At 34.7% G+C, this 205,745-nt stretch overlaps 1 protein-coding gene across 2 annotated transcripts; it reads right to left on the minus strand.

Moving 5' to 3' along the window:
- Positions 1 to 25,471: 25,471 nt before the first annotated feature.
- On the minus strand, positions 25,472 to 161,809 carry LOC120778660 (glutamate receptor 1-like). 2 transcript variants are annotated; one of them, XM_040110585.1, is made up of 16 exons: positions 161,626 to 161,809; positions 146,117 to 147,144; positions 129,582 to 129,734; positions 128,969 to 129,096; positions 124,823 to 124,952; positions 81,419 to 81,672; positions 80,575 to 80,739; positions 76,013 to 76,381; positions 71,139 to 71,481; positions 68,118 to 68,212; positions 67,595 to 67,762; positions 54,473 to 54,569; positions 50,823 to 51,283; positions 41,931 to 42,175; positions 35,460 to 35,835; positions 25,472 to 26,145 (listed from the first exon to the last, which is right to left on the minus strand). In XM_040110585.1, the coding sequence occupies exons 2-16, from the start codon at positions 146,232 to 146,234 to the stop codon at positions 26,071 to 26,073; spliced, it is 3,177 nt and encodes a 1,058-aa protein (XP_039966519.1). In that variant the 5' UTR covers positions 146,235 to 147,144; positions 161,626 to 161,809; the 3' UTR covers positions 25,472 to 26,070. The 2 variants fall into 2 exon arrangements, with proteins under 2 accessions (XP_039966519.1, XP_039966517.1); XM_040110583.1 differs by having other exon boundaries at positions 25,472 to 26,169.
- Between the last annotated feature and the right edge of the window lie 43,936 nt (positions 161,810 to 205,745).

The following is a 205,745-nucleotide window of genomic DNA, read 5'->3' on the forward strand; positions in this document are numbered from 1 at the left end:
GAATTAATGAAAATTAAAAATACGAAAAGTTCAAAATCGGCAAAATTATGAAGCGTGCAACCGTTAGAAATAAATGAGCGCTGTTAAATAATAATTGTATTTTAGTAAATTGCAACGTAATAAACAGCACCACTGTTAGATTAGTTAAAATGAAACTTGACATAACCCCTCCCCCAACCTATATATGTATGTATTTGTATGTATACCCCAACGCAAATGAACAATACCCCAATATACTCGTAATATTTACGTGTTGAACAATTAGAAAAAATAAAATAAAACATTATATAAATATATATATACATAAATTTGCAAACATTGCAAGTGACAGTACTAAACCAATTACTTTAAAAAAACCAACTGACAATGAGTATGTATAGGTTTTTGTGTAAACACCATATATCTACTAACTAGATATGCCAGTATGTATATATATGAACCAAACAATACTAGAATTAAATATAAAACTCGCTAACTAAAACTTTTATTTTTTCAACACTTTTACATGTAAACACCGAAGCGATTGCAGTACGTAAAAATATTGGCGGTTTTTTGCTGTAATTGCGCATGGTTTTATGTGAAACAATATCTCTGCACACACATTAGTTATACATATGTATAGTATAAATGAATAATTTCACTCACTTTTATAGCACCAAACACGGCTTGAATGTATGTACATATACTATTTTATATAAAGAAAAAACAAAAAATTATAAAAGTACACACAAAAACAAAACCGAAATTGCTGTTAGCAACATGAAGTAGTGAACTGTTAAACAAACTACTAATTTGTAATGTAGTAAACAGCAAAATAGCAGAAAAAAGTTTAAAATTTAGCAACCAAATGCACGCGGCATTTGCGAGGTGCATGAAGAAAGTTGCGTAATATGAACAAAATGGTCCGCTAAACAGACATACTGGACTAAATAAAACTGCCTACATATATATTTACCAAAAAAAGCAAATAAAATAAAATAAGAAAACAAAATAGAAACATATATGTATATAAAATGAAATAAAAAACTGCAAGTAAACTTAAAAAAACACTTTAAAAAATTTAAACGAAAAGCAAAATATACTCAAAACCAATTATATTTAATTATAATCAATTAAAAAAGAAAAATAATAGTGTGTGTATGTACAAATAACCGAACTGGTAAGAGAAAAAACAAAATAAAAACTTACAGCTACACACACAAATAATGTAATAACTATCAACAATAGCAACAATAAGTACTAGAGCGGCTTTGGGTGCAATAAATCTGGCTTTAAAAATCTCCAAAACTGCAAACAGAAAAACACAGCACTAAGCACAGCGCATGTATTGCATTACAAATCAATGCCGGCGCTTTCACAACTAGTTCCAGCAATACCATTAATGATTATTGCAATTACAGCGCATCATACTTAGAGCGGACACCAACTGGCACAACTCGAACTTGAACCAATTAAACATAAAGACAAAGTAATAAATATAAATACAGACAAAACTTGAGTAGGAGCAAAACTTCGCAACTAAATACTACATGTGTAATTTAAAGTAAAACTATAAGTTTTACTTTAAAATAGTTATAGTGCATATAATTACTGATTAACAGCAAATAGTTGCTTTTGTAATTTATTATAGAGATTTTGGTTTTATTAGCAGCAATTTAGGCTATTTTGTTTGATTTAAAATATGCATCTTTTAAATAACGGAGGTTAGGGACTAACCCTGTATTGGAAAATCATGACCCTAACCGATGGCGAACTTATACAAATCAGTAAGCAATTATTATTACGCCCTTCTACTATTTCGTAACAGATTTTAATAGCTTTTCTAGGTGTGGCAAATCATTCTTACTGATTTCTGAATATAAATTTCTTGGGAAAAGTCAATACTACAATAATAATTGTTTTTTTTTTAAGAAAGAAAATTCAAAAATTTTCGAATCTGCTAAAAAGCATATAGTAGTTGAGAATAAAAACAAAGCTTTAGTTTTTCCAAATAATTATTCCGAAAATGTTCCAAATTGCTAATAATAATATAAGCTTAAAATATATATTCTATTGACAAGAAACCACACAGTTTCCAACTTCTCATAATTTCGTTGCCAATCGTTCACATTTGATGTAAGTATTTTCTTACTTTCATAGTAAAAACTTCGCTAGAAAATCTTTTTCCCAAACATTTTAAACTTTTTAACACATAACATTATATTTGCCATCGGCATAGGTTTCAATTCGAGCATTCCATAAACTAGCACGAAATTTCATATAAAATTTTTTTAACGGTCGCAATAGATTCATGGACTTTTCCTCGTAGCTGAAGCTTCCGATTTAGAAACTGCCAAAAAATATGAAGTGAAATTCTTTATCCTTTGAAAGTACATTCGATGCCATTATATATGAAACCCAATTTTAATTTCTTTTGCAAGGCTACCTCGAGCACACTTGCAGAAGTCCAGACGCCATTTCGTGAGATAATATGTTTACCAAACCTGGTTTTCGGCTTCAGTTCTTGCGTCAATTTGATCTCGTTTGCTGTCCCTAACGGTCTATTTTTTAACTTTTTAGCGTCCCCATTGAAAAATCCTATATTTACTGAAACTGTGCTTAATAAATGTTTCTACGGATATAGGACATTTGCATTCTACAAAAGACTTTTCCAATATTTTCGAACGAATTTCAACCGCTTATTGGAAAAGTGCCACTTTTGTAACAACTTTTCATCGCATACACTCTAGGATGCTTACCATATGTTGAGGTCAAATTTTTGTCTACTGTTAAAAGTTCATACTCTCAGCAGGTACTAGGTAAAATTTTCGAATGAATAATGCTTATATGATGTTCTAGCACCCTAAATATTGCGAACTAATGTGCAGTGAAATTTATTTTCAACAGTGAATTTGAAAGTAGCTGTTAATGTATTCCCTTGGTGTTTTCAACCCTGTTTTTGATTTTCATAATTCGTGAAAGTTGGAGTATATATACACAAATGACGTCGGTTGTTCAGATTTTAGCTTTATACCATGTACGTTATATACCCGAAAATCAGTTTTCGCTTGTGGCCTATAAAAAAAGAAAGTTTATTGCCTGTTCAAAGTAGCTCTTGTTGCAAAAACTATATTCTCTAACAACTTAATTTTGCATTCATGTTTCACAATTCTCTCATTTTATATTCTCTTATGTTATTTTCTTTCTTCTGTAAGTACATAACCAAAAATTGTTGTTCGTGCATATTACAGATAGTATGTAGTCATAAGTAAGTTGTAAATAAACTGTTTTTATATATGCTTAGTCAGAAGTAGTGTTAACGCCCACAAAAGCATTAAACGCGAAGCAGAAATTATGTAAAAAATAAAAAAATTATGAATAAGTGCATACAATAGAAATAATATGTTTTAAAGTAGTAGTTAATTAACTAACTATTTTTTGTTTGTAAATATAATATATACATATATATATGCGTACACTTTTAAGGTAGTTGTATAATAATTTCAGAAGGTTTACTAATTTGATATTTATAGCGGTCGGTTTGCACAAATACATATGGTTACATATAATAATTTATGCATTATATGCAACGATGATATTATATAAGCACAAGACATTGAATAAAAACCAGTATCGGTGTATATAGATTTATTTTTTGAAAGACATTTAAATTTTTAAAATATTTGGGTAATTTTTTTTTAAAGACTGTACTTTTTGTTTTATAACCACATTTTGTTTTGATTTATCGAAATTTCTTATATTGCATTTTGCAATTTATTTTATATGCTGAAATTCTAAAATACTTATAAATACATTTTAGTTGTATTGTAATTCTAATTTTATATCTGTAAGATATTTTATCAAAGTGGAGAATAGAAAGCAATATTTTTATTTATATTAAGTAACGATAGACTTGACTATATTTTATGAGGAAAATATTTGATTTATATTTTTGCATTTTAATAAACGCCTTCGATTCGCCCAACGTCGGAGTGTGGAAAATGGAACAATATATAAAGGGTGATTCACAGAAAGTCCAAATTTAATGAATAACGTTTATTACCATTCGAAAGGGCATTCTTCAACATTTATTATCTGAAGATTATCTCTTTCAAATGTTGGTAGGGGTTACGTCTCAGATGGTCCATCTGAAGAAATGGCGAATCGAAGACACGTATTATAAATCTGAGCATGCGAAGATGAGAATGATTTCAATATTTGCTTTGCCAAAATTTAATAAGTTATAAGCACCTGTTACTAGATTCTAAATGGAAGAGCAAATAAAATTATTTTCACATTATTATTATGCAAATGAAAATAACATATTCCTTAAGTTAGCAATGATCATAACTGTACAACGGAAATAAACATTCTTAAGTATTTTAATTACGCGAAGATAAAATTGTATAACCACCATTGGCTATAAACCTAACAACGCAAAGAACCGAGCGAAAACGTTAAATAAATTTATACTGCAGAAAAGCTCTTGCAATCGGAACCTCATAAGAAAATGTCGAAAAAATTCCATTTTACCACACCGTAAAGAACAAACCAAAATGCGGAGTTGAAAACACTTTAGCTACCAGTAATTGAATGGCTGGTGCGTTACTAAACACACACACACACACACCTGCAACCCTAGCACATACGTACCCATGTAATTAAAGCCACTAAATAAAACAAAGCAAAATATAAGGTACACCATAGCACGCGTGATGTTTCACAATGTAACCAATATTATTGAAAAGGGAATACAGTTGTTAAAACAAAAACAAAAAACTTACATATAAATAATAACAAAACAAATAAAAAGTCATTACTAAAATAAATTATTATGAAAATGAAAAAAATGGTGATAAAAATTGTTTATAAAATAGTAGTTAAGTCTAAGTTAATATAGCAAACGGTAATTAAAACTCAATTAAATAAATATAAAAATAAATATTTTTAGTTGCAGTAAAGTTGAAAAAATATGAAACAATTAAGCGCTTAGAAATTTTGACCAAAAACAAAATTGTGGGTAAAATTTTTAGTAAACAAAAAAATGTGAAAAATTTACAAAAAAAATTGATACATGAACAAAATAAGCAGCTCATCGGTTTCGGAGCCCTGTTTCTAAAGCATTTTTCATATTTTTTAGACGCACTTTTTTTAGGGAAATAAAATTAATTTCGTTAAACGTTATAAAAATAAAACAGAAACTTTTTTAATTAGTCTTATTCGAGTACTTTATTAAGAACAGTCATTTTTTAAATTTATTATCTATTATATTTTTCTACATTAATACAAGTATGTGCCGTTCTTTTGAAGCATTTTTTTTCCTCAAAACAAACCAGTATTCTACATTCAAAAAGTTAGGTAAAAATATTTTGATTTTCTTGACGACCATGTCGAAGCTGTTTGGGAGACATTTATGCCACGTTTGCAAAAAATCCGTTTTCTGTTCCAGAGAAAACGAGATAAAGTGAAAAGTAATTTCATTAAATGGAATTTTTAGTTACATAAAAATGAGACTCTAATCGATTAAATATAGACCATAGAACTTTAAACAAAGAAATAAAATGAGGTTTACTCTGTCTTCTAACATTTTTTCCGAACACTTCCCTGTAGTTGAGCCCTTTAATATACATATCTAAACTAAGTATGACATTATTTTATTTATTTCGTGGAATAAAGTAATTTATCGCTCTGCATAATGAATTTAAAAAGCTAAAATCTTAAATAAGTAACGGGTTTACCAATAAGAGTGATATAGTTTCTTTACAAAAAACAAACAAAAAAACAATAATTGTTGACGAAATTCAAATCGATACAATTAAGCTCTGAATATAACATCATTCAAATGGCTTCCACGAATTTTTTTGCAGGAAAGAGTTCAATGAAACCAATTTTAAAGTACTTATTCCACCAAATCCAGTCGTATTTCATCAATAGCACGTTCATTTCGTTGATGCCATTCATATATCAATTTCTTGAAATAATTTAATCTCCAAATTTTGTTGTTGCATGTGGTGTGTGGCACGTAGCCCCGTCTTGTTGGAACCATATGTTGTCAAGATCAACTTCTTCCAATTGCGTCCTTACTATATTAGATCTATACTAATCTCCAGTGATAGCAACGGCGTCACCAGCTTCATTTCGAAAGAGGTACAGACCGATGATTCCACCAGACCAAAAATTACAACAAACTGTCCATTGAGGTGAGTGTAATTGTTATTCACGAATAATTTGTGGATGTTGTTCTTCGCACCAGAATTGACAGTTTTGTTTATTTACCACACCACTAAGATGAAACTGAGCTTCATCAGAGAAGATGATTTTTTTAAATTGTTATCGTTTTCAAGTGTTCCAAGGCGAAATCAGCAAATTTATGATGTTTGGCTTCAGTTCTTGAGTGAGAATAAATTTATACGGATATAAGTAAAAATCCTTTCTTAAAATCCGTGAAGTTGTGGTTTGAAACAGTCCCAAAATGAAATCGGCAAGCTCCGGTCTTCAGCAACACTTGCCTGAACGGCAGCAATATTATACGTCGAGCGGTTTTTTGCCTTATTGGTACTTGAACATTATGTAAAGAAAACATAGGTACGTCCGAAATTTTCAATAATTCGACGAATATTGAGCACAGATGGACGATTATTATGACCATAAAATGACAAATGCACACGAAAAGTTGTAATTGGATAATAGTTGTCTTGATAATAAAACAAAAATTTGTAATCGGCTGTCCTTGCGCATGTGCTTCCACGATCAAATTTTAAATGTTATTGAATAGAATGAAATATAATATGAAAAGTGGCCGAAACGATACTTACAAATCATATTGTCCCTATTGGAAAACCCGGTACTTCACTTAAAGCTCATGAGCATCTGTAAGGCTTGAGTGCAACGTATTTTCAACATTTTTGAAAATGTGATAAAAACTGAGGGAATGAATGTTTCTTGCCTAGTTTTTGCAGTACCGGTTCGAGTTTCAACGTCTGGATTCAAGCGAGTAGATTACTCTGATATGACTGTTGGGTTATTTCACTAAAGAAATAACTATTTCAAATTCAATATTTAAATGCATGGTTCTCGGCTTTTGAGTTTAGCTTATGACGGGTTGACTTGTGTTATAAATACTATTAATTAAAATTTTATTAATTTTTAATACTTTGTATTTGAAATTTCAAGTTTTGTTTGATTGTAGGTAAAATTAAAATACTTGTTTAGAAAAATAGCTGTGGTTTTTATAAGTTTTTTGAATGTCAATAATACTAGTTAAAATATATTGACTTATTTACTAGCTTTTGTTTAGTTGTATAAGAATTTTATTAAGTTTGTGTTTCAGTTTATTTAATTTACTATTATTTAATTTTATATTACTTAAATAAAAAAATAAGGAAATTACTTTAACAAACTTACATTAGTTTTAAATTAAAATACTGTAATAATTTTCATGGCTCATTTTCTAATATAGTTTTTTCTTCCACAAGTTTACAAAAAATTAATGTAAAGAAAAAAAGGATATTAAAGCATTTCTGGAGACTTGTTTTAGACAAAAGCTCCAACGGTTTTACAAACAAATCTATATATACATACATATATATAAATAAGTTATAAATAATTATGCTAGTATATCGTCAAGTATATAAGAGACACACACATCTATACGTGCATATGTACATATATATGTATATTGTGTGCGTTTACAAAAAAAAGAAATAAATACTAAAACCACATAATTAGTTATATGTTATATTAGAATTAATGATTATTATTAATATTATTACAGACACAATGAAATTCTAAAGAACCTAGAGGTTTAAGTTAGCTGCTAAGTAAAACCTATGTGAGAGTAAAACTAAGCATTAACCAAAATGGCAAACAAAAATATGAATAAATATAATTAATGTTAAATGTTTTAAAATGCACGAATGTTTTAATAAAACTACAAAAAAAAAAAACAAAAAACACGAAAAGAAAATCAAATTAAATGCAATTACATAATTAGATGAGAAAACACGTTAACTCAGCATGAAATAGCTGCAATTTATACTTGCAGCTGCTATGTGGAGTGAAAGCTGAGTTTGGGCACAGTGTGTAGGTACATTTGTTAAAGTTGAGTAAGTGAGAATAGTAGTTGAGGTGATGATATGAGCGGCATAGCAAAATAACGAATTAAAAAAAATATGCAAAAGAATTAAGAAAAGCAAAATACACTTTCAAATGAATTTAATAAATGCAGAAAATAGTAAACAGTAAGTGAACATGATCTAATTGCTTAACTAATACAACTAAACATACACACATACAAATAGGCAAGTTTAGGTCAGCAAACAAATAAACATTATGGTTGTACGTTATTTACATGTAATTTATTTCTTTTTATATGCATATTACAACAAAGAAAGTAAATAAGAATACATAACGCCCACACACTAAAGTCAGCTTGTACGAATATTCATTTAATTGAGTAAAAATTAAGCAAATAACTGAGTTTCAACCAAAACTAAATAAAAAATATTTGAATTGATTAGCATTAAACAATAGACTATGGTTAATATAATTAAAACATAACAAGCGTGTGTGTAAATATTAAACAAAAAGGCAATACAACTACACAAAAGCAAGCCAGGTGAATAAATTAAGTTAATTTGCAGCATTTGCTTTAAACTGATTATAAATTAATTGTAAAATATCAGTTTTTAAGAAATTATATTCCAAGCACTTTATTGCAAATTCAAATCTTTAAAATAATGAGCTCCTTTACCTATATCAAAATTATTTATTCTAACAAGTGTGCTCAAACAAGGACATGTCGGGCAATATACACATTTATATATCACTTCATTTCTTCTAAGTCTTCATAAAATTTCATTTTTTGCCTTAACGACGCTAATTTCTATGGCAACTTAATGAAAAACAGCCAAAAGTTAGTTGACCTTTGCAGAACAGTATTACTTTTCATAGCAATATCGCTACATTTCAAACCTGTAGTTGCTTTGCTTGTAAAAAAAGATACGTTGCACGATAGGCTTATCTCAAATTGGTTGCCATTTCAGAACTGTGTCATTTCAGTCCAATATGAATCAAGGCATCGGTTTGATGTTTCCAAGTTGTAGTGTCGAAATATTTCCTATTTTTCTGTTAAACTAGAAATGCACCGCGACCTTAGGTCTATTGTGCCCTCTCCTAACTCACAAAGACTCTCCTAGCCCTAGCATATTGATAAAGTCTAATATACTGCTGGGTGATAGCGAGGCGATGTGATCCTTATTTGGAAACATGGATCCAAGGGCAAGCCGTTCTCTACACTCCTGCACCAGGAGAGTTTGGTCAGTGGTCCTGCGACTCATTGAAATCATTCCATTCAGCTTTGCTGCTAAGGGTAACCTTCAACTTCCTGTAATAGATATTTTATATGGGAGATTAAAAGAAAGACAGCGATGATATTCTAGATGGAGCACCATACTCCAAAATCGAACTTTTGAATTTGCTGATCAATATAATAGGTTAGCTTTTCTTACTGCAGTTAAGAAAACAGTGTCTAGAACTGGCTAACTAGTATATTGCATTATACTTATAATTAATTTTACTTAAGACTTTCACTTACGAAATCGGTCGTTACAATGCAGTTCATATTGCTGACAAGATTCCGCCGCCTTAAAGTCCAAAAAATCGCTTGTGATTCAACTACAAAAAGAATACGATTAGCAAGGCATATATATGTATCCTTAAAACATCGTTCTGCCTCAGAACTTACATTATCGACACGACGAGTTCTCAATTAACCGATAGTACTCAACTTGACCCACTTTCTGTTCAGATTTTGCATTAGATTGGATTTTTTGAATAATAATCTTATTATTTTTTCTTTAAAAACAAAAAGACATATAAAAGGCATATATACATACATATGTAAAAGTACATTAGCTACATGTGCTTGTTAGCAAATATTTGATCATGGATCACAATTTTCGACTGTGTTAATTTCGTAACAAATTTAAAACAAATTAGCAAAATGTTTAAGAAAATTACTCTAAAAGAATGCACCAAATACTTTAGTGCATGCAATTACTTTGGCAAATGCATATATATACATATACTCGTGCATATATAATACATAGTTATATATGTATGTTAACAAAAAATATTGCAAAGTTTGCCAGGCATTGAGAATATACTTAATACAATTGAATTGAGTAAATAACAAATTACTGCAAAATTAATATAACTGTTCATTTGTCGATTGTGCATTAATGAATGCAGTTAACTAACAACATACATATTATATACATACATACAATATAAGTTGATAACGGGAAATATATAATTTATGCAAAATTGTGAGATATGAATTAATAAGACAAATGCATAAAATAAGAATTAAAAGCAGAAAATTAATTAAATTAACGTAAATGAGTCACACAAAAGCTCACATACACTGCAAAAAAATAATGGAACAAAAATAAACCGTAATATTCGTATTTCTAATGAGAACAGCAGAAAACTTTATGTCAAAACGAAAATAAAAGAAAACGTAAATTATTTCGTAAGTCAAGTGACATGAGTATGAAATGAAATAAAACTTATGTAAAAATTCAAAAGCTCTTGATGTTTTAATCCCAGAAGAAAAGTGCTTACTCTAAGCTGATGGATCGTAAGTATACAGTGATTTTCAATGACGAAATTTTTCGGAGTTGGTTTTATACAGTTGTTACTTAATCTCTACTCAGTTTGCAAATTTCGTAAATTTATTGCTAAAATAATGACATAATATCCAAGCAGAATACGCAATTTGAGTAACCATGAATCGGTTTCGCATCAGTTTACTACAGAATATAAGGCTCTTCCTCAGGGTAGCCATCCTCTAAGCACTGAAAAGCCGAACATTTTGTTGTTCAGGAGCAGAGTATCGAAGAAGACCCGAATGAGCCCATCTGCCATCGTGTATGGAACTATATGACTCACTGTTCACTGTATGGAACATCCTGGTTTGATGTGTTTTAAAATTTATCTCGTGCAAAAATTAAAGCCGGTTTGGTTTGCTCTATATGAAGAGGGAATCAATGGTCCACATTTCTTTAGAAATTAACCCAGCCAGGCATTGGGGAACGCTATAGAGCCATGATTAAAGGCTTTTTCGTGCCAGAATTTGAGGGTGTTGACGTGGACGATTCCGTAAGGTCAACAAAATAAACAATTTATTGAAGAAAACTTTCGATGAGCGGATTATTACTCCAAGGTCGTGCGATTTAACAGGCTGTGCTATTTATTGTGTGAAAGCGCTTGACGCATTGGAAGAGAATATTCGGCACGTTATTGCTGATAACGGGTTTCCCAATGGGGATGATATAATTTGTAAGTGTCGTTTCGGCCATTTTTAATATGTCAAATCCTGTAATTTTTATACTCTTGCAACCAGTTTTTACAAAGTATAATAGTTTTGTTCACCTAACGGTTGTACGCATCACCTATAAATAATCGAGATAAACATTTATATGCGGTCCAAAGTCACCCGTAAGTTCGATTATCTTTATATTAGGTATATGGGGGCTAAAGGTAGTATTTATTCGATTCAACCCATTTTTGACGTACAGACAAAACATTGTCAGAGAAGTACTATCTTTGAATTTCAATTATTTATATCAGAAATTGACCGACATTTTCGAACAAAAACATATTATAGGTACTGGGGTTCAAACATTCGATACCTAGAGGCTTGAACAGTTTTAGTTGGATTGGAACAGATATACTAAAGGAATGATTCGTGCAAAGTTTAATCCCGCTATATTAATTTCTTCTTGATTTGTGTACTGGAAAGTAAAATAATCAAGTTGATCGTTATTGTCTGATTTCTCTCATTTTTACAACGTTATATCTGAATATGAAAATAGTTCCGCCCACCAAATTTAGTCGAAATCGGTCAGTCGAGTCCGATATATAGGATGTCAGCAAAAAGTGGGCGGTCCCACGCCCATCGTCGAACTTTTACACCTATAAAGCCTTGCCGTACCATCCCAGTGGCAAATTTTTACGTTTCTGATGCATTTAGTTATTGATTTATCGCTTTTAATAGTTTTTAACAATACAATTATATGGTGAGTGGACGGGGTTTTCATCCGATTTCATTTATTTTCTGTCGGTAGGATATAATATATCTTATAATATTCATGCTAGCTGAATTTGATTGTTGTAGCTTAAGTGGTTTAGGAGATATATACATTAAAGTTATTAAAAAAAATGTTTGTCCACAACTGTCTTTTGCTTTGCAATCCCCTGTGCCAAATTACAGTTTTATATCTTAATTCAGTGTTTAGTTATGGCACTTTATAAGTTTTCGGTTAATGGCGATTTGTGGGCGTGGCAGTAGTCCGATTAGGCCCATCTACGAGTTCGAAATTTTTTTGTACTAAGGAACCCAGATTCTAAGTTTCATCAAGATATCTCAATTTTTCCTCAATTTACAGCTTTCACGAGCGGACGGACAGACAGATGGACAAACGGATTTCAACTTTTCTCGCCACCCTGACCATTTATATATATACAATCCTATATCTATCTCAATTAGATTTAGGTGATACGTACAACCGTTTGGTGAACAAAACTATCTATAATACTCAGTAGCAACTGGTTGCAAAGTATAAATACGGGTCTATACGACCGATTCATCATCATGAACAAGTATCTAAAAGATTTAATGCGAAGCCTGTCTTTTTTATATTAATGCTGCGAATTATAAATATGATGTACCTATTTACGAAAAATCGTGAAAAAAATGTAAATCTGTGTTATTACTCAAAAGCGAAGAAATAAGGGCTGTGTGCTGATGAAGTTTTTATGGCCTTATTTAATCTCTATCACGTAGGTCAGTACAACTAGAAATTTGTTTAAAGGTCCAGCAAACGGTTTTGTCTAACGAAATAATTATCGATGTTCCGTTGGAAGAAATAAAATGTTCTGATAGGAACATTCATAGATAACTAATCGATTTGGAGAATTTATTCTGAGTGTCTGTTAGAATAAGCAATAACTTGAGTAAAACCCGAAATATTTTAAGAAACCTGTGAACATTATTTCTCAGCACTCTTACGGGGTACTGATTACACGGGACAACAGCTAATCTGGGGGGTGATGGTACTAGGGAAGTATAGTAAAACCCTCAAAGGGTTTGGCGTTCGTATGTGTCAGTTTTTTTTATGAAAAAAAAACTACGTTTTTGCCAAAATGTTACAACTAAGCGAAAAAACATCAAGATAAGGAAAAAATTCAAAAGGTCATAAAAACAAATGACACATACGAACGCCAAACCCTTTGAGGGTTTTACTATACTGACCTAGTACCATCACGCTGACTTGGAATTTCTCACCCCCAGACAATAATCCCAAAAATGTTCCACAGTGTTATCGATATGCCATATTGTATCGCTTGCAAGCGAATTTTATGTGATAAGCCCTAATGTGCTACAAATCAAGCACAAGTAAGCTTCAATTAAACTAAACAATATTATCGAAACCGCTATACTAAATATTTTTGCGTTCTTTTTTATTCAAGAAAATTCACTTCTACGTATTTTATAAATATATTATATATTATATATTAATATTTATGGTATATGTAGTACATTTATACCTATTGTTAATGGGAGCCAGTGTGAAAATTGGATGATGGACGGCACCGTCCACTTTTTTGTGAAATCCCATATCTCAGGACCCAATACTCCGAATTTGGTATGTGGCACTTTTGTCATCTTCCTATGTCATAGCGAACGGACGAAATTAGGCAATAACTACGCTTACTGTTCATATATGTATGTAGCACAATTTTAAATTCCACTTGAATTTTCAATTTCCAATATACAAATCAAAAAGCAATTAGTATAACGAGATATAACTTGGCGCGAAGAATGCCTTTAGTGTATGACCGAAAATTGTTCAAATCCAACTAAAGATGTTCAAGCCCCTTGATACCGAAAATTTGGAACCCAGTACCTATATTTGACTCTTGATCGGAAATATTGGTCAATGTATAATATGGTAAATATCTGAATATGTGAGTTATCTCAATGGAAATGAGAGAGCGTGTTTTACTCACAACAGAGTAACTTTGCGTCTAAAATAGATAATTTTGAGCGAAAACTTGACCTAGGGTTTTCGAACATCGAGCTGACTTTGCCCCATATGATTGGTGATTAAATGTGAGGCAACTTAATGAAATTCAGGGAACATTTTTTTAGTATGTGGCATGGTAACAGCCCAAAATGATCAGTGTGATAAGCAGAGTCGATGTAGCCATGTCTGACTGCATGTCTGTATATGGGCGAAGATATCGATCTGACGTTCGGAATAAAGTGTTTGTTTGGAATACATTTTCATTTGACGAGATATCTTCATACAATTTGACTAGGGTTATTGCCTGAGGAGATAATATAAACTCCAAAAAAAAATTTCATATCGGATCACTATAGCAAACAGCTGCAATAAAAACTTTACGATAGGAATAAATTTCTTGTAAAGAAACTTTTTTTTTTTTGAAATTTCTTATAGTTTCGGTGCAACCGAAGTTAACGATTTTCTTGTTTCAACTAATTATGCTCGATAATTTCAGCATTAAGAAACACTTTCCTGACATGAACCCTATTTTATTAAATGAAAGATGATTTTTTTCCAAATAAAAATTCTTTTGTGCTTTACTGCAACCACAACTTAACACAAACTTGCAATATTTTTACCCACTCTGGTCTTCATTTCCTTCTTTAAGTTTAATGAGCTTTCTAATAACTAATGAATTGAAATAAATTATGTACAAGTGCAAGCTTCTGTAATTTGTTGTTAAAACTTAGCATAACTGTTTTCTGTCCATGCCACTGAGCTTTTATGTAACTGTGTGCTTTTAAAGTGACGAGTAAAGTTCACCTTGGTCAACGTATATAACAATCGTTAAGTGTACAAAGCTTTATAACTCATGAACGTAGCGTAAATAACAAGCAAGAAGAAGCAGATTATTGTATATACCACAAAGCTTAATAGCGAGCTTTAAATTAGTATAACAGTTTCTTTGCAAAATGCATGAACTTTTCTTGTTATTTATTTTATTTGGTGAAGGATGTTTTTAATGTTGCAAATAAAGCTTTTGGTATATATGACGTGAATATTTCTTTTTATGAATGCCTTGCTAGGCTTCATGTTACTATACTTTTCTCGATGTAATCAGAATATATTCGGAAAAATTATCTGTTGTACAAAGTTGCCGTTCCTTTGTTCGTCTGGTAGGGGCTGCCATGCGCTTTTGACCAAAATTCGTTATCATACCCTGAACAGGGTATATTAAGCTACCACAAAGTTTGTAACACCTAAAAGAAAATGTCGAAGACCCTTTAAAATATATATATAAATGATCAGTCTTACAACCTTAATCAATTTAGCCATGTCCTTCTATCCCTCTGTATATACCCGAACTATTCTATACCGATATATTCTATTCTTTCGATCTACCGGCCTGAAATTTTGCACACGTTCCTTAAGATGCTGCTTTGTCGAAACTGGCGATCTCGGATCTCTATAGCTTATAGCTTCCACATCAATATCCGAAAAAATTGTTTTGATCGGACCACTATAGCTTATAGTTTCCTTACAAACTGACCGATCAAAGATAAGTGAATATCTCTCTGTACCCTTTATGCCCTTTTATGCTATAAAAAAGCACCTGTGAATATTATTAGAGCTACAGTGAAGCCGTTAAGTTTCTTCTTGTTATTATTCGCATATAAAAGAACGTTAATAATACTAGTTAGGCATAAGCAAGATCCCATATTATAATTTTTTTTTTGGCGAAGATTATCGTAATTAACTAGAATACGAATGTGGTTTACAATTGAGTAACAACTGCTCGAGGGCTATAAATAAATAATCTAGATCAATGAATATGTTAGGTAGATAGAAATTAATTGAGGGTTTGTACTGCGACCTATGGTCTATTGTACCCTCTCCTATATCACATATGATAACAAAGGTCCAGCACTCTGCACAATTCCAGTAGCTTGCTGAGCGGAGGTGATGTGATTGCTATCCACGTAAATTTATAACAACAAATGTATCAACAAATTGCTGGGCTATTGATAATCAAGTCTTCTAGTTTCCGGTTCAAAGTCACAAAACCAACAGTTTGCACAAGAGGCCATCCCCATGTTGAACAAGTATTTCTTGAGCCTGCAGCACACAGTATAGAACGCGACAAGAAGGCGCAATTTGTCTCGGTGGAAGTGGATCATACCTCTAAACCTTATTAGGTTGTAACCTCCCAGTAGTAGCATGGCATGGCGCATTCGCTGGTTGCGACAGTTGCATTGGAGATTGAGTTCTGCTTGAAAGATGCTCGGAAAACCTCCTATCGGTATGGATAGCTTGGTGTGCGGTCCGGCAATGCCGGCTCCAATTCCTTCTGGTGTTTTCGAACTGTCAGTGTACCTTTGGATAGTGCTGTCTTAGTAGTAAAATCAATTTATTTTATTCAAAATAGTCTCTAATTTCAATACAGCTTTTTGCACGGTCCAAAAGCATGTCGAACGAGTGGTTTAGCTCGTTGGCCGGTGTGGACGCCAGTATGCCGGTGCAAGCCTTTTGAATGGCCTCTACGCATAACGCTTTCCTTTCCTGAGCAAATGCATTTTTCCGAAAAGGAAGAAGTCGCACGGTGCCATAGCAGGTGAATACGGGGAAAGGTTAATGGTTAAACGTGATTTTTGGTCAAATAATCTGTCACAAGCGTCGATTCAAATGTTGGATTCTGAACTATTTTTGATCGTCAGTCAACTTGTGCGGATCAAACCGTGCACACACCTTACGTAAGCCCAAATGTTTGGTCAAAATCTGATAAATCGATGTTTTGGATATGTTCAATTCCATTTTCATGAATTTCAATTATGGTTTCGGCTGATTTTTGATGAATTCACACACAGTTTTGATGGAATTTCCGGTGATCACGGATTTCGATTGGCCCACATGTTGATCGCCATTTATGTCCTCACGACCACGTTGGAAACGTTGGAACCACTCGTGCTCACTGCTACGGGATAGGCAATCATCGCCATAAACTTGTGTCATTAATTGACATATTTCGGAAGAAGTTTTACCAATTTTAAAACAAAATTAATTTTAGCTCTTTGTTCGAAGCTCATTTTCGCACCAATAACACAAATCTACTGACACATAAAGCGCAATAACTTCACTTCCAATATATGAAATGTCAGGAAATTCTCACTGGACAATCAATAAAGATAGCAGATTCTAACGCATCAGTCGACATTTAGATGGCGTCACCAGGGGGCGCTAGATTCAAAAAGTTCCTGTTTACTTTGGAACTCACTTTGTAGTACGAGGTACAGCCTCTATCCGCATACTGGAGCCGCCGCATTCCTTTTCTCCAGTGCCTTGATGTCAAGAAAGGCGCATATCTTAACCTCGACATTTCCTACCGAATTTTTAAGTTCAGACCTAAGTTGGTAAATAGCAGTGTTAGTGGATCAGTCTGCTCTATTCGCGTACTGACTGGCGAGTAGGGGTGCAATTTTCATTACCTTTTAGCATGAAGGAGGTAAGATTATTAGTCCTGAATAATTTGTCCAGAGTGTAGAAGTCCTTCCTTTCTATCTTCCTCCACTGTTTTGGGATGTACGTCATCACAAGGCTATCTCTCATCAGCTCAACAAGACATGGCAAGAGATCTTGCACACCTTGTTGCAAAACTTATAGTTCGAGAAGGAGGCTAGTACCCACTTGATTGTTACTGCGAAAATAGAAAGAATGTGAGACAACATTAAAGGTATATACAATAGGTTGTCCAATGTCGAAAATTCGATTCCCCGATACGAATCTACAGTCTATCTCGCATTGATTAATTTAGTATATGCTTTGAAATTTAGCTGAACTCGTAACATCGCAAATCAGTTAAATTATCCTTGACTACATTAACATTCTCAATTAAAATATTTATTGCGTACTGTACTATTGAAATGAACATCAACCTTTTCAAGAAATAAATCCATACTTCTAAATGTGACCGACCAAGGAAATAGAAGATCTAAGTATTAATGAAACTTCTATATGTAAGAAGAATTCTTCATAGTTCTAGATACTGCATTACATTACTACAACAAGTAGTACATATGTCGCAGAAAACTGTGAGATCCAAACTGCTAGCATTAAATAAAAAATAATTCATTATTATTTTATAAATTTAGTATTTCTGTATGTTCTTTATTCTTTATTAATTTCTCAGTTTTATAATTTTCTCTGTTGTTTATAATTATTAGCATTAGTATTGACTATTATTATATGCTTTTTTTATTATATTTAATTTAAAATTAATATATTTAAAGTTTACGATAACAATCTGCACCGACTTATCTTTATATTTGTTTTCGAAAAACTCCTTAGTATATAGTATAATTAAATCTAAATACAATATATCAAGTTTAAACTAGGTGGCAACTAAACGTTTTGTATAAATTTTAACTACTCACATATCGTAATCAAATATTTGTTTTACATTAATTTATTTATTTTATATATAAGTATTTACTATTTATAATAATTTGGTATAAAAAATAAGAACACACATTTTTACACATATATATTTATGCATAGAAGCAGACATTATGTTTGTATGTGGTAAATGCAAATATGCTTTTGTAGATATTTCAATTATTTTGACGTTTAGTGGTTGATTTTGATTATTGTTGAATTAATTTCGCTTTTGATTTGTAGGTTTTTAAACTTTTTCTTTTTTATTAGTTATTTTGAATCGAAGTCTTCATTTTGACATGTTTAACGCTGTTGTTTCGTGCATATGGTTTTTGTATTATCCGCAGTTTTGATTTACGCCATTTTTATATAAACAGAACGAATTTGCTTAGTTTTGGAGAATAAAAAGCAAAGTTTTTTTGACCACTTTTGCCAATGTTTTAGTTTACATAGTGCACATTTGAAAATTGAAGTTGTGTTAAATATTCAAAACAAATAAATTGAAAGTATAAAAATTTGATTACCCTTTATTTACTGTATATATTTATATACCTTTTTTAATCTGTAAATTTTGATATGACTTAAGCACTTTAACTATGTGAATAGTACCATATTATTATCTAATTAATATATACTTTTTAATTCAGTTATTATATGTGTTTTTGTTTAGTCTGCAATTTTAATACTTCTTTATTTAGATTCTTTTTTATTTATACTAGGGTACAAGGAAATATTTTTACAGCACTGTTACTCTTAAGTGTCTAGTAATATGTGTGTAATTATGTACTAATTATTCATAAATCTATAACTATAAATGCATGTTACTCATATACAACATTTATATTCTTTAACTTTCAGTTTTCTTTTTTAATTTTATTGCATTACATTTTTCACGTGGAAGATGATGGCGTAGTAGTTAATGAGTATCGTTTCCCAAAAATACTTGTTGCGAACTCATGAATTGGTAGTATGCAAAAAGAATTATTAATAATAATAGAAAATATATAAAAGAAACAATTAAATAAGTTTGCTAAGTGGCTATTTTCAGACCTTTAGTTCGACGTAGATTAGAGAGAGAGAAAGCCCGCCATCTTTAATATAAAATAATATCTCATAAAACAATTTTTTAAGTCGTATAAGAGCGTGTTGAATAGTCCGACCACATATAAAAATCTCTCTCATTGTCACAGTGTAATAACGTTAACCAGAATACTCTCAAAAATTCGTGATATTTTATTAACTTGAGAACAGTTACCGATCTGAATGCGATACTTTATAAACAAAAAATGTGTAGTTTTACGTTAATTTCGTGCTTTGGTAGACCTCGTTTTGTTAATAATGACGCCTAATGTGCGGAATATTATTCCATAAAGAAGTACGGATTTGCAGACTTTAAGTTCAGGCCTTGTGACATCAAACGTTAAGGAACAACAACATGTTATAAACACTTCACTCAAATGACGAGAACTAGAGATTTCCATCTTGCCGTTTTAAAGGCTTGGAAGCTTCTCACTAACAAAATGGTATCGAAATACTGAAGGACTGTTACACGTGTTCTTTTTAACGAAAATAAAAATAAAACAGAGTATTCATCACCATAATAGGCTCAAAAATTATATCTCTCACTTGATCACTATGAAACATGATAAAAATTAGTTAAAGGAGTTCAGCACTGCTACATTTCTATTATTTCATAGTTAGTAAATAGTGGAACTGTAGATAGTGGTCCATATTTTAGTTATTAAAAATTTCATGTAATTTACTAAATTTTATTTGCAATGAATAATATGATTAAATAATCAAATTTAATTTACTCATATTACTATGTCATTTTGCTTTGAAGATAGAGTTAGAATAAGCATATGACAACTTATCGTAAACTGTCGTTGCTGAGTGCAGCACTTTAGACACTCTCAATTAAATTTTGAATAGTAAATTTCAATTTCCACGTTTCAATTCCTAAGTTCTAGTTTAATTCAGTAGGTTTTTGAATGTTGTTTTGACACTTTTAATCCAATCTGCTCTCAGAATTTTCTCTCTTTTAAAAACTCCTCAAAAATTTCCTTAAAAATCTCCTCAATGATTCTTGAAAAAAGCCTTTGAAGTCATGAAAATTTCGCTTAATATGTTGCTAAAATGACCTACTTGTATGTCTATAGTTATATGATTTGGAAAGCAGTGAATGATTAACCATAACCTGCTCCATGGTATTCTATCGGGTAATCCAAGTAGAGGTACTTTTCTCATTAGCTTTTTTTTCACAGATCACACGAAAGTCGGTTGGTATTTCATCGTGGAAAGACTTACGCCTGAACAACGTTTAAAAATCAATGAACTTTATTACGAAAACGTAGGTTTTATAAAAAAGTGTTTAGCGCACTTCGCTCAACTTATTGTCAACATAATCGGCCTACTGAGCATTTTATTCGCAACACTATCTTGAGACCCAGCAATCTTTATTGGATGATATTCGACCGAATAGACTGCGTTTAGCAATCAGTGAAGAAAATATAGCAGGCGTAGGTGAGAGTGTACACAGCAGCAGTTCGGACTGACGTATGGAACGACTTGACGCATTTTACGTCGAGATGTTAGATTGAAAGGGTACAAAATACAACTTGCACAAAAATTGCAACCACTCGAGCCAACCAAGCGACTTCTCTTCGCCCCATGGGCTTTTGAAAAGTTCCCAGGAGATCCAACGTGAGGCTCATTTCTGGCTCAATGGGTATGTAAACAACCAAAATTTCTGCATTTAGTAAGAGCAATTGGAAAAGATTTAAAGGCTACCATTTTATTCAGAAAAGATAACGGTTTGGTGTGATTTGTGAGCCCTTGGAATCATCGATCTATGTAAATTTCTTCAGAAATGATGCCGATGAGATCGTAACCGTAAATGGCTACCGTTTTCACACCATGATGACCGACTATTTGATGCCGGAAGTTGAAGCTGAGACGTAGCCGCGGCCACAAAAAATAAATATCAAGAAATGTTCTTTCGAATGATAATAAATATTCCCCATTAAATTTGAAGTTCTCCGGACGAGTTGGATCACACATTATATGCGCCAGTTATTACTCACTTTCATATAATCCGATAGCTATCATACGTTCTCAATAAAGTTCTTCATAAATTGTCCTACCAGTGTTTAGACCTGAACAAGCAGACCAAACGTGACTAATTTTCGGTTAAATTATAATTGTTTTTGTCAGTTTTTTTCCACTGGTGTTCATATTATAGTCAATATCCTTTTGTAATTTTTTTTTTTAGATCTCATACCTGCCGAAGGCTAGAATTACTGTAGAATATTTAATTGCATATTTCTATTTCTCTTAAATTTTTTTTCGTGTATCTTTTCTCGCAATTAACAGTTATTGAAACAGTAGCGTTTTTTTCATTCCCAATCATAGCGATTTTAAGCCTTTCACTATTGGTGTGCCTCCTAAAAGTTTAAAAAAAGGATTAACATTTTTAAAGTAAAATCCTACATAAATATTCCTATAAGCTGTCATTATCAAATGCCATCAGACCACATTATATCAGGAATATTATTCAGAATGAAACAACTAATTGCGGACGTTATTTGCCGTTTTCACAGGCATTGCAAATAAATCAGTTAAATCGATCAATGAGCTTTTAAAAGCATCATATACGCTCTCAAATGGAATAAATTATTTATGCTAATTGCATAAATCAAGGTAAATTACTTGCAAAAAGTGCGTATAAAATCATTAAAATCAAATAATATGCTATACACATATATATATGAATTCACAAAAAACTATAACCTGGAATGTGTGTTATTGCATAATAAAGGGTGTACAGCTGTCAATAAAAATTATGGTGGGGCCAACAAGTATAGGAAATGCATTTGTATTTTAATATTTATTTTTGTGTACTTATGTAGCTATGTGTATGTATCTATGTAAGTATGCAAATATTGCATTTGCATTTGTTTAAGTTTCACTTTATCATTGCTTTAGCAAGGATTTCGCATTTACATACATATCTATTTATTAATACTTATACTACGAATTTTTTGTATTAATTTATTTGCTTATTTCGGTTTTAATATAATAATTAGAAATGTTTAGTGATCAGTCATTTCAATGCAATTAATTGCAGTTTTCATTTAACCTAAATTTATGCGTATGCACGTAAATATGTATGCCTACATATTCGTATTGTTCATGAGTAGTTTATGTATTTCACTTTTGTTGAGTTAACTTATTTATTTATGAACATGCTCATGCTCATATATATTGTTGTTGTTACTGTTTATATACGGTATACATGTGCGTTTGCTTGCGCGTGTGTGTTTTTGGCAGCAGTTTATAAGTTTTTAATTATTTTGGTCAAGAATTCGCAATGAATTGCTTACGCGACACACACACTTACACATGCCAGCACTTTAACGCTCACGCACATCATTTCAACTATGCCAATACGAGTATGTATGTATGTATTTGTTTGAGTTTCTACATAAATGCAGCTGTGTTACTAGTTAAAATGTTGCCACTTACGGCGTACAATTAGTTAATACATTCAGGTTTCTTTACAGCTATGTTGCTCTCCGTTTGTGTTACACACATACAACACACACATTTATATCTTTATCCTATATGAATGCTTGCGTTTAGCATTTAATTTATTGTTGTCGTAGTTGCCTTTAGCTTCCTTTACAGCGTTTTTGTTGCATTTGTTGTCTTTCCGTAACTTATGAGCGTATGCTCTGCTTAAATTTAAGTTATTCTACAAGATTTAATTATACCGTTATTTGACTTTTTGTTGCCGTTTGCGTGGTATGTGTGTCTGTCTTTTACTTTAGTAATTTACCTCTCTGTTTGCTTTGTTTATCAATGTTTAATTTTACTTTCACATTTGATTTAATAGATTATATCTACTAATACTAGCAAGCTTAAGACAATTTATTTCTAAATTACTGCAAGTGTACGTACTTATGTACGCTTGTATGTACATGAAATATGTTATTGAGTTTACTTAGTTCGATTAAGCTGTGTAGTAGTTGTATGTGTTTGTGTTAGTGAAACAATTTGCATATACACAGGAAGCGTGCTTTTGTAGTCACTGCTATTTGCAGAGGCTTTAGGCTGCAATGACTTGCTAACTTTACATTTGTTTACAAATTATTATAATTGGTGAAAATGTAACTCATACATATATTATCAATTTAAATTAAATTGTTTTTCCCATTGCCAAGAGCAAGAGAAAGTTGATTGTGATAACAATTGCACTGTGAACTAAGTCTAGGTGTAGAATTAAAAATAATAATTACTAATAAAAAAATTAAATAAAATAAAATAAAGTAAAACATATTTTTCTAAGAACCTATTCTAATTTCTCTTGGGTTTTCTAGTTCAGGCATAATAACTTTTATTGTTGCACAAACACAAAGTTCTCTATACAAGCTTTTGATACCGATGACGTGAGTAGAATTTAAGATCGATATCTCAAAACCTGAGCGACTAGTTTGAATATACACAGATCGACGGATACAGCCTGGGTATGAAGAAGAATACCATTAACTCAGCAAAGTGGGCAAACATAATCAGGGCTCTGTATGGCAAAGCCAAACTTCAAGCGTGTTTTTTTCAAAATGGTTTTCAAAGTCGGTGACCAACATCACTCAAAAACTAATCGAACAATTTTTTCTCACCGAAAAAATTTGGTCTATAAACAACTTCAGACCGAAATTTTGGTCAAAAATCCTTTTTTTTTTGTTGAGATACTGCCATTTTGTCAAACAGTTTTTTTTTTGCTTATTCCTTCCATTTGATTTACTAGATTTTCCATTACTTTAACTAAATCTGTTTGGTTTTTTAATTTCGTAGGATCCAGTTCAGAGATATAGCGGTCAAAGTAAAACGTTTTTATCAGAGGAGGTCTCGGAGATCAGAGGTGGTTCCTTTCCAAATAAATATTTCTACTAAAACTAAGATTTAACATACAGTTTAAAAAATGCCATAATATGTGTGAAAATTTTTGGATCAATAAATTTAAAGTTGTCTCAGAAAAAATTCTGGAAAATTAGCTTTTTTCGGCTTTCTAACTGTATTTAACCCCTTAATTTCGACTGGTCTTTTACGTATGCAAACATTTTATTTGAAGTCTTAAGATCTTAAAACCACTAAATAAAATCTTTATATTTTTAGCTTTAACCATAATTCTGCACAGTGATACAACTGGTATAAAATCTGAGTAGCAAAACATGAAAGCATTGAAGAAAGCGGACTCTTGATGATGTGTCCACTTTGGGTCAAATCACGTCAAGTGGTCCCCGAAAATTTGGAAAAATCACCGATTTTGAATATTAACAGTTCATTAGGAAGGGGACGAGATGCATACCAACCGATATAAATACTTCGTCAAAATACTTTTTTTTTGTTAAAGTCATTGAAGGTTGAAATTTAGAGCATGAAAAAATTGTGAAATTTTTTCTCATAAACTACTGGAGATAAATCGATGAAATTGTGTGAAGTCAAAGAAAACTGGTCGTGCTATATTATAGATATCAGGGACCACTTGACGTGGTTTCACCCCTTTTATAATGACCTCAGCTCGCTAATTTGCTGTTTGTAAATAGAAAATGGATACTTTAAGCGAAATAGTATCCAATAGTTAAGTAATCGCCGGCGGAAAGTATCGGGTGGCGCAAAAGTAATTCTCCTATCAAAGTCACTGTATGGTGTGCTGTTTTTGCTGGAGGAGTCATCGGATCTTTTTTCTTCGAAGACGTCGCGGGCCAAACGGTTACTGTCAGTGGTGAGCGCTACAGAGCAATGGTCAACGAGTTCTTCTTGTAGCAACTTGATGAATTGGGATTGGAAAACATTTAAAAGACCAAATAAAAATAATTCACAAGCAGAATCAAAGTTTTTCATTTTTTAAAAAAATTACAGCCAAAATACATCGGAAGGTTATTTTTGCGTATGTGTATATATATGATAAAAAATTAGCGAAAAATAATATATTAATTAAAGAGTTCTTTGCTAAAATGTATAATATACATACTTAAAAAATTTTATATTTGTTTCACTTGTGTTTTGCAGTGTTCTGTATGTGACTGTATGTCTGCAATGAGTTTTTATCACATGACAAACACCAAACAAAAAATGTGTTTTATGTATGATTTCATCTGTGTTTTTACTTATATAATAACACATTTATTTTTATTTTCACTCTTAGTAATATCTATATATACGCTCCTAGTTTATTTTATTAAGTTATTATTTTTGATACTTTCACACGCTTAATTCCACTTTTTTGAATGTTGTTTCAGTATATGTTTTTTGTAAGTTTAGCTTTTTCACATTGTTATGTGTTTTTGAGTTAGTATATATGCATTTATGTATATGTATATATATATATATATATTTATTTGGCGTAGGGATGATTTACATCGGGATTTCGCATGAGCGTACTATTCTGGCTGCCCGGCATTGTTGTTGTGTTTTGATCATGATTGCTCAGTATCTTCTCTGTTTCCTGCCGGCTGTTGGCCATTATGCGGCGTATTGTTGGTGCGCAGGGTGTACGTCAAAGGCGCGATTCCTGCGCATGTTCATGTCAAACCTGACTGTGCGCATTCATGTGCATTGTTTCGGCCTCAGATGCGGCACTTAATTGTCCGGCTGGATAATACTGCAAAGAGGCACAATTGAGGTACTGTTTGAACGTTAATAATAGTTGTGACCACAATGTTATCAAAATTCAATACAAGTGTGTGAAATAATGTAAATGCAAGTGTGTGTGTTAGTGTGTAGTATGATATACACTGCAGGATTATATACTTTATTCAACTCTTGAATATATATTGCATTCTTGACTGCATTAGTTCAATGCCTAAATATAAAAGGATATATATATGATCTTAAGTCAACGCAATGTAGAGGAAGAAGGAGCTAAAGCCTTCATTGACATACATATATAATATATTTATAACGTAAAGCAAACTGAACCACTATCGCAGAGCCATGCTTTCACCAATCGAGAGTTTTTAATAAAGCACTTATGCTCGGGGCTGGTCAAATACTTGGCAGGCCCTAAAATGGTGTAAGTAATCAACATGTAACGGCTGATCCAAATATAGGTACCTTTCTCAATAGTATTTTTTGACAGATCACGCGTGAGTCGTGTCAGACTGTCAAGTTGTTTTGGTTTGTATTATTTAGCATTTCATCCTGGAAAGACTTACGCCTAAACAACGTTTACAAATTGTTCATTCTGTAAAGAATGTGTTTCGTACTTCCCTCAACTTATGGTCATCATAATCGGCCTACTGAGCGTACTATTCGCAACACAACCACCCATCATGAGACCCAGCATTTATTATTGGATAATATTAGACTGAATAAACCACATTCAGCACGCAGGGAAGAAAATATAGCAGCCGTAGCTGAGAGTGTATTCGAAGGCCGTGGAGAAACGAATCGGCGCCGTTCACAGCAGTTTACGTCGAGATTTTAAATTGAGACCGTACGAATAGCATCTTGTACAAGAACTGAAGCCGCTCGACTTTCTAAGGTGTCATCATGTCGCTCTATAGAATCTTAACAAGTTCGAAGAAGTTCCGACGTTTTCGAGCCAAACTGTGTTCATCGATGTGTCATATTTCCAGCTCAATGAGTATGTAAACAAGCAAATTGCCGCTTTGGTCCATATTTCTTAAAAAATGATGCTAGTGAGAAGGTAACCGTCAATGGCAACTGTTATCGCGCCATGATAACCGATTATTTGATATGCCGGAAATTAACACTTGTAGTCTCGGCGACGTTCGGCTTCAACAAGTCGTCACCGCTTCCCACATACCGCATCAATCAATGGAGTTTTTGCGAGAACACTTCTATAAGCAGATAATTTCACGGTTTGGGCCGGCCGATTGGTCACCAAAATCGTGTGTATCACACCGTTAAACTTTTTCCTGTAGAGCTATATAAAGTCTAAAGTCTACCGCTTCGATTCGGACATTGGAGCAACACATCACGCATGACATTCGCCATTAACCAGTTGAAATGCTCAAACGAATTATCGAAAATTGGACTCAATGAATGGACCATCTGAGACATAGCCGCGGCGAACATTTGAAAGAGAAAATCTTCAAAACATGAAAATGAAGAAATGTTCTTTTGAATTATAAAAAACATTCCCCATTAAATTTGAGATTTCTGTGTTTTTTTCTTTAAAAAGTAAGGAACTTCGAAATGGACCACCCGTATAGGCAAGGATTTCGAATGCTAAACGAACAAGTTTATAACACACCAAGTAGTATATGGTATGTTGATTCTATATATACCACACCATAACTATGAATATGAAAAATGTAGAATATTTCACTGGGAACTATAATAGTTTCAGATGGATAATTCTTGGAACAGGTAATTTTTGAAAATTGGTTTAAATTTTTTTCAAGTTAATTTTAATAAAGTGTACTATAAATACGCAGAAATTGGATTTGATAGGTTAAGAATTTTTTTTCGTAGACAGTTTCATATTAGCCGTCTTCGGTTCGCCAAGCGTTAGAGAGCAGCGATTTGAACAAATTATAACAGATGTATAAAAAAAACTGGCAGCACTTGCAATACATCCGTAGGCTGTCTTCTGACACATGAGCATGTGTATTGTACTATCTCGCTAATGAAGAAGAGAGCAGCATACTACTTTTGGTGACTCCGCCACAGAAAAACAACTACCCACTGTTATTTGATCATTTACGTTTTGTGAGTTAACTAATATCAACAGTATGGCGACTAGCGTCAATATAGTAGTTGTTAGGTATCCAAGTACCAACATTTGCATTACACAAGACAACTAACTACTGAAATTGGCAACGGATTAACTCGCTGCTGGTTTTGGTGCTTTATTATGTCCTGTTTTCGTAAAATGAAATGTCATAGTCAGGCGGCAGTATTGCGAGTATTGATGTATGCAGACCTTGAATATCTTTTGGGAATATATGTACAATTTACTTTTGATTTATTTACGAACGTTTCCAATTTACTAATTTTTCAGAAATCAACTCCCAAAAATCGTTGTTCCTTAAATATTTTGAGAATACGTATTTTTCAAAAAATGTTTACTTCATTTAAGTTTTTTGTGCTATGAAATATTTTTTAACAACATATTGATGCATTGTATGTATCTAAACTCACATTATTTTAAGGTGATTGTTTGTAAATTGTTATTCAGGTTATTTGAAAATTTTACCAATAAAACTAGTTAACAGTCACCTTACGATCTTGTGGTTAGATGATGTTTATAACTAATTATGGGTTATTAAAACTGATGATAGCAAAAATTTTCAAAAACTCAGGTGTTTTGGTGTTGTAGTCAAGGGGTGTAGGAAAAAAAACGAGATGAAAATTTTCAACTCAAATTCGTAATGAAAATACCCCACAGACCTCTTAGCAAGTCAGTCGCAAAATTCTCCTTCAGATATGTTGGGTAGTGAGAATCTGGCAATTTTACGATGAAAGTGAGTATCGATTCAAATTCCATAAGTACGTATATCGATTTATAATTTCACTAGACATCCTATTTTTTTATTCCTCTCAGTTTCAATTTACAAATTCATCCTAAAGATTGAGCAAAGCTGTCCAATACTTTAGATAGTGGTGTTCTAAATGTTAATTAAATGATTTGCGTTTTCAATATAATGACGTGAGTAGCTATACTCAATACCTTCTTTTGTAGCCAATTCTTGCAGACCTGTAACTATACAGTCGCCTTATGTAATTAGAGTGAACTTTCATTCGATTTGCTTTTAATTCCTCTAAGTTTCTTGAGACCACTAACTACATTCGAAGGCATAGACTTATTCATAGCATGAACAGGGTACACTAAGTTTGCCACGAATTTTGTAATATACAAGTATGTACATATATATATATAAGTGGAAGCAAGTAAAGCTGATGTATTATGCTTGGCGTCTAATAGCAGAAGAGATTTATTTCTTATTCTTTACAACTTAAGAGTTAGTGAGAATATAATAACAAAAGGAATGAAGGATTTTTTAACCCACTTTGCTAGTGCTGCCTTTAGGAGTTAGGAAGAGTTATATTTAAGGGTGCGCCGAAGATTAAATTAACGCCGTAATGATCCTTCGTGGTTGCCACATACATACATATATAGTATAATCGTTGTGACTAGTCACTCAGTTTTTGGGATTGGGTTTTTTTGTTTCTCCAAAAAGGTGCCAGTTTATCGAAATTGTCGATATCGGACCACTAGGATATACCCGTCATACAAACTGATCGATGGTTATAAAGTACTTATATGGAAAACCTTTCATTAGACAAGATATCTTCAATTAAGTCAATGATGCAATTTCCAAATAATTGCTCAGATCGAGTCACAGCATACTATAATTAACTGACTGATCATATTTGTAAAGGGCGTTATAGCTTCTTGTTTTATTTATGTATGCTTTGATCTCCACAAAAATAAATGTATTAGATTTCTACTCTAAAACGAATTCTTGACTCCAACAAGTGCATGTATCACGTGCCGCTCAGAGCCGTTTGACGTTAACTAATTCCTTCTAATGGTTAACTTAAACAAGAATTTCCAAATTAATAAAATTGAGCACTAACAAATGCGTACAAATGCTTACATATAACAGGCAGACACTGCTAATTCTACTAAGTAAAGCATTTTGCCGGCGTCCTAGATTTTGCATGAGCAATCAGGAAGCAATCAACACCAACCCAGCTACCAAAAGCTGTTACTTGCATCAAACATATTATGACAAGCCACTAAATACATACATCATTACAAAATACCTGCTGCTCTAACATGTAATTAGAACTCAAACATGCACCGAAAATTGCCAGCTAGCTGTTGTTGTAAACGAAAGTTGTATGCATAGTGCTGCATTACCACTACAAGCCCAATACATACACAGATTCATGTTTAGAAAATGAGGCTGACTTGGTATGGTGTAGACGTCACTGGCGTGCAGTTAACATAAGAGAAACTGATACATCAGACCAAACAAATATGTAAGTGGAGGCATATGAGGGCACACACTAACACATATGCTAAATGTATACAGTGCGCGCTGACTGTCAGTCAACTAAGTAGTAGCTATGTTATCTAACCTCCTCGCCTTACTAAGGCGCACACTACTTGCTGTTGCTGTTGCATTGGTGTAAATTCATATTAATTTCAGTAACATAAAACAGTTTGCTTTATAAGGAGGGACCTTGCTCAACACACCCGCTCAGCAGGGAATATGAGCAGAATTTTAAGTCAAACTGTAGCGCAGTGGCAACTGCTGAACGGCGTTGCGGTTGCCAACACACATATGTGGGCACGTGTGCATTGTTGTAGACCGTGTGGTCACCCGGCGACAGATATGCCCGTGTCAGTCATTAGTTGAATGTTTCGTCCGACACAGCTGACGACTAGGTCGACGACGACGACGATCTGATCGCTGTTACGCGCCTGCAAGGCTCGTATTAATGAACGCGATGATTATTCAGCCATGCGGAGTACGAAGGCAAACAAGTGCACGGGTTACAAGTGCAAACACATATACACAGCGCGCACAGGCATGCAACGAGTTGACTACGTTGCACCGGTGCCTGCGAGCCAACTTTTGCTGCAGGCTGGCAAATAGGTGTACATACACACACATACACAGAGAACCATTATAGATAGTAATATGTGCGCGTTGTGTATGGCTTAGGCTTAACTCATTCTTGCAGAGCATTCACCGCACCGTCAAAGACGTATTGCATCAGTATATGTGCTCATACACACACACTTATGTATACATGCATGTGGGCCTAAATAGCTGGTCCACGGCTGTTGGTTGCTGATTTGTTTCTATTTGTCTGTTGGTTGCTCAGCTGCCTGTCAGCCGTTTCGTATGGGCGTGCGGATGTACGGCGATAGACGGTCAGGCACCCAAGCAGCAGCAGGCAAGCGAGCAGTCGAGCAAATTTTGCCAACAGGCAAATGAACGTTCAGTGCATTCCGTGCTCGTATCTCCCTTATGCCGACTGATTAAATGCCCACTGCTTTGTTCGTCCCTGTGTGGCTGTATGCATGTGTGTGTGCTATGCTTTTGTATATTTATGCATATTAAGCTCAGCAGTTGCGTTTAGCTGAACGCACAAATAACGTTAACGCGTCCGCCAGTGGAAAATGTGCTTTGAATAGTACGCAGTTGCGTGTGTGTACTATATGTGTGTGCATATACTTTGTTAGCTCTCTGGTTATTATAGTCATGGTGCAGGGAAAGCCTGAAATGTTGCATAGTTCCACTGGTTTTATCTGTCCATATTCGATTGCTGCTATAGCAATTGTAACGGGCCGGATGCATTATTTGGATTGCTTTATATCCGCCTTAACGGTGGTTCCTATGGGTTTACGTTGAGCAATGATATGTGGGCACATAACGGTTTGATGCAAATGTGTACACGCCCACTAATGTTGGGATATCAAAGCATCTACATTCTACATACGTTCTAATAGCGAGCCAGCCTATGTTCTTGATTAGGTGGGCTTGAAAATGTTTTTTTCGCTAGTAATGTTTCTTGTAAAATTACTATCTTCTGATAACCGAAGTAAGCATTCATGAATTGATCTATTACATACAACGCTGTATGTGCCCGAAGGTTGGACACTAAGCTACAAACTTATTATTCAAAACTTTATTTTGGCGTATAGAAAGCAAAATGACCAATCTCATTTACACATTACTTTCAGAACATGAGTCTATAAGCGAAAGTGAGAGTGCACTTCCCTAGATTCACCACCTTTTACAATAAAAGAACAGCAGCAAGCCGCGCACACACTGGAGAGCAATAAAGCACCGGGACCAGATAGAGCTCCCACAGAAATTTAGAAAATAATTTCTGTTGAACGATTCCATGTACTACTCGACATGAACGTTACAATACTTGCTTGAAGGCAGTGTCGCTTCCAAAGATATGGTAAAGACAGGAGCATGCCCTAATCAGCGAAGTAAAGTGTAGCCTTCGTTCGCATATCAGTCACTCTGCTTGATCTGCATAGCTAAGAAGATGTTTGAGAAGTTAATTAGGCTGAGGCTAGAGACATAGCTAACTCCATAAAAAGCCCATGTTGGGTGTCGTCCCTTTAAAGGTACAGGGTTTGTCCGGAAAGTAATAGGTGTAATTTTCTTCCGCCGCGACTGTACTTCGGAGCGTGCGCGTACCAACTGGATTCGGTAGAGGGCGTTCCTAGCTAACGAACGAGCGGCTGGTCATTGTCTCCGAGCACCTGAAGAGTCAGCATAAACATTTTCGTGCGACGTGTTTCTGTGAGTGGTGCAAGCCGAAAATGCAGCGTTCGTTAGAGCAGACGTACGCGATTAAACTCTGTGTGAAACTTAAATCTGCATCAGAGGCGTTTAATATGATCAAGCAGGCTTACCCAGATGTTGCTTAAGCAAGAATTGGTGTGTTTCGGTGGCACTAGAGGTCGCTGATGAAGACCGTGCTAGGAGACCTGTGACTTCTACAAACACCGACAATATCACTCGTGTGCGCAAAAGTTTGAATTCATACCGTCGACTAAGTATTCGTTTAAGGGAGAGCCTGCTTTTGAAGCTTCAAATAATCGATTTTTTTTTTATCTAAGAATATGTCCCCAAAGTTATAGATGGGAATTCGAAATGTTGTCGAAACTAGAAGTGAAAAAGTGACCGAGCGTCTTGCAGATATGATGAGCGCTTGGGCAAAAATCAAAAATTTTGACGCGCTATTTCTCAGTTTTTCATTTTTACGATTTTTCTTAATTGGCTGTCAGGATAGAAAAAAAACTGAACGTCATATAGAAGTTTGTTTTCAGTGGTTCATGACATTGTGATGGAGCACTTGAACATGCGCGAAGTGTGCGTGAAGATGGTCTCAAAAGTACTTACTGACGACCAGAAATTCCGGCGAGTGGAAGTGTGCCAAGGTGAGCATGTGTGAAAGTGACCCCCAATTTTTGAATAACGTAATTACAGGTGACGAGTCATGGATCTTTCAGTATGATCCCGAGACAAGGAGGCAATCTTCCGAGTGGAACACACCGGCAGAAGGGAAAATCCCTTGGCAGCGCTGCATCGACGCAGAAGGAGAATATTTTGATGTTTTTAAAAAATTGTAAATTGTAAATAAATTTTTTAAATCGACTACGTTCTCATACTTTCTGGACAAACGCTGTAGAGTACTTCTGATCATGCTGTACATTCGTGATGCATTCAACAGTGTAAAATGGAGCGAAGATGGTTTTCAAAATACCTTCGCTGTCTTATAAAAATAGAGCACAAAGTTGCGGTGCATTCCTCATTCATTAATCTTATGAAAATGGTAAGAAGTTATCAGAAAGGCCGTATGCTGGTGTATTAATGCACCGACATCTGTCCTAGGTCCAGTCGTCTGGAAATTAAGTTACAACTCCAAATACTTGATGAGAGTTAACCATCTATATACAAGGTATACTAAAAAACTATAGATACAAGGTATAACAATATAACTCTCGGCAGCCCTGAGTGTGTGCTCAGCTTAACGAACTGTGTCAAGTTCTAGTAATACAAGTATATCTACCTTTTGGTTACTGAGCGCCGAAAGATCAGGGAACCGTAAATCCATTGACAACATAGAAGTAATCCGAATTTATTTATGGCAGGAGGTTAGAGTAGAACTCTAACATAATGGCGAAATTGATGGATCAAAGGATATAGAGGGATATAAACCCAGAAATTAATGGAAAACCTACACAAATGAATCAAAAGAGACTTAGACAACCCGAAGTGTTCTTACCACTGGATGACGATGCTGATAACACATTTTTTAAGTGTGTACCGTGGCAATAACAGCGTATCATATTAGCAGAAGTGACTGGAACGGTTACAGCAAAAAATGTCATTAAAATTATTATAAATAGGGAACTAGGCATGGATGCAGGTGCATAGACGTAAATCTTTGAATGAGAAAATTGGAATATTGTTCACAAACATTTTTGTCAGCTCTGAAGAATTAATTCCATGCGAGTTCATATTCGACCGATTTTCAATGGAACAAGTAATTAAAAATGATTGTAAACTTTCTTGAATTGCGATTCGAATTGCTTGTGTCTCTGTTCTGACCCTCAGGCATCAGGCTTTTGTTCTCATACCGCAAATAAATACGCAAGCGCCAAGACTGAGATATATTTTAAAGCAGTTGTACCAAAAGTTATTTCTAAAAGTTTTATTTGCCCAAAATATTCTTTGGTTTTTATAATATGAGCTTTCTGAATAACCAATGTTAAGAATATAAAATCCCCTATTATGAATGACAACTGAAAAGAAGAAAATCGTACACCAAGATTAGTGTTACACATAACTAAACATGAAAATCTGTTATTTGTCATTGGCACTTGAGCAGCCAGTCGATTTATTTGATATACTTGTATTAGGTATTTCTACAATAATTTTTGTGGTATAAGAACTATCGAATTCGGCAAACAACTAAAGTTCAGAGCCACTTACAGTAGGTTGACAGCTATTGGGTTATAAATTCATGGAACATTTATACAGAAACTATGTGTATAAGTATATAAACACTTCTGATAGAATCTTTTCTAAGATTAGTCTCCAAAAAATTATCGTTTGTTAATTGCGTTATCAAAAGGAATTCGCCATATAATATTTATTTCATTTCAACCTTTTGTATGTTATTTGTTGTGAAATATTTTTTAAAGAACTCACAATATTTACTGATGCGAACGCTGTGCTTTCAATTTCTTTCGGTTTTTTTTATTCTATCGCAAATTAAACACCAAAAAATGATTCTGCACCGATTACTATTCGGTTAAAATCTCACTCTTATATCGAACAATACTTAATCCCTTTTAAATTTTAAATTCATACATTCACATAATATAGTAATATATTTGTATGTAATGTGCATGTGTGTGTAAACGTTAATGGCGACCAATACAATACATTTTCAACTTACCCCAACACGACCATTATCATATTCTCTGCTCGCTTGAATAGTCAATTTCGCTTTAGAATGCATGGCATCTGTTAGAGAATTCCTTTGATGTGAACCACCGCCGGACGCTGAACTCAGCATGGAGCCGTTCGCCTTTTGTGCGGACGCTTTACTGCGAAAGCAAAACTCAATGATAGCCACAAAGACAGCCACCAAGAGGCCACCAATCAATATATAAAATATACCAGCCACATTACTCAATGACAATTCACTGCGTGATGTGTCCTGATTGTCCTTGTTGAGGTTGCATTCAGTTTTGTCATACCACCATTTGTTGCGCAATTTGATCAATTCACCATTCTCCTTCAGCGATAGCACAGCCAAATTAATCGGATCTCTGTGTGGCGTCGGCCAAATTAGTGCATATGCGTGTATGTGTTTGTGTTTGTGCATGAGAAGTATTGGAGCAAATAAATTGGTGTGGAATCCATTTGTATGCCGAAAGTTGACCAATAGATATTTAAATAGTTCGGTTTGGTTTCGGATTTATGAGGTTAGTGGGTCGTGTGGTTTGCAAAAGTTTGTCGTTGCATGAGGTTAGCGGGATGAAAATTGTTGGAGGATTAGTAGTTTAGTTGGTTGTTTTTATGTGTGTGTGTATGTTTAGTTATTTTTAATGAATGCCCGTTAAGTTGGTGATTTTTTTGTTGTGCCAAACAGTGTGTGGTATTTTAATGTTGTTGTTGATGGTTGCATATCCATTTGGTAGCATGAAAAGAACAAAGAAGAAAATAGCATAATGAATAACTAGAATAATCGAGCAGACAACAATTAATAAGTGAATAAGTGATTTCATTGAAAGTGCGGAAGGATAACAGTAGGCCTTAGTATATAAGGTGTATGGGGCACATATGTATATGCAGAAGTTATTTGCATTATGTAGTTTCAATCAAGCATAACCTATATAACATACATTTATGTACATACATATATTTATGCGCACATATACCAAATTATGAAATATATATATTCATACATACATATATGCATACACACATATGTTAAAAGCGAAATTTTTAATAAAGAAATTCCACTGGCATACATTATACAACATTTTGCTTGCCTGCACAGCTGACTGCTTTGGTTCCTGTTGCTGTTGGCAGCAGTCAGCCTTTGAAGTTGCCACCAGCCATCTAGCGAGGCGTGCATTGGGCTGTGGCAAGACAAGACGCGCTCGTTAGCTGTGCACTGGCGTGAGTATGTCGGTATAATTTCGTACACGTAGTAGGCATACGAGTACATATAAGTTGTATGAGAAATGATGTAAAGTTATTTCGCAAAATTTCGGAAGTAAGGCAAAAAATTAATCTCACTTTTGCCCAAAAAAGAGCTTGTTTCAGTAGTTTTCAGATCTGAGTGGAATTTAAGTACATATGTATATGCATTTAAAAATTTCATGAAAGTCCTTAAACTTACCATTTACTAAAAGGCTTTGTTGGGTGATTCAATAAAGGGACTTAAATTGCTGACAACCCAGATAGAAGAACGCAAATTTTTGGTAGCATAGAATTCTCCATGATATGATAAGCCTAGGTTCAAATTTCATCAATATCGCACATAGTTCGAAAAATTAAAGTTGCAAAGTTAGTTTTGGTTTCATTTTCATGACAAATGTAGCAGATTTTTTATAAAGAGTTTGAAGTAATTTGAATTTGATTTGTAATTGCCTTGTATTTTTAACAAATTTCAGTTATTTACTTGTTATGTTAAATTTTCAAGTTTAATCTATATATATAAAAGAAAGTGACGTTAGTTGCTACGCTTATAACTGGAGAACGCCTGGACCGATTTCGGTGATTACCACCAATTCGGACAGGTCTCCGCCCAAACAAGGAGAATACTTAAGAAAATTCTGGAAAATTTTCCAAGAAAAAAATTATGAAGAAAATAAATTTTCAAATACGATTTTAAACATGAAATAAAAACGAACATGGTTATAAATGCAGGCGCATAACTCAAAAACGCCTGGACCAATTTTGCAAATTCTTTCGAAAAATTCGAATAATTGCCGGAAAACCCCTAAAAAGAGCCCTTTTCTTTTTCCCATACAAAGGAATGAATGCTGTTAGTAACGCTAATGCTCGAGAACAGCTGACCCAAGTTTAGAAATAAAAAAAACCGTATGCTTTTCGTGAGGAGAAGTCGGAGAGTTGGACAATTCCAAAAAAATAACTTTTTTTCATACAAACATTTTTTTTCAACTTTTTTCCTTTTGTTTTTCAATTGTCAAATTTGTCGTTTGCTTTCTTTATTCCGGTTATTCAAAAAAATTTATTCCGTGAAAACGTTATGTGTGTTTCACACAAAGTGCTCAACTACAGATTGAAATTTGTTACGATGCCACGAAGAGGTCGCGTTCGTTTTGGCATCAACATATGGCACATGACCGAGAATTCCCAGGATGCGATGACATACGAATGAAATTATGGATCGCGGGCAATCAGCAAGCGATCGTCACGATGTCAGAGGACAACTTTTCAAACAACAGTTGCGATGTTTTGTAAACTTTACCTTAAAGCAACGTATATGTGGTGCTATTAGATGCTGGATGTACTTTGTTGAGTGGCAAAAGAGAGATTTGTCGCTCGCACATATTCTTCTTTGGATGGTGGATGGTGGTTACACCAAATCAATTTGATGAAATCATTTCCGGCGGAAATTCCTGATCCAGAGATAGAAGCAGAATTATGCGAAACCAATATGGTTCATGTACTTTACGGACATCACAATACCACTTCGGTTTGTATGTCTGACAATAAATGTACTAAACACTATCCAGGCGCTTTTCTTTCTGAAACACAAACTAGAAATGATGGATATCCAATGTATCAGCGTCGCTCACCAGATGACAATGGCAGAACATTTAGCATTCAATTTAGAGGCATGAATATCGAAGTTCACAACACATCGAAGTCGACAACATATGGATCGTACCATACTCGCCACTTTTGTCTAATTCACATTCAAAAGTCATATCAATGTTGCATATTGCAGTTTGGTGTAATCGATAAAATACGCGTGTAAATACGTCACCAAAGGAAGCAACATGGCGGTTACTGATCTTGAACGATACGATCGATACGTGAACTGCAATAAAGCGCTTTGTATGATATTTACTTTTGCGATTCATGAACGTTTTCCGACTGTTGTGCGTCTCGCAGTTAATTTGGAGAATGACCAAATAGTCTATTTCAACACAGAGAATACAGTACGGACAGAGAAAACACCCCCAGCAACAAAATTAACATTTACGAGTTTTTTCTCAACTTTCGTCAGTTAACCGTTTGCGAGAACTTGCTCTTTTCGGAAATATCTTGATATTATACATACAATTACAATTACAATTACAATTGCTGGAACATGATAATCACTGGAATGAAGTTCGCACACTTTTCGCGATGATCAGCCATCAAATTAGCGTCAATTGTGGAATACGAACAAAATTGACATTGCCGAAGACATTTTACATCATCGTATTCGCTAAGAATTGAAATGGGTAAATTCCGGTTGATACTTCCGGTGGTTTGATATCAATTCCATCTTCCCCTTTACCAATTCACCAAAGATGAACTCATCACGAATATTCGGACATTGGACAAATTATCGTAACTACATTTCCTCTAAGTGCACGCGCACATGTGTAGCTGCCAAAATGCTCTTCCGATGTTGTTGACTTAAACTGGAAGATTCAAAGTCAAATTCCGGGAGACTTGCGCTCATACAAATTGATCGGATTGGTATGCCACCGCATCATTTGCGTCTCAAAGTTGGATCTGTCGTTATTATGTTATACAATCTTCAGGCGCCGAAACTGTGTAATGGAACCTGACTGATTGTAACGCAGCTATCGAATACAAAGGGGCAGAATGCTTGATTCTGTAAGGCAAAGGGGCAGAATGCTTGATTCTACGAATTCCTCTGAGTTCTAACGATTTGCCATTGCCATTTGGTATACATTTGGTAATGCTATGTTTTTCACTCGGCCAGATATACGTGGCCTGCTCACGACTTGGAAAACCATCTTTTCTATACACCGGAACAGAAACCAAAAAATGTTGTTTATCAAGCTGCGATACATTGAAAAAAAGTGAAATGATAAATTCAACTTTTTCATTTTTAAACACATAATTTCACGCAGGACAACGACTGCGGGGTCAGCCGTGTTTTATAAAATAAAGTTCATAACTGTCGGGAAGGAAGTATTTGCTAGCGTAAAAATTTTCAACGGTTCCAGTAGATAAACATGTAGGATTCACAGCATCTTGTAGAAGTTTTGATTCAAGAGACCACCGTCTGCTTAATGTGTATTACTTTTAAAATAAAAAGTACATCTTCAATATTATACTTCAAACCAATGTGATTTAGAGTATCTACTTTTTATTAAGAGTTGTAATGATTGATGTTTTTGAAGAGATTATTGCAGACATACGGTCCCAATTGCTGCAAAAGTCGGTACAAGTGGTTGAAAATGGGCCGTATCGGAAGAAATTTATTCGAAGGTCGACAACTTGTGCGGAAGCATTTATAAAACATAATGGAAATCCTTGTCGTTAGGCTAGATTCTATGCCATACTATTAATTTAGTCATCTTATTAGTTTATTACATATTAAGTTTTTTTTTTAAACTATATTTCCAAAACAAAAAAACAAAAAACTATTGACGCACTAAAAGAAGTTTTGATACTGCAAAATGTGCAGAATGCGTTTGACTCCGCAAAGTGGGCAAATATAACCAAAGCTTTATACGAAAAATGGGCTTCGCAGTAACTCTTAAATATTATAATGAGCTTTTTTAAAAATAGAAAATTGATGGTCGACAGGGACGTGGGCACTCAGAGCTACACTATCTCGAGTGAAGTACCCCAAAACTCGGTCTTAGGCCCTCTACTATGGAACTTGGTGAACGAAGGGGTGTTAAAAATATATCAACCAACCTACGGTTCAAATGAGTTGGCTGAGCAGAAAACGAAAGTATTGTTCATAAGCACAACGAAGGTCCAAAGAAAGGGTATAACTCACCAACTGAAGTATCTGTAGAAGTAGTAATATTGGACTCCAAATTTAAATTTAAGGAACAACTGGCGTATACTTTGGACAAAGCAAAAAACATACAGTTATAATGCTCTATCAATAATGATGCCAATAAAGGTTATGTGCGTTCCAGCTGGCGAGTTTTAATAGCAAAAGTAATGAGTTCCGTAGTATTGTAAGTAGCGCCAATATGGATACAGGCACTAGGTATAAAAGCATATGTTAAATAAATAAGCGCTGCTCATAGGCTCACTGCTACATGAATATCAAGTGCTTTCCAAATGATATCAAGTGACGCTGTTGAAGTTCTAGCTAGTATGCCGCCCATTGACATCGAGGGTTACGAATTCGAACCAGTTATCGGAGCTCTCTGTAGGCGTGAAACAAGGGGAGAGAACCAAAATAATCACATTGTGTCAGCAACGGTAGCAGACTTTTACCAAAGGACGATGGATCCACAGCCTAATCTCGGACGGATCATTTCTTGGATAGATTGGCAACATGGGGACCTAGACTTGCACCTAATCCAAATACTGAGTGAACTTGAATAATTTAGAAGCTATCTGTTACGATTCCATCACGACCTTAGACTGTACTGTCCGATATGCACAGAGTGCATACAAAGAAGCCTTTGAACACATATTTTTTCAATACCCTCGTTTTTCAAATATAACGCAAAAGTTAAAAACTTCACTTTGCGTAACTTTTCGGTGGAAAATCTGATAACACTTATCTATCAGTCTTCTGTTAAATGGAAAGCTATCAGCGAAGCGTCAGCTCTAATTATGACAAAACTAAGTCATATACAGTATATTAGGTATCAGACAGACCATATGATAGATGAGACTTAAAGTCTCTCTCTCTTCATGAAGTAATACTTACTGGTTCCGTGTGAGGGATATCAGTTGGGAGTAGGTTAGGTTTAGCGGATTAAAGTTCCGCACTCCGCTTTTCGAGGCTTCCTTAAACTATAAAAAAATAAACTTTTTACCCAAGTCATTTCAATTCCGCAAATGACTAGCAGATTTGAGTATAAGTGCGAACTGAGAACTTCAGAGGCTTGGTAGCATAGAATTTCTGAGAAGTCATCGTTGATCTAAATAGTCAAAACGTTTAGATAAATTCGCAGAAAGTATTTCCTCCAAGTACCTACTTGTTAAATAATGTATCTTCTGAAAAACGAGACACTCTCGAAATAAAAAACCATCTCTATTAAACTTTAAGCCCAGCCCACGTGCCTTACACGCTAAGTTCAGATTAAAAGCTCTATCTACAAATATTGAAATGTGCTCGGGTTGCTCGCTGGTATGCGCATTTCGCCAATGCTTTCTCAACTTACCCATTAGTTATATAACCGAAATTTACGTACTCTTACATAAATATGCAATCTCGCATACTCACCTCAAAGGCGATCCAATCGGTGTTGCTATGCCAAATCCTTTCGTATCCAGATTACGTCCGACTTTCATCGTATCGCAGGGTTCTCTGGCATTCACATACTCATTCTTTGGCGATTCCATCAGCAGGGCATATTTGCCTTTTGATGTGCGCACTCGACGTATGCCTTCATCGTATGTGCTCACAAAGACATGCTTTTTCGAATTCATATACTCCCACATCTTGTTATGTAAGCCGATTTGGGAACGCTGAAATACAGAAACAAAACGGCACAACAAATGATTTACATACATAATAAATTTGTATGCACATATGTATATCTATAGTAATTCATTATAAATACATTATTTGCAAGAACATCCTTGAGTATGTGTGCACACCAATTTAAATATTTAAAGAAGCACAAACACCGCCACATGTGCGAATGCGCTCCTATTAATCTTACACAACGAAGTGCCCGCACACCCACGCCGTGAATATGTACGGGTGTGTGTGTGCTCCATCCACATACAATGCATTACAGGTATGCCTGCACATACATACATAGTTGAGCATATGTTTACACGTAGCAGCGGGTTGCTGAAAATTGCTTTCGCGACGCCATTGCTTTTGCCAGAAAGAGCTGCCGGGATAAAGAATTTCAGAGTGAATCTTAAAAACTTCCGGTTGGCCAAATAGCGCGCACCGTTGGGAGGTTGCAAATATTAATAAAAAGCTAAAAGAATTTGTAGAATTTTATTAAATCGCACAATAATTGTGTGCGTCAGCCGGTGAAATTTCCCGTTACCTTTATGGGTACCTACCCACGTGCATACATTAGTGGTGATATTCGAGTGGGGCAGCAAATTCAATTAAATTAATAAATTTCTCCCTGCCATGAAATATACGAAATCTTTCCAAATAGTTTCCATTGCCTAGGTCCAAAGTCATTTGTGTCTTTGTATTTGGTTTTACTAAAGGTGAGTGTCCAAAGAGAGCATTAGTAGGGAATTTAAAGCTCAATATGTAATATAAATTGAAAAGTTTTGAATACTGGATAATTTTTCCTTACGTAGCCATTTTAATTAAATTTAGTGTCAATATTTCATCTGCTTAATTATTTATAAACTTTTGTTTTTTTAAATTGCAGTAATGAAATGCCGTAGAATAGTCACGACCATCCTACACATAATGGTCATTATAAAACTATTAAAAGTGCAATAACTGTTTAACGAAAAAGTCATAATCATGAGACTTAGGCATTGATATATAATAGTACTTGTATAACAGTCGTTGCATTTTACGTGAGTATCTGTCGTTCACGGCCCAACCTTACGGTGCTTAAAAGCACATAGATCAAACAATGCGTTGATCAGTGCCCCAAGTAATACATTATTTGGTTCCCTTTTCATCTCGGTCAAGTTCGAGGCCGATCTAAAACTCTGTCGTACTATCGGTCCGGCACCCGGCCGCAGTGCGACTCCACACTGACTTGAATTTTCAATTCTACCTGCCTTTAGGTTTAAACCGCAGCCTCCAGGAATCTCCCTAATGGATCAAGCCAATGAGCATATTGGAGCAAACACCAAGAGCTAATTGCTCCCGTGCTACCAGATTTAAGTCTCCGGTCAGACCTTGTAGCTTTTGCAACTACCAGTAGAGCACCCATCAAACTCAATGACTGGTTGTGTCGCTTGAACTTCAATTGACTTTTCAGTGAAGGAATCTCATTCAAAGTCTATAATATCAGTTCAAGTTGAGTATTATAACACTGTTTCTGACAAGACTATGCTGAAACTTCGAGTCAAGTTCAAAAACAGACATAGTGCATATTGGGTTTTAGTCGTTTCTTACGACAACGACACCTTACCATTTGCAAATTCGGCTCCTTGCCCGCTGGAGGAATACAATAATACAGTAAAATAGAAAGTAAACCGGTATAAAAATTGGGCAACGGTAACGCCAATATTGAGGCCAATAATATGTAGAAAGAAAGAATGGGATTGTAAAGGTATGTGACATCAGTTGTCTGAGAACAAACGTTCAGCGCGTTACTTGCGCAATAGCGCAATAAAGAGTACTACTGTAAAGAAGTGAAATGAACTTCTTGGCGTAGACACTGCTTACACGATTATAGCCGAGTTTACAACAGCGCACGTGTCGTTCTTCCTATTCGTTGTTTGGCTCCAATTGGAGATTCCAAGTGTAGCCAAGTCCTTCTCCACCTAATCTCTCCAACGGAACGAATGCCTCGGCCGATATGACCCAGCCAGCACAGCCTCCGCCTCTTGATTCGCTGAACTATGTCAGTATCGCCGTACATCTCGTACAGCGCATCGTTCCATCGACTGCCGTATTCGCCGTTGGCTATGCGCAAAGAACCATAAATCTTTCGCAGATACTTTCTCTCAAAAATTCGAATCATAAGATGTTGTCATCGTCCATGCCTCTGCACTATATAACAGGACGTGGATGATGAGTGACTTGTAGAGTTTGGTCCTTGTTCGTCGAGAGAGGACTTTACTTCTCAATTGCTTACTCCGTCTCTCTATTCTGCGTTGGACTTCGAGGCAGACGTTATTGTTGGTGTTAATGCCGGTTCCAAAATAAGCGAAATTATTTACGACTCCGAAGATATGACTGCCAACAGTGACGTGGAACCCAAGTCACGACTGTTTGTTCAATGAAAAGAGATATTCTGTCTTGCCATCGTGCTTTATCAGACCTATTTGCTTCGCTTCTTTGTCCAACCTGGAGAAAACAGAACTGACGCGGTTGTTATGGCTTTGATATCGTTGTCATGAATGTGGACTAGAAATGAAATCGCTAAAAGCTTTTAAGTAAGCATTAACTTAAACAATAGTTTATACCATATACGATGATGCAATGTGCTCTGATATTTTCTGAAAGATGAAATTCGATATTTTAATCTGATATATAAATTTGACACCTTGCAGGGTTAAGGCGCTTAAAGCAAATAAATTTATACTTAACGACTTATTTCAATTGCACTTCGGCAACTCCGAGGCGCTTTCTTCACACATTACTACCAGCGTGTGTTGCGAATGAAATGGTGAATTGAATTTGACATTTTCGCTGGAGAGATTTAGTCAGCATGGTGTCCATACTACGTGTATATGTATGTATATGTCATATACGAATGCACATTGTATTGATGATTTTGCGCTCGCTTATTGCCAAGGAAAAAATATAATTCTGTGTAACGTCATTGCGCTGACGAGTTGCAGCAAAAAGTTGTTGACTACTGAATGACGTTCTGTGCAATTATTTTTGACAGTCTACTGCTGCAACAGTAACCAAGAGCATCACTGCGATTGCACCAATTTTTTATCTTCGTTGACAACCACGTGCACGGCCATTGCCATAATAGTAGTTTTGTATTGGTTCGTATAAGGTATGTCTGCTTAAAGCTTAGTTCTGGCGAAATATTTAAGAGGATAATCAAAAAGAGTGTTCCAGCTCAAAAAGTTTGATTTTTTGCATGGTAATAAAAATATATTGCACTTCTCTACTCTGAACAAGTTATGTATATACATTAAGTTTGCCAGAAAGTTTTTAACACACAGAATGAAACAGCTTAAGCCCTTTAGATACTATATATACATACATATATATGTATGTATTGTATATATAATCGATCACGGAAACGAGCTGAGACGAGTTTTTGAAATATCGATCTGAAATTTTGTCCACGTTCTTTGCTTCCCAAGAAACCGCTTACAAAAACGCCGATATCGAACCACTATAAGATATGGTTATCTTCACGAAATTTGACATACATAGTTTATTCTCAAAGTCAGTCCTATATTCTCCGAACAAATTTTTCACATCGGTCCACTATGGTATATAGCCGCCAAACAAACTGACTAGTCATCACAAAAATCACGTTATTGTATGAAACTTTTTTTATTTGGCAAATATCTACACGAAATGTGGAATAGATTGTTAAAACTTCAGTTCGACAAAGGCTAGCATGAGACTTTCATATTAATACATTGTTAGGACCATAGTGCTTTTAAGAAGGATTCATGGAAAAAAGTTTCGCTTCTCATAAAGAGTTTTAGCAGCTCTGCATGCATACATACATATATGTATACAAGAAAAATGGAACGAGATTGCCCTCATATGATCCGAAGATTCCAAGAATTTCAATATAACCTCACTTTGATGATTTCGTTCTAATATGGCACACTCGAATCTATCATGGAAAGTACCTCCCATCATTCATTCATTTGTACATACATCTCTACACTTTGATGCCCTCAACATCTGTAACTAAACTTGCACATCATGTGTGTGTGCTTCACATTCAAATATGACCGACATGGGTACACTTCACCAATGCACTGATCCTACTCGCACGGTCCTTTCGAATTCACTCACCACTGCTTGTCTGTCTCTTGGAGCTTGTCTGGCATTGTCATTTGTACTGACAGCGTGGCCCAGCTCACTTTCGGCGAGTTTTATTTTCCATATTTTTTCCTTGGACCGATATTGATTTCAGGCAATTACACCCCATGACAGCGTAAATCAATCAAAGAAAAATTTTATTACAGAAATTTCCAAAGTGAATTTGAGTGCAAGATTGACTGGGCTGAAAATGTTTGACAACTTGAGCAGATATTTGAATTTTTATTCATTAAAAACGCAGTTACCATGAAAATACAAGCCACCCCCCTCCCGTGTATAGGGCGTAATGTTGTCATGTGCAAGCAGATTCGAGTGAAAAACATGACCCATGAGGGGAAATCACATCACAAATTGCTCAAATATGTCGAAATATCAAAGCGAAGTGTAGCAAAAACCGGCCGGATGTGCACACATATCGATCAAATTAAATTTTACAAGCTCTGCATGCGTACATATGTATATATATTTGCGAACAAACTTTTATGCATATACTATATTTCGTATATCGGAAAATGTCCGTTAGTGGTCATGTGAGTTTGTATTCAGGGCATCCATAAGCCTTAATACATTCCAATCCGCAATGCTTGGAAAATCATGAGATATACATATGTACATATATAATATTTATTTATGTACGTAGTTACAGTTTTAAAAGTGTAAATTTCGGAGAATTATTGAGTGAATTTAAAAGTTACTCGAGTTTTCCTCGTCTTCAATCAACAAGCAATTACATTAAACATTGAAAGTTTAATTTGCAATAATAAATGTGTAAATACATGCAACTGCTTGGTTGTCAGGCTGAGGACTCTTTATTTGCACTGAATTTATCTTACTTAATAGGTGGCAGCTCTTTGAACATTAAAACGACAACAACGATAGCTTAATAGAAAGATATTTCATTACATGATATAATTCGAAATATTTTAACCTATGACATTACTATATTTATAAAAAGCTAGACTCTCCAGTAATTTTTGATTAAATAAAAACAATATACAGCGTCTACCGATAGGTATGACGTGATTTTGACAGCTGACGACCATGTTTGTTTACGAATATATATACATATGTCAAATTTTGTCAGTGTGTTCAGTAAGGCTTGTCATTTCATCGTATCACATTTCAGTTTGGTACAATGAAATCCGAATCCAATAATATTACGCTACCTCACATCCTCTAAATTATTCAAAAATTCACATTTATCGAAAAATCATCTCCTCAGATGGGGCCCATTTATGGTTCCGAAAGCGCAATGGCATCTCCAAAAATTTAAATTTACTGTTTCCTGTGAATTGTGGCATGGCCGCATCAGCGAACCTTATTTCTTTTGAAATGAGGATGGAAATCTCGTGCAAAGTTTGGTTTGATGAAATCATAAATGGCATAACATTACTTGCAGAACCCATTTCGACCAAATTTGAGTGTTTTATGTCACTTTGTCATAACGCAGTTCTTGTTTGTTGACCCTGTAGTTATTATAAACCGTTAAAGGTTTTTTGACTGTTATCAGCGAAAAGTTTTGTCTCATTAAATTTTTAAAATAAAAAAATAAAATATTTATATGCTACTTACAAGTTGTTATGAAAACAAGTAAAGAAGAGCTAGGTTCGTGTTTAACCGAACATTTCATACTCTTGCAACTTACAAGACCTAAAGCCAGCGAATTACTTCCAAGTACATAAAGCCCCCATTAAAATTATATGGGCTAGACAGCGAGTTTTCACCCGATTTTATTGATTCTAAGCACAAATACGCACCGTTATAAAAAATACCCATTCTCAATTTTATTAAAAAAACTCACATATTGGCTGATATATCGAAATATGTCATTTCACCTGAAAGTGGGCCGTGCCTCACCCATCATCCAATTTTCACACCGGCTCCCATGAAGCTCTCTGATACTATCTCGGATAAAGTTTAATGTCTCTGGCGCATGTTTTTATTGATTTATCGCGCTTTCAGTAGTTTTCAACGGTAACGTTGTACATGGGTGTTATCATGCGATTTCATTCGTTTTCACACTGTCGGTAGATTTTTTTAAATATTTGCGTTAGGTAGAGTTGGATACTGCAGCTTTAGTGATTTAGGAGAGTATGTTAAACATATTAGAGGGCAGGAAATCGCCAATTTTTTTAATTTTTGTTCACAGTTTTACTATATATCTTAATTTAGTGCTTATTTATGACACTTTATACGTTTTCGGTTATGGCGTTTTGTGGGTGTGGCAGTGTCTGAGTACGCCTATCTACGATCTCATAATTTTTTTTTATCCAAAAACGCGCATACCAAGTTTCATTAAGATATCTCAATCTTTACTCAAGTTACATCTTGCACGGACAGACAGACAGTCAACTGGATTTCAACTTTTCACCTCATCCTGATGATTTATTAGGTTGTCAAAAAAGTCTTACGGTATTTTCGCTAGTTGGCGCTGAAAGCGCGTAGTTCGAATAAAACACGTCGCATCGGGTCATGCTTTACCTTTTTGGAAAGCTCATTTCACGCGCTAACACGTGTTTGATTGATTGTCGTTTCTTTATTTCTTTTAAGTCCTTCGTGAGTTATAGCGTCGCAAACATGGAGCAAAATAAAGAGAAAATTCGGCTTATTTTACAGTACAACTACGATAAAGGCAAAAATGCATCTCAAGCCGCCAATAAAATTTGTGCAGTTTATGGACCCGATACAGTTTCCATTTCCACCGCACAACGATGGTTGCAACGTTTTCGTTCTGGTGTAGAGGTGGTCGAAGATGCGCCACGCTCCGGAAGGCCTGACGTCGAAAATTGCGATAAAATCGCTGAATTGGTCGAAAGAGACCGGCATAGTAACAGCCGTAGCATCGGTCAAGAGCTGGGCATGAGTCATCAAAAATTCATTTCAATTTCAATAAAAAAAAATTCTATAAAAATACCGCAAGACTTTTTTGACAACTCATTACATATACTGTATATATAACTCTATATCTATCTCGATTAGTTTTAGGTGAACAAAACTATTTTACTCTTCAAACTCTTCAGTGTTACAAAAGTAAAAATATTTGTGATTTATTTTAAAAAATTAATGCTCCTTGTTTTTAAAAAAATGCTTTCTGTAGCTTTTGAAATTAAGTAGTTGGCAACTGTGGTTATGGAGAGTACTTAAAAGGATTAATATTCTGTATTTTGATAAATGAAATTGAGTGCTGCAAGGAAAATTTGTAGTGGCTATTCAGAAAATCCGCTAAACGCTTATGGATCACATTTTCGTATTAAAAATAGTTATATTCTATATAAGCAAATAAAATCACTTTCGATACCAAATAGTTAATATTTAATTTCGTTCTGCATGCTCCAATAGTCAGGCATACATACATACATATGTCTAAAAATACAAAGACTGATGTTAAAGATACCAATAGATAATAGGAAAGGTAAGCTGTGGAGATATAATTCTATAGTCAAAAGTACTGGAAGAAACCTACCATGGTTTTTATGGTGAGTAAACGTTTAGCAAGTGAACCCTGGATCTATGAAAAAAATAATTTCTATATATGTACGCTATAGCCTGACACAGACAGCAGGAAAATTATTATTAAATTATTTTTTATTGGAGCCTAAGCCGCTTAAGTTGAAAAATCTACGTCACAATCTTCTCTCAATTAATTTTCTCTGGAGTTTAATAAATATTTTTTTAAACAGATCTGATATTTATTTTTTGTAAATCTACTAAATATATTCAATAATTCTATTGATCACTTATTTATTTCAATTTAATACAATTAGTGGAGCATATCAGAAAATTAAACTTTGATAATAATAAAATGTTGATCAGTAAAACCGGTAAAATAATTAGCAGATTTATATCGATTTATAGGAATAGCTCCATTTGCGAAACAGATAATACATATATCCGTACACAGAGTCAGAGGAAAATAATATTAATAAAAATTCCAGAAAGAAATTCTCTATCCGCCGATGAATATAAAAACACTACTGGATAAATGAGCATCCTCCCCCGACCTCAACACACACACATTAGCACACCACATCAACTCAAACTCACACCACTGACACGCAACCTTCACCACACTCACCACATTACGCTTACAACCCACATTCTACACTACTCATGAGAGCACCACATATCGACACCTACACACATGTACACCAACCACAATCACACCATCCGATTCAGCACCAACGGGAACAAAGAAGGACCGATGAACAGATCCAGTTTTTTAGTTCGTTTGCAACATTATCAGCGATCGCTAATACGTTTTCATACCGCCGTCATCTTTTGCAAAACTGACCGAGTTATTAAATTACTTTATTTACTTTAACTTAAAATCCGTGTATTATATTCTCAATTGGTTAAATAAAACCTCTATTTGGTACAACTATTCACAAGGAGAGATGTCCCTGGTACAGCTAAACCTTCAGGTTAAATATCTGCCCACACAACATAAGTACATATTTTATATGACATGCATTGGATTGTACTTACCCGAAAAAAGTCCCAGGTGGAGCCATGTAAGAGCGTACCATACTGCACTTCCGTCTGCATAGCTAAGTCTTCGGGTGAATTGATTGGTGTCACCATCCGCTCGACAGTGAGAAACGCTGCCAAATTGGCTGTATACGATGAAATTAGAATGAGCGTGAAAAACCACCAAGCGGCGCCAACTATGCGACCGGAGATGGAACGCGGTGATATGTCGCAGCCCTGTTGCATGAAAGCGGCCAAGGCAAACCAAAATGAATTCAAAATGCTAAACTCGTTGACCGCTACATTGCCGGATGAGCCGAGGCCAACGCTTCCGGCCACACCACCAGCACCGACTACGCCAATATTTGCCGGGCTAGCCGTGGCACTAGTCGCACCGGTCATTGGACCGGGCACAGGTACACCGCCGATGATGCCAGGTGGCTGTTGATTAGCCATTTGATCGTGATGTGCATGCGAATCTGCCGGAAAAGAGAAAACCTGAAGTATGACAAGATGTGGGCAAGTAATAATAGAGAATGATGGAATGATAAAGCAAGCGTGTATGTAGCTGGCCACCATACATATACCATATATCAAAAGAGTCTGTGTTTGTATGTGTATTTGTGTCTGTCTGAGCATTTGTGTGCATGCCGGCATTATCAGTTGATTGTAGGTATTTGCATACAACTTGAAAATGACAAGCGTTCATTCACATTGTTTCTTCCCCTACGTGTATGTATGTGTGTACGTTGGTCATTGTGTCTGCTTCATTGATTATACTCGTGTATGTCTGTATATATGTATGCCAAAGTTGTGCAAGTGCTAACGAAAAGGCCGTCTGCAACTATTAAATTGGACGCCTGTGAATGCCGCATATCGCACTTTGAATGCCGCATAAAGTCAGGCGCTGCCAGGCACATGCCACATGCTCAGCCTACTCGGAGGCCTACGTGCGCTGAATGCCACATGTGCCAAGGAATGTTTGGCCGTCACACATTCACTTCGTTCTTATATCTGCTGGAATTTTCACCATTTATTTCGTATCATCATTCTTTATCTGCTATTCTTTTTTGGGTGCTTTCACATGATATTTTCTTCTTTTTTGGCTGCTATGCCGCTCTGGGGCATGCTGGTATTCCGCTTTTAGTTTTTATCTACTAAGCCCCAAACACATAACAAATATTTACATGCCTCCGTTTCACAAGGCTCACAGGCCTGCTGGGAATATTTTGGCTTGAAAGTTTGTTTACTGTTGACCTTCGTGTGTGAATTTCTGCGTCAAACTTTTAAAGCTTGCGCTACTTTGATCGTATGAAACAACATTTTTGTCTTAGGCTTATCTGTTTCAAGGGGATAATAGATTTTAAGTAAAATATCCTCAGCAGCTGGAGCGGTTTTGTTTTGTAAGTAACAGCCATTTGATTTTAGGCTAATCTGTATTGGAAGGACTAAGACATTTTAGGCTAAAATATTTTACAGCAAAAATGTACAGGGACAAACAAAAAACGATCTTCAAAGCAGACACTCTTTGGATTGCGTGTACGAGACATGTATTTAGTACTCGTCTCGTAAGTAGTCGTCTAAATTAGTTCCGTGTGCCACTCCTATCAACCAATGAAAGCTGCAACGGTGCAAAATTAATTAAGAAAGAAAACCGCATACTAATTCTATTCCACATTAAATAAAATAATTTTAAGCGAGTTTAAAAGAAAAACCCGCCTTCTTCATGAAACCTGTAACACTAAGTAGTAATGTGGCAGTTTTATCCGAAATTAAATTCTCTTCAAGACTGTAATGTGTTCCAAGACGTGGTAGAAAATATTTGTGGGGATACAAATATCAGATTTTATGGTTAAAGTCCATGGGCCAACCTATTATAACTTATAAATATAAAATTTGTTAGGAATGGGTTGCATAGGAATTGAATAAAGAATTAAATCGGCATCTGTTCGGTTTTGTAAGGTTATATTTGTTGTCTTCTATTCGCTTCTCTTTCTTAAAAAAATTTACATGTATAACAAAAACATAGTTTATATGATACAGGAATGTATGTTGATACTTCAACAAATTCAATAAAGAGGTATGGTATGATCGCTGTATTCAAAGCTTCCAAGTTTTGTACTAGGTTTAGATCGGTTGTACCATTGCGTATAGCTCAATGATAAATTATTATCAAAAATTAAGATAAAACATTTTTCAATTTTACAATAATTGCTTATAAGAAATTACTAAAAACTACTAAGAAAGACTACTCTACAACGAATCCAGCGAATTAAAGGCAACTTTATACGATCCGGTCCACAGCGGAGCACTTAACTAAGCTGAGTAATAATATTGAAGGTTTCTTTCCATTTCTAATTAACCCTTAACGCTTTTGTCCGAATTTCGTTTACCAGCGAAAGATCGAAAGAAATTTACTTTAGAACGAATTGTAACTTCTAAGAAGTGATGTAACATTGATATATATATTTATAAAAACGCTGAACTTATGGTAAGCCGTGTACTTTCCTAGTGGTCCTGACAGAATATTTGTAAGTATTATCTGTGACGGATGCGGCTGTTGGGTGAATGCAGAGGCTGTCCCCTTGCAGCTACACCAAATCACACATATGAGTGTGCACAGCTCTGTGTCGAATGCCGTTATTCCGAAATTCCGTTGGAAGCTTAGTTATTTTGGTTGGGTATTTTTATATGTTTGACGAAAATTCGTCTCTATACATGTCAGCCCACACATACGCACATGAATATGCACAAGCTTTTAGCAATTAAATTAAGGCGCAGCCGTCGTCTAATAGATGTGTAGCTGTAGCTTTCGGCCCCACAGCCACATGGAACTATTATGGAAGTTAGGCAACTCGTTGGCATTTGCATGACGAGAGGCTTGCATACATATAAACATACACACACACTTATATATGTTAGACATGTATATGTAATGCTACAATACCAATGACTCCTTGACTGTCCGCCACCCAACGTGGCATGTCACTGTAATTTGTGACTTTGATGTGGAGCAAGATTAGAACGAGTGAATTAAATGAACGCATCCTAATTGAAAGGATTTGTGATTTGTGGCCAGGATTGCTGCTAAATTGCCAATCGAATTGGCAGCACATCTATAATGCATGTATGTGTGTGAACATGCCGCTAGGAGCACTTTGAGTGCTCTGGTGCGGTAAAATCAAAGGATAGCTTGGAAGAGGAATTGATTGGTAAACGGTGAAAGTGGGTATATTAAATTAGCTTTGGCAAATTTAAGTAAAGTTTTAAGCTTATTTAAGGAAAATATTTAAGTTGTAGGTATTAATTTGATTTGGTTTTAGGTATAAGGGAATTGAAATTATTTTTTCGACGATTTAATCTTTGATATAAATTAGTACCTCACAAGGAAATGCTTAATTAACTTCTTTGAACCGTAAGCTGGGATTGTCTTAATCTATGTATGTAGTATTTCAAGTTACAAAAAATTTCAGTGAAGCTTGGAAAATTTCCCAAAAAAGACAAATCAGAGAATTTCTTTAGAAATTGCTTTTAATTTTCTTCCTGCTTTTGTACACGGTTTATTATATATATTTTTTTTTGTGTGTCCAAATTGTACTTTTGTGGGGTCTTCTGTACACTTTTTAAATATTTGACAAATCCGTTTACGAATATTATGCAGCACTTACCTGTCTGATACTGCACAATGCGCCACTCATACGGCGAGAAGCGGGAAACAAAGAACAGCACGATGCTTACTCCAATGTAGCTGAAGATGACACTCATCTGTTGAAACACATGGTCGAAAAGAGACAGGATGCAGCGACAAGAAAACAGGTAATGGCATGAAAAGAGAAAAATGCAGTTTTCGTTGCTAGAGTCTTTTATTTTATGCAAATAATATTTAAGAAAGAGGCTTTCAAGAACATAAGTGTACAAGTAAAAAAAGATCTAGCACTCAAAAATAGTTGTCTACTCCTTATAGTCGTGCTTGAGTGCTAAGAGGATGTATAAATAGTGGCAAACGAAAAACTCAAACTCTTCCAAACAAACAAAAAGTATAATACTTAAAAAATATATATGATTTTTTAAAGATTTGCAGCATTTGATTTATTAAAAATTTCAGATACGTATGCAATTAAGTTTTTATGTTAAATTTCTTAAAAACTAAAATGCTTGGACAGTATGTTTTATGGAATTTCAAACTATAATGTTTCCCCATTTGAAAAAAAATATTTTTTTAGATCTGATATTTGATATCATCATTATCATCAGCTACACAATCCGATTCTGCAATTTAATTATGCTGATAGAGGGTGTTCTCAAAAGGACGCTACAAAAATAGACCAAAAGGTAAAGCAAACGGCATATTTTTTTCAGCTCTTTTGACATTTCTCTTCAGTAAGGTTTGCCATTTTATCATGATCCAAGAACGAAATTATTTAAATATAATACCGAATTTTAAGGTAAATGACCTCAACTTTAATAGCGCTATGTCCAATTTATGGTTGTCATAATCGTCCTGTCAGATCAACAATTGGACTTCTAGAGGAAAAAGCTGAGTACAAAATGTTCCCGTGCAAGTCATATGAAGAAGTGCCCGTGGGTCGAGAATATTGCTGAGACTAGAGCATCAATTGAGGAAGACCCAAAACAGTCTATCACACATTGTTCTGGAACATTGGGTGGTGAATTTTGTGAAAATAAATTGGCACACATCGATGAGGCTCGTTTCTGGCTAAATGGCAACGTCAATAAGCAATATATGCGTCATTGAATATGAGCAACCACTGCATCCCGCAAAAATTAAGGCTTGGTGAGGTTTATTGGCCGTCGGCGTCATTGGGCCGTACTTCTTCCATGATGATCAAGACTGGCACGTTACTGTGATTGGAAATCGCTACCGCTCAATGATAACCAAATATTTTTGTACGGAATTGGATTATATGGACTTGGACAACATTCGGTTCAAACATAACGGCGCCACAAGCCTCACAGCGAATTTCACATTAAATTTATTGACAACCATGTAATGGCATCAATTGTATTTTCACAGGTATAAAGAATTGCATTGATATTCCGTGCGGTTTTTAGGTCTCTCATTCAAAAATCAGTTATTTTTATTTCTTGCTTGAGTTCGCCAACATCGTGGTTCCAGCGCTTCAGGGTACTGGTGTAGACCATCCATTAATTTCAGTTTCGGTCTGCCTCTGCAATCTTGGTGCTTATGCAAAGTGTGTAGCTCATGGTGGTACTGCTTGCTCCAGAAGTCCATAGATGGAGTAACGATATCTGTATTGTTATATGTATTTGGTGCTTACTCCAGAGTCTATTTTCAGCTTTTCAAGCCCAAGATTGAATAGTAGTCATGAAAGCCCATCCCCTTGTCGTATGCCGTTTTTCGAAATATATTCACTTGACTTAGAATTTCAGATTCGTACCGCATTTATTACATTCGCCATTGTGGCTTTAATGAGATATATTAAATTATTTGGTATACAAAAATTATGTAAGCTATTTCTACTATCGTATGCTGCCTTGAAACCTATGAAAATTTTAAATGTCATGATATTATTTTCCTCCGTCTTTTGCAAGATTTTGTCTTACTACAAATATCTAACCAGTGGTGCCTCACTCAGTAAATCTTGCTTGGTGGGTCTTCATAAGTTGGGCGTTATCGTCGTTGCAGATTATTGGAAAATATTTTAAATGTTGTATTTAATAGTGTGATTGGTCTAAATTTCTGCATTGAAATTTGTCTCTTTTCTTGAACATTGGGCATATTATTCCGATTTCTTATCTTGGGGCATATAATTTCGATTTCCCATTGTTTTTCCATGCTTTCTAGTTGCGACTCCTGTTAAATCACTTTAAATATATGTCAGTGAGAAACATGGTCCAAGTGCTTATATAGCATGCGGTTCTTCTCTGAACTCCAGTGCTTCTTGTGGCGGTTCACATACTACCTCCCTTCATAGAATACCATTGCAATTTCCTCCATAAGCAAGTAGGGGTTAATTCCGTTTCAGTTAGCAGGATACCCTGTGTATCTTTGCAGCATATTGTTTTGGGGTTAAAGTCCACTGGATTGTTATTTATCATTTTATAAGATTGACAAGAGTTTTCTGAAATGTAATTTGCTTTTAGAGTTTTGAAAAAGTTTTTGGTGCTTTCGCTCTTTTATGTCTGTGAATGCGTTTCTCTAGCCTTCTGAGTTCTCCGTATGGTTCGGTAGATGCTTTTGTTATTCGATAGGATACCTTGAGTGCATCACTCCTTTTCAAATTTGTTTATGGAACCATGTTTTTATTTCTTCCGCTGCATCTTGCTTACTATCTACATATCTTTTCCGAAAAATCTCCATTTGTCATGGATATGACGTCTTTATTGTAAATATAAATCAATTGATGCAACCAATATAGATTTGTTTCAGAGTATGAAAGAGTTCTAATAATATATAACATGAAAAACGTTAACTTAAGCTGCATTGAAGTTATAATACCTTTCATAGGTGGATTTTTTATAACATAAAAGGGTATGAAATCACTGTCAAATTTCCGGAAGGTATCTTGTAAAAAGTTGTAAATTTTCCAAGATTTTTGCCGAAACTAACACTCAAGCTCACAATTGGCCAAAAGAGCAATGAAATTATGATACTTAGCAGTTGCCCGACTGCTCACATGCAACAAACGTACATTTTACTTTGTTATTTGTTCATAAATTATGAAGATTACTATTATAGGGTTTCAAACCATTTCTTAATACTTCGTATTTTTTGGATGTGACTTTTAGCGAATTTTCTCTAACAAAGCGTCTAATGTCCGTTCAAAACTAAAATATAACGAAGAGGTTTTAAAGCGAGAAATAAATCGTAGAATAAATCTCTTCAGCCACTATACTGTTCTCGATGGCAATGTTAAATAATAAAATTAATATTTCGGAATTTTTTTTTCTCAAAGACGGGACGAACTGCCTGACATTTGGAATGCAAACCACCAGCCTGCAAGCAAATATTCCCACTTTATTACTGTGTAAACAACTCCACTGACAATTCGTTACAGAATAAAATATTTAATTCTGTTTTTTGTATAATTCTCTTTCACTGCGCTTGCTTCCTTTGCCCGAGGCTGCGGCCTAATTTGATTTGTGACGAACAACCTAAATTTCTTTTCTTAACTGATTACGTATTTCACTTTCACTTTCTCTTAGCTTGTTAGCTTTGCTGTCATTTGATTTTCGTTATTATTAAAGCGACACGCTTTTTATTAGCTTCACAACTTTTGGCATTTGCGAAACTTTGTAAATGAGCAGAGCCACATGCAGGCATGTGTGTGCAAGCCTGCCTGCCTGCCTGAAAGTAGGCAAACAAACACGCGTGTGTACACAAGTATACTGTATACCTATGTATATCTGCACTTGCATGCTTCTGTATGGGCGAGCTGTTTGTGCAAGGATTTTAATTTAATGCAAAGCTTTTCACACATACACACATAGGCAGAATGTGTACGCATGAGTTAGTTCTTGTTTAAACAAACGTGGAAGTTTAAGAGGGTTGGACTTTGATTTGAAAATTAGACAAAAAAAAACACAATTTTGGAGGACGCAAAAAATTTAAGCTGAATGTTGTTATGAAGCGATTACCTAAGACTAAAAACCATAATATATTCATATTTTCTAAATCTATTTTTGTGTGTTTTCATAGAGTAATTAACCTTGTTCAGTTTTAAGAATATTTAACTATATCAAATCTAATGATAAAGTGACATTTATTTATATACAGGTATGTTTATACGATTGCTTACGAAACAAAATTTATAAGAAAAATAATAATAATAATATACTGTTTTTAATACAAAATTTTTAAAGAGTGGAATCTCACTCCTCCTCCTAACCATTAATGCCAAGGGTCCAGAGCCATCAGTTCCGTTTGCAGTTTCCTGAAGGCAGTAGTAGAATTACTAATTGACGCAGGCAGTTCAGTGTCATCCGACACATATAATGGATAAAAATAAATAAAAAATAACAATAAAGACGAAAATCATGAAAAATAACTAAAATTATGAGGCACTGGTCTTTCATTTTATATTAACTATAAAGGCATACTACATATATAATTAAAATAAAAAATAATAATTAGAACTGTTTAATATACTTATATATTTCTACTATTATTTAATTTTTTATTTTATAATATTAAAATATTCATAAATTTTGAATAAATTCAAAATATTTCAACACATTTTTAATTTTTATTTTAACACTCATGGTCACACCCGTAATTTGCACAGTATAAGCACCATATACATATACGTACTCAAGCATGTGAGAGCGCAGTTGGGATATTTACATTGCTGCAGTAATGTGCGTGTAATCTGCCAACAGTATTTTGGCGGCTTTTAATTTTGCCTAGTCTGACAGGCAAACTTTTCACCTTTCACGAGGTCACGAATGAACAACAAACACACTTTAACATTTGTACAAGCAATAATATAAAATACGTGAAATAAAAACAACAAAGTAGCAACAATTCGCTGTAATCTGAGTTTGGCAACTGCGATTAGCGTGAAAGCGTGTAATCTGTCGTTGCGCATTTTTAGGCGTTGAGCCTGTGATCTTTGCGCGCAAAATCCCATGAGTTGTGATTGCGACTTATAAAATGCTGCTCAGCGTGAAAAAACACATCTTATATTTAAGTAAATATATATACATACATATATGTTTATATTTTTGTATGTGTGTTAGTGTGACAATACTTTGCTGCTTACAATTATCAACGAAGTATATGTACATTTTCCCTTTTAGTCATACTTAGCTACTTTAAACATTTAAATTTGCGCTTGAAATGGAATTTAATTTGCGTTATTGCGCTAAACCGTTCTAGTTTGCTGCACACACATACACATACACCTATTTACGTAATCAAATTATTCTATTTTGTTTTACTTTTTCAGTTGCATATCAAATGTGCTCGAGTGTGAGTATGCGAGTTCACTATGCACACATATGAAAGCCGCGAGTGGGTTCCTAATTCGCCTGCTATCAAGCTAACAATTTCATTTTACTAATGCAATTCGAAATACTTTGGCCTCATTTTTTAACGTATGCACACACTTAAGCCAACACTCACATACCGCCACGTGCAATGGCATACATATGAGTCAAATTATAAAGTAGAGTTAGCGAAAAATGGCAAAATTTTATATGCTTGCATATACCTACAAACTTTTAAACACACACAGCATATATACCATTTATATACATCTGCATACATACACATGTGAATATACTGCTATATTGGCGCGACGTGCGAATTGCTCGTACCTAGTATGAAAAAGTTTGCTATACTTCTAAAAGCATCCAACGAGCGTAATCGTATATGCACATACTTACATATATGTGGAAATGTGTATGTGTGTTCATTCGTTTTTGGTTATGGCTATCTGGATTACTACTTCTCATATGAGTAATTTGGTGTGTATGCAATTGTAATGAAAATTTATGGCAACAAGTTCTTTATGCCACACATTTCAAACGGCACTTAAAATTTTAATACCTTCATGTGTTCGTACATAGAGTTTATTATGGTTTTAATACTCACATTTCATATTGTTTTCCTTTTTTTTACTATTTCTGCCAATTTCATTTCTTTATTTATTCAATTTAATTGGTACTATGCAGAAACGAATTTGTTCTACTTTAGTTTTCAATTTCTTCTATTAATAAAGTGCTTTCACTTGAGAATTGTAGAAATTGTAATTTTTGTATGAAAAAAGACTGTTGTTAGCTAAAACTAAAGTTAGGGGCTCAGTTATATAAAAATGTGTTGATTTTCATCTAAATTAATGGTTATGCGTTAGACTCATTGGTTTCATATATTTCAATACACTCTACATACGTAAGCTTCGAGCAATTTAATTAAAGTATCCAATCGTATAGTATTTTATTTAATAGTTAGTAAGTTCAACTTCGAATAAAAAATCACACAATGGGGCAGAATAATATCCGGCAGCTTTACCAAAGTTGCTATAAAAGTAAAATTAGCTCTTAAAAGTTGAATAAAAGAAGGATGTTCATTCAATAAGATCAGGTTACGAAAATAACGCAAACTACATATATGTACGATATACTATATATGTATGTATACAACCAATAAATATATTGGAAAGTATCTTAAAAGTAGAAAAGAAAATTAGTCTAATGTGAAAGTAACTGTTTCACATTGTGAAGACTACAGAACACAAACAGAAAAGATAAATCTTATTCTAATCAACTGGGTAACATGGTTGTAGCAACTTATACATATGTAAGTATGTAGTATATCCAAGATTTCAGATTGAAATATTCAGCGAAAATTAAAATATTAAAGTAAATTTTGCTTATTAAATTCTCTAAAGAATTTGGCAAAGCCCATCAATACACATTAACAAAGTGGATTTATGTGGTTTTGAAACTTCTCTTCTACTGTTAATTTCTATGATTTCTTGGTCTTTTTATAGAAAAACAAGAAAACAACAATGATATTTTATTTCTAAATTGTCTGATGCTCTTCACTTTTCAGATATATAATAATAAAAGTTCACAAATCAAGCGCGTTATGTTGGTAAATATCTCTAAAAAGTGAAAGACATGCTGCTGGTCGAGAGAGCTCGACATCTCTTGCCTTTCCATTCGAATGATTATGGTGAATAATTTGGGTATGAAAGCTCGACTCGTCCCTATAAAGCTGAATTTTTTAGCTTGATAGTGCGAATTCGGATCCCACATTCATGGAGAGCGTTTTAACTGTCGATGAGACATGAGTTTATGAGTTTGAAATGCAAACAAGTCAACAATCATCGGAATGGAGTGAAAGAACGAGTCGAAACCACACACAACACGCAAAAGTCGCTAAAAAATCAAGGTGATGCTCATTACTTTTCTGATATTCGTGGTTTGGTGCATCAAGAATTAGTTCCGGAGGAACAAATGGTCAATAAGAAGTTCTATTTGATACACACTGATATTGCACCATCGCTTCGAACCATGATTGTGACCGAATTTAAAGCCAAAAAGCAGTGATCAGTGTCATCCATCAACCATCGTATTCCTCAGACTCGCTCGGTGTCATTTGTTTTTGTTCCTCGAATTGAAATTGTGACTCCGTGGAACCCGTTTTCAGTGCCATTCCAAAAAGTGCTTATGTAAAGTGTTTCGAGGAATATCGTTGGTGGGGATTACTTTGAAGGCGACAAAATAAATATTGATGAATAAATAAATATTTTGCGTTTTATTTCCAATTTCAGGATACAACGCTTATGTTGTTTTTTAATATTCAAAAATTTAAAGGAATTACATTCATTTTCTCTGTAACATTAGAAAATATTAATTCAGCCTTGTCATTCAATAGGCAGTAAGGCCAAATTATAAGCGTCATTAAATGTTATTATTAAATTCTAGTTACCATATTAGTAGGAGTGTTTCTTGAACATGGTGCAAGAAATTGGAATCTAAAAACTTCATATTTCCCTTAAATGTTTCGTATCATAATTACGAGAGATTTGTGGGTGGGCTGGAACCGTTGGAGAATAGGTGCGCTAAGCTTTTCAAGGGTGGATGGAAGTTAAGAGGGAGTGTAGAAGACATAGTCTTCTGTCAGGGGCTTTCCATTAACTCTGGTTTCAGGCTACCAGACTACTGTAACGTCTTTTATGCGGAGGTAGAAGTGACTCTTCCCTCAATTGTATGTGTTCGAGCTAAACACTGTCCAATAGGTACATACACGGTACGACTAAATATTTTTCCGGACGATCTTTTCTGTATGAAGGAAGTCCAGGGGGAGTTATTTTCACATTTTCTCCTCCACCTGATATTAAAATATCCTGGTAGACATACCTACGAAGAATCAATTAAGTGGCTGGGATTGATATTAACCGTCTAATAAATTTGTGGTGAGCCCAAAATACTTCGTCGTTGTATGATGTGATGCAGTTTAAGGAAGGTTTGGATAACGCAAAGGACAAATATCTGTCCAAGAAGATTCATAGATTTTGGATCAACCCTATGATCTATCCTAACCTAACCTACCCTATATCTCATGCTCGAATCTCATCTTATTTTAGCTTTTCTTACATTATTTTATTTTAACCTCATTTTATCCAAAATATGGACTGAAGTTACCAAGAAAAGTCTTATCGACTTTAACAAATTTAAGCGAATTCGATGGAGTGTAATTCGAAGTCTTTCCTTTTTCCTGGGAGTTAAGTTTCAGCTTTGGCTTGTTCTTTGTTAAATAATGTAAATGAGAAGCCCAGCATTTTTGGGCCAAATGTCTGCTGTTTACTTAAGTCTAATGGAATTTGTTCTTAAAATATTAATATTCGTGTTTCATGCCTTTTTTGCTCTCGAACATTGTGCAGCTTTGCTGCTGCTAAACTCCTCGTCTATGCAAAGCTGCAGCTCATTAGTATGCAGGAAAGGCCATGCAGCAGCGCAATGCCGAAGTCGACGACAGGCTGCTGCTGGGACATTTTAATTTCGCACAAAATTACTTAGCACACTTACTAAGAAATGCAAGAAATGCAATAAAAAATCTACGAACACTATTTGAGTTTGCAGACAGATTTGGCAAATCTTTACAGCAATTTGCCCACTCACTGGAGTGCGAACGCAGTTTTTGCGCTCAACAAAGAAATCCTTGCTCACTGCTGCAATGCAAAGCTGAAGCTTTTCAAACAGTTTTCTTCGAGCGTATTTGCTTAGTCTAATGTCACTATTTTGAGGGGTTCAAAAAAGTTTGATGAACTCAGTTGGAAGCAACAAAAAAAACCCCAAAAAAAAAAACGAAACTACTAGAATGCATAAGTAGCAAAGGAAATAAACTGTGACGCAGTTGGCGTTCAAGTCAAGAGTACAAATACGGGCACGCCATTGAATAGAAGTCGGACAAGAAGAGTGTGGGCGCAGTCAAATTGCAAGAGTTTCAATGCCTCCTTGTAGTTTATGACAGTTAATGGCTTACGGGTGGGGCTGGCTGGTTGAACGAACGCTTTGCCATAGTTAGCGTATAACTTCAATTTTCTAACAACAAAACTTTTCGCGTTGCTTTACTGCATTAAACTTTATAAGCTTTCTACATTTTGGCCAAATAGAAAACTTGCCAAATAACCAAAATGAGGGAACGAACAAACCATAAGCATCGATGCCGTGGTTATTTTCCGTCCTGCTTTTGTTGTTGTTATTTCAGCTGCGATTGCTACTGTTTCTATGCGCTTTTGCCGTTGTTTAATGTTGATGGGGTGGAAAAGTTTAAATTTCACAAAATGCAAGGTTTAACCAAACCAGTGTATGCATACACATATATACATACACGACAATACACAAGCCACATACAGGAGGATGCCAACGACAAGGGCCAAAATACCGAAAAAGGAAATCAAATCATGTAGAAGTAAGTTTTTTCAAAGTTTTCTCATTTACATGCAGCGCAATTTATGGTACATTAATTTTTTACAAAAATGTTGGAGAAATTTTGCACAAAACTTGTTTGTGATTTGGGCCAGAGGAAATTGAAACAATAACAACAAGTTCATGCATGTGCATGCAAAGGTCCCGCAGCAAACAATTGGCTTCGGCGGGTGTTACCACTGTGGCTGACTACAGACGATGGCTGCTGTAAAGAAGAGTCATTCCTTGCAGCGACAAAATGAATTGCGCGAGTAAGCGTTTATTGCGAGCGAAAAAATGCACAGCGTGATTTAAAAAGCTTGGCACATTGTTCTTGCTTAAATATGAAAAATGCAAATCTTTTAAATATCAAAGATTTATTTATGGATTTACGCTTTTCTTAATATATGTGTGGAAAAATAAAGGAAGATTTTCATTTCATTTACATTGACTCCCTAAAATATTTTGCACAATTGTGATTATTAAATTTATTAAATCCGCGTCTTAACACTTCGAAGCTTTCAATGGTTTTTATAACTCTGCTAGAGTTATTCTATTACCAAACACTAAGTGGGATAGATATAGGGTTAAATTTATAAATACCACGACCACAAAACGCCATTAAACGAAAACTTAAAATATTTGACAAAATTGGCGTGGTTCAGCCCTCTAAAAGACTTAATATATATGTATATAACACAATTTTATGGTAAATTACACTTGATTCTTTCGTTTTCCAGAATACATATTATGAAGCAATTAACAAAACGAGATAAAAGTTGTCCAAATCGAACTGAAATTAGATATCGAATCAGTAGACCCCAGTGCCTATAGTTGACCTTTTACCGAAAAGATCGGTTAATGTGTGAGATAAATAAAACAAATCGGAGAAAATTCTTCCTTGATAATATCATGTATGAATGTCAATATTGGGTTGGATCGGATCAATAGTTCTCAGCCCCCATATATAGAGTTTTTTAATAAGGGCACCAAAAAAGGTTTATTAAATAAAATAAAAGCTGTTTGGGATATCAATGAAATTCTTCGTTCCTGTGAAAGAACATTCAATGTCATCATGTATGAAGCTCGATTTCTTTTGCATGGTCACTACGAGCACACTTGCAGAAGTCCAGACGTTGAACTCTATTTTCATAGCCAAATATTGCCCAAGTCCATACATTTAATTCGGGCCAAAAATACTCGGTTATCATTGAGCGGTAGCGATTCCTATTCATAGTAACATGCCGGTCTTCAACATCACGGAAAAAGTACGGGCCAATGACGCCGCTGGCCCATAAACCGTAATTTTTTCGGTATGCAATGGTGACTCATGGAGTACGTGTTGATTGCTGCCTGACCAATAATTCATGTTTTTCTTATTGAAGAAGCTCTTTAGGCAGAAATGAGCCTGTACGCTGCAGTTGATTTTTCGATGAAAAACGACGTGTAAGAGACTGATATGGGTCTTTCTCAAATGACGGAATAAATTATTTCCACTAGACGCTCAATAGTTAATCTGTTAGGACGATTATAACGACCATCAATTGAATGTAGCGCTCTAAAAGTTGAGGTCACTGACTTCGAATTTCGTTAATAAATTTTAGTAATTTCAACTCTATGTCGGACTGCATATCTTTCCAGGATAAAATGGCAAACCATACCGAAGAGTAATGTCGAAGGAGCGGGGAAATATGGCGTCATTAACTGTTCCTATCGATCTGTTTTCGTAGTGGAAAATCTGTTACTTAGTATAAAGATTTTCTAACTCTCCGGGGACTTTATACCGCATATATCGGCCAAAATGTACCTTAATAAAATTGAAAAAAGTTGCTTTTTTAATAATGTTGCTCAGAATGAATGAAATCTGGTGAGGACTTGTCCTAGAAAACTAACTTACAAACTATTTTGTACCTGAAGGTAATACATTTTGTCAATAAAGTATCGGGAATTTATAAATAAAACGAAAATTTTCCAATCATCATTCAAATTTTTTTTATCGCCTTCCAAGTAACATCAATTTGAAGCAATGCACATGTGCCAACGCAAATACGTTAAAAAATTTTGTAAAATTCGACAAACACTACTGAGGTCGACTGACATAATTAGCTGCTGTAAACACACTGGTTGACAGATCGCGCTAATTTTTGGGATCATAATTAAGGACAGTTATACCAACCCAGAAAAAAAATTTACCTGTTTTCCATATAATAATAATAAAATGAAGAATTGCCCACACTTTCTTGACAGAATGTACCTTCGTTTAAACCCTTGTAAGGTGCGAGAGTATGTCGAAATTTGTGCCCAAAAGAGTGTTTTTGCGGGAAGACCTTTATTCTTAATATGAACGAAACGTCAGTTGAAAGTCATGGTTTATTGAATATTTATGGTGATTTTGAAAAAAATGTGCTGGCATTACCCGACGAGGACTATTTTCAAGCCTTAGAAGGACTCGCAGAATTTTTGGCAGTCACTCTTTACGCTTTAATTGAAATGAAGAAGATTAAAGACGATTTGTATGTAAAAAATGCTGCTTTATCGTTATAGAAAGGAGTCGATTTTGCATCGGATTGTTAGTTATGATGAAAAACTAATACTTTACTTCAACCCTAAACAGAAAAATTTAAATGTGAAACCTGTCCAACCAGTAAAATTAACGGTAGAGCCAAATATCCACGGCGTCAAGGTAATGCTCTGTATTTGGGCGTATTGTATTATGAGCATCTTAAATGAGGTGAAACCATTGATATGGAACGATACCGACAACAGCTCACTAAACTGGAGCGAGCGATTGCTGGAAAATATGCGGAATTTGCGACTAAATACAAGGTAATAATTTTACATCATGGCAACGCACGGCCTCATGCCACAAGACAGGTAACAAAATATTTTTGTAAACAGGGCTGAAAAGTTTGACTTCATTCACTTATAGCCTAGACTTTGTTTCTTTTCACTAACATTTCTTCTGGCCGATGTAGAACGCCCTTACTGGAATACGTTTTGCGTCAATTGACTAAATAGAAAGGTGGGTGCCTACTTATTGATATATAGACCTGAGTCAATATATATTTGACTAGTTTACTTTTCTACAACTAAACTATAATTTCGGGTTCTCCTCATTGTAATATTATGAACCAACTACGATATGAATCAAAACATTTTTTATAAAAGTTTGTCTCATATTGATTTCAGATTTTAAAAGCTTTTATTTTTAAAACAAATTATTTCTAATGAATAAAAGAGATATGAGCTTATTTAACAAAAAAGAAATTTATAATTTGGTGTAAAAATAAAACAGCTAGTTTTACAACAACAACCATTCTACTTTTTCGGCAATAATGCGGCCCAGCCAGATATGGGTACAAAATTAAGACCAACACCCGCTTACTCACCCAAATTTCCTGGGATAATGGATCCATGAAACTGAATACACCAGGCGTTTGCTTCACCGGTTTCTTAATCATTATTGAAATGCCCAGTGACATGAATGGCTTGCTGAAATCGATGACACGCTCCCGTTCGGCGGTAATGGTCATGGCAGCGATTGCAATATCCGCTTCCTGTGTGGCCAAATATACGCAATAAAATGCCACGTCAGTGGTAGGCACATAAATGGAGGCGTGTTATTTCGTTTGGATGTTTTTGTTTGGGGTCATAGGCGCGTCGCGAAATTCGGTATGCAATAAAATCGTCCAACGATGGCAAAAGATAATCGTTACCGAGAGATAAAGGCGCCAGTCGACGTATAAAATGCGTTGTACGTTGGACGGTGGCAGTATACGTGGACGGAGATTGGAGAGAGAAATAAAGAAAATATTTTGAACGCGTTGTGGAACAAGAGTGTTCATGCAATTGGAATAAATTCGTGTGCAATCAATATGACAGTGAGCACGAGCGCACACGCTTGATACTTACCCGCCGTACCAGTTCACCGACCATGCCATCCCAGCCGCCGCGCACTGTGGGATTCTCTGAACCGTATGTGCCATCCTTGACCAGTCGTAATTCATCTGCATAGCGATGGTAAAGAAAGAGCGGCGGTGGTAAGCAATAGGAGAGAAAGAAACACAAGGCAGAAATATGAAAATTTACCTTAAATCTCGAATAGTTAAAGCACATATAGGAAATATTTCTTTCAATATATTCATATAAATATATAAATACTTATAATAATAAAGCGAGATGTAGATGTAGTTGATATTGAATCTACTATAAGAACTATTAACTTAACTGTCTAGCAAATAATTGTAATGAAAATATGTATTATAATTTTTGGGAGGTTACGGAGAAGAGCAAATATTTTGATAAAAAATTTCAAATATCTGCAATGATGATATGTAAAGACAACAGGAGCTACACGTTTTCTGTGATAAGAGTGAAGGATGTTTTGAAATTGGGAAAGATTATTTCATTCCAAAAATTATTTCAACTTTAAGCATATTTTGTCGAGTTTACTAGTATCCCGTTTTTCACAGAACTTTTTCTCACCTTTCGCAATTTTTTTTTACTTTTGTATAATATATTCGTTCAGGAACGACGTAAAGAATATTAAAATATACGTTGATAACTAAGCGGAAATTAAAACAACAATCTTTTCAATAATATTTTTCGATCGCAAGAGCGTTCTGAGAAACGTAAAAGCTGATAAAATCTGGATCAGTTCAGGATATACGCAAGTCTCTAATAGCGATAAAAATGAAACGGAACAGGATCAGATGAAATGGCTTAGGGGCGTGTTAAATCGCAAAGATCATGAGCGCAAAGAAAGTCACAAGTCACACTTTACGAATATCAGATGTAAGCCATATGTGCGTTATTAACGTTGTAAACTTGTGGAAAGTGCAGGGAAGTAGGCATGGAAGAGACGTTGAAATACCTCTTTTACTTATGTCTGGCCTTATCTAGAAATTGGTTTAGATATCTAGGAGCTCCGCAGTTCAAACAACTAGATGAAGTACCAGAATTATATATCAATCAGGAGGAGCATGGGTATCCTCGGGTAAAATAACTAGCCCCTTTTAAAAAATTTTTTCTCATATAAAAAATGAAATATGTTATTAGAATTTCTTATTGTTACAAAAAGACACCAGTGGCGAATTTAGAGGGGGGAAATGAGGGAAATTAGAACATTTATTCTATTCCTTTACGCGAAAAAATGTGGGCGGAGCTGAAAAAAAAGAATCTGTAGCCGGCAAGCAAAACAGACTACTTGCGAAGAATACTATAGGGTCTCTCTGTACATTCCTTTGTGGGATACAATCGGCGAAGTTTTGAGGACGCGCTTTTCTGGAGAAGTATTGGAAGAATTTCAACTGAGTTTGCTGCTTCCAAAAATGTGTGTGCTTTGAAAACCAAAGAAATGAAAAATCTTATTGACTTATCAAGCAGGTTCAAAAGCCTTTTGGATAATGACAACATCGTATGACGTTTGAAGCTCAGAGGTGAAGTTTATTACTTCTTCGGCAGAAACAAAACTACTGCTTTGGAAACGTTGAAGAACTGCGATGTGCATATTCCGCCCACTTCCAGTGACGAACGCGAGCTCTCAAAACGTGGCTAACGACAAACATGGAAACATGAGTACGCTTCAAGATAGAGAACATTGAAGGCACTACAGAAGAAGTTCTCGAAAGATTATCAAAACTTGGCCCACATCGTTTTATTTTTTGAAATTTTTCTATTCAATAGACGAGCTGCCTATAGTATTATTTATACATTGTCATGAAGTAGGTCACACGCACGTATACGATTTATAATGTTTTTTTCAATTTATGATAATAGAAGTTCGCTATGAAAGTTTTCCACCATGATACTAAACTGTATAAAGACGACTTTATTCATACATTTAGAGAAAAACATGTTTAAAGACGACGCACTTAGCCAAGCTAGCCTCGAGCGTACAAGTTCTCAGGGCTGTATCTCCGAAAAAATTACTCAAATAAACTTGAAAATTTAGGACTATACTTATATTAGAAGAATGTATAACTAAATAAGATAATAAAAAATTCGATTTTTTGAAACCCGTAAACCTATGTAACCCCTTAAACTTCGCAAAAAGCGTTAACGTTCTGCACGACATAAAGGTCAGCTCACATTAACAATGAACCTCGATTGCAAAGGACATGCAAGTCCTTCCCACAACCGTCGGGTCTACGTAGCCGGAACGGATCCGGATATTTATCCGGCCAAAGACTGTCAACTCAGCAGATTTCTGCCGCTACAACAACTTCAATGAGAGGTCAATGGATGTGCTGACAGCCCGCCCGTGTAACCATACGTCACCTATAATACCATTCCATAGCTAATAATGAACGAGAGATAATTGTGACTCTCCCGGTAAGTTTTCACAAACATTTCATAGGGTGGACTAAAATATGGAGGTTATTGCTTATCACAATTTACTACTTACAAGCGTAATCTCCTTTTTTATCAGAAAAGATTTCTTGAGTTATTGTATTGTATATATATGCTTTATATATATCTGAATCAATCGAAGCTAGAAGCAGGGGCTATGCAAAAAGAATTCATATAGGTGTCTGAGTTATACATAAAATCCTGTCTCCACTGAAAACAATTGTATTAGAAAACTTTACTTATTAAAATCTTCAACTACCAACCAATTCAGAGCTCAATTTCCTCCTGAATAGCCCTAATTTTTTTCCGACAATTAAATTTTCCTAAAGCACCGTCTTTCGAATGTCATAAAAGGAATGTAGTTAAGCTTTTATGGAATAAAATGAACATGGAACTTATCGTCAGCACAATGGAAATATTTATGTTCCTTAACTTAAACGCAATACTCCTGGTAAGTGAGTCAATAAAATTTTGATTGCAAACCTACTACAACACACACATAATCACGTATGGATGTGTACACATAAATCTCTGCAAACGTATGCACTTTTCATGCATCGCCAAATACACTTGAATACTCACAATTGATGCCCAACTTCTTGGCCAATAAATCGGCTAAGTCCTTGCAGTAACCCTCAAAGCGGTCATTGCCATCCAATTGCTCACCAATGCCGGGGCGTTTCGACATCATGTACGGCTCCTCGAGCAATGTGGTAACGATGTATGTGCGATTCTTTTCGATTTCCGCATGCGGCCGTAGACGCACGTACTTGGCGGAGAGCGGTTGAAGGCCAGCATCATCACTCCATTCAGCCACTTTCACCATGGCGCTGTTGACAGTCATTTCGACAACGTGCAGTGTGTAGTTCACCCTCCGACCGTCGTCGTTAAATTTAATGTCGCCTGTGAGACCTTCGATTTCCACCTGTCCGGAGCGTGAGTGTGTGGTAACGTAGCACATAAAACAGAGAAGAAGAAAAAGAGATGAGGAAAGGCAAATAATGAGTTTTCAACTAGAACAAAGTGAGAATAGCTATGGCTGGTTGTGTGACCTACGTGCTCGTCGATGGGTGTGTGTGTGGGTGGCAGGTGAGTGCTGCTCACATTGACTCATGTACATACTTATGTATAAAGTTTGTATGAGCGTGTGTACATGCCACAGCAGCACGATATGCCAGCGTCTTTGTTGATAACGGTTTAATGATGCGGAGTGTAATGGTTGATTTAAATTGCGCAGCTGTAGAAAATTTAATTGCATCGACGACGTGACGTATATGTAATATTTGTATGTGAAAGTTTCGTGTTGTAAGCGCTTGTTATGTAATACATGACGACGTGTGCCCACGAAAATGTGATATCCAATTAAATGTTGCTTTTGTTGCCAATTACTCGCAGCTTATTCATTACACCATGACTTGACGGTGAGCTTCCTTCAACAAGTGCGACCGTTGCGCACATATGTACGTGCTTACTTGCCACATGCCGCACCTGTATGTAAGTATGGCAGTATTTTATTGGTTTTATACGGTGTTTTTGCTGAACGCGAATGAATGCATGAATGTGCGTTGAACGAACGATTTTCCACTGACGTGCTACTAATTTTGGCTCATTATTCAGGCACACATCAGCGCAGTAATAAACAATTGCGATAAGTAATGAAGTTTTTACCAAACAGGTAGGCAATTTTTGAGAGACAATAATAATGAATTAAACGAAGCGAAGATTTTTATCTTACAAACTGAAACTCAAGGAATACGTGCTTCGCTGTTAATGACTTAATCAATGAAATTTTTTGCCATCGACGCAATTATCATTTTTAACACTGAGTTCACATTTTATACATACAGCTGTTGACAACTAATAAGAAACGCTACATAGTTTGAAGTAAATTACGTCATTTTCCAGTAAACTTACTTTTACTGGTTTTTCACTCATTTTATTGAAACTTACGTTAAACTAAGTTAAACTAATAGTGGTAAAAATTGTAATTAATTTTTTTTCTTTTTTGTGAAAATTTTAACAAAAATGTGTAGAATCAACGATTTGAGTGTAACAGCTAATAAGAAACGAAAATATTTTATAAGCAAAAAAGGCTGTTATTAAAAAAAAATTGCTTACTTTCAGGTAGTATTTTGTTAATTAACCTTTTACTTTAATACTGCTTCACATCGATTGCGAATTAACGTTATAAGACACTGACAGCGCACCACTAGCGTTGCTTGCCACGCCGTCCTAATTTTATCAAAGAGGACATCCATATTTGTGATATTTTTGGTACCTACAGCTTTTTAGACATCAACCCAGATGTGTTCTCTTTAGGGCATTCTAAAACATTCATGAAATTTTCAACAAAAAACTTTTATGTCAACTTTCCCTTATGCTTTGGATTGTTATTTTGTTGGAATTTCCATATAACAGGCTAATTCCTCCTTAGTCCATTGCAGAATGACATTTCTTAGAATGTCGACATATTTCTCCTATTTTAAAATTATACCAATCGTATGGAGCGGACCTACACCATTCTATGAAAAAAATTCCCACACCATGATTTATCCTCCACCATACCCAACTACGCGTGAAACATAGCGAGGATCAAATTCTTGATAGATTGGTCGGCGAACATACCTTCGACCACCAGGATCTATGTGATTAACTTTGGTTATATCGCTCTAAACAACATATTGCCATTGAATTGTTATCCAAGATCAATAATAGTTGGCAAAGTCTACGCGTCATTTCATCGAATTTTAGTCAGAAGTGGGTTCCGACGAAGTGGCGAGCTGCCTTGCCGTGAAGTCCAAATTCGACCACGCCGGGAAATTATTTTCTTGGATATTTGGATTTATATTCGTCTTGACTTTTATGCATAATGTTGGTGGAACTCTTTTATGGGCCTCTTCGCGAGATAGTATTACTTCTGCGGTATATTTCTGTTGAAGTTTTTCGGGGTTTTTCTTTGCGTGCAATACTGAAAATAGTTTCAAAATTCTGTATATGCTTAAGGACATTCAAAACAATTTTTTTTGGAGCACTTGACCTTATTCGATATTTTTTTGCACATCTTTCTAGATCAACGAATCTCAGAAATGTAGCTGCGAACGGTAAGTGTATAGCTGCAGCTTTTCTTCATTAAAAAACGTGAATAATATATTTTAAACCACGACTTTGAAAGACACGCTTACTACAAATCAATAATATTATTAATAAAACTTAACACCCTGAGGAATTTTAATTCTTTAAACAACTGATTCGTGAATTTCGTAGTAAATAGAGTAACATGAATAATGCAAAACTTCTAGGAAAATAAATAACGGTATATCAAAAATTTTTATCGTTATACTCATCAGTCACCTACAATAAATGGAGCATTTCTAATTAACTATCAACAGCTGTATGTCATCATCCAAAAGACTAAATGACACTGAAGCACTGAAATAAGTAAAGTATTTCTCATTGTGATGAAGGACTACAACATATATTTATACCCTGAACAGAGTATTTTAAGTTTGTCACGAAGTTTGTAACACCCAGAAGGAAGCGTCGGAGACCCTATAAAGTATATATAAGTATAAATAATCAGTATCTTGTGCTGAGTCTGTCCGTCTGTCTATCTGTATGTATACGAACTGGTTCCTCATTTTTAAGATATCCTTTTTGAAATTTTGTAAACGTCATTTTCCCTTCAAGAAGAACACTATATATTGGTAAAGTATAGCATATAGCTGCCATACAAACCGAACGATCGGAATCAATGGCTTGTATAAAAAACTTCCTCATTTAACGATATACCTTCACGAAATTTGGTATGAGTTATTGTTCATAGAAATAATGTAATATCGAAAAAAAATTTTTCAGATCGGCTCACTATAGCATATATGTGCAATACAAACCGAACAATCGGAATCAAGAGCTTGTAAGGAAATTTTCGCATTTTACGTGGTATTTTCACAAAATTTTACATGGATTACTGCTTAAGGTAATAACATAATCTCCGCAAAAATTGCTAAGATCAGATTACTATAGCATATAGCTTCCATACAAACTGAACACCTAGTTACTAAAAGAAATACACCTGTAAAGAGTATATTAGGTTCGGTGCAGCCGAAGTTAACGTTTGTTCTTGTTTTATAAAAACTTTGGTACATTGTTGTGTGCAAAAACTGAAACGGGTACATGTGGAAAGGCGGACAATGGTTACATATTGGTCATATCTTAGAGCGGAAGCTGAATATTTTATGCTACAAATATGTAATAAGATGTAGTGGATCGTAAGCAATAAAAAGCTCAATGTACAATTTTTTTGATGATACGAAGTTTTTCATTTTATGTGACGATATGGTTTCTGACTTTTAATTCTGGGTGCTCTAAACTTCATGGCAATGTCAATATACTCTATTCAGCGTATAAAAATTATCACAAAAGGCACAAAACCGACTCCTTATTAAATGGCTTAGACAATGAACTTGACAGCACTTACTTTTACGTGAAATATCATATCGCACAAACTGTTTTTCAATTTGATTAGCATATCGTTCATAACATTTTGATGATGTCCCCTTCAAAAACAATAATATTCGGAAGCAATCAAGCATCAATCAAGATCTCTCAATAAACTTTCATACGAATATTTGCTGAGTAATATAATGAAATGAAGTTATGCTCTAATAGTGCAAGAAGTTTTCAAAATATTTGCATTATCTCAATAAATATAGCAAAAAGGTTCAACGTTCTTTAATAAATTCAAATAAATATAATAATTATTTCAAATGTTTGATCATTATTAGTATACAATTTTAAAATTGTTATATTTTCGATGCTTTTAATTTCAGAAATTGGTGTTATTTAGTGCAAATGACACTGAACAAATTCTTCTTCGTTCTCCTAGAAATCTTAAGTATGCTTCAAGAGCCACTTACACTAGTAAAATAAAGATAGTAATGTGTCTGAACTCTATATTTCCTCAAGAGGATATATTCATCCGCACAATAATTAAATATCAGATAGGCATTTCAGCAGTATGCTTCTTATTTCATCAATTAAATCCTCAGCATTTCATCACCTATGAACCATTCTTCATTATTTTCCAATGTGACCCTTCTCACTGTTTGTGTATGCCTCCATAATTCCGCTTTCAGTGAAAGTCCCACGTCGCCATTATTTTCAATTCACTAAGTTCGCACACATTTGTACTCAGCACTCATCCACTCAACCAGTGACTGAATTAGATTTCCAACCACGAATACATCGAAGCCCACAAGGGTCTTACAGTTTTTAAACTGTTAGGTGACCCTTTGCCACCGTTGCTCTAAATAAGTATTAACTGACTTCACTTGTACCTTAGTTTGTTGCGCATCGTTGTCGGCTTCTGGTAAGTACACATATCCGCCAACACCTTGCCTCCCCACACATGGTGCCACAGCAACGCCATAACATGGGTTGCTTTTCCACTCGCTTACCTTTCTCAAATAGCGCGAAATTTTATCACCATGTTCCCATGGGTTCACCCAACCTTTCGATGTGTTGCAGTCGAGCGCTCGAGGCATTGTCCCGCCGCCACCACCATTGCCACCACCGTTACCAATGCCAATGCCACCGCCTCCACCTCCGCTACCGCCGCTGCCACCGATTCCATTGCCAATGCCGCCAACGCTGCCGCCAGCTGCCATGCCCAGTGTACCGTTAATGGATGTGGAGGCCGCTGCCATTAGTGTTTGTTGACCCCGCCGCTGGATGTTGTTGCGGAATTGGTCGGGTTTCTTGCGCAGTATTTTGTTGAAGGCTTCGACCAGCACGAAAACGGCATCGTACATGAGGGCTGCCTGTGCCTGTGGGAAATGGAAGAATGATTGGGTAAATAAAGTTAAGTACACAGACTTAGTGTTGGTTTTGTATTTAGTGGTTTTATTGTTGTTGTTGTTATAGCTATTCGTTGATGTACCGGAAACGAAAGGATTTGTTAACTTATAATGAGCACATTACTTAACGCTTTTGTTTTGTCGGACAACAAGCGTGTAAATACCTAAGTATGCCGAAGAGCTAGTAAGTGGGTACTTAGGTGTATGTACTTGTAAATGAAAGAGTATGTGATTTATTTGCCGCTCATGGTCAGCTCAATTGCTTTGCTTCATTTCTAGTGTGCATCAAGGCTATACATATGTATTGCATATATCACGAGAGCGAACTATTTGTGTTTATAGAAGTAAAGTAAATGTTTATTTCAGTATTTAGTTGTTCATCGTAGTACTGATTGTATTCTAGTTAGTATGTTTGTCTTGAGTTAAAACCCCTATGACGTATCTACAATTGGGTTTGAGAGAATGAACCAAAAATGTACATTACGAGTGGAGACGGATCTTAAGTAGTTGCTCACACGGTTTTTAGAGTTTTGGAGTTGGGTACAATTTCTGGAAATAATAATGATTGACATAGGTCATAGAATATATTGCTATGCAACGTCTTGTTTAAAGTATAATATTGTGTCCATAATAATAGTTTTATAACGGGTGAACCAAATAGATGTACTTTCCCAAGCGACATCGCTTCGTTCTATGGGCTCTCTAAAAGTTCCAAGAATATCCAACGTTTTCAAGACCAATGGGTAAGTTCAAGAGCTGTCATTTCATCCAGAAAAAACTGCTTGGTATGGTGACATTGAAACTCATGATCTAGGCTTTCGACAAGACGGCGCCATTTCTCACAAATCGCATAAATCAATTTACTGAGAGACCACTCCTGTGAGCATGTTTTCATGTTTTGAGCCGGTCGATTGGCCACCAAGATCGTGTGAAATCACACCGGTAAACTGCGTTCTATGAGGATATGTAAAGATGCAGACAATCCCGCTTTAACATAGGCTTCGGCAAAAAACATCACGGGTGTCATTCGCCAGTCGACAGTCGAAATATTCGAACGAGCTATCGATCAATCACATCGCTAGTTCAGTGAATGAGCGCAAAACGAATTGGTCACCGATCCCGATTTGTTCATCAATGGGGCTAACTTTTGTTTGCAAAAGTATGACAATACACAAAATTGTGCAATTGAAACGGAGTTGATATTCCACAAGCCTTTATGGTGACGTTGTTGGTTGTGTTTATTGCTACTTCTTCGAAAAGTCACTGTTTGGTGTCTTCTAAGGGCAAACGGAATCATTGGTTAATATTTCTTCAAAAATGAAGCCGTTCATAATTTTACAGACAATAATATTATAGAACAATGATTAATGACTGTTTTTATATCTGAAGAAGGATGTTGATGTATTATCGAGGTGTGTTGCACTCAAAACTTTTTCCGACCGGGCAAACTGTCAACAAGGAATACTATTTGAGAGTCATGCGTCCATTGCGCGAAACTATTCGTACAAAGAGGCCGGAATTATGGGCCGTATTCACCTGATTTAGCTCCGTATCAATTGTAGACATGAATCGTTACACGCATTGAATGCTTTTCCAGGAAATTGATTTTTTTAGCAGTTTCGACGATTGGAAAAAACGTTAGTATAAAGGCATTGGAGGCAAGGGGAATTACTTTGAGGGGCCATATGGATTTTTAAGAATAAATTAAGAAGTTTAAAATTATGAACAAAGTCTTATAATTTTTTGCTTTTAACAGTACAGTCAACGAAATAGTCAGTTTACTGAAGCAAACTATTGGTGGGCCAGCGGTCTCCAAGGTCGAGCGATTTAACACGGCTGGAATATTGTTTCCGAAGTTGTGTGAAGTCTGTTGTCTAAACAGATAAGTCCGAGACGTTCAATTTAATTGGGCCTTTCACCTTGAATTTATTCGATCCTGCCGCGGCGGTCGCTTGCCAAAATCTTAATGCATAATAGCAAAACAAAAAGCAGAATTCTTGGCCATTATATTAAATTATATGCATCTTATTTCTTATTAAGACGTATAAGAAAACAATCTTTGTTATATCAATTACATATAAAAAGTTATTTTAAACTGTAACGGAAAATGAATATAAGGTAATAAGTTGATCAAACTTGGAGAGTTGAGTTTCAGAGAAAGTGGTTTTCGTAAGATGATGTACTTGTATGTCACTGGCAGAAAGGATACTTTTTACATTACAGAAAATTCGACTGTAAATGCAGAGGGAAAATCGCTAAAATTGTTTTTTTAGTAAATTTCAAAACTTTTTTTCCATTCTTTCCAGCGAACCTTGAAATCTCATCAAAGCAGCTTGATTGGAATTCAAGATGTTTTTCTAAAACATTTCTGGTTTGCTCGGTTCACAAGTAATTTTAATAATAATTTAAGTTAATAATCAGTCAATAGTTTAAAAGTACAAACCATATCACCGCACATTGCCACATAATCTCAAAAAATGGTTTCCACGAAATTTTGCACCATACAATTTAATTTGAATTAAATTTTATAGAGTTATATATATATGCATGTACATAGAACAAAGCGTGCTCACACAGTTTTACTGCAAAAAGGAAAGCCCCGATTTATTTTAAAAATCCCCATTTCATTGAATTGCTTTCCGCACACGCTTTTATTATTATTATGATTTGTGGAGTGAGAATAATATGCGGATCAAATGCGATTTAAATATCGTTAGGTATGTTACCAAAATATCCTCTTATCCTGCGAAGCGAAATAAAAGTGAAGATGGCAGACGAAACACGTACGAAAACTTTGACACTTCTCATATTTTTATGTTGTTGTAATTTTTGTTGTGCTTTTTGTCTACAACTTATACCCTTTTTCACATTTTGACGTTAAGAGCACATGCACAATTCGTTTCGTGTCTGAGTGGGTGTAGGCCTTGCTATCACTGTGTCATATCGACATTATCGCCACATTTACCCTGCCAAAAGCGAACAAATAACAAAATAATAATAAGAGTACAACGATGACAGAAATAAACAAAGCGCACAAAAAATGTTAAGAGCAAATACAAACAAGGAAAGTGCAAGTTACACACACGTATACACACTTATTGTTTTCTTCCGTATATATGTATGCCCAAAAAATCATAGCGAACCGTAAAAGTGAATGGGTTGGTTGGCTAAGCTGACTGTGTCATGTGATATGCGTTATGAATACTATAAGTGATGTTGTCAAGAAGTTGTGTATTTATGGTTGCTTCACATTTATATATAAGTACATATGTAAATATATGTATATGGTTGAAGCGTTTCCCTACAGTGGCGAAATCAATGTAGTGAGAAGAGGATTTGATTTGGGAAAGTTGGTTGGGTAAAAGGGCATGGTAACTTCCGAAAATCTGTATCTGTATCGATATTTTTTTATTTTTTTAAGAATATTATTGTCTGACGTGGAAGAACTAGTATACTTTTGATCAACAATTTATAACTGGTTAGGTCAATTTAGGATTTAAAAATTCGATTACTTTTTACATAAAATATGTTTTTGGTTAATAAAACTAGAGTTTTCTTAACAAGTCCATAATTTTTAGCAAAGTTGCTGTAAATTTAAAAATGTATGAACTTTATTGGCATTTTTGATATAGATTCAGGTCCTATTTGCAATTTTGTTTCACATAGCATAATCTAGAGCAACCGTCGCCTCTAAAGGCACTCTTGATAAAGGTGATTGGCCCGGTAGCCATTAAAATATCAATAGTATAAAGTTGTACAAGGCTGAAATTAAGAAACTCAATTAATTTTTTCTTACTCCTCAAAAAAATTATCCAATTGGCCGACTAGTTAGAAAAGAGTCTATAATTAATTGCTTTCACTGCTGGGTTGTTATAGTCATATTTACGTAAAGTATGCATGAAGGACTCAAAGCTTTAGTGCAGACTTATAAATATATATAAACATGTACGTGTGAGTGTATGTTTTTGTGTACATAAGTTAACAAACAACTACTACATGAAACGCCTGTGGTTAAACAAGTCAATAGTATTGTTTTGCATGTTTCTACACTTGTCAGCATATGAAGGCATATACAAGGATGCCTTAATGTCATATTCCTATACAAATTTTGATATAGCAATAAATGTGTGTATGTGATAAACATTTTTGTATTGCTTACGTACCGAAATTGATTCCCTGCCGGCGCCAATCGATGTTGCCGGATCCAAGCGCTTCCAACTGTCAAAGAAATCACGTACGAACCGACGATTAGTGTCAACAATACGAAATCCGGTTATATTGATGGCACCAAATTCGATGATTTCACTCTCCCAACGATCGTCCATTACCTGAAACGGATCAAATCAATGCCGGCATATGAATGGACAATGCAAAACGCTCTGAAACAAAAACGTTAAAAAAACCGTAACGAAAAACAAACAAAAAGCGTTCTGACATACGTCTGAGTCAACAAATCGGATAAATGTTCGCCACAAGTATTTCCCGAATCAGCATGACTTTTGGCATTGCACTAAGTGAAAATTGGCACGTAGCGCCAGATTCAATGGCAACACGTACAACATGGATAATTGGTTATTAATGTGGTTTCAAACATTGAAACCGCCGAACAAACCGAAAAAGCCACATAAATCGCTTTGCGGGTGCCCGCACAAATAAAACTCTGCCATAAAAACAGACAAAACTACATACTATGTGTATAGTATGTAAGCCGTGTATAGCACCGATATATGAGCAAAAGCCAAGTTGTGCTTACGCTGTGTGCATTTTGTGTTAGTCAGCATATTTGTTTACATTCACCTTTGCTCATTTGTGGCTTGGCAGTCATGCAAAACGATTTATTTACTTGGCTTTTATGCAGGAGCGTGCCACCCGCAGCTATACACGTATTTGTGGGAGTGTGTGCGCACAAAGATATTAGTACACAAATGAACACACAAAACAAAAATATAGTTTTTTATTGTATGAAATGTATGTAGGTAGGCATGTGTACGTAAAAGTTGCTCTTACCAAACCGCTTAGCAAATAGTGATATGTCCTTCTTCCGAGCGATATATCGCGCACATGTTGAATGAGTATCTGTTTGGCCATTTCCGTTGGGCAATCCAGCACAATGTATTTGTTGGTGAAGCGTCCCAAATCCTCGAGCGTATGCAGGAAGTCGATGGCCATTGTTACATTCGCAATACGCTTTACCATTTCCACTTGAAATGACTCGTTGCCGGGTTTAAGCCCTTGGTAAATCTGTTGCAATCGCAGGAGTCCTGCAAGAGAAGAGATGATAGATAAGGTAAAATTGTATGCATGTATGCATGTATATTTGTATATAGCCTTAATGATACTTTTTCACGGTTGAACATATGTATATAGTAAATGAAGACTAGTTTACTATATTTCAAATACATAGTCAGACATGTAGTTCAAGGTTAATGAACAACAAGTAGAGCATACAGCACCTGAGATTAAAATTTGTTGAAACTTGTAAGTACTTTGTATGAAGTTAGACGTAATTGTTAGTTTTTTGGCATAAAAGAAAACCAGTTCAGAAGAAGATAAGAAAAATCTTAACTTCGGTTTAACCGAAGCTATAATAGCTTTCAAAAGTAAGAAATAAGTTTCCGAAGCTATAATAACTTTCAAAAGTAAGAAATAAGTTTCCATACAAAAACTTGATTTTTATCGGTCAGTTTGTATGATCGCTGTATGCTAAAGTAGTCCGATCTGAAAAATATAATCGGATATCATCGCACTACCAAAATCCGAAATATTCCTATACATAATATAAATCTGCGAAAAAGGACTGAATTTTTGCAGTGGTCTGATAAGGTTCAGACTTACGAGCATCATTTTGAGCAGAAAACAATGTGTGAAACATTTTAAGATGAACATTTCATTAACTTAAAGACTAGTTTTCGTAAATATTAACAAACAGGATGAATCGTCCCGCTGATCGTATGTATATGTATTTAATGCGGTCTCCTTGCTTGATCGTACGAATTCCCACATTCATAAAGAGAATTATTACTATTGATGCAAACAAGTCAATAATCATCGGAATGAAGGGAAAAAACCAGCCGAAGTAAAAAAAAACCACTCCAAAGCCGCTCAAAATCAAGGTAATGCTCTTTTTTTTATATTCGTGGTTTGGTGTATCACGAATTTGTTCCGGAGAAAGAGACGGTCAATATTGAGTTCTATTTGGTAGTATTTAGGCATTTGCGTGAAAATATCCGTCCAAAACGGTAGGAATTGTGAAAAAACAATTCATGGATTTTACACGATGATAATTTACCATCGCAGCGACTGACGATTTTGACCGAATTTAAGGCCAAATCTTGATGAATACCATCGATCAACCACCGTATTCATCAAATTTCAATCTGTATGATTTTTTCTTGTTAACCAAACTGCAATTGACGGTCTGTGGAACTCGTTTTCAGTTGATCGAAGAGATTAAAAAAAATCGCTGAATGAGCTGAAGGCCATCTGAAAAAGTGCTTATGAAAAGTGTTTTGGTTTTTGTCATAATGTAGACTGTATACGCTCAGAGGGCGTTTAGTGAGCATTGGGCTTCCGATCCCGCATTGATACAAACAGTTATATGACATCAGAACTTAACTGTTTTATTTGAAAACACTTTTTCGTCTGATGCTTGATTATTGGTAGGATAATATTTTAAGTACAGCTTTACTTAATGACCTACATATAATATTTCTGGTTACCCTTGTTACAATACATAAGGATAGCAGAACCTAAATTTATTCCTTCTTTTAGAGGAGTTTCAAATATATGAAATAATGAAATGGAAAATCTTCTATCCAATTACCAACAGTTATAAGTATTTAATATTTATATTTATGACTATAAAATTTCATCTGAAAAACATTTACAACCGTTTATGTGTAAATATATAAATACCGAATAATGACGAAAGCGCTTTATGTAATTTTAAGTATTATCCTCTCGTCATTAAACCTGCTCTTCACTGCTATAAATATATATTTCATCGATTCTCTTGAAGTTTTTTGCAAACGCAATGTAGCCACGGCAAGAGCGAACAAATAAATAAATAAAATAAAAGCAATAGCAATATAAATTCAAAGCCAAAAATCAGACTATCAATCGCATATTTATCACAAATCCCGCCCTTGCACATCATATTCTGTCGAATCATCTTTTCGGTGTGCTCACATCTTCTAACGTCATTAAATTTGACGCACACAAATGTCAATAACACGATAGAAAATAGAAAATGTGATACATACTTAGTGTACGAGTATACAGCACAATCATAGATGAAACCACACACATACTTATGTATGAGCACAAGCAGCGTATTCATCAGTGATAGAGTATGAAAAGATTTCATAAAATGGGATTTGCGAAATAAGAAATAATAACATAAAATATAAAATAAAATAAAATGAGCATACGTGTTTATAGGAATGTGTTCCGCACGCTCTTGCGTATACGTAACCAACTGAAGCTGATGGGGACACCCTTGCGTATGCGTAACAAACTGAAGCAGATGAGGAAATTAATAACACGCTTTTATGTGCTTTCCATACACTCACATCCATCGATATGCTGAGCATAAAAATTACAATTTTACTTGCGTGTTGTGGTGATACAGGTAGTGAGGCCAGATTTTCCATTAAATTCCATTTGATTCCAAGGCAAGTGCTCGTTGACGCGTATGCTGAAGCATACACATGCATACATATTTGTACAATTATCGCGAATCAGTTCAAAGTCAAGCGTCAAGGCAAAGCATATGAGCAGATAGAGAGCAGAAAAATTTGTTTAGAGGATTGTAACAAGCACGTGTCTGGCCTCCAGCTGTTTGAAAATTGTTGCATGTAAATCTGATGGCTTAATCGGTAAGAGTTTACCCGCAGTAAACCAGGAGAGAGAGAGAGAGAGTGAGGGCGAATAAAACTTAAAGACCCATAAGACTTTCGTGTATGCTTTAGTAATCATCTATCCATCCTAAGAAAAAGTTTTTTTGGAAATTTAGGCAAATGTGTTAAAAAATGTTGCTCCTTTTACTCAATTTATCATGCATTTTATATGTACTTAAATAAATCTGTATATTGCTGAAATATAGTATATGTAAATTAAATTTAAAAAGTTAGAAAATAATATCTAACATTTCTTGATAAATATTTCTCACCATACCGAAAGCGATAAAACTGTACATGAAAGAAAAGCATAAAATCCCTCCGAAACGGCACAATCACCGATTTGTATCGATTAGTTAAGAGCGGTAGTCATGGGTGCACTTGTTTGACTCCGATTTGTTAGTTTGCTTCTGATCGTGTGACGCTTGAATTGCTTCGAATTCGAATGCGAAATGTCATACGCACACAACTGCATACAATTGTAAGTCTGCATGAGTGTTTTTGTTTGTATTTGTCAATGCGTATAAATACGAAAAGCCGTTTGGGACTTAACCATAAATTGTGGCTTAGATTGAATTGGAAATTGGAGCAAAAATAACAAAAAAATGTGTCATCAAAAAACCGGAGGCAATATAACGCTAACATATATGGTTGTTGTAACAGTGACACAAAATACATTCACGCTTTCGTATATTTAAGGTTTGCTAGCATATCTAGTATACACATGCATACACTTTGTCGTAGTATAAAAATGGCATAGATCTTTGAAGCACTCGACGTCACAATCATGGCCAAATAGTAAGCCGACACATGTACAATTCAACTAATACATATTTGGAATTCAACTTATGTATGTATGTTATATGCCTATGGAAATGTATTTCTATTATGTTTGTAGTTGAGTAAAGCTGTGCAATCGATTGCTAATACGCAACGTTATTGGATTGGTACCACAAGATATTCGATGATGAATTTGCATTTTGTAAGAATTCAACTGTCACTCAATTTGGCTCTCGGGCATGAAATGGAAAAGACATGTATAATCAATCGTTGAAGTGTACATTGCCAATTCCAGTATGTACAAGTATTAAAAGTTGTTAGTTACCTATAAAAGATGAGTTTATTAATAGTTCTTTTCAACTGCACTATTTTTTTATCTAGAAGGTTAACGACATGCTGTTGGCTGCCGAATAAACCTTGAACTTAGCTACGACTTAAGCCAGATACTAGATTCTTGACCGAAATTGAGAAAGTTATATGATATAGCGGTATAATATTAGTTAAAAAGTTTAGTATGAGATAGTGATAGAAAGTTGCTACATTATATAAACTAAACTTAAATTAAATTTTAAATTAAAGAAATTGGACAAAATATTTGCCTATTCAGAGCTAAGTCAACTTTTTTAATATTAGTCAAAAAGTTGGAATAAATTTAATTGATTGGGTTGGGGAATCGTGCAGCCGCTCCAAATTTTAAGTTAATACTTAAATAACCAATATGCAAAAAATTTCAGTTTATGCAACCTAATTTGTAAATTGAAGCATAGAATAAGAAACATTATTTAATTTATTTCTTGGACTTTCTTAAACCAGCATAAGAAAACAGATCTACACCATAATTAAGCCTCCTTCATGCATACGTACGAATGCTAAGACTCCAATTAGATTCAGTTTGCTTTCTAAGACCTTCATTTTGGCGCAATCTCATTTTTAATACTTTTTTGTTAAATATAATTTCATTTCGGAATAACACGTTTCTTTGAAGCATTCCAATCGAAGTGGATTTTTACAAACAGTCATCTGCCTCCTCCAATACTTTATCGAATTTAGATGATTCAAAGGTTCCTGAGCATGTAATCCTACATTTGCAGGACATGCACGAGGTGGGCGATTTACGAGTATATCAAATGATAACCCTATCATTAATTATTATTATATTTATTTTTATTTTCATAATTTTTTTTTTTGATTATTTGAATATTTTTGGTATTGTGACTCGATAAGTTTTTATCACCACTATACACAATTAACTCTCACATAACTAAAACATAGTAAAACTAAATTACAGAATATTAAAATTTTGGGGCTTAATTTTCAATTTGTATACTCTTGAAATAGGTTGCTACAGGCTATAAAACTTTTGTTCACCTCATTATTGTTTGTATCAACTCAAAATAATTAAGCTAGATATCGGGTTAATATATATAAATTAGTTGACGAGTTGAAATCGGAGTTACTGTCTCTCCATACGTCTGTCCGTCTGTGAGAGCGATAACTTTTTTTCGTAGGCACATCTCTTCTTTTAAGTCGTGTTTGATCGCATAAATGTACTAAAGCATTAACATATGGGTTTGGGTGATCTCGGAGTTTAGATATATATTTAATTCTAATGTCCTCTACTTTTTCTTTACCATGGAAATACCAAGACCTTTATGGATATTTTCATTACGCATGTACCATGGTGAACACGTGATTGTTCTAAGTAATTTTGATTGAAACCTTTTATTATATCTATATATGTATATTAGTTGCACAGGTTGTACCCCACAGTTCAATGCCATACGACCAAATCGGCTTTATGACCGCATTACATAAAAGTACTTTGTGATCTAGGCTAAGTTTAGAGTTTCTATTTAAAAGCCAATTTAAATTTGTAGCTCTTATCTTCAAGCAAGTTATTTTACTAGATATATGTCTTCTCCACGTAAGTCTTCTATCTAGGTGAATTCCAAAATACCTATGAGCTACTTCGTTCTCTTGGGGTACTAAAATATTGTTTACTTTTACTACTGCGACCAGTTTCGGTCTTATCGAAAATGTAACATGCTTACACTTCTGTCCATTTACATTTATATGCCAGTTCGCTAGCCATTCTTCGATAGAACTTAAATGATCCGCTAATATTCTTGATGCTAAAATGTGGCAATTGTTACGACTATTTAAAAGTTTGTCATCCGCAAAAGTTGAAGTTAATACATTGTTAGCTGTTGGAAGATCTGCTGTATACATGTATGATGTATAGAGTTGGGCCTAAAACACTGCACTGTGGTACACCAGCTATTATCTGTCTATCATCAGACATGAATCTCCTACTTTTACCATAAATTGTCTATTATTTAAGTAAGACTCTAAAGGTAGAATTTTTTATTAAACGTCTAAACTACATCTAGAAATATTGCTGAACAGTACTCCCTGTACTCAAATGCTTGACGATATAGCGATAACTTGAGTAAAACTTAAGATTTCTTTATGAAACTTAGCAAAAGAATTTAGTGCAAAAAAGTGCGAAGAGTTCGTCTCCTAAACCGCTTAAGATAAAACAACTAAATTCGCCTAGCGCTAATACTACCGCCACTACCGTCAGTGTGAAAATGAATGAAATTGGATGAGCCCCCACTCCCCATATAACGCTTTTAGTATTCTTAAAAACTACTAAAAGCGAGATAAAGAAATAACTAAGTACGTCAGAGGCTTTAATTTTTACACCTAATAATTGGACGAAGGAGCTAGTACTGCTAACATTTCGGAGAAAACATAACCCTCAGACTGACTGATTTCGACCCAAATATGTTGCAGTGTGGAAACGGGTGGAATCGGGCTATAATCATTCTAAAATAACGCATTTTTAAATTTCATTTGATTCTTTTACTTTCTAGAATACATTAGAAAGTAATTAATATAACGAGATAAAACTCTGCACAAAAAGTGCCTTTGAAGAGTGTTACCTTATAAGTAAAAATTCTCGAAATCAAACAAAAACTGTTCAAGCTCCTGGGTGCCAATATGTGGACCGCATTGCCTATAGTTGACTGTTTACAGACTAGTATTCTAATATGTCTGAGTTTTCAAATGGGTTAAATCGGGTCAATACTTCACTTAGTCATTACATAATATCTAACATAAAGATTATCGAACTTCTGGGTGATTTTATACCGACATATATATCGGATAATTTTTGAGTTATCTTTTTAGACCCCATATAACTAACTAATAACCTACTGTACCTGATGGTTTAATTTAATCCCTCCAGGTTGCAAGAGTATGATATGAAGCGAACTTAGCCCTTCCTCACTTGGGCCTGATAAAATTACAACTGAATTCATTGCCATATGATAGCAGCCGCTCAGGTTTTATTTTTCATTATGAGCTTGGCGAATTTTGTTCGTGTGACTTTTTGCAATTTTCAAATATAAACGACCGTCATTTACAAGATAAATGAAAATCGCTGTAAGGGTAAAGGAAATCGTAAAAATTGTGTTTGGGAAGTGCTTTGACGATTGGATGGAGCACTGGCATAGGTAATGATATGATTATTCAGCAATGGTGTTATTTAAGCCATGTTTTTACCTTGTTAAACACAGCTGTATGAGTACTCTACACATCTTATTAATTTTTTAGCCTCATTCTCTTCTCATGATATGCGCAGTTAAATTTCGATTTACGCCAATTCGACCATTTTCTTTTGTCACTATGTTAGGTGTGGACCGTTGTCTGCAAGATATACAGCAGAACAAGTTTCGAGCAGAATTTTGGCGAAAAGGCAAGTAACATTGAGCTTTACGGCTGATCTCACTTTCGCCCTTTTTATAAGTGTACCGGGAATACGTGACTACAAAAAATCACTTCTGCTCATTAATTTGTAGTTTTATTCGTTAAAAATGAAATAAAAATACCAAAAAATATTAAAAAGGTCTGCTATGTAAACTTACTTACAAACTTTCCCTTAAATACCGCGAAATATTCTTCCAAATTTTCTTGAATTCATAAAAGTCGAAAACGCCGCATGCGAGGAATACTTTTCATTGTATTGGGCTTCAAGGAAACTTTTTCCAATTAACTCCCTTCTTTTCTTATAAATTCTTATGTAATATTCACAAACATCAAAAGTTTTCCGTTCACCAAATCAAAAATCAGTCTGTATCAGCCATAAAAAACTAATTAACTTTTTAATACGTTCACTGTAATTCACGTAATTCGTAAGCACGAAAAATATAAGCGCGTAGTTAAGGCGCTGTCTGGCATATTGTCCTTGTGCACAACATTTTAAAGATTTTTAATGTCAAGATGTGATGCTGTGTGTATGCTTTCGATAGTTCCATTGTAATTGACTTCTGTAAGCAGTCGTTGTTTCGCTTGTTTGTTTGCATCTTTTTTGTCTTCATAAAAGCATTGCTTTTATTTTCTTTTTGTTCGATTTTTATTTTAATCTTTCCTTCCTCGGTCGCTGGTAAATTGTAAATGGAAAATTTTTGCTGCCCGACCAATTCGTTTTCATTCTGCTCTTTTTTTGCTCCTGTCTTTTCGATCAACCAAAGCAGCGATTTATTCGATTTATTCAATGTAGCTCCGATTATGTGGTTGCGGGATCCCCAGCAGCCGCTCTAGCATTCATTTCAAACCCATTTTGCGAATTGTGCTTCAGCGGCTGCAGTAACAATAACAATAATATCAACTGCTATACAGCTGTCAGACGTAGCAGAAGCAGCAACTTGTACACTAACACACTTGCATGTGCAAACAAACACATATGGATCTCATTCTTTCCGTTGCTGGTCCCAAAACACTTAAAAGCTGCTATCTCTGACTGCTACCAATAGCCAGTGCAATTCCATTGCTTAACCCAGCATCCTGGATTCGGTTGTCTTCATTCGCTATCCTCTGTCGTCGAAACTTACTCTCCCATGTTTTGTTCAATTTTTTTCCCATTACTCTATTTCGTTTAGTTTTGCTATTGTTGTCTACTCAATATACAACAACAACAGCCATTATTGTTGTGCTTTTACTTCGCATTTGATTGTACTATACAATGTCTGTGAGTCTGTTGTTTATCTAAGCCTGTTTTGCTCTGTTGCTATGGACTGCTTTTGGCGACCTCCACTCTATCGATTTGTTGTTGTTGCATGGCTTCGAACTAGAGATTTGTTGTTTTTTGAGTGTTGATGGTTATAGTGTTGAGGCTGCAACTGTTGTCAATGTTGTTATTCATGTTGATGCGTTTTGTGGCACTCCCAGTGCTGGTGGTGTTGCTTCAATTATTCTGTTGCTCTTGCCACAATTTCTCCTATTCGATTTAGTATTGCCTCAAGTGCTGCAACTTGCCGCTTTTGTTGTTGCTCTATGATGTGCCTGATGAGATTTATGTTGACTGTACAGATTTGTTTTCCCCATTGCACTTCGCTGCTCCAGTGAACTTTATTCGATCTATTGCTGCTGCTGTGCCATAATCATTCTATGTTATGTACTTTTCTTCAATGATTTCTCTATTTTTATGTTTACCATGGCACTAAAAGCCAAAGCTTTTAAGACCCACGGGCACTAATATGAATTCAGTTCAGAGCCAACTTAATATACTTTAAAACTTGAAATCAATGGCATACTTTTGTGCTCACAGATTAATATTTACAACCGTATATAATAACTTTGAAAGAACAATTATTCCATTTCACGGCAAAAGTTCGACATAATGCCGCATTTTTTATTATACACAAAAGGTCATATTTCGTGCTAAATACATTTAGAAAGCTAAATTCCTCTTCATGATATAATTTTAAGACCAGTATTATGCAGAAATATGTATTAATTGCTATAAAATTTTTCAAAAAATATCCATCAAAATCATTCAAATGAGCTCGCGAGAGATGTCGATCTGTCTTGCCATCTCTCTAACACTTGCCTGATGATTCTCAAGCACCATATCCATCACTTTTTAATTATTTTTAGTTGAAGAGGTCGAAATTCGTCCAGAACGAATTATGTCCTCAACGGTCTCTCGACCATCTTTGAAGGTTGGGTATCACTTGTAGGCTCGTGTTTTGGATAAAACTGAATCGCCATTCCAACATTGGCAGTGATTCCGCCCACGAAATTTAGTTAGACATACAAAATGTGAGATAAATTTTTTCCTCGATGTTTTTGTTTATTGTAAAAATCGCAACGCACAACTGAGGTGTACTGACTTAAGCAGCTGCTGTAAACAAACTGGTTGACAGATCGCGTTTATATTTGCCATAGTAGGGAAGGACAGTCCTATCGAATAAGCAGAGTAAATTAGTTTGAAATATCGTTTACCCGGGAAATTTAATTACAATTTCCGTGTGCTTTTTTCTCACAATGTACATATATGAGCAGTGTGACGAGCTTAGTCGGTTTAGCCATGTCCGTCGTATATAGACGAAATAGTGCCACAGTTTTTGAGCTATCGATCTGAAAATATGTGCACGATCTTTTCTCTCCAAGAACCTTCTATTTGACGGAACAGCCTATATCGTATTATAAAATAAAATATCCCTACAAACTGATAGATAAAAGTCAAGCCTTTGTATGGAAAACTTTTTTAGTTAAGAATATATATCTACAAGAAGTTTTGCACAAATTATTTCCCAAAACAGCACTACAGTCTGCAAATATATTATTCGGATAGGGCCATTATAGCATATTGCTGTTAAACAAGCTTACCGGTCAAAGACAAGACCTTCATAAAAGTTATTTATTCCTTAATAAGTAACATTTATTCGACTTGTATTTTGTTTATATCAAACAAAGTGGAATGAAATGAAAATCAGTAAGGCCCTGAGTTATTTTGTTATCAATTTGTATTTATACCTAAAGAAGGTTCAAGAACCATATTTCAAGAAATTTTGCACTAACTCACCTTTGGTACAAAAATCATTTCCATATACATATGTACATATGTACTAATTACCGTATTCAGCTGTATCGCAGGTATTACATAAGCTTCGTTTATCAGTGTTATGATCAGTGTATATTTCCTCTTTGAAAATGTTTATTTAACATAATAAATTATGAGTATGCTATAACTTCTCTTGAAAATCACCAAACTGTTTTCACCGAATCAGAATCACATGGTGTATGGGTCCTCCCCGCAAATGTTATTAATACGGCCATAACACAGTACTCTCTTATGTAAGCAAATACGACCAAATAGACTGAATAAAAGGCAGTACACATTCCTGTTAGTATGTAGGTATGTTTACATACGTCTATATGTATCAGTTGTGACTCCATCAGCCGGATGATGTAAGTAGTTATATTGACCCAATTAAGTGGCGTGACTGTGTATAAACAAAGCTCCATATGTATGTTAGTGTAAAGTTGTATGAGCGCGTGTGCAAAACGAGGCGAAAATTCAGGCTTATCGTATTCAATTAAAACGGACAAACGACAAATGACAGTATGGAATTTCAACACTCACTATGCTTACCACAACTTGCATAACGGCAATAAATGACATAATAACTAGTGATTAATACGTCCAACCAGAAGTGGGATTAATTCATTTGGTACCAAATGCAGCTAACTTTTGAGACCTATTATGGTAACAAAAAGCGATGCCTTGCTTTGTTTCCCTTGACTGTAATTTAAAGCCAATAATTTTAAGGATAACAAAGTAAACTCTTGAAACAAAGTAATAATAGGAATTTAAATAATTTTTATTTGGTGTTTGACTAAACTTATTAATAACAAAAATCATCGATTTTAATTAATTTTTAGTGAGAAGTTTTTGATGAAATTATTCTGCTATTTTGCAGAGAAAACAGTTTGAGAAGTGAACTTCTCCGATTGTTATATTCACTTGGCGATAAAGTGATTTCAATTTTCGAAAAAAATGTGCTTAATAAGAGCATACATCTACAACAGTAAACTTATATCGGTTTCATACTTTCAGAAAACGTAGATAGCATGAGAATCTCAAAATCAAAAGAATCAAATCATCAAAGAAATTAATAAATCTTCCTAAAATTCTTTATTGATCGAATATAATCTATGAATGCAAATCAACATGTAGTCATATGTAGAACAAGCTGCAAAGTTTATTTGTAAGGGAACTAGAACTAATCGCTTGCTACTACATCCCCGTACTGCTATATGGAGCAGAGGCATGGACGATGACAACATCTGACGAGTTGGCAATGGTGATTACCACAGCCGATGGAATGATAAGCTGTACGAGATATATGACGACATTGGCATAGTTCAGAATTAAGAGACAGCAGACATAGGGAGCATAGCTATGTCATCTCGTCCGAATGGATGAAAACACTACTGAGAGCATTAGACACAGTAGCCGCCGGGGGAAGCAGAGAAAGGGAAGACCTTCACTCTGATGGAGAGATCCGGTAGAGAAGGACCTGTCGGCAATTGGTATCTCGAATTAGCGCCAAACAGTGAAAATTAAGAACGACTGGCGCACTGTTGGAAACTCGGCTATAGCCTCGAAACCGGTGTCCACACCAATAAAGGAAAATAAGCCCATTGCATATATTACATAGCCTAATCTTTCAAAAAAATACAGACAATCCTTTGTAGTGGATTTGAATTTCGAATAGCTTCCACACCCCCCTTATGCTCTTAAGCTGTCACCAGGTGACATCATCGTGTTGTTAGAACTCAAGAAATATTCGTTAAAACAAATAGCCGATAATTACCGCTACTGAAGCCTATTATAAAGCAAAAAGCAATCTTAAAAGAGAAATTATTTTAGAAAAGTTTGGACTATGAAGAGTTAATCTCTCTGCACGGTATACGGCAACTACCTTTGTATAATGAATTATAAAATCGATATTTGACAAAAAATTTCCATTATTTTAACACAATACGAATTTTCAGCCTGTCATTTATACGTATGTATGAAGCTTCTATTTAAACACCAAATGAAAATCCCACACGATGACAACAGGCTTAACTTTGATTTCTGTCGCGGTTGCGGATATTAATAGAAAATGTGGAATGGTAGATATCTAAAGTTCAACTACCTTATTTGGCTTGCATTTGACTCATTCCACCCTTTCTTCTTATTATTCGTGTTTAATTTGCTGTTGAACTTATTGTGGTTTATTTTCATTCTCTTGACATATATACATATGTACTTATTACTCCTATATTTAAATTGAACATCAGTCAAAGCGGGTTATTGGATGAGGATTGGATTGGGTGGAAGGAGAGCTTGAGAGCAGTGTAAACTTATATTATTGTTTATATTGTGTATGTATGTCAATCTGGTAGACTCGTCCAAAATTACTTAGGCCATCATTTCTGTATATAAGCAAAAACGTACTTGTCGTTGTATTTTATCGTGAAATGATTGACAATGTCAAAGTAGGAAAACAGAACTATTTGCCCACAACAAATAAAACGAAAAAGCAACCTAATGGTTCAGCATTGGAGAATATTTCATGTTAAAAGTGACACAACCCTTACAACAAATATCGGTTGGCAAACAAAGGGAAGTAGTTCATGAAAAGTAATCATAACTTTTGCCAGTGATTTTTTCGTATTTGCAATACTTTTATTACTGTCTGCTTTGACTTTGCTGTTCTGTTCGATGTGTTTGCTTGTGTATTGCATCCGATTGGACGATTTTATGTTTGTAAATATATTTAAAATATGTATATGAAATACCTTTATGTTTCACCACTTTAATTGTAGTAATAATAATAATGAAATTAAAGCGTTGAAGGCTTCCATTCTTCTTATAAACGCTGTAAGTATTATAATTTAGTGTTTAGGTGAAAAGTTATGATATGGTTTTAGAAGAGAAAGAAAATATATTTTTTTGAAAATTATGGTTTAAAACGAAAATTTAGAAAATTTGCTATTAGTTTTTGACAAGTTTTATTTTTAGCTCTAATTTGGTGAATACGATTTATTGGCAAGTACTATGGTGGAAGTATAAGCCTTCGCCTCTTTTTGTCAAATGAGACTACTTTTTCTGCAATGTTGCATTGAATTGGCCCAATAATTCGGAATAGCAGAGAGCATCACCAGATTGTTGGTGCAAATCACATCTTGTTAATCGATGGTCTTCCACTTTTTCGATCGGTAAAAGATACTATGTCTTCTTCGGAAAAGTTGCTAAGTGAAGTTTACTCTTTCGGCTAACCTTTGGTTTCTTATATGCATGAACGGATCCATGTTTCATTGACGGTCACAAGACAATGCAAAAGTTCTTTTGCGTTCTCTGTAAAAAACGTCCCACATCGCTATGAATTGGTTTCAGGCTTTTGTTTGTTACCCAGATAGAGCAAACGCATCACCTATAACGCAAACAATTTTCTCAAGACAAATATTTCATGTAGTACATATATACTTGTAGTATTAGCGGCGTATCCACCGGATTTTTGAGATGCAAAATATCGAAGCTATATCAAGTTCGGTAAATCGACAATGCAAGTCTCTTTCGAGACATGCGGGCAAGACTCATGAAAACCCGATATCTCGTTAAAACAATTTTTGACCGTCGTCGAAGCAGAAGAGTCACAGCATAAAACAACCAACAGCTCTTTGAAGACGAAGAGCGTGTTTAACTAATAACAGTGTATCTTTGTGCTTAAAATGGATAAATTAGTCGAAAACTTGACCTAGCCTCCATATACATAACAAAACTCATAATAATAGTATGTAGGTAGTATTGGCAAAAATATATAAAATCGAATCGATACTACCCCAGCAACCATAACTTGAATTGGAAATAGAAGTCAAATTTCATAGAAATTTCCTTAAATTACTCGAAGTTTGTTTCTGGATGAAGGGGATTCGAAGATCAACAGTATACATAATTGCTCGGATTCCGACCCTCTACTTGACGTTTTGCACTTTAAAATATTTTCCTGGCTTTGAATGTTGCAAGTTGCAAAAGTATAACATATTCGATTGCACCCGAACTTAACCATCACTTGTGTTTAGATTTGGTTCATGTTTCTAAAAGTTCCCACTGCAAAAGAGAACTTTTATTCCGAGTCGGCTGAAACTTTAACAGTAACATCTATTTTTGTGTTTTCACGATTATATCTAGAAAACCGGAGGTAGACCAAGTAATTTATGACAGATTTTTCATTGTAAGGATGCTTTTAAGGGATGATGATATAAGCCGTGGTTGGTTAGTCTGAGCCACGCATAGGCCAGTGATAGTCCTTTGCTATAGCATATGTATGTAGCTCTGTTACAAAGTCCATGAGGAGTTGTTAGTTGCACAAAAGATGTACCATTGCCTCCTAGTATCTGGCTATTGACATTTGCTGAAGTCTTTTTGCAATGCTAGTAGAAATTTGTATATTTTCTATATACCGTTTTCCACATAATTTTTGCGGCTTTGTACCCAGGGAGATCGATCCATCGCGTTTTTTATTTTCCTAGCCACACTCCTGCCCACATTGTCGTGTAGACAATGTTAATCACGTTTTCAGGTGACAGCTGTTGATCATTCTTGGCACTCTCGACCACTGCAGGGAGATACTCTCGTATGTACCTGATGACATTCTCCATAACTATTGCTAGGCTTTCCAAGATACTTCTGGTGGATATACAAAACGAGTTTAAAGGGTTAAATAGGTTTACGGCTTTCAAAAAATCCATTTTTTTATTGTCTTATTAACTTCTACAAAACCTCCAAAATATTTTCCTAAGTCCTTAAGTTGATCCAAGTAATAGCTTCAGAGATACAGCCTTGAGGACTTGTGCGCTGGACGCTACCTAGGCTAAACGGGTCTTTAAACGCGCTTTTCTCGAAACTATGATTTGGAAGTCAGTTGACACGATTTCTCGAGAACTACTACACCGGTCTTCATGAAATTTTAGACAGGTCTTTGAGATACAATTCTTAAAGACTTGGAAGAAGGATTTTTTCCGTTACAACTATTTAAAAAAAATGTCGCGAAATTTTCACTGAAATTTCAATTTTTTGTTTATAAAAATGCCTGAAAAAATCACATTTTAATTTTTTAATTTCCTTCAAGTTCTAAGTTAAGGTTTTAACTAATAGAAGTATTTTTCACTTCAAATAATCCTGCAAGGAGTTGCCCTGAAAACGCGGGCGCATATTTTTCCGAGGGGTCACAATGGCCGAGTTTAAAGTATTTTTTATAAAAATTTTAGAATTTCCTTGTGCGTTTGTAACAATAAAAAATACTAATAAAATATTTAATTTTTTATGTGAGAAAAAGTCTGTTTTTTTATCTCAATAAGCCCGGGTTACATGGGTAAAAGCCTTGATTTTTGCTTGGTTTTCCACGTATATATTAATCTTGGCGTTGTCTGTTGATGAACTGGAGGCTAGCTCAGCGGATTTATCGATAGTAAAGACTTCTGGTTGAAATATAATGCAGAAATCCGGCAGTAAAAGCATAAGCACTTAGCGAAAAATATTGTATGAAATTGAAATACCTACAATGTGTGTTCCAAAGTAAACAGGACTTTCTGAATATAGAGTTGGAATCTGCTTCTTTATCAATTGTCCAGTGAGATCATCGTGACATTCCATTGATTGGAAATGAAGTTATTACGTTTTAAGTGTCAGTATGTATGTGTTATCGGTGCGAAAATGAGTTTCGCACAAAGAGCCAACGTTAAATTTTGTTTTAAATTGGTAAAACTTTTACCCAAACTTTTCAATTGATGAAACAATTTTATGGGATGATGGCCTATCCCGTAGCAGACTGCATGAGTGGTTTCAACGATTTGATAGTGAGGACTTATATAAATGATGATCAAAATATGGGCCAATCAAAATCCGTGATCAGCGGAAATTCCATCGAAATTGTGCGTGAATTCATCAAAAATTAGTCGAAATCCTTATTGAAATTCATGGAAATGGAATTGAACATCTCCAAAACATCGACTTATCGCATTTTGATCGAACATTTTGGCTTACGAAAGGTGTGTGTACGGTTTTTTCCGCACAATTGACCGAATCCATTATTCGAAGGACATTAATGATGGGCTTATTGAAAGAGGCTTATTTGACCAAAAATCACATTTTAACCACTCCCTTTATTCACCCGACATGGCACCGTGAGACTGCTTCCTTTTCGGAAAAATGCATTTGCCCATTAAAGGAAAGTGTTATGTAGACTTAGAGGCCATTCAAAAGGCTTGCACCGGCATACTGCCGGCCATCCTGGCCAACGAGCTAAAACACTCGACATGCTTTTGGACCATGCGAAAAGCTTTATTGAAGCAGAAGAAGACTATTTTAATTAAAATAAATAAATTTAATCGAAAAACCATTGTTTTTTTTAAGTCCTGTTTACTTTGGAACACAACTTGTAGTTCTTAACAAAAACGTGAGAGAAAGTAAACCTTCTTGTTATTAGGTGTCGACCTTGAAATGATTTTGTACTAAGCGGTCTGCTTGCTTAAACTATATTTTATTCTATTATTTAAGATATAAAGCCTTCCACCCTAATTTTCCGAATGAGAATTACACACAACACTCAAAAAATTTAAGTAGAACGCCTAAAATATGTAATATATTAAAAGCAAAGTTTTACCTTCTACCTCAAAAACAGTGTGGATTTCATTTTTTGTAATATCAACACGGAAGTGAACAAAAATTTATTGCGCTAAATGAATTGTAAATGATGGTGTGAAAAATAATTTCCGGCATTGATACTCATGCTACACAGGCGACTACATGGAGGCCAAAATAAAAACAACAATAAGCGTTGTAGACAATGCAACCGACAAACGCGGCGGCAACTACCATAAAAGACATAAATAACCGTACAACAAAAGAAGCCACCAACTACGCGGTTGAAAACACGCGGCTGTAAAATCATTGGCGCCAAAAACGCCCAAATATCAGCACATGGGCATCTGGGTATACAGACAGATACTACCATTTATATATATTAAATATGCATATATAGTATGTAAACGCTGAAAGCTAACTGGGTGGGTGGACAGAATGCTGGAGACGCTACTGACATACATTCTCTTATAGAAAATACAAAAGAAACGCTCTTTTGTCGGTGAAATCGTATAGGTACCTCACACACACGTGCAAGCCAAGGGGTGCCAACACAATATATAAGATATTGCCAGACATAACGCACGTGATAACAATACAATCAACAGCCGATAAAAAATTGCACATGTTTTTTTAGTATTCAATGAAAAATCGAAAAACCTTAAGGGAAGCGAGAGATTGGGAGGGGTAACGGCCGAAATTCATGGAATACTTATACTGCATGCATGTATATACAAATGTGCTGCTGAGATATGCTAACAGGAAAGTAGTCAATTGGGGCTGTTGTGACTCAGGCACGAACGGAAAGAGTGTCATCATCATTGCCACCGTCGTCGTTGTGCAAATCATTTTTAAATGAGCTTTCACGCGCACAGATAATTGTGCATAAATGCTTTCCGTTGTGGCGTTGCTCTTAAACGCACACGTACACACACAAATGCATATTCATATTTACACACATATTTGCATATATATTGAATGTGTGTGCGTGCGTATGCTGGCTGAGTGCCTTTAACGCCGCGACGTGAGTGAGCAACAACGTTTTTATAATGTGAAAAATTATTGCTTTATCACACTTAGCTCTTTCGCTGCCTTCCCCCCTCCAAAACTATGTTTATACCGCTGTGCTTGGGTGTTGTTAAATCGGCGGTGTTGCCGTTAAGCATGTGCAGCAGTGTGCAGTTTATTGGTTGAAAGTTGGTCGGGCTGTTGCGCGTGTTGTTGTTGGTTGCTGGTTGCTTTCAATAGCTTTCATACTTAAACTTGCTGCTGAGCATGTGTGCGTGTTTATGGAAGCGGAGCGAAAGCTTACGGTGCTTTTAACAACACTTCATGCGTTTCATTTATAAACGAAGCTAATATTGCATTATTATGCTCTGTTAGTTCAGTGCTTCTTTCGCACTTTCCGCATTTTTCAGTTAAGAATTTTCAAGATTTCTTTCTTCTTGTTAACTTTTGGTATAAAGAATTAATACATATTTAATGCGCATAAGTGCTTTAAATGCGTTTCCACTTTTACCAGATTGTTTGGATGGGAGACGCTTAAGGAATTTAGATTTTATTTTTTGATTTATTCACTCGATTGCTTTCAAGACAGCTAAATTATTGAAAATGAAAAAGTTAAAGCTGGAAGATGAGAAAGTTTAAGCTGAAAAATAAGAAAGTTTAAGCTAAGGAAAGGAGGAATATTCGCGTACATTTACCAACAAATTGTAGAAATAGGAAAGAAGGCTAAGTAAAGAAGAAAATACAGCTACAAGTAGTAGTACTACAAGGAGCGTTCCAAAGTAAATTAAAGTTTGAATCCAGCGTCCCCTGGTGGCGCCATCTATATGTCGCTAGGTGCGTCAGAATCTGCTATCTTTATGGATTGAGCAGTGATAATTTCATGACATTTCATTGATTGGAAGTGAAGTTATTGCGTTTTTAGTGTCAGTAGGTTTGTGTTATCGGTGCGAAAATGAGTTTCGAACAAAGAGCCAACATTAAATTTTGTTTTAAAATTGGTAAAACTTTTACCTAAACATTTCAATTGATGAAACAAGTTTGTGGCGATGATTTCCTATCCCGTAGCAGAATGCAAAATGGTCTTGAGGACATAAATGACGATCAACATGTGGGCCAATCAAAATCCGTGATCACCGGAAATTCCATCGAAACTGTGCGTGAATTCATCAAAAATCAGCCGAAATCATTATTGAAATTCATGAAAATGGAATTGAACATCTTCAAAACATCGATTTTGTAATTATTAAATTTAGTTCCATAGAAAACCTTCTACAATTCTTTACAATTTTCTTTATGCAGATACTACTGAAAGTTTGCAAAGAATTCATATTTTATATAAGTACCCTCTCAGAACCAATTTAAATGTTTGCTAAGCTAACAAACAATGTATATTCGATTATAATTTTTCAAGGAGCTGGCCGCCAAATATTTAGCCCCCAGTGCATATGGCTGATTCTTTACCGAACATATCGGTCAATCTGTGAGGTTTAGTATTGAAATTCGGAAAGAATATGAGAGCATGCCTTGTTTCAAAATGGATAAAATCGTCTCAGTATTCCCCTTAGCTCCCATATACCTAACGTAAACATTTTGGAACTTCCGATTGACTTAGTGACACCTTTATCGGTCTATATGGAGGAAATTCAAAAGGTATATCTCTCTAATAACAGTATAGCTCCTTACGTCAAATGAATGAAAATAGCTCTCCTAGTGCCGATACACCTAATATATAGATTTTCAAATATTGGCTACCAAAAATGAATAAAATCCGGTCAAATGGTCATAATATCTTATATAAAAATATTGATGAGAATTATAAAGGTTCTCAAATTTCCGCCAGAATTTATACTGCAAAGTATTAAGTATTACTTTATGGGAGTAAAACTACCACCGAGCGTAGTTTTAATTTTCCCTTGTACTTAAGAAGCGAGGGCAATAAAATAATACATGCTCAGAGCCTGTGCATTGCGCTTATTTGTTTCGCATATGCATTAATGCCTAGATTCATATTGAAGCCGCATATAATACACCGATCTCCTTACCTTTGCGAGTAAAAATCGCCGGCTGGAACGCACACAGCCTTTATTTTCCATCATTCTTGAAAAGACGTTTAGGATTTTATTCGCTTTACCTGCTGTGTATTCTAGGTGATTCTTAAATTTGATCCTTCAGTCTATTATTAATCCCAGCTACTTTAGTTGTGGCTGTGAATGAACCTCATACTCCCCTATGGTGAGAGATATACTTTCCTCCAATTTTCTAGTACTTATGAGCAATACTTCAGTCTTTTGTTCAACCAGTTCTAAACTCGTTGAAGAGAACCATTGGCGCAGAAATTTATGCACTTATTGTATTTGCTCCGGAAATCATCTAGGTGTTTAGCCACTGCTACCGGAATAAGGTCAACGTAAGTAATCAATTTAACGCCTTGGTTTGGTGTCTCCTTTTCACTCCATCAAACATTATATTCTATAGAAGAGGGCCTAGAACCGAGCTTTGCCGTACTGCACTCGATTTAGAGTTGCTCTTCGTGCCTTCATAAGTATCGAATAATAGTGACCAGTTTTCAAAATAACTCATAATAATTCTCATAAGATATTGAGGAGCGCGTATGTCATACAAAGCCTAGATTATGTTTGTCCATTTTACAGAGTTGAAGGCATTTTTCACATCCAGGGTGATCAGCGCGTAATATTTTTTGTTCGGCCTTTCCATCGCTTGCCACTGCGCATTTCGCAGTATCAACGACATTGTTTTGCGTCAATGGTGGACCTCTTTTTCATAAAGAATGCCTTTCTGATAATTCTCCGGCTTTGTGAATCGCTAACTCAAAGCGGTTTCTTACTGTGCTTTTGTACCGTGCCCAATTGGGTCAAGCATGCGCAGAGGTCGACATAATGACGGTTCCTCCGGAGGCTTTATCTTTTAAGGCTCTTGGTTTTTTTAATTTTTCGGCTATGACCAATATTTCTTCTTCACTAACTAGCAGTGGTTGCTCTACGTTTTCAGTTCTTGGCTTAGCATAAGAAATAAGGTGATGTTTTGGGAAGAAAGTTTTGACGACATTCCTCACAAAGATGAGCTTTTGGGTTGTTGTATCTTATTTTTGAATTTTGACATACAGACTTTGTATGCTCTTTCCCAAGGGTCTTTGTATGCTTCGTCACAGTGTTTTTTAAAACATTCCTTTTTACTGCGGCCAATGACAAACTTCAAAACTCTCTTTTGACTTTTAAATATTTTTTTACACTGTTTGCATTTTCTCCACATTGATTATGTTGCATGCGACGTCTAGCTGAATTGCATAGCTCTCTGAGCCTTTATACTGTATAAATCGGTAATTATGTAGGATATTTTAGCAAAATTAAGGGAAAGTATGTTATTGGATGTACTATAGTCTATAGTTTAAGGGGTCAGTAGGGTAATCTTTAAAAATTTGTTTTTTATTTGCATTTTCTGTTCCATTATACCCTTAGAATTAATATAGAAACCCACTTTAGCATTAGAAGGATTCGTAAAAGGCTCAAAAATAATAACACCGCTCGACGTTTGGAGCGCTCGTAGTGCAAAATACAAAATACACTTTTTTAAACTGGCGGACATGATTCCGATCGAACTACTCAACCGACTTGCTTAATTTTTTTTAATGTTCACAAAACGCCCAGCTATTGTCCCTAGTAGATTCATAATTTTTTATAATTTAATGACAAAGTTATGATAAAATTGATGTAAAAAAAACATAGAAAAAAATTAAAAACAACAAAAAAACGTTAATTACTTTCTTATTTATCAATATTTTTTCATGATTCTAGTAGGGACGATAACCATTCACGTCTATTTTAAGAATAATTTGGGTTTTTTTGCTTCAGATGATCCAAACAGGAAAAATGGTGTCCGCCAGTGAAAAAACGCATCGCATTCACCCAGCTATTTCTCCGACAGATGTCATCAAAAAATTCCGAAAAAATTTGTTTATACTATACACTCCACGATATACCTCATGATATGTGAAACAAGTAAGGAAGGGCTAAGTTCGGGTGTCACCGAGCATTTTATACTCTCGCATGGTAAAGTAATAATCGAGATTTCCTAATACGTCATTTACATATTTTTCAAATACCGTATTTTTGTAAAGTTTTATTCCGCTATCATCATTGGTTCCTAATGTTTATACTCGTATTATACAGAGAAGGCATCAGATGGAATTCAAAATTGCTTTATATTGGAAGAAGGCGTGGTTGTGAACCGATTTCACCCATATTTCGTACATGTCATCAGGGTGTTAAGAAAATATTATATACCGAATTTCATTGAAATCGGTCAAGTAGCTCGTGAGATATGGTTCTTGGTCCATAAGTGGGCGGCGCCACGCCCATTTTCAATTTTTAAAAAAAGCCTGGGTGCAGCTTCCTTCTGCCACTTCTTCCGTAAAATTTAGTGTTTCTGATGTTTTTTGTTAGTCGGTTAACGCACTTTTAGTGATTTTGAACATAACCTTTGTATGGGAGGTGGGCGTGGTTATTATCCGATTTCTTCCATTTTGGAACTGTATATGGAGATACCTGAAGAAAACGACTCTGTAGACTTTGGTTGACATAGCTATAGTAGTTTCCGAGATATGTACAAAAAACTTAGTAGGGGCGGGGCCACGCCCACTTTTCCAAAACAATTACGTCCAAATATGCCCCTCCCTAATGCGATCCTTTGTGCCAAATTTCACTTTAATATCTTTATTTATGGCTTAGTTATGACACTTTATAGGTTTTCGGTTTCCGCCATTTTGTGGGCGTGGCAGTGGGCCGATTTTGCCCATCTTCGAATTTAACCTTCTTATGGAGCCAAGGAATACGTGTACCAAGTTTCATCATGATATCTCAATTTTTACTCAAGTTACAGCTTGCACGGACGGACGGACGGACAGACGGACGGACGGACAGACGGACGGACGGACAGACAGACATCCAGATTTCGACTCTACTCGTCGCCCTGATCACTTTGGTATATATAACCCTATATCTGACTCTTTTAGTTTTAGGACTTACAAACAACCGTTATGTGAACAAAACTATAATACTCTCGTTAGCAACATTGTTGCGAGAGTATAAAAAGTTCTATTGTTGAATACAAATTACAGATTACCCTACTTACCCCTTAATGCCAAAAATACTTGTATGCTATATCGATCACGACTTACTCCCATATAATACGTTTACTGATTTTCTTTATTCCCTCATGAACCTGGGATTTCCCATCCTTTATGTGATACTACCTATATATTATTTTGCATTGAATTCTGTATACCATATATGAGTTGGTGGAACGACCGCACTAAAGTCTTCATTAGACTCATTTTGCTCTGTGCATCGAATACTAAAATCGAAAGACTTATTTTTATCTTCTTGAATATCTCTCTCAAGTATACTACCCGAAAAATGATCTTATTAATTAGAAAATATTAAAAAAATAAGACTCAATTACCTGATTGTAAATTTTTTAAATCATTTTAGTTTCTAAATATTTACTCTCAAAACATCGCCATTTTTAAATTTTTTTTACATTTTGAACTTCTATCCGGTAAGAGCTACTTAAAATATGTAAATATAACCAAAAAATTTGAAATAGTTAATAAACTCAAAACTCCGTGAATTGCCTCACAACATCCAGCTGTTTTATTTACTATGTAAAGTATAACTTTATAATGAAAATAGCCACTGCAACTTTATAAATCATCTTACGAATTATTTTCTATCTCTTCGCCATTTGCTTTGGCAGACAAACTTGCAACATCATAAATATGGGAAACCAACACCATATATTTTGTATACAATTTCATAAATAGAAAATTCATGCTATCTGGTATTTATGGCATTTCAGCACACAACGTAACCGACATGCAACCCGAGTCGAGCGCTCTCGAAACGCTTGCGGATGTGCGTGCAAAGTAATAACAAATACACTCAAGCGAAGATACATTAAGCGAATGCATGCTATCACACCCGATATTAAGATGTCAAAATATTTTCTACATTTAACTGGGAATATAAGTAAGTTTTGCTTCCGGAGTTACTATAACAATTTAGTATGCCATATTCTACGGGCAACTATACCAAATGCAACTAGTTTTGTTAAAAAGTAGACTAGTTTAGTTTCTTCTAAGCCTTTTGAGGAGCGGGCAAATGGTCAGTAATGAATATATATAAAAAGTAGGGCTGTTTTATTAGCGCAATTAATGTCTCTGAGTGGTGTAAAACTTTTGTCGATAGTTATTGATCCAATCGAGATTTTCAGTTTATAAGTTTTCCAAAAGATTCGCTTTTGTTTTTTTCTATTACATAATAATATGTTATATTTTATTATCTGCTGCTTTAAAATAAACCTGCTTATGTTGATCAGAAATGTAACAACGGAAAATCATTAAAGTTCAAACCTGTAGTTTTCCCTGTGAAAGACCTTACAACTTCAACAGACTACTTATTGATGAAGGTAAAATGGTCGCAAGTTCGTTGAATCTAATTCTTTCTTTGACATTTCTACAAATTATATAAAATTTCTTTTCAACAAAACCTTTCTATAGACGAAATACCAGTTCCTGATTCACTGTATGTGTGATTTGTAGTAAAATTTAAAGGTTTATTAAAAAGTAAATGTTTTCGACGCACTCATTCACTTCATTATTGTCAAAAACGAGAATGCAAATAATTTTTTTAGATTTTAAAACTTAGCGTTTCAAATAAATTACAATATTTCATACAAAGTCTAAGACAAAAAACGTCGCTCAACTCTAAGAGGTTACTGAAATATTTCCTTCGAAGATATAAGTATTTCTCCAACAAAGCACAGGACTTTATCTCATGCACCAAATTACATTTGGCAGCAAGTACTGTCAATTTGAGTAGCAGATATTGGTTATTCGTTTCGCTACTCTCCAGCACTTCTCATGAACTACATTAATATGCAACGGTATGCCATCTGGTACCGCTATTGAATAAAACTGGTCTATGCTTGGTTCACAAGCCCTCCAGACCAACCCAACCTAATATAATCCGCACTGCCGGAGATTATAAGACAGCTATTATTTACATATCGTCCCAAAACAACGTATCATCAAAAGAATCGAAATTGAGTTTTTTATTCCTTTTGATTCACTACAACATATTACATACTATATGTATGTAGCATAAAATTTTCAGCTTCTGCTGTCAGATATAACCAAACTATAACCATTTTTAAACTAAGACTCCAATTTTTTTCAAAATGTTTTTTTGGGTAGTCGAAAAAGTCATTTCGTATTTTGTTAAAAATGTCGTTGCAGTCGAATATCTCCAACGCTACCAATCACGTTGTGCCATAACATATAGTGTTGGAAAGGTGAGATTTGGAGCTTCACTTAACCAAAAAAAAATTAAATTCGGTGAAGTTGAAAAAAAATTACAGCTGTTAAAAAATGAGTGAAAATAATGAAGAAATTCGCTATATTTTGATTTTTTTGTAAAAAAAGTGGAGAATGTCACGCAAGCCACCAATGAAATTTGTAAAGTTTACGAAGACGATGCTGTATCAGTTCGTGTAGCACAACAATGGTTCGCTAGCTTCCGTTCTGAAAATTTCGAAATTTCGATTTACACTGATGGAATAATGTCTCTAGGGGAAAAATGGCAATAAGTCGTCGCCCAAAATAGTACATATTAGTCTTTTTATTTATTAAGAAAATATTTAATATAAAAAAATGCGTTGAAGTTTAATAGAAATACGAAAAAAATTTTTCAACTATCCACATCATATCGTTTCTCCTTCACCTGTAAACTTATAAAAAGTGATGTTACGTTATTTTGGATTTTAGGTGCCGATATACATTCTGCGCCAAAGAAATTTGCTATAAAAACTAAAGAAATGTAGCTAACTTAACATATGACTTTTTTAGTTGTTATTTTCTCAAAATAATTTTAAGTGATGTAATGTAATAATACAACTGTTTTTTATTAAAATAAGTAAGGTCATTACCACACCATTATTTTGTTTAGCGAGATTTTACTAATACACTTTCTAGCCCTCCATTTAGACTAGTTGCTAAATAATTTGCAATTTCGTGAATTCAACTACTTGTGAAAATGGAATAAGAACCAAACTGGGTGCAGTAAACCGCACAAGGTTGCTTTTATATACACTGAGCAGTGTAAAACGGAAATTTAATACTCTCTACTGCTGAAACTGAAATGTCGTAAATTTCGAAAAATAAAATGTGAACACTTCACAGCATCCAGAAATGAAGGTTAGGGCGCAAGCAGCAATACTTATGTGGCATAAGCCGAGTACTAACGCCAACAAGGAGTGGGTAAGGCGGCGATAATAGTGCTACTTGTAAAGAAGAAATAAAAATACCATAAAATATCGCACATAAAACTGTAATGTGAGAGCACTAACATCACGCAAGCCCACACGTACACACAACCTCCATACACATACATATAGCTATACATACGGTAAAGGTACTTTTGCATGATTTTTTGTATATTATCCAACACAACATTAAACATGCACCAACGAGCAGCAATGAGAAGTTTCATGTTAATGCCAGTGTAAGGAGCAGCAGACGCGATTGCAACTACACACACACACACACAGTATACTTATGTATGTATGTGTTAGCTTTTGCACTGCAACCACGAGCTACAAAGGTATATGTATGCATGCGTGTGTGTATGGTATGTATTAGCGTTGCGGCTGCCATGTTTTGCCTGATATTTCAACGCTTTTGCCGTGGCATTTGCGCTTGTTGCTGCACTCAGTGGGCGTGAAGCAGTTTGCGAGACGTTGAAATTGGTGAAAGTGTTCAAACTTCATGCTCCGTTGCCGTCAACATTAAGCACAAGCACATACACATACATTTACACGTGCATTTAAATACAAGTGTATTCCCGTTAAAAATACCGTATATAACGAAACAGCAACTATGTATGCCGATTGTAAAATCCCTTCGTTTGCCAAATGGCTCAAGCTCAACTCTGCTATGTATGAGCATAATATTTATGGGTTTGTGTAAATACTTCCGCCCGGGCGCACAACTAGTACGGTGCTGCCAACATTGAAAATTGCAAAGCTGCGCTGAGCGCACAGCTGATTCCGGCACGGTAGGAGTTACTAAACGCGCTGCTTCACACTAAAATTGTCACACTATATTATAATGCAAATTGATATGAAATTACAAGTGCACTTAGAGGCATTCAAGCGCAAGGATGCCTCGCTGTGTTCGAATGTGAAGCGAATGTACTGAGTCTGCTTGTGGGGTACATAATTGTAGCTAATAAACAATAACGTTAAATACGTTGAATTGTAAAGTAGTTTAAGTTGTTTAAGAATCAACTGTACAATTTTCAATGCTAGAAGCTAAGAACATATTATTGGAGCAACTTATGAGAGAAAAATGCTCAGTTCCATCGATAATTACGTTTACATTGCCGGAACAGGTGTGAAACCGGTCAAAGATTGCTAACGGGAGCTCTTTTCATAATTATTAAAGGAATTTTTTCTTCCAATTCAACACTAAAAGTAACAAAGAGAGCTGGCTTCAAGCGCCAAGTTTGTGCTCCTAATTGGGATCTATCAAACCGAGCAATTTATAGTCTAGTAAAAAGAAATATACTATTTTTACATCCAAATAGATGTTTTATATTAAAATTTTGTTTAAAAAATCCTATTTAGTTTAAATACGCACAACGTTGTGCTTTAATTTCTGGTCATTCTTAAGATACTCTCAAGGTAACATTATCACTATCAAAGAAACCCTTGTCTCTACTGACAACAAACTGGAATAATCGATTTTCATAAACTTCTCTTGAAACAAATTTTTCACCAGCAAAATCATATGCCGAAGACAGGAAAAAATAGTATGTAATCACGTGATGCCAAACTGCAAGGTGGATGCATAAGCCAACCAAGCTCCCCGAGCTTCTAGCTTGTCACTATTTACGTATGCTTCCATTCGTGATCCTGAAGAAAGAGATTTCCTCATCTATCAGATGATCCAATTGCAAGATATCGATATATGATCAGCTAATATCCCCACTAAACACAATAGGGGTATTCAAACCAGCTTTGTTAATTCGTTAGTCGTTACTCGGTGATTTTTACGTGGGTTTTGTTTTTGTAAATTGAACAGATTATCGTTTTACCGAGTAACGAAGTACCAGACTGGTAAGCATTATAAATTCTTCGTTACTTGGTAACATCGCATAGCGATTTGCGTTGTTGCCTCAAAAGTTAACTTAATTCATTGCGACAAAATAAATTTGCTGTTTACTTCAAATTAGTTTTTGACAAATTTTTCAAAGGTATAATAAGTATTTAATATAATTGAATCAGCTGTTTTGAAACAAAATTTACACCCTCTATTGATGTACAGCAAAAAGTATGTTCACAGTTAAGTGTTTTTGCGAAGTGTCAACTACCGAACTACCATATTAACAAGTTCGGTCTGAATATTGCAAACATTTGTGGTGACTCTCTTTTTGCTAGTGTCCGTTTTTAAGGCATGCTAAAAGAATGCTAAGGCGATCCATCTCAAAACGGTCTGAGAAGTTTTCATAATATAAACAAATGTCGAACGCCTTACAACTTGTAATATAGTTGATGGCAGCTTAGCTTTAGCAGACAACAATCATAATAATATACAATGTATTTTTTAAACCCTAGCTAACTCATAATGTTACCGTGAGATCACACCATTAAGGAGCACTCCTATTATGACGGACGAAAAAAGAGCTCTTCTGGAATTTAGAAAAAGCTAAAAAAAGATCTAATAGCAGATAACATATTGTCCGTAAAATGATATTCGGTCGCAAAAAATAATTGACAAAATAGTGACGTTTTTAAAAGATGTATTGTAGATTTGATGAACGGATCGTCTGTGCCCGAAACTTTGTTGTTACTAAAGCAAATTTAAAATTTTAGTTCGGAAGAAAACGGGTTTAAAGTTAAGCGATGGAGAATTTAGAAGGAAACTATAATATATATTTATATATCTTTATATATAAAAAATTACATGTCACGATGTTTAACCGCGATGGACTCCTATACTTGAACAGATTTTAACAAAATTTCGCACGCTTGTTTCAGTTCGACTTCGAACTTAGAAGATAGGGCAGTAAAAAGAGTTAAGAAATAAAAATACGCTCTATTTAATGGGCGCTCTATTAAGCAGACAGCTCCATTAACAATGGACATTGGCCGGTCCCACATATAGTTAATGTTTATTAAGTACAATCTATTAAGCGGACAACTCTATTAACTGGACAGAAAGGCTGGTAACCAGACATTGAGAAAGCAGCCTTAAATTCATTATTTTATCCAACGAAATTTATTTGTATGAATATATTCAAAATTAAATCTCAAATACAATCCCTCGGATACTTCTACCGACAAAAACGTTTTCGCCTTTATTCGTAAATAAAGTTTTCACTGTATTGAATAGTTTATTGTATGAATAATAATATAAAATGTATACCACAGCAACGCGCGTCCGTATCCAATAGCATACATTATATATATATAAACTATTTTAGATATCCTTTTAATCTTCAATGTAATTTCGAAATATGACGAAAATATATTTTTTTTAATTTAACAACTGGTGTACCAGTTAAAGGAACATTCAGCTTTTATGACCATGCAGTGCAATTAAAAAGGCCGCTCTGAGCAGTGCGGTACACTTCTGCAGTAAAGTCTTTGTTCTTATTTAATTAAACGTTGCTTAACTGTACTCAAACATGATCTCTATTAAGAACTTGTTATGGAGTAATAAACATCACAAGATTTCTTCCTTGTCATACAAACTTGGAAATGTTACAATGTATTTAAACTAGTTTTGACCAAGGCAGGAAAGCTTTTTCTCTTGGGAGCTCAAGAGAGGTAATAAACTACAGGCCAAAAGTAAAAACTTATGTAAATGTTACCACAACTATTTTTGTAAAATTTAATTTTAATCTTAGAATATATTTGCGTATATGTATGGAAATACCTTTATTAAATTTCATTTACGCCAAGCTACCTCGCCACATACAATATGCAATAAAAATATGATGTCGTCAGCAGACGTCATTCGCATTTGGCACACGCAGAATCCACATAGAGGCACACTAATACCAAAGTTATTTCTCGTTTTCGCCTGGCTGCGGCAGAGCACATGGATATGTGTGTGGATATATGTACATATATTGTTTTTATGATACTCAGGAAACAGTATAAAACTTTCACGCTTGACAGTTGACACATACAGTAAGCCAACCAGCAAACTATACAACTAAGCAGTCAACCAGTCAGCTGGCTAGCGAGCAGAAGCAAGTGAGCGCATGAGAAACAGAATTCTAAAAGAAATGAGGTTGGTATTTCCGCTTGCATTCATTCGAAGAAAGAATGACTGCGCATTGTAGTGGTAGTGAATGCAGGTTGAATTGCATGGCGGCGCTCACAAAAAACACACCTACCCACTAATGTAAAAACATACATACATATGTATAGGTATATATTTATATATATTCGTAAAGGACAACTGTACCAGCATGCAAATAAGTCACTTGCAGTTGTGAGCAGTCAACGAGCCAGAGCCGCGGGTGGAAATAGACAAATAGTCGGACGTGAACGGTTGAGCGCATAGTTGGCATAAAATGCCCGCATCGTAGCTGCAAAAATACTCTTTGCAGAATTCTTTGCTGTTTTTTCTCATTTCTTTTTTGAGGTGTGCAAAGTATTTGATTGTGGGAAATGTGTGTTTGTCTGCTTATTTTCATACTTACATCATACTCGAGCAGACTTGCCTGGTATAACAGGTAAAGAAATTACGAGGAAAAATTAGACTTAATTTATTTTTCTTAATTGTATGCAACATACTAATATCAATTTAATTTTAAACAACTTAAAAACTAGTGTAAGAAAAATAATTTTTAGTTATAATTGGATCAGAGCTGCCATGTATCAAAATAATTTTTAATGATAGGGAAAAATATGTAATTTCTGATATGCTTTCAAAATTTGTAATAAAGACATTTTATAATTTTAAAGAATTATGATATATATTATGTCAATTATTTATTTGGTATAAGTAGACAACCATTTGCGAAATTTTGTCCACGCAAATACTAGGAAACTATAAACGTAACTTCTTTTTAAATATACTGTTATGAAACTACTGATGGACGAAATCATGAGAAGACAACGTATTCGGAAATACTTCCTATAAAATAAATTATTGTCCCGATTTAGAAAAGGTTTCTCTCCGAATTTTAATTATACATATATTGTGCAATTTTGAGATAAGCTCTTTTAAACGTTTTTTGTAACATTCTGGATATAAAACTTAATGTTTTTCATACATTTGGAGTGGGGTGCAATGGAGTATATTCGTGCTTCTGGGTAAGCAATTGATGTCGTAAGGCCATCCCCAATTCCTATTCTTGCGTCCTTGCCGCGCACCCTGGAAATGTGAGTTGCCCTTGTGCAAGATGCGGCAGCTAGCCCGTGTGGTTCCTGGGGTCACGGCTAAAAGAGAGGAAGCTTCAGCGGAGCCACTCCGACATATTCGGTTTAAGGGTTCGCTGAAGTTTAATTGCAGTGTCTGTTCACCAGAAGTGTGGCTGCGTGTGAGCATCGGTCAAGTGGCTCGCTTTATAACTGTGTATATAACTTACACTACTTGCCTAATAGGGTTGGGCGCTGGGTTCGGCACCGCCCATGTAGACACAACAGCATTGTATGAAAGACTCCACTTTTGATGAAGACCCCAGCAAATATAATTAGGACTATGATTTAAGGGCACACACCTGAAATGTACGGTCACTAAATTAGAAAGGTGCCGTTACCCAGCTGGTTGATGTTCTTGTAAAGGTAAAGGCTGACATCACCGCCATCCAAGAACAGCGGCCATATATTGGAGCGCAAGTTCGGTGTGGCATTCGTAGTGGGAGAAAGACCCAGACCTCCGGTGGATGAGCGTCTAGCCACAATCCGCATCAATGCAAAATTTTTCAACATAACACTGATTTGTCCCCATGCTCCAACGGAAGAGAGAGACAATATGACTAAAGATATCTTTAATGAGCGGTTGGAGCGCGCTTGTGACGACTGCCCCTGCCACTATGTAAAAATTACGCTTGGCATTTTTAACGCCAGTGTGGGCAGCCTCCACGCCGAAACGTCTACAATTGTTGAAATATGGTTGTCCGTAGTACAAGATTCCAGTACAAGGAAATTCATTAAGGGAATTAAGGGAATTCTGCTTAAGAAGCTTCAAAAAATCGATTTTTTATGATAGATGGGAATTTCAAATATTTTCGAAGCTAGAAGGAAATAGTGTCCGAGCGTCTAGCAAAAATTTTGTCGCGCGATTTCTCAATTTTATAATTTTTTCTTAATTGGCGGTCAAAAAAGTTTGAACATATTTTTAAACAACATGAAGTAAAATTTTTTTGGCCCTTTCTTTAATTATTGAAAATTTTAAAATTTTGCACTTTTTTTTGGAATTTTCTTAGTTTAACTAGAAGACAAATTATTAAAAAATATGAAACTTTTTGAGTTTTTTGTTTCCGATATAAATTGCGATCTGCATCCTGCCCGCTGTCCGCCAAATGCACATGCAGGATGAATCGGGCAATTGCTTCCCAAAGGCAGAATATCAAAGATTTTGTATCCAAGAAACTTGTGAATGATGTCTAGTTATGTAACTATAAATCCTAGAAATTTCGCTTTAACCAATTGTTTCTTTCCCTCCAAAAAAATCCTGAAAACAATCGATTTTTTGAAGTATCTAAAGCAGGCTCTCATCTGAAGCTACATGGCTGTCTCTAAGGGAAGGTATGACGTTGAGAAACTACTATCACAACCGACAGCGAAACTATTTTCTATTCGACTTTCACTCCAGCTCTCTGAAAGCAACTCGGTATAAGCTAACTGTGGGACGGTATTTCAAGCTCCTTATTGCAAGTGAAATCCTAACACCAGGAGATAGTGAACCCGATTCCCAATCTTTAACGATGGAATAGATCTTCCATTACCCGACTATGAAGCGTTTCGAATAGCAATTACCCATTTAATAGCAATAAATTGGCAGGGGCCGATGCATGCATCAGCTTCTTCGTAGAATATGGTCGGACGAAAGCATGTCCAACGATTGAAGTATAAGTGTCAATCTGCGCCAACTACCGTGGGATAAGTCTCCTCAACATCGCATATAAAGACCCGTGAAAAAAATCGACACCCACCATCTCTTCGTCGTTACTTTACAGTACGAACGCCTGAAAAGGTGCTGCCTTTGTGACACGATGTCTGAATTTGGTATACCCGCAAACTAATACGGCTGTGTAAACTAACGTTGAGCAATACAAAAAGCTCCCCCAGGATCAGGAGCAGGCAATGCTCGCAGGTCGGACTGAGCAGGCAATTTAAAAGTAAAGTACTCTATTGCCGAACAAAGACCTAACACTACAAGTCCCTTATCATTCCCCAATTAAAATCATTGGTATCATCTGATGAGTGGGCCTTACGAGTTTTCGAGGGGAAGATTCTCTGGAAGATTTATGATAATTTCGCATTGGCAACGGCGGATATCGCAGTTGATGGAACGATGTGCTGCACGAGACATACGACGATATTGACATAATTCAGCGCATTAAAAGACAGCGGCTACGCTGGCGAGGTCATGTCGTCACTACAGCTCTGAGAGTAATCGGCGCAGTACCCGCCGGGAGAAGTAGAGAAAGAGAAAGACCTGCACTCCGTTGGAAAAGTCAAGGTGAGAAGGACCTGACTGCACTTGGTATCTCGAATTGGTGTCTCCGCTGATAGAGAAGAATAGAAGAAGAGGCTAGCAATTAATAATTAACAATATTTCATATCGATATCAAAGAAACAGAGCGAATAGTGTACACGTTCGTTTCTTTCTGGATGTTAAATACTTCGCGACTAATTTCAGGGTACAAAAACCCAGCGGTGGAGCTCACGATAGAGTTTGTATTCACTAAACAAATTTTCCATAAAGAAGGTGCTTCCTGAACCCTGAAAATTTTAAATAAGCATTTGGAAATGTCTTTAAAAAGCACAGAAATTATACCTTCATATCCGTTATTTTTTATAATTCCTGCATTATAATTTTTTAAAAAGCTTAGCCGTGAAATAAAACGCTTAAATTTACATAATTTTTACTCAGTTGGCTTTAATTCAATGCTTTCGTATTTAAATCTGAAGTCATAGATATTTTCAAATTTTGTGCTAGTGTTTGTGGTCGTGATTGTAGGCGTAAACCACAAACCCACAAATGTATTGTGTGACACTTATCCGAGTATTAAATGTATTCAAACCGATGAACTCACATACACACAGACCAGCAATTATGTACGTGCGCACACACCCGCAGCGCTTGAATGTGTCATGTGCTCGAGTGTAATAAAAAGTAACAGCACAACTTTCCTGACATGAACTTCTCCACTATTAAACTATACATTGTACTGCAAACTATAACATTCCACATTTCCGATATGCTGGAACAGCGAAAAACGTAAAAATGAAGAGAAGAAAATAATAATAATAACACGTAGTATATGCAGAATGGTAATGGTGGTAACTACAATTTTCTACATAACAAGCACTTTGTTGTCGGGCATGGATCGGGATGTAGTGAGTAGATGTGTATGTGTGTATGTATAAGAAAATATATTTTCGATAAAGTAGCTATATGTATATGCATATACTTATTCGAACGATTGCACAAAAACCCATGCAAATTACATTTATATATACTCATTGTTGGCATAGTTTCACGTATATATAAAGGCAAATACATATTTATACTACAGTTCTATGCAAATATGTATATGTGTGTGTGCAAAAATTTGCTTGCTGGCATCTGCAACAATTCCACATACCCGAAATTTAGCCTATAAATTATGCTGCAAATTTTATTGGCATGAAAAGTTGCTAGCGAGGATAAAGCTTCAACCTACTAGTTGCCAAATATGTAGTAATACAATATCTAACATATACATATATAGGTATGTTACGTATATATACTGATGATGTATGTGAAGTATGTATGGGTTGGTGCAAAACACTGCAAGCTATGCTGTATTGTCTTTGCTACAAATAATGGCTGTCTGTGATTCTCAAATGCCTCCGCATCCTAGCATTCACATATCTAGTATATGCAGATGTATAAATTCGCATGCATATTTGAGCTCATTTACATACATATACCAACAATACATATAGATGTTTGTGTAGGCAGGCAGATAGTTAAGATCTTACTACATAAACCTACGAAACTTGGCTTAAACTCTACATGTGCATGTGTTTGCGTATTCTAATAAACAATTATATCTCAGTTTTGGTTTTGGCTTGCAACAGTACAGCATAATTGGAGTAGCAGTCAGCCATATCTGATGTATTTCTGTTAATTCCAAACTTGCAACATGCAATTTTTGTGAAATATCTAAAAGTGTTTACTTGCTGTAGGCAAAAAAATCATTTTTATTTTCGTTTGCAATGTGTGTTTGTTATTTACAAACATATGTAAATGTCCTTTTTTCATTTTAGAACAATTCTTACTTCAATCATGTTTTTTTCTTTTCAGTAAACTGCATAAGCAATAGCTTTTGAGAGTTATCAAGGAACTTGTGCACTGCCAAAGAGTTAGACGTATGAATTTGTGAGCAAAAAATTTAATTTATTACACATGGTTACATGGGTTTACGGGTTTATTTTTTTAAATTCTACAACTATTCTCTAGAATATTTTCCTAAATTTTCAAGTTAATCCGAGTAATAGTTTCGGTGATACAGACTTGAGAACTTGTGCGCTCCAGGTTAGCTGGGCTAAGTCCATCGTTTTTAAAACGCGTTTTTCCAAAAACTGTGTTTATGAAGTTGGCAAGATTTCTCGAGAACTACTCAATTGATCTTCATAAAATTACACAGGTATTTGAGATACAATTCTTAAAGACTTGGAATAAGGATTTTTTTCGATTACAACTATTATAAAAATGTCTGCCATAAAACTTATTTTCAGTTTTTTTCCTCTTCCAAGTTCTATGGTAAGGGCTTCCCTAAAACACATATTTTTTACTTTAGATAATCCTGTAAGGAGTTAACCTGTCAACGTGGGCGCATCTTTTTTTCGAGGGGTCACCGGAAATGGCATCGCAATGGCCAAGTTTAAAATATTTTTCCCAAAAATTTAAAAATTTGTTTGTTAATAGTGTATGTTTTTAACAATAAAAAATTCTAATAAAACATTTCCTTATTATCTGACAAAAAAAGTTTTTAAAAAAAAGCTGTTTTTTCCCCGAAGAAATCCATGTAACCCCTTAATAAGTCGTATAACCCGTGAAAGCCTGCTTTGTTTTTTGTTTCTAAAGAATTCTTAGCATCACTATCGTACGCAGACTCCCATTAACAAAAGGTTCTGGATTCTGCAAAGCAGTTTGTAGATAGTCACTTTTGTCAATGTAGTGCCTACTGTCAATTTAAATTTATTTTCCATGTTTAATAAAACCTTAAAGAAAGAGTTTCGTTTTCGTTTTCCTTACTTCAGAATACATCTTCAAAATTAAGACATTTAAATACTGTAACCAAGCCTAGCCTCTTCAAAGAAATAATAACACATTCTTTGCGACTTTTCTTGAAATTGAAAGGTGAATTTTGTCCATTTCATCTCCTTCAAAGTAATCCCCTCCCACTGCATGTCGTCATGGCCATCAGAGCCTTCTTCGAATCAGCTTTTATATCCTCAATTGAGTCAAAACGGTGTCCTCGCAGTGGTCATGTGAATTTGCTGAATAGACAGAAGTTACACGAAGATAAATCAGGCAAATGCGGTGGTTGCGGCACGATATTAGTTGAAAATGTGGGGAATGAGAGGGTGCAATATCGCACTTCTTTGTTCAATAAATTCAGACACAGTAAAAATGGAAGAATTCACTATCAGAGAGTCACAAAACGACACGTATCTCAAATACTAATGAATATTTTGACGTAAAATTTAGCACAGATGTCACTCAGTACTGCCAACTTACAGAAAGAAAAATTACCGATTCGAACACGCGAAGTATAAAGTGAACATGAATTTCAGGAGCATTAGATACCTGCTGGTGTAATCAACAACAATTTTTGCTATACATTAACTGGAAGATCCAAAAATTTTCTGACATATTCGAAGTTAGAAGAATTGCACAGCGAGACTCAGTAAACTCAAGTTCAAAAGCTTTTTTACCTGCTAAATTGAGACTGCACTGTGGAAAGTTTGTACTCATTTGATGAACGAGGCTGGCAGTTCTATGAGGAGATTCACATAAATAAAAGCGGCTAAATAAAAAACGAAACGGATGCGAAATTTCAAAATCAACCATAAGAGAACCAACTAATAAAAAAACTATCAGCTGCTGGTAGTAACAAAGACAGCCCAACTTCCATTAGAATACTAAAAGTGTACTCACAGTCAGGTTATAAGAAAAAGAGTCGACTACCAAAACTGAAGAGGACTGAAGTGGATGCAAGCAATTTATTTCTGATGTCCTGTATAACAACCATATTTATTTTATGTACATACTCGCATCTATAAATGTGTACTTATGTGATGTTCTTCTGAAACAAACAGCAATTTCATTGATTGCTTTTGCCACCATTATGAGGCAAACGACCACCCCGAAGGCAATTTGGGTTGCGGTCAAATTTGTGCTGCCGAAAATTTCTGACAGCACACCCTCAAATGGTGTAAATATTAGACTCTTATATAATATTATATTCCAACTTCGATATATGCACAGTATATATTAGGAAACAGTATATACAAAGATATGCATATATGTATGTACATATGTTGTGTTCAATCTCTTTCTTCGGTTTTCCTCTTCAGCGCTCAAATGGCTGCTGGCATATTTGACAAATGATTTCAAAGAGGATTTGTTCTTACTTGGCAAACTTGTTTATTTTCTTAATAAAAAAATATTTGTTTAAGTAATCAACTTTTTGTTTACATAAAATGCAAGTCAAATAAAATATGTGGAATATTTAATTTTTTTGTTGAAATTCTATGGAATTTAGAAAGTCATTTGGTAGTCATTGCTCTTAATAAATATAACAAATTTAATACATTTTTAATTTAATCAAAGTATTTGTAGATAAATTCTTTGAACTAATTAAAAGTGGTAATTAAGTTTGTATTTATTTGACTTTCTTTATGAGAAGACAATGTTTTCCATTTGTTGACAGTGATTACATAGAAAAATGAGAAATTTGAGAATGTGAAGAGAATAAATTTAAAACGCGAATATGGAAAAAAGAGATATTTTATTTTCTGAAAATTGGAAATTTTAAACACTAGGGTACCAGTGTTTGCTTTTGTTAATATTAGTTGCTGACAATTCAAACTTAGTTCTTAGCTTATGTATAAATTAAAAATCAACACTTTTTAACTCTTAAAGGGTTGTGTGGGTTTCGTTGAGCCAAAACAACATATTTCCAATATATTTTCTTTTTTAAAAATTTAAATAAATTATTCAAACTTTTCCTTATTTCAAAGATACATACATATTATAGCAACATTTTGTCAAGATTTCAAAGAAATATGTTAAAAACTCGAACATTACGACGTCATTTTCGGATGGCCCTCGGAAAAAAGGTCCCTCCACATTGACAGCAGAACTTCTTCAACTTTGTCTCAATTAAGACCATAAATAGGTATTGGGGAAAGGAAATTAGTACAAATCGGTAGACGAAGAAAACGGATGTCTATACGCGACAGGAGGATGTACACCAATTGAAGTATCTCTGCATGATAAGCAAATTTCCAGCCTAGACTTAGAGTACGACTCCGATCTAAATAATGAAAGTAGTGTGAGCTTTTAAATAAAATAATATTTGGTGAAATTAAAATAATATTTGGTTTAGATCTGAGGAAATTTGTGACTGAATTACCGTCATAAATCTGCCAGAAATATGAGCCCGAAAAATTAAAGAAGCCAATAGTGTACCAAAGTTAATAAAGCGACATCCAGAGAGAAGCTAGCTGCAGTGAAAGCTAGGTGGTGTGAGAATATATATGGTTGGATCAGCTTTAAGCACAAGCTTTAATTTCTTTGTAAGTTATGTATATTTATAAATATATATTCTTGCTTGGTTCTCACGCAGGGAATTATTATTTTTATTTTTATATGTGTACAGTTCATAGCTGCAATTACAGCCGGAAATTTCGCAAACTGTAAAAATTTTAATTGAACAGCGTTCAGCTCATTCCTATTTTTCGGAAAATGAATATATTTATTTCGTAAAACTGCAATATAATGTGATATTACTCGGACAAATTTTGAAACTGTGGCTTATTTTACGCCAAAGAGATCTCCATTCATACGTTGCAAGCATAATAGCGAAGGGTCAGTAAATGCATTTTTCCAGGTAGCATACAATTATTCCTGTAAATATAGCCATACTCAGGTATAAATGTATCAAATTTATTTATATACAATTTGACGATTTTTGATTTCCTGGCCGTATACGCGCCAGAACTTGCCACGCCACTTCTTAGCTCAGTCGGAACCGGTTCCGAAAATCTACCGAATATTATATTTGAAAAAAGTTTGGACGATTACTAATTATTTATTTGTGACGATTTATAATGATATTCCAAATGTCCTCGATGTCGACCTCACTCATATCAATATTATATTCGCAAGACATTTCAACAAATTATCAGCGAAAGCAATTGCCGATTATACTTTTACAACATCAGCTTATCACTAGTCATATGACTAGTGGTTAACCAACAGAGATTTTTTCTTTATTAATTAAGCATAGCTTATAGAAAGTAGTTGGTATTGGTTAACTAATCACTGTGAATTCGGCCCTTAGTATATGAAGGCAGAAGTACATAATTCATCATTAGTTAAAGACTAAACTAATTATAAGCAGCATCGATTCTGGAAATTAATAGACACTTGCACTGCGATTTAATTCACATTTTGTGTCGATTATAAGTTCGACTGATATTGGGGCCACTTAACTGTCACTACACACAACCCATCAGGCGACACTAGAATTAGATTCAAGTACGCATTTTTTATTCTGTATTTATGCTACTTCAAGAAACTTCTTCAATCATCAGGTCGTCCGGATGCCTTCAACGTTCTAATAGATTGACTTTTGTGCCCTTCTATGATTCTCTTGGGTTATGTTTGCGATTGAGCAAGAGAGAAAACAGAGTAAGTTAACCTACCATTGTTCTACGATTTTGGCATAGAAAATAATTACAGCCGCAATTCTAAGTTTTAATAACATTGATTACCAATTACAAGTTTTTATTATTTTATTTTGACAAACTTCGTTTCCAGATTTGATCGAATTTATTTATAATTATTGGAAATTCACACAGGTATGCCAGCATATTAGAAACACTATCAGGGGTGTTGTGGAATCCAAGACAGAATTGCTTAGCTGTCAGAATTGCAAATCAATTCTGATTTTCAATAGTGTCACAGAATCTGATTGGATTTTCGTCTTTTCGAACGAACGCAAAAGCAATATTCGAATCAGCTGTTTACTAATGTGACAAAACTTGCAAATTAATACATTTGGAAGCAATCCTATTAAAGTTTTTAATGAGTTCCGAATAAAGAAAGATTTTAAGAGACAACATTTATCGAATAAATATAGACGCATTTGGGTGTTAAGTTACGTTTAATACGATTTGTAAATCTTCTTTAAGGGGGGATTTTTTTTTGCTTAAATCTCTTAAAAATTATCTAAGAATATGCCCCCAATATTATGGATGGGAATTTGAAATATTGTCGAAGCTAGAAGGGAAATAGTGACCGAGCACTGGTAGATATATATATACATATATGAGCGCTTGGGCAGGAAGCGAAAACTTTGACTCGCGATTTCTCGGTTTTCATTCTTACGATTTTTCTTTATTGGCGGACAGGATAGAAAAAACTAAACATATGAAATTGGGGTAAAGTTTGTTATCTTTCGCATTAAATTATCTTCTATTTAAACAAAAAAAGCTAAGAAAAGAAAGAAATTTTTTTGGTCAAAAGCCACTTGTTTCTTCATATTTTAAAATTCTTTAAAATTTTACACTTATTTTTTGAAATTTTCCTAGTTTAACTTGAACAAAGTTATTAGCAAATATGAATCTCTTTGAATTTTTTGTTTCCGATAGAAATTGCGACCTGCATACTGCCCGCCGTCCGACAAATGCACATGCGAAATGCATTGGACAACTGCTTCGCTAAGGCAGAATATCAAAGAATTCGTATCCAAAAAATTTTCGGATGATGTTTAAATATATAACTATAAACCCTAGAAATTTCGCTTTAATCAATTATTTCTTTCCCTACAAAAAAAAATCGATTTTTAGGCCCCTAAAGCAGGCTCCTCCTTAAATATCTGCATTTTTTTTTCAAAACTCAATAATTAAGACATTTCGTGTTTTATTCTTATGTTTTCTTCTATAGAAATAAAGATAAATTAATTCGTAACAATAAAATAACATGAAGTTAAGAAACTTACATTTCAAATATGTGTGCGAATATCTTCTTGCTTTGTTTCTGACAGCAAAACCGATAAAATTGGTTTCCGTGACACCCAAAACCGATACAAATTCTGTTTCGAATATCAAACCAATAATGTCTGAATTCATGACACCCACTGCTTTTTTTGATCGGTTTCAATTCTGATTCCGACCACTATCAGATTCCACAACACCCCTGTATATAAAGACAATTGTAGAAGCTGTTTAAAAGTGGAAGAAAAAGAGGCTGTAAGACATCTTCTATGCGAATGCAAGACTTTATATAGGAAAATAATAGAAATTATGGTATCGGTAGAGGACGGAAGTTGCACAAATAAAATTTTTTTGTACTGAAAAACTTCATCAGAAACATAAATTGGTTCAAATAGGACACAATAGATTGAGGAGATTTTAGTCCCGGTGGTCTCACAATGAGCATCCTCCAGGCCTAGGTGCGTCATTAAACAATCACTCTACATACCTATCTACCATGGAATTAACGAGAAACAGAACCGAAAAGTATTGTAGCGCAATTGCTAATGTGTTATGAATGAAAGCAGAATTATGTTCCATAACGCCCTAACATCCGTGAATTGAATTTCCATTATTTATTATATAATAATTTAATCGCTTAAAATTTTTAATTTTTCTGGCTTGATGAATGATTTAAATAAAATCGAATTGTAGTACATTTTGTCGATTTTAATTTCTCTATTCGATAATTATAGTAACTTAGTGTGAACATGAAGAGTCTAGAAAAAATGGGCAAAAATGTGAATTGAAGTTAAGAGTAATTATCCGCATAATTATTTTTCGTTACAAATGAATACGATTTTCTGAGATAAGAGACACAAAAACAACCCGCTACTATAGCTTGGAATGTGTGATTTGAAATCAATTTGTAGTCAAAATATTTCGTATATTTTTCTTTTATGTGTTATTTTCTCTAACTGAAACATGAATGGCTTGTAATCCTACAATAGAAACAGAAATTTGGTCATAGCTGACCAAAAATATGATTTCTTAGTAAAAGTATGCAGTTTTGTCTCATAAATTATTTTATTAATTAATTCAGTATACCCGATGTAACATTCAGCAATATCACATTAACTTTCGAAAATCCTTTTAAAAGATTATGGCATCCGGTTGAATTTGCTTTGTAGGCGGAGGCGTATGAGTAACATTTTCTTAACAAAATTCGCAAACGAAATTCAACCGATTTGCATTATTTTAGTTGTAAGCAATTAAAGTATACACAATATTTTGTCCAATGCAGACACTTACACCACACAGTGAAGGATTTTTATTAATTGAACAATTTGTATGTATCTGAAATACCTTATATACATATATGTATACCACAGTGCTCCATTAATGGAGCTCTGGTTTGATGATGGTTTAATGTTTACTCAAAAATAAAGCTTCATTTACATTAATACATAAATTTAGCGATGCATAAGCAAATTTATGTTCGCTGTAGCAGAAGCCTTGACAAATTACTATCTATCATAAATATACAGTTCACGCATTTGGTATGAACAAATTGAGTGAACGCTGTCAGTGGGTTAACGGCTTGTGAAAATTTATTTCTCACTTGCCACTACGTAACTGTTAATATATATATCAAAAATGGTAAAATATATAGTATACTATATTTGTACGCAATTTTTTATATTTTACGTAGTATTTCGTACTTACCATCATGTGAGTCGTAGAGATAAATTATTTTACGCCATCCATAAAATTGTATTGTATCGATAATCGCCTGATGATAATCCGGGCGCATACTTATGGCATAGTCGAGGAAGCCGGATGAGGGCGTCAGCACCTAGCAGGCGCGTGCAAGCGTTTACGAATTGACGGCACAGTAAAATTGGGATTGGAAAAAAGAAACAAAAAGCAAATTGTGGTGTGAATTGAAATCGTGACTGTGGCGAGTGTCGAGTACTCGCAGAAAAGCCAGTTGTTGGCGCAGAAAAGTTGCGACAGCAGTGTGAGTAAGCAACGGCGCCGGAGGTGGAAGTTGTGTAAGAGTATATCTGCCTCCGCGCAACTATAGCGCAATTACGTACACATACTTATAAAATGTAATTTTTTGCGGATATTTTATACATATTTACTATTTATCTTATTTCTTGTAAAAAAAAGTTATTTTTTCAAGTTTCGGTTTCTTCATAGCTTTGCTTTTGTCGAATGATTTATGTTGATTGTAATAACAGTGGCTTAATGCCGCAGTAGTAGCGTAGTGTGTCTGTGCAATGACGACATTTCAGAGTTCGAAATGTAGTGAGAACTGCGCTGCTATGAAATATCAAAGATTAAGGAATTAGCTAATGCAAATGTCAGCTGTCTTTCAGCGTGACGAACTTCTCTGTATAAGATTTCTCTAACAATCAAAGCTGTAGTTGTAAAGATTTGCAGAGCTCTCATCACAAACTCGAAAACATTTCATCCAATCTGTGTGTGTCGTGGAGTGCACCGTACACTGCTAGTAAATATTTATGTAATTGCTATAAGCATGGCGGCTGCCTACAGCTGTACTAAAGCCCGACGGACCACTACAACTTCTGCAGCCATTGGTGTTGATGTTGGTGTACAGCTGAGGTTTTCGACACGACGCAATATTATATGCTCTTTAAACATGTTACTGGTTCGTTAGGCTTCAGGCCCTTTAGCAGGGGTGTTTTGGGGTGTTGTCGTTCTGTTTGTGTAAAACGAAATAAAAGCTGAATTTATTATGATTTGTGTGCTGCGTACAGTTTTGGACATTTATAACTTTATTAAGCATTTCATAAATTTTCGGTAACGGCTTATTGCTACCGCAGGCCTTTGTCCACAGTTTTTTGTTACTTACAACTTAGTTGCTGGCGCTTTGAGTGTTGTTGTTTTTCAAGACGGTCACGGTTAACTCCGCCTAATGGAGACATCTTTATTGTTTTAGTTAAAATCTGCTTTATTACCACTGAGGCGTATGATTAACATTTAATAAAAATATGATTAAATAAAATTTATGGGCACAGCATAAATTTTATGCAATAAAATAGAACATTGTGTAGCATTTTCGTATTTAAGGGAGATAAAGTGAGCAGATGTTCAACTTATGTTCCGCGCAGATAAATCTTTTTTGGATTTTCGTTCATAACTTAACCTCTAAAGACATTATTCCATTAAGCTCAACTTTAGTTTATCAGTTTGACAACCTGAAGGTTATTAATAATGTGTTAAAGAGGTCCCAAGAAAACTTTAATTGCAGAATGGCGGAGCTTTCTACCTTTATTTCAGGTTCTATATATTCGAAAACTAAAATTTTTTAAAATATATGTAAAGTGTTTTAGTCATGCGTAATCTCAAAATTATATTGAAGAATTGTGCGTAAAAACAAAATAATTTATAGTTATTTAGCAAAGACATCTTATTACTTATAATAAAAATCATCCTTCATAATTAAAATAATTACTACAAAGACAACCTGACCAGCAGATAGTCAAACTGTGGGCAGATAGTAGTAAGACTATTTAATGTAAATCGGTCGACCAAATAACGTTGCAAAGGTAAGCCGAAGCCGATAAACTAAGTGAGAGCAGTTCAAAAATCAAGGTTAAGCTGACAGATTTGTTCGATTATCGAGTTGCGGTGCACTCCGTATTCGCCTGTTTTATCTCCGTGGCAATCCAGCTAACTCAAACGACCGCTCTGGATTTTAACAATTGTTTCGAAGATTGGAAGAAAAGTTGGCACAATTATATTGGAGCCAGGAGAGTTTACTTTGATGGAGACGACATTGATTTTGAAGAATTAATTAAGAATTTTAAAATTATGAATTATCATTGTTGGACATCACGCAATTTTATACTGTAAGCAAAAAAAATTGTAAATATTAGATAAATTTTTATATCATATTACGACAGAAAATTTTTGTTGCCTGAGCTATCGCACTTGCTGACCTTGTTGTACAAAACAAGGTCAGTCGTATGGAAGGAAGTTAATATATTGGATATGTGGAGATAAGATGAAGGTCTGAATTGATATAATTGATATTTGATGCCAAATATCATTATCTAAGAAGAAGTAGAACTTCCTAGAACGATAGTTTTCAAAGCAGCAGTCATTGCATTTGAAATCAAAATCAATTCTTTCTAGACACTCTTTTTGATATAAATAACTCTCCGTCTTCAAAACAGTCCCCCTTCTATATTCTACACTTATAAAATCGATTTATAGGATGATCTTTAGCTCTCCCGGCCAAGCACTATGTCATTTAGGATTATGAAAGTATGAACTTTTTAAAGCTCTCTTTATTTTTGGAATTTGGTTCCCATGGAGCCACGTCTGGCGCATATGGAGTATAAAACAGCGTTATAGTATATGCAGCTCAAATTGTATCGTACTTCCGATATTTTCGGAAAAAGTCACCATATGAAGTCGGGTCCAGCTATTTGTCGTCTGGTTTCTTGTAAAGTTATGGTCCGATTTCGACACTTTTTGGACGAAAGATGAAGTACCTCAGGGTACATTTTGTGCAAGGTTTTATACGGATAGATTGATTGATTCGAGCTTTCTTTCGTATACACATCGTATGACAGCTATTTGCTGTACTCGCCTGATCTAAACATTTTGTTACCTTGAACAATAATCCACTCGAAAATTCCTGAAGATTATTTATGAAATAACAGTTTTCTTTACAAGAACTTGATTCTGATCATTCAGTTTGTATGACATCTACATATATGCTATATTTATCCTATAACGGCGGTTACGACAAATGAGCAAATACTTTAATAGAAAAGACGTGAGAAAAATTTGATATTGATATCTCAAAAACTAAGGGACTAGTTTGTGTATATACAGCCAGTCAGACATAGCTTAATCCACACATCATTTGTAAATAGGGTCTCCTAGGCTTATTTTTAGGTATTACCAACAGCGTTGCGAACTCAATAAACCCTCTCTATGGTAAAAAGGATGCAGTTTAATAAAGCGGATCTTATTTTATTGTTTTTTTTACCCATATGCTTCTAAACGTATTTCAATTAAATGAAGTGTGATGTGAAAATACATTCTATCAATTGCTTTGTATTTATTTTAAATTGTATAGAACGGCATGCGTATAAATGTGCTCTTATTGAGTTTAAGCGAGTGAGAAACTGATTTTAAATCTAAATCGTAAAAGCCTTTGTTATAGTGGCACTTGTTATTTTAACGCCATGAGTGGAAAATTCGGGCTTGCAGTTTATGTTGGGATACACATATATGTATGTATGCTTAAATATACATATATATATGTTTATATAAAAACATATATTCGTATCATATTGTGCAAATTTCGCTACTAGTTTTTGTTGCACTCAACCACTCGAGCAACTGCACACTTAACACATTTCGGTAGCGACAATATGCCGCAAAAAATCCGCTGCTCGTATAAAACTGTAACAAACACAAAACCCTCAACACAAAGCAAGGCGAAAAGCGAAAAACGACAGAAAAAACAATGGCAGCAAGTCAAGTGCGTTGGAAAAATGGCACAGCGGCAGCTGCGGTGCTCGACTATCGATATTTTCACAAAAATACCACGTTTATTATTTATATGTGTGCACACACACATATGTATATGTGAGTACGAAAATGCGTTAGTGTTTGTTTAAGTGTTAAAAAGTTAGTATGCACAGTGCTGTCACACTTTTTTCCATTTCAAATATTCGCGCTCGCACAGACTTTTTTGCTTTGCACATTTGCATTGTTTATGTGTTTCTATGCACTTTTATTTATTTTTATTATTTCATAGTTTGCTTTTTCTATTTTTTTGTTTGCTTTATGTAATATAACCAGTGTGAAATTCCGGCTTACTTTCTCTGGAAACCATGGCGTCACGAATGGCATTTGAAACGTATTGCTGTACGAGTGCAATGTATCAAATGAATCCGGTGATACAGCGCCCAACATGGAATAAACGCCACGCGAAAATTGATTGCATACTGTGAGGCGCATACGCGTGCATACCAAAACGTGTTGACGCAATTGTTGAGTCACGTTGTGTTGCAGCATTAAATATGAGAATAGAAGAAAAACAAACGTCCATAATTAAAAATTGTTTATGTATTCTTACAGACATTTGTGTATATGCTTGTGTGAGTGTGAATGTTGTTAAGGATGTTGCGTAAATGCATGTGAATGGGGATTTTGCTGTTTAAATCTGGAAAATGTGCATAATTAATCAGCACCACATTGACAGCAGCAGCAGCAGTGGCAGCGATAGCATTGACAGCCGCAGCGCGCTTGCGGCAATCAACCAGCGAATGGCACACATTCGCTTGCGCGTGCGCTTGCCACAGCCACAGTTGCCGCACAAGGCCACCATACTGCAGCCACGTGATCTACTTAAATATGTATTATACGTCGATGAGTGTATTTTTGTGTGAGTGACTATGCATGTTTGAGTAGAATTTTCGCCTCGACGTACTTAAGCGTGACAATTTAAATGCATCCGCCGTATTGATGACATCCACGTATGCTTGCAGCTCGAAACGGCGTGACGATACGTTGAGATTGTGATTGAGCATTGCGTATTTAAACGCAGATTGCACCTCATCGGTGCCCTGCTCGAATATGGCGCCTGAAAAATAGAAAAGCGAAAAAATTTAATATTTTGCTTAAGAATATGCTACAAATTTTTATGATTTTATATAACAATAATTTTTAATTATTATTTGACTGGAATTAGAAACAATTATGTGTATACAGTTTTTATGTTGTAATTTTTTGTGCGGTTTTAATTTATAAAAACTAATTTTAAATTATAACTGAATACGCATAAATATACCACTACCTACTTTCCTAAATGGAAAGCTTTCTCTTAGCGGAAATCAAATAAAAAAATATAAAAAAAATTATTTTAAAAAAGGTTTCTGTGTGATAGGTAAATTAAACATAATACATACATAGTTAAACATAGTTAAACATTAAAAAAGTTTAATAATTTTTCGAGTATTTAAATTCAATCAAAGGCCGGAATTTTTGCTCTAAGGAGCAACCAACGTTTGAAAAATTCTATACATTTCAGCCACTTAGTGCTGAATGAATATAGGATTTGGCAATTCACAACTTTATTGGAGAGTTTGACTTTTTTAGTCTCGTCATTTTTGTTGGTTGTTTACAGTAACCTAAAATATTCATCTTGACCAAAAAATGAATTAATATCGCGAATATTTAGCGCATTTATTTATTACAAATTTCATCTGGGATAACTATAGGCATTAATAAGACTAGCAGTTATTCGATATTTCATGAATATTTTACTGTAAAAGAAATTTCGTACGTTAGAACCCTTAAAATTTGTCAACGCTCAAAAACCGGCTAGCGTTGATTATCGAGAGAAATGTTTGGTGTAAGTAAGCGTATGAGCACGAAAGTGAGCCAAATCTAACGGAAGCTGCTCGTGCACGAAGCACTTTAAAGCAAACTATTTTTTTTTGGAAAAACTTAACATGACGGAACCATACCACTAAAACAGGTCAGAACTGTAAATTCTAAGTGGTAAACTACCATAAGTTTATCTACTGTATTTCAAGAAATCAGAAAAACCATAGGCTAGGCATTCTACTGAAGCAATTGCATTTTTAAGCACCAAAGCATAGACTTGATGTGTCAACTACCGTATAGTCCTTACTTGGCACCGCTCGACGGATTTTTGTTCCCTATGAAAAAAATAAACCAAGAAGTGCGTTCAGCGATTTTTTTGGTGATAACTCAATCAAAGTAGCAAAAATGCATCGTCAACTGGCTCAAACGCCTGCAAAAGTATAAATATCCTTATGAAGAATATTTTGAAAAATAAAAAAGCGATTTTCGATGATTAATATTTTTGTTTGTTCTCAAATGCCGAATTATAAAAAGCAGGGTAATCGATAAAGCCTTTTCGTATTTTGTCAATAGATGTCGCTGCAGTCGTATGTGTATCAGTGATACTAATCACATTGAGTCATTAACCAAAAAAATTCCGGGAAGTTGAAAAAAGTTACAGCTGTTCAAAAATTAGTGAAAATAATGAAGAAATTCGCTTTATTTTGAAATTTTTGTATAAAAAAGAGAAGAATGCCACGCAAGCCACCAATGAAATTTGTGAAGTTTACGGAGACGATGCAGTATCAGTTCGTGAAGCACAACAATGGTTCGTTAGCTTTAGGAAATTTTGATTTACACTGATGAAAGTTTCACACTGATGGAATAATGTTTCTAGCGGAAAAATGGCAAAAAGTGTTCGACCAAAATGGTACACATTTGTTTATTTATTTATTATGATTAATATGAAAAAAGTAAGCTGAGGATTGATTAGAAATGCGAAAATGCTTTTTCTAGGTAATCCTGCATCAATGAAACGACATAAGGACTAGTTCAATAAAACTATCCATAGCGCAGAAAAACACAAAAGTCGGACAGCATAGAAATATTTTCAGCGGCAATCCGAAACATGGTAAAATATTTAATAAAATATATGACTGTGCATTATTAGATCGATAGGACGCTGAGGTCATAGTTAGACCCATATATTATTCTCCTCGATGTAAATTGAAATGAACGCAACTATTTTTTAATACGCTTTTATTAGCTTCACTTGCATGTATGTATGTTTGTTTGTAACTTTTTTAAGTGGTACTGAAATCTAGAATATTTGAGCGACACTGTAGGAAGTCGGTAGTTAGTTTAAGCAGCTCACCAAAAAGATGCGCTTAAAAGTATGCAACATCTATATAAAATTAGTTTTGGTGACATTTGAATAGCATACTGAGTTGGGCGTCGACCGTTCATAAGATTCAAGGTTGTAGCAGAGAACGTATATTTATGAATTATTTATAAATATACGTTCTCTGGTTGTACTGTAGATCATGCAGTAATTTATCTGGGCTCTCGACTGTTTGCTGCTGGACAAGCTTATGTAGCACTTAGTCGTTGTAGATCTTTGGACGGTATTCGAATTGAAGAACCAGACTGTTCAAAGTTGACAGGTAAAACCCCATGTAACAGTGAGGCTTTAGAAGAAATGATTCGATTTAGCCACTACTATACAGTATACTACTATACTATATCTGCCAGAATACCAAAATGAGACTTATGACTAACAGAGTCACTAAATTACGATTGTGACAATTAGAGACATGAGACAATCATAACAAGCAGAATACTGGCATAAGAAGTAATAATTCGTAAAGTCGTCAATTGAACTTGGTCGCAAATAATATAACAATTAGTCAATGAAAGGTTACGAGTAGATATTAAATGCTGCCTAATTATCGATTTACTTAATCAATACTACATGTCATAGTTCATATTTTAACAAATTTGGAGTTTCTCACATCAAACTAAAAAATTAAAAATAAATATAGTTTAAAAAAATAAAAAACACGCTTTTAAAACATATCAAACTATAAAGTGAAAAATAATTCTTTGTATAAACCAACAATAATAATGAAGAAAAAATTCCTGCATTATTGTGAGAAAAGCGTGGGGTGCTTGGTGACATATTTTTCATATATGGAGCATTCCACGCTTTTCTCACAATAATGCAGGAATTTTTCCTTCATTATTATTGTTAGTTTATACAAAAAATTATTATTCACTTTTTAGTTTGATATGTTTTAAAAGCGTGTTTTTTAGTTTATTTTAAACTATATTTATTTTACTATGCAAAGAAATAGTGTTATTCGGAAGTTTAGCTAAATATAAAAATATGAATGTTATAAAACCTTTCCCCCTTGTTACATAAAATTTAGCTGAGCTATACCATCCTAACTTTATTTTAATACACATAAAAATTATTAGACATCAATATTATATAATATGTTGACTTAAATAATAATATCTCCAAGCATTAAAAAAGATGTACGCTGCGTATGAGTAATCCCGCAGATAAAAAAGGCAAATAAACATTTAAAATAATGAGTGGTATAAATTAATATAAGTCATGTTTTTCATGAGCATAAATTCATAATAAAATATTTATCACATATGTATAAATATTTGACTCCAAACTTTTTAATGTGCCCATTGTTGTAAGTGGGAAAAATTAAATTAACATTTGTGCCACTCGTAAAAATGATATTAGGCAGGACGTTAATACCAAAGTTTGTAAATGTAGTAAAGCATCTTCGCTTTGTATACTTATTTACAAGTATATTTCAGCATGTGTGGCCTTATGTTTATAAGCACATTCTTTCTGTGTTATTTTGGCATCGCGTTGTCCTAATGTAAAATACCTAAGGCATTGTTTGTGCAATAAAATATTAGAATCATATTCGGTTTCAGGACTGATGTTTAACAATTCTTTCAAAAGTAAATCATATACCTAACTGATTATATCAATTTATGTTTCTTTGTTTTACACAAATGTAACCCATTTTGAATTAAAATATTTTACATTGCTACCATGTTTTGGAAGCAAGGAATCGTTTCGTTATGTTTGGAGTATATCAGGTACATATCAAGCATTATTTTTTATTGCCGAAGCCTTGAAAAGTTGTTATTATTTTTTCCCCGTTTGTGAAATTAGAACGTGTTTACTTATAGCTTTTAATTGGAAAATAATTGATTTACTCGTTTAATACCGTTTTTGTAAGTTGGAATATTCACTAACTAATTTGTAAATTAATCACAAAAAAACACGGTATCTGGGAGCTTGAATAGTTTTAGTACGAGCGGGGTTATAATTCGATTTCATCAATTTTTGCACTGTTGATAGAAGCTCTTAACGGATTTTTTCTAAGCAAATTTGGCGTAGCCAAGTCTGCAAGTCCCTGAACCCAATTACTATTTATTATTTATTTTTATTATTTATTGCTTAATATGACAAATTATTGGTTTTTGATCGGTGGTGTGTTGTAAACGCGCCAGTCGTCCGATAACGTCCAGCCGATGGATTGCTGGTGGAGCTATTCAAATACAGCAGCGAAGAGCTGATAGGGATAATCGTGGAACGTAAGAATTCCCGACGATTGGAATTTAAGTGTGCTCTGCCTAATCCACAAAGAGGGAAAACCACAATCTGCGCCATTTACCGTGGCATATAAGGTTCTGTCGAGCGTATTGTGTGAAAGGTTAAAGTTCGTCGTAAACTGATGATTACACCTTATCAGTGTGGTTTTAGGCCTGGAAAATCAACAACTGACCATATATGCGCCAATCCCCAAAGCTTGAAAAAGACCCCTGAAAAGAGGATCGATATACATGCATCCAACGCAGAATCAATCTCTCCAATAGGTCCTACTTCGAACTGAGTACGCAAGTTCTCTCTCCACGAACAAAGACCAAATTCTACAAGTCACTCATCATCCTCGTCCAGCTATATGGTGCAGACATCGTTCAGCGAATTAAGAGACAGCGGCTACGCTGGTTAAGTCATGTCGCGACATGTCGTCCCAATGGATGAAAATACTCCTGCTCTAAAAATATTTGACAGAGTACCTCTACCTTGTTAGAAGGACCATGCTACACTTATCGCGCTGTTATTACCTCGGCTAAAACCGCGTAAGCGGTGCATTCGCCAATAAAGAAGAAGAAATTAAACTTTCTTGAGGATTGCTATAGTAATCGGATATGATCGGTTAAATATATGTATCTGAATAATAAAACTTTTAAAATAGTTAATTTTGTAATTCCATATAATGATAATTTTCAGAACTCGCTATTTATCATGTTTATTTATGTTAAATTCTAGATATCAGAATAAAAAATTTATTCTCATAAGTTAAAGTGCCCTTTAATAAAGTAGAGCTTTGTAATACCAGGGCGTGTGTATAATGGCACATTGTGTGGTATTTTAAAGAATTTATGTATCAAAAAAAATAGGTAATTTAATGACAACAACAACCGAGCTGAATTCCAACAAACGCATACTCCATAAATCCGTTTTGGGCACACGCACATGCACACAAGTGCATTCGGGCAAACCGCTGGTGCACAGCAGTGGCATGACAGTGGCAACGCCTGTTGTGGCTGGAAAAGAGTTTGTGACAGCAAAAGCAGCGAAGTGAGCGAAACAGCAAAACAATTTAGTGAAATCTTCCTGCCGCGTTTGCAGCCAGTCGGTGGCTGTGAATGGCAGCTTCCGCAAGCAATGGTGGCAGCATTTGTCGGCCGATAACAAAACTTGCGCAGCAACACAAACAAACATTGCACATTAAAACAAAGAAATGTGTGCCATTTGTATTAAATTGAGTAAAAAATAAATAAAACAGAGAAAGGCAAAGAATAACACAAACAAAACAATATCCACTGTAATGAGTTGAAAGTAAATATGAAAACATTTTCCAGGAACGATTTGAACCCGCACAATCGTTCTTGGAAAATGTGCACAGTACATACATACATACATACGTACGTTGTCGCAAGTAATCTCGCACGAATATATAAGAACGTGTTTCGACATTGTACGGGCTGATCTTGTTTACAATTTACAACTAAACGGTAGTAGAGGCCGCGGTGACTTCAACTTATTATACGCATAGCTAAGAAAATATATTACATAATGTTTGCTGTAGGGCTAAACGCATTCGCGCACAAATGCTGCCACAATTTAACCGCACTTTGTGTTGTTAACTTTAAAGAAAGTAAAATGTTAGCTAATATCTTACTGTTATTATCCACTACGGAAAATAAAAAAATAAAAGTGTTGGAATTATATGAGATATAGAAATAGTATAAAACTTTAGTGTAAGGAAAATTATATAAAATAAGCCTGAAGAACTAAGAAACAACGCTGAGTGCATTTTTCCATGCATAAAGCACGTTATCTTAAATTTGTGGTACTGAGCAGAGAAATTTCACAAAATAATTAGCCGATGGTGTCGGATATTTGACCTATATTTTTTATCTACATCGTACGTAGATATATTATGTCATATCCCTCCAACCATAAATTGTATGATTATTGTTCAGAGAAGTAGTATACTTTCTCCATTTTCTTTGGGTCTAAACACGATATTTCAAAATTCAGTGAATGTAAGGCAGCCAATTGTTAATGTGTAATTATTTTAGATCGTTAACAAGAATCTGTAATTAGATAAAATTGAATTACTTAAATTTTTCACTTATTCACTGATAACCATTTTGATTGATGTACTATACGTCGTTCTAATATAGATGAGAAATTGCTTGGCCCAAACCTTAATACGAGTTTTGTTAAAAAAATAAGGGGAATTTTCTTTCCAAAAAATATGTATTCATTTCTTTTCGTTAACGTTGTCGCTTTCAAAACAGCTTCCACTCGATATTCTGCAACTCTGCTAACGTTTCATCAAATAGTTGAAACACTTCTCAAACGTAATTCAGGGACACGTATGTTAACATAACTAAAAAAAATCTTGAGAATTGGAATCTCTAAGCATGCGATATTTTAAATTTTATAATTCCTTGTATATTGTGAACACATCTAAATATGGTCCACATTCATATTGCCTTAATTTACATTTAAGTTTGTTTGATAACCATCTAAAAATTGTCATATGGATAGAGCCACCTTTGGATAGAATGACGGTACGGTTAAATTTATAAAACCATTTGATTCCTTCTCAATTCTACATTGTATTGTTAAGTACATTACAAACAATCACTAAACATATGGAGTATGAGGGTTAGTTCCAGATTTCGCCCAATTTGATCTTTAGGCACAAAGATACAGTATTGTGAGTAAAACACGGTCTTTTATTTTCATTGAGATAACTCATATGTTGGCCGATATATGGGATAGTCAAAAAAGTGTTTTCGTATTTAAATAAATAGACAAATACATATGTACCATTTTGGTCGACCACTTTGCCATTTTCTGATACACTGGTTTACACTGAAAACTTTCATCAATATAAGTCGAAATTTCCAGAACGGAAGCGAGGGAACCATTGTTGTGCTAACAATTTCTTCATTATTTTCAATCATTTGTAAGCAGCTGTAACATTTTTTCAACTTCCCCGAATTAATTTTTTTGGTTGAATGAAGATTAAAATGATTGGTATCACTGGATATATATGACTGCAACGACATCTATTGACAAAAATATTATAATTATTATTGGGATAAATTTACCCGAAAGTTCGGAAATTTTTATTAAGGCAGTAGGCCCAACATTCATTCGAACAATGTTCGACCGAATAGACCACGTCCAGCACGCAGTGAAGAAAATATAGCCGTTGCCATCTAAAGCTATTAAATAGCTGCCATTTCATCCAGAAAAAAAACGGTTTGGTGTGGTTTGTGGGCCGGTGGAATCATCGGTCCATGTATTTTCAAAAATGATGCCAGTGAGAACATAATAATCAATGGCCACCATTATCTCGCCATGATAACCAACTGTTTGATACCTGAAATTGAAGCTGGTGAAATATAGTTTCACCAAGGTCGTGTGATATCACACCGTTCGACTTTTTCCAGAGGAGATATTGGAGCAAAATATTACCCGTGTCATTCGCGAGTTACCAGTCGACATGCTCAAACGAGTCATCGATAATTGGACTTTACGGATAGACCATCTGAGACGTAGCCGCAGCCAAGAATTGAAAGAGAGAAATAAATGCCAAATTATGTTCTTTCGAATGATAATAAATACTCTCCATAATAAGTTTCTGTGTTTTTTCTTGAAAAAAGTAAGAAAGCTCGAAATTGATCACCTTGTATTAGGTATGTGTGGGCTAAGGGAAGTATTGACCGTTTTCAACCCGTTTTTTATATACAAAGATGCTGTTATCCCAAAAACTTTCTCTTTGAATTGCAACTGTACATTGATCCATGTAGTTCGATTTCACCCATTTTCACATTGTGGCAAAGCAATAGCAAATAATGTCTTATATCTAATTTGCTTAAAATCGGTCGATCGTATCGAGTCTTATAGCGCTGTTTACCGTACCATTGACGTCACCAGGAAGTTCACGGATTTCAACTCGTCTTATCATTCTAATCATTTATGTATATGTGACACAATATTTATCTCGATTAGTTTTATGTGATACGTACAACCGTTAGATGAACAAAACTAAAATACTCTGTAGCAACATGTTGCAAGAGTATGAAAAGAAACTGAGCAATCGATATAAAGTTCTTGGATGGCAAGCTTTTTATTTCTTAAAATTGACTCAGATCATGCCCCTCGTAACATTACAATCTCTACACAATTTGTTCAGATCGTTTTTTTCTTCTTATTAATGGAAGTTAGTAAATACATGGTAAATGAAATCAAGAAGTCTTATAAAATATCAATATTTTTGGAATTGCGAGGTGACGAAAAGACTCGAATTTGATTAATGTGCCATAAACTTTTAATATGCTTACAATATTTTTAGGTTCTCAACTTTTGCAAATGTTATACATTTTTTGAGATTTCAAGTACTATACCTATACCTATTTGGACAAAAAACCATGCCCGTTTATATATAGTATATGCATTAGATATATTACTTTTAGCTTGCAATGGCTCAATCTAAGAAAATGTATTTTTTCAAGTAACTATATATTTTCAAATGTGTAAATACTTGTAGAAGTATCTTTATCAGTGGACTTTGTGTGGGACTAAGTGATAAAACGAGTAGAATTTTTTGCTTGCCATAATATTCAAGATCATTCTGTTGGTGAAATCGTACAAAGTTCGAAGGCAAATCCAAAGTTCTTTGTTTCGATTGAAGAAACAATTTCACTCGAAAATCGTTGCGGCACTTGTAGACTTTTTTAATGGACGTAAAAGTAAATATTGTTCACATATATAGTATTCTATTTCTACCTCCTGTATACATAGAATGATTTCAAAAATGGTAATGTTTATACTAAAATAAAATAAAAAATTGGGTTCGCTTAACATATTTGCAGTCGCCATTTGGCTGCCAAACTGCGAAAATCCTATTTAGGTATGTGTGAAACAGACTCTTTTATACAAGAAATCCTCTTAATTTTCACATTTAAAGAAACGGGGTTAAGTTTAAATAAGAACCGGTCAAAATATGTATGTGCTCAAGCATACACACTGTTTTTGTTACGCTACCAGCTAAACAAAACATGCTCGTATAGAATACGTCCATTCCTCTATCCGCACGATAATTTCTATACAAAATAAATGGAACAACCGGAAACGCAGTGAAAACGGCTTTTGTGTTGATTTTTACGACTCAAATTTCCACCAGCCAAAAAACACGCACACACCGGCACATTGGCATGCATTGTGTTGCACGGAGCACTAAAGCGCAACTACCGTCTTTTGTGAACTAAGTGGCAGCCGAGGTAATGCGACCACTAACAACACAGCAGACAAACTGCCACATACGACAGGTGAGCGCGTTCTTTCAAAGCATGCTGGAGGCTATGGCAACACACCATCCCCAGCAACAGCGAACCCCGAGCACAGCGGCAGCACATCAGCAAATTTCGCTCCGCAGCCCATGCCAATGCAAGCGTTTTGAAGCTAATGTCGTTTGCATAAAAAAGTGTTAATGCTGCAATTGTTATGGGACAGCCTTTCACCAGCGTCAAACAGCCATGGCAGAGAGCATGGTTAGCTTAGTTGCCACTGCAGTTGGAAGGTAAGTACATACGCTGGAGATGCTTAAAGCTACTGCTGCGGCGCTTTTTACTGCTGCTTGGCTAACGACCATCGTTGTGGCGGTGCATAAAAATTTGTTTCAGACGTGTTGTCAAACAAAAGCTATGTGGCATACACATTTCTGTGTGCATATGCTGGACTATGTATTTCGAAATGAATGCACTTGCTATAGTGGCTAGGGTCTAGGGACAAAGGTGTTGCACAATGGCAGAAAAAGGCAGAGTCGGCACATATGTACAATAGAAACATATATACGTATTCATTGAAATAGATTAAGGCACTTTCACTGTATCTATCGTATATGTGTATTTGTCTTATGTGATTAAACTCAGCGAAGCACACATTGTTAGTGGCTTCTGTATATATTTGTACATACGGTTGTGAATGCTGGAAGAGTAGAATGCTATTAGTGCTGCCAAAGTGTATTCGTTTGTGCACTGTCCTATTTTTAAACACGGCACCGCGTGCTCAAAACTGCAAAGGTCCCCCCCTATGCCATGGTAATTTGTATTTTCACTTGAGAGCGTTTCTTGTGCGGTCTTACAGGTTACACAAAACCAGAAAGTTCCTGGTCGATAAGTTAAACATTGACACAAATTTGATAGTCTTTGAGAAATTTACAAATTTTAAATAAGTGCATTGAAGTCACTTTGGCTAGGTAAAAAAATTAAAAGTTGCAGTATTTTCTAAGGGGTTACATGGGTTTACGGGCTTCAAAACAGCGAATCTTTTTATTGCCTTATTAAATTCTACAACATCTCTAGAATTTAGATCTAAGTTTTCAAGTTAATCCAAGTAATTGTTTCGGAGATATTGAGGCTAGCAACACTCATTGCGCCGTCTTGAAGTGCGTTCTAGTCGAAACTATGGTTTTGAAGTCGGTTGGCAAGATTTCTCGAGAACTTCCCAACTTATTATCATGAAATTGTACACAGGTATCAAATTGAAAGGTAAATTTTGTCCATTTTATCTCCTTCAAAGTAATCCCCTCCCACTGCAATACACTTATGCCAACGAATTTTCCAGTCTTCATAGCACTTGGAAAAATCCTTTGTCGTGATGGCCATCAGAGCCTTCTTCGATTCAGCTTTTATATCCTCTACTGAGTCATAACGGTGTCCTCGCAGTGGTCATGTGAATTTGCTGAATAGCCAGAAGTTATAAGAAGGTAAATCAGGCGAATGCGGTGGTTGCGGCACGTTATTATTTGAAAATGTGGGAAATGATCACGAATAACCAATGCAGAATGAGACGGTGCATTATCGCTCTTCTTTGTTCAATAAATTCAGACACAGTAAAAATGAAAGAATTCACTATTAGAGCCTCACAAAACGACACGTATCTCAAATAAATATTTTGAAATGAAATTTAGCATAGATGTCACTAACAGAACTGCCAACTTACAGAGAAAAAATTTACCGATTCGAACACGCGAAGTATAAATTAAAAATTCAATTTGATCGCAGAGTTCATATATAAATAAAAAATTCGTGACCATGAATTTCAGGAGTATTAGATACTGGCTGGGTCAATCAACTACAATTTTTATTACACATTAATTGGGAGATCCAAAAATTTTCTGACATACTCGAAGTTAGAAGAATTGCAAAACGAAACTCAGTAAACTCAAGTTCATCAGCTTTTTTACCTGCTAAATTGAGACTGCACTGTGGAAAGTTCGTACTCATTTGATGAACGAGGCTGGCAGTTCTATGAGGAGGTTCGCATAAATATGAATAATGAAACTTATAGGCTTTCTTAGAGGTGTCTAGGAACCTATTTTTCAGAGTACCAAACGTAATTTTTTTTTTTTTTTGATCCACCTTAATATGCGTTGATGTTTGACGATGAATATCTCGTAAACGCTTAACTTAATCAAAAAATCATCAGATACCATTTTTATAGAGCAGTAAATTTCCTACAAAACTATGAGTTTCATCATTCATAATAATTTTTTTTTCATTGAGTTATAAAATTTATAAGAAGTAAAAAATTTTCCCAAAAATAATCAAACTTTAACTGTTAATATCTTTTAAACGTTAGGGTTTACGAAAAAATCATAGCAGACCTTTTTTGTAGAGCATTCAATTTCCTACAAAATCTAAGGAACAAGATATTTTTTCAAGTAGTTGGAAGCGAGATATAAATTTTTCTATCTGATAATAAAAAAAAATAGCAAACTGCATGTAGGAGGACCTTCCCGTTACAATTAAAAACTCATATTTGGAGAGGCTTTCTTAGAGGTGTTTAGGAACCTATTTTTCCGAGTACCAAACGAAAAAAAAAATTTTTTTTTGAATCAGTCTAATACACATATTTGAGGTTTGGTTTTCATTTTGTTATTTTCTCACTTTTATCAAATGCTTGTTTTATACGTGCTTTTTTTAGGCACATCAGATCGGTGTAAACTTTCACGCCTATACATTTTTGAATTTTGGTGTTTAGAAAATGTGTGAAGAAATATCACTTATCACCGAAGCAAATTTAATTAAGCTTCATTATTTACTTATTAGAAGCTTCGTTAACAAAAAACTTGATATTAACTTTTAAAAAGTTTCAAAGGAAAAACAGTTATCCTGAGCCAATAAAGGTCTCAGAATCTGATGTTGAAGTTGAGATAAAAAAATTATTGGACCACATTGCGTCAGAAATGTAATTAATGAACGGAATGAGTCCTCTAATTACCTATTATCAATAGGAATATGTGGCTTTGATGGCAATTCTGGTCAGAGCGAATATAAGCAGAAATTTGAAAATAATAATTTGGAAGACAATAATTTATTTGTCACGGCATATGTCCCTGTATAACTGATAATAAAATCGCAAAATGATGAAGAGCACAAACAAATTTGGAAAAACTGCAGACCGACCTTCGTCCACCCGCTATTGCCGTCCTGTTCGAATTCAATTTCAAAAGGAATTAGTTTAATAAACCCTCAATGCACTAGATTTGCGCTAGATCCTGCAAAGGAATTAACTTCAAAATATTTCTGGTATTATCTTCCTTCGTCAGTCCGTAAAATTTTAATTCACGCTCCTGATGTTAATCACTATGCACCAGTTTCAATTGTAGAGCTCTCAAAAGAATTTGCTGAGTCAAGCAATAAGGACGTTAAGATGTATCGACTCCATCATACATGAAAGAACTAACGGATCGCTACAAATTAGGACTTACTAAACCGATTGCTTTTGAGCTTAGATCCTTTCATCAACAGTCAAAGAAACTATCATGCAAAAGTAAATCAATTTTATTAAAATCAGTTTTTGATTTAGTTGAATAATATTCAAAAAAATCCTTTTTTTCTTTTATCAAATTGGAAAAGATTGAACTAAACATAAAATTGTCAAAAATGAATTGGCTAGTTGAACAAAGATCAAACCTGTTCTTACATAAAATATTTTTTCTTTTATATTTTTTTTATTTGTTCCTAATGAACGAGGTTCTCAAAATATATACAACTTACAATGTACTTTCCAAAGTAAATAGGACTTTTTGAATTAAATACTATTATCTATTGACTAATGGTCACAAAAAAGTATAGTGGCTAATATGGAAAGTAAACTGCGTAAACGGCTTAGATAGTTATTGTTTATAATAAACGTTTGACTTGGTCTGCAGTAACTTCGAGATAAATGGATCTTAGTGCTAGTTTACAATTGAATAAATTATGAACTGGAAAATAAATGACATAAAGGTTAGCTACTTATGTACATATATGTAATATATATGAATAAGCAACATTATATGAATTGTCATATGCTTCAATACCTCGACGTAAACTCATGAAAACAGGAAAGAAATGAAAAGGAAAACGAGAAAACAAACACAACACGATCTAAAGAAGCAGCAGCAAAACAAGTAAAGATACGCAAAGTTCGGACACAGCCAAACATTAGGTACTTTTGCAATCTGAGAGAACTAAGGTGTAATCTGAAATATTACGCTTTATTAAAACGTTTTTATATGAATGCTGAAATAATTACTTTAAAATCAATGGATATAAGAGAAGTTAGTATATTGGTCATATTGTTTCTGATCTACATTTTAAGAGTTATCCATTAATTCCTGTTCAATTTTTTGTTTTTATTGTTACGATGTGTCATTCTCTGACCGTCATGCGAGTTATAAAATTAACTAAGGTTCGAAAATAAATGTATTGGGTGTAAGGTAAATAAGGGTATATTCGAACTGTTTTATTATTTTTTGTCAATCAATCACATTTTGCAAACTGCAGCTTTCTAAAATATTTTTGTTGAAATATCTCTGCCATTAACTGAAATGTTTCGAGTAAGCTTAGTCATAACTTCATTAGGTATTTATTATAATATAATATAACTATATTATTGTGCATAAGATGTCTGTAGTTTAGAAAGCTGTTCACCCATTTCTGGCATAAAATCTTGCTCATATTATTTTATTGATATATTTCGCTCTCTAGCAGATATAATTGTATGTTATAAAGTCGAAAAAGTTAAACAAGTATTGCATTGAATATATGTAAATGGGTTTGAACTGATTTAATGTATTTTATGAATTTTTAGATTATGCTCTATAAAAAAATTCCAATTTAGTTCATTCAAAGCTCATGCATTGGTCGAAATATACGGTTTAGAGTCAACTAGACTTTCTGATATCATGATATTCAGAGTAGGATAGGGCTGCAATATGTCAGAGGTACCATTTTTGACAAATTATTTTTCATAATTCCATAGCTGAGAATATGTGTAATTATTTATATTCAAGGCGAATAAGCAGATGTCGTTCGAAAGGACATTCTTTCGAAAATGGTTTAGATGTAGTCTGACTTTATGTGCCTTTAAGCTATGCCTTGAAAGAAAGGAGAACAGTAAATTACCTTAAAATAGAATAAGAAGTTTTAAAACCCATCTGATCACCATTTTGGACCACCTAAGTATGTCTTAAATGAGCTTGAAGAGAATTTTAAGTTCTTTTTTTGTAAATACCATAATATTATTATTAATAATAATTCAAGTTATAAAACATGACTCATTGTTGAATTTAATGTTTTCAAAGACAGATAGGTAGTCGAACGGACGGATATTCGAAATTCGTTACGTTTTGGCATCCAAATCAGTTTTGTTTAAGGGATTAGGTGGGTTTCAGAGATACAAAGAAAATGTATTTTTAAGATTTTTTTTTTAATATAAACAATCATATATTTAAAAAATGTAAAACCTTTGATACATATTTGAACAATGTCTTCTGAAATTTTGATAAAAAAATTTTGAAAATTCAGCCGTTGAGACCTTATCTTCCTGGGTGTCTCACAAAGAAAGTGCTCTCGCTGTAGGCAGCATAACTTATTACGGATTCATTTTAAATTAAAAAGCCAAATTTATTCCGTTAGCACATATGTACATATGTATGTTTAAATCTCTTTTTTGAACGAAGGAAATAAAATAAAGTTAAAATTTTCATTTTTTCTCAGACCTTGAACAAAAAATCTCATTTTTTGGTAAAATTTTCGCCTTTTATTTGTTTAAAAAAAAAAATGAGTTGTAATGAATCAAAAAGAAAAAAATCCTTCGTTCAATAACTAGATAATGTGATTTTAAAGATGTGTAGATTCGAAATAAATCGGTCCATAACTTTTCAAGAAATCGTGCCACCGCCTTCAGAAACACCGTTTCGATAAAAACGCGTTGAGCGCACAAGTTCTCAAAGCTATATCTCCGAAACTATTACTCGTATCAACTTGAAAATTGAGATCAATATTCAGAGTTGTTATATAATTTAAAAAAATAAACAAAAAACATCGTTTTTTTTTGAAATTTCAAATCCAACTAACCCTTTAAATAAGACGAGTAGTGCTAGGTATTACAAATAACCGTTAAGTGAAAGAAAGCTATTATACTCTGTGCCACATGTTGCGTGAGTATAAAAATTTAAAATGGCACAGAGGAAAGACCAACACAATAATATATGTACATACATATGTATATGTTGTCAACTGCATATGAGAGAAGCGAGCTGCACTTGTCTGTTCACTTCATCACTATCTTTAAATGTGTGTGGCAGCGAAGTGTCACATGTATAAGAGCAAAACCAAAGTAAAATGGACGAGCGAGAAACCAACATTTCTGACTGTCGCATTTTGTATACCTTGCACGAAATAAACTTTATTTTATTGACAAAAATTATTACTAATATTTTGTTTTGAGATTAGGAGAAATTTATGAAATATTATTATAAGCATTTTCGTATAAAGCTTTTGTTTTGTTGTGAGAAATTAATAAAAAAATATAAAAAGTGGCATTTAAGACTTTTTTTCAAAATTTTCCACAACACCATTATGTTGGCAAGCTTAATTTGCCATATATTTTAAGTTTTCGTACAAGACATAAACATACTGAACTACATTGCAAAGGCTTTCACAGAAAGCGCAACGTGCACTCATTCGACTCACCTAATGGGATTTTCTCGGTTAATGATGACGGTTGTGCTTGAACGCCGGTGAAATTCAGCCAAGTGCTCGCCGCATGCGTCAGCCATAAAAATGTGAAAACTTTTAATCCTTTAAGCATTTTGAATGCACATTCACTGCACTGCTCCTGCACTTTTCGCTTCACATACACTGCACCAACACACACAAACGCGCTGGGCTAACATGCACAAGCGCCTCACTTGGCACGCACACACACATAAACTGAGGACAGAAGCAGTCGAACAGTCGCCTTTCAGCCTTACAGCGGCAGTGCTTATGCTGGCACGTACTGTTTGTTGTTATTTTTTGTAGCTTCTTGATGACGTTGCCGTACAAAGTTGCAAAATACGTTGCCTGCGTGTATGCACACTTTTATGCAGAAGTGTAAATAACGGTCTCACTACTGTTAGCGTTATTTTTTACACGGTGTATCTTGCATTTTTTAGTTATCTAATTTTTTGCACAAAACTTTTCAATTGGTTTTCACATTACACTTTTTTGTTGCACTATCTTTTGTCGGTTTTTACTAACAGCACAGCGTATTGTTTGACTTTTTCTCCATGTTGTTGTTACTGAGCACAGCACTTGTGATTTTGTTAATTACTTTTTATAACATTTTACAACTAACACGTATGTGTGTGTGTTTTCAGTTAACACACATTTTCACGCTTTCATATATTTTAACTTTTCTTTCGTGTATCACATTCTACTCGAAAGAAAAAATTATCGTTAAACCAACAATAAAGCTAATTGGTCATCCTGCCAATGTGGCGCTGATTCTGATCCGGCGTATAATGAGCGGTTGTGAGGTGCTAATCTGTAAAGTTGTGCTTTTTTGCAGAATTAAACTTCGTTTACGCTCTTTTTATCATTACACGAGTGTTTTCTTTAGTATAAAAGCTTGTTGTTATTTTTTATTGTCGCTCATTTTATATTTAATTGAAAAGCAGCTTAGATTTGATCTGGATTTATTTGGAATATGATGTTGGTGGTATTGTAGCGCCTGTAAGCTGATAAAAATAAGTATTATGTTATTTGTTATTGGCTTTTCAGGGAACTCTGTTGGAGATTTCAGAGCAGTCTATTGTAAGAATATACAAAATACAACAATAATCGTTAATAAATTTAAAGTATAATACTCAAAAAGAAATGGAATAAAATTGTAATTATTATATCATTTAAGTTTTGCACGTATTATTTCTATTCACTTTGAACAATAAAAAACGTTAACTTCGGCTGCACCGCAGCAAATATACCCTTCACAGGTGCATTTCTTTTAATAACTATGTGTTCAGTTTATATGGAAGCTATATGCTATAGTTAACCGATCTGAACAATATCTTCAAATTTCGTGAATATATCTCGTCAAATGCAAAAGTTTTCCATACAAGAACTTTTCTCAGATCGTTCAGTTTGTATGGCAGCTATATGTTATAATGCTCCGATATCGGCAGTTCCGACAAATGAGCAGCTTCTTGAAGAGAAAATGACGTTTGCAAAATTTCAAAACGATATCTTAAAAACTGAGAGACTACTTCGTATATGTACAGACAGACGGACGGACGGACAGACAGACCAGATGGCTAAATCGACTCAGCTCAACGTCTTGATCATTTACATATATACTTCGCTTCCTTCTTGGTGTTACAAACTTCGTGACAAACTTAATATACCCTGTTCAGGGTATAAAGAGAATGTTGTACAGGAATTTATTTTCTTTATAACTATTAAAATCACATTCATAAAAGATTAAAGCATGTATTGTTATTTTGGTTTTTATTTAGTTTAGTAATAGTATAAATGGCTAGCACATAATTTATATGTATTTCATCCCACATTGAAAACAGATAACTAGCCGAAACTTGGTTATGACGTGATAGTCGTTTCAGCATCTTGAGAGCTTTTTTAATTCTAACTAAGTTTACAAATTTTATAAATCATAAAATGTTTTATCTAGGCTAATTGAAATGGAATAAAGAATAATTCGACATTTTTAATATCCATACTAAAATTTACTAACCACGTAAAAAAAATTAAACTTCCTTTCATTATAGTATTTGACTTCCGAATTATTATTATATCAATTATAACTAAAGTGGAAACAAAACTGTTACCTTTAATCAGTAATCTGATTAGTTTTAAGTTTTCGTTTAACTTGCCATGGCTACTATAACAGTACTTGGAATTTTGTATGGTAACTGGTATCGGAATTGTAGAAAACGCACAAAACACTACCGAGTTTAAACTGTTGAGCAGCACTGTTTAAAGTAATTTAAAGTCTTACTCAAATTTGTAAAAGAACTCATTAAACTAATAGAAAGACATCGAAAATAATCAGGTGTTGAAGAGTAAAATCATTTCATTTAGCAGATTAGAATTGAATTGCACATTCATGGCCAAATAATTAGACACTTCTGCATTAATGGGGTGGGGGCCTGCTTTAGAGGCTTCAAAAATCGATTTTTTTGAGGATTTTTTTGGGAAGGAAAGAAATAAGTGATTAAAGCAAAATTTTAAGGGTTTATAGCTTTATATTTAGACATCATTCACAAATTCAAATACGAAATCTTTGATATTCTGCCTTTTGAAAGCATTTTCCTGATGCATCTCGCATGTGCGTTTGTCGGACGGCGGGCAGGATGCAAGTCGCAATTTCTATCGGAAAGAAAACATTCAGAGAGATTTATATTTTTTAATATTTTATCTACTAGTTAAACTAAAAAATATTCCGAAAAAAGTGTAAGATTTTGGACATTTTTTAAAAATTAAAAAAAGTGGTTTTTGACTTAAAAACATTACTTTTTGTTGCTTAAAAATATGTTCAAACTTGACTTTTCTTAGTTTTTTTAGTTTAAATAGAAGATAATTTAATGCCAAAGATAATAAATTTTGCCCTAATTCCATGGGACGTCTAGTTTTTTTCTAATCTGCCCGCCAAATAAGAAAAAACTTAAAATATAAAAACCGAGCAATCGCGCATCAAAGTTTTCGCTTTCTGCCCAATTGCTCATATATGTATCTCCTAGACGCCCGGTCAATATTTTTCTTCTAGCTTCGAAAATATTTCAAATTCCCGTCTAAAACTTTGGGGAAGTATTCTTAGATTATTTTTTAAGAGATTTAAGCAAAAAAAAAAATCGATTTTTTGAAGCTTCTAAATCAGGGGGAGCCTTAAGTGCTGTTCAGGTTTATTAATATTGTAAATTTTAAGGCATTGACAAAAATGAGGCACTATTTTACAAGACAATGATATATATAATATATACAAATAAATTAATTAAAATATTCCTGTGTTAAGGATATAACAATAAAAATCACAATGTGAATTTTCATAATCTTTACCAAAATTGCCTTTTATATTTCGGCATTTGGCTGTACTATTGTTGAAAGCAAGAAACTCACAATTGTATCTTACATTTTCTCTGGATTTTTCGTGGTATGCATACTTAGAACTTCCTATCATACAAGAATTATTTGTGTTACTTACAGTAACTTAAAGTATTCTTCTATAAAAAAAATGGAATTAAATCGCGAACATTTTCGAGCGATTATATTTTACATCTTTTGAAGGGGATTAACTTAACAAAAGTGAATAGGTAAACTTAATTTAATTTTTTCCGATAAAGCTCTATCAAAAACCAGTATTTATCGATGGTATGGTGAATTTAATCGAGAGATGGATTTAATGAAGGCCGCCCAGTATCAGTTGTTTTTCCGGAAACTATTTATGCTGTGCACAAACTAATATTGTCAGATGGTCGCTTGACCTATCGTGAAATAGAGGCAATTATAGGCATTTGTGGGACCAGCATATAGTATATTAAATATTGCACGGATATTTGACTGTAAAAATTTGTCAATTACTCGAAAAAGGCTACTGTCGATTGGTAACGAGAAAATACGGTAGCTGTCCTTCGGAATAAGGAATCTAGGAAATAGTAAGAGATGATGAAATGTGGAATTATGTGCATGAGACTGAATGTAACCAGAAGTCAATGTTTGGGTGTTTCAAGATGAACCGAATCCAACAAAAGTTGTTTGCGCATGAAGCACTTCCAAGCAAATGTTTGCCTGTTTTTTCTAAAGCTGAACATTGGCCAGAACACCTTAAGCTGTTTCAAATGTCTTTTAAGAAATCAGGAAAACGAAGCACCGAGAAGGATCACTCTACACCAGGACAATGCCAGCTCTCACTCATCGACTGAAACAACTGCATTTTTGGGCACACAAAACATCGAATTGAGGAAACATTCTCGGTGTATTTCTGACTTGGCACTGAATGAGTTTTTTTTATTCCCGTTCGCAAGAAATGAACTAAGATGTTAACGTTTTTCGACACCTGAAGTTAGGTATTTGTTCACGAATCCCGAAATATAAAAGGCAACTTGCAAATTGTAGGCAACTTATTTGAGAAGTTGCTTAAATTTATTAAATCTGATAAGATTATAGCAATTGTCGACGAGTCACTTAGTTGCCTAAGCTCAACATACGGTTGCCATGCATATATAGTGAAGATATATAAAAGACTTATTAGATTTAGCGCAGGGTTAGTTAAATCTAGTTGAATTAATTGTTAAAATATTATGCAAAATACTAATAATTTTCTTTATCTATTATAAGTACAAGTATGTATATACACATATATTTTGTATGCTTATTTAAGACTTTCACTCATTATTACCACCTGCTGCTTTCGTTTTTGCATACAACTTCTCAGCACGACCCTTTTAAGATCATTAGTAACACTTCAAGCTTAATTTAGCATGCAAATTAATATATAGTCATTGCCTGTTCGCCTACGCAATTACCTGGCAGTTTATGCCACAGCATACACGCCTACTCATATCGGCGAGCGCACTCCTCTTTGCATAAAGCCATGAAGACAAGAGTGTTCACACACATGCGACGTACAAATACAAACTCATGTTTATAATATCAAATGGATACATAATCAGGCTGAAGTGTGCTGTCAGGTTAGCACGTGCAAATCGCCTCACGTTTCTGCTAACTCATCACAGCGCCGAGCCAGACACGCTTCCGTTACACCTCATTGCAGCACGCCCATTGATCTGCTACGTGTTCGCTTTGATGGACTGCCAGCATTTATAAACACACGATTAGGCATTTTGTTTTGCTTTGTTTAACAGTAATATTTCACTGCGGATACCTGAATAAGTGAGTTTAGGTGATGGCCCTCTTTTTATCTTATTTTATTTTTTTAATACCCACACAATTCGACTCTAAAATCACACGTACTAAGGATACGCCGGTTGTAATTTGTTGCACTCTTGTGATCTGTTGCTTTATTGCTTCATCATTGTGTCATTGCTGGTCGCAGCCTTCGCACGCACGTGTCGCTCACACCTGTTTTCACACAAAATTTTACAGTTTGTTACTTACTATATGCATACACGTGTATAAATGCTTTAATATACACGTTTAGTGGTTGCACACACACAAGTGTATGTGTGTGTTGCACATAACTTTGAAAAGTCCGTATTAGCCTTTCACTCTCAGCTGCACGCTCCGCTTGAGTGGTTCTGTCGTCAACTCAGCACCCCAAGGGCACACCACTTATGTATTTCCCTTTACTTTACATACAATGTGTACACAAATAATGACATATGGACAAACTTTTAATGTATACGGGTATGTATGTTTCCAGAACGTACCCTTTTCTAATATTTCCCTGTTGGTGCCCCGTTTTCGCTTTGTTTTGAGAATTTTGTTTGTGTTTTTGTCACGTCGGCTCATGCATGTTATTTATTCAGAGTCCAATGGACTTGGCCCCACAAGCACAAAATATGAGAGTCAGTGTCAGCTTTGTCCTGTTGTCCTGTTGCGTTGGCCTGCGGCCTGTTTTTGTTGGTCATTGCTTACATAACTGCAACAATACATTTGCTCAACGTTATCATAGCCTTACTGGCGTACAATTCTCATAGCGCTTGGTTTTTGTCACTGCAACCTATGTCATGTTGTTTTCACGTTTTACGGCTGTAAGTTTATTCTGAAACACTGGCTGGCAGTTTTCCTTTTTTGTATGATTTTGCTTTTAGAATTTTCTGTGTCAGTTCGCAATTATTTCAGCCTGCTTTTAAGCTTTCACTTTTTTGTCATCATGTGAACAATAATGCTAGCAAATTTTTTACACATCTTCAATTCCTTTATTTATCTGTATGCTTTACCACTTTTTATTTCTGGCTTTCACATGTGTTACTCGCATGTGAAGTTTGTTGCAGTGTTTTTGTTGAAACAAATACTTCACCTTGCCACAGTTACTAACATGACACTTCGGACACTATTTTAATGCATTAAACTCGGAGTGAGACATAAAATGTTTTAAAAAATTATATATAAATATGAATGGTAGTATTTTATGTACACTATTTATTTGCTTATTTTTCTTTTAGTATTGACAAAACTAAAATGTGTAGTAGTATCCACTTTCATACTTATGTATAAAAATATCCATGTCATTATATCTTTTGTGAAATAAGCATTAATTCATATAAATCTTTTTAATTGTATCGATCTTCACGTATGAGTTCTAAGTCATCAGAGGTCATTAATTATTCAACATAAAGAAAGTTCTGACTCATTTATGCTGAAATTGTTTTCAAAAAGAGTACCGTAAACAGATATTTTTGGACATGATTGATCGTGTGAATTTCAATAACAAATTTATGGAGAACAATAAAGCAGGCGATGAAAGTTGAGTTTATTAGTTAGACATGTAAACAAGTCAACAATTATCGGAATGGAGGCAAAACGAACGAGCCGAAACCCAAAAAAGCACGCAAAAGCCGTTCAAAAGTTAAGGTGATCTCCTTGTTTTTTTTGATAATCGTAGTTTGGTGCATCATACATTTTTTCTAGACCGCATATCGCGGTCAATAAGGAGTTCTTTTGGCCGTTTTGCGGCGTTTGCGTGATAACATCCGTCGAAAATTGCCAGAATTGTGGAAGAAAAATTTTACAAGATTTTACACGATGATAATTGACCATCCCAGAAAGTGCTTATGAAAAGTGTCTCGATGATGTATAATTATATAAAATATATTTTTTTTTATTAAATTGTATAATGAAATTCTTCCTAAACTCAGGCAAACGTATTTTTTTAAGCTTAACAAGTTTTTAGCTTAATAAACATTATTACAACTTTTATATCCTGAGCAGTGTATAATATAATATAAATAGTTAGAATTATGAGCTGTGTCGACGTAGCCATGTCCGTTTGTCTTTCAGTCTGCATATACGCGTGCTATTGGGTCAGATTTTGAGGTATCGATCTGAAATTTTGTACCTCTCTTTTTCTTCTCAAGCTGATATTGCCGATTAAAATAAGTTTGTTGTAAGGTGTCCTTTATATTTGTGAATGGTATTATAGCTTCGGTGAAACCGAAGTTTAATTTTTTTTGTTTTTTAGATAATTTAGAATTGCAAATATTAATCAGATTGAAGAGGGTAATCGGTATTAATTTTTTCCAAGGAATGTGTGCCAAGCTGATTAGTTTCAAAAAATTAAATTAGTTTAGTTAATTTCCTTGCTATTAAGTTTTACTTATTCTTAAAACACGTGTGAATGCGATATCGGAGGAGCACTAATCGTTATGTTTTTATATTGCAATCATCACTAATGTTTCTCAGCCCATAACTCTAAAAAAATAAAAATAATAGATAATTACATATATTTATGTAAAACTTTATATTTTTTCATTACATTTGCTTTCGTTAAAATATCTAAATGCCATTGGCCTTGCCATGATCTTAACACTGTTATTTTCACTCCTTTCACATTTATTAAAATTACCGTCGAATTACCTACTTGAATTTCTCTTGAAAGTTCTCAGTCATATACAGTTTGTCGAGGGGTTTGCTTTGGCGACCTTAGTCTAAATAAAAATTTAACATTTGATTTTTTTTTTTTGTTTTATGTTTTTTACTGAAAAGGTCCTTAGATTAATACCAGGTTCAAATTTTTTCGCAAAATTTTACTTTCTTGTTATTTAACTCGATTTCGAACTTCAAATTACTGCGTAGAATTCGTGCTGCAGCAAAGAAATCCTCGCTTCCGGTTTTTAGAACTGATCTCATATAATTTTAGTGGCTTCATTAGCTAGCTAATTAATCGATTTTTGTCCAATATCTAACACTAAATATATATAAGATGTTAAAGCCCGTCACAAGACATCCACTACTGTCTGCTTAAATAATTTAGTATTTTGTCCCCAACTGATTTCATTACTACCACTTCAAGTAATAAGTAAATTTTCATGTACATACATATATACACCCACTAAAATAAACTTTTCTTAATTTTCCTCTTAAATCTGTTGCTATACATAAATAAACACTTCGAACTATGCACCATTAAACACCCGACTAACAACCTGTGTGCACTTGATATTCTTAAGGCCGTTTGCTGCGGGTGCGCTCATAAAGTTTTGAGTTTGAGTGAAAACCCCATTTAATTAATTTAAAATTGCACTCGCTTATAGCGAATCCAATGCAAATTGCTAAACGCCTTCAACCTTTCGAGCTATAGCAGCGACCTCTTTGACAAGGCAGGCGGATCTCGTAGGAGTAACGAAGTAAAAGGGCGGATGCCAGCAAAGAGGCACTTGACAACTTGATGTTGCCAGAGTGGAAAAGTGCAAAAGTGTTTGAATGCAAAGGGAGGGCGAGTTAAAGCTTAGACTGTGAAAGTTTAAGAGTGTACAAAGTTTTACGGCATATAACATTCACTCACTATACCTGTACCATGAGGTAGATAGCATAAAGGTGAAGTGATGAGGTAATGCGAATGTGTCGACATTCGTAATTAAGCAATTATTTTCTGCTATACTCATCTAGTACTCATCCACCGAAAAGGCGTTGATGGTATTTCGCACATATCTTCGCTTTCACTTTTATGGGAATTTTATTTATTTCTCAATTACACTCATTGCAAAGGACTAGTGTCTTCGTCAGAAACGACCATTAACATTCTTTGACGCTTTGCACACCATTTAAGAGGTGGCTTCCGTTTGGCTTTCTTCCTACTCTGCTTTATTGCTTCATTCAATTAGTGGATTATAAAATGTTGCAAGAAAAAAAACCAAAGACCAGGAAAAAAAACTCAGCACAATCAACAGCTCTACACCATCAGCGGCGGTGCAAGTGGGGGCGGTAAGGGTAATGGGCACATTACTATGCCAGCAAGAAGAAAAATAATATAATAAAAGCTAAGAAAAAGAAGACGTACAAACATCAGCAGCAAAGCAAAGAAAACCAGCTGCTGCTGGGACAATGAAAGGAAACCTAGAAACAATTCATTGACCGTTGCCCTGTTGGCGCCCACAAATACCTCTGATGAGCAATGAAGCTCTTGACACTCTGTGTCGGCAGGCGTTAATGAGCGGTGACAGAGCAACGCAAGGCGTAATGCTGCCATCATTGCTTTTCCGTTGGAAGTTGACCACCACAGCTAAGTAGCATTTCCTTACTTCACAAAAAATGCTTCCCCAGTTTTTGCATTTTCTTTTCTTCGAATTTTTTTTCTACACTTTCTTTAAGGATCATTCCTTGTGCGTATTCCCATTGCCAACGGCGTTGAATTCTCAGAATACGCAAAGTAAAGAGCAGGCACTGTGAACAGCGTGCGCAGTTTCTAAAGACGTGACCTTGATAAGATGCGAAAATTGCAAGTTTCTTAAATGTAGTTGTTGGAGTTTGCAGTAAAAGTATGGGTTGAAAAATGTTGGCACATTTTTAGGGAAATGCGGATTTAAGTGGCCGGCAATTGTGGCGGGTGGTAAAGTTTGACCTCAACATTTCAATGGAAGAATTCAGCGTGAAGAAAAAAATTCTTTGACATTGACATTTTTTTTACGTTTGTAATTCAATTACAGTGAATATATGTACATACATACTATAAATTGGTTTTAAGTGAGTAAAAAAGTTTTTAGAAATTCCATAAAAATTTAGGTAATTCGCTTGTGAACATTGCTTTCTCTTTTCCTTAAGGCATTAAAGAAAATGTAATGTATATTCTTTTATAAATCGACCATTTCTTTTTATTTTTGTCAATGGGTGAAAAAAATTCATTCTCCTGTCGTTGAAGTTATACTTATGGACACCAAAGATACTTCAATGCGACTATTATACACTTTATTGATGGCCTGAGATCTCTGAAATCTCGGTCCAAAATTTACTTCAGCTGTAACGAAGCTATAATATCCCTTAATGGTGCATTTAAGGCATGCAAGGGTGTACAAAATCTTTATATTGATTCCGATCGTTCATTTTGTATGGCATCTTATTTCTAGAAAAGTCAGATCAGAATAATTTTTTCAAAAATCGTATCGTTAATTTGGATAATATCTCTGACAAATTTCGAGAAGATACTTTGACAAATAAACAAATTTTTCATAAAAGAACTTGAGTTTGATCGCTAAGTGCTATATTTGCTTGATATCGGAGGTTGCGACAATTGACAGTCTTCTTGAGGGGAAAAGTACGTGTGCAAAATTTCAGATTGATATCTCAAAATCTGCGAAACTACTTCGCGTATATATTGACAGATGGACGAATATGGCTAAATCGATTCAGTTCATCGTGCTGATCATTTATATATATTTTTAGTAGAATCTTTGGCATTTCCTTTAGAGTGTAACAAATATCATGACTAATCGAATATACCCTTTTCATGGTAGAATGAAAGGTTTGCTGTCTCAAATTTGTATTAAAAAACTACGTACGATCTATTAAAAGAATGTATATTTGGTAAAATCGTCCCTCTCTAAATTGCCAATGTTTTTACAATTTAATTATTCTGCAATTGAACCCTTTTTGGCGCATACATATATTAGGTAAAAAATTATGTTATACTTGTAGTTCACTTAGCCCGTCATAAGCGTTCACAACACACGTAGAATCTAATAGTTAAGCAATTTCGTTCTTATTGCTTTTAATGCCCCTAAAATATCCTTTATATATCAGTGATTGCATAAAAATGGTACTTCAAAATAAATTAACTTTTGTCACACATTTTATAATTTTCACAGATCGCTATACACTGTTCCCCGAAACACTTATATTCACATTCTTTTACAGTTATCCGTGCGCACCATCGAAATGGACATGCCCACGATATTGGCTGACCTCAATTCTTTGTCCGTAGGCGTCGTAAACGACGTGACAAAATTACCATTCAATACATATTCATGAGCGTATACACAAGCAAAACCTTATGATGTGTTGATATCGCTTTGCTTGTCATTGCTATTGTTGTTCTTTATTTATATCATGCCATTGTGTAAAGGTAATAAAGAAAATTTAAGAAGCTGTAGCTGTCGATGCGCGTGTATCGAATATTTAGAGCTGCCACCTAACAATGACCAAATATTGTAATATTATATGCTTAGCGCGTAATTGCGGTTATTTAGTTGGTAATGATATATTTGCGGTATGGTAGTTTCACGCGTTCACAACTGGTGTGGCGCTGATAAAGATTTTGCTTTTATAACTTTTCATCTAATTTCGTGGGGTAGATTTCATGTTTGAGATTAAAAAAGTTTTAAATTTTTTCTTCAGTCATTTCTTTTCGGTCGCCATGTTGCTTTTATAGCTTCTATGGCGCTTTTAATTTCTTTTTCGTTGTTTAAATATGTTTTCATTTCCTGCTTCGGTATGCCCACTTCTGTCAGCTGACACTGATTTATTACTGTGTTGAAGGCGAAATGTTGCTGTCCCAGCATTTTTACGCTAATTTACACTGTCTTTCGGCAGACTACAGTCTGCAGTGCCATTATGCTGATGAATAATGGTATACTGGTTTGGGTGGAATGTGATGAGTTTTTGTCCAACAAATTATTTTTGTACGTTTTTTAACTTTTTAACTTTTTTTTTACAAGTTACAGCCTGTTGAGATTTTGCTAACGGCTAACTTTACTACGCAATCTGATAAGTAACTTTCTCCGCAGAGAACTCAGGAACTTTTTATACAAAATTAAAGAACTGGTTAGGTTTTGCATGGTTGATAACGTAAGAAGGTAGGACGGATAATGATTTATTTCAAAAAAATGTATTATTAGTTGGATTGAAATTAAAGTAATGGTATTAAAAACATTGTTTAATTGAAAACAAAAATTTGCCCTGTCCAGTTCGCTGTAGTGTTGAAAAGTTTTTGTTGAGATTGAGTTATCTTCAAATTTTAGCGGTGGTATGTTAGGGTGAGTGAAGTCAAGGGTTTTTCATCGCTTCGTACTTTGAAAATTTCGTTGATAGACATCTCTAAGAAAAGCCTCCAAATATGAGTTGTTCATTGTCAGATAGAAAATTTCATATCTCGCTTCCAACTACTTGCTAATTTATTTCCTTTACTAGGTAGAGGTGTCTGCCAAATTCTTTTAGAGGAACAAGCGAAAAAAAAATAAATTTTTTGACTCACTTGAAGAGTTTTTGTCGAAATTGAATTGTCTTTGTAAAATTATAGTACACGTGGAATGTACGTTAGGGTGGGCCGAAAAAGACTATGATTTTTTTTCGCATCTTACTTTAAAAAATTGCTTGATTCACACCTGTAAGAAAGGTTCTCCACAGATGAGCTTTTCATCATCAGATAGAAAATTTAATATCTCGCTTCCAAGTAATTGCTAATTTATTTCCTTTACGAGGTAGAGTTGTCTGTCAATAAATTTTTCAGAGAATCAACCAAAAAAACATTTGCTTCTTTTAACTCACCCTAGTATACGAACATACAATATTTTTGTTAAATTAAAAAATTTGAATTTTTAAATTTTAAATTAATTTAAATTTTTGCCGCCCTTCTTCGAAAGATGCATGTAAAGCTTAACGTACGCCTTACACTAATAAATCAAATGTAGATGAAGAACTTAGCAAGAATTCAGAATTCCCGTCTCTTATAGAAGCTCGTTTGTAAAATTTGGTCCAGAATATCGATTCCTTTTTTCTTAATCTCTGAATAAATTGTCAAAGTTGGAGGTAGTTTTGTTTGATTTAGAACATCCTAACCACTTAAGATTGCTTTGATATTTATTTTTTTGTGTCAATTGTTTTAGAAAATTAAATAAAAAATATTTGTATTAATTTTATTATTTTTTTGTATAGACCTAAACCGCTAAATAATATTGAATCTTCCAATATTGTAAAGTTATCACTTATATTCCAAATGGTGGTAAAAACTTTCTGTTACTGAAAAATGATTTTCTTAAATAAGTAGGATCATCGTCTTCTATCTTCTACCAGTTTTTCCAGCCTTCAGTCTAAAGGGAATATGCATAGTTTTTGCTGTAACTTATTCGAGCCTTAAGCGTCGGTACAAGGGCTTCAAAAACTAAAAATACTCTAACCACCCAAAGAGGACAAAAAACCTTAAATCCAGAGAAGCCAGAAACTTCATATTAACTCGCACTTAGCGATACCAAAACACAATTTATTTTGGACTGACTTCACGCAAAGCATTGTTGTTGTTCAAATATATTTGCAGAAAAGCTGTGTACAAAACGACGGTATTCTTAAGAGACCTACGACTCGTACAGTTCTGAAAATATCCGAAATTTTTTGATGTTTCATTGGAGTTTGTTTGATGTTTAAGTTTGTAGCGTGAGGTAGGTATAAAACACACTCTAACTGAATACTAGAGTAGATATGTCCATTTATTTCTTATAATAGATTGGTAGTAAGAGCTGCCTGTAAAACCTTATAAACTTGAGTTGTTTTGATTCTGAGCTAGGTCTTCATCCATAACCCTTCAAACTCAGTTTCTAGTTGCATTATCGAAACGTAAAATATATTTTAGGGAGAATTAGAAGTAGTCCGTTTAACTGTGTACTTAGCTTTAGGGATCCCGTTTCGACCCTTGCACATAAAGTAGTCCATGGTGCTTTATTTTTCAAACTCTTACATATACGGTACATTCGAACGAACGGGAATATTTGTTCTAAATTTTATACTATTGTAATTGACAACACAAAGTACAAAGTACACACTAAATAATTCAATAAATAACCCAAACAAGCTTGAAATCAAAACACATTTTGACAGGTTCCACATTACAAAATAATTGCTGTTCGGATCACTTAATCCGTGCTGTAAGCATTACTTCTTCATTGGGCTCGCCTTAGTCGTATGCAGCCACGACTCAAAAGAGCAACGACATATGCTCATGCTGTAAAGCTGAGATGGTACTATTTTCGGCAAACGAACGAGCGTTAGCTCACTTGACCGGGGATCAATGTCGTGTAAGCACAATGTAGAAATTTTGAAAGATATTGTATTTAAAGCGGAGTTGAAACGGGTCAACTTTTTTTGCTGTGTCCAGCTGAAATATTCCACATAAGAATTGTTGGCAGTTGGTGATAAATTTGTCATACATTTTGTAATTATATTTTAGATTTAGTTCAATTTTTTGGGTAATAATTTTCTACTAATTTAGATAAAAAAAAATGTTACCACTTAATTTTAATTTTTTAAAGAAAATATAGTTGGCTTTTTATTATTGTAGCTTTCACTAAACCTCTTGGTGTTATATACTAGATTATTATAAGATTGAAATTAATTGCTTTGTTTATAATTTACAAATATGTAACCTGTGGTGCGTTTAACTTTTTATAGCATTTAAATTTATATTTTTATATCATTTAGCTGTAAGCTTCACAAAATATCATGTGATTATTTACTATAAATCACACTGTTGCCATCAACTCACTTCGTCACAATCATATTTTTATGCACATGTGGTTGAGCTTTTTGTACTTTTCTCTACACTCATTATTTAACTTTTGTGTTACTTGAACATATTCAATCTAACTAAGCACCACAATCTCACTTTTCATATTTAAAATATATATTTATGACTTCTTTATATATTTCAGTTAAGCTTCAATTTTCTATGGATATATCTCTTTCCACTTTACTGTGTATAAGTTTGCATGGCGACACTTATTTATGCAAGAACTTGAATTCATCATAAATCTTGCTTACACCTCTTTACTACACTTTTTGAAATAGGCTTTGAAAATCTTACTCGCATTTATTTTAGTAGTATTTTCTTCATCACTACTATGCTCTGTGTTAGTAGCACTGCCTCAACTTTTTCCATGACGACATAGCGCCAGCCTAAGCTGACGGAGCAAACACGGCTTCTTCCATGCTTCTTTATACATATGTATGTATATGCACGCACGTGTTTATCTCTCGGCGGATTTTACTTTCAGTCGATTCACTTAAGTGCGGAGATTGTGCACGCATTTGGCAGCGATAAGCCGCTTACCATTCATTGCATTGCATTTACATAATTTGCGCGTAATGAAGGATTAGCACACGAAAAATAAAAGAATACAAGTAAGAAATTGAATGGAAACAAAAGCAGTAAAACGAAGTGACACACACTTTTGTGCAAATAAATAAAACTAAATAAAACGCAATTGATTTCGGGAAGACAACACTGTACATTCGCTTCCTTTCGCACCACCCACACTTGCACTCACTTTATTTAGCGTGAATTACGCTGCGTAACGCTTTCCACGTCAGCTTTGTTTACACTTTGCATTCGAGTGACACTCTTCTGGGATTCAGCATTGATAAAGTAATGAATGCATTAAGAAACACTGTGAATTGTAATGATTATTGTAGGTACTTTAAATGCGCGTACGAGTCGCACTTCTTCCGCTTGCTCATCCGTTACAGTACGCGTTCTAATAAGTACTAAAAGTACCTTAGAAACTCATCGTAGCTTAAACCCCGAAAAACTTGCATTCATACGATGCTTATTAGTTGAGGCTGTGCATTTGTGCGTGTGTGTGTGGTTGCTAGCCAATATTTGCTCGTCAATTGGATGCTGTGTTTGAATGCTGCACTACACCAGTTATGCTGGTTGTCATCAGGACCCAGTGTGCCGAAAGCAGTTGAGTGTTGAAACATTGTCGTGCTAACGAGCCTAATACTCGGCTCAACTCGGCACATTTTCATGTAAGTACGAACTTCAACACTCTCCCACAGCCCGACATAAACACACACTCACGTTTGCAAGGCTATACGTATTTTGCTTCGTCGGTTTTGTAATAACCAATCGCTATACGCCTCCTGTAAAACCGAAGTGGTGGAATTTATTTTTAATGTGCTCGCGCCCTTCATTTTATGCTCCTTTACAGCGCTTGCTTTTTAGTACTCTCCGGCAGTTATTACTTGCTGGCTGGCTGTGAGAGAGCACAAATATGAGAGAGCGCACAGATGAATTTCAGATGTACTAAATAATTGTACAGCATCCACAGGATGCCTTTTTAGGTCATTTACTTTTTAGGACATAAAAAATGTTTATTAATATCGGAAGTAAGTATAAAGTGTAATAACAGAAAAGCGCGGGAAGGTCCCTCAAACAATATTTTTGCTATACATGTTTATGTTTCGGAATAATAGTATATACAATCACTCAATAACGCATAGTAAACCAGTCAGTCATATAAGAAGATTCGAGTAGAATGCAGTTTTTGGTTACACTGAGTACTGCACAGGGTATCCTTTTACGAGCTTTCAGCACATTGATATCATTCACTCAAAATGCGAACTGAGTGAAATGAGAGAAAGTGCCCGAGACATTAGCACAGCATCCACTGAATGTTCTTTTACAAAAATAATTTTAGTACATTGAGAGCAACCACTAAAATGCCTGTGAAAGGTGGTCCAAAAGTTCTAGTCTGTTAGGAGTAACAAGAGATTTAGAGCACGAGAACGAACATTTGATGATGAACAGCATCCACTTGAAGTTTTTCTGCGACACTTGCCTCTCAATGCATTGTAGCTCACTAAAAGTAATAAGAGACTTAGAGTAACCGAGCAAACATTTGAAATATAGGTGGACAGTTTCCAAATGAGTCCTCATGAAACACTTTTAGTACATTGACATTGTAGGTTGCTAAACAAAATAATACTTTAAGAGTAAAAGCGGGAGAACGTATATTCGCTCTGTATTTGTGGGATCTGTATTGTTGGGACATGCTGTTTAGCAATTTGCTATCACTCGTTAAAAGTTCTAGTCAGTGTTACGAGTGTTAATACGAGAGTAAGAGTGCGATATCAAATAAAGTTGTACTAGGTAGCATTGTTCAGCATCCAGAGAAGTCTTTTTACGGGATTTCTTTTTTTATCATTCATAAATAAATCATTCCGACTTAACATCTACACAGGATCCACTGGCTCTCTATTACTCAGACTTGCTCTGAAGCACGTTGAAATTGTTTACTAACAGCTTACAGTTTCTGCCAGTAAAAAAACAGAAAATCAGAAAAAAATCATATATTTCATTTATTTTAAAACAATGACGTAGCACTCATTGAAAGCCGTTTTACGATATCTATCTTTTAATGCATTTATAATGTAAATCAGCGAAAAGAAAGGCAACGTTAGAGAAATGGCGCGAAAACATACAACATCTGAGTTATCATCAATGTAGTGTGCTGGACCATGTTTTCAATCACTTCACATCATAAGTAAAATTGTACAGAATCCACACGATATTCTTTTACGATATGTAACTTTTAGTACCTTGAAATAATTTCGCATAAGTGTAGGTCAATGAAGACAAAAGTAATATGAGTCAAAGATATTTTTTAAAGAGCGCGGCACCCTACATTGAAAATTGCCTTGAAGTAGCACAGCATCCAAAGGATCCAACTTTCTGGCCCTTACTTTGAAGCACATTGTAATCGCGTAAGTTAGTACAAAGAGCAGAGATGTAGGACGATGTCGTAGATTGTAGTTTTTCTATACCGTATTGTACAGCGTCCAAATTGAGCTATTATGAGAAATTTCTTATTTGTGAAATCATTCAGAAGAAAAAAGACAGAAACTATATACGAGTAATATAAAAAGTAGTGAGCACAAATTCCAAAGGGATACCGTCCATTTTCTCACATTGCAATCATTCGTCCGATAAAGTGAGTGGGAATGTATAGTATTAAAATTAAATCTGACACAGCTTCATGAGAATCTTATTTTCTGACACTTTTCGTGAAAGAAGACGAGAACGTAAATTTTAGTTTTGACTAAAATCGTAAGCTTATAAGAAGAGCAGAGAAAAAGGATGAGCGAGAACGAAATGAATTACTATTATGAGGAGTTACACTGCTTAAAGGATTCTACAGCTTTCGTGTTTTAGCACTTCCTAAGCATGCATTAATCAATTGTTCGTGAAATGAGTAATAATGTCAGAGAATAATCGCGAGAGAATGGTTCTGAATTAACCCGGCATGCATGCAATATTTTACGATATAGTTCTTCTGGATAATTGTAAAGCATCCAAAGAGTGTTTTTTAACCAAACTCTAATTTTATTTGAGAGGAAAAAAGACGAGAACGGGAATTTTGGTTGTTTTGAGGAGATTTACATAGCATCCACATCGCACATTTCTACGATATTTGTCCATACGATTAATGAAACAATTTATACTCCTTCAGTAAATAGCATTATAAAGAATTAGAGTACGTAAATCTAGGAGATAATATGTATCAAATAGCCCATATCGGTACATATGAGCAGTAGCACAGCATCCACACGATGTTCATTTTCAGTTTGCAGGAATTTTCAAATATTGTAATTTGAATGACCGTATGTCTTGGCCAGAAGATCCACTTAAGAAAAAAGGGAGGAAATAATTTTACGAAATCTAATATTACTCAAACATGCGAGTTCTAAATGTCTGCAAAAGCAGTCAACTTTAAATACCTTCTGATGGACCGTATAGTCGTATACAATTTAAAATTAAACAATTTTCGCTCATTCGATCTTACGTTTATCAGGAGTAAACATAAAATAAGTCGTACATATGAATATGTATATTAAAAAAAATTGTACGTAAGTTATATTTGGAAGGTCGCAGATTCAGCACTCAATTTGGGAGTTCTAAATTGAAGCACTTCATACTAAATATGTGTACGTTCGTATACATATGTATATTAATTCTCATTTATTTATGTGTCTTTTTTAAGGTCATGTTTTATATTCTTATTATAAAAGTCTATTATCTCGAAAGAATATTTGAAATTTACCCTTCGTATTATTCATTTCCCCAAACTATGTTTCTTAAAATGTTTTTTTTTAATCTTCTTTTAAACTAAAAGTTTAGGCAATTTTACTCTAATCCCAACTCAATTCATTTCACTCAAAGTTGATGTTTTCTAATTTAAAGATAAAATAATTATACATTTTTTTAAAAAAATGTAGTTTCATTTAAAATTTGCTAACAATTTGGTTACTCTTTCGTGAAACTTTTGATAAAACGTTACGCATAAAATGTCGACAGGAAACCTTAAAAATGTTAAATGCACAAATGTAAATGTTAAATGACAGCAAGTCTATGAAATAAGATGTCTCCATTTATTTTTTAATGGTAACATCAGAGATGTTAACGAACATTTTTAAATGTTAAAGAATATTTTGATGTGCACAGTGATGCTGCTAAATGTTAGCTAACATTTATGTTTCTTATCTTCTAAAGGTTCTGTATTTCGATTCAAACTCTAGTACTGTTTCTTTCTGTTAAAATCTTATAACAGAATGTTAAAATACTTAACACTAATGCTTTCCTACTTAAGCTATTGATGGAAATTTTGGTTAACAGTACTCCGTAATTAAATCTGAGAAGAATGTTATATTTTTTGCGAAAATATTGGGATATTGTGACATTTATATTTTAAGGCGAAATGTACTTGAAAGGCAGCAGAGAAATATTATTGCCTGTACGAAAACACTCAATCAAAGTATGCTGCTCAGATTTAAATATCAAACAAATAAACATATATTCGTATATGTATTTTGCCACAGCTCCTTTACGAAAACACTTAAAGGATATGCTTTTAACGGATATGTTATTAAGTTTTATCAATGATATTGATTAGCACTGACATAAATATACAATTTATGGAAAGTATTTTATCTATGTACATATGTTTTATGTAAAGTAACTTCCTTTAAACATCAGGCGATGCTAATGATAGAATCATAAAAGAGGAAGATGTGAGCGAACTGCTCAAAGATTAACGCACTGAGGGTTAACACTACATGTTGAAAGCAAATATTACACTATGAGCGCTTGAAGGATAACAAAAAATGTTGCTTCAGGTTAAATCATTTATTTTTTTGTTTTTAAAAGCAGTGCTAAGTAGCTTCCCATATTTACTTATTTTTATTTAATTTATTAATATTATAGATTATTATGAAAAAAGCATTTTTCTTGTATGAATCACTTTGAAAATGCTTGGCCCTCAACATTAATTTTTTAAATTAAAAGCTAGATGGTTTTTCCAACTGACTGAAGGCCTTCATTTTTCTCTGTTTCTCTCGGCGGGTACTGTGCCGAATACTTTCAGAGTTGGAGTGTTTTGATCCATTTGGACGCCATGACCTAGCCAGTGTAGCTGCTGTCTTTTAATTCGCTGAACTAGGTATGTCAATGTCGTCGTATATATCGCACAGCTTGTTGTTCCATCGACTACGATATTCACCGTTACCAATACACAAAAGACCATTAATCTTCCTATTTCTTGAAAACCCGACTCGTCAGATTTGTCATCATACATGCATACTCTAGCAGGACGGGGATGATGAGTGACTTGTAGAATTTGATCTTTGTTCGGCGAGAAAGGCTTTACTTCCCAATGGCCTACTTAGTCCGAAGAAGCACCTTCTGGCAAGAGTTATTCTGCGTTGGGTTTCGAGGCTCACATTGTTGTTGGTATTAATGCTGATTCAAAGATAGACGAAATTATCTCGGAATTCGAAGTTATGACTGTCAAAAGTGACGTAGGAACCAAGTCACGAATCCGACGACTGATTGTATAATGGCAGAAGATATTTCATCTTGTCCTCGTTCACTACTAAATCCAGTTGCTTCGCTTCTTTATCCATTCCGGAAAAAGCAGATTTAGCGGCGCGCTTGTTGAAGCCAATGGTATCGATGCCATGGGCGTATGCAGTTGTACAGTCTTATAGCAGATTGTACCTTCTCTATTCAGCTCTCCAGCTGTAGATTGAAAAAAATCGCACGATAATTGAGTTGCCTTTGGTATCAAACGGCTAAGATAGGCCCTTCCCGTCCGGTTGGAGACTTTGCTGTTGCTCAACGCCAGTTTACAGAGTCGTATTAGTTTTTAGGGGATACCAAATTCAGACATTGCGGCATAAAGGTAGCTTTTTTCGTGCTGTCGAAGGCGGTTTTGAAATCGACGAAGAGATGTTGTGTGTCAATCTTTTTTTCACTGGTCTTTTCCAAGTTTTGTGGCATGGTGAATATCTGGTCAGCTGTTGGTTTTCCAGGCCTAAAGACACTCTGACAAGTTCCAACCATTTTTCTGATGTTGGACTTCAATCTTTCACACAGTACGTTTGATAGATACTTATACGAGTATGTTGGAGCAGGTCATGGGGTCTCCATTTTGTGGATTGAACAGAGAACATTTAAAATCCAATGGTCGGGCGTGTTTTCTTTCAACCATATTCTACAAATAAGCTGATGCATGCTCCTATCAGTTCTTTGTCGTCGTATTTGATAGCTTTTCCGGCAAACCATCGGCTTTTGCCGCACTGCCTTTCTTTAGATGGGTACTTGCTATTCGAACTTCTTCATGGTCGAACAGTGCAACGGCTGCTCCATCATCATCGATTGAGGAATCGGGCTCACCATCTCCTGGTGTTCTGCTGTCACTGCCATTCAGAAAGCTGGAGAAGTGTTCCCTCCATAATTTTACTATTTTACTATGATCTGGGCATCAGTTACTAGATCACCTATGGGGTTTTACAAGAGTATTCTACTGTCCTGAAACTTCTGTTGGTCGCCGTATCTTTTCGTAAAATTTTGGAGTCTGTTGGCCAGCTTGTCAAGCTCTTCGTACTGACGCATTTCGGCCTCTCTCTTGTTTTGTTTGCAAATGCGTTTCGCTTCCCTCTGCAACTCTCGATATCCATCTCATCCCGCACGTGTTGTGGTCGATTATAACGTTATGAGGTAGGCAGTCGTGTCTTCCGTCTATCACAACATGATTGATCTCGTTTGTGGTTTTTCGACCCGAAAACAGTCAGATGACTTAATAAATTTTCCTATACTGGAATCTAGTATTACAAATATCTATATTTCGGGCCCTGGCGAAGTCGATCAGCCTCAAGTCATTTGGGGATCTTTCGTCATGGATTCTGAATTTACCGACCGTTGTGCGTTAAAACCGCCAAGGACTTTGATAAAGTGGAGGTGCAGTTCTCATAAATGCCCTCCAAGCACATATTGGTGACATTTTTGGTCAAATCGTCCTTCTCTTTCGTCGGGTGTGGGCGCAAATCAGCATTATGTTGAAGAACTTCGATTTGATACGGATTGTAATAAATGTTCATCCTCCGGAATGAATGCCAGATCGCTGCGACGGTCTCTCTCCCACTCCGAATTTGCGCTAGTTTAATACTTTACACTGTAGTGAATGCCACAAGGACTTACTCCTCTCTGTCATTGTGTCGTCTATCGCACATTTTGGATAGCGGTGATTTCAGTCTTTAATCTTATAAGGAAATCAACCAGCTGAGCGTTGGCACACTCTCAATTAAGCAACCGGACATTCCACGTTTGCTATGATGGTTATCAAAAGGGGGGTTTTTCTTCCGAGGCTGTTTTTTACTTTTCGTTGGTTGCTTGTTTTACATGGCGGTCCCCAAAGCCAGCGCACAACCCTTGGGAGGAATGATTCGCATTCTCATTTTAGCTTGCCTTCAAATAAATGATTTTTGGATCTACCCAGAAGATACTTGGCATAAAAGCGGAAGTCGTATGCTCTTTGAGATGAATGCAATAATAGTTGATTGTTACTAGTTATAAAAGTTGATCAATTACCAGGACTATGCAAGATCAATGACTGGAGCATGTATATCAATCACTAGGACACTGCTGCCTAGCTACACTAGGCATGAATATAACAATATTTAGAAACAATTATCAAGTTTTGCATTCCTGATCTTGTCTTATCTCATTGATCAGTTTTGGTAAGTCTAGGCGTAGACACTATCAAATTTCATCAATTTTTATTGCCCAAAGAAATCATTCTCACCAAGCGGTTACTTCCACCTACAATGACGCCTTCCCGATTCCCCAAGGAATACGTGTGCAAATTAATATGACGATATTAAATTTTTTCTCAAGCTGCGACTTAGACAGACGGGCGGACAGACAGTCAGTTGGATATCAATATCGCTTATCATCCTCATCAATTATAAGTGTACTCCAAGTTTATCTCGTTAATGCGATTCGTTGTACCTTTTTTATTCCTGTTATTATATTTATTTTTGTCTGCAACAATAAACATGTGTCGCAAAAGCGCTTATTAAACTGCACTCAATGCGAAAAAATTTAATGAAATGCTGATTACAAAAGGAGTATTTTTCACTAGAATCAATATATATTATTAAATTCCATGAAAATCCAGCCATTGTAATTTTTGCGTTAAATAAACAAACTTTACCAAAATAATCATTTTTTTAATGCAATTTTCCGTTAAAGTTTTCCGAAAACTTTTTTACCTGCTCTCTTTTTTCCGTCGTTAATAACGAAAAGTGCTTTCTTTAGATGAATGCTTAAAACCAAGTGAGGTAAGGAAGTAAGTTGGAAATAATTCGCCAATAAACTTTTTAAATTTGCATGAAACGTAAGTAATAAATATATGCGTGTATTTGTTTGTTTGTTTTGAAACATATTTGAAATAAAAAGGCAAAATAGGAAAAAGTACTTTTCAAACTTTTTGACAGTTTCAAATTTCAATTTGACTCATTTATTGATTCCAAATAAATTGTGCGTAGGCACTAACTCATAACACTGGTTCTGCGGAAATTTATCGGTAACAGTTTCCAGAACTCTTAGTAATGAATGGCAAGGTGGAAGTTACTTTTGTGCTGTTTTTATATTTTTTACTTTAATTTTTCATTTTAGTATGTTCGAAGCCAAAACTTTTAAGGTAAAATCAATTTAACGCATTTATGACGAAAATTCAATTTGGAGCACAAGAGCGAAAGTATGTCACACACACGTGTTGTCAATATATTTCGAATATGTGTATAGACACATATGTGTTTGCAATTTGCGAGTTTTCATGAATATACGGTGTCGAAGTTTGGAAGCGAAATGGCTGCATAGCGGCTTTTATGCTTTATTGTATTTCATTTTACTTTCCACACTTACCAACTTTGAGTTTTAACTTAATTTGGCAGCGCAATGTTTGGCATTAACTTTTTCACGCAACGGGAGTGGTTCGTTTTTGCCACTTTGCGGTGCTCGATTTAGCAAAAATTCTACACTTTTTGCACATAAATATATATGTATAGACGCACGTTGTACGTAGCTTTTGATATTTTTATGCACAGAAAGCGCAAATCCATCAAGTGACATTAGGTGTTTTTGAAACAACAAAAAGTTGTGTGAAAGTATGGAAAAGCGCGCAAACATGTCAAAGTTTTTATTCTCAGAATAGAAATATGAAAAGTGTATAGCACAAATCCTAACGGGAAGGTTTTGTAGGTCAGAAAAAAGTTTGCGAAACAAGAATTTTACAGTATAATGGACTAGCACATAGGTGTGCTGATAGTGTGAAATACGCTAGTCTGTTCGTATGGATGAACTATCGTTGGTGTGAAATATTAGGGCGTCTGTTACTAATCAAGTTTATTATTTTTTTGCAAATGCCCACCGAAGTTTCAGTTTAAGTGTAAATAATGAATCCAACGTAAACAAGCTCTACATCATCATCAGTAACTAAATCATTTTATATTTTATATATGATATTTTGATCTTTCGCAATAAATATTTTGTCTCAAAAAAAAAAATTATAAGAATTTGAAAAATGAGTACTCGAATACAAAATTTTCCTACAAAAACTACACTATTAATTTTTTCCATAAAAACATAACATTAAAAGTTATACGCTATTAAAGTTGTGCGTCGAATGCACTGTATTTTTATAGTACACCATATGGTATGAGCTACACTGAATGTGTAAATAAAGTAATTTGATGTGAAAATTTAACTGAATATATTCTTTAATATATTGTATTTTTGGAAAATGTCAGTGCAACGTTTTTGTGAATCGGTAAGTTATGTAGTAGAATATTATTTTTCAAATTTACAGATTTATTTGCTCAATGAAAAGTACAAAAAAATCCCATGATATATGTATACGTGCGAAAAGAAATATGATTTAGGCACGGTTTAAATTGTTGCTGGTATTAGGGCAAAAACTGTAACTTCAGGGCAAAACAGCAGGCAACTATGGAAATTGCGCACACCCTAATATAAAATATATCGAAATGTTGACATAATGTTGTAGTGGTGTAAACATTTTTTGGTACCATGTTTGAAAAGTTGTGACAGGTTGTTCAGTCAATTTCTACTTTGTTGAACTTCGGTGTTATGTGCCACCTGCTTTTGTCAATTTTTTACGCGTTTCTTGTAAAATGTAACAAATAGCAAAATACTCAAAGTTTATAAGTGCTTCGTGTTCTGTTTAACGGAGTAGAATGATTTACATTAGAATGTATTCGGAAAGTTTAACACTATAAGCATTTTCAGAAATGGTTAATTTTGAAATAATTTTTTTCCATGCAACCATTATTAATTATTGTGTTGGCTTATAATAAGTATTGAATGAGCAAAACCATTGTTGAGGATTGTTAAATGAAAATCAGGTTTATAATTAAGGTATTCATTAATTCATTAAGGAAAAAATTTAAACACATACATAAGGAATTAGCAATTAAATTATTTTTGATTGCGAAAAGACCTTTTAGTGCTTTTATAATATTAACTGAAAATACTTAAACTTATTTGTAACTATTTTTTGTATACTAAAACTCAGAAAACCGCTCATTTGTTGGAATCGCCGGTATCGGAACACTATGGCATATAGTGCACAAAAAATTGAATGAACTAAATAACGTGATTGTATGGAATATTTTATATTTGTGAATGATATTACAGCTTCGCCTGTGTGGTTGCAGTTTTTGCCCTAAGAGAGGGATCCAAAGAAAAAATGGTGCTAAAGAATTTTATTTTTTCCATATATCTCCGAGCCGTTCGATACCAAACGAGGTTTCAGACAAGGCGACTCCCTATCGTGCAACTTCATCAACCTGCTTCTGGAGAAAATAGTTCGAGCTGCAGAACTAAACAGAGAGGGTACCATCTTCTATAAGAGTGTACAACTGCTGGCGTATGCCGACGATATTAATATCATCGGCCTCAACACCCGCGCCGTTAGTTCTGCTTTCTCCAGGCTGGACAAGGAAGCACAGAAAATGGGTCTGGCAGTGAACGAGGGCAAAACGAAATATATCTCCTGTCATCAAACAAACAGTCGTCGCACTCGCGACTTGGCTCTCACGTCACTGTTGACAGTCATAACTTTGAAGTCGTAGATAATTTCGTGTATTTAGGAACCAGTATTAACACCACCAACAATGTCAGCCTGGAAATCCAACGCAGGATTGCTCTTGCCAACAGGTGCTGCTTCGGACTGAGTATGCAATTGAAAAGTAAAGTCCTCTCCCGACGAACAAAAGCTAAACTCTATAAGTCGCTCATAATTCCCGTCCTGCTATATGGTGCAGAGGCTTGGGCAATGACAACAACGGATGAGTCGACGTTACGAGTTTTCGAGAGAAAAATTCTGCGAAAGATTTATGGTCCTTTGCGCATTGTCCACGGCGAATATCGCATTCGACGGAACGATGAGCTGTACGAGATATACGGCGACATTGACATAGTTCAGCGAAATAAAAGACAGCGGCTACGCTGGCTAGGTCATGTTGTCCGGATGGATGAAAACACCCAGCTCTGAAAGTATTCGACGCAGTACCCGCCGGGGAAGCAGAGGAAGAGGAAGACCTCCACCTGCTGGAAGGACCAAGTGGAGAAGGACCTGGCTTCGCTTGGAATATCCAATTGGCGCCACGTAGCGAAAAGAAGAAACGACTGGCGCGCTGTTGTTAACTCGGCTATAATCGCGTAAGCGGTTTATACGCCAATTAAGAAGAAGAAGAATTAATTATTTAATATCCTAATGATTTTTAAAATATACATTTCTTTAAAAGTTTTACACAGCTAAATTTATGCATTATATTATGATATAGTACATATTCAAATAGTACACCGTGTCGTATGAGCAACACACAATGTAAACACACAATTTTAAAAAAAAGTTATCAAGCTCTTAAAAAATCACCCGATATAAATCAATGTATGAATGCTCGGGTCATTTTATATATAATTTTAAGTTCATATTACATACTTTCAAAGAATGATTTTATCAAAAAATCATACAGACCTTGCTTTGAAGAGCAAAAAATTTTGTATTAGAGGATTAGTGTTTCAAAGTTATAGATTTACTTACTTAATTGAAAATACCAAAATATCATATTTTATTTACAATGGGAAAAGTAGTATGATTTTGTCACGTTTGAAATTAAAAATAAAGAAACTTTGCTCGCAAAATTTGCTTACTATTTGAACAGGTTTTGATATATCATCTTGCACCAGAAGATTTTAATACAAAGTATAATATATACATATATAAATGATCAGTGCGATGTGCTAAATCCGTTTGTCTATCTGCCTGTGTATAGCAAAATTAATTTTCGTGGTAATGATTCAAAACGTGGCATAGGTTCATTTCGTCCCAAGGAGTTGCTCATTTTGATGTTGGACCACTTTGCGGTATACATACCAGGCATACAAAGTGAACAAGTCGCCCTTTGATGAGACGCCTTAACGAAATGTGGAATGGATTATTGCAAAAGACAATACTACAATCTCAAATAATATTTTTTTTTGCTTAAATCTCTTTAGAAATAGTCTAAGAATTTGTCCCCAAAGTTGTGGGTGGAAATTCGAAATATTTTCGAAGCTAGAAGGAAAATAATGACCGCGCGTCTAGCAGATATATGAGCGATTGGGCAGAAAGCGATTTCTCGGTTTTTCATTTTTATGATTTTTTCAAATTGGCGGACAAGATGGGAAAAGAAGTACACGTCATATCGAAACGAATCAAAATGCGTTGTATTTGGAATTAAATTCTCTTCTAGGAGAACCTAAAATACCTTAAGAAAGTTAACATTAATACGGTTTTTAAACGATTTAAAGTATTTTTTTTTTTAAATACATTTTTTTTATCTGCGAAAAATTTGTTGAATTTTTCACATTTTGTTGAATTTTCTTGGTTCACCCAGGAATTACTCTATTGAAAATTAAAAATTTCTTTTGTTTTTTTGTTTCAGATGAAAATTGCGACCTGCATCTTGCCCGTCACACAGAAATTGCACACTCGAGGCGCCTCCGTAAATTTCTTCAAACATGAAGAATATGGAATGTATAATATTAAAAAAAAATTGAGAAGACTATTCAAATATATTAAGATAAATTCTAAAAGTTTCATTTCAATCAGACATTTCTTTCCTTTCCAAAAAAATCCCTGAAAAAATATATTTTCTAAAGCAGGCTCCCCCCTTAATGAGATAATGAGCAAAACTTTTTCTGTTGGAGGCAAATCATTGTCCGATCAGATGGAGGTATATATATAATTGCTATAACAAATACTGCTGTGAAAGATGTTATAGCTTCCACTAAGCCGAATTTAACGTTGTTTTTTTTCATGTCCTGAAAAGTGTACATTAAGTTTTCCCTAAGGAAGCGTCGGGGACCACATAAAGGGTATATATAGATAAATTATTAGCGTGACGAACAGAAAGGATTTCGCCATGCCCATCTGTCCGCTTTCCGTCTGTCTGTATATACGCAAAGTCGTACATCAGATTTTGAGATATCGATATGAAATTTTGCGCATCCCCATTTCTCCTCAAGAAGCACCTCATTTGTCGAAATCGCCGATATCGGATGGGTTCGATGCAACCGAAGATAACTGTTCGTCTTTTTTTTTGGTTTGTTTACTAATGACTAATTGATGTATGAGATCGTAAATTTAAATTAGTCTCACTTGTAAGAAAAAAAAAAAACAAAATCCTTTGAACTAAACGAATTTACATAAATCAAACGGCTGTGTGTTGTTCTATTGATACGTGGGTATGTGCAATATGTAAGTTAATATACTCTACTGGCAAAGCTTATATTAAATGCATCGTTCAAATACTTAGAAAGTAACATTTTTATGTCAGTAGAGACGAAGTTTAAAATATCAACATATTCATATCTCATATTTCGAAGAATGAAGAAGAAGAAGACAAGAAAATCTTATTCAAAATAAGACACAGGTAGGTTTGAGAGAAGAATGCCAGCGAATTTGCCTCCTATATACTATATTGGCATCATCTAATATTTTGACAAATATAAAAGGCTATTATAGTAAAAATCATTTATTTCTACTTCGATGTCAAGTTATAAACAGCCTTTAGAAAATAGCTTAAAAGCGCCAGGCCTTTTCATTTTAAAACTAAAGTAGATGAAGTTCGGCCAATCATTACGCAAGGTGTAAACATACATATTTATTTGCGTAAGCCACATGTACCTAGGTACATATATACCACGACTTTTGTGTTGCATACCTCGCAGGTTTCCGCTGTAGCAAGATCAATATAGTTGGTATAATGAGTACATAGCTTCACCAATTACACTGTTCATGTACACAACTCGCTAGCAGTAGTCATTGTTGGGCGAAATACATGATGTACATATATATAACAGACATACGGTTCCACATATGAGCAAACTCATTGATGAACTGCAATTGTGCATTAGTCAAGGGTGCTCATACACGCTTCGCTAACTTTTATTTGCTATTCACACTTGCTTGGTGGAATACTCGTACATGTGTACGCTTGTGTCAGCTTTAAAGTTGACACGACACACATACATTCTTGAATTTGTATCTTTACTGCTATACAGTTGGGGTCAGTTAAGCGCAACCACTTGCTAAAGTTAAAGTAACTGCTTTTTCGAACTACTTATGATCTGTTGCTAATTCTATATTATATGAAAATAGAATTATATTCTGTGGAAACTGTAAATAAGAGAACTTTTGAAAGTATTATTGGATTAAAAAGGCGATTCTTGTATTTATATAAGGAAAACTTAATTAATAGGACTAGAGAAAAATCATGAATTCAGCTCATCAGTATGAACTCGTGTGGAATATTTTTAATTTATTTTAATTTTTCTGAGCTTGATTTATTTCGTTTAACATCTTTAAAAATATAAAAAAATATTTTGAGCTAAATAAAAATGTTGCTCATACGCCATGTTGTCTGAATATTATGTTCAAAAAATTATTGCTAATTATGTGTTATATAAAAAAATATTTTCTTATTAACAGCTAAGTTTTAGCTTAATTTTAGAAAAATTTCGTTGGTAAGCGTTATTTGACCACTACTGTAAATACCATTGTTTACATAACATATATGCAGTTGATATTTGCTGACTCCGATAGCTGTGGCAGCGGAAGTATAGAATCTTTACACATTGTTCGGTGTACGCCATTCATCTTTGTCTGCTTCCGTTTCCCGTTTGCCTGCTTACTCGAAGCTTGCAATGGCGAATCACAAGACTAGTATAAACTCGTTCGAGTAGCAGCAGTTGTACTTGTCATTGCTGAGCCACCTCCGCCTCAGCGTGAATTTCCATTAACACCTTGCTTTAGTCATTGAAAACATGAAACTTTGTAACTTTCAAACTACCGCTGTTTACCCGCCAGCGCTTTGTGTATTCACTGTTGCAGCGCTTCCACCACTGCTGAACGCGCTGACACTGCTGACGCCGCTGGTGCTACTGGTACTGCTGCTGCTATAGTTGAGCCCTTTGTGTTGAGGTGAAGGTTGCCTTTTTGCAGCCTTTGATTTAGAACGAATGAAGGCAGGGAATTGTGCTTTATTGCAATCAGCGTTTTTACGCTTTCGTATGAACACTCTATTGGTAACACATATGTATGTACACATTACCATATGTGCTTTGAGAGGTGGTAAAATAAAAGAAAAGTTTAAAAAGTTAAGTCACTAGACGATTGCATACCGAACTTGTTGCAGCATGACGCTGAATGTCAAAGCATTGAGTAAAGGGAATTTCCAATGCAATATACGTTAGAGCAACGCCGTTCGGAGTGTATGCGTAAAAGACTCGTCAATGGCAAACTCCATTCCAAGGAAATGAAAATATAAATAATATTATAATGTAAAAGATCTTTAAAGAATTTAATATACGTAACGGGTTTACAAATTTAATCGACTTTAAACAACGTATAACTTAAAATATTTTGAGAATAAGAAGTAAAATATACAACAGAAATGAGGAAATAAAATCAAATATTCCTGATTTCAAAATTTTTTGCATTGCGCATTTTATTAGGAAAAGAATATATATGTTTTCAAATAGTTACAATAGTTGAGTTTGTTCACGGAAATGGCGGAGCCTGGTTTGCGTTACATGCACATTTGCTCAATTGTGTTACAACATCGATTGCGTTCGAGGTGTGAGCACAGCTAAGACAAAATAAAAAATGTTCTAACATTTTAAATACCAGTATTTTTCAATTAGGGAACACTTTCAGAAGTATTTTTTTATTTTATAAGCGGTAAGTAAAATTATAAAGTTTGTTTTTCGTGAAGCTTTGAGTATTGTTGTTGAAGAAAAAGGAAGAAAATTGCTGACTCTATTAAAAAAGCTGTGGTTCAATGGTTGAATAAAAGGATCTCACATCGGTCAGTTGCAAATTTAGCTGAAATTTTGTTTGGGTCTGTGAAAAATATTGCAAAGTATCATAAAACATCAGTACCAAAAATCGATCTGGTCAATGCTTCGTTTTAAATAACTACAATAGACAAACCGTCTGGTGACCTCGAGAGCAGTAAAATCAGGTACTGAATAGGACTTACGGAAAACAAGTTTCTCGCAAGGCTGTACACCGTGAGATTAAAAAAACAAGGGTTTAAAGCCAGTCACAGAATAAAAAAAACCATTGCCTACTAAACGTCATCAAGAACTAAGTCTAAAATTTGTAAAAGCTCACCGAAACTAGACTCCGAAAAAGTGGGCAAAAGCGAGATTAACTTTGATGAAAAGCAAGATCAAATACTTTACGTTTGAAAGATGTCATCAAAGACTATTATCAGCCACTTTGTCATTCCAACACTGAGGGCTGAAAAGTCCTTTTTTAGATTGGCTTTTGCAAAAGTAGTGTTGGGTACCTAGTTTTAATCGAGGGAAATATGGACGAGAATTCGTATATATACATGTTAAGACAAAGATATTTTTCTTCGATAGAGAATTGGGTCTGGTCGTTCTGATGCAAGACAACAACACCAAGCACAAAGCTAAGAAGACTTCAGAGTATCTTAGAAGTCATTAAATTGAAACTTTGGAATGGCCCCCTGAAAGTTCCGATATTAATCCTTTCGAGAATAAACGTTATTTTTGAAAGCACTACAATATATTGAAATAAATAAAAAAATAGGCAAAGGTTTGCAATTCAGTCGTTAAGCAACAATAATTCTATTGGGAGATATTTAAAGTAAATATTTGTCGCTAAGGCCATGCACTCTTTTAAGCCCATGAGGGAATATGCAATTGCCAGTAAATAAAGTTTGACATTATTGCTTTGCTTGCAACAATTTAAAATTACTTCTGTTACCATAAACTTAACAACAACAAAATTTTTATTACACAATGACAATATATTGCAATAAAAACGAAGACTTACATAAGTTATATACAAGTAGTATAATATATGGATGAAACCATGAAAAAGCACAAACGACAAACGAACATGTGAATGCAGCTATAATTGCGCAATTTCTGGCACACATGCAATTATTTATGTCAACATGCATACACACACATATTTATCCAAATGGTAATGGCAAATGATACAAATAAATTTTAAATTACACACACAAACTACTAAAATGCTTGTGTTGCATTGTTTACCATTTGTATAATATTAAATCATAGTCGTTTTACAAGCATGCGAATATTTCAGAAAAAAGTTCCCGCTGAGTAATTTGGCGCTTTAGATGCGCAGGACAGAGCTGGCCCTAACTTACGTTTATTGCAAATTTTAGTGTGATTTTATGCAGTGCAAGCTTGTATGCAAGAATATGCTCCCAATTGACCCGTTAGTTTGACTTCTTGTTCATTATATAATGTATGTATTATGTATATACACATTTGTATTTTGAGAAATAAAAACTCATCATGCATAATTCATTGGACACACGAAAACAATACTAGACAAATTTTCGCGCTTTCCTTACTTCACGAACTCATACAAATGCACATATTTTAAATACGGCGTTGCAACAGTTCAACAGTACATAGGTTAGAAATCTTTAGAAATGTATTTTTATGCAAATAAGGAAATATAATATCATCCTGAAGCCAAAAAAATTGCAGCGGCACGGCAACAATGGGCAAATTAAGCTAGTGTTGAACGAAAACAATAGAATGTTGATGTGTTTTTTCTCTATGGCTGTGCTTATCGTTTTTGCAGTTTCCAGAACAGTAAAATGTAAGGAAGACTAAAATCGTACCGAACCGTATGTTATTTGCTATCTCAAACTTTAAAGTATAAAAGAGTGCAGTTTTGTTTTGGGAGCAAAAACCTTGTGTAAAGTCTCAGATCGATATCTACAGAACTGAAAGACTAGTTAGCGTATATAGAGACAGACAGGCCGACGGATATGGTTAAATCGACTCAGTTCATCACGCTGACCTTTGATCTAAACATTTTATAGTGTCTCCGAAATTTTCTTCTGGGTTTTACAGAACGATCTTCACCTAGATTTTGATCAAACTGTTTGTAGGGCAGATACATGATATAATGGTCTGATCTGAAATTTTTACGGATAATACAGATTTTTCTTTCTTTTCACCGTAGTGGATAGAAAAGGATACGTGGGAAATTTAAGAGCAATATCTCAAAAACTGGGGGACGAGTTCACGTACATATATATATATAGGCAGTCGGACAGATAGTCTGCCATGGCAAAATCTACTCAACTTTTCTCGCTGAACATTCATATAAGTACTTATTTTATTTGGTCTCCGATGTTTCCCTGAGGGTGTTACAAACTTCATGGGAAACTTAAACCTACTTTAAAAAGTATTATTTTTTGTGACTTCGAGTGTTTTTTTCCTGTAAGTTGGTTACCGTTAGTGACATCTATGCTAAATTTCACGTCAAAATATGCATAAGTATTTGAGATACACGCCGTTTTGTGAGGCTCTAAAAGTGCTTTTTTTGTCGATTTTTACTGTGTCTGAATTTCTTGAACAAAAAAGTGCGATAATGCACCATCTCATACAGCATTGATTAATCGTGATCATTTCGCCACATTTTCAACTAGCATAGTGCCGCAACCACCGCATTCGTCTGATTTACGACTATGATGGCTGGAAAATTCGTTGGCATAAGTGCATTGTAGCAGGAGGGGATTTCTTTGAAGGAAATGAAATGGACAAAATTGACTTTTCAATTTGATCATAGTAGTACGTCAGGTAAAGAAATAGCGAATCAATCAGCTTTATTATCTTAAACAAAAATATTATACCTTTTTCATGGGTTACTTTTGGCCGCTTCCACCAAGTATTTCACTTGCTTTCATTACACAATTAGATATTTTTTGTTCGACTTAAGTGGATGAATTCTTTTACAATATTAGTATTGACTGATTATATTTAAAAGATATTGGCGAACAACCTCTTAACATTTTCCATATTGTTTTATGTTGAGGGGGTTTAGTTTGTAAATAAGGTTATGTGATCATTTTGATCTTCCTTGCATTAAATCGTTATCCTTAGATATTCTTAAGATCGCACGTGGACTGCTTTAAATGTAGTCCTTTGTAAAGCCATAGAAAAGATACACTCTTGGTTTCGAACTTACGACTTAGTAAAACGAGCAATATAAATTTGCGCATGCGTTTAATTTCCTTTCCCGCCAGTTCGGTGGGATGTCTGAAACAGTAAGATTTTGTTCATAATTTTAAAATTAATTATTTATGCAGTATGCTAAGGTGCATTATCGTGGTGTGAAATCCAAGGGTTCTCGGCCCGTAATTCCCGGCCTTTTTTTACGAATAGCTTTACACAAACGACGGGTAAGACTGAAATAGTATTCCTTGTCGACAGCTTGGCCGGTCGGAAGGACATCGGAGTACATTGCACCTCGAGAATAGAAGAAAACTGTCAACATAACGTTCTTAGCTTTCCCACGATATTCGGTCGATTGACCATCTGTTTCCAGGTCGTCAGCGTAGATCTAAGACTCATCGCCAGTAATAATACGTTTCATGATATCGTGGTAGAAGGCAAGTATTGTTTAACAGAAGTTAACGCGATGCTGTTTAAAGAAAATAATTGAGTGATTTTGGAACTTATCGTGGTTTTACTTTGCTTTTGCCCAAATAATCCTTCAAAATGGGTTTCAGTGATTGTTCCGATATTCCAATGATGCCAGTAAGATTTCTGACCGTTAATCATCGATTTTCAAGCACCAATTTCTTTATCTTATTGACGTGTTGATCATCAGTTGAAGTTGAGTCGTCAAAGGGTCTCGACTCTCTTTGAATAATTTGTACCAATAAAAAGCACTTGCTCCCGAAAAACAATTATCACCAAAGGCCTTTTCCAACATTCTGAATGTTTCGGCACCCGAAATTTGATTCCGCATACAAAATTTAATGGAACTGCTTTGTCGAATAATATGGTGAATAATTTCTATTTTATATCGTGTTTTAATTATGAAAAGTGATATTAAACTATTTTTCATTTTAAATGCTGCTGGTCACCAAGAAGAAAATGTATTCTATTGGGATCACTTCAATAAATTTAATACTACTCTTTGTTCACTTCTTCTTCAGATTTTCCTTTTTATACTCTTACAACCAGTTGCTAAAGAGTAATATATGTAGTTTTGTTCACATATCGGTTGGACGTATCACCTAAAACTAATCGGGATAGATATAGGGTTATATACTATATATAAATGATCAGGATGTCGAGAAAAGTTGAAATCCGGTTGACTGTCTGTCTGTCTGTCCATCCGTCGTCCATCTGCGCAAGCTGTGACTTGAGTAAAAATTGAGATATCTTGATGAAACTTAGTGCGCAGGTTTCTTAGTATAAAAAAGTTCGAGTTCATAGATGGGCGTAATCGGACCAATGCCACGCCCACAAATCGGCATTTACCTAAAACACATAAAGTGCCATAACTAAGCACATAACTAAAATATGATACACATATTTAACATAGGGGATTGCAGTAGCCAAGGGCACCTGTGAAAAAAAAAATTTTGAAAAAGGGGCGTGGCCCCGCCATTTAATAAATTTAAAGTATATATCTCCTAAACCACTAGAGCTACAACAACGAATTTCGCTCAGCAAAAATACTACATCAATTCCTACCCATCGTGCGAAAATGGAAATCGAATGAAAACCCCATTTACTACCCATATAGCGGTACTGTTCAAAACTACTAAAAGAGCGATAAATCAATAACTGAACACGCTTGAAAAGTAAAAATTTGCACCGGGATGGTATGACAAGGCTTTATAGGAGCCGATGAAAAAATTGGACAATAGTCGTGGCACCGCCCTCTTTTTGGTGAAATCCCATTTCTCGGGACCCTAATTTCCCATATAACATAATTTTAAATTCCACTTGATTCGCTCAGTTTCCAGTACAGAAATCAAGAAGCTATTGTTTTAACAGGATTAAACTTTGCACGAATAATGTCTTTAGTGTATGCCACCTTATGACAATAAGTGGTTCAATTCCAACCGAAACTGTTCAAGACCCTAGGTACCGAAGGTGTGGACCCCAGTACCTTTAGTTGACTTTTCTTCGAAAATATCGGTCAATGTGTGAGATATGCAGTAGAAATTCGGACATAATCTTTTTCCTGCAGTAGTTATTCTATATATCCAAAATGGGTGGTATCGAGTAAATACTTCGCTGAGACCCCATATACCTAATATGACAATTTTCGAACTTCCTGGTGACTTTATGCTGGATATATCGGTCAATATTTGAGTTATCTCAATGAAAATTTCAGAAAGTACATATTTTATTCATAACAGTTTATCATTGTCCTTGAAATAGAAACAATTGGGCGAAAACTTAACATAACCCCCAAATAACCATTACCTGTATTTTCGAATATCCGGCTGATTTTGTGTAATTACTATGTGTAATAATTTGTTTTTTCTAAAAAATCTTATGCTGAATATATATGTAGTGTATGTATGAATGCAATTACTCAAGTTCCGATCCTCTGGTTGACGTTTTACATCGTAAGGTATTTCCTTGGCTTTGATTCTTGCACGTTGCAAGAGTATAAAATGATCGATTGCACCCGAACTTAGCCCTTTCTTACTTGTTTATAATAAAAGTTTACATTCCATTTCTTTCTATTTTATCTTAAAATTATTTTTATTATAACAAAAAATATTAAACTTTAAAGGCTACCATTTTAATTTTATTGAGTATTTATAATCGCGTATATATAATGAATATAGTCTTTATTTCTTCCTTATCTAATATTTGTATAGTTATGTACCATATAATTTTCGTCAAAAGTGCTTACTATGAAAACCAAAGCAACTGTTAAACACCTAGCGAAATATGGCGTTATTTTCAGCTGCACTTTTATTCTTTGTAACCGTCCAAAAAGAGAAATGAAAGTTCAGATATAAAAGACACAAAGAAAAGAAAATACAAGGTGGAAAGACAAGATAAAAGTGACTTCCATGAAAGCTTTGAACGCTTAGCAAAGTGAAAAAGGAAATTAGATTTAGCAAAACAATAATCTGAGTTTAAGTGGCTTCTCTATTTTCACGCTCTTGCTTTGTGCAGTTTATGTTGTTTCGAGATATAGTATGTATGTGTGTACCTAAGTGATATTTGCTGTTGGCTCTCCCATCGTATTTTGTTACGTTTGGTGTGAAAATTGTAAAAGCAAGTATTATTTCGTGCTAGTTTAGCTTTGAGCGCTTTTGGCACCTCCTTATTGCTTGCTTTTCTATTTTATGATTTGATTCCGTATCACAAATGGTTGCCAGCGGCTATCTGCGATACTATCGAAATTGCCTTGCCATTCCGTTTTCAAAATATTTATCGAAGAGAAAATAAAACTTCAACGAAAGTACAAATGAAGAAGGAATATAGTAGAAGAAAAGTTTATTTTTCTAAGAATAAGGGCAGAACTATTAACTATAAAGGTTTTGGGTTCAGAAGTTTTATTATCGAAGTATTTTTTCAATGAAATATAAACAGTTCTTTTCATATTTGATTTAAACAAAAAAAAAAACATTGACTTTGAATTTGAATTCTATCTTATTAAATTTGTGAATACAATAACAAATACTCACATATTCAGCAAATCATTTTAATATTTCAAATATGCTGTCCTTTCTTGAAAAAAAATGTAACAATGCTAATTTTGGGTATATTTAGTGTTATCATATCCGTTTTGATTTATAGCTATATCTAACTTTACGCTTATGTTGTGGATTTGGGAATTCGTGATATATAAAAATATTTCCAATTAATTTAATTTTCATTATACTATAATTCTAGTTACCTATGATGACAACTTAGCCTACGAAAGAAAAACGATAATTTTAAAAAAAATTGCTAATTATTTCTTAACACAACATAGTCATAATATTAGTAATGAAATTTAAATTTATTAATTAACTTTAATTTATATTTGTTAACATTTCTACATAGGGGATATGAAACGGCAAACAACTTCAAAAAATATAAAAGCGTTCAAGAAAAATTTGGAGTCTTATCAGCCAAAATGCATAAGTACAATCTTAGTTACTGCTCCGCTGAAGGCAGGTACTACTCAAGAAAGCATTTTGGAGCACCCAACGTAGTTAAAGAAGCTAATCAAGTTCAGCAAAATACGTCTAAAAATCAAACAAATCCAAATGTAAAATGTCACAACGTAGGTTGCCTTTTATATTTCGGGATTTAGCAACTCTACTGTTGCAATCTGGCAACTGATTTTATCGAAACAGCAATATGATATCATAAAACTATATTTATCAGGTCACTACTACCGTGTTAAACAAGGAGGCAAGTATTTTATTCTTAGGAAAATAAAAGCAGAAGTTCCACAAGGTAGTGTGTTCTCTCTTTATATTCTATTTACGCATGACCTGCCAGTGGACCGCAATCATACAACATCCACATTTGCAGATGTTACAGCGAATACTCTCAGAGTGGTTCTGTAATTTTGTATTAACCATACGCCTAAATCATATTCAAGATGCTTGTTAGTCATTTATATTTTGAATTCCATCTGATGCCTCTTCTGAATAATACGAGTATATACATTAGGAACCAATGATGATAGCGGAATAAATCTTTACAAAAATACGGTATTTGAAAAATATGTAAATGACGTATTATGAAATCTCGATTATCACTTTATTGTGCGAGAGTATAAAATGTTCGGTGACACCCGAACTTAGCCCTTCCTTACTTGTTTTTTCTGGACTAGTAGCAATGTATTATTGAATAAAAAGGAACTAAAAATATAATATTCATCTCGACCAAAAAATATATTTAAATCGTGAAAATTTTTGCGCGGTTATGTTGTGCAACCGGATTAACTCAACAACAGTGTATTGATAAACATAGTTAAATTTTTAGTGATAAAACTTTATCGAAGAACACTGTTTATCGGTGGTATGGTGAATTCAGTCGAGTTCGTAAATCACTCCAAGATGGATTTTGTGAAGATCCAAAATCACTAAATAATATCATTTTGGAGTACTGAAACAATATATTCCTGACTTAGAGGCGAATGCCTTCTTTTTATTCCACGAAAATAATAAACTAAGAGTTCAACATTTTTTGCCACCTGAAGAGGCGGTTGTTGTGTTTAGAACGCAAATTTTGGAGAAACCTCAATCAGAGTGGCAAAAGTGCTCGACAATTGGTTCAAACTCATGCAAAAGTATATAAATCTTAAAGAATAATATTTTTAACAAGTAAGGAAGGGCTAAGTTCGGGCGTCACCGAACATTTTATACTCTCGCATGATAAAGTGATAATCGAGATTTCATTATCCGTCATTTACATATTTTTCAAATACCGTATTTGTGTAACGTTATATTGGAAGAAGGCGTGGTTGTGAACCGATTTCGTACATGTCATCAGGGTGTTAAGAAAATTATCGGTATATATGTAGAATTTCATTGAAATCGGTGGAGTAGTTCCTGAGATATGGTTTTTGGTCCATAAGTGGGCGACGCCACTGCCCATTTTCAATTTAAAACAAGTAAGGAAGGGCTAAGTTCGGGTGTCACCGAACATTTTATACTCTCGCATGGTAAAGTGATAATCGAGATTTCATAATACGTCATTTACATATTTTTCAAATACCGTATTTTTGTAAAGTTTTATTCCGCTATCATCATTGGTTCCTAATGTTTATACTCGTATTATAAGCAGAAAAGGCATCAGATGGAATTCAAAAATAGCTTTATATTGGAAGAAGGCGTGGTTGTGAACCGATTTCAGCCATATTTCGTACATGTCATCAGGGTGTTAAGAAAACATTATATACCGAATTTCATTGAAATCGGTCTAAGCTCCTGAGATATGGTTCTTGGTCCATAAGTGGGCGGCGCTACGCCCATTTTCAATTTTTAAAAACAGCCTGGGCAGCTTTCTTCTGCCACTTCTTCCGTAAAATTTAGTGTTTCTGACGTTTTTGTTAGTCGGTTAACCCACTTTTTAGTGATTTTGAACATAACCTTTGTATGGGAGGTGGGTGGTTATTATCCGATTTCTTCCATTTTTGAACTGTATATGGAAATACCTGAAGAAAACGACTCTGTAGAGTTTGGTTGACATAGCTATGCAATGGTTTCCGAAGATACGTACAAAAAACTTAGTAGGGCAGGGCCACGCCCACTTTTCCAAAAAAATTACCCAAATATGTCCCCTCCTAATGCGATCCTTTGTGCCAAATTTCACTTTAATATCTTTGTTTAATGGCTTAGTTATGACACTTTATAGGTTTTCGGTTTCCGCCATTTTGTGGCGTGGCAGTGGGCCGATTTTGCCCATCTTCGAACTTAACCTTCTTATGGTGCCAAGAATACGTGTACCAAGTTTCATCATGATATCTCAATTTTTACTCAAAGTTACAGCTTGCACGGACGGACGGACAGACGGACGGACGGACGGCCAGGATTGCTCTAGACGGACGGACGGACAGACGGACGGACGGACGGACAGTTACGGACGGCACAGACGGACGGACGGACAGACGCTTGGTTGAACGGACGGATCAGACAGACATCCGAGATTTCGACTCTGCTCAAATGCGCCCTGATGCACTTTGGTATATATAACCCTATATCTGAGCTCTTTTAGTTTTAGGACTTACAACACAACCGCTTATGGGAACAAAACTATAATACTCTCGTTAGCAACATTGTTGCGAGAGTAATAAAAAGCCTGGAGTGCAGAATTCGCTTTCTGCCATTTCTTCCGTAAAATTTGAACTGTTTCTGACGTTTTTTGTTAGTCGGATTAACGCATTTTTAGTGATTTTCAACACTTAACCTTTGTATGGGGATGGGAGTGGGCGTGGTTATTATCCGATTTCTTCCATTGCGTGAACTGTATATGGAAACGATTACGGAAGGAAGCGGACTCTGTAGTAGTTTGGTTGACGCATAGCTTATCGTAGTTTCCGAGATATGCCCACAAAAACTTGGTAGGGGGCTTGAGGCCACCCCGCACTCTTTTGCAAAAAACAAATTCCTGTCCAAATATGCCCCTCCCTAATGCGATCCTTTGTGCCAAATTTCACTTTAATATCTTTATTTATGGCTTAGTTATGACACTTAATAGGTTTTTAGGTTTCTGCCATTTAGTGGGCGTGGCAGTTGGCCGATTTTGCCCATCTTCGAACTTAACCTTCTTATGGAGCCAAGGAATACGTGTACCAAGTTTCATCATGATATCTCAATTTTTACTCAAGTTACAGCTTGCACGGACGGACGGACAGACGGACAGACAGACATCCGGATTTCGACTCTACTCGTCACCCTGATCACTTTGGTATACATAACCCTATATCTGACTCTTTTAGTTTTAGGACTTACAAACAACCGTTATGTGAACAAAACTATAATACTCTCCTTAGCAACATTGTTGCGAGAGTATAAAAAGCTTTGAATAAGTTTCATATAAAACAAAGACTAAATTTTGAAATAATATCATTAAGCAACTCTTCACCAACGAACCCTACAGCTAAAGGCTTCGTTGACTGTAATTAGAACAACAACTAAGTAAATATCTAAGGACAGCATTGAAAGTGGGGCGTAGAAAAATATGCGGAAAATAATGAAATGCACTTTACTCACATTAGATAAATTGCAGGAAGTGTTCGAACGTCTTTCCTTGCCTTTGCTTTCAGCGCCAGCGCATCATGCACACGCTCACTCAAGGAGTACATGTTTGTATGTCATCACATATCGCTAACGGGCAAGAACAGATTGAGTGCAGTGTCTGTGTCCAAAGTTGGCAGAGAAATTGAGAAGATATAGAAAAAAAACTATATAAAATATAGTAACAGAGTCGAACACTGTCAGTTATACAAAGGAAGCGCCCTAACAAAATGAGCGAAAAATATAAAACAAAATCAGTTAAAAGGATATCATTACTAAAATATAGTTACGGTCAAAGTTCCACACATACTTACATACATGCACTTTCAACGATTGGCAGTGTGTCTATTTGAAAGTGCATTTGACAGCAGTGACTGTGATAGCTACACTTACACTAGAATAACATTTTGAGGGGCACAATGAGCACGAACAGATTCAAGCGTCGAAAGTTTTAGGTCAACTGAAACGCACTTACTGCTTCGGACTCTAGAAAGTTGAACAAAAACACATAAAGAAAATAAGAAATGGCAAAACCGTTAAAAATTTACCACTTTAAAATTCACTGTCTTTAAACATTATTTGCTTATATGTAAGCATACATATTCAGATATTTATTATAAACTTTTTTCTTTTCCTCATTTATTATTTTTGCACAAACGTGCTTCCCTTGGTACTCTACTGCTGGCAAATTGAATTTGATTTCTGTACACATTTAACAATGTTGCATGCAAAAGAATATGATATGCCGCAAGACGGCTATGCATGCCAACAAGGGCCGCGGGAGAAAGGGAAGCAGTTGCGTAGAAGTAGGGCGAATTGCCTGAGGGCTGGTTGGGTTGGTTATTGCATGAATGCCGTATATTCTTGTTCGCTTCATAGCCACTATCTGCCAAACAGTGGCATGCAATGATGCTTGCCATATTCTACGTGGTTTCATCAGAAAAATGTCAGGCAGAATGCCTTGCGAAGCTTTATATGGAATGTAGATAAATATATGACGGCCTGGCAGTGCAACATTTCATGTCGTTGAGATGAATTGTTATGTTTTCAGCGCTGCATAAAGAAATTCATATTATAAACGCAAATACATAAATATGCAGAGAGACGTGCTGCTATTGCATTGCTATAAGATTAATTTTGTGCAATAAATGAAAATCAAAAACTGTTCTTTCATCGTTTTAAAATAAAGAACCGTAACTAGTTAAAATGCGCGAGGATGTTTTTCAAGCTTTAAGCTTAAACTAGCATGATTAATTTTTGATAAGATTCTATATTGCTGTTGATGGCTGACTAATAAAGTTGTTTAAGTGTCGTCTTCGATTTTTTAGCGGAATTTGAGATGAATAATGTTAGACAAACACGTTTGGTCAATTTAAGTTTAGAATTATCAAGCGGTTTTTTTAAAGCTTAAATATTTTGTGTGTGCTAGGTAAGTATATTAACTAGAAAATTTCGGTTTAGATGTAAATATTTCCTATAACAAAGGCAGAGCCTTATTCTACTACCGAATATCAATACACCCAAAATGTCTGCCACCTACTCACATTTTTATACTCTTGCAGCCTGTTGTTACAGAGTATAATATTTTGTTCACCTAACGGTTGCATGCGTCTTAAATGTATCTCTCAATCGAGATAAATATAGATTTCAAACATGTATAAATGAATGATGAGGATGACGAGATGAGTTGAAATCCGGATGACTATCTGTCTGTCCGTCCGTCCGTGCAAGCTGTAACTTGAGCAAAAATTGAGATATTTGTTCGAAACTTGATGTGATACATTAGAGCCAAAAATACAAGTTCATAGATAGGTTTAATCGGACAATTGACCACCGCATAAAGAAGTAATTAATGTATCGGAAACAAATTTTGCTCTAATAATTACTTTATCCTTATGACCGAACATTCCCTAAATCCAGCCAAAACTGTTCCAGCCCCTACATAGATACCAAATATGTGGACCCCAGTATATAAAGTTAACTTTTAACGGAAAATATCGGTCAATATATGGGATATAAAATTGAAATTCAAAGAGAATCCTTTCTTGACTATAGTAACTCTACAAGGTGCGTTCCACAGTAAACAGGAATCTAGGGACCCTTGGTGACGCCATCTATATGCCAACTGATGCGTCAGAATTTGCTATCTTTATCGCTTGTCAAGTGAGAATTTCATGACATTTCTTTGATTGGAAGTGAAGTTATTGCGTTTTAAGTATCAGTATGTTGGTGTTATCGGTGCGAAAATGAGCGTCGAACAAAGAGCCAACAATAAATTTTGTTTTAAAATTGGTAAAACTTTTATCGAAACGTTTCAATTGATTTAACAAGTTTATGGCGATGATTGCCTATCCCGTAGCAGAGTGCACGAGTGGTTTCAACGTTTTCAAGTGGTCGTGAGGACATAAATGACGATCAACATGTGGGCCAATCAAAATACGTGTTCTTCGGAAATTCCATCGAAACTGCGCGTGAATTCATCAAAAATCAGCCAAAATCATCATTCCACCCAACCAAAACGTTAATGCGGTATTCTACGCTGGAAGCCAAAGAGCTAAAATACTCGTTCTACATGCTTTTGGACCGTGCAAAAAGCTGTATTGAAGCAGAAGGAGAATTTGAATAAAATAAATTGATTTTGCCGAAAAAACCAGTTGTTCTGTTTTTTCTCTAAAGTCCTGTTTAGTTTGGAACATTTCTTGTATATATCAGATATGGGCTGAATAGGATCAATGCTTCCATGAACCGCATATATCTCATGTAAATAAAGATTTTCGAACTTCCTGGGGACTTTATACTTTATATATCGGCCATTATTTAAGTTATCTCAATGAAAATTAAAGAATGTGTTTTACGCGGTATACGAGCATCTGTGCCTTAAATAAATACTATTGGAAGCAAAATTGACCTAGCCGCCATTTAGCTATTGTCAGTATTTTCGAACATCCCGCTGAGTTTGTTCCATACATGAGGGGACATTTTTTTATTATGTGGCATGACAATAGTTAATATATAAAATCGAGTTGATACTTCCCCAACTCCCATATACTACGTATAATGATTTTCGTTTTTCTAACAAATCTTATGCCAAATATGTCGGTGAGTGAGTGAGTGATATGTAGTATATGTATATCTAAATATGTTTGTATTTAGATCCTCTGGTTGAAATTTTACACCTTAATACCTTTCTTACTTATTTTAATATCTAATCGTGTGAAACCCTTATAAATATCCAATCATAACAACTGGGTAAATCATTTGAATGCTTTGTAAAAAAGAACATTAACTTCTGTTACACCAAAGCTATAATACCGTTGGACAAGTACTTTGAGCGGTCTGTTTTTATGGTAATGTATATGCCATAAAGATTTTCTTCTGATATTGCAGAGTTTTTCATAACTCGCACCAAATTTGATGGAGATATTTCTTCAGATTATGAAGTTTTCCCTACAAGCTCTTGATTCTGGTTGTTCAGTTTGTATGGAAGCTATATCTTACAGTGATCCGATATCAGACGTTCCGTCAATAGAGCAGCTTCTTGATGAGAAAAGAACGTATGCTCATCATGTTGATCATTTAAACATATCCTTATAAGATCTCTGACGTTTACTTTTACATTTTACAAATATCGTGGTATAATAATACACAGTACCACTTTTTCAATCCTGATGTTCAACTTCAATTAGATTTTAGCTGTAGAACCAGTTTCTATCTACATCAAGGTATAACTAATCTTAGTTAATGAGTTTTTATTAGAAATTATGTTGTGAGGTTCTGAAGGTAATCTAACTTTTATAATATTCCAATATTTAAGGGTGTATAAATTAATTAAAAAAATTGTACCAACAAACTTAGTAGCCACAAGCTTTCACCAAAACTAGTAAAACACGAAAATGTTAACCGTTCACAGTATACCACTTTGGGGGCACAAAACTGTTCAAATTATGTCGTAACGGAAGCCACCGAAACTCATTTTCAACTTAAGAACCAACCTCTTATAACCATACTTTATTAGGGGCGGGTAATAAAATAAATAAATACTTGTGTGTACACATCCTCTAAAATACAGGCAACTAATTTTACAGCAACTTCTGGTAAATGCCCCCGTAGAAGAGTGTATACTCACGATAAACATGGTTGAAGTGCTTTCTTTTTCACATACAAGCACACTTGTGTAAGCAGCCAACAAACGAGCATATAGTACACAAGCAATGCAAAAATTACACTCCTACCAAGTCGGTGCGCCAAAAAGTATGTTTACATTTATGTTGAAAAGAGCATATGACTAAGTGATGTGCTGAATATCTGTTGGCGGCAGTGTGCATACTTTGTTTTCAGCTTTTGTGAGCACGTGTCGAAATGAGCAATGAGTAGGGTCGTTAAGGCTCATTAGCATTTTTAATTTCTTCGTACAACAAGTGAAGCGATAAAACGGAATTAAAGGCGCATAAAGGTTAGTACTCCTAACGAGAGTAAGCGATAAAAATGTTGAAAATTTCTGCAGAAAAGGAGATTTGGGGCAATAATCTCCAGTATATTTTAACACTTCATTATTGAAAGTTGTCGGATGACTTTTAAATGTAGGGAAATTAGCAAAAAGTGATCGAAACTTATTTTTATTTGTACTATCCGTATTTCTTATAAACTACTTGTGAACAAAAACCTTCATAAATAGTCAAGTGAGGAAGGGTTAGGTTCATGAGTAACCATTTAACATTTTATACTCTTGCAATTTGAAAGGGTGAAAACCGGGGACTTAATTTCCAGACTTAGCAAAACTTTATATTAACATTAAGGTTTGCTAAGTAATTATTTATCCGATTCTTTCCAGATTTGACACACGGGCATATTAATATCAGCAAAGGTTTATTTCCAAATTCTTCTGAAGAAGTTTACGCAAGTGAAGAAAGTTTTCTGTGCGCTTTGGAGTGGCCACAAATGATTCTTTTATATATGGCTCAAGCAACTCACGACCTCTTAGACCAAGTATCCACTGGGTAGTCAAAAAATATCCGATCGAAGGCGAGCTAAAGTGAAAAGGCGAAACCACGACACGTAAAAAAACGTGATAAGGATTACGATTTAAAGCTATGCACATGGAATGTCCGATCCCGTTTGAATGAAGGTTGTCATCACTGCCGTCCAAGAAATGTGATGGATGGGACAAGGAATGAGGCCATATAAAAGAGCGCAAATTCGGTGTGGGATTCGTGGGGGTGACAGACACCGTCGCCGAGTTCTGGCATTCACACCGGTGGATGAACGTTTAGCCCCAATCCGCATTAAAGTTAAGTTCTTCAACATATCGCTGATTTGAGTCCACGGAAGAGAAGGACGATGTGACCAAAGATGTCTTCTATGCCCCCTTCCCCCGCCACGATGTCATAATCGTGCTTGTCGACTTTAACGCTAAGGTGGGCAAATAAGGCATTTTTGGCACAACCGTCGGTAAATTCAACCTCCATGAGAAAGCATCCCCAAATGGGGTGAGACTGATCGACTTCGCCGGAGCTCGTAATATGGTTATCTGCAGTAATAAAAAAATTCATCAAGCTACCTGTTTGTCTTTGGACCGAAAAGTCACCAACTAGATCGAACTTGTTCTGAAAGACAGAAGACACATCTCCAGTGTTTTAGACGTGAGTACGCTCCGAGGTCCTAACATCGAGTCTGACCACAATTCTTTGCAGCCAAGATACGCAACCTCCTCTGTGCAGCAAAAAACACACATCAACAAACTTAAAGAAGGTTCGACGACGAAAAGCTCTAATCACAACAGACAGCCGAACGATTTTCTATTCGACTTGCACTCCTGCTCTCTGAGAGCACTTATCAGCAACTCGGTATAATGGACTGTGGGACGGCACTTCAAACTCCTTACAAACAGCTTAAAATGGAGCCACTGATTTTCAGAAAATGCAAAAGAACAGCTGGTACGATGAGCATTGTCGTCTCACAGTGGAGAGAAAACAGACTGCCTACCTCGCAACGTTACAATCGACCACAACACGTGCGGGATGGGATATAACACCAGTCATGAAACAAACAGTTGTCGCACTCGCGACTTCAAAGTCATGACTGCGAAGTCGTAGATAATTTCGTATATCTTGGAACCGGTATTAACACCAACAATAATGTCAGCCTCGCAATCCAACGCTGAATAATTCTTGCCAACAGGTGCTACTTCGGACTAAGTAGGCAATTAAGAAGTAAAGTCCTCTCTCGACGACCAAAGAACAAACTCTATAAGTCGCTCATTATTCCTGTCCTGCTGTATGATGCAGAGACATGGACGATGACTGGTTTTGCGGGAGATTTATGGCCTTTTGCGCATTGGCAACGGCGAATATCATGTTCGATGGAACGATGAGCTGTATGAGTTGTACGACGACATTGCCCTAGATCTAACTCGATTAGTTTTAGGTGATACAAACGACCGTTAATTAAACAAAACTGTTATATATGTTAGAGAGTATAAAAAAAGATTTATTGGTCTTTTTGACAGCTGCTACTTGATTAATACTCAGTTCGTGCAAATTTATTAGCGAAATAATAGTTCCATTCGCGCGAATCGTTGCGATATTTGGTCGGCCAAATCGTCCAGCAGAGGCCGTAATTCGCGCAACCATGGATCGATTTTGCATCACGATAACTCTAGTGGATGATGAGCATCCTTAAAGACGCAAAATGTTTGGGGAACGATAAACAACCATGGGTTATGACTTTTTCGTAACTGAACTGAAGAATGTCAATGTGGACGATCGATCTTTGGCACCTACATCACGGCATATAGTTAACGAAGCAATCAATTTATTGAAGGAAACTTTTGATGACCGCATTATCTAGTGCCGTGGACCTGAAGCGTAGCCTCCTGATGGTGCCGTTTAACACCGCGAGACTATTTTGTGTGGGCTTATTAGTGAAGTCATTATAATAAGTTCACATCGGAATTCGATATACCCTGTAAATTCTTGTATATTGACACCCTAAAGTTGTACAAGTATTTACAGACATATAAATGGGTACATCGAATTCCGAGATTCTTACCTAATTTAAGCTTAAATGACTGGACTATATGTGAAGTCGATTGTTTACGCAGATATGCCCACGATGACTGGCGCCTTTTTTTATTTATGTAGGAAGTAGGCATGGTTGTACTCTTGTTTCACTAATTTTCCAACTGATATGAAAAAATGTATGGATAATGCAATAAAATGCAAATTCGAATTTATATATTGTATTAGATATTATTATTAGATATTATTCCCATATTTAGTTAATTATAGATGTATATAAAGCAAAAGCGAATAAACTTTGGCGTATCATGTTTTTGATTCAGATTATAGCGTGCTTTCTTCCTTTCATTAAAATTTGGTGATAATATTAAATTTGAAGTACATTGTTTTGTAACCTAAAACCAACTTAAATACTATGTTAGTAAGTTGTAATTTTCAAATATCTCTAGTAACAGACTTTAACACGTAACTGATTTATGACTTCATTAAGGCATTCCTAACATTAATTTATGAAAATGTTTGAAATGAAATTTGCACACATTTATCATGAATATTTAATAAGAAATATTTGCGCACACGTAAATGTTTATTATATGAACTTAAAACGTTTTTACTCCTTCATGACATACGAAATTATATATGAATGATTTATATTATAACGGGTTTATTTACAGGGAGCTAAGCTCATTAATTTAGCTCATTAATTTGTCTAATAATTATTTTATAAACGAACTGAATCTGAAAACTGAAAACTAAAAACCTACCGAGGCTGCAGATAATTTCCAGAAACAAACTCGTACTTACCTCCGATTTATTGATAAAAGAAGAAACCTTATTTTTCTGTCATTACCCAGAACCAGCTGTCAAGGGTGAAAAGTATTTCAACCAGCCGATGTTCTTCGGAGTTCTGCAGTAAAGTCACAAACTTATTAAGGTGCAAATGTATGAAGATGAAGGACATTTAGTCCAGGACCAAGGTTTCGCATATATAAAAATTCTCTATTACATACGTACTTACTAGAACGACCCTAAATAACCCTATATTTAGTATGTAGACATAAATTCGTTTATAGTTGAAAGTAAATCTTCGTTGCTTTATTACATTCTTGCAATACATGATTCGGAGCTCATTACTGCCTTTGGCTTTGCTGATACAAATATACAAAATGTTGTAATACTGTGCAATTTATGAACTTTTTGCAAATCCAATTTTAATTCACACGCTGCATAGTTGAAATAGTCAGATACAAGCAAATATACATATGCAATGGAAAGCAAGAAGTCCTTGCATACATACATTTATGGGTGCTTTCGTCGCTGAGCAAGCTTCGATCTGTACATATGCGAACTATCTTTTGTGGTTTCCTGCTGCATGCGAATATAATGCGTCTGACTACATATTTTGGCAGACAAATTTATACCAAAGCTATAAATATATATAATATATAACGGTGTACTTGGAAATATGCTTAATAGGGTGCATTGGCTTCGGGCGGATTGCACATTGCCATCGCCTTCAGGCTTAAAAGAATTTCTCTAATTCTCAGCAGATAGTATGCAGATATTCATGCAAGTATATACACTCACATAAATATAAAGAAGTATGAATGCCACAATTATAATATCTGCAACTATCTATAACTAGCAACTGGCTAACACTATGATTAGCTTCCAATGTAGTAAAGGACAAAATGATGTCTCCTAGTTGTATATAACACCTAAGCAGGTACGTGGTTTTCTGTTTCCAAAGCAATAGCCCAAGGGACAATAAGCGAATATCTGCATTGCGTCTCAGGGGTTACAAATAGTTGTGGGGCCTACATGAGCGCAAACTCATAAACATATCCGGATATGACCAGGCAATTTATATTTGTGCAGTATGTCTGCATTGCTTTAATAATTATGTATTTATATATGATTAACTATTATTTCAAGTATGCTATTAGCATATGTTCTATACGTCTGTTTATTTGCTATATGCCAAAGAAACTAAAATTTTTATACTACCGCAACATGTTGCAACAAAAAGTACCTATAATATTTATTTCAGCTAACGGTTGTTTGTAGCTAATAAATATACATACAACTATGAGCAAAAACTAGTAAGACTTTGTTCATAATTTTAAACTTCTCAATTTATTCTATAAAATCTATGGCGTCCACCTCAAAGTAATCCTACTTGGCCCCAATAAACTTGGGACAACGTTTTTTTTAATCCTCGAAACTGTTGTTAAAGTCAATTTCCAACACTCCAAAAGAATTCGGAGAACACCTCGATAATCGAAGAAAACTGTCACCATAACCTTGATTTTTGACCTGCTTTGACTTGGCTTTTTCGCCCTCGACATAACTTTGCCTCGATATTCGGCCGAGTGATCAGTAGGCATAGATCCAAGATACACCGCTAGTTATAATACGTTTCGTGACACCTTGGTAGTCGGAAAACAGACGTTAACGCAACTCTGTTTTCTTCAAAAAAAAAATTAGTGACTTTGGAATCAATAGAGCTTTCACTTTTCTTGGCCGAACATATCTTTCAAAATGGTTTTCACTGATTCTTCCCATATTCCAACGAAGCCAACTTTTCCAATATTCTGAATGTTTCAGCACAAAAACTTTGATTCCGCACACAAAATTTAATGGAACTTCTTTGTTAATTTCACTTATGGTAAAAATCGCCGAATGCATTACACGTACTTCAGACGGACCAGCGTATCATAAACACTAATGATTATTTGATTGTGACATTTGACAAAGATGTTCCCGACAGTCATTACAACTAAGAAACAAAATATTTCGACGAATGAGTTTTCGTGCCAAATTTTAATTAAAAAATCTTACTACCTTTTGACCGCAGTCGTCTTGTTATAAACATAAGGTAAATGATCAGGACGAAAAAACGAGGGACTGTCTGTCCGTCCTATAACTTGATTAAAAATTGAGTATCGTGAAAAGACTTCTAACACACGTTGCCATCAGTGGGCAGAACACTTTGCAAATGTGTGCGCGACCCCGCCCCCCATTCGGATTAATGAATATATCTCACAAAAGTCCAAAGATATATCTACCAAACCTGCTGACAAGTCCTTGCGGTATTTCCTCCATTATTACGAAAATCTATAATCGGATAACAACCGCGCCCACCCAAAATTAGTTATGTTGGATAATACGTAAAGTGTGATAACTCACTAAATAAATTCAGCAGTGTTATTAAATTTTACATCTTATATGTACGGAGAGACTACATTGGGTTCGGTATCAAAATTAGACAATGGGTAAGGCACCGCCCATCTTTAAGTAATCATGCCTACTTTCCATATATAACAATTTAAAGTCTCATCTAATTCTTTCACTTAACATTATATACCACACATCGAGAGCTAATGAAGTTATGGAACCAATACTTGAAAAAATATTGACTTATAAAAGTTTAAATTTATGAAATTATGATTTAGCACCGACTGCGATAACTTCAAATTACATACAATGTATGTTCCAAAGTAAAAAGGACTTTTTGAATCTAGCGCCCCCTGGTGGCGCCATCTATATGTCGACTGGTGCGTTAGAAGCTGATATCTCGATCGTTTGTTCAGTGAGAATTCCATGACTTTTCATAGATTGGAAGTGAAGTTATTGCGTTTTAAGTGTAAGTATAGTATGATGGTGTTATCGGTGCGAAAATGAGCTTCGAACAAAGAGCCAACATTAAATTTTGTTTTAAAATGGTAAAACTTTTACCGAAATGTTTCAATTGATGAAACAAGTTTATGGCGATGATTGCCTATCCCGTAGCAGAGTGCACGAGTGGTTTCAACGTTTTAAAAGTGGTCGTGAGGACATAAATGACAATCAACATGTCGGCCAATCAAAATCCGTGATCACCGGGAATTCCATCGAAACTGTGCGTGAATTCATCAAAAATCAACCGAACATTTGGGCTTATGAAAGGTGTGTGCACGGTTTGTTTCACACAAATTGACTGACGACCAAAAATAGCTCTCATCGATCGACGCTTGTAACCAAAAATTACATTTAAACCATTAACCACTCCCCGTATTCACCTGATATGGCACTTTTTCCTTTTCGGAAAAATGCATTTGCCCATGAGGGGAAAGCGTTGTGTAGACGTAGAGGCCATTCAAAAGGCTTGCACCGGCAAACTGGCGGCCATACCAGCCAACGGGCTAAAACACTCGTTCGACATGCTTTTGAAGCCTACAAAAAACTGTATTAAAGCAGAAGGAGACTATTTTTAATAAAATAAATTGATTTTGCCGAAAAAACCATTTATTCTGTTTTTTTTAAAGTCCTGTTTACTTTGGAACGCTCCTTGTATATTCGGAAAGTATTATTTCATTGTACTCGACTAAAGCCTTCCTTACTGTTTGAAATAATAAATTAGGAATAATCTAGTTTCCAAATTTTCGAACAATTGCTTATGTAATGCGGGTATTATTAAATAATTAGTAGATATTTTCAACGTTGCATCATTGGTAAAATCCACTTGTATCCGGTTACAGCTCATTTTATTTGCATATTCAATATGTGGCGTGTTACCAAACAAATTATTATGCGTGAACAGACAAAACGTTTTCAAGGAAATAAACATTTTAGAATTATCATTAAATATTTATTTTACATTGTGCATTTGCAAATAATCAATTACATGTATGAGTGAGCTAATGCCCACAGAAAACAAAAGGGTATGATACGCGATATTTTTGGAAAATAATGTGACCGGAAACTCAAAATATTTTCTATGAAAATCACAACGATACCATATAAAATGGTGGCTTATAATGCATAGATATTTATACATAAATTATTGTTGCTTTGCAAATGCATATGTGTGTTAGGATATGTGGGCATACGTATGGCATATTCGTGATGAACACTAAATGAAACATGTTTCATTTATCGTATAGTATTAATAATAAAATAATGGTTTGCTATGTGTTAAAACAATAACGTTAGGAATATGATATTTCAGAGGTGTTATTAGAAAGGAAAGTAACATAATAATCTAATAACACCTCAGAAATATTATTAGTATATTTATATATACTTATATATACATATATATAGTCGGTAAGAATAGATATAAGTTTTGGATTATACAAACATGAAGACCTCCAGTTTTGCTTTCTTATGTAATGGTAATTACGGACAATAAGAACGCAATAACTGTATATTTACGCTTTTGGATAAGCATATAATCAAAATTTACAGCAAAATTAGTGCCTGTAGCAATTGGAGTGCCAATGTTAAATAAAATTAAAAGCAATTAAAAATTGATTGCTGTTTTTGTTTAATTTTGATTACCCGCTGCGTTTTACAAACATTTTTTGGAGGGACTGTGTGTTAAGCGCCATTATGCTCGCGCTTATTTGGATACGCGCTGTTTCTGGTTCGTGAGTTGGGACAGCTGTTTTATTGGTTGCACATTCCAACATTCGGCAATTAAATCCTGATTTTATGTTTACATTGGCAAAATAAAAATACTGCTACCAAAAAAGTGGATGAAAACACAAAAACAAGGCTACAATAAGCCTGGTATAAATGTTTTGATTTATATGCCGGCATTTTCATCGTAAATGTTGCACACACCATCAAACTGCCAACTGACTGATGATGGCAAAACAACAAACCGACAGGCGTGGAATTGAATTGCCGGAAGCTGTTGATGACTTCGTCGCCACCCTGGCTACGGTTACATTGCATATACATTTTTATATATGTTCATACTTGTAACTACATAGTTCTTTTATATGTATTGTTTCCCCCCCCCAATGTATTTCCAATTATACGGCTACCAGTTTTGTTATCTTTTATAGAGTTTTTTTTTGTTTTCAAAAGCCACTGAATAGTGTATGTAACAGCGGTTGAATTGTATACACAGCCTTTGGTTATATTAAAACTACCTACCTCTCTATAAAACAGACAATTCTTTGAACATATCTCTGCTGCTGTTCTACTGTTTCAATTCTTTTCAGTCATTATTTTCCGAATAAAAATATTTCTTCTAACTTTCAGATATAAGAGTTATTGAGGTGAATTTCTCCAAAAATATTTAAGAGGTTGCCCGAGTACATAATAAACGAGTTAGATATAGGGTTATATATAGTATATATAAATGAGCAGGATGATGAGATTAAGATAATTAAGATATATTGATGAAATTTTGCACAAATATCCCTTTTTCACTGTAAGAACATTGGTATTGTATATGGGTAATCAGTCCACCGCCATGCACATACAACGACATTAATCGTAAGAAGTGCTATAACCATGCCGTAAGTTAAGATACAAAACTTAAATTTGGCACTAAAAAACGCATTATAGAGGGACACCCGTAGTTTGAAAATCTTTAAAAAGTGGGTTGCCCCACCCTTATTAGGTTTATTGCACAAGACCCCTTCCAAAGTAAACAGGACGTTAAAAAAACAGAATAAATGGTTTTTGGGCAAAATCAATTTATTTTATTCAAAATAGTCTCCTTCTGTTTCAAGGTTCAAAAGCATATCGAATGAGTGTTTTAGCTCGTTGGCCGGTATGATCGCCAGTATGCCGGTGCAAGCCTTTTGAATGGCCTCTTCGTCTGGAGATGTTTTCAATGAGGATTTCGGCTAATTTTTGATGAATCCACGCACTACACATAAATTCACAAATTCGAATTTTAGTAACAGCTGTAGATGTAATTCACTCATGAACAATGCCAGCTTTAGATGTAAAGGTTGATGGATCTCCTGGTCGATTAAACCCAACTAATTTCCTAATAAATCGCCCTGGATTATTTTACGGTCAATATTCAGAAATTTGTGGAGTTAATCACAGATTTATACCTATTGTAATTGGCATTATGTGGAATGGCCGCCAGTATGCCGGTGCAAGCCTTTTGAATGACCCCTACGTCTGGAGATGTTTTCAGTGAGGATTTCGGCTGATTTTTGATGAATTCACGCACAGTTTGGATGGAATTTTCGATGATCACGGGTTTGGTTTTGATTGGCCCACATGTTGGTCGTCATTTATGTCCTCACGACCACTTTGAGAACATTGAAACCACTCATGCAGTCTGCTACGGGATAGGCAATCATCGTCATGAACTTGTTTCATCAGTTGAAACGTTTCGGTAAAAGTTGTATCAATTTTAAAACCAAATTTAATGTTGGTTCTTTGTTCGAAGCTCATTTTCGCACCGATAACACAAACATAAACAAAACAAAGACCAATATGTGAGTTATCTTTATGACATTTAAAGCATATGTATATTTATCTAGTAACTGTGCATCTTTTAAACAAAATCGGCTAAAACACGTTGGAAACATGCCTGAGCCATATATTTGTTATCAGGATTTTCGACGGCCGACTTTGCTCCGTTTATATTGCTTATGGGATGTGAGGTGCCCTAATAAAACCCAGTGATTATTTTATTGGTATGTGGCATGTTAGTAGCACGTGGTATTCCCAAAAATAAATAAAATCGATTTGATACTACTCCAATCTCCCAAAGCCTAATGTCAGATTTTCAAATATCCTGTTGAACTTATACCATATATGTATGTAGTATGTAGTTTTAACAGTCAATGTGTATGAAATCTTAGCAGAATTAAGTGGACGAATATATCGAATAGTTTATTCCCGAAAATATGTAAATTCGGTATACGAACAACCACAACCCGCATATATGTATGTATAATACAACCATCCAGTTCATATACTTGTAATTCTCATAAGACGAATATATTGTGTTTTCTTTTATCGATTCCTTCATAATGTCCAAAGCAATTCTCAATCTTAATAATTTCATTTTTATTGTTTTAGTTGCAATTGCACGTTTTATTTTAACAAATCATTCGCAATAATAGAAATCTAATTATAAGAAATCTAATATTATGGATATTCAGGATATATGAGAAAAACAAAAAGTAATACGGGTGACTGAATTGCATGGTGAACAGTGAAGCATTTTGACCATTACAATGACATTTAAACCAGAAGGAAGAGAAATAATACGAGGTAATGTAATATACATATATAATATATATGTATTTAGACATATATATATATATGTAATGCATATAGTGTTATGTTGCTAATGCTTTATATATATATACAAAGATTACCAAATTTCTTATCGTTTTCTATATATTCAACTGTAGTATTACTACTTATTTCTTCACCAGTTTGCTAATAAACACACTGTGCTATTGCTTTGCACAGCAAAATAGCTTTGCCAGAAGAAATTTTACTCAACGCTCCGGTAATAAATATAAACGAAATCCACAAAAATAAAGAAATACAATTACTCCTTAGTTTCCTGTAATATTGCGGTTTCAAGTTTTATACGTTGTGGCATATGGACATGTTGTTGCGTTGCAGGAACCTAGATTCAGAGTGCACGTGTAACTAATTTGCTTTGTAGCTATGGGTTGTAGTTTTTGTTTTGGCAATTTCATGTGTTTACCGCAATATAATGTGACATCTAAATTGCAACTAATTCCAAATTCCTCAAATAACGATAAAAGTTTTCGATTGACCGCTAATGGAGACTGCGTGCCTTAACTTCCAAATAAGATCGAAAAGTAAGAAGTAATATAATACCGCAAATAAAGGAGAATAATTCCATATATGAGCTTTTGGTACAAGCCATGTACAAGACCAGAAAATTATAATTTATGCATCTAACATAAAAGCAATTTAAGTTACTTTCTCTTATGACTCATATTTCAACGTGTAGATATTAAAGCTTTTCTAGATTAAATATTAGGCAATACTGTTAAGCTGATCTGACTTAAATACGCACTGTGAGTACTCTGACAACATATATACTCATATTAAATTTCATGCTATAAAATCCTGAAGACATTATGTAAAACAAAATTAGGATATGAAGTTGTTTGATATTTGAGGATACAAAAACTTATTCTATTAACGGTCACGACAGCGGGCCGGTAAGTACTTGGCCTACAAAACCCAAATTAATATTCAGAAAAAGCTGATTTATTTCTAAAAAACTATGTACTTTGTTAGCTCAATATACTTGACACAGCTATGCTTTCACGTTTATAACCTATCTGAAAAATACGTTTTCTGGAAGTCTGCAAAATAGTAGTTGTTATTACTTTCGTTTCTTCCTCGCTAAGTATCTGCCGTTGATCTGTCAAAAAGATGGCGTGAACATTTGTCTCGATATCGTTCATGGTAGCCGTTTTCGTAGTTTCGTTATAATTTTGACGGTCGCTACCAATAAAGCAGAGTAACCGTCAACAGCAGCAGCTTTAATTTCCGTTTGTGATTCTTATTCTAAAAAATCGAGTTCAAGTTTGGGTGCAACCGAACATTTTATACTCTTGCAACTTGTAAGAATCAACACCAAATACCGTGAGGCGTGAAACGTCAAACAGATAAGCGGAATCTAAGCAATTTTATATTTACATATACTGAATATAACTCATATACTGACAGACATAAGGATTGTTAGAAAAACGAAAATTCATATATTTAGTATATGGGAGTTGGGTAGTATTGATCCGATTTTATCTACTAACTATTATCATGCCACATACTAAAAACATCTTCTCTGGTTTTCATTAAGTACTTCACATACAATCAATAATAATATGGAGTAAAGTCAGCTGGATGTTCGAAAATCCTGGTAATAGTTATATGTAAGCTAGGAGAAGTTTTCACCCAATTTTATCTATTTTAAGCGTTGTGCTTAACTGTGATTTTTCGATTCATTAAATATCCGCAAAGCCAACGGCCGCTATGACTGAAACAAAACTTAAAAGAATACAATAGCAAATCTTAACATTAAACTCTTTAAAATCAGCTTATAAAAAGCATGTTCAACACTTCATTATTGTCATTCTAGGTATGCATATATTAATTACGTATACGCGTAGGTGCTCTTATTGTTGATAGTGCCGTTCTGGTAAAAATGTAAAACCAACCACCCCCATATAAAAATATTCATATTAATAATAAAGCTGTTTCAGAATAGATAAAATTTAGATTAAAGTCGACGTTATTGCCTGGTAACGTTATTGCTAATAAAATGGATATACAATATAGAACTGAACAATCAAATGCACGTCTTTGTATCGAAAGTTTTTTTCATATTTCCAAGAAATTTGAAATGTGTTATTGCATAACTC

This window comes from Bactrocera tryoni, chromosome 5, assembly GCF_016617805.1.
Source record: "Bactrocera tryoni isolate S06 chromosome 5, CSIRO_BtryS06_freeze2, whole genome shotgun sequence".
In the NCBI taxonomy this organism is placed as follows: Eukaryota; Metazoa; Arthropoda; class Insecta; order Diptera; family Tephritidae; genus Bactrocera; species Bactrocera tryoni.

Excerpts from the sequence above, each read along its gene's own strand:
- LOC120778660 (XM_040110583.1), bottom strand. The coding sequence starts at position 146,234 with ATGCTTAAAGGATTAAAAGTTTTCACATTTTTATGGCTGACGCATGCG. Across the intron at positions 129,097-129,581 it reads ATTTAAATTGTCACGCTTAA|TATGCAATCAATTTTCGCGT; the intron begins GTACGTCGAGGC and ends TGCGCCTCACAG. Across the intron at positions 51,284-54,472 it reads CATTGTGCAGTATCAGACAG|ATTCGCATGCACATCACGAT; the intron begins GTAAGTGCTGCA and ends CTTTTCCGGCAG.